The following is a 288,358-nucleotide window of genomic DNA, read 5'->3' as shown; positions in this document are numbered from 1 at the left end:
TCCTACAAGTTCTGCACCCTTTGGGAGGAACTCTGAGACCTCCAGAACATCAAACAAGACCTCAGGAACATCATTTTTCAAGTTTTCTCGGAAGGATTCTGAACTATCCATGTTACAGGGCAAAACTGGAAGTTTATTTTGTGGACAGGGCAGATGTCCCAGGAATGGTTCCACCATAACCTGAGACTGGATCTCATCATCATGAGGGGAATGTACAGGTATATTTACTGGAACACACACTGACTCCCTAACTTCATTCTCACTGTACCCAGAATTCTGTGTGGCAGTCAAACTAGCTTGTAACTCCAAAACTGCAGAAAAACAGGTGAGTATAGTGGCAATACCTAGACGAGCCTCTAGGGACACTGCAGGAGACTCTAAACAAGGCCATCTTAACTCATCCAGAGTACAGGGTGCAGAATCAGCACTTTCCTCAGAACAAGAAAGGGACTCACAAATGTCAGTGTGATTGGACATCATATTGTTATTCATGGTACAGGGCAGGCTCAGAGAAACTTTCTCTGGACCCAGCAAAGATGTTTCAGAGTCAGATTCGCAAAACCGAAGCGCTGTCTCACTCTTAGATTCGGCTAACAATGTCAAATCCGAGGAGCCAGAACGCAAAACCTGCGAATCCAAGATCGCTTTAGGTTGTGAAACTGACGCTTCCATAGCGCAAATCTCCGCGATCTGCGGAGCAGACTGCAAGGCATCTAGGGTCGAAACACTGGAGCAATTGTCCCCAGGCAACGGGCCCTTACAGGTGTGAACAGGGTGAGACAGAGACTCATCTGCAGAAGAAATAGCGACATCAACAGAATAAACTTTATTAGGCATATTAATTTCACTTTTGATGCTGCATAGTTTAGGAATTTTTCCCATAGCAGGATCATAGATGGAAGATCTTAAAGATCTGTTCTTAGATGACAAGGGATCCCACATATCTTTGAGAAAACTGGCACATTCATGTTGATCACAATCTGCAGGAACATCTGAGAAACAGGCATTACATCGCATAGATTCAAACTTCACGCAATCAGGAGAGAATCTTTCAAGATTCGCACAAGAATCAACCACAGTAGTGCACCCATTCATGTCAGGTCGCACAATATCTAGACTCACATGCTTTACCCCAGAAAGGCAGGAACAATCATCCGATAACGATGTCTCTTTATTGAAGTCAATTGATTGGTGTGTGTGCAATTCATCCAAAATCGTCTGCCACACATAAGTCACCGGATTCACAAAACATTCGTCACACTCATCAGAGTCAATCAAAGCGTACACCGAATCAAGACAAGCATAAAGAATCTCTGCGCTTTTTGCGATGTAAAAATCGCAAAACGCCTTCCAATCAATCTCGAACTCCTCAATTAATGCTCCAATATCCCATGGAGCAAATGGGGGTTCAAACAACTCGGTTTCCAAGAAACCCTCATAAGGGTTGGGGTCAGGAACATGCAAAGACTTTCTCACTCCTTTAATATAGAAAATAATTCTGCCTATCAAAGGATCCACAAATGCCCTTTCTTGGGGTAATGAAACCTGAGACTGAGAAATTTCAGACTTTACAGAAACAATTTTTTTATTTGTAATTGCTATGGGCAACGGTTTTTTCAGCTGAGAAGTCTTCCTTTTTTTTCCTGCTTTTAGTCCTTGCTGCTTTAGGTGGCTGCTGTTTAGACACAGGGGAATAGTTACTGCATTCATTTTCAAACTGAATGGTTTTGCATGAAGTAGGTAGAGCAGCTGACTCATTAGCAACTACACACTCATACAGGGCAGGTGGCAAGCAAGGCAACTCAAACCAGTAGGAGAATGTAAATGTAAGAAACTGATATAGATTATCATTCCAAGAATTGTCTTGCAAGATTTCATGAGCCCATACAAACAGATCATCTTTCAAAAGCACATAAGCTAATTGGAGAGCAGACGTGGACGGATCAGTAATTTGAAAAGTAGGATTCAGACAAAATTTTACGCATTCAGAGAGAAAATCCTCTTTCGTCTCTGAATTTAATATTTTGAAACTCTTAAAGACACAGGAACCATACTCAGCAAAATCGTACAAATCAGAAATTCCCTCTACACTGGGGTTTTGGGTTGGGCTGCTCATAATGTAACGATTGTGGGATATCTCCGTGTTCAGCGCACAAAGATGTGCGCTGACACTGCGGAGGTCCTCCACAAGCGTGTCAAGATACTAGAACCCAGCTTTTGGTGCAAGCACCAGTAGAGGGAAAATTCCTGTCGGCAGATGGCGCTGGGGAGTGCAGAGGAACCAATCCTCTGTACCTCCACAAACGCCAGACAGGAATTTGTACGAAGCGCAGAACGCAATCGCAAGAGAGGCGATTGCGAATGAGATTGAGCAAAGGGATAGGTTGTATGTGTGTGCGCCAATCTAGTCGCCACCCTGCGACCGCGCACACACAACAGCAGATACGAAATAGGAACGCGATCGCGAGAGGTGCGATCGCCAGACGAGACACAAGGCAGAACAGAACAGAATACGAGGTTAGCAAAGGCACAGCAAATAATACAATGAGGAGATACGGAAAATAATAAATGCTAGCTAACCGCGAACACCGCACTCATTCGCAACAGTGCACGCGGTTTATGCGCGGTCTCCACGTGATAAGCACAACAGAGACAAGCACGCCTAACTAACCATAGACAGACAAACATGAAACAGAGGACGCGACGCTTGCTTAACGGTTACCTCACCGAGCCTTCAGCAAGCGGTCGCAACAGACAAGACAGACACACGAAAACAGAAACTAGGCAGAGAGGATCCACCGCTCTTCCGCCAGAGCAAGTGTGATCCGAGCAGGAACACAGATCAGAAGGATCCACAGCCGCTACCGCTAGAGGCCAGTGCGATCCAAACAAGACAGAACGATTCGCTATCAACCGCCGCTGGTGACAGCGCAATCGCGACAGACAAGACAGAACAGAAGGATCCCCGGCGCTAGCAAAAAGTAGCTAGCGCGATCCCAGGAGACAGAACAGAAGGATCCCCGGCACTAGCAAAAAGTAGCTAGCGCGATCCCAGGAGACAGAACAGAAGAGATAGCTGATAGCAACCGCTGCACCAGCTATACTCCAAGAACGGAGATCAGAACCATTTCCTGTCCACCACCATAGGGACAGGACAATGGCAAACAAGCAAGACAAGACAGAACAGGCAATACAGATAATACAACCTGACTGAGCTAGAAGGGGAGCCTAAAGCAACCCCCAGGAATTAACTATACTAAGATAGCAGTGGCTGACACTCCAGGTGAGGCCAGCAGGAACAAACCTCTATGAGCAGCGAAGCATTGTGGGACACACATAGTACTTATAGTACACGCCTCCAATGAATGTGGCCAGGCAATTTGCATGACAACGTATGCAAATTCCTCAGCAAGCACAAGCTGCAAAACTGACAGAAGGACTTCTTTCCAGAGTCCTGCAGCATGCAGACCTGAATAATGATCAAAAGGCTGCCTGCCTGCGCAGGCAGCTGAGCGGATCGTTACAAGCCTCCCCCTAAATCCAGCTTTAAGGGCAGTAATTCTGATATTGCTTGTAATCTCATAACACCATGAGCTGCAAATGTCCCTATGGCTGGAACACAGCATGCATCGAGGTCTAAAAGAAAGAAAAAAAAATGAATTAACACATTCTGTTTAACCAACTATGGTCTGAAATATGATTTTGTGATGCTAACAGTGTTTCATACAGCAACACTTGTTGCGATTCAAAGTGCAAGCTCCTGCGACCAGGACCTGTCCCAACATCTAACTGAACTTGTCAAAACCGTAATATTAGAGAGAAAGAGACAACTGCAGACTAATAGGGCTGCTGTCAGGCTAGTGTGAAGTAGTGGTGGTTTGATACACAGTGACTGGCGTATACACATAGGCTGCAGTTTATAACAAAATCAGCTTGATGTGGACCTCCGGGGTAAATTTAAGTTAGTATCACAGATATATCTTAGAACGAATTACGATAGCCGTAATTTCCTTTACTCACACCTTCGAGCAGAGTTTAAGTGGCAGGATACACACCCAACTCTCTGCATTCCACTGACCTGATCTCCCTTCATCCAGGAGCATCTCTAGCTACCTAATACTTAGGGGCACTTCTAGCTACTTAATATTGAGGGTAATTTTTGTTACCTAGTACTAAAAGACACCTGTGGCTAGTGGCTACATACATCAGGCAGGGGAAGTTAGGGAGAAGTCACAGCTAGGCCAGCCAGCACACTTCCAGTGCAGTTCGGTGGGGGTTTGTGGGTTTGTGGAGGGTGAAGTCTAGGGTGCCTATAGTCTCCTGTGATGTAAAACCGGCCTGATGACCAGCCTAAGAACTGAGGAGAGAGCCAGCCACATGCTTGAGATCTCTGCCTTCACTGGCGTCTATAAAGCACAAGCTTTGCAGGAGAGAAACAGCGGCTCCTGCAGGTGTGCCAGGCCTGGGAAGTCAGCAACACAGATCCCTCACACATCTAACACTGCTCAGCTGCACACAGCTGACAACTACTGAACCTTCATACTTTTAAGTATACTTCACACACAGAGTATACCGATAGCTTCCTACGGGGATAGGAACAGATTATTACAAATTTAGGTTTGAGTCAGAGCACATTTTGTTCTCTTATCTTAAACTCTGGATAGTTTTACTCATGCCGATTGGTTACTCAAATCCAATTTATAACTAAGAACACATAGTAATTTCCATTAGTTCATTTATTATTATTTACTTGACTTTTTGTATTTTATCTTTTTAGTTTTTTGACTTTATTTTATCTTCTCAAACAATTGTTTAAAGCTGTTTAACTATATAGTTGATAAGATGACACTTTATTGAAGTTATATCAAACCCCAAGTTTCGCAATCTAACTATGCAAATGAGATGTTTCTTATAAGCCCTGGGAGAGAGCAGAACAAATGCAGCCTGGCTCTCGGGACGTCTTACCATATCCCACACTCCAGAGATAGGCTGAAATGAATTAGCAAGCTGCGATCTTAGACAATCTCTATATTATTTCTTATGCCAATCAGGCTTTATACAGAAACTCAGTTGTGGGGAGTGGGATAACTCTAAAGGTGGCCATACCTCTTGCGACTTGGCAGCTGATTGACCATCTGATTCGATTACTATAATCGAATCAGATGAAACCCAGTGCTGCCAAGAGCATGCCCGATCGATGATGCGACCAATTTCGGCCCAAAATTGATTGGATATGTTGACAAGATGTAGGGCTGACTTGCTCAATGGGGAGTGCAGCGGTAATGGCGTGAGATATCGGGATGAGCAATGAATGCAAGGGAACCCCCGCCTAGTGTAAAATGTGCCCCCCGGTGCCCCGGGCGTGCATATTTTACCTGCTGGTGTCCGCCCCTTGCTCCGTACTCCATCCACATAAATGCCAGCATATATGTGGGCATGTGTGTGATGTCACACATGCGCACACGTTACATCAACAATCATAAGGGGTGCATGTATGTGGCCGGAGCACAAACCAGCTGCGGACACCGGCAGGTAAAATAGGCACACACTGGACACTGGGGGGGGGGGGGGGGGACACATTTTACACTAGGAGGGTCAGCACCAGGGGCAGAAGGCGGCGGATACAGTGTCACTAGGCCAACTCCCGAGAGATTTCACAACCGATAGGAAATCGGCCTGTGGTGTATGGGAGGCCAAAAGATCTCTGTCCAATCAAAGAGAGATCTGTATGTTGGTCGATCTGCCGATACATCGTCTGATGTAGGGGCACCTTTTGGATCGTTTTTTATTCAATATAGTTTCTTTATCTATGTTGTTATCCATATGTTCATATAAATCCTGTAATGCAACCTGAAGATATGTATATCTAACTATGAAAGGTATTGGGGCACTCTCCTTTCAAAGTGTTTGTTGGTCAGTAAAAGTGTCCCAATGGCAAACATGAATCTCACTGCAGCCTGAATACCTCTCTTCACAGCTGCTGGATGTGGGCTCCACTAAACTTCTTAGAAGAAAGTATTCAGATATAGCGTTAGGGAGACAAAAGCACGTGCACCTTCCGTCCAAACCAAAACTGGTTTATTGCAACTGTAGTGACACTGTGATCACAGAGGAAATAACACCATACCATGCGTGACCAAACGGCCGTCGCTTGACCCACTATGGTCCCTCACCTCCCACCTCCTCCACCGGCAGCCTGAGGTACACTTTAACTTATGGTTGTTATTTTCTCTGTGATCACCATGTTGTCACTACAGTTGCAATAAACCAGTTTTGGTTTGGACGGTAGGTGCACGTGCTTTTGTCTCCCTACCGCAACCTGAAGATATACTTGGTATTAAATAAGCATAATGTTTTAGTTATGTGTTCTCATGAATTCTCGGACTTCCATATGCAATGTTTACAAAAATCTTAATAAAAAGAATTGAGAAAAAAAGTGCAGATCAGTAAGGTCTGATATAAACTGTAACGCCTTATACACACCATGCAATTTCCCATCAGATAAAAAGGTGGAATTAATTATTTCAGACAGTGCTGGGCCGAAATTACGCATTAGCGTAATTACGCATCGTAATTCACTACAAATGCACCGTAAGCGTTACGTGTAAGGTTACGGTATTACGCATAATTAATTACGCGTAGACCGTAGGGTTACGTTTTACGCGTAACAAATTACGCGTAAGACAGTAAACTCCCATTGAAATTACACAGTCTGCCGTAATCGCGTAATATTACGCTCCCGTATAATATAAAAAAGCCGCCGACTTTAAGGGTTAATAGCAAAGCCCCCTTAAGTGCTAAGAGCCTCAAATTTGGAGAATATATTAAGGAGATCAGAAGGAATAAGAGGAAAAATTTTTTTTTCAAAAAGACCTTATAGTTTTTGAGAAAATCGATGTTAAAGTTTCAAAGGAAAAATATATACATTTAAAAACCCGCCGACTTTAACGGTTAATAGCAAAGCCTGCTTAAAATTTAGGAACACCAAATTCACAGGGTATATTAAGGGGATCAGTGGGTATAAGAGGAAAAAAATTTTTTTCAAAAAGACCTTATAGTTTTTGAGAAAATCGATTTTTAAGTTTCAAGGGCGAAAATGTCTTTTAAATGCGGAAAATGTCAGTTTTTTTTGCACAGGTAACAATAGTGTTTTATTTTCATAGATTCCCCCAAGTGGGAAGAGTTTTACTTACTTCGTTCTGAGTGTGGGAAATATAAAAAAAAAAACGACGTGGGGTCCCCCCTCCCAGACCTCTTTAACCCCTTGTCCCCCATGCAGACTGGGATAGCCAGAATGCGGAGCACCGGCCGCGTGGGGCTCCACACCCTGACTATACCAGCCCGCATGGTCCATGGATTGGGGGGTCTCGGAAGGGGAGGGGCAGCCAAGCTTTCCCCTCCCCCTCCGAGCCCTTGTCCAATCCAAGGACAAGGGGCTCTTCTCCACCTCCGATGGGCGGTGGAGGTGGAGGCCGCGATTTCCTGGGGAGGGGTTCATGGTGGCATCTGTGAGTCCCCTTTAAAAAGGGGTCCCCCAGATGCCCACCCCCCTCCCAGGAGAAATGAGTATAGAGGTACTTGTAGTACCCCTTACCCATTTCCTTTAAGAGTTAAAAGTAAATAAACACACAAACACATAGAAAAAGTATTTTAATTGAACAAAAAACATAACCACGAAAAAAGTCCTTTAATATTCTTAATTAACCATTAATACTTACCTGTCCCTTTAAAAGCCAGTTCCCACGCAATATCCTCGGAAATATACTAATCAGTTACAATGTAACAAAGTTATTACAATGTAACAACTTTGTTACATTGTAACTACGCCGCACCCGACGTCACTCACCGCCGCCGCCGCCGCCTCCGCGTCTGTGCTGCAGGACCCGACAGAGCTCTGAGCTATAGCTCAGAGCTCTCTAAGCATCTTTGTATTTGGGCTCCAAGGAGCCCCATTGGTCCTTAGCAGACCAATGGGGTTCCTTCTGATTTGAAGGAACCCCATTGGTCTGCTAAGGACCAATGGGGCTCCTTGGAGCCCAAATACAAAGATGCTTTCGAGAGCTCTGAGCTAATATAGCTCAGAGCTCTGTCGGGTGAAGGGACGCTAAGTCCCCGCCGGCTCCGCTGCCCTCCCCGCCTCTCCCACATGTCACCTATATACATGCTGGCACCCATGGGTGCCAGCATGTATATGAGTGACAGGTGTGGGCGGAGTGGACGGCGGGAGCCGGCGGGGACTAGCGTGTATGCGGCGGCCGGCGGGTGAGCGGCGAGTGACGTTGGGTGCGGTGGTGTTACAAAGTAACAAAGTTGTTACATTGTAATAACTTTGTTACATTGTAACTGATTAGTATATTTCCGAGGATATTGCGTGGGAACTGGCTTTTAAAGGGACAGGTAAGTATTAATGGTTAATTAAGAATATTAAAGGACTTTTTTCGTGGTTATGTTTTTTGTTCAATTAAAATACTTTTTCTATGTGTTTGTGTGTTTATTTACTTTTAACTCTTAAAGGAAATGGGTAAGGGGTACTACAAGTACCTCTATACTCATTTCTCCTGGGAGGGGGGTGGGCATCTGGGGGACCCCTTTTTAAAGGGGACTCCCAGATGCCACCATGAACCCCTCCCCAGGAAATCGCGGCCTCCACCTCCACCGCCCATCGGAGGTGGAGAAGAGCCCCTTGTCGTTGGATTGGACAAGGGCTCGGAGGGGGAGGGGAAAGCTTGGCTGCCCCTCCCCTTCCGAGACCCCCCAATCCATGGACCATGCGGGCTGGTATAGTCAGGGTGCGGAGCCCCACGCGGCCGGTGCTCCGCATTCTGGCTATCCCAGTCTGCATGGGGGACAAGGGGTTAAAGAGGTCTGGGAGGGGGGACCCCACGTCGGTTTTTTTTTATATTTCCCACACTCAGAACGAAGTAAATAAAACTCTTCCCACTTGGGGGAATCTATGAAAATAAAACACTATTGTTACCTGTGCAAAAAAAAACTGACATTTTCCATATTTAAAAGACATTTTCGCCCTTGAAACTTAAAAATCGATTTTCTCAAAAACTATAAGGTCTTTTTGAAAAAAAAAATTTTCCTTTTATTCCCACTGATCCCCTTAATATACCCTGTGAATTTGGTGTTCCTAAATTTTAAGCAGGCTTTGCTATTAACCGTTAAAGTCGGCGGGTTTTTAAATGTATATATTTTTCCTTTGAAACTTTAACATCGATTTTCTCAAAAACTATAAGGTCTTTTTGAAAAAAATTTGTTTCCTCTTATTCCTTCTGATCTCCTTAATATATTCTCCAAATTTGAGGCTCTTAGCACTTAAGGGGGCTTTGCTATTAACCCTTAAAGTCGGCGGCTACCTAACATTGATCCATGCGTCAACTTTTCCGCTTGGCAGCATGACCTTACGCATTAATTGCTAGTGGAATTTTACGCGTAAGCCTATAACGTAATAACCCGAATTACGGTATACTTACGCGTAATTGCGTAAGTGCTATGCGTAATTATAGACATGTCCCGAAATTGAATGTCTATGCCGTAAGCGTAATTTCGTAATGCGTAATAGCGTAAAATTACGCGTAATGATCCGTAAGCGTAGCTTTCTCCATTACGACCAGCACTGATTTCAGACAAGTCCACTCTGATTTTCGATAGTTTTTCTGATTGATTTTCTGATCACTTCCATACAAAATCAATCAGAAAAACAATCATAAATTAGATCGGACCTGTCGGAAATAATCGACTCAGCCCATCTATCTGACAGGATATTGCATGGTGTGTACCATACCAGGCATTGAATCCGGACTGCAAGAAAATATGAATAGATCCTTTATAGTTAAAATTAAATAATCTTAAGAATAAAAACCCTTGGGATATTTCAATCTTGCTGTAGTTATTAGCCTTTACAGGCATGATGCAGGAGAATGCTAAATAAAAGGGATACCAAGTATATCAAACACATCATCTTGTATTGAGTAATGCTAAGATACCTGCCTGCTGTCCAAACAAGACTAGAATAACTTGCGAGGGAAGCCTGCGAATAAGTGAGACTCTGGCTGTCAGCTGCGTCTAAAAGTGGAGAACAATCCAATTAAGATGTCAATGTTTGTGGAGCTGCAGCTGAGCTTGTGATCCCCTCCCCTCCCATCCCAAAGGCATCTGCTCCCTCTTTCAATGACAAAGGGGACTGCTAAACAGGAATCTGTCCCCTGCCAACATCACTTCTCCGCTCTCCCTCAACTTCCATCCACGGGGCTGAGCTACTGACAGCAGCACCACCATAAGTCATGACAATAGCTGTGTCGTGTTCAACAGCATCCACTGCAAATTACACTCCTCTGTTGTATACGTGACGAGATTAGATTACAGGCTGAGATGCATGCAGATAAACTCACAAATGGCATTGTGGGCATTGTGGGTCTGTTTACCAGGGGGTGAGGATTAGGTGATGATGTCATCTGTTACTGACAAGACCAAACTGTTTAAAATAATTGATCTCATTTTCATAACTTTGTTGCAATTTATTTTTTCCATTTCCTAATATATTCCATTATTTCTATAAACATACCAAAGGGGATCTCTGCTGACAGCCAATTATTGGTTAGGCAGCACTTGGCTGCACTGGAAGTTTGATAGAAATAGTATCTTCTGGGAGGAGACTGAGAGAGGCAGAGGAGCAGGGAATAAAGTGGTCCAGGCTTCCGGAGTTTTTATCACTGAGCTCCTTTGGAAACATATTTCCTGAAACTTTTACACGTTAGGCAGAAATGTGTCTTTTATTTGATCATATTCCTAAAACTTTAGGAGGAATGTTGGGGTTAATTTTATGACATCTATTTGGCATTATAGACATTTGCTATGATTTTTAAAGTATTAGTCTTTGATCATCATGCATGTAGACGCTGCATTTGTTCTTTTTCAAACTTATTTCAAGTCAAAGAGGAACTCAAGTGAAAATATAACATAATGAATAAAACTGCTTATTTTTTACATTATGCATTGATAAATAATTTAGTCAGTGTTTGCCCATGCTGCTTGTTTGCCCATTGTAAAATCCTTCTTCTACCTGATGTACTTTCTAAAAATGTATCAATGGTGGGGATTTGTATGAAATGTTTGTTACTTAGAGTTCTGTGCACAGAGGGCGATATTGCATTCTTGGCAGTTGGAAAAAGCCAGTATTCACCCACAATGCAACGAGGTTCACAGACAGGAAACTGTCAGGACCATGGTCATGACATCACACTTTGGGAGGGGTTTCACCACAATATCAGCCATACAGGATTTCTCACGGGAAAGGGGGCATCAGCTACTGATTGGGATGAAGTGCAATACTTGGTTAAAGTTTCCTTTCAAATTATGCTATGCAAAGTAAAGTTTTCCTTCTTATAACAGAAGGAATTTGTAAGTATATCTTCCATGTATTAAACAAGCAAAACCCGAAATGCATACCACTGGGGACAGAGTACGAAACCTTGAAAATATTTTTTTATGCCTTTATATGCCAGACGTACATCCAGAATTGCTGATATAAAGCAGCAGCAATCAGAATAATAACACAAAAGGCCGATACCACCCAGTCGCAGATAATAAGAAGGAGAAAACAGACAAATTACGGTACTATTCTAAGGTTTGGCATACAGGTAATATATAAGGTAAATGATTGGCATCTCCCCGATATTGATCATTTACCATATTGCACAGTTCCCCAACTTAGCTGCAATCTTTGCACCGCCTGCCTCAGTAAAAATCTATTAAGTCCCGCCCAAATGGCGCTCCTGACCACTGCCCCCCCCCCCCCCCCCAACACACACACACGCACACACTCCTACCCTCCTCCTTGATGAAGAATCAACTTTCAACTTTCAAAGGCTATAATGATCAAACATCTATGAAGGGGGCCTTCTTTTCTCACAGATTTTCATTATATTCTATATTTTCATTAAATCTAATGTCTAACCTATTAGAAAGTTGGATAATGTATGCCTACCATAAAGGGATGCCATGGTTCTAAATGTATAACACTGAGCCTTTATCCAGGAGATAGGAGTTTAAGTAGAGTAGGCTTCCTATATATACTTTAGTATCTGATTATGATACAAAGAAAAAAAAACAAGTACAGAGACATTATTAATAGGGATGGTCAATGAGATTAAATTCATTTTGATTTAGGCAAATGTACGCAGCTTGAACATGGACCAACTGATCAGATAGGTCCATTTTCAAGTAGCATAAATTTACCCCCAAAATTTGCATACTTCTGCATCAACTCGGACTTATTTACATCACACTGACCATTCCTAATCATTAGGAGAAGTCCAGCAGGAAGATCACATGATGTCTGAGCACAACCCACCTAGTGTCAAAACAAATGGTGCTGAGAGCTACAAATGTATTGTAATGTCAACACTTATTGATTCCATTCTGCTGCTTTCCTCTGGGACTGATGTCAGGGTCCCCTTAGTGTCAGCGCACTATTCAAGTGAATGGAGTATCAGCACCTAGTCACAAATCTGGTACTAAAATAACCATGGTGCTGGATCCACCTGCGGTACTTGAAAAAGAGTGTGCCTAGGCCCTCTTCACTCCATTAACTGAATTTAATAAATCAATCTAAGGTTTCCATGCTCACTAGTCCATTGTTATGCTCTGTTCCTACAGCTTTGGAGGACTTTTATAACTTAAACCTGCTATTACATACAAACAGTATACAGTAAGTTGTCAATTAGAACTGCATAAGACATAACAAATCACCACTATATATTGGTTGTCCACTACATGGTTTGTGTAGCAAAACCTACTGGGCCAGCCTTATCAAGGGATGTACAAAGAACACTAAAAATAAAAGCGATAAAAGGGGAATTTACAGGGTGGTGTGGGAAATTTGGGTGCCCACGGACGGTTGGAGACATGCGTTCCACAATATTATTTGCAGCTATAGCAGTGCTGGGAGGACAATTTGAGCACCAGATATTGCGGCGGAGTGGTGAGTTACTGGGTGAGAGTGTGTAGGTGTAGAGTAGTGTCAGGCGTAAGTAGGGGTAGGTTAGCGTTAGGAGTAGGTGAGGGGGTTAGTGTTAGGCGTAAGTAGGGGTAGGTTAGCGTTAGGAGTAGGTGAGGGGGTTAGTGTTAGGCGTAAGTAGGGGTAGGTTAGCGTTAGGAGTAGGTGAGGGGGTTAGTGTTAGGCGTAAGTAGGGGTAGGTTAGCGTTAGGAGTAGGTGAGGGGTTAGTGTTAAAGTAGCCATACACTGGTCAATTTGCCATCAGATTCGACGAACAGATAGATCCCTCTCTGATCGAATCTGATCAGAGAGGGATCGTATGGCTGCCTTTACTGCAAACAGATTGTGAATCGATTCCACAATCTGTGGTGGTGATGCTGCTGCCGCTCCCCCCCTCCCGCATACATTACCTGCTCCGCCGGCGCGACTCCCCAGGTCTCTGCTGTCTTCTTCTCCGCTCTGGTCTGGTCTCCGGGTCCGGCAGGCTTCACTTCCTGTCTGGGGGAAGTTTAAAAACAGTAGAGCGCCCTCTACTGTTTAAACTTCCTGCCGGGACAGGAAGAAGTGAAGCCTGCCGGACCCGGAGACCAGAGCGGAGAAGAAGACAGCAGAGACCGGGGGAGTCGCGCCGGCGGAGCAGGTAATGTATTGCAGCTGTATTGCGTCGGTCGTCGGGCACTCGAACGCCGCTAGCGACGCGCTCCCTACCCGCGGGCGATCGACGGTAATTTCCTGTGCGGAGCGATCGACGGGACTGATCTATTTCGGGACGAAATAGATCGGAATTTAGCGTTAACGATTTGACAGCAGATTCGATCCCAGTAATCAAATCTGCTGTCGATCGGCGGGGAATCGGCCTAGTGTATGGCCAGCTTTAGGCTTAGCTAGCGGTAGGTTAGTGTTAACAGTAGATACAGGGGCCCTTATTCAACTCACTTTTCTCCGAGTTGATTTTTTCCCACCTTATCAATAAAATGCATTTTAAAGTTTACCTGAAATAAGTTAAAGGACATCCAAGGTGAAAATAAACTGATGAGAAAAACAATTGTATTTATCCTCCTTCTCCTAAAAATGGCTTTTTAGCTATCCCACAGTTTTATCTTATATTTAAATCTAGTTACTGTTTCAGTTACTGCTCAATGACATCTTCATTGAAGTATGCCAAAGCTCAAATTTATGAATTATTAACCCTTTTATATCTCTTTTCTGCTTTCAGAAGCCACTTACTGACAGGAAAGTGTTTTATGGCTGTAATTACTTATCAGTGAGGGTTATGTTATAGTCCGACCTTGCATACCTGACGTTTAACTCTTTCAGGCAGAGAAAGAAAAAAAGGAACAGAGCCTAGTTATTTGTGTGCTTAGCACTGTACATACACATGTCTATCTCATCATGTCACATGTCACCTCATTTGTCCTTTAACTGCCTAATGACTGCTCAACCCCGATTGGTGTGAGCAGCGCGGCAGCCCTAGGTCCACCTCACGCCAATTGGCATAAAGTGCTAGGGGCGAAGATTGCAGGGAATTGCGTGTGCCGAAGAGCGAGCATGCCCGCTTGAATGATGGAGCTCTGCTCCGTCATCAGCCTCCCAGTGGCGATCGCCGCTAGGAGACTGTTAGACGGCGAAACTGCCATCTAATAACACTGTACAGCGCTGTGATCTAAGGCAGTGCTTTACTGGGGACAGCCGTGTGAAAAGTGATCCGCTGATCGCGCTGATTGGCTGGGGGAGGGTTAAAAAAAATAGAGACGTTTATTAAAAAATAAACAAATAAATATTTTTTAAAAAATAAATAAACATTGTGGGAGCAATCACAGTCCACCAACAGAAAGCTCTGTTGGTGGGCAGAAAAGAGGGGGGGATCACTTGTGTTGTGCGGCCCTTCAGCGAAGGCCTTAAAGCTGCAGGGGCCTATTTAGTAAAAATAGTAAAAAATGGCCTGGTCACTAGGGGGGTTTAAGACCGCAGTCCTCAAGAGGTAAAACAGAAGAATATATACTTACCTGGGGCTTCCTCTAGCCCCATGTACGTGGTGGGCTTCCTTACTGTCCTCCCTTGATAAATTAGCGCTATTGCATTGTCTTGTTGAATACACAGCTTTACAACATTTCCAGGTGTCTTCGTCAGCTTTGTTTGTACTTTCCGCTTAAGGTCTTTCGCAGAGTTGATATTTTGTGTTCACAAATGTGATCTCACAAGCCACTAAACCATTGTCCTGTGACAAACACTTATAATAGCACATATATATTTGTCCTGCAATGACCTACATCAGGAGTCAGGACCATAGTGCTTATTGCTACTGCATAGCAGAATGTTTTGGTTGTAAGTCTCCTCTGAAAGAAGTAAGACAGAGCAGACACGAAATGTATCACGATGCCAGATTTGCGTGGGAAATATCAGCTGGCACCTGGCACTAGCCCAACCTAGCTGCAATAAGTGGCAGTGCTGCCTGTGATGGCATTGAAGCCAAAACACCCTTTTACACAAGAGGCACCATCTAGTCAAAAACACAAACAACACAACAACAACTTTAGTCAAAAGTGTTTTTCATTTATTCACAAAATAATAAAGTTGTTCTTATTTTCAATATAAAAGTCAGGAATGGTGTTCTCTTGACTTGCTCTATTATCTTCAAGCAGAACACTGGTAACATTAATGAGTACTATACAGATAGAAATGTACGGCGGTGTACAAATAACGTGTTTGAAATAGATGATGGAGCAGCTTGCAAAGCATGCTAACGTTAGAGAAAAACACTGAGGCATTTATTACTGAAATCTCAATATGCCTAAGTACTGTACTGTAAGCAGAAAAGGATAGAGATGAAATGGGGCCCTGGGCAAGATAGCAGTTTTTGCCATCCGCTGATCACCTGGCTTTTTTTAATAAGATTTGGTGGGGGCTAACATCCACCGGGCCCCTAGACTCTCTCCAGGACCTAGGCAATTGCCGTGTGTATGATCCGGCTCTGATGGTAGGTGAGTGTTTTGTGTCTTAAATCTGAGGCAAAGGCCCTTACTCGATTTGCCTTTTCTCCTAGGAGAAACTTATTTTTAAAATAACTTTTCAGTACTCTGCAATTGGAAAAGTACCAAAAAGTAGGTGAAAAACTACTGACAAAATTATTCGGAGTATTTTTTTGCTTGCTGGTGGCTTAAAACTAAGGATAGTTAGAGTTGTTGTCAATATCTGATTCAGCGGAAATTCCGCTTTCTGCAAATGTCGATTACCGATTCTGCGGACTTCCACGGAAATTGGCATTTCCAGTCACCGATTTCTGAAGAAAGGGTTTTTTTTTACCTTATTTGTTAATAAAATGTTGTGATTGAAAGCAGAATCCCCCATATTTTGTGGATGTCCGCTATCATCCGTGGTATTCCGATATCCGTGGTAAACCCCCGCATTCTCTGATGGGTCCTGCACTACCTAGTATTTCCAAGCCTAGTGATTGGGCTAAAATTTCTGTGGTATTCCGATGCCAGCAGAAAAATGTACATATTCTGATTGGTCCAATGCTTCCAAGTTCTGTGATTGGGCCAAAAATCCAGCCTTGCGTTAATGCTCCATTTCCCTGGTATACCGATTTTTGATTACCACTGCGGAAAGACGATTTCCTATTGGAAACTCAGAAATCGTCACTCTGTGGAAATTCTCTGACTATCCATACTTAAAAAGCATTTTTTTGATAAGGTATGAAAATATCACCTAGGAGGAAACTTAGGAGGAAAAGTGAATTAAGTAAGGGCCAAAGAGTCTGATCTGTTAAGAAGCAATACTCACTTTAGTATTTGTTTACACTAAATACCCAATCAAGGTCACTGGCTCCAAAGATCACAAATACACGTTCCCTGAACCTAATTGTTATCTTCTTTGGAAGAAAATAGCAATCCTGAAATCACTATAAAAAAATGTAAAAACTCAAATAAAATCAAGTTGTTACTGATTTGCCAGCCTAATAAAGGTGGCCATACACTAATAAATTTGCAGCAGATTCGACCATCAGATAAATTTTTTTTTGTCAGATGCCTGTCAAGTTGAATCTGACAGGAATCTATCTGATGTGTGCCACATGCTAGAAACAGCTTTCCATTAGATTTCAGAATGAAATCTATTGGAAATCGATCTAAATGCATTACTGGACCATTAGATTCAATGCAACTCTACGGGCCATCTATCTACTGCCAGAAGCAGATCGACCTAGATCTTCCATCCTGTCAGATAGATCAAATCGATCAAAATCGGCTGCAAATCAATTGATTCATAGATTTGATAGAATCACTTTGTGATCAATCAATTCCATAGGATCAATCGATCGATCGATGGCTGAAATCGACCAGTGTAGGGGCCCCTTTAGTTGTAATTCTGTTAAAAAAACAAAAAAAACAAAGATGAAACAGATGTGGAGTCCCAAGAGGTCTCTTTGTCACTTTGCACTCTTGTTCTGAGGAAATACAAGTGTGCCCCTTCCCCCTCTGCCATTAACTTATGGCCCCTGAACCAGTGTAGAGATCAGAGCTGTCACACAGGTGGAAATAATGGAGATGACAAAAACACTTTAACTTTCCGGACCTTATAGGTCTGTATAAGATTTTATAAATTAAAAAAAAATGATGAAAGGGACTGGTAAGCAATTGTTATTATTAGTAGCAGTAGTAGTAGCAGCAGCAGCAGCAGCAGCAGCAGCAGCAGTAGTAGTAGTAGCAGACAGTAGCAGTTTGAGCCACATTCTTAAGGATCGTACACACATCCAAACAATCTGCCCAACTATCTTCTAAACTTCGTCTGTTGGAAGAAAGTTGGGCGTGTGTACTGGTGGCAAGCAACAAGATGACTAACTGATAAGAGGTTGTTTGCCACATCCAACCGGTTGATCAACCTGCCCAACTCTCGTGCAGATTGGCCACTTGTGTAAAAGTCTTCTGAACTACTTTGTTGTTTTTGAATGTGGACATGTTGTCCAGTTTGTTGTTTAGCTTGCATGCATAGTATTTAAGTGAGCTGGTTGTTTAGTTGGTTGGCATGTGTGTACGAACTTGTCGTGCATACAACTTGGTCATGTTGTGTGGTTGGTTGTGCATCATATTACGTGTGTATGAGCCTTAAAGATGAATTGTATTGTTCGTTTTAATGCACAAGAAAGCTTTAAAATTAGCATCTGATCAATAATTCTCCTAGGCAATAACAAGAAAAGACAGCAGAACTCTTGTTGTTTACAGATATCTATAGCACAAAGCTTCACTTTTAATCTGCAGGGCCTTGTCTATGCTGAGAAATGTTTGCCCTGCTAAGAACAACTATTGGGGAAATTAACAGTTCAGTACCACAACATTAGTTTAACAGTATATGATATAGATATTTATGGCACAACGATGAGAGTTCTGATCCCCACAGAATAAAAGCATTGTTATTTGATAAATCTGACATTACGAAAGCGATCATCATATTTTAAAAATGTGAAGAACAGAAAACTGTTTATTCTTTTTGTTCTCCACTTTTTATGAATTTTTGAACTCATAAACAATCATCCGTTTATTCTGTGGGGATCAGAACACTCCTCCTTGTGCCATAAATATCTAAAAATGCGATCTACTACTCCATGGCATTGAATGGTGTAGAGAGGATCGTTAGCTGTGGCCAATGCGTCTCACCAGGATAAATAGCAATACTCGGCCCATTGACCTCCAATTCATACTACTACTTCTTAATTTGGCAATCTGTGCCAAAATGGAAAACAGGCTTTTTGAAACAGACCCCACTGTTCTCTGTTGTGGCCTATGGTGCTCTACACTTTTTAAAATGGCAACAGCTATTTGGTGATCTATAATTTGACAGAGAGTCAGGCGAATGAACACTTTTTAAACAGGGTGACCAAGGTTTTATTGTGGATCTCTGTTGAATTTGGCAAACCTATAGAAGTTCAATAACTGTGCTGTTATTTAAAAAATGTTTTCTAGAGAACAGCCTATTTTGTTATGATCATACTGCTGATCCAGAAGGTAGTCTGCTACCAAATCCTGTTTTTAGCACCAGAATAACATAATGTAGATTGCAGTGTTGCTGACAATGGAAACTTTGTCTGTAATCTGAACAAGGAAACAGCAGGAAAGAGGGCTTTTGGACTGCCAACATGATTAGTAATTAATAAGCTGATATCAGTATACCTTTAGATAGTAAAATACCCACTGGTTGCTAGCTGAACCAATACATAGGGTTACAGACAAAAATGCAAAGCTTCATCAGAAATTGTAGACAGAAATGCAATGCTGTCATTACATATCCCCTACTGAAGCAAATAAATAACAACATATACTTGCATGATTAATAGCTATTTTTTTTGCTTTTTAAAGTTTACCAGAGATTACATGTGACGTCATGAATTAGACATGAGATATAGATCAAAGACGTGATGTAGACCTATGCTGTACTCTATTTTTTTCCCTGCCTGAAAGAGTTAATATCCAGCTATGCTACTGACAGTTTTTCTCCAATCAAGACCCAGTCAGGCTATAGCGTCCCTCACTGATAACTAATTACATCTATAAAACACTTTCCTAAGCAGATAACTGAGCGTATGACTGCAAGGGCTACATAAAAAGGTTAATAGTTTTTGTATTTTCACTCCGGGACTCTTGAGACGCTGCAAAGGAGCAGAGACTACAAAACATTAAATCTACTTTGTAAGTGTTTATACATAAAGTAAAACCATTAGATGTCTAAAAAAGTCATTTTTAGGAGTAGTGGGACAGATCCAATTGTTTATCTTATCAGTTTATTTTCACCTTGGGTTCACTTTAAGTTATGTAACTGTATTCTTAAATTATTGTAAAGTAGCCCTGCATGCAAAAAAAAAAAGTCAATAAGACATATGTCAATCTGTGTTAAAGTGGTCTGAAACTCCAACATAACATTCAATAAAAATGGGTTTTCCTACTTTTTATTACTCATACAGTTATCATATTTGCTTTTGTGCATTTGTAATATTGTCTGTTTACAAATTACAAGTTTCCAAAGTGTCGTTTATTGTGCCCTGAAACCTGCCATTGCATTTTATTCAAACTGCTTTTTATTATATATTAACATCTTCTAATTAGCTGTTCTGAGCTGTTTGTTTGTGTGCTTGAAGCACAGAGAGCTTCGGAGAGAGCTCCTTTTCAATTGTTACACTGTATTTACACACGTATCAACATTAGAATGCAAACAACGATACTGTTATCTCCAGTTTGGATGCAGATTTGAAGCTGAATAGCAGGACAGAGTGCTTTGTTTAACCATTTCAGTGATGTTCTGCTAAAAACAAATTCTGGGATAGTAGCTTTCAAGCTGTGATGAATCTTTTACAGCAAAGTAGATATGCTGACTTTCAGACCACTTTAATATGGTGAGCACACTTGTTCCTGTTTCCTGCTTTACATAAAAACATTGCTCCCATATTGTACTCCATATCCGTGGTATTGCTCAAGAAGAGGAAGTGGGGGCTGGGGAGGAGTAAGTGCTTCATTAGTTTGTTACCGCCAGATAACTCTAGATAACGTTGAGTGTAGCACAAGTGGAAAAGAAGGAGCGGAGTCGGCACTACAGCTAACTAGATGCGCTGGGAGGGAAACGGCAGGAAAAACAGTCTTCTAAACCTTCGGTGCAGACAGCGTGCTCAGGCTTGCAAGTGGATAGTAGATGCATACATAGTAACAAAGTGGGTAAGCCGGCACTTGCTGTGTAATGTCATTTATTCCAAAGGTGGTATAACATCATATCACAAAGACAATATGAAGAAAGTGGACATACCATGTAAGAAGGCTGTTGTAGGTGGGTGGGTGCTGGGCACAGAAGAGCCTGACGGCCGTTTCACGCTATGTACGCGCTTCCACGGAGGCTATGCCTCCGTGGAAGCGCGTACATAGCGCGAAACGGCCGTCAGGCTCTTCTGTGCCCAGCACCCACCCACCTACAACAGCCTTCTTACATGGTATGTCCACTTTCTTCATATTGTCTTTGTGATATGATGTTATACCACCTTTGGAATAAATGACATTACACAGCAAGTGCCGGCTTACCCACTTTGTTACTATGTAACTCTAGATAACTACAGATATGAAATGAATAAGGTTCCTAAATGGATCATTAACTCAGATAAGGCAGACACTAACCAGGATACAGACTGTAGCTGCTGATTCTGGGGAAGTTGATTTTGAGTGAAGGAAGGTACACACAGCCAGTTACATTGTGGAGCAGCGGAACACTAGGATCATCTCAGTGAAAGAAATATTATTTCTCCTGATTTGAACAAGGGAAAACATACTGATACTGAGTGAATGAATCCTGTGCCTGATATGTTTTTTGAAGGCAATTCTTTTTCTAACCAATTAGCTAGAACCAGAGCACAACATTTTTTATGAAACGAATGAGGAATATTACCGTAGATATCTAATGGATCATAAAGTATACAAAGTGTAGCTGAAATATAATAATGTCACAAAGAAAGTAGAATAAAAACGTGTTCATTCAAAATATGAAAATCTAGAACATATATATTTGTCTTTGCAATAGTTATCATTACATCATGACAGTAAAATCTCAGATTAGTGGGTAATACAGTGTATCTCACAGTGTCTAGCAGTTTTACAGAAAACTCAGTTGGTGACAGCAAAGGAAAAAAAAGAATATTGTACAGCATAAAAAGTCATTAAAATAAATATTTTAAATTAAATTAATAAATTAAAATTGATAAATAACATGGCATAGCTAGTGAACAATCAAAGGTTAAAAAAAAAGAAATCAACTAAGGACATCATTCAACAAGCACCATAATAATAAGTTCAAGAAATTAAATAAATATAAAAAACAATACCATGCATGCTAATAATGTCAAGCTGTGTTTTTTGCCAACAATGTTTGTTTTTTATCTGTCTGTAAACACGTATTCTGTATGGCCAATAGCACAATACTTGTATTTGTTCTTTTAAACATTTTAGTAACATGGAACAACTCACAAGCATCACACATACAATGTATTAAAAAAAAAAATAATATACAGAATAACACCAAACATTAGTGCAACTATTTAGCTCTCTGTCTGTGCTTTTTTTTCTCATTGAAAGCACTACTGAACTGACAATTAGTTTCACTTCCCATCCGCTTAGATGTCCTTATGTAATGATGGCATATTATGTGCATATTGTGCAGGAACGGATCTAGACCAAGTTGCGCCTGGGGCAAGGTCAGGTTTTGGCGCCTAAAGGTCAGGTTTTGGCGCCTAAACTGCCATTCCCCATCCAGTTTTGCCACCTAAAGGTCAGGTTTTGGTGCCTAAAGATCACGTTTTGGCACCTAAACTGCCATTCCCCATCCAAATTTTGCTGCCTTTTTAAGAATTCAACAAACTGCGCCTGGGGCAAAATACCCACCTGAACCCCCCCCCCCCCTAGATCCGTCCCTGATATTGTGTTTACTCTTCCTAGTGTATGATTTACAAAAAAAAGGTTTAAAACAATCTGAATGTACATTTTTTTAAGTCTTCTTACACTATTACAAACTGTTCTGTTATATAAAAAAGTGCTACTAGTCATTGTGCGTTTGCTTAGGTGTTTGGTGACAATGTGGGTCTTTAGTGGCTTTCTTACATTAAATTGCATTTTTATGCATTTGCTGCTATCTCTGGGGATAATTGGTCTAAATTTTATGACTATGCAGCTTATATCATAAGGACAAATTTGCTAATTTGCTTTGGAATTTTTAAGGGTCCTATGTTTGCTAATCATTTTTATCATTTTGCAAATAATTAGATATTTCTATCAAAACCTAAGGAAATCCCTGCACATTGTCCCATTTGCAATTCACTTTTTCTCCTCAGTTTTCTCCTACTTGATATTTTTACACCTTGTTAAAAAATGCCTTTTAAACCACCAGCAAGCAAGAAAACACTCAAAATAATTTTGATGGTACTTTTTCACCAACTTGTATGTACTTTTTTTTATTACATGCTTAAAAGTAATTTGAAAGAAAATATGAAAATTATCTCCTAGGATCTCAGGAGAAAAAGTGAATTGCATATGGGTCATAATTTCAGAGTTAGGTGTAAAAATTGCAAAAATGAAAAGTCTGGAAATATTGTAGAAATGTTTGTAGTTCTTCCATTACCCTGAATTTTTTTAGACGCTTTCTGGAATATTGTGTTTGAAAAAATCTCTGTTTATGAAACATTATATGGTTCCACAGTCACTCACATAAAGATGGAAAATGTGGTAAAACAACAACCAAGCAAATAACCTACATCAATCAATCTTAGAACTAAATATGCTATACATACTAACATATCGGAAATGATCTGACATGATGAAAACGTCCTATTATTCCTGACAAGCTGAAGAGAAATTAGAAGAAGATGAAGTCCTATCTTTTTTCAAAAATCAGTTGACATCCAAAAATATCTAGGTCAAGTTCTTTAATACGTCCTCTCTGCTTGGTGCAATTACTCGGTAAAAATGGCATGATGTGGGTATGATTCATAAGCCATGTCTATAGGAATTTCATATCGTGGGACTGCAGTTTGAAAGTGGGTGGCATGCCCATGAGAACCAAGCCCAAGAGAGGGATAATGGGATCGAAATCCATAGGGTTTGTCCAAATCTGGTGAGCCATCTTGTTTCAAGGAAAAATTGCCACTAATGCTAAGTGGCGGAGTTAGAGCGCCTTCATAAGGAGGGGTGGTACAGTTTAGGGTATGGTTTACCATAGATGGGTCTACTACAGTTTTAAAAGTGGGTGCTTTCAAGTGCAAATGGTGAGCCTCGATAGTGCCATAGGGAGGACTTGGGAGACCAGGAGATTGGTAGCTGTAAGCATGACCGGTGATTGAGGAGTCACACATATGTGGCTTATCTTCATGTTTTTCCATGAACATTGACTGAGGTCCAAGCTGCAGACAGCCAGCCACCAGATTACTTGTGGGTTGTGATAGACCTTTGCAGAGCATTTCCAGGAATCCTTTTTCCTCTGTTGTCTGACCTCTTTCCAGGACTTCCGATAATGCCCATATGTAATTTCTGGCCAACCGAAGGGTCTCAATCTTAGAGAGCTTTTGTGTTTTAGAGTAGCAAGGCATAACCCTCCTTAGGTTATCCAGGGCATCATTGAGTCCATGCATTCTTGAGCGCTCCCTGGCATTGGCTTTAACTCTCCGCACACGGAACCTCTCCAATCTAGCTTTGGTCATCTTCTTTTTCTTGGGTCCCCTCTTTTTTGGCTTTTCTCCATCCTCCTCTTCTTCCTCGTCTTCCTCTCCATCAATACTCCCATGTTCTTCATGACTCAAACCAAGCATGCCAAAAGCGGACTGCCTCTGACTTACATCCTCCATCTCATCTTGAGAACTGAGGGCCTCCTCCATCCAGCCATGAACACTGACCATCTCAGACATTTCTCTGGTCCTATTTATCCCACTCAGCAGTGTATTCTGCAACAGGACACCACATAAGAAAAAGTTAAATATAGAGAACGAAAATCACTAGCATGCTAAGCTTCAGATACTATATATATCAAAATAAATAATAACATAGGCAATACAGAGCAGATATTATAAAGATAGATAATAATCATTATTTTGTATGCTAATCTTATGCTTGTGAAAGGCTTCATCATTTATTGAAAAAATGCAGCTGAATATACCAACTCATTCAAATCAGCAGCAGTCCCTATGTTTTTGTTGCAGTTATGTTTAATAATATATAACTTTTTACTCATTGCACTTTATGCCCAAATAAAAATCCAATGCAAAATTGTATAATATAACACACCCTTTGTTCTGATAATGAGAAAAAAACAAGCAATTCATAGTAAGCAGAGGTGTTCACAATTTATCCCATCAGAGTTTCATCTTCTTATAATCCTGTAGATAGCAATTGCTGCAGATTTTAACAATGAAATTATCCAGTTCGATTTTAGCTTTCATTGTTTAGTCTTTTGCTAATAAAGAATACTACCTATTCAGTTTGTCCTTAGTAATGGCTAAAGGAATACAATTAGTAAAGAAGAGGTACCAGTAAATAATTGTTTTAAAACCAAACTAATCAAAATTAATTTATTTTGAAACACCAAGTAACTAAGTAAATGTGATGCATCTTCAAAGCGCTATCACAGTGATATTGACTAAACTTACTTTTTTTTTTACTTTTTGAAAAATGTTAACTAGTGCTATACAATCAAATACGAATCATAGGCTCTGTAGAAAAGACTGGATATCTATGCATTGTTGCATAATAATATGATGCATACATCACAGATTTTACAAAATAGTCTGCAATGCACGCACACTTTTTGTCTCTCTTTGTATCTCACTCTGTAAAGGTGCATACACACATCCAATTTTAATTGGCCAATCAATGACCAATTTTACAACCTCCATGTAGTATAAGGGCCAACAGACTTTGAATACCATGAACAGATTGTGTAAGTTAGCACCCATACATCATCGAAGTAGTACAATTTCCCAGTCATTGGCCTATCAAAGTTGTATGTATGTACCAGGTTTTAATTTCTCTCTCTCCTCTTTATCTATCTATCTTGCACTCTCTTTCTCGCATATTTTCTTTTTCTCTCTCCTAGTCTGACTCTTTAAGTTCTCTGGATATGTTCATTGAGAATAAAATTATTATTATTTTTATAAAATAAAATGATGTACATTTGCCTAATAATGAAGTTCTTGAATGTTTTAATGCATTGGCCTCTTACAACTGATGCACATTATTCCCATTATTAAAAATATTGCATGTGTATTATTCCAGTGCTTTGCAATATTCTCAAAATAAGTCAATATAAGACAAGTGGCAGCCAGTGCCTCTGACTCTGAGATGTCTTTACACAATTTCATAGAGTGTTTGAGAAGTTCTAGAGATCTGCTTCATCTCCAGCCAATGCCTCCACAGCCTGAATAAACCTTCCTGCACCCTCTGGTACTTTACTTTGTATAAAGATGCAAGGCAGCACTGCAGCTACTAACTGTAAAATCACCACTAAAATCCCTTCTCTCCTTTTCAACCTCCAATGAGCTAAAGCATTTAGTTCTTTCATTTTTATTTTACTTATTTTTTTTTTTGGGGGGGGGGGGGGATTTCTCCAATAAACTATCATTGCTGGGTATTATATGATCAGAGATTGCCTCTGAAAAAAAGTTTTAAGTAATGTTTAATTTTAGTTTAATCAGAATAAAAATCAAATCAAAATAATTCACCCAACAAACATGTAATGTAAAGCTAGGCTAGGAACTAAGGATCAACCATCAACTAGATCATAGTATCGTATGTTTCTTGTTATATATAGCAAAGCTGTCGTTGTGAGATGTTTACCCCCATACCCATTTATGTTAAATCCAAAATATTTAATTAAAAGAGTACCAATTAATTCTAAGAACCAAAAATAACTTTCAGAAAAAAAAAACTGACAAAATAACAGCAGGAGGATTTGCACTATAAAGAAGGCAGAAATAAATACAATCAGAATGTAGTCCAGTGTTTACCTTACGATCTGGTGTAAAGAGAAGCCTGGGAATTGCAGCCTGGCTGTGGCAGTGTATAGGATGCTGCCTTCTGTCACCTGAGTCACTTCAGCCTTCTGGAGAGCTGGACAGCTCCCTGTATGAGTGACTGACTGCTGCTCCACTGAACACTTCCCCATCCCATCCCCTTTACTAAGGTTGTAAGTAAGCCCAGCCCCTCATTGGAGGCTGAGCTCAAGGATTTTGGTGGTCCCCTCTCAGCTACAGATCTTAACCCATTCCAGTCCACTACACAACATCTGTGGTCAGCGCAGAGAACTGCATTACAAGGATTTTGGTTTTTTTTTTACTTAATTCAGCCACATGTATTTTATTATTGTTATTATCATCCAGTATTTATTAAGCATGGATGCTGAACGCTAAATGAAGTACATGGCTTACAGTGAAATGAATGAGGAGGAGAGGAGTATCCTGTGTAATAAATGTATGTTTGAGTGCTTTGGAATTACTTTCATACATCTGCAGGTACATGCAAACTATTTTTTACAAATACAATATAAACTAAAATGAGGATTAAATTATCAGAACACGCCGGGATTTCTGCCTTCTGCTACCATGTATATGTCTCCTATATAATTACTTTGTACTGAAGTTTAATGTAGCATCGACATGCTCTGAGAATCAGCAATGTTGTTGTCTTGTGGTCTTAGTTGTACCTCCCTAGATTGAATCCCAGCCAGGACACTATCTGCATGGAGTTTGTATGTGCTTTCTGTTTGCAGGGGCTTTCTATATGTGCTCTGTTTTCTTCTATGAGGTATGTATGAATTCAGCATGGTTTGATTCATTGTCAGCTTCTGGTGATCAGAATATCAGCAAAGCAATTATCAATACTCTGCTATTTCTGGTTACAACCTAATTTAGCTTTGGTATTTCATTTCACCATACCTATAGACAGGCCCGGATTTACATCACAGGAGCCTATAGGCACGGATGTCCTGGCACCTTTCACTTCGACATCCATGAACTTACAACCCCCTGCTGAACTGCACATCAAGTGAGCTGGCTGCCCCAGCTGTCACTCCTCCCTTAATTCCCTAGTAGAGTTGGGCCGAACGGTTCGCCTGCGAACGGTTCCATGCGAACTTCCGTGGTTCGCGTTCGCGTCCCGCAGGCGAACTTTTGCGGAAGTTCGGTTTGCCCCATAATGCACCATGAGGGTCAACTTTGACCCTCTACATCACAGTCAGCAGGCCCAGTGTAGCCAATTAGGCTACACTAGCCCCTGGAGCGCCACCCCCCTTATATAAGGCAGGCAGCGGCGGCCATTACGGTCACTCGTGTGCCACTGCCTGCCTGCATTAGTGAGAGTAGGGCGAGCTGCTGCACTGTCTCTCATAGGGAAAGATTAGTTAGGCTTAGCTTGTTCCTGACTGCATACCTGTTCTGTGAACCCACCACTGCATACCTGTACTGTGAACCCACCACTGCATACCTGTTCTGTGAACCCACCACTGCATACCTGTTCTGTGAACCCACCACTGCATACCTGTTCTGTGAACCCACCACTGCATACCTGTTCTGTGAACCCACCACTGCATACCTGTACTGTTCAGTGAACCCGCCACTGCATACCTGTTCTGTTCAGTGAACCCGCCACTGCATACCTGTTCTGTTCAGTGAACCCGCCACTGTATACCTGTTCTGTTCAGTGAACCCGCCACTGCATACCTGTTCTGTTCAGTGATCCCGCCACTGTATACCTGTTCTGTTCAGTGAACCCGCCACTGCATACCTGTTCTGTTCAGTGAACCCGCCACTGTATACCTGTTCTGTTCAGTGAACCCGCCACTGTATACCTGTTCTGTTCAGTGAACGCGCCACTGCATACCTGTTCTGTTCAGTGAACCTGCCACTGCATACCTGTTCTGTTCAGTGAACAGTTTGGTGTGTCAGTGTGAAGCAGTACCTTAATTACACTACCTGATTGATGTATACACATGCAAGATGTTTTAAAGCACTTTAGGCCTGTCATTTAGCATTCAATATGATTTCTGCCCTTAAAACGCTGCTTTGCGTCAAATCCAGATTTTTCCCGGGGACTTTTGGCGTGTATCCCACTCCGCCATGCCCCCCTCCAGGTGTTAGACCCCTTGAAACATCTTTTCCATCACTTTTGTGGCCAGTATACATTTTTTTTCAAAGTTCGCATCCCCATTGAAGTCTATTGCGGTTCGCGAACTTTAACGCGAACCGAACCTTCCGCGGAAGTTCGCGAACCCGGTTCGCGAACCTAAAATCGGAGGTTCGGCCCAACTCTATTCACTAGCCCTTCATAGGTAGCTAGAGGTGCCCCTTAGTATTAGGTAGCCAGAGGTACTGCAGTATTAAAGTGAACCTCCAGACTAAAAATCGACTCAGCAGCACTGAAAAGGCTTGGTGTTTCTTTAACAGTTTCACAGCATCAGAGCTTTGTTTCTCTTATACAAGCCTCATTTTTAGCTGCACAGAAGAAAACTGCCCGGGCTTTTTTCCCCTGATGCTGTGCAAAGCATGATGGGATTTCTGATTTTGTTGTTCTCGTTCTGCTGTTTTGGTGCCAATTTTTTTTTTTACATTTTGAATTTCACATTTGAAGCCTAGTGTGTGCAGCTGGGAGGGGTTATCAGGACACAGGACAGTTGGAACTGTGTCTCCTGCTCCTTGTCACCTCCTTTCAACCAAAAAGATGGCTGCCCCATGACAAAGATGGCAGCCCCCATGAATCACAAACATTTGCCTGTTCTTTTAAAACAGGGCGAGTAAGAGATTACATTACCTATCTATTCTAATTAACATAACTAATGTAACTTAATGACAGTATGTTTGTTTAGGCTGAAGTTCCCCTTTAAGTAGCTAGTGGTGCCCCCAACTAACGGGAGATCTCGTCAGTGAAAGGCAGAGAGCTGGAGGAGGTACCTCTCAATTACGCTCAGCTTGGGACTCTGCATAGGGAAAGAGAAAGGGAGGCACTTTCTATCATCAGGCACCTGTAGGCACGTGCCTACAGTGCCTCATGGTAAATCCAGTCCTGTCTGTAGATCATTTAATTCTAACTGACCCACCAACACTAAATCCCTTTCTTTGTGCCTAATCCTAACCTTCACACAATGCTCAATCTCCCTCTTGACACCTAATTCTAGACTCCACCCTAACATTTACCTCTTCCTGTTGTCTGACAACGTAACTCATGTTAATCTTTGTTCTGATGAAACACTGAATAACATGGTGTGAAACAGCTGTTGGCCCCTGTACCGGTCTGTATACTCTGCTCCATTACCCAATGGATTGTTCAGCCTGTCATTGCAATTGGTCCTGACAAAGCACTGTATAATATAATGCGAAACAGCTGCCGACCCATGTACTGGTCTGAAACTGCTATTGAGGATTATTAAACAAAAATAATAAACTGCAAGTTTTAATGTGGGAGGAGCACTACCTCTCTCTCTCCTTTTTTGAACATTCCAATTGCTGTTATGCCCTGATAGCTGCACTCTTGAAGAGAGTTGGCTGACTTGTGCATCCCTACTCTATCCATTGGTAATCCTAATCTTGTACATCCTATCCCATAATAGTAACTCCCCTAATCTATGCCTAACCCTAACCAATACTCACCTTGTGTTGTCAGCTTCCTCTTCACTATTCAGATTTTTCAGGTGCCTGATGATAACTTAATATTAGGCACCCGTACCAAGCACTGCATACCATAAAGTTTGGATGCATAGTAAAAAATATTTTTTTTAGGAGGGACACAATGAATCAATCTGCTTTCTCTCCCATGACCAAAGAACACTCTAATATGGTAACTAGCTTACACCCCAAAAAAACTAGCTCTTAACTATTGCATGGATATTAGAATACAACAAGAAACCCGTTCAACCAATGCCTTGCTCAATCCATTCCCACATGCTTTTTGCCGTTGTTGGATCATCTGAAATATTTATTTTTTATTGTATCGAAATTTTAAAAAGTTAATCCTCAATTGGTTAAATCTGATGAAATTCCCAGTTAGAACAATCAAAATCCACCTGATATTATTAGCTAGATTTTCAACATATTCAAACATCAGGTTCCCAAGACCCCAGAACAAATTGTACAGATCAAGTTAATATAAGACTTAAATTTAAATGAGGAATAGTGTCTGCTGCGGGATTTAACTTATTTTCAAAACTCTCAGTACTGAGTTGGCTTCACTGGTTATAACTCTCTCCATGACTGTACATGTAGCTATATTGTAGAGAAAAGCACTTTCAAAAAACAACTAAAACTTTATGAGAGCTGAAACTTAAGTGGACAGCAAGGACGCCATACGTATGCCTAGTATGTGGGAATCTTGTAAAATACACTTACATTAGCTAATAAAATTGTCTTGTTTGGTACATCTCCAGGTCTCAGTGCTCATCATTGCTAACCCTTACAAAGATCCACTAACCTTTGTGGATGAAATCAACTAAAAAATCCATCTTAAAGAGGAACTCCAGTGAAAATAATGTAATAAAAAAAGTGCTTCATTTTTACCATAATTATGTATAAATGATTTAGTCAGTGTTTGCTCATTGTAAAATCTTTCCTCTCCCAGATTCACATTCTGACATGTATTACATGGTGACATTGTTACTGTGGGCAGGTTATGAGGCTGTTTCTAGCTGCTCTGGCTGTTAGACAGCTGTAAACAGCCATTTCCTGTCTGTGAACATTGTTACATTGTGGCAGTTTGCCAGGAGTACCGCGGTATTCAGAGCCTCTTGTGGGAGGGGTTTCAGCACAAAATCAGTCACACAGCGCCCCCTGATGGTCTGTTTGTGAAAATCATTCCATTTCTCATGTAAAAGGGGGTATCAGCTACTGATTGGGATAAAGTTCAATTCTTGGTTGGAGTTTCTCTTTAAGGTCTGTACATACGTCGGACTGGAGGCAACGACGGGTCCGTCGTTGCCTCCCGCTGGGTGGGCGTTCCAACGACAGTCCGGCGTGTGTACGCACTGTCGGCGGACTGATACGGCTGTTTCTGAGCGATCCGCCCGGTGGATCGCTCAGAAACAGCCGTATCAGTCCGGCGACAGTGCGTACACACGCCGGACTGTCGTTGGAACGCCCACCCAGCGGGAGGCAACGACGGACCCGTCGTTGCCTCCAGTCCGACGTGTGTACGGACCTTTAAAGAGAACCTGAACTGAAAACAAAAAAGTCAAAATAACCATACCCAGGTCATACTTACCTCCCATGTAGATTACTCCTCAATCTCTTTCTCCTCTCCTGCATCCCGTTTGTCCACTATGATCAATGGAATTCTCCATCCTCCATTTTAAATATGGCCATTACCCCATAACAGTTTCCTGGTCAGCACACTGGTAAACTGTAATATCGCCCATTTGAGCCATAGGAAAACATGGACAATACCTTGCAAATTCAGTTGTAACTGACAGCTGCTGATGTATAACTGACAGCAACTGGTATATTTCAGTTCTGACAAAATATTGTCAGAACTGGAAGGGATCACTGTAAGAAGAAAATGGTGAGGTTCTGAGTGGAACTGACGGTGAGGTTAGTGTGAAAAATACATTTGCAGGTACATCATGTGTTTATTTTAAATAATTCTCCTCGCTTCAAGTTCCCTTTAAAGCCCCTTTTAGATGCTCAGTCTGTGTCGCCCTTAATAATCATTGCTCGATCATTAGGGCTACACTCCAGCCACACATGCATAGCTATGGCATAGCTATAGCTGGATAGTGTGTACTGTTCAAAGGAGAGGGGAGGGGGGACCAAGCGGCAGGGCATGAGCATGTACCCTCCAGTGGGCAGGGGAAGTGCACAAAATACACCTGAAGTGAGAGGCATATAGATTATTATTTCATTTTAAACAATACCAGTTGCCTGGCAGTCCTGCTGATCTCTTTGGCTGCAGGAAAGCATACGGACAATGAAAAGTATGCTTTCCTGTACCTGGTAACATGTGCGTTTACAGGTAATGCACTGCAAGCATTGCGTTACCATAACGCTACACGTTACATTGTGACGCTAATGTCGCACTGTGAACGTCCCATAGGATAAGCATTGCAGTGCGGTAAGCTGTGTTATAAGACTATAACACAGCCCCACAACGTCCCACTGTGAATAAGGCCTGAAACAAGCATGCAGCTAAGCCAGTCAGACTTCAGTCAGAGACAGCTGATATGCATGCTAGTTCATGGTCTATCGTTAACATTATTAGAGGCAGCTTGAAAATGGATCATTTTACCTCAATAGAATTCAAGTGGATAATTTTCAAGCTGCATAAATGCGCATGCAAAATTGGCATTATCCTGCGTCAACTTGAAAATATTTGCATCTCATTAGCTATCCCTAGTTACTAGAGACTAACATGCTCTGCAGCACTTTACAGAGTCTAATAAAAATCTATGGAACCACAGCGACCAGTCAGATGGCACACTGCAGGGCCAAATGGCAAGCCCCCCAGGTCTCCCCCATCTAGTGTACCCTCGGGCTGATGCAGAGTATAGGCAGCGGAGAGCACTCACATGTCCATCGGAATGCTCCTCCCATGTCATCTCCATCCCCGCTGGCAGCCTGTACCCCTTGACGCTGTGGCATGCATGACGTGGTACATGCACCTTTAAATTGCTTCATGTATGGCCATATTTATACCCACATTCCTATCAGATAAGAGAATCGTAATCTTCTTTAAAAAAAAACTAGTCTTGATTCATCAAATTTTTCCTCTGAGTTTTCTCAGTGTAGATATTTTCCTTACCTTATCAATAAAATGCCTTTTAGCCTACAGAAAACCAAGAGAAATAAATACATAAGTAAACAAATCAAAATTGAAAAACCTAATCTAACAGGTTAGTGATTAAAACAGTCAGATGCTACCTTTTTGTGTTAATTTAGACTTCTGCCTTAAAACTTGGATCACATGATGAGAAGCAACTGTGTTGAGGATGTTTGTTTCAGATGCTGTGGGTGGGGCTACTGCCCAGTGCCCACATTGCATCATCCCCTCTCTTTAGACTACAAGGGGGAGGGCACAGCCTGAATCTCTCTAAAAAAAGTGCAACTTATAGTGTAGATAGTCTGTTGAGCAGAAAGTGGTCTATAGACTCATAACAGGTGATGAATTTTACATAAACTAATTAACAAGTTTATAAACAGATAAAAACAAGCTCTGCCACTGAACACAATAACAGGTCTAGAAAACATGTGTGCCTGCATTGGGACCTTAAGGGCTTGTTCACACTAAGGGCATTTTCGCCTCTTTTTAAGCGCTGGCAATTTTCAAAATCACCCTAAAAGCGCTTGTGCAATGATTCCCTATGAGAGTGTTCACATCTGAACGATTCGATGACGATACGCTCCCCAAAGCGCTGCATTCACCATTTTTGGGGCAATTTGCCTATAAAGGAAGGTATAGGGAAATCGCAAAACGCTTGAAAAAGCGATGTGTATAGCGATTTCCCCAGCGCTTTCATGAATAGATTGTATTTATTCATTTCCGGGTCAAAGAGTTCTTTTCCTAACTTGAATCATGAAGTGAAAAAAAAAAAAGTGATTTATAAAAAATTGCAGCGCGCAGGTAAGCGCTAAAAAACATCACCCACAAAATCGCAAAACGATGGCCTCAGTGATTGCGATTTTAGATGTGAACAAGGCCGTTAAAAAACTATATATTGAAAGTGATTTGGTGTCTGACTGACTTATGTATCTCCTTTTTAAACATTACCAGTTGCCTGACTATACTAATGATCTCTTTTGCTGCAGTAGTGTCTGAATCACACACCTGAAACATTAATGAGGCCAGTGTCTAGTCAGAACACCTGATCTGCATCCTTATTCTGGGACTGAAACTGAAAATCTGGAGGCAGATAACCAGCAGGACAGTCAGGTAATTTGCATTGCTTAAAAGAAAATACATATCGCGGCTAATCATGTGACGCTTGGTGTAGTGGAGCGCACACGCAGCCCAGAGGAGACAGAGGGATCAGCGTGCTTCTGAGCCGCTCGCTATGTGCCGGTCAGAAGTGAAGAGGGGAGGACATACTGTGCACACAGGGAGCAGTATGTCCGGATGGGGGGGTCAAGCAAGTCGCCGGTCCTGGCATGAATATTACACTAACGGCGGCAGACGGAGGGGGGCAGTAGAAGCGGATGGTATGTACTTTTAACCCCCCACACACTGCAGCAATAATTTTTTTCAGTTGTGGTATCCTTTAAGGTTCCTGACAATTTCGGCATTTCAGCTGTCACTATTGATACAGCAATAACTTTTTAAGTACTTATGCCATCTAAGTGATATCCCGTATTTTTCAGACCATAAGATGCACCTAGGTTTAGAGGACAAAAACCAGGGGAAAAAATGTACACTAAACGGATGTTTTCATGGTGCAGGCAGGGGCCTCTTGTGGATCTTCTCCTTCCAATTATGGTCCTCTAGTACCTCTTGTGTCCCCCTTGTGCCCTCTTGTGCCATCCTTGTACCTCTTGTGTCCCTCTGTGTCCCTCCTTTGTTGCTCTGTGTCTTCCTATGTCCTCCTATGTCCCTTTTGTGTTCCCCTGTTTGCCTCTGTGTCCCTCTGTGCCCCCCTCTGTCCCTGTGTTCTCTTCTGTCCCCCCTTTCATCCTCTGTCTCTGTCCTCCTAAAGTACAACTTGTGTTTTACCGGAATTATGCAGTTCAGTCATGAGACTGCGCTGCTGAGGGGAGGGGCAGACATAGACGGAAGTGATGCTTACCGGTAATGCACAAGTGAAGCTGTACTTTAGAAGAATGGATGCATGTGAGGGACATTGGCGGCTTTCATTCCTAACCTAAAGTAGTTAAAGAAAAGATGGAAAATTATCTCTTAGGAGAAAACTCAGGAGAAAAAAGTTAATTGAATAAGGGCCTATTACTTGCAAAGGTTTATTGAATCAGGGCTGTATGTGTAAATATACATACTTCATCTGGTCAGTAAGGAATTATCACAAGGCGGTTTTCTGTACTTCTTAAAGGGATCCCGAGGTGAGAGGGATATGGAGGCTGATATGTTTACTTCATTATATTGCCTGGCTGTCCTACTGACAGGATCAGGTGTGTGATTTAGACCTTACTGACCAGAAAGATCAGCAGCATTGCCAGGCAACTGGTATTGTTTAAAAGGAAATAAATATGGCAGCTTCCATAGATCATCTCACACCTCGGGTTACTTTTAAACAATCCCAGTATTAAGAGCAGCCATTCACTACCTTATTGCCATCCCAAGTAATGTGATTACAGCAAAAAATATCAGAACTCACATTTATTTTTGTTTGACAGATTTAATTATTATTATTATTATTATTTGTTTTGCAGAATGTAACAATGGCGTATTCATGCCCCTTGGTAGCTGTGTAGTTGTAGGAAGTTGTGAGATAATCAGATTTGCAGTGTGCCGGCTCTGTGCTGCCTCATCCCATTAGAAGCCTCAGCCATGAGCGGCACATGCTGCTTTTCACTTCTGAGTAGACAATAACAATTAATTCATTAGAAATTACAAGCATTTAAATAGAGGCGCTGCACACCCCATGCCACAAGCATTGGAAAATAACATGTTTGGCTCCATAAATCTGTCAGTAAAATAGCTTTCTGCCTCCAACTTGGAGCAGATGGGTGCAACAGGTTGATTTCTCCAGCTTCACATAGCTAAAATGGTGCAAAGGGTGGTAAAAGGGGGAAAAGGGGGGGCTGTAAGAAAACAGCCTGCAGTGTTATGACAGAGCCTTCTTTTCACCCAACTGGTGGAAAGGAACATATGGGGCAGCTATTTCTCCTGCTTTCTGTCTGACAAGTCAGCCTGTCTTCCCTTTGTCTCACTTCTCTATGTCTCTGCTCGTGCCTCTCATCTAAGTCCTATTGTCCTAAGGCAGTCACATCTGTTACTGGGCTGTGTCTGCAGCAACATTTCTGAAGAGACTCCCCAGTCTTTACAAGGCCTTTATTCACCATTTCACCTCACTATAAACTTCCGCCTGTGACACAATTTGCATTTGAGAGCTTGGGGGAAACTGAATGATGGCTCTTTTTACTGTGGCAAAGTTTCTCCATGCAGTTATGTTACGGTTTAGCTTTTGGGTTCGGTGTTGATTTACCACACAGACAATATTAGGATTCTCTCTATTAGGAGAATCTGTTGCTGTTAATATTAGTAGGCAGTTTAGGGTTACGGTACTTCGTATCATTAAAGAGAATCAGGTTAGGGTTACTGTCGTGCAATACTGAAGGGTTCATTATGGCGCACTTGCAAAAAGGGTGCCAGGGAAATTTGGCTGCTGGAAACAGCCACTAGCAGAATATTGGTAAAATTACCAATACTGTACTATTGTGCAGTGCTAATTCCGTAAAACATTGGGAAATGTTACGAAAATTGGGATATTTTACTAGAGCTAAACCTCACCCTGTTCTCACACAGAACACTCTCTCTACTGATGCCTAACCGCAACCAACACCCCCACCAATGCCTAACCCCAACCAACCCCCTTCCAATACCTAACACCAAACAACCCCCTACCAATACTTAACCCTAACCACTCACCCGCCAATGCCAGATTCTAACCACTGCTTCTGCCAAAGCCTAAGCCTAACCAGCAACCCTGCTACTGCATGACCCTAACCACCCACCCATCAATGCCTAACACTAATGACCCCTCTGCCAATGCCTAAGCCTAACCACCACAACCCCCTGCCGATGCCTAACCCTAAATATCCACCAATGCCTAACCCTAACGACCCATCTGCCGATGCCTAACCCTAACCAACCCCCCTGCCAATGTCTGACCCTAACCACCCACCTGCCAATGCCTAACCCTAAAGACACTACTGACCCCTCTGCCAATGCCTAACCCTAACCACACTCCCCCGCTGATGCCTAACTCTAGCCATGCACCCACCAATGCCTAACCCTAATGATTTCTCTGTCGGTGCCTAACCCTAACCAACCCCCCTGCCAATGCCTAACCCTAACCAACCCCCCTGCAAATGCCTAACCCTAACCACCCACCCACCAATGCCTAACCCTAATGACAGCCCCTGCCAATGCCTAACCCTTAATGACCCTCTCCGATGCCTAATCCTAACTTTAAAAGACCCCCCACTAATGCCAAAACCTTAACCTTAAACACTCACCGCCAATATATACACACTACCACAAAAAATGAAAAATGTCAGGCACCGCAAATGCTTGAACACTGCCACAGGTGTTAATACAAAGTCCGGCTATAATTTGAAAAAGATGGCAGCACCCAAACTTCCATGGCAGTGATGAGTAAAAATGCCAATATTCTATTTGCATGCATTTTTGCGTAAATAATGTTAAATTTGATTTCCGAGCGAAAATGCCTTTGAAAATAAGTTTTATTTTTTACTTTTCTGGGGATTTTTAGCATTTTCGTGGTAACATTTTTCACAGTAAAAAGAGGGGTTTCCAGTGTCTTTTTCACCTTTCGTGGTAAAATATAGAATTTTTGCAACTGTGTAAAAAAGAAGGAAAAAAAGCACAAAAATACAAGCTATTTTTGGAAAAATTTTCTCAAAATCAAAATTTGCATTTTCGATGCAAAAATGACTAATTGCATTTTAACGGGAATAATAGAATAATAGAAAAAAAAATAAAAAAAATAATAAAAAAATAAAAAAAAATAAATAAAAAAAAAACCATAATTAAAACCCACATATTTTATTTGCCCATTTGTCCCAGTTATTACACAGTTTAAATGATGTCCCTATCACAGTATGGCGCCAATATTTTATTTGGAAATAAAGGTGCATTTTTTCAGTTTTGTGCCATTTTTTTATTTTCTTTATGCAAATATTTATATTGGTAAAGATAGGAAAGTGTGGGAATTAACTAGTTGATTTAAAAATAAGTGTATGTCTTTTTATAAAAAAAAAAATGTATGTAGATATAATTTTACTATTTGGCCATAAGATGACCTTAGTCATTTTTTTTACGCTTCCTGTAAGCATACTATTACGCTTACAAGAAATGAATGGGGTATGAGAAACCTTTTTTATTTCCTTAGAATGATCGTGGCTTCTCATACAAGCCGCCGATCATTGCAACAGGCTAATGGGTGGCAGCGGGAACGAGTGTATGAGCGAATGGGAGTGCGCACAGCAGTTGTATCAGCGGAGATACGTATATCTACGTCCCAGGAGATAAAATGAAGTCTGTGGGGGCGTAGATATACTGTACCTAATACATTAAGTGATTAATTGCAAAGTGCTGAAAGTTATTTTTACTAAATATACTGTATATATAAAGTGCATATTTATTCCATTTGGAATTGGAGCAATCAAATAGCTAATGATTTTGTCCAAATGCCAACTTACATAAATTTGAATAAAATTAAAATAAAATTTCCATATTAACATTTCACTGACCACCGCTAGAAGCTATATTAGTACATTACCTACTCAGACTCTGCTTCCATGGTTTGTCATCCTACCCCTGCAAAAGGTTACCAAAGAAACATCAGGCTCTGAAATGCCTCCATAGTTGCTGCATAAATAATAATAATAATAATAACAACAAATAAAACAAAAAAAAAAAGTCTGTGCTTGAACATTGTTACCATATCGTCTGGTTTCCCTTGAAACTTAGCAAAATGTGGAAAGAGAAACTGTTATGCTGCATCAAAAACACTTCCTATAGCCATATATATTGCTGTATATTGGTGGCAGCCTGGTCACCTCACTGAGGCTTAGCCTAGGCTATTTATAATGCAACCCCCCCCCCCCCTTCCCTGGCAATCTGGGAGACCAGGTACAATTTCTACTGGCTATAGAACTCTCAGTGAACAAACATTTTGCAGAGATCACCTGCCAGTACTAAAGAAAGATGTTATTGTCTGTGATACATTTTAGGAAGTAAATTAAGGAGAGAAAATATTTTATAATGGGCAAACACTGACTAAATAATTTTCAAATTGTATTGAAAAAAAAAATAAGAAAAATCGTCTATTTTATTCATTATGTTATTTTGACTACAGTTCATCTTTAACTTTAGTTTGTGAGCTTGCATGTGTCATTGTGATCAGCAGTTCTGTATTTTGTACCAGTGTCCATATTTGATGTATATTATTGTCTGTATCATTATGTACCCCTTGTTGTTTTCCTACTTTGTACAGCACCACAGAATATGTTCATGCTTATAAATCAATGAGACTAACACTGGTCATTTTGTGTTTTGCGATACATGTTATACATTTTATTCACCATGTCACTGTTATTACCAATTCTGTATTTTGTACCAGTGTCTTTATTTGATGTACACCATTGTCTATATTATTAGGCACCCCATGTATGTTTCTTACTTTGTACAGCGCCACCGAATATGTTGGTGCTTTATAAATCAATAATAATAATAACCATTTACTATGGATAACAATGTAATGTGGTAATGCTGACAGGCACATCATAAAGAAAATCATCAACTCAAACATGGCAATTTATTAGGCATCTACAGTGACATCTAAGGATTCCCAGAGGGGGAACCATCAGTAATCTAGACTGCACTTACGTAATTGCCTGCTATTAAATGGCAAACCTCTGCTGGGTCATACTGGAACATAGTGTGGGCTGCTGAAAGGTCAGCAAATCAACAGATGTGTAATTGTAGTCTTGTACAGGCAGCCCCATTGGGAACTTTTTTGAAGGATATCAGAGCTGAACTCAGTTGGAAAATGGGATAGTAGGAATAGATGGGAAGCTGTCCTGATGCCTACCTCTCCCTTTCTTCTCCTCTGTCCTCCTCCTTTGAATGTTCCCTCCCCCCACCCCCAGCAGCCTCTCTAGGGTCAGCTGGGTCGGGAATTAGCATGCTGATGCTAGCCTAGCTTCACACGCCCTATTTCGCACGCCTGTGACCGGAAGGCCTTTGAGCATGCGCATGAAGTAGCATGCGTATGCGCAATGTGGTCCCAGCCACATGATGCAGGATGCATGCAGCTGGGCTAGTGTCTGCACACTAATACCTGACCCAAAAGAGGCAGCCGGGGGGCATTAAGGAGGGCGACAGAGGGGAACAGGGGGAGCGGTAGGCATTAGAACAGCTTCCAATACATGCTTACTCCCCCGTTTTTCCAAATTAGTTCATCTCTGGTATCCTTTAAAGAGAACCCGAAGTGGGATTTAATTATGTTAGTGGGGCACAGAGGCTGGTTGTGCACACTAACACCAGCCTCTGTTGCCCCAAGGGGGACCTCCAGGACCCCCCTGCGCGCTGCTATACCCTCCGCAGTGCTAGCGACACACAGCGTGTCGCCAGCACAATGTTTACCTATGCCGTGTCTGTTAGCGCCGCTCCCCCGCCTCTACTGCATTCCAATCAGCGGGAGGGAAGGGACGTAAGCGGGTAGCGCCGATACAGAGGAGGCGGGGGAGCGGCGCTACCAGACACGGCATAGGTAAACATTGTGCTGGCGACACGCTGTGTGTCGCTAGCACTGCGGAGGGGATAGCAGCGCGCAGGGGGGTCCTGGAGGCGCAACGGAGGCTGGTGTTAGTGTGCACAACCAGCCTCTGTGCCCCACTAACATAATTACATCCCACCTCGGGTTCTCTTTAACCACTTGCCGACCGCACACTCATAACGTGCGTCGGCAAAGTGGCAGCTGCAGGACCAGCGACGCAGTACTGCGTCGCCAGCTGCAGCCTAATTAATCAGGAAGCAGCCGCTCGTACGAGCGGCTGCTTCCTGTCAAATCACGGCGGGGGGCTCCGTGAATAGCCTGCGGGCCGCCGATGGCGGCTCGCAGGCTAGATGTAAACACAAGCGGAAATAATCCGCTTTGTTTACATTTGTACGGCGCTGCTGCGCAGCAGCGCCGTAAGGCAGATCGGCGATCCCCGGCCAATCAGCGGCCGGGGATCGCCGCCATGTGACAGGAGACAGCCTGTCACTGGCTGCACAGGACGGATAGCGTCCTGTGCAGCCGGATCTCCAGGAGGGGGCCAGGTAGGAGAGGGAGGGGGAGGATTTCGCCGCGGAGGGGGGCTTTGAGGTGCCCCCCCCGCCACCCACAGCAGGCAGGTGAGATCAGACCCCCCCAGCACATCATCCCCATAGGGGGGAAAAAAGGGGAGCAATCTGATCTCCCTGCCTGCACCCTGATCTGTGCTGGGGGCTGCAGAGCCCACCCAGCACAGATCAATCAAACCAGCGCTGGTCCTTAAGGGGGGGTAAAGGGTGGGTCCTCAAGTGGTTAAGTCATCCAATCCTGGCTTCCTGGATCACTTATGTAATCCTAACTGCAGATCCTCAGGGGATCACTTGAAATGCCTTGGTACGGTGAAAAACTCTAGGCAGGGTTCGCACAACTTTTTTGATTGTTTTTGGATGGTTTTTCCCGCTTGTAAATTCACATTTGAATTTGCAACCAACGTCAGTGAATGGATCGTTCACTTTTAAATGTGATTTCCACATGCTTTAAAGAGTAACTGTCGGGCATAAAATCAAAAATCAATTCTTTATTTTTTATCTGGCAAACAAGTAATAAGGATGCTAACCAGGCAATCCAAAAGTTAAAAATCACTCTTATTTTTCTTCTCCATAAAACATAATTCACCAGTTTCCCTGGCTCTTATTTGGTACATCTGCCACACAAAGGAAGTTGCAGGGCATGCTGGGTTTTCTGTATTTCTTCTTTACTTTCCCCTCAGATTTAACTAATGCAGCCTGATTGGCTATTTGCTTCACAGAAACTTGGCTATCTGAGCTTATTCCAGACAATGCTCTGCAGATAAATGGATTTACACTCTACAGATCTGACCGGGACCCACTTACTTCTGGCAAAACCAAAGGTGGAGGACTCTGTTTCTATAATAATGATAGGTGGTGCACGGATGTTACAGTTATTAAGAGGACATGCTCGGCTGGGCTGGAAACAATCTTCATAAACTGCAGACCCTACTATTCACCCCGTGAGATCTCTTCATTTATTTTGGTTGCTGTGTACATCCCTCCACAAACATGTATGCAGCCTGCGCTCCAAGATCTCGCAGATCAAATCACTGAGGTGGAAAGGGAGTACCCAGATTCTTTTTTTATCATACTAGGGGATTTCAACAGTGCTAACCTTTCCAAAGAACTCCCCAAATACAGGCAACACGTCACAAGCGCAACTAGAGAAGGTAAGACACTTGATCACTGTTACACTACGACTAAGGACTCATATCACTCTGTCAGCAGGGCAGCTTTGGGGAACTCTGATCATGCTGTTATACAGCTTATCCCAACATACATCCAAAGACTAAAAACTGCCAAACCTGTAGTGACCACAGTTAAGAAATGGACTAGTGAAGCTGTAGAAAAACTGCAGAGCTGCTTTGATTTAACTGACTGGAATTTATTTAAAGAATCCTCCAGTGACCTAAATGAATACACTGACGCTGTGACATCATATATTACCTTTTGCGAAGAGTCCTGTATACCCACAAAAAAGTGCACCAGGTACAATAACGACAAACCCTGGTTTACATCACATCTTAGGAAGCTGCGCCTCGATAAAGAAAAGGCATATCGTACAGGCAATAAAGTCCTCTACAAAGCTGCGAAATACAAACTGCAGAGAGCCATTACCGATGCAAAAAAAGATTATTCGCAAAAACTTGGCGGATGAGCTTTTTGTCCCTAGGCCTTCTCAAAGGACTAGAGGACATGATCTGCGCATGGAGGAAAAACGTTTTAACCATTTATTTAGCAAAGGGTTCTTTACAGTAAGAGTGATTAAGATGTGGAATGCATTGCCACAGGAAGTCGTTATGGCAAACTCTATACCTGCATTTAAAGGGGGCTTAGATGCTTTCCTTGCGTTGAAAGACATCCATGGCTACAATTACTAGGTAATGCCTAATGATGTTGATCCAGGGATTTTATCTGATTGCCATCTGGAGTCGGGAAGGAATTTTTCCCTTTAGGGGCTAATTGGACCATGCCTTGTAAGGGTTTTTTCGCCTTCCTCTGGATCAACAGGGATATGTGAGGGAGCAGGCTGGTGTTGTACTTTATACTGGTTGAACTCGATGGACGTATGTCTTTTTTCAACCAAAATAACTATGTAACTATGTAACTATGTAAAACTTGAGGAAAAATTTTCTAACGCCCTCACTACATAACCTGCAGCTTGCAAATGAACTGAATACATTTTATTGCAGGTTTGACACTACCAACAAAAGCCAAACACAACAAGTCAATTTGCATCTCTGCAACAGGCAAACTGAACACTCTTCCTGCCAGCCAACGTCTCCACCCCCTGCAGTGCCTCAGTATGTACACAACACAGCAGACCAGACACAATCTGCTAACCTGTCCCCAGATGTGCATGCTCTAACAATATGCCAATCAGATGTAAATAGACTCTTTAAAACACAAAACACCAGGAAAGCAATGGGGCCAGACGCTATCTCTGCGAAATGCTTGAATCTCTGTGCTGACCAATTAGCGCCTGTATTCACAGACATATTCAAAGCATCTCTAGAACTCTCAATTGTTCCCGCCTCTTTTAAAAGCTCAACTATTGTACCAATTCCAAAACAAAACAAAACCTACATGCTTAAATGATTACAGGCCTGTTGCCCTGACATCACTGGTCATGAAAGCATTTGAAAAACTGATAATGCCTTATCTGAAATCCATCACAGATCCCCTGCTGGACTCTTTGCAATTTGCCTACAGGCCTAATAGATCCGCAGACGATGCCGTGAACATGTGTATGCATTATGTACTACTGCATCTAGACACCCCAGGAACCTACACCAGGATTTTATTTATAGATTTCAGCTCTGCATTTAATACCATAATTCCATCACTGCTGCACAGCAAGCTCTCCCAACTACATATACCTGAACCCATCTGCAAATGGATAACCGACTTCTTAACCGACAGAAGACAGCATGTTAGACTTGGTAAACTCACATCAAGCTCTCTGACAGACAGTACTGGTGCACCCCAGGGATGTGTGCTTTCCCCACTGCTGTACTCACTTTACACCAATGACTGCATCTCCACAGATCCATCTGTTAAGCTTCTGAAGTTTGCAGACGACATAACAGTTGTTGGTCTCGTACAAAACGGGGATGAGTCTGCATACAGGAATGTGGTGGGACAGCTTTCCTCCTGGTGCAGCAGCAACAACTTGGAACTAAATGCTCTCAAAACTATGGAGATGATAATAGACTTTAGGAGATCTCCCCCCCAGCACCTCCCCTTAACCATAAATGGATCCACAATAACCCAAGTAGAGTCATTCAAGTTTCTTGGGTCCACGATCTCAAACGACTTAAAATGGGACAACAACACTGCCACTATTGTCAAAAAAGCACAACAGAGAATGTACCATCTACGGCAGCTGAAAAAATTTGGCCTACCTCAAAATCTAATGGTGCAGTTCTACACTGCAATCATCAAATCCACCATAACATCATCTATGACTGTATGGTTCGGCTCCTGCTCAGCATTAGAAAAGGGGAGGCTGCAGGGCATCATCCGATCAGCGGAAAGGATAATTGGCTGTAGCTTACCTTCCCTGCAGGATCTTTACGCTAGCCGATGCAGAAAGAGAGCGACCAAAATTGCCTCTGACCCCTCTCACCCAGCTCACTCCATCTTCCAGCGCATGCCTTCAGGTCAGGAGTAAGATTCCGGTCAATCACTACCAAAACTTCTAGACACAAAAACAGCTTTTTTCCTCAAGCGGTAGCCATACTTAATGCGGAACCACATTAGAGCTGCTAGGACTGAAAGTAATCAGCACAGAACTAAACATGAACAATTCTCACATTGCTTACTGCCACTATACTTATAATGTCCTTAACGTGTAATATTCACACTGTCTGTCCTTGTGCTGTTTTTGTTTGTGATTGTTAAGCAACTGCCAAGACAAATTCCTTGTAGGTGCAAACTTACTTGGCGAAAATAAATTGATTCTGATTCTGAAGGCTAGCCTATTTCCCTCCTTTTTTCCCCTCCCACACCTCTGTTCCTCTCTGATTGGCCAATGTTTCTCAATGCACTTTCTACTGCAGACCTGGTTGACAGTGTCTGAAGACTGGGAGGGGGGCGGGCAATGATACACAGAAAGAGTAAGGGAGGAAATTATGTCAGGATTGGCTTCAAGTTAGACATAGACAAAATGGAAAATCCTTCGAAGGACTTTCTCTTTTTTTACTGTAGAAAAACCACTCAAATTAAAACGTGGACAGTGCAATACACATGTTATGTAAGTAGAGCAAGTATTTATCTACTTATATATGTGTTTGTTTGAACACGATGATTCTAGTGCTGGAGATTTGGGCGCAGCCAGAGCCACCATAGGACGTAATAGGAATTACGGCTATAGCAGCGCACAGGGAGTAACGTTGGCGCCGTCAAAAGACGTAGCTGAAGTTACTTTTAAAAAACAATAAAAATTATTTCATTCCCTACCATCCATGGCGGCCTGGAGGGGGAATAGTATTTAACACGGCCGGGGCTTGTGCAGCAGCAGGATCAGCCATATATCAGCTCTATCCTGAGCCCCAGCCTCCCATGCCGATATCTCTCATACGTGTGTTTGTTTGGTTGTTTTCTGAGATAGTATGGCTGACAGCTCCACTTTAAAAAGAATCTTACAACCTGCAGGATAATTTTGCACACCGCGACGCGTGTGTTTTCTCATTAACAATCATCAGGTACTGTGCAGCACAGACTAAAGCACATGGGCCCTTATTCAATTCCCTTTTCTCCTAAGTTTGCTCCTAGGTGGTATTTTGCCACCTTATCAATAAAATGCCTTATAGCCACCAGCATGCAAGAACCTACTCACTTTTTGGTACTTTTTTCAATTGTAGAGTCCTGAAACGTTATATTAAACAGAATGTGAAAAATTATCTCCTAGGAGAAAGCTTAGGAGAAAAAATAAATTGAATAAGGACCATAGTACCCAAAGCTTCATGTGCCAAAGGATATGTGCATTTTCTGTGCGCACGCAAGCGTGAACCCGACCCAATAGTGTACTTAGTTCACACTGGATGAATCACAAAGGAATCCGTGTAAAAACTGATGCGTGAAACAGATCAGTTTTTATTTGGGCATTACTCTTTGATCTGTTAGCACACAGTCAACGCGTCTGTCGCTCTGGAATTGTCGCAGCCTCCCCAAACTTGTGGTCCATTCAGAGGAATGTGCCAAACAGGTTCTGATGGTGCAGTGTGAATGTATTGATTAACAATAGGAACCATTCACCTCCATTAGAATCTGGTCTGTTTAACTCAGCTAATTGTACTATTTTTAGTGCCAATGCGAACCGGGCCTAACTGTAATTAGAATATTTCACATATTTGCACACACTTGTGAAACTGCACAGCTAATGTCAAAAACGGCTAATTCCCTAAGGCACTTTATTGTCCTGAGGAAGCAGGTAGAGACCTGAGAAATGCATTGTCTTTTTTAATTGTGCTTGAATGAACCTTGCCTGATCTAAACTCTTCTTTTTCTGCTTTGGTTCATCTGGAGACGTAAGATAGCTCATGTATTTACTTTATAATGTATACTCTAACAGAGATATTTATTTTGGGGTGCCTCCACCCTTCTTCATTGCCCACTACACCTCCTTTGGAGGTGTCCTTCCCACTAGTGTGATGCAAACCAGGAGAGAGATCACCTGGTTCCGGCAAGACCTGGAGTACCGAACGGAGATGGTGTTTTCCCCGTAGGCGATATATGGTGGTAACAGGTTCTGCAACCCACCTTTGTGAGTATATAACTACTCTTGTAATATTGAGCTAAGTTTATCCTACGATACTACACCATTTGGCTCCTGGTCTCAAGGAGTCTGATTACTCAAGACACGCCTTGAGAAAGGGCAGTGGCATAGCTAAGGAGCTGTGGGCCCGATGCAAGTTTTACAATGGGGTCCCCCAAGCACTCTATACATAACAATTGATACAGCGCACCAAAACCTGCCAATGGCAACTACAGTGTCAGAGGTGCAAAAAGGAGATGGGGAGCACTTTGTTAATGATTGCCACTATTCAAAGTATCTATAGAAGTAATTAATATGAGCACAGAACCAATAGGAAACTAATACTGTACTTGAAGGAGGGCCCTCCGGGGGCCCCTCTGGCCCAAGGGCCCCGATGCGGTCGCAACCTCTGCAACCCCTATTGCTATGCCCCTGAGAAAGGGGGACCCTGTGTGGCCCTCAAAACAATTGTCGGCACCTGGTGTGGAGACATAGCTCATTAAAGAGCGCATTACATTTGAAGATGGAGTGCTGATATTTCTTGTTGACATTGATTCTGCATGGTTCCTGCCTACACCACGATATCAAGCACCTGAAATCCTTACTGATGGAGTGCCGGCTCACACCCCATGGAATACAATCTTTGTCACACAGGCTTCCGTGATTACACCACAGTGACCATCCCTACTTCTATGTAGTGTTGGGCGAACACCAGGATGTTCGGGTTCGGGCCGAACAGGCCGAACATGGGCCAGATGTTCGGCATGTTCGGCCCGAACGCCAAACTCAATGGAAGTCAATGGGACCCCCGAACATGCCCATTTTGGGGGCCCTATGGGGTCGCAGGCATAAGGGGGGCGCATGCCCCGATCGCGGGGGGGGGGGGGAACGGAAATTCCCCTCACCCCCTCCGCTAGCGCTCCCCCCTCTGCCCGCTTCCCCATAAAAAAAAGTTTAAGGCAAGTTAAATAGTACTTGGTGGCTGGCACTGGCAGTGGAGTGAGGAGGAGGAGGAGTCCGAGTAGCAGAGTGACGCGTTGAGGCCGGGCAGCGGGCGGTTCAGCGGTAGTACCCTTGTGGTACTTCCGCCCTTTCTCTGACCTCACGTCCTCTACGTGATGACGCATACGAGGGTACGCGTGACGCGTACCCTCGTATGCAGAGGACGTGAGGTCAGAGAAAGGGCGGAAGTACCACAAGGGTACTACCGCTGAACCGCCCGCTGCCCGGCCTCAACGCGTCACTCTGCTACTCGGACTCCTCCTCCTCCTCACTCCACTGCCAGTGCCAGCCACCAAGTACTATTTAACTTGCCTTAAACTTTTGTATGGGGAAGCGGGCAGAGGGGGGAGAGCTAGCGGAGGGGGTGGGGGGAATTTCCGACCCCCCCCCCCGCGATCGGGGCATGCTCCCCCCTTATGCCTGTGACCCCATAGGGGGGCCGTATTGCGGCATGTTCGGCGGCCATTCAGTAGTTCGGGGCGAACCCGAACTTAAAAGGCCGAACACCATCAGGTGTTCGGCCGAACTCGAACATCACCCGAACAGGGTGATGATCTGCAGAACCCGAACAGTGGCGAACACTGTTCGCCCAACACTACTTCTATGCACCTGTGCTTGTTCTCATATTGGAGCAGGCCCGCGAACTTTGGATTGTCCTAGGGCTGCTAGCAGCAAGTTGGAAGGTGACGGGGGAAGCCTCTGGAGGATACAGAGACTTCCTTTTACTAAAGTATAAATTTTTGTCCAAAGTTTCCCACAGGTTTGTTTTAAAGAGAACCCGAGGTGGGAATTACTAATACTATTGGGGCACAGAGGCTGGTTGCGCACACTAAGACCAGCCTCTGTTGCCCCATCGTGTGCCTCCATGTCCCCCCTGCTCGCCGCTATAGACCCCGCAGTGCTGGCGACACGCAGCGTGTCGCCAGCACAATGTTTACCTTAGCGTTGTCTGTCAGCGCCGCTCCCCCACCTCCTCCGCATCGGCGCACCCGCCCGTGTCCCTTCCCTCCCGCTGATAGGAGGGAAGTGACGCGGGCGGGTAGCGGCGATGCGGAGGAGGCGGGGGAGCGGCGCTGACGGACAGTGCTTAGGTAAACATTGTGCTGGTGACACGCTGCGTGTCGCCAACACTGCGGGGTCTATAGCGGCGAGCAGGGGGGACATGGAGGCACACGATGGGGCAACAGAGGCTGGTCTTAGTGTGCGCAACCAGCCTCTGTGCCCCAATAGTATTAGTAATTCCCACCTCGGGTTCTCTTTAAACAGGTTATACAACATAGTAAAATGTAACAACAAAAGTAGGTAATAATAAAAACAATACAGTATATTTTCAGTGGCGTAGCAATAGGGGTTGCAGAGGTAGCCAGCACATCGGGGCCCTTGGGCTAGAGGGGACCCACCGCAACCAAAGTATTAGCTCTTTATTGGTCCTGTGCTGGTAATAATCACTTCTATAGATGCTTAAAAGAGAATCTGTACTCTAAAATTCTTACAATAAAAAGCATACCATTCTATTCCTTATGTTCTCCTGGGCCCCTCTGTGCTGTTTCTGCCACTCCCTGCTGCAATCCTGGTTTGTAATTAACAGTTTTAGGCAGTGTTTACAAACAAAAGACTGGCTTCTAACCAGAGTATCATAGGCTGAGAACTAGCTTACTGTGTGACTCATGCAGAGCGTGGAGGGGGTGTGTAAAGCTTCTGCCAATGACAAGCAGTGCTGCACATTCCACACATTCCAGCCTCAGACCGTCAGACACGACAGAGGAAAGAAGATAAGATTTATTACAGAGACAGTGCAAGTAGGAAAGGCTGCAGTAAGGCAGACCACATTAGAACAGTAATAGGAGCTTATAGGACAGAAGAAATAAGGCTCAAAAGTTTGTTACAGAGTCTCTTTAAATAGTAGTAATTGTTAACAAACTGTTCCCCATCCCCTTCTTGCATTTCTGATACAGTGGCTGTCCTTGGCAGGTTTTGGTGTGCCACATCAATTGTTATTTATAGAGTGCTTAGGGGCCCCAATGTAAAACTTGCACCGGGGTCCATAGCTTCTTAGCTACGCCACTGTATATTTTGTATATGAAGAAAACTTTGTTAGCACATATGAGACATTGGCCCAAATGCAATTTTCTTTTTCTCCTTAGTTTTCTCCAAGTTGATATTTTAACACCTTGTCACTAATAAAATGCCTTTTTAAGAGTACTGGAGCTGAAGCTCGGGTACAAAATTAGATACTTACCGTCCATTGTTTTCCACTGCTGAACGCGTCCCCCAGAAGGTTTAGTGACAAGGCATTGCCGCTAATCACATCGGAGCTGCGCAGCTTCTCTTACTACAGTGTGTCCGTGCAGTAGCCTGCGGAGTCCGCTCGCGCATGCGCAGTAACCTGAAACCATGGGCTCCATGCTACTGTGCATGCGTGAGTGGGCTCTTCAGGAAGAAGAGCTACGTGGCCTCAATATGGAGAGGGGCACCAATCAGCAACGGGGGATCATGGAGTAGCTGCTCCTGCTGCTCTTTGCATGTACCGTGAGATGTGAAGTATCGTGACTGTGATAATTCACTAGCACGACCGCTTCTACATTAATTGACGTAGTAACGGCTGATGCACAGTGCATGCAAGGAGCAGCCGGTATATAATAACGAGCCCAGGTAATATAGAAGCGCATGCTACGCATCACTACCGCATAGCGTACGGCCCTGTATTTAGCTCTCACTGGTGGTATTTAGCTCCTGCTGCTATAGCAGCGCAGCTTAATGAATCTGGCCCTGAAGCCTCAATTCACTAAGGGCAGTTCGGTAAAATAATTTAGGTCGGTAAAATACCTCATTTGGTAGTTAACATTTTTTCAAAACTCACTAAGATTTCCCACATGGGGTAGAAGTCTGGTAAGACCCCCCCCCCCCCCCCCATTCAAAAACAAATACAATAAAAATGCTTCAATGTAAGTCTCACCGGCTGTGGAGTAGGTTTGGCAGGAAGCCCTTGTTTTTTTTCTATCTGGTGCATCCCCGGCATCCCTTTAGACGTGCACACATGCTAGCTAGAGGGAGCTCTTCTGTGTATCAGTACACAGATATGCACATCTAAAGTGATACAGAAAAGTATTTTTAGATGTCCCATTTTCATGCTCTGTCCTCCTCAAGTCCCGCCTGCCTGCGTATTGGACCAAATGAGGCTTTCCCTATTAGCTGTCTGCTACACCTGTCAACTGTTACCACATGTAGATTAAAAGTTACCTGCTGGTCAGAGCTGGAGATAAATACTGAACACTTTTACGTGATTTACTGAATGCTTTCATCTTTATGAAATGCACTCTCTTGATATTTCTTGAGATTTTTACCTCTCTAGTTGTTAATTTTACTCTGGTAATAGGTTTAGAGATTTGGCATTTGGCAAGGTGATCGGTAAAATCAGCTGTATGCAGTATTGCTTAGTGAATTGAGGCCAATGTATAAACTATGTTTTTCTGGTTGACTTCAACGTGCTTTTAAAGTGTTCTAAACTACTTTCAACAGTTTATTTAATACTGTAATATGTCACAACAAATACACATAATAACTATATATATATATGGAGCAAGAGAGGGCAAGGGAGTAAACAACCACTAATAACTAAATCATTACTTATTAGTGGGAACGTGAGTGTCAGTGCCCTATTGGTGCTCCTGTTGCTTTGTGGCGGCCCCTTCGCTGGGCCTGGTCAGGGGGTATTGCTTTGCTAAAGGCTTCTCGGGGGAATACAAATTGAAAGCGGCCCATCTGTCAGCTTTTAGGTTTTCAACTGTCTTTTGCATCATCCCTGCATCCCCTCCCTCCTGCCCTCCCTCTCCCCGCTGCCTCCCACTTCTCAATTGCTATGTTCTTATTAACCTTTCCAGCGATGTGTTCCCAACAAAAGGAGGGAACTGGGACTGTTAGCCGGCGATCTGATCACTGCTAGAGGCTTGGGCTGGATAATAAAAGGGGAGCTCTGTGGGGAACTCGCTATCTCACTGAAGTGCCACATTTCATGGAAACTGAAGTAAAACTCCATCTATGTGAAATGCATTTGTATTATATCACTATGGCTAGGTAGATCATAATGGCCTCAATTCACTAATCTTTATCAAACACTTTGATAATTTACCTCATGAGTAAAATTTAATTTTGAATTTACTCAGGTGTTATAGATTTATCAATGTTTTAGCGATAAAATGTTCAATAAATCTATAACACCTTAGTGAATTCAAAATTAGATTTTACTCATGAGGTAAATTATCAAACGTTTGATAAAGTGTTTGATAAAGCTTAAAGCCTATAGTGTTTATGCCCCTCAGTTTTTGTGCACATACATTTTACAGTATTTCTACTATGTTTTGCACAGAGGGAGGTGCTGAGGGAAATCCATCCATATGAACAGGGCTCTTACTCGAAGCAAGAGAAGGATGCACTTACAATTATTAATCATTATTATTCTTCATTGATTTTTTGTGACACCTGCACATTTTAGAGTGAAGATCCAGGATCACAGGTTAAAACGCTGTCCTATTAATCAGCCATTCTTTTTTTTTAAAGAACAACCGAGGTGACATGTGACATGATGAGATAGACATGTGTATGTAGAGTGCCTAGCACACAAATAAATAGGCTGTGTTTCTTTTTTTCTTTCCATGCCTGAAAAAGTTAAACATCAGATATGCAAGTGACAGTTTCTGCCTGGGTCAGACTGGGTCACGCTATAGCATAACTCTCCCTGATAAATAAGTGCAGCCATAAAACACTTTCTTAGCAGAGAATGGCTTCTGAGGGCAGGAAAAAGATAAAAAAAAGCATCAATAATTCATAGATTTGTGCTCCAGCATACTTCAATGAAGGTGCCATTGAGCAGAGACCATTAAACCGTAAAAACTTAAAAACTAGATTTAAATATAAAATAAAACTGTTGGATATCTAAAAAAAAGTCATTTTTAGGAGAATGAGGATATATACAATTGTTTTTCTCATCACCTTTTTTTCACCTCAGATGTCCTTTAAAGAGACTCCGAGCTCAGCCAAAAAATGAAAGTTGTACTCACCTGGGGCTTTCTCCAGCCCAGTGCTGGTCGGGAGGTCCCACGACGGCGTCCTGGCTCCTCTCCATGTCCCCGCTCCGGAATGGCTGACCGGCCGCAGCCCGGGCGACACTCGGCCGAGTGCCGGGCTGCTCCTTCCGTGTATGACGCAGCTGACGTCACTCGCCGGTCGCCTCGCGTCATCACGGCGGCCGGCGTGGCAGTACGGCGCATGTGCGCTTTAAAGGAAATGGCATGATGTGTACCAGGCATTAGAGCGCACCGCTGAAGTGAAATGTAATAAAAGTACATGTAGGCAGCTGTGTACCTGTGTTTGTTTTCTGGAGTGTTTAAAAGGAACCTGTGGTGAAAAGACCTACGGAGGCTGCCATATTTATTTCCTTTTAAATAATACCAGTTGCCTGGCAGTCCTGCTGATCTTTCTGATAAGCAGTGTCTGAATGACACAAACGAAACAAGCATGCAGCTAATCTTGTCAGTTTTTTGTCAGAAACATCTGATCATGTTCATGGTCAATGGCTATAAATATTAGAGCCAGAGGATCAGCAGGAACGCCAGGCAATGTGCATTGTTTAAACAGAAATAAATATGTCAGTCTCCATATTCCTCTAACATCAGTTCATCTTGAGGCCTTGTTTACATTGCGTTCCTTTCGCGTGTCCGTCCGCGTTCGGCGGTTTTTGACGCATATTTTTTTTCTGATTCCTGGTGCTTGGGTGGGCAATTTGTTTTTGTGCTTAGCGGATTTCTAAGCGTTTTTTCAGAGCGGTGTTGTAATTCGCTCCCTGAAGCAAGTCAGGGAGTGAAGTCTTTGACCCGGAAAAGAATAAATACAATGTATTATTCCGATTTTCCTTTACCTTCCATTGAGGCGGAATCGCCCTGAAAATGGTACACACACCGCTTTGCTAGCCGCACAGTGCACGACCCGCGCTGATATGAACCTCCTCATAGAAATTCATTGTCCACAAGATCGGGGGGGCATTTTTAAAAACCGCACGCGGGCCAAAAAAAAACAAAAAAACGCCTGCAATGTGAACAAGCCCTTAAAGTGAAATTTCACTTTCAATAAACTCTCCACCTTCAAGGTAAAAAAAAATCTACTGAGATTAGAATAGAAAACATAGATCTGGTTCACAATCATTATTTCGTTACCTCAATGAAACTCAGATAAACTAAAACACAGGGGCAATGCTAACCTCACAAATGAAAAAGATAATTGTTGCAGCAATATTCTGGCTAATTAGGCTAATCTGTTCCTGTGACTAATTTCCACACTGAGGCTATGGGACAGAAGACTCAGGAGGCGGCATCAAAATTCAGGATTCAAATTTATGATAGACCATTCAGTTGTAACATGGCCAATCAATAATGTTCGATTTCTGTGACTGGACATACTGTACACTTTAAAGTGTACCAGAGACATTAAATTGTAAAGCTTTGATACTTATCCGGGGCTTCTTCCAGCCCCATAAGTTCATCTGAGTCCCATTCCGTCCTCCCACGGTCTGCCGATCAGCCGCGGTCAGCCCCAGTAGCTGGCTCAGTCGTTTCAGTTCGGATCTACTGCGCATGAGCAGAAGACCCAGACTGGACCCGACTGACCCTGTTACCGTGGCTATTCGCGGCTGAATGGTAGACTGTGGGAAGACGGCGTGGGACTCAGACAAGCTTATGGGGCTGGAGTAAGCCCCGGGTAAGTATCAAAGCTTCACAATTTGACTTGGTTTACTTTAACATTTACACAGGATTTACACATACGGTACTTAAATGTTGAGATATATATATATATATATATATATATATATATATATATATATATATATATATATATATATATATATATATACATACATATATATATATATATATATATATATATATATATATATATATACATACATACATATATATATATATATATATATATATAAATATTTATATAGTGGTTGGGATTGAACACTAGCTGAATACCTTTGCTAACGAACTGGCTGTAGTTTTATGCTCAACCCAATTTTTGTGTCTGTTGTGACCTCTAGTGGTAATTTGTGTTTATTTACTTAGAGAATGAAAGGCAAAGAGTAGAATATACTGTACTGTAATAGAGTTACAAAACAGAAGTTTGCCTTCTTAAAGTGAACCCAAGATGAAAATAAACGAATGTGATATACAATTTGATCTGTACTCCTACTCCTGAAAATGACTTTTTTTAGCTAACTCAAGGTCTTATTTTATGTATAAACATTTACAAAACAGATTTAATGTTTGCCTTGGCTCAATTGCAGTGTCTCAATAGTGAAAATACATGAACTATTGCCTTTTTATTGCCTGACAATACTGCACCATATTGGGCTCTCGATTCTCTTCTTGTTTTTAAGCATGCACTATGATATGTCTCTTGTGATGCTTTCTATTTAAAGGTGTACATATGTCTGAAGACTCAAGTATCTGAGGAGGGTTGCAGCCATTGGACATTGAGCGGTAGCACGGTGGAATACATTGACTTGTGACCTGAGGAGGTTTTTTATACTGTGGCGCTCCACCAAAGTATATGGTCCGTATTGGGTGTATCATTGTAAATTTTAGCGCGGTTTTAAATATTGTGCTTGTTAACCACTTGCCAACCACAGTTTTTTTCCCTTAAAAAACAGAGTGACATTATGCTCCTCCCATCTATTTGCCAATAACTTTATTGTTATTTAACATATCGAAATGATCTATATCTTGTTTTATTCACCACAAATTAGGCTTTTTTTGGGTGGTACTTGGTACTTTGCTAGGAATTACTTTATTTTATATGCATTCTAAAGGGAATAATCAGAACAAAAAGGAAAAAAATCATTATTTCTCAGTGTTCAGCCATTATAGTTTTAAAAATAAAATGTACTTCGATACATAAAACCCACATGTTTTATTTGCCCATTTGTCGTAGTTATTACAACATTTAAATTGCGCCTCTAGTACAATGTATGGCAATAATATTTTATCTATTTTATCTGTAAAGGTGCATTTTTTCCGTTTTGGGATTTTTTTATTACTATAACAGTAATTATGAGCCTTTATTAGCAAAATTAACAGTAATATACCCTCATAACATACTGTACATATTATAAAGTCCATAAAGTAACTATTAATGTTTTGGTTTGTTAAATGGTGTAATTTTTTATTTTTTATTTTATTTTGGTAACTATAGGGTAGGGGTTTAAAGAGTAACTGTCAGGCTGCAGAAGCTAATTTAAACCTCTATTCTCCTGTGTTAAACAGTTTAGACGGAAGCCAAAAAGGCAATAGTGAAGATAAAAATCTCTCTTTCATTTGATGTGTGCTTATCAGCAAAGCTGTTATTCCCAAGCTCTTAAGAGGACGCAAGCCGCATACCATACTGCAAAGCATTCTGGGGCCCTCCCCTCAGGTGCTAATGAGAAGTTACAGGGTCAAGTAACAATAGCATGTAACTCAGTTCAGTGCACAGCACTGATAAATCTCCCGGCAGAGTACACTGCAGGAGTCCGCTATTGTTCCTAGCCACATGGCTAATTAATATTCACTGCACACTAGTGTTATTCAGTACGAGCTTTTCTGTGATCAGGAAGCAGGGAGGACATGACGACACATTTGGCTTCATAGGAGAAAGACAATCATGGAACCTGCCATGAGCTGTCAGGAGCATCATTCTCTGCATATACTATATAAAAATTCTGTGAAATCCAAACGTGGACAGTGAAATGCATATGTAATGTAAGTACAGCCTATATTTAGCTACTGATATATGTGTTTATTTTCTCTGAGACCTTATACCTAACAGCTCCTTTTTTAAGGAGTTAAACATTATTAACAACAAAATGTATATATGTAAATGTATTTTTATGAATGTGATGGTATGTTAGGCTGCATTTTACTTTTGGCAACAAGATAGCACTAAACTGATTATTGTGTTCTTTTAATAGAACACGGAAGTAGTGTTTACAAGTAGCGTTTACTGTTTGTGATTTTTAATGAGAGCCTGCGTCTCACTGCCGCTGGAGTGACACTTTGCTATCTGCAGATCGCCTTTTTTGTGGTAAGTAGTGACCTGACCTCATTTTAGATTGTTAAATACCGCATTCACAACTCAATAGTTTTGGAATGCCACTGGCTTCACAGGAGCAGAGTAGACACCAGGGTATTTCTTAATTGAAACCAGAGATGAATAAAAAAATAAATGAATTATACATACCTGGGGCTTCAAACAGCCCCCTCCAGCCTGATCGCTCCCTCAGTGCCATCCTCTGCCTCCTTGATTTTCCATAAGGGGTCCCAGTATCTTGGCTGGTTGGGGCTTACTGCACATGCACAGCCCAGCTGCATGCACCTGCCCCACTTCCATCACCAGGAGCTTTCTATGCCTGTACAGGGCGCAGAACTCTCCTGGCTGCGCGAGTGGGATGGGGAGCATGCAAAGCCACTCTACGCATGCGCCGACTGGGCCCGAATGGCTGAAGATTTCAGGACTGCTTACAGAAGATTGAGGAGCTGTAGGACGGCGCCGAGAAAGTGATCAGGCTGGAGGGGGCTGGAGGTAGATATGGCCCGAACCTCCGATTTTAGGATCGCAAACCAGGTTTGCGAACCTCCGCAAACGGCAGGGGCGTAGCAATAGGGGGTGCAGAGGTAGCGACCGCATCGGGGCCCTTGGGCCAGAGGGGCCCCGAAGGGCCCTCCCTTAACTACAGAATTAGCTCTCTATTGGTCCTATGCGCATAATAATGACTTCTGTAGATACTTTGAATAGTGGTAATCATTAACTAACTGTTCCCCATCCCCTTCTTGCACCTCTGACACTGTAGTTGCCATTGGCAGATTTTGGTGCGCCGTATAAATTGTTATGTATAGAGTGCTTGGGGGGCCCCATTGTAAAACTTGCATCGGGGCCCACAGCTCCTTAGCTACGCCACTGTTGTGAATTTGCGAACTTTCGCGAACCGCAATAGACTTCAATGGGGAGGCGAACTTTGAAAACTTAAAACATTTATGCTGGCCACAAAGGTGATGGAAAAGATGTTTAAAGGAGTCTAACATCTGAGTTTGTGCATGGGGGAGTGAGATAGATGCCAAAAGTCCCAGGGAAAAATCTGGATTTGATGCAAAGCAGCGTTTTAAGGGCAGAAATCACATTGCATGCTAAATTGGAGGCATAACGTGCTTTAAAACATCTTGCATGTGTATACATCAATCAGGGAGTGTAATTAGAGTACTGCTTCACACTGACACACCAAACTCACTGTGTAATGCAACCGCAAACAGCTGTTTAAGTTGTGACGGCTGTGCTGGACTGGTGCCACCATTGCGAGAGTGCAGGCGATAGCGGTTTTCAAGCCCATATGGTCGCCAGGCTAAGGTAGCTCGATGACAGAACAATAGTGATTGTCCAGCTGATCAAAAATTTGGTCTGTCCACAATGAAGCAACAACCTTATTATCGTTGGTGTGCCCCCCCCCCCCCCCCAAAAAACATTAATATAGCCGGCGGTCATTGCTTCATTGTGATACGCAAGCCCCTTCACAGCGGCAAGGTAATGATCACGAAGGGGAATTGACACATGTACATGCCTTTTGTTTTGTTGTTGCAGCAGCCGCAGTGCAGCCAGAAAAATTAGGCAGGCATGTACACGCACCAGAAAAATTATTACAGCAGCCGCTGCTAGCAGCGACCTTAAAAATTCAGGAATCCGCCTGGAGTCCTGGACCTTGTTGGTGGTGGCGGAGAAGGCAGTGAAGCGGCCTGCAGTCAGAGATGCTGTGTGGAGACCGACTTAGTCATGGGGCAGGAAGTCAAACGGCATGCAGGCAGAGATGCTGTGTGTGGGGACTGACTTAGTCTTCGGGCGGGCAGTAGCCCTCTGGGATCCATGCCTCATTCATTTTGATAAAGGTGAGGTACTGAATACTTTTTTGACTGCCGACTTCTCTTCTCAGTGACAATGACTCCAGCTGCGCTGAAGGTCCTTTCTGACAGGACACTTGAGACAAGGCAAGACAGAAGTTGGATGGCAAATTGGGACAGCTCTGGCCACAGGTCAAGCCTGCGCACCCAGTAGTCCAAGGGTTCATTGCTGCTCACAGTGTCTACATCCACACTTACGGCCAGGTAGTCGGCTACCTGCTTGTCCAGGCGTTGGTGGAGGGTGGATCCGGAAGTGCTAAGGTGAGGCGTTGGACTAAAGAATGTTCGCACGTCCAACATCACCATGAGATCACTGGAGCGGCCTGTCCTTGCCTGCGTGGACATGGGAGAAGGTTTACTGGCAGTGGTACCTTTATTGTGTTGTGCTGTGACATCACCCCTAAACGCATTGTAAAGCATAGTTGCCAGCTTGTTCTGCAAGTGCTGCATCCTTTCTGCCTTCTGGTGATTTGGAAACATCTCCACCACTTTGTGCCTATACCGAGGGTCTAGTAGCATGTCCACCCAGTACAGGTCATTCCCCTTGAGTTTTTTTTTTATACGGGGGTCCCTCAACAGGCTGGACAGCATGAAAAACGCCATGTGCACAAAGTTGGATGCAGACGTACTATTCATCTCCTCTTGCTCTTCCTCAGTGATGTCAGCTAAGTTCTCGCCCTCCCCCAGCCACGAACAATACCTCAGGAAAGTTGAGCAGCACAAGCCCCCTGCGAGACCTGCTGCGGTTTTTCTTCAGACTCATCCTCCTCCTCCAAAACAACACCTTTTTCATCATCTGACGCCTCTTCCCCAAACAACTCTTCCTCCTACTCCTCCTTCCCCCTCTGTGCTGCCGCAGGTGTTGAGGAATCATCTGCTTCTGCTGAGAATTGATCCCACAACTCTTCCTCCCATTCCTGTTCCTGTTCGCGCTCCTCCACAGCTTGATCCACCACTCTACGCATGGCACGCTGTAGGAAGAAGGCATATGGGATCAAGTCGCTGATGGCGCCTTCACTGCAACTCACCAGGTTTGTCACCTCCTCAAACAGCCGCATGAGCCTGCAGGCATTTTGCATCAGTGTCCAGTACTTCGGCCAGAACATCCCCATCTCCCCAGACTGTGTCCTTTGACTGTAGTGAGATACTGTTTGATGGCTTTCTCTTGTTGTAGCAGGCGGTTGAAGATCAGGAGGGTCGAATTCCTGCGAGTCGGGCTATCGCAAATCAAGCGTCTCACCGGCAAGTTGCTTCTCCGCTGAATATCGGCAAAGCGTGCCATGGCCATATAAGACCACCTGAAATGCCCACACACCTTCCTGGACTGCTTCAGGACATCCTGTAAGCCTGGGTACTTGAACACAAATCTCTGAATTACGAGATTGAGCACATGTGCCATGCAGATTACATGTGTCAACTTTCCCATATTTAAAGCCGAAATTAGATTGCTGCCATTGTCACACACCACGTTGCCGATCTTCAGTTGGTGCGGGGTCAGCCACTGATCCACCTGTTTGTTCAGAGCAGCCAGGAGAGCTGCTCCAGTGTGACTCTCCGCTTTGAGGCAAGACATGTCTAAGATGGCAAGACACTTTCGTACCTGACATGCAGTATAGGCCCTGGGCAGCTGGGGCTGTGTAGCTGGAGAGGAGATCGCAGCACCAGTAGCGTTGCGCTGCCACTCAGCCAAGGAGGAGGAGGAGGATGACAGCGAAGAGGATGTAGCAGGAGGAGAGGAGGTGGCAGCAGGCCTGCCTGCAAGCCGTGGAGGTGTCACAACTAGGTCCGCTGCACAGCCATATACTCCCTGCTTGTCAGTGGTCACCAGGTTGACCCATTGGGCTGTGTAAGTACCTGCCCTGACCGTGCTTGGCAGACCAGGCATCCGTGGTCAGATGGACCCTTGATCCAACACTGTGTACCAAAGATGACACCACTTGCCTCTCAACTTCGTGGTACAGTTTGGATATCGCCTTTTTAGAGAAATAATTGCAGCCTGGTATGTTCCACTGCGGTGTCCCAATGGCCAAAAATTTACGGAAGGCCTCAGAGTCCACCAGCTGGTATGGTAACAGCTGACGAGCTAACATTTCTGCCAAGCCAGCTCTCAGACGCCGGGCAAGGGGGTGACTGGTAGAAATTGGCTTCTTCCACTCAAAGATTTCCCTCACGGACACCTGACTGCTGCTGTGGGCAGAGGATCAGGAACCACTCAAGGTGAGAGGCGGAGTGGAGGAGGGTGGCTGTGATTGTGAAGGTGCAAGGAAGAAAGCGGCTGAAGATGCTGCACCTGGAGGAAAAGGAGAAGGAGGGTGGCTTTTTTTTTGTGTGCTACTTTTCCTCTGGTGCTCTTCCCATTGCAGTTTGTGCCTTTTCTGCATGTGCCTTCGTAAGGCAGTTGTCCCTACGTGGGTGTTGGCCTTTCCATGGCTCATTTTTTGGAGGCAGAGAGAACAGATGGCATTGCTCTGATCTAAGGCAGACAAACAAAAAAATGTCCAAACCGCTGAGCCCCCCTGGGGTGATGGCACTATGGTGGCATCAGCAGCTGACGTTGAAGGGCATGTTGGCTGGCTGTCCATAGGTGGCGATACATGGTGCCAGACACTGCCACCAGCTGTTTCTGACGACAAGCTAGGTAGGTGGGTGCACTGAACAACAGGTAGGTATATGCAGTTATGGGTATTACAAATGTGCACCTGTCACACACAAGTACCGTGAACAGGTACAGTGGCTGGTGGTATTAAATAGCACACTGCGTGCGCTCACGTAGGTGGGTGGGTGCACTGAACAACAGGTTGGTATATGCAGTGATGGGTATTACAAATGTGCACCTGTCACACACACGTACCGTGAACAGGTACAGTGACTGGTGGTATTAAATAGGACACTGCGTGTGCTCACGTAGGTGGGTACACTGAAAACCAGGTAGGTATATGCAGTGCTGCTGGGTATTACAAATGTGCACCTGTCACACAAACACACGTACCATGAACAGGTGCAATGACTGGTGGTATTAACAATGCATGCGCTCACGTAGGTAGGTAGGTGGACTAAACAGTGAACAGGTGCAGTCATTGGGATTACAAATGTGCAGCTGCCTGTCACACACACAGGTAGTCACTGAATGTGCTGGGCATGGCAGTGGCACGGTAGGATTTAAGGGGCCAAAGGCCAGCTGCAACTGACTGACAGGGCTGTATATAAATATTATGCAAGTGGGCCACAAACACACAAAAAAAATAGATCACAAGAACAAGATTAGCTCTCAAAAGAGCTGTTGACGGGTGCTTTTTTTTAGCAATAAGAATAAGCAAGGAGCAAGCTTTCAAGCCTACAAGAGCCTAACTAAGCTTTTCCTATGAGAGTCTGCAGCAGCTCTCCCTTCTCTAATTACTGCAGGCACACAAGTGAGTCCAATGCCTGACCCTGCAATTTATAAGGGGGGGGGGCTCCAGGAGGGAGTGTAGCCTGATTGGCTACAATATGCCTGCTGCTGACTGTGATGTAGAGGCTCAAAGTTGACTCTAATGATGTACTATGGGGGCAAATCGAACTTCCGGAAAAGTTCGCGGTTCTCCGCGATCACGAACCCGGGAAGTTCGCCGGGAACTGTTCGGCGGCAAATCGTTCGGGCCATCTCTAGCTGAAGGAAGCCCAAGGAATGTAAGAATTTTTTTGTATTATTCATCTCTGGTACACTTTAAAGGAGTCATCAGGCAAACCCTCCCCCCCCCCATGCGCTCTACTTACCCGGGGCTTCCTCCAGCCCTTTGCAGCTGACATGTCCCACGTTGCAGCTCCGCACTCAGCTGCTGGCCCGGGGTCCCTGCCAGTGCAGATGCTGACCTTCTCTGGTGCGCCTGCGCGAGCGCTGCTGTAACTCAAGTCCATGTTGTCCACGGTGTACTGTGCAGGCGCAGTAGTTCTGTGCCTGTGCAGTACACTGCGGACAACTTGGGCTTGATTGACAGCGGCGGTCATGCAGGCACAGTAGAGTCGATCTCGAGGTCGGCCTCTGCACTGGCGGAGACCCCGAGCAGGCGGCTGAGCATGAAGCTGCGGCGTGGGACATGTCAGCTGCAAGGGGCAGGTAAGAAGAGCGGGGGTGGGGGGTTGCCTGATGACTCCTTTAAGCGCTCTGTTTGCCATATTTGACGCAGATCCACAGCCACAATAGAATCCAGAGAAGAGAAGGCCCTTGTTTCTTGTTCTTTTTGCAAATAGATGTTTAATACTTACATTCCAAGTCTCCAAACAGATGAATTAAGATGTGGATTGCCACTTTACGGTAATTATGCTAGGCAATAAATTCACTGTAGAATATAATCACCCCTTTAAAAATACTATTTCATTTTTTAAATAAGTGATCAATTATTTGGTAATCTGTTACACCATACTATATGAATCTACTGATAATGTCTGTATATACCTTTATTTTAAAGTGGTCTACAGATCATAGAATTATGAGCATAACAAGTGATGAGCAGTGTTGCTCACAAATTTTCGCCATAGTCATTTTCACATCAAAAATGGCATTTTCAATTTTGAGAAGATTTGCACGAAAATAAATAGTATTTTCGCAATATGGTAAAAAAAACCTGTTTATTTTAGCACAACATTTTTTCTTTATCTTTAGTGTAAGAATAAGCAAAAAATGCCCCAAAATCTCAAACTTATTACAAAATGATTTTCGATGGCATTTTCACTTGAAAGCTGAATTTAAAGGATACCCGGGGTGATGTGTGACATGATGAGATAGACATGTGTATGTACAGTGCCTAGCACACAAATAACTATGCTGTGTTCCTTTTTTACTTTCTCTGCAGTTCCTGTTTGGGTCAGGACTGGGTCAGATTACAGTGTGTGAGTGTGACCCTCACTGATAAGAAATTACAACTTTAAAACACTTCCCTTGCAGAAAATGGTTTCTGAGAGCAGGAAAAGGGTTAAAAAGGGTCAATAGTTCATAGATTTTAGCTCAGGCATACTTCAGTGATTGTGTCATTGAGCAAAAACAATAAAACAGTAAAAACTTAAAAAGTAGATTTAAATATAAAATAAAACTGTGGAATATCTTAAAAAGTCAGTTTTAGGAGAAGGAAAATAGATACAATTGTTTATATCATTAGTTTATTTTCACCTTTAGTGTCCTTTCAGATTATTTTTGGTGATGAGTTATCTGTGTGTATTCCAAGTTCCCTTTTGAGTGTTTGTATGTTTTGCCCCGAGTCAGTAGTGTTCATGAATATATTCTTAAAAATTCTTCTATCTTTACTGGTGAAATCATTACGAAAACGCTAACTCAGATTTCTTTTACTTATTATATTTATTTGGAAATTTTAAATTTGAGCATCCACTGCACATTCATTTCACTTATCAACTCTACTCTCTTAGATCACATGTTAGTGATCAGAAATCAATAAAATCAGAAGATATGGATGAAATAGCACCTCTGAAGTACCTGTATCATTAAATATCATTAAAACTACTCTATAGTGATAATACATTAAACACAGCCCTTTATGGAGCACTGACTGCACTTACCGGCCACAAATTGTTGTAATATAAGTTGCTGCCCACCTTCCCCTTACCTGCTTATCTGCTAGTACTAGCAATGATGAAGTTGTCTGGATGTGATATCATGTCACAAGCAAGGCCGGATTTATACTTTTTCCATCCCCAGGCCAAGTTTCTTGAAGCTTCCCTTCCATGTGCAGCCCCCTCTCCTATTCTTTGTGTAGCCACCTCTTCTATGTCTAACATTCATGTACAACAGCCTCCTTCAGTTCTATACAGGTTCCTTCGGCAGCAGCTTCCTAGTTCCATGTCCAGCCGCCCCTTGGCCAGCTGCCACCCAAGACCTGGGCCTTGGTGGCCTTTCCAGATGGAATCTGTTTGAAGGGGAAGGTCGGTGGAGGAAGCTACTACTGCTCTGTGTGACCATGCTGATAGTTGACTGTGCAATGAAATTGACACACCGCATTGTATTAATATGGAATAGGTGACTTACAGTCCTGACTGGGAGTAAAGTCACTGCCTTACATGGAGCTGTGTTTAGTTTATTTACTTTATCATCATTACAAATTTACAACGTTCCTTTACGTCTAAGCCCCAATTGGCAATCACTTAACTTATACCTGAAATGGCCTACAGTTATGCTATATGCAGTTGGTCACAGATTACCATTGTGATCTAGTAATAAAATAATAAGTCCACAGGTAATAGTGTAACTATGACCTCCACAAATGCTGCCATTATTACAGAAGAATACTGGAAGACACAGTACCATAAATAAGGTCTACATGTACGTGTCCATGTAAGGCTTAGCAGCGGTTTTCCTGCGGGGTTGTGTCTTCCAAATGTATACAGAAAGCACAAAAGCATAAATCCTTATGCCTCATGCCTCAATGCACAAACGCAGAATAGTGCATTACAGAATTTCGTCCATGTGCCTCTTTTACATTGATCCTAAAAAATGCAACCATTTAGAAGTTACATGCAAAATATAAACCCTTATAGTTGTTCCAATTGGCAGTGCCCTTACTTTGTTTGTTTTTTTTGTCACAAAAAAAACAACATGCTATACAATGCTAAAATGCAAAACTTCCGGCAACAGTAGTTTTATAATCCAAAAATATACCTGTCCACTTTGCAACTATAATCCCAAAAATACTAGCCCAGTTCACAATCATATTTCCAAAAATACCAGGTAGTCGATTTCACAATTATAATTCTAAAAATACCAGTCTACTTTGCAATTATAATTCTAAAAATATTAGCTCAGTTCACAGATAGAATCCCCAAAATACCAGGCAGTACAATACATTCACAATCATAATTAATACTATAATCACAGAAATACCATCCTGGTTCACAATTATCTCAAAAATGCCAGTCCAGTTTACAATTGTAATATTATAATCCCCCAAATCCCAGGCCAGTTCACAATTGATACAAGGCAGCCCAGTTCCAAATTATAATCCCATTATAAGCCTAGTTCACAAAGAGCCCTGCTGGAATGTACACACAGAGGCCATGGAGAAACGTTTTCTTGTCTTCTGAGGAGTTTAAACTACTGGGTAAGCTGTGGCGATGTACTTCCTGCCGTTTCCATAGGTGCTCTTGGTCCATTGGTAAGTCTGAATGGAAATGTTGTGTCCATCCATGCTGAGTGTACACCTGAAGAAAGAGGAAAGACAGTTAAAACGCTGCCATTTACTATTGTTGTCTCAGGCATAAAATACAAATATTGGGGGAGTGGAGATGCCTTCATTTCAAGTCTAATTATGTGCAGGACACAAACGAAAACTAAAGTGACCCATACACTGATAGATTACTGCCATTGATAAACGGCCGATTCGACCGCTCTGACCGAATTGGTTAAAAATCGAAGCATGATCGATCGATCAACTGATCCATCAATTTCCGACCAATTTCTATTGATTTGCTCAATCAGTCCGGGCAGAAAATCTAGGTCGATTGGCTGCTGGCAGCAGACCGATGGCCCATAGGGTTGCATTGGATCGAATGGTGCAACACTGCATTTCGATCGATTTTCAATAGATTTAATTCTGAAATCTATTGGAAATCTGTTCCTGGTGTGTGGCACACATCAGATAGATTCCTGTCAGATTCGACCTGACAGGCATCTGACAGGAAACTATCTGATGGTCGAATCTGCTGCAAATCTATAAGTGTATAGGCACAATGAATTGTGTTTCTAGTACAGCCAAGAAATGAGCATTAGTAGCAAATAAAAAAAGTTTCATGTTGTGTTCCAGTATAGGAAGAGTTAAAAAAAAAGTCAGTTATATGCAAAAGAGCGTATCTGAGCGCTTCCACCAATTGGGCTGAATCCAGTCCTGTTTTCTGAATCACATAGCCAGCCAAGAAAAAGGGAGAGGCGGTTTGAGATAAGGTTCACTGGAAAAGTTCAAAGGGTCATTATTTCTGCTTTGTTTTATAACTTAAAAGAGAGTGTGGTTTCTAAACTGCAAATATGACAGAATGATGCAATGTTACAAAAGAAAGCTATATAAATCCAAAAATAAAAATATGAGACTCTTTTCTTTGCTACTGATGTTCTATTCGTTATCCGTACTACACATACAATTCTTTATATCATAAGTTTGTTTTTGTCGTTTTGCTTTAATGTACTTGAACTGAATGCTGCTTTGCTTCACTATACTTCACTACACAAATTCTTTAGTAAATCGCACCAACCCTGAGAGCATCTTGAAATCTCAAACATCTTACCAGAGAGAATGTCCGCAAAGCTAAAAATACCAAGGTGGGCTCTTGCCGTGCAGACACTTGTCTATACCTTTCAATTGATGCACTTGTCTCATACACTTCAAGGACCTGAGAGCCCAGGTATAGGCCATGCAGGCATTTCCTGGAAACGTCTGCCACACAGACAACAGGATGGTACAGGTTCTGGGAGCGCTTTCAATGGGGTAAGAGAAACAGGCCAATGCTATTTACTGAATACACTCACGTTACATCCCTAGAAAAAGCTTATATGTATCACAAGTGATATCTGTAGATGGATGATCCATCCAAGCAGTGAGGGGACCTCCCCCCCTGTAAATCTGCTACATTTATATGGCTTTTCTTTTAAAGAGACTCTGAAGCGAGAATAAATCTCGCTTCAGAGCTCATAGTTAGCAGGGGCATGTGTGCTCCTGCTAAACCGTCGCTATCGCGCCGCTAAACGGGGGTCCCTTCACCCCCAAATCCCCCCCCCGCAAGACTTGGTCGTAGATTTGGTCGCTCCTGGAGGCAGGGCTAACGGCTGCAGCCCTGCCTCCAGTCGCGTCTATCAGCGGCGCATCGCCGCCTCTCCCCCGCCCCTCTCAGTGAAGGAAGACTGAGAGGGGCGGGGGAGAGGCGGAGATACGCGCTGATAGACGCGCGTGGGGCAGGGCTGCAGCGGTTAGCCCTGCCCCAACCAGGAAGCGCTCCCCCGCTGCACCGAGGGGATTTGGGGGTGAAGGGACCCCCGTTAAGCCGGGATAGCGGCGTTTTAGCAGGGGCACACGTGCCCCTGCTATCTATGAGGTCTGAAGCGAGATTTATTCTCGATTCAGACTCTCTTTAAATAAAGGCTTTGCACTTTCCTTTCATTGTTCAGAGGCTGTTCACCTGAATGAACTATGGAGAGTAAACTATAGCTAGTAGGTGTAATGCGGAGTAATATTTCAGTAGATAAGATAAGCATGTACAGACCACGCTATAGAGCAGGCTTTCTCAACCAGGGTTCCTTGAGCACTCTGCAGGGGTTCCTTGGCATTTTCCCCCATCATGGTGGAAGTATATAGAGTACACTATAATAGGTAGTACTGTAATAAAAAGCACTAAATTAGGGGCTCAGGAGGCAGTATAATGAGTGGCAGTGTAATGGGGGTAGTGAAATAAACAGCCACACATACTTTTAAAGACCATGCCTACTGCAAAATAAATGCGGGGGTTCCTCGAGATCAAAACATTGTTTGCAGGCGTTCCTTGAGATCCAAAAGCTATTTGCAGGGTTCCTCCAGGGTAAAAAGGTTGGGAAAAGCTGCTATAGAGGTTATATTAAGTAATGGTGATCAAGGCCGGATTTATACTTTTTCTGCTCCTAGGACAAGGATGTTGGGGCTCCCTGTCCAATCCCCATTTCATGTGTTACATTCCTCGAGCTGCAACCCCTTTCTTTCATGAACCGCTCCCTTGGGCATCAGTTTCCCTCTTCCTGTGTTGCTCCTCATTTGCAGCCTTGTCTTGCATATGTAGCAACCCCTATTTCACACCCAAGCGCCCTCTTGAGCTGCAGCCGCCCAAGGCCCGAGCCTCTCTGTCCTTTTTAGAAATTCGGCCCTGATGGTGATGCTCTGCTTCTTAATACATGACTGTGGTTATTATTATTACTATTCATTGCAATCATTTACAAAAGCAACATTTTCTCCTGCGTTCTGAAATGAGGCGAGTTAAACATAACACATGCATGAGTGCATTATTATTATGCATCCACAGAGTTCCGCCTAGTAAATCTGAGTTTCCTACAAGTTTGTTGGAATTCAAAAAATTGACATTGAAGCTAATGGCGCTGACTCTTACATGCAAAGCCCCCATACTTTGAATCATCACCAAATTTGCTAAGGAGCTTAGCGCCTCTTTGCACAGCACAGAGGCACTAAGCTGCTTATCAGACCTGCATGAGTTCTATGCTCCCTTTATAGCCTGATGAAGCGGGATATACCTGCGAAATGCGTTGCATCTATTTGGAGTATGTAAATAAACACATTTTTGCTGAATATTAATCAATAGCATCTTGTGTCTGCTTCGAGGGGGTGAGTCCACCGCTACCTCCTCCTTTTTAACAATTGTAGTTTTTTTTATCCTTCTGGCGCCTCTGTTCACCTGCACGTTACCTGAGTCCACCCCTGGTGGAGGGGATTTGACCCCTTTCTTCAGATCTACAGAGAGCGACTTTTGAATCCTGAGTGGGGACAAGTCTAATTCTCCCCACCTGCCTACATAGTGGTTGCCTAGATGGTAACCCTGGTTTGTGAGTATTATTTTATACTTATACTACCCATTCATACCCACATTTACAGTACATACTACACCATACCGGGCTCTCAGTGTCTCCCTTTACATCACCAAATTTGTTAGGTATGTTAGGGCCAATAGTAGGAACAAGTCAAATGTTATTTTTTCAAAAAGAGCTTATAGTTACTCATAAAAATAATTGTAAAAGTTCAAAGGAAAAATGATTTTCAAAACTTCCTAAAAAGACATTTAAGAAAAATGGGCTACGTGTGGTCTGCCCTCTAAAGCCTCAGTAACCCCTTGTCAACCATGCAGGCTGCTATAGCTGGAATTCAGAGCACAGACCGAGAGGGTTGTAAACTTAAGTGGAATTCCTTTTTTTGGCTCCTGCAGATCTGGATTAAAGCGGACCTGAACTCAGAACTTCCTCTCTGCTCTAAAAGATACCCAAAAGCATAATAACCTTTACAGAAAAACATTTCTTTGTTACAGCTGATACAAATCCTGCAATAAATCTGCAGTGCGTCTATGTCCTGCTTTCATGGAAGCAGACATAGGGTTAACATCCTGTGTTTACAATTTAGCCGCTCTGCTGTGGCTGCCGAGATTCCTGAGCTGACACAACTGAGAGATTAAATGACACTTCTGATTAGTCACAGACGAGGGGAAATGAAACAGGCTAAACTCTCTAAATGCATGGTGGATTTTTCTATGTTTTCTTTCTGTCCTGTGTAAGAGTGCAGGTCCACTTTAAGATATAATGGGACCCTCTCTAGGTGGCAGGTGGGCCCCTTCACACCCACTAGTCCCCAAGCACTCGCCTAGGTTGCCTAGAGGATGATCCCGCTCTGGTCTCCTATATTCCACCACATTTTAAAATTGCATTTTTACTGTATATGTCAAGAACAGTTATTGGGATACTTACTTTTTACCAGGACGGGCAATAAAGCACAAGGTATACATTGCAAGTTCAAACTCAGGGCTTGAACCAATGAACTGGGAGCCAACTTCTTTCAAAAAGCCATCCCAGTGAAACTGCTTCCCCAGCACATCAGGATAGCTTGTCCACTGTAATCACAGAAAAACACATCACATCCTGGTTACTTATAAACTCAGTGCATTTCCTTATTATGAATCACATGACACATATGGCTGTCTTGCAATCAGTTTTGTTCTATCACTTTGCATTATAAAAGGGAGTAAATGATCGGTCATTTTGACAAATCTCTGATGGGAAGGGTAATATATTTAGCAGATAACTGGAGGGTGGAGGTTGTCGTGGGTGACCTGCAGTCAGCCCCCGCATCTGGCTGGCGATGTTTTATTGTGTCAATGAACATTGTGAGCTTAACTCAATTTGGCCATCCAAACAACCACATCTGAAGTGTCAACAAGGCAGGACGGCATCAGCCTATAATTGAATTGTGCCCCAGCCATTCAGGACTAAATCTAATTGCCGTGTTTGCTCCACTGCTGCTTCTTGGGACTCAGGGATAGTTTTTTTTTAAATATGGGGACTTCCAGCAGGGTAAACGTGGGGATAGGCTGCTCCGCATGACCTGCTGACAGGACAGGACACATTGCTGATCTGAAAATGTAAATCAGCATCTCATCTGTGTTTCATGAGTGTCACAGGTGCACTGTGCATCTGAATGGGCCCCTGTCCACTGCAATGACTTACATGCTACCTTTCATAGACATAGCCATATAAGAAAAGAAATGCTTTGAGGTAGAGTAAATAAATTGTAAAGAAAACATATGTTTACTGCTGAAAATGTAAGAATGCTCTGCAACGTGCTGAAGTAAAATAAAAAAAAAAACAATAAGAAAAACAAAAACACAGCATTTCAAAAGTTGTAACTCTAGCTACGTATATAAAAGATATAATCCTATTGATCTTATGAACCAGGCAGCCATCTACCCATACATGTTAAAAGCCTTAAAGAGACACTGAAGCGAAAATGATGATATTATGATTTGTATGTGTAGTACAGCTAAGAAATAAAACATTAAGATCAGATACATCAGTCTAATTGTTTCCAGTACAGGAAGAGTTGAGAAACTCCAGTTGTTATCTCTATGCAAACAAGCCATTAAGCTCTCCGACTAAGTTAGTGGTGGAGAGGGCTGTTATCTGACTTTTATTATCTCAACTGTAAGGCCCCGTTCACACTTGCGTTTTGGCAAGTAAACGGACCGGATCCTGATCGGATCCTGATCGGATCCTGACCTGATCCTGATCAGAACCGTACGGTTCCGATCCGGATCCGGTCCGTTTGTATCAGGCATGCATCAGGCTGCCATCCGGATCCGTGGGCAAAAAATAGTTAAATATAAATAAAAAAGTGTTCGGGTCAGCAGAAGGTGCACCTGGTGCACGTGTACAATCAGGTTGCTCCGCTGTAGGCATCACCTCCACCTCCGATATTCTGCCAAACAGCTCCAGCACGTCTGTCACTGCTGCTCCACTCCAGACATGCTTGGCCCATGTGTCCCCATCCGAAATGGCCGCTTGGATACGCATAGGAAGTGGGGTAGAACGTCAGGTTTTTGTAGGCAGTGTGTTCTGTGCCTTCCGTTTCCCATTGGTTTCTGTGTTCCTGATGGTGCTGTCAGGCTCAGGTCAGGCTCCGGTCAGGATGCGTGGGCCGGAGATCCGGACACAAAAAATAGCGCATGTTGGAAAAGAGTCCGGAGTCCGGATCCGGTCCGGCTCCGTACTGTACGGAACGTACGTATGTGAACGTCCGCATAGCCTTTGCATTGCTATGCGGAACGTACGTTCCGTTTGTACAGTATGCGGTCCGGATCAGATCCGGAAAATCCGGATAGCGAACGCTAATGTGAACCGGGCCTTAGTGAACTGTTTACTTTTTCTCTGCTAGAGGAGAGGTCATTACTTCACAGACTGCTCTGAAAGAATCATTTTGAATGCTGAGTGTTGTGTAATCTGCACATATTATAGAATAATGCAATGTTAGAAAAAACACTATATACCTGAAAATAAAAGTATGAGAATATTTTCTTTGCTGCTAATCTTCTAGTAATTATTCATAGTACACAACCAATTCATTATATCATATTTTTTTTTCCGCTTCAGTGTCTCTTTAACTCCTATCAGCTGCAGTAGTAAGGTGATGCCAGTGTAGAGATAAATAGGATAAGATGTTTGATCAATAGTGCAAAGGCACGACAAAGCCGGCACATGCTCTTTAGCTGTCCAGTTTCCGGGAGTAAGCACCTTCCTGGGATAATTAGAGGAACAGCTTAAAGTGGATCCGAGGTGAACTTTTACTCATTGCATAATTGTGTTCCTTTCCTATTGTTTATAGGGCATTCCTCAAGCCAAATTGTAACGATTGGTGTCAGCAAGAACAGATTTTTTGATTATTGGTGATTTGCAGTATCACCAATAATACAGATACTATACCTGATTATGTGGTGATCTGCAGAATCACCAATAATGCACGTATAGCGAGACACAGGTCAACCAGATGTAAAGATAGGTGTTTGGTGCAACAGTAATACAGATAGAGATACCAACTCCCCCAGAGGAGCTGGTAGAGGGAGATATCTATATAGAACACAGGGATCAGCACTCCAGCAAGCTGGAGATGCAGATGAACTAGTAATCAGTTCACCCGAGGAGTAGGTGGTGCACAGTAAGACAACATATACTGATCACCCGTGGAGCAGGTGATTCAGACTGTACTGCAGCAGGTGATCACCTGAAGGGCAGGAGATCAAGACTGTACTGCAGCTCCTAATCACCTGAGGAACAGGTGATGAGGACAGCACCGTACTTTACTAGTCACCTGAGGAGCAGGTGATTAAGATTGTACTGCAGCTACTGGTCACCTGAGGAGCAGGTGATTAAGCTGTACAGAGAATCCCTCACCATGGACTAGGCTCACTGGTGAGGGCAGGAGAGTCAGACAAGCAGATTCGACAACACACGGACAGATACGGTACAAAGACAGGAGGCTTAAATCAGAGTAGTGTTCATTCTGAGTCGGCAACAGGATCAGATAAGCAGAAGCACAGAATCAGTAAGCAGAAGAGTAGTCAAGGCTAGCAGAAGGTTATAACAAATAATACAATTCAATTAGTACTTTAGCTATCAACAGAATCTGACTAAGTGTGAATCCCCAGCTCCTGCTGGTTCTAGCACACTTTGGGATCTGACTAAGGTCTGAGTGCTAACACGTAGCATTTGCAACAGCAGATGAGGAGCTACTGACAGGCAGGTCCTATATATACTGAGAGCGCCCTACAGCGCCGCCCCAGTCACTCAGCCAATCAGGAGCACTGCTGGAGTCAGCTGACCGGCCGATCAGCTGACTCCCCTTCTATTCGCATAAAGGTCCTGTCGCCTGGGGCGCGCGCGCGTAGCCCTCAGTCTATGTACAACTGAAGGAGCAGGCAAAACTCCACCATGTAACTGCGCGGCGGAGGCCGCCAGGTGAGACGCGGACACAGCCGCCATGCCGCTCACCGCTGCGGCGGCATCTCCGCTATCTATTACACAAATACTTTTTTTGTTTTTGTTTTAATACTCTAATTCCCTATGAACTAAACAAGCCACACCCACAGGTTTTAAGAGAGCCTTGGCAGTAGCAAGGGCTCATGGGAGCTCAGTCTGGGCAGGAGGCGGGGGAGGTGTTACTAGCCATGGATTTCAGAGGCAGAGGGGAGGAGGGAGGAGGAGGGGGGGATTAGGTTTTTTTCACAGGCTGAGTGCTCAAGATGCAGATAAGCCTGCCTCTGTGTAATGTTTACAAACAACATGGCTGCTGTCATTGTATCACAGGAAGAAATAATAATATTCTATTAAAGCTGTTTGCAGGCAGCTAGATTTGCTGTCTAAACTTTAGATATGATATATAGACAAGTTACTTGTTATAGCTAGTTTTTCATCTCGCAACCGCTTTAAAGTAAATGGGAATTAAAAAACACACCATCCAGATAAGTATCTGAGGAGAGGGAAGGCTCTGGGTCCTATAGAGCCTTCCCGCTCTTCTCTCGGTCCCCTTTACAGCGCTGGTTTCCCCGGTAGCAGTATTCGACCAATTGGTCAAATACTGCTTTCTGCCACCAAAGGAGACTTCATAAGTCTCCGGGAGCCCAAGTGCTCCCGAAGACGTGCAGTTTGGTACTGTGCTTCCGCTAGCGTTCTCTCTTGCACGCTCACACACGCGCAGTATGGAGCTGCCCATCATCGGGAGCACTCAGGCTCCTGAAGACATCTGAAGCCTCTTTCAACCTATTTTTAACATTGAGTCTCAGGCAACCAGAAAGCACACTTATTTGGCATCATCTGATTCCGGTCGGTGCCGCCGAGGCTGTAATGTATTCCATTATTTTACCTCAGGTCTAAGTGCATGTGATTCCTCAAGAATGAAAGAAATAAACTCACCGGCCCATCATAATTGTAATTGTAATAGTTCAGCATCCCTTTCTTCTCCAGGAAATAAAACCTGACCCAGCTGTGGAATCCAGACACTATGCCCTTCTTTACCTCACCTGAGAATACAATGACAGATTATTACAAACATATTGTTGAATTTACACAATGAACTTTTTTGACAGATTTACTGGCAGATTAATTTTCCCATCATTTTTCTGATCAATTTTTCCGAACGATTTCCATTCACTTCTATGAGAAAATCGATCAGAAACACAATTTAAATCAGATCAGACCTGTTATCTATCGAGCCATCTGTCTGCCAAAAAACTCATGGTGTATTACCAGCTTTAGGCAAGATTGCAGACACATACACACTGTGTAGTTTTTACTATTGCATTGGTATTATTATTCTATTACTAGCCTGTGACTGAGCGTTTATTCAGCTGTTTTGTACGCATTAGCTTTTGTTTTCTGGAGGACTGTTGTTGCTGCTGACACATCCCCTACACCTTAGGCCTGATATACACTGATCGATTTTACGATCACTACTGAACAAAATCAATCCTGTTATCATTCGGGAGCTGATCAGACCTGAAGAAAATTATTGATTTGACCCAACAATCTGCTGGGAAATTGCAAGATGTGTACCAGGCTTTAAAGTGGACACACACCATACAATAAAATGATAAATGTTTAAGGCAATTCGATAAAAAACGATCAGTTGTCCCAAAAAATTGAAAGCTTGTTTTTTCATTTGTTCAAGAAATTTGATTACATTTTCAATTTTTATTTGATTAAATAAGAACAGGAGAGGTGGATTTTTCTGATCAATTTCTATGAAAATTGTATGGTGTGTGGTTGATTGTCAATTACTTGATGTACAGACCAAAGTAATTTTTTTGTATCTGGGGCTTCCTCCAGCCCCATCCGCACGGATTGCTCCCCTGCCGCCGTCCTCAGCCTTCTCCCGCTCTGGTACTGGGTCCCGTAACTTTGGCATTCGTAGCCCGTCGGACGCATGCGCAGTGCACTCTCTCCGTCTCTCTCCGGCGGAGAATAGTGCTGCACAGGCGCAATACTATTCTCCGCCGGAGAGAGAGACAAAGGTAGCACACTGCGTGTGCATCAAACTGGCCATGATTGGATGAAGTTACAGGACCCAGTACCAGAGCTGGAGAAGGCTGAGGACGGCGGCGGGGGAGAAATCCGTGCGGATGGGGCTGGAGGAAGCCCCAGGTATGTATAAAACTTTGACTGATATTCGTCTCTGGTTATTTTGCTGTTGCATATCTTTTAAAGCAGAGAGAAGGTTCTGAGTTCAGGTCAGCTGTAAGACAGTGTTGCTTTACTACCGGTACCTTTACAGCAAAGTCTCCAGACCACATGGCTAGTATCTAGGCCCTGGTGTTCTTTATAAAGATCTTATCTTTTTCACACAGCAGGGAAAAAATACCTTTCTTGGCCTTAGTTTGTTCGTAAAATCAGCAGCTGGAACAGCTGAAGCATTACACAAATGTGCTGTATGAACCGGTGATACTGAATATTTTGCCAATGAAAACAATAAAGTAAATACTTAAATAATAGAGAATTTATAGAATGTTGTTTACGAAATAAATATAATAATGGTAAAAAAAAAAAAATTACCTAACCCGATGTGCTAAAATAAAATGTAGCAATAATTTAAAACAGCTCCCATATAGTAGAGTTAAAACAACTAGAAGACACACAAATTAATTTAACTTTTTGTAAATGTCCCCATTGTGTGTATTGTGGTTTGCCAGTATTGATGCAAATACGTCCTTTTATATTTTGCTATTGTTTGCTTAAAAAATGTATTTCTTTTGCAAAAATTAGAATGTTCATCAGAATATATTGACCGGAGAAGAAACATTTTCACTAAATGTAAAAATGTGTGTCTCAAAAATCCATTATATTTTTCATGCAAAAATCCCTATGAGACAAATTGAGATGACCCCTAGGTGGCAGTGTGACGCATGAATCTCAAACCAAGGATTTCAGGGCTTTTGCTGAGAATCTGATCTTTATATCTGCAGGAGCTCAGCTGCTGAGACCAAGAAGTTACCCTCACCTAAACTAAAGTAACTCAAAAACTAGCTAGCCAATCAGCACCAGGGTTGTTCTTCTTTATTGTCAGTTGTAAGGCAACAGATTTATTTGTTTTCAGATTCAGAACTAGAATTATATTTTCACGGGGAATTACCCTTTGATCCTGTAGATAAAAGTACCTACAAGACACAGAACATTTATATTGCGCTTTTCTCCTGATGGATTCAAAGCACCAGAGCTGCAGCCACATGGGGGCGCGCTCAATAGGCAGTAGCAGGGTAGGAAGTCTTGCCTAAGGACTCCTCACTGAATAGGAGCTGGCTTACTGAACAGGAAGAGCAGAGATTCAAACCCAGGTCTCCTGTGTCAAACCAGTACACTATGCAGCCCCTGCTACATGAAGATGCCTCTTCACTGCCCAGGGGCGTGACTAGACCCAAAGATCAATGGAACGTGCCCCTGAACTAATCTGGGGTGCCCCGAATGTCCCCCAGGCAGAGTCAGCTGTGGTGCTTCAATGGCGGGCATGCTGGGTGCTGTGGTGCCTCTGTGTGGGCATAGTGGGTGTTGGGGTACCATGCTGGGCGCTGTGATGCCTTTATGAGGGCATACAGGGAGCTGTGGTTCTTCTATGGGGCATGCTGGGGGTTGTGGTGCCTCAATTGGAGGCCCGTGGGAGCATGGGAGGGGTCCACTAGATGGTCAGGGAATGCATTGGATAACTGCCAGATAACCTGGTGACAGGCCAGCCCGCCCAGCAGAAAGCCAGACCAGCCATTATAGAAGCCAGTTATGTTTAAATGGAACTGCCTCTTTATGTGATATGCTACATTTTAGTTTTTTTTTTTTTTGTATTGATGCAGACGGGGCTTCATCCAACATTTTGCTGGGCAGGCCTACTTAGACCGCTGTTAAGTTCATGTGAATTTGGCTCCACCCATGAACACACCCACATTTTGGTGCTTGGCCACACCCATTTTCCGGCTGGAGTGCCCTAAATTGCCCCGGATCTCTTAGGATCCTAGTAACGCCCCTGTCACTGCCCATGCTGAGCATTGACAAGAGTCCGTTCGGTGCATGGAAACAGGTGACAGGCGCTGAATTCAGCCTCCCGTGTGAAAGAGGGCTTAAAGCAATGCCTTTGGTCCACTGCTTTAGGAGTCCTTTAGGAGTCCTTGAGAATGTTTAGGGTTAGGCATCACCAGAGTGTGTTAGGCACCACCGAGGGTTTTTTGGCATAGGCAGTGGAGGGTTCTGTGTGAGAGTAGGGTTATGTTTAGCTATAGTAAAATATTGGTAACAATTACCAATATTTTACTAACAAAAACTAACACGTTAAATAGTGGAGTATCTGTAAATTTTACCGATATTCTACTATCGGCACTGTTCCTGTGCCCTATTTTCCATGGCGCCCAAAATTCAGGTACGCGGCATTGAGTATTGGGAGGAGTATGGCTTTTAAACAACCAACTTATGTTGGTTGTTTAAAAGCCATATGTGACATTCCTGCCAGCCTTGAGCAGGACATTTATTATGCCTTTTTGAAGTGTAAGTAGAAACATTAATCTTTATTTCCTTTATTTTCTGGACAGCTGGACAAGTTTTAAAAATAAGCACACTTACCAACAAATACATGCTCAAACCCACTGGAATCTTTTACTCCGGCGGACCTAGAGTAGAGTCCAAACCACATATTCTGCAGGTCATCCAAAAATTCCTCTTCCGCCTGGTACATGCCTACATAGATGAGAAGCATATTTATAATTACACATCTGGCACAGAATACTGTCATATTACATTTGGCTTAAAGTGGAAAAACTTCCAAAACTTTTAAAGCTTTAGATAGAATTAGGATAGGTTAACATCTGTCAGGATTTTGCTGCTTCCTGTGTTATATTTGAGATTTCTCTTCACTTTTTGTGCCAAGGATTTCACAGGAAGAAAGTGGAAATCTCCCTTTAGAAAAGGGAGGTCATGCTTTTTAGCTGTTTTGGTGACATTTTCTAAACCACTTCCAGCCTTAAAGAGAACCCGAGGTGTGTTTAAAGAATGTTATCTGCATACAGAGGCTGGATTTGCCTATACAGCCCAGCCTCTGTTGCTATCCCAAACCCCACTAAGGTCCCCCTGCACTCTGCAATCCCTCATAAATCACAGCCGTGCTGTGAGGCTGTGTTTACCTCTGTATTGTCAGTCTCAGCTGCTCCCCCGCCTCCTGCATAGCTCCGGTCCCTGCCCCCATCCCTTCCCTCCAATCAGCAGGGAGGGAAGGGATGCAGGCAGGGAGTGGAGTTCTGCAGGAGGCGGGGAGAGCAGCAGACTGACACTATAGAGATAAACACAGCCAGCTCTGACAAGCTGTTTGTCAGTAGTGTTGGGCGAACAGTGTTCGCCACTGTTTGGGTTCTGCAGAACATCACCCTGTTCGGGTGATGTTCGAGTTTGGCCGAACACCTGGTGGTGTTCGGCCAAACTGTTCGGGTTCGCCCGAACTGCTGAATGCCCGGCCGAACAGGGCCCCTGTTTGGCCGAACAGGGCCCTGTTCGGCCAAATACGGCCCCCCTATGGGGTCGCAGGCATAAGGGGGGAGCATGCCCCGATCGCGGGGGGGTCGGAAATTCCCCCCACCCCCTCCGCTAGCGCTCCCCCCTCTGCCCGCTTCCCCATACAAAAGTTTGACGAAAGTAAAATAGTACCGGTGGTGGTGGCTGGCTGCTGCAGTGGCTGGCTGGCACTATGAAGTGACTGAGGAGGAGGAGTCGGAGTAGGACGCGTTGAGGGAGGCCGGGCAGCGGGCGGTTCAGCGGTAGTACCCTTGTAATACTTCCGCCCTTTCTCTGACCTCATGTCCTCTGCGTGATGACGCATACGAGGGTACGCGTGACGCGTACCCTCGTATGCAGAGGATGTGAGGTCAGAGAAAGGGAGGAAGTACCACAAGGGTACTACCGCTGAACCGCCCGCTGCCCGGCCTCCCTCAACGCGTCCTACTCCGACTCCTCCTCCTCAGTCACTTCATAGTGCCAGCCAGCCACTGCAGCAGCCAGCCACCACCACCGGTACTATTTTACTTTCGTCAAACTTTTGTATGGGGAAGCGGGCAGAGGGGGGAGCGCTAGCGGAGGGGGTGGGGGGAATTTCCGACCCCCTCGCGATCGGGGCATGCTCCCCCCTTATGCCTGTGACTCCATAGGGCCCCCAAAAGCGGGATGTTCGGGGAGTTCGGGGTTCGGCCCGAACATGCCGAACATCGCGGCCATGTTCGGCGAACGTTCCCGAACCCGAACATCCAGGTGTTCGCCCAACACTATTTGTCAGCAGCATGGCTGTGATTTATGAGGGATTGCAGAGTGCAGGGGGACCTTAGGGGGGTTTGGGATAGCAACAGAGGCTGGGCTGTATAGGCAGATCCAGCCTCTGTATGTAGATAATATTCTTCAAACCCACCTCGGGTTCTCTTTAAAGCAGAACTGAAGAATTAAAAAAAAAACTTACCTGGGGCTTTTCGACTTACAAGTCGGCAGTAACTAAACTAGCTGGCAGCGGGAGAACGGAGGATCATGGAGGACTGCCGCGGGACAGGAAGGCTGCAAGGGGCTGGCAGAAGACACAGGTAAGTGAAACACTTTGGTTTTTTTAATACTTCAGTTCAGCTTTAAGGCAGGAAGTGGTTTAGAAAATGTCACCAAAACAGCTAAAAAGCGTGACTTCCCTTTTTTTTTGTATTCTTCAGTTCCATTTTTATGTCAACTGCTATAGGGGCAGTCACAGGAAGTGAGGTCAAATATTGGCACGCAGACAGCAATAAGGACCTTATATGGTTTATAATTCTTCTTCACACTATCCAAAGCTAGGCAAAAAGAAAAAAAAGATTTAGCCCTTTAGCAGCCAATTTATTGCAAGTGGTCACGGTCAGTTCCTTTGCTTCTAATTAATACTACTGTAATGTGTATTTATGGCCACTTGTCACTAGGGGGCAGTGTAAGACAATAACAGAGGAATTTTGCTATCAGTTTCTATATTTTCTGCTAGTAGATCAAAGCATTCCAAGAATTTATAGCACAACATGTTCTACCGACTGAGGTCAAAAGCAATACACTATTGAAGCTGCTAATGGGTTAACATCAGTCAGCAAAGTTTTGCATTAATTGAGCACATACATAAGCACCTTTTCATAATAAGCACATACATTAATGTTCCTTGAACTGCTGAGTGGTTCATCAAACCCTTAAAGCCACCACAAACATGTGACTTAGGAACTGGGGATCAACTGGGGATAGTTTAATGGTTAAGGGCTTTGCCTCTGATGTAGGGGACCTGAGTTCAAATCTCGGCTCTTCCTATTCAGTAAGCCAGAACCTATTCAGTAAGGAGTTCTTTGGGCAAGACTCCCTAACACTGCTACTGCCTACTGAGTGCGCTCTAGTGGCTGCCTCGCAAGCGCTTTGAGTCCAACAGGAGAAAAGCGCTATACAAAAAAAGGAATTCTTATTATTGTTACACACACTAGAAATAGAGTAGAGCTGTGCTCTTGTTATGCAAAATAAACTCCCTTTAGCTCACAACTAGGGATGCTCATTTGGATTCCGCAAAATTTAAATTTCTGATTGGAAATTGGATTTCTGCACTATTGCCACTCTGTAATTTTAAGCCCAAGCACAGAACTCAGAAGCATTGGAACAGTCAGAGAAAGCAGAATTTTTCCATGAAAATAGGATTACCGTGCTAGTTGTATATATAGCAATCATAAGACTCTACTACCAAGTTTCCCCGAGTCTAATGACTGAAAATGACAAAAAAAATGACTCCACAGAAATTGGAAATCAAAGTCTGTAAAGTCGGTTATTGGCATAAGCTGAAATTGGCATTTTTTCAGATTTGGAAATTTCTGACCATTCTCTGCTCACAACTTAGTGCGGTGTGTAATTTAAAATCAAAGACTCAGCAACAGCACTTCCCTTTAGAGAGGCCCACACCCAGCAGAAGTGGAGGCAGAAACAGAAGGGTGACAAAGCCTCTGACTCAGTTTCCAGAGATCTTTTCCTACTAGTGTTGACGCTTTTGAATGCTTTGGATCAAAACCTGAATCTGTACAATATGTGGACTGCAGCACGTAGGTAACTCACCCTTGTCACCACATCTGGCCTTTGAGCTACACGCCACATTCCAGCTCTCCGATCCTTCCTCCTCCACAGCCAGAAGGAGGAAGTATCAAAGATCTTGGAATAAAAGACTGACTGTGAGGATCCACGTGGCTTCCTGCACAGGCAGGCAGCCTTTTGACCACTGTTCAGGTCTGCATTCTGCAGGTCTCTGGAAGAGAGACCTTTTGTCAGTTGTGCAGCTTGCTGCTGAGGAATTTGCATACGTTTGTCATGCAGATTGCCTAGCCACATCCTTTGTGGGCTTGCTCTATAAAGAGCTATGTTTCCCACAGTAAGTTGCTGGTCATAAGAGTTAGTTCCTGTGTAACACTCGCCTGGAGTGTCAGCCTTGCTCTTTGTTGAAGATTAGCCTAGAGTAATTCCTGGAACTGCACTAGGCAGTTTCCCTAGTGCAGTTAGGATTACATATCTGTTTTGTTTGTCTGTTGCGATTGTCCTGTCCCAGCGGTGGTCGACAGGAAATCGTTCTGTGTGTCTGGGTGCTAACCGGAACAGCGGTTGTTACTGGTAGCCCCTTCTGATCTGTTTGCCTGGATCGCACTCGCCTTGCGCTAGTGCTGTGGATCCTATCTCTCGTTTATTCCTGCTTTTGTGTATCTGTCTTGTCTGCTATGAACGCTTGCTGGAGGCTCGGTGAGGTAACCGTTAAGCAAGCGCTCGCGTCCTATGTTTCATGTTTGTCTGTCCGTGGTTAGTTAGGCGTGCTTGTCTCTGTTGTGCTTATCACGCGGGGACCGTGCATAAGTGCGTGCACTGTTGCGAATGAGTGCGGTGTTCGCGTTTAGCTAGCGTTTGTTATTTTCCTTATCTTCTCTTTGTATTATTTGCTGTGCCTTTGCTACTCTTGTGCTCTGCCTTGCTGTAGCCTTGTTTCACCTCTGGCAATCGCCTCTCTCGCAATTGCGTTCCTGCTTCCTATCTGCTGTTGTGTATGCACCGTCGCGGGTTGGCGACTAGTTTGGTGCACACACATACAATCTGTTGCTTTGCTCTCTCTCCTTCAGGGCTATCTTGCCCTGCGTTTCTTCCCTTCGTGCAATTCCTGTCTGGCGTGTGTGAAAGGGCAGAGGAGCTGTTCCTCTGCACTCCACAGCTCCCCCTGTCGACAGGAATTTCCCTCTACAGGTGCATTGCACCTTTTGCTGGGTTCCCGCAAATTATACGCTTGTGGAGGATTTCCGCAGTGTCAGCGCACGTTTTGTGCGCTCGCTGATCACGGAGAGAATTCCACAATCGTTACACTGACAAGGGTGAATCACCCCCACAACCTTGCCATGGTCTGCATATGTAAAGATTCAGGGTCTGACTCTGATCCGAAGCATTAGGAATGATGTTCCGAATTTTAAAGAGGCTCTGTAACAACATTTTCAGCCTTATTTCTTCTATCCTATAAGTTCCTATAACTGTTCTAATGTGGTCTGGATTACTGCAGCCTTTTCTAGTTGCACTGTCTCTGTAATATATCCAATCTTCTTTTCTTTGTCAAGCTTTATCGACCCAGGTAGGAATGCACTGCCTCTGCTGTGATAGGGAGAGGTTATGCACACCCCCTGTATGCTCTCTGTGTGTGTGCTTTGTTTATCCCTCACAGACGAGTCTCTGCTCTCAATTTCAGCTTGTCTGAGGGGGGAGGGAGCTGCCCATGCTGAGAAACTGTGAGAATCCCTGACTGTAGTGCAGATAATTCACTATGTAATAAAAACTTGCAGTATACTGTAACTGTACTGTAACTGGTTATTTTTTTGTAACCACATTCTACTTTTATTAACTGTAATTCATATTACCTTTCTCATTGAAAAATGAATAAAGTTCCTTCATGACTTTGGTCTTCATGATTTCCTTCAAAAACAATTCCTGCTCCTTTAACTCTTCTGAGGTGCATTCTTCATCTGTCCCAGTCTTTCTATCATAATTATCAAGCAACTTGATAAATGCTGCAAAAGTTGGTTTCTGAAACAAGTCTTCATTCACATATTGGTACAGCCTACCAAAGAGAAAGACAAGCTTGACTGAGAAAAGCGGGTCTGGTACCAAAGCATAAGATGGACAGTACGATCATTACATATCTAAAATGTAACATTGGAAAATATCTATTTATTATCAAATTTAATGCCAACTTTGCAAATGTAAAGAGACAGGTTCCTTTTACAGAAACACCAAATTCTGAAGGTGGGGCAAAGAACAACTCAAGAACTTTCCTGCTCATTTTAGCTGCAGTGGAAGCAGCATTTCTCTTTCCTATCATGTAGCACTGTTGGGTTGTCTCCATCCAAGTAAAAGGAGTCTATCTTGGTTCAGTCTTTGGTCGCAAGTTGGGATGGTAAATGAGATTCAAACAATTCCAGGCTGATACAGTATGATGCAAAATTGGCAAATAAAAAGTGATGATTATCAGATGTACAATTCTAACCTACATCTGCTATTAATCTATAAGCGGTCCAATATGCATACTTCCCCCATCTCATTAACGCAGTTCCATAAACCCAAGCAGTGAATTAATTTAGTTAACTCTCTACCAGGACAGTTATCTGGGATGTACGAGTAGTATTCCAGTTCTTGGGTGCGGTGGAAGGGAAGACATTTTGTTCTGCATGAGGGACTCAAGAATAATGGTGAAGTGTACCTTTTTATGAAGTCCGCAATATTTTTATGGACTTTGATTGTGGCCTTACTTCCCACCACCTTCTCCAACACTGTGTACTTCAGCTGCCAACTTCTTCATACACTAGCTTCACTGCTCTAACTAGTTTTTTTTTATTCAGACTCACTACCCCTCCCTTTAAAGTGAACCAGAGACGAAGCACCCTCATGTATTTTACCATATATATCAGTGGGAACATTAGAGAAAACACCTACCCTGCTCTCTGCTTCATCCTTCTCTGCTCAGTCTGCTTGTTATCAGCCCTGATAAAATCCCCAACTGAGCATTCAGTCTGGCTTTGCTCAGGAATCATTATAGCTGAGTCTGTCTTCTCTGGTGTCTTTTCAAGCCTAAGCCTGCACCCTTCTGGCTCTGCTATAATGACTCAGCTACAATAATTCCTGAGCAAAGCCAGACTGAATGCTCAGTCAAGGATTTTATCAGTGTTGATAACAAGCAGACTGAGCAGAGAAGGATGAAGCAGAGATCAGGGTAGGTTTTTTTCTCTAATGTTCCCACTGATATATATGGTAAAATACATGAGGGTGGTTCATCTCTGGTTCACTTTAATGCCCTGTTTACACTTAATCAGTTAGTCTCAGTTGTAACTTAAAGAAAACTGATTTTCAGAGTAGGGCCAATGTTTTCCTATGGCACCTTTCACACTTAACGCGTTTTAACTGAAATCTTTTTCACAATGCACTGCTATGGAAAAACATGTACTAACGCACACCAACGCACACCAACTGATTAAGTGTAAATGGGTACTCACTTCCTTGTTAACCAACGTAAATTATTACAGGTTGTTACCTAATATTATTATATTATTATAAACATGAACTGACAACAAACTGTCCTTTCTCATCTCTTCGGCTCACCTTGCTACCTTTTCCCTAAGTCCTATTTCCTTTCATTTCACTCATTGGCCCATATGCAATATATTTTCTCCTAGGTTACATTTTCAACCTTGTCAATAAAATGTCCTGATCTCAAAAGAATTTAGTAGTAATAATAATCGTACTTTGTCACCTAATTTTGGTACTTTTTCCATTGCAAAGTGCTGAAAAGTTATATTAAATAGAATATGAAAAATTATATCGTAGGAGAAAACTGAGGACAAATGGCTTTTTAAACATGCTGTTGTAACTCCAACTCTTAACAGTCTGTGGGGGCAATTATCAAGAGTGTCTGAGACCAAATATAGGTAGGTTTTTACAAATCCATGCAGAACTGTCTCAGGCATCTTAAGAAATCATTAGCAGCAGTCTCTGAGGAGGAATTCAGCAGGTGGGAGGAGCACATCACAAATCATGTATAGCCTGCACTCTGCAATCATGTCTAGCCTGCTGGTTAGAACAGTTTAAGAAGAAAAAACTGTCAGTAATGCGTTGATAAATCTCCCCCATAGAACTGCAGGCTAGACTTGATTGCAGAGTGCAGGCTAGGCATGATTTGTGAAGGGCTCCTCCCACCTGCTGAATTCCTCCTCAGAGCCTGCTGCTATCAATACAGCAGGTGTGTTGGTTACCTCAGCAACAGCAATTCCCCTCACACACTGCACTGTCTGAGAGACCTTCCTAGCACCTCCTATTCTACAACAGTTTTAGAAGGAATCTGCACTATGTAATGATTTCTTAAAGAAAACCTGAACTGAAATTTAAAAGTCAAAATAACCATACACAAGTCATACTTACCTCCTGTGTAGTCTCCTCCTCCATCTATTTTTGCTCTCCTGCGTCCTGTTTGTCCACTGTGATCAATGAAATTCTCCGTCCTCCATTTTGAAAATGGCCGTTACCCCATAACATCTTCCTGGTCAGCACACTGTTAAACTGTAACTTTGCCCACTTGAGTCATAGGGAAACATGGACACATCAGTTCTCCTCTCAGCTGTAACTGACAGCAACTGATATATAACTGACAGCAACTGATATATTTCAGTTCTGACAAAATGTTGTCAGAACTCGAAGGGATCACTGTAAGAAGAAAATAGTGAGCTTCTGAGAGGAACTGATGGCAAGGTAACTATGCAATGTTCATTTGAAGTTACCTCATGTGTTTATTTTAAATAATTTTACAGGTTCTCTTTAAGATGCCTGAGACAGTTCTGCATGGATTTCTAAAAACCTACCAATATTTTGTCTCAGACACTTTTGATAAATCTGGCCCAGTGAGTCCATCCTCCTTCTCTGTCTACTGGCCTGTTTCCCTTTCTCCTTTTTCAGTCACATAGCTTGAACAGCATATTCACTTTTACCAACTGCAAAATCTAATGGCTATTAGGGCTTTGCATGATTTTTTTTTTTTTATTATTGTTTCAATCTCACAATGAATTAGGGCATTTTCGCTTTTTGAACTTTTTTTGCAGAATTGCCGCATATTTTTGCAAATTGACCAGCTGATTTTGGTGCGAATTGCATTGAAATCAATGGAGCTAATTTTAGTGGTTATTAGCAAAACCAACAAAGCCCCCATACATGCTATTATCAACACATTTGCTAGGTATGTTAAGGACAATAGTGGAAATAGATTTTAAAAACAACATTTTTGAGAAAAATGACATTTTTCTGCCATCTGCCGAGTTTTATAGAAGGCTACCTCCTTTTTAAAAAGTGAATTATCTTTCACGAAACTAGTTGGGGTATTGAGGTGTCTCCACTGCACTGCTCCTTCTACCTATCCTGAACTTACTTCACAACATTACAACTGGGTGATGTATTCCCACCTATTAATCACTATGCACTCTATCCATTATTGCTAGGCTGCTCCATTCACTTTGGTTTTGCACAGGCGCATTGTTGACTATTTACTGAATGATTTTTGCATGTTTTGCACTATATGTTTTGCATTGAGCAATTTGAATTCTGAATCTGATATTGCACATACACTTTATTTACAGAACCCAGGGTCTAGTCAAGACAGGGTTCAAATGTTGAGCCCTCAATGACTCATATTATTAATAGCCCAGTATTCTACTGATAGTATTGTATTCTACTGATTGTATTCTACTGATTGTATTGTATTCTACTGATTGTATTCTACTGATTGGTGACACTTGATGGGGATGGTGTGAGGGGCTCTGGGAGAGAGGAGTGTCACATTTCCCCCTCTCCCCAAAGCCATTCTACTGCCTACTATGCAGAAATGGATTAAGGTGACATGGGGCCCTAGGCAAGCAAGCTTTGGCTCCTCCTCAAGGTCCTTTTGGTAATCTAAGATGGGAGAAGGGTCAGAAAAAGTGGCAGCGGAGCCCCCAGATTTTAACTGTGCCCCAGGCACCTGCCTAGGTTGCCTTGTGGATGATCCTGTTCTGCTATTATGCAGACAGCACCCACATCGATGTTTCTGCTTGTACTATTTCTCCTTTAACTTTTATACATCATGTCCTCTTGCTTTCATAAACGCAGTATAAATTAAACATAAATTGTCATAAGTATTTGTACTGTAAATAAATATATTTTTTAAACATTTTCAGACAAGGTATAAGGTTGTCAATTTGCATTTCTAGGATGTTGGAAAACCTTTCTGCTTCACCTCTATCAAACCCCAAGAGAGCTCACTTACGGTTCATCACAGAGATCTTTTTTTATTCCATTTTTTTCTACCATTTCCTGTTTGTTAAGTTTGATATCCGAGTCCTCGGCTTTATTATGGTCTGACTGGTACAGCTTCTCAGACACTGCCCTTATCTCCTCATTGCTGATGTCAACATCTGGAATGATAGGACACAAACTCAAAACGGATATTTAATGGTACATTTTTATTTCTTTCACAGTGAAAGATAGATAGATTTGAGCATCAGTGTAAATGCTTCAGCACGTTTAATCCAGGTGGTACATAGTTACAGCAATAACAGGGAGTAAAGGGGTGGCCTAACAGCCATTTCGCGGTTCCCCCGGCTTCATCAGAGGAGTCTGACAAAGCCAGGGGACCTGTGAAACAACTGCTAGGCCACTCCTTTACTCCCTGTTATTGCTGTAACTATGTACCCAGAGCCGGGACAAGGTTCTCCAGCACCCAAGGCTGAGACACCAAAGTGCGCCCCTCCATCCCCCCACACCAGTCGTCACACACTGATTGCTATTAGACTAAGAGGTGCCACAGGTAGAAATGAGCGTAATGACTTAATTACGATTTCGCGAAATTTCGCGTAATTAGTGTAAGTACGATTATGGCCGTAAGTACATAATCGTAATGAAGAAGGATTTCGCGAAATTCCGTGTAAGCGTAATTTTCGCGTAATTTTCGCATTACAGTGGGTATCGCGAAATTACGTTCGCCTTGCATGCAACCGTTTGTAAGCGTAGTTACATAACATAATTTCGCGATAGTTCATATTACTGTAAGCGTTAATTTTTGCGTCATTTTCGCGTTACGGAATGCAATTTCGCATATAAAATTCGCCATGTAGTGATATTTCGCATCAAAATTCGCCATGCAGACGAAAATGCCTTTGGCGAAAATTCGCGAGCAACCCTGCTAACAAGTAATTACGAAATTCGCGAAATTACGAAGAAATGCGAAATTACGTTATGGTTTAATGCGAAATTACGTTATGGTTTAACGCGAAATTACGTTATGAACGAAACGCGAAATTACGCGTTGAAAATTACGCTTACGGTATTTTCAATTACGATTTTAATGGCAATTACGCTACCATAATTTCGCATCGTAATAGCAAATTTCGCATGCGTAATTATAGTAACGCGAAATTTCGAAAATTTCAGCTCAACACTAGCCACGGGGCCCACAACCTCCCCAACACCTTAATCTCTAGTTATCTGGCTTGCAGTCACTGCCATATATCCCCTTTTCTTATTTCTTTCTGCTTCAAACACAATTAGGAATGACAGCTGAATGAATTGTGCGCCCCCTCCTTCACTGCGCCCTGAGGCTGGAGCCTCTCCAGCCTATGCCTCGGCCCGGCCCTGTATGTACCACCTGGATTAAAAGCATTGAAGCATTTACACTGGTGCCCGACTCCATCTATCTTTCACAGTGGATTTGGGATTATACTTATGCAGAGAGCATAGTGTAGCGTCAGGTATCTGGTGTGTATCCCCTGTCGGCCTGCATTAAGTGCCAGCCACTTCTGTGACTCCATCTCTGGTATTTATTTAACCACTTCAGCCTTCAGTCGTTTTCACTTTATGCTTCTGAGCAATGTTCACCTCCCATTCATTAGCCTATAACTTTATCACTACTTATCACAATGAACTGATCTATGTCTCGTTTTTTTCGCCACCAATTAGGCTTTCTTTGGGGGGTACATTTTGCTAAGAGCCACTTTACTGTAAATGCATTTTAACTGGAAGAATAAGGAAAAAACGGGAAAAATGCATTATTTCTCAGTTTTCGGCCATTATAGTTTTAAAATAATACATGCCTCCACAATTAAAACTCACGTATTGTATGTGCCCATTTCTCCCGGTTATTACACCATTTAAATTATGTCCCTATCACAATGTATGGCGACATCCATCACTATTTACAAGCTTATAATTAAAAAAATATATAAATATTTCATGTTTACATAGATATTTAAAAAGTTTAGACCCTTAGGTAAATATTTATGTGTTTTTTTTTTAATTGTAATGTTTTTTTTTATTATTAAACATTTTATGTGGGTATTTTTGGGAGGGTGGGGTGCAAATCAATTTTTTTTAGGACATATTGGTTTATTTATTTATTTTATTTTTTGCATTTTCCTGCAGTTAGCTTTTTGGCCACAAGATGGCAGCCATGAGTTTGTTTACAATGACGTCACTCTAAGCATAACACGGACGCTTAGAGTGACGTCGGGGGAAATAAGAACAGAAAAACCTCAGCTTCCGTGCGAAGCTGATGGTTTTTCTCGGGGGGAGAGCAATCAGTGATCGGGCACCATAGCCCGATTCACTGATTGCCTGGCTAGCGAACCGCGGGCCGGGAGTGCGCGTGCAAGTGCGCGATCGGCCGCGGGGGCGCGCGGCAGCGCACATGGCCTCCTGGGCGTAGCTAGACTCCTGTCAGGTGCATCTATGTGGAATGTTTGTTTTCAAGGCCTAGTCTCTCAGAATGCTCTTGGTGGAGAATTCTGTGTAGCTAAACAGCCTAGGCTGTAACAACACTGTTGTAGGGCTACATAAAAATATACAGCAATATCTAGATATAGGATGTGTGTCCGATGCTGAAACCAGGAAAATTATGGTAAAAGTGAGTATCCTGAATAATTTTCTGCATTCTTTCTATATGTCACTACTGTGCTTCTTTAAGAGGAAAATGGCGAATTTTATAAAAACAAGCAATATGAGAAATTGCACATTATGAAGGTAACAGGAAAAAAGGGCGCCGACGGCTAGCGGACGAAAAGGGCGCTGCGAAAAGGGCGCTGCCATAGACTTTAATGCAATTATCGTTAATACGGCAAAAAAGCAGAAAAAAGGGCATCCGATAACTATCGTTAACTTTATAACATTACAGTTTCTGAAGTATGTTATCATTTTAGAAGCTTGCAACCTTATAGTTTTTGTCATATTATTTAGTATATATGTACAGATTTTACGTTATCAAAGATATTATCATTTCTATTTGTAAAAGGGTGTCTCTGCAGGGGGACTGGTTAGGGTTAGGCACCACCCGGGCAGTGGTTCGTTTTAGGCAACACGGGGGTGGTGGTTAGGGTTAGGCACTACCGGGGGGTTTGGGTTGGGCACCACCGGGGGTGGTTAGGGTTAGGCGTCACCAGGGGAGTGGTTAGTTTTAGGCACCTCCAGGGGAGAGTTCTGTGTAAGCGTAGTGTTGGGTTAAGCTGTGTTGTTGAATTAAGTAACGATTTTTAACGTTAATATCTTTTTGTTACTATCTCCCGTCTGTTTTTAAAACTGTATTTATCGTTAACGAAGTTCGACAACAATGTTTATTGTTTATAAGATTTCATTATCCACCGGCGCTATTTCGTTATCCAGATGGGCCCTTTTATCCTGGTGCCATTTTTTCGTGCACACGTGATGGCGAGTCTTGGCTTTGTACAGGTTTGTGGGGAACACTGTGAAAGTTAATTTTAATAGTAAAAGTGTTTGTATTTACAGATTTCAATACAAAAATATTTGAACTGATCAGTTATAGAATTTTATACACTTTCTCAAATGAGAGGGATGAGTATCCAATTTCAATAAATCAGAAGATGAATAAAGTAAGAGATTACTAGCATTGCAGCTTCAAAGACAATAATGTTATCTGTATAGGCAATAAAATGATTGGGCTCTGCTGCTTATCAATATTGCAGCAGGAGGTATAAAAACAAGTTCTACATTTTCAACAGCATAAAAATAAGGCCCTGACCATGCTGCAGGATATGGGGAGAGCCACCTTGATAGGGGGTTTAGCAGCCAGCAAGCGAGGTTAGTGGGTGGAAAGGGGGTAACAGGTGTAGTGGTGTTAGTGTGTGTGTAGCATTAAGAGATAGTACTGGGTTCTTTAGTGTAGGGCAGGGATTCATGCAGGAGGAGGAAGGGAGATGCTTGCATTATAGTGTGAATGAGGTCTAAGATTGTCATGGTGCACAAAGCCAAATAAAAGTATGGGAAAGGAAAGAGGAGACCTTCCATGTTACCCTATCGGGAAGTGTGTGTGTGTGTGTGTGTGTGTGTGTGTGTGTGTGTGGGGGGGGGGGGGGGGGGGTGTTAAACAATAAAGAATATCTCACTTGGCCAAATGTATTTCTGACAACAAATGCTTATCCAGAAGGCTGGGAGCAGACTGACCCTATCGTGGAATTCCTCATTTGCTTTGACAAGTATCAGTGGTACTATAGTTATTTTAAAGCTGTTGCATGTCTTAAAGTATCTGGCTGCTCAGACAACACTATCCTTCAGGCATGAAATCTGTTTATTTGTGCTCTGTCTAAAATCCAGACTGCCCCAAAACACCGCTCAATCTGCAAGTTTTGTTAACTGCACACAGCAGACTGTATTGCAACACTGGGAGAACATCATCTGTACTAATCAGAAAACTGACTCCTGACCAACGTCATAAATTTGATTTTTTTTTTAAATCTTGTTATGGATAGATCTGAATTGAAGGGGGGTAATATGAATTTGAATTGAAGAGTGGTAATATCAGGTAATTACTATGACCTAACTTCTCCCTACTCTCACACAGAACCCTCCGCTGGTGGTGCCTAACCATAGGACCCCCCCGGGCTGCCTAACCCTAACCACCCTTGGTGGCACCTAGCCCTAAGACCCCATTGGAGGTGACTAACCCTAAGACCCCCCTGGTGGTGCCTAACCCTAAGACCCCCCTGGTGGTGCCTAACCCTAAGACCCCCCCTGGTGATTACCATCACCTAACTTCTAAGTTCTACCTACTCTCACACAGAACCCCCTCCAGGTTGGTGCCTAACACTAAGACTCCCCCCCCCCCCCCGCTTGTAATGCCTAATCCTTACCCCCTGGTGGTGCCTAACTCAGAATCAAAAATCTTGGCTATAAAAGGGCACCCTTTTATAGCCAAATCAAAAAGCTTGTAGCTAAACCTTGTAGCCAAATCAAAAAACTCGGATATAAAAAAGTGCCCTTTTATAGCCAAATCAAAAACCTTTTAGCCAAACCTTGTAGACAAACTTGAAGTTGAATCAAAAATCTCGGCTATAAAAGGGCGCCCTTTTGTAGCCGAGTCAAAAACCTTGTAGCCGAAACGAAAACTCAGGCGCCCTTTTCACCACCTTGTAGCTGAGCTTTGCAGAAATAACATTGAAGTCTGTGGAGGCGCCCTAATACAGATGGCTCAGGCACCCTTTTCAACTGATTCCATGCAGTACCTCCCTCCATCAACTGATTTTGCAACATACCTCTGTGATGGCTTTTGTGGGAGCTGCTTCCTCCACTGTTTTTATTGGTAGTACTGCTGCCACCTCCACCACACAGCTCATCATAGTCATCGCAGCAGTTTCCAAATTTGGGGCACTTTTTATTGCAATGACATCCGTGTTTCTTGTTGAACTTTTCACCACATCTTCCATTACAGGAGGTATCTTAAAGTATAATTGATCTTTTGTTTAAAAAAATTGCTATAAAGATATACTGTACAACTACTACACAAGTATTTTCTTTTACTTTATTGTTATTATACTTATTTTTCAGTTTCAAGTTTACAATTGGCCATGAAAGCTAAAACTGAAATTTAGCTCAAATTGCGTATATTTGCAGCCAACGCAACAGTATTTTGTTGCAGTAGAGACTACTCAGAAAGTCTTATCCTCTTGGTCTGGACAAGATAAAAACTATCACTTGCAAATCTGTATATTAACGCTTTCAGGCAGAGAAATAAAAAGAAAAAGGAACACAGCATATTGCAGTTATTTGCACAAAGCAGAAGATCATATTCTTACACTTTCTGTGTAACAGTAAGATAATATGACTATAATGAACCTGCATTAAGTAATTGTGAAACAGTGAATTTTGTAACAATGCATTGACATCAATGGGGAAAGAGAAAACTGGTATTTTTCATGGGTCCATATATATATATAAAAAAAGTAAATGTATTTAATAAAACCAAACAAATAAATAAAAATAAAAAAAAACATTCCTGCAGCGATCTGAGCCCAGCAACAGAAAGCTCTCAGAAAAGGGGGGGGGGGTCACTTGTGTGCTGAGTTGTACAGCCCTGCAGCGAGGCCTTGAAGCTGCAGTGGCCTAAAGTGTAAAAAATAGCCTGGTCACTAGGGGGTGTAAGCCTACGGTCCTCAAGTGGTTAATAACAAGGTAAGCATCTTATACTCTATAACGGCCCAGCACAACGATTAGTAAAATGTATTCTACAATGCTATTATAAACTTAAAACTTATACAATTAAAATAATGGTATGTCAATTGAGAGTGCTTAAACAATACTTGCCTGTTTTTTTATCTTTACTTGCTTTTTTAAAGCTTTGATCTGTAAAAAGTAAAAACAATACTGTCAATAAAAGAAATGGTAAAAACAATGCTGAACGACAACTCCAGAGCATGAAATGGCCATCCTAGCAGTGATAATTGGAAGCATGCTTGCTAAAATGGTGACGGGAAATTTGGACGCAGAGTGAAGACAGAAAAAGGTCTAACCCTGCTCCTGCAAAAGTCCCGGCGGGGTTAATTATTATTTCCCCTCCAAGCCACCGTGGACTCGGGGGATGATGGAATTCAGCTGCCAGTTATTGCTGGTGGCCAAATTACGCTGTCTTTAAAGTAATTTGGGCTCTATCAGTAAAACTTTGCTCGCGATCATTAAGAGCTTTGGACGTGCAAACTTCTTACCACTCCAGTGCATTATTATTTCACTGTACTCTGATAGTACTATTGCATTTCCCTGTGTGTGACACTCCACAGCCCCGCTGACACCCAGAGCTATGCATAATGTGATTTCTGCCCAGTAGGGTTTAAAACCCGACTTTGCGTCAACTCTGTAATTTTTTGGTGAAACTTTTGGCACCGATCCCCCTCTGGCATGCCCCAGTCCAGGTGTTAGACACCTTGAAATAACTTTTTCATCACTTTTGTGGCCAGAAAAAAAATCTTTGTTGGTTTTAAAACACGCTAGCCCATTGAAGTCTATGGCGGTTCGTCAGATTCGCCTGTTCGCAAACGAAAAATTCTATGTTCGCGACCAGGGTTCAAATCTCGCCTGTTCCTGTTCAGTAAGTCAGCATCTATTCAGTAAGGAGTCCTCGGGCTAAACTAGATACAAATTACCCCAGCACTGTCACTCACCCAGGGCTACAGCCTGGTCCGCCGGTGCGCAATCCTCCTGTGGGTCACCACCTCCACATACAGGAAACCAGAAAACGAATGGAGGAGGCACTCAACTAGCGATAATTCAACTTGCGTTTAATCGATAAAGCTACTCAACAGTTGAGCAGCTTTATCGATTAAATGCAAGTTTAATTATCGGCAGTTGAGTGCCTCCTCCATTCGTTTCCTCGGGCTAGACTCCCTAATAATAATAATCTGAACATTTGTATAGCGCTTTTCTCCTGCCGGACTCAAAGTGCTCAAGAGCTGCAGCCACTGGGACGCGCTCAAGAGGCCACCCTGCAGTGTTAGGGAGTCTTGCCTTGAACTCCTTACTGAATAGATACTTGACCTAGCCAGGATTTGAAACCTGGTCTCCCATGTCAAAGGCAGAGCCCTTAACCAGTACACTATCCACCCTAACTATGCTGCTGCCTACTGAGCACGCCCTAGTAGCTGCAGCTCAAAGAGCTTTCGGTCCGCCGGGAGAAAAGTGTGAAATAAATGTAACTTGTCTTGTCTTGTTTGTGAACTTTATAATAGAGGAATTCCTTTCATTTAAAGTTGCAGCTCTCAGCAAGTCCTAATTTAATCTCACTGGGTAGAGAAAAGGGTGACTCATGGTTTCTAAGCAGAGTCATTCACCTGCCCTCATACTGATTTGCTAGTTAGTAACATGCTACAGAGACATGCTACATGATGCTACCAGAGACTCTCTCTGCTGAAGGATATCTAAACAGTACCTGTGAGTGTCAATGTTTTAAAGTAACATCTTTATGGAAGGCTTAAAATATTACCTGTGGTTTCATAGTGATCTGCTTCATTAAAGCTTGGATCAATATCTGTAAAAAGTAAAAACAATAGCAGCAATATAAGAAATGCTTAGACACAACAGGAAACTATTGAACATAAGCCTCATTCAGTGAATAAGAAGTATATTTATACCGTCTAATCAGGAAGTGATATATGTAGACAGGAAGAAGCGTTTCAAGACATGGATTAAGGAACCACACCCTGTTTTAGTGGTTACCTGGCTGGCAGGGCGTAGATTTCAAACACCGCCGCAGCACGCATGCGCTGTTTTTGTCGCTCCCCACTGATCTCGCCGCTGAATCCCGACGTCTCTCGCCGCAGCTCACTTGCTCAGTCTGTCTCTATGACGGCAGAGCCCTGTGAGTGGGTCAGGAGCTGATTTCATTGGCTGCTGGCCGTGTCTATCAATGTAAGCCACTCCCATAGGCTTACATTGATAGACACGGCCAGGAGCCAATGAAAGCGGCTCCTAACCGGCTCACATGGCTCTGCCGTCATAGAGACAGCAGAGTGGGTGTCCTTAAGATCCCGGTGTGCAGTGGTGATGGCGGTTGCGGCGGGTATATGCGGCGATTCGTTGGGAATCCGTCGTTATTGTACCATCGGTCTCTGGTCCTTAAAGGTAACCTAAACTGAGAAGGATATGGATTTTTCCTTTTAGAATAATGCCAGTTGCCTGACTCTACTGCTCATCCTGTGTCTCTAATACTTTTAGCCACAGCCCTTCAACAAGCATGCAGGTCAGGTGCTCTGACTGAAGTCAGACTGGATTAGCTGCATGCTTGTTTCAGGTGTGTGATTCAGCCACTACTGCAGCCAAAGAGATCAGCAGGACTACTAGGCAACTGGTATTGTTTAAAATGAAACATCCATATCCCTCTCAGTTTAGGTTCCCTTTAAGGGGGCAGGGCAGAGACCGCTGGTACTTTAGTGGTTAATAGACTGGTCTGCAAGTCAGCATCAGAATAAGAAGGAAGTCGGTAAGCTTCCATAACTGATTGGAGGTATGGTTGACACTTCTGTGCATTCATTTCTTCAGAGTTATATAAATCACACATAAGGAACTCTTACATTTACAGATGGAGTAATCGTCACAGCAGTCCCTGAACTCCTGACAGCGCTCATTGCACTGACATGTATAGCGATGGTTAGGTTTGTCTCCACAGCGATTCTTGCAGGAGTCCTCACATCCTACAATGGGAAATAAGAAAATTTTATCTGAATGACGGCAGGCAGAGTCTCACTTGGTATAACAGTATCAAAGTCAAATTTGATGCAAATTGTTTACAGTTTGGAACTGGGACAGTGTTAGGAAGTGCTGCATGCAATTTGCATTGAATTTACATGTTAGCTGAAATCACTTTTTTTTTTTAGGATAAAATGTATTGAATTGTTACTAGTGAATCATTAGTAATGGACAAACATCACATTTTTATGTTCGCAAACAGTTTAGCGAATTTACCACAAAAGTTTGCAAACCGTCTGTTTGTGGAGGGCTCCATAGACTTTAATGAGCAGTAGAACTTCAAAACTTTCAGGGCATCTCTGCAGCCACAATTTCTTTAAAAAAGGTGTAAAAAGTGTACCAAAACCAAGACAGTGGCATGGCGGAGGAGAATCAACTGCAGAATAGTCGCAAAAAAATACGTATTTCGTGTAGTGTTGGGCGAACATCTAGATGTTCGGGTTCGGGCCGAACAGGCCGAACATGTCCGCGATGTTCGGGTGTTCGACCCGAACTCCGAACATAATGGAAGTCAATGGGGACCCGAACTTTTGTGCTTTGTAAAGCCTCCTTACATGCTACATACCCCAAATTTACAGGGTATGTGCACCTTGGGAGTGGGTACAAGAGGAAAAAAAAATTTAGCAAAAAGAGCTTATAGTTTTTGAGAAAATCGATTTTAAAGTTTCAAAGGGAAAACTGTCTTTTAAATGCGGGAAATGTCTGTTTTCTTTGCACAGGTAACATGCTTTTTGTCGGCATGCAGTCATAAATGTAATACATATAAGAGGTTCCAGGAAAAGGGACCGGTAATGCTAACCCAGCAGCAGCACACGTGATGGAACAGGAGGAGGGTGGCGCAGGAGGAGAAGGCCACGCTTTGAGACACAACAACCCAGGCCTTGCATGAGGACAAGAAGCGTGCGGATAGCATGCTTTGTACCACCATGCAGTCATAAATGTAATAAAGATAAGTGGTTCAATAAACAGGGACCACGCGGCAACGCTAACCCAGCAGCAGCACACGTGATGGAACAGGAGGAGGCGCAGGAGGAGAAGGCCACGCTTTGTGAGACACAACAACCCAGGCCTTGCATGAGGACAAAAAGCGTGCGGAGAGCATGCTTTGTACCGCCATGTAGTCATAAATGTAATAAAGATAAGAGGTTCAATAAACAGGGACCACGCGGCAACGCTAACCCAGCAGCAGCAGCAGCAGCAGCACACGTGATGGAACAGGAGGAGGCGCAGGAGGAGAAGGCCACGCTTTGTGAGACACAACAACCCAGGCCTTGCATGAGGACAAAAAGCGTGCGGATAGCATGCTTTGTACCGCCATGTAGTCATAAATGTAATAAAGATAAGAGGTTCCATAAACAGGGACCGGCAACGCTAACCCAGCAGCAGCAGCAGCAGCAGCACACGTGATGGAACAGGAGGAGGCGCAGGAGGAGAAGGCCACGCTTTGTGAGACACAACAACCCAGGCCTTGCATGAGGACAAAAAGCGTGCGGATAGCATGCTTTGTACCGCCATGTAGTCATAAATGTAATAAAGATAAGAGGTTCCATAAACAGGGACCACGCGGCAACGGTAACCCAGCAGCAGCAGCAGCAGCAGCAGCACACGTGATGGAACAGGAGGAGGCGCAGGAGGAGAAGGCCACGCTTTGTGAGACACAACAACCCAGGCCTTGCATGAGGACAAAAAGCGTGCGGATATAGCAGCAATGCTTTTTGCCGCCATGCAGTCATAAATGTAATACAGATGAGAGGTTCAATAAACAGGGACCGGAAACGCTAAACCATCCCAGATGTTCATCGGTCATGTTACTTGGTTGGGGTCCAGGAGTGTTGCGTAGTCGTTTCCAATCCAGGATTGATTCATTTTAATTTGAGTCAGACGGTCTGCATTTTCTGTGGAGAGGCGGATACGCCGATCTGTGATGATGCCTCCGGCAGCACTGAAACAGCGTTCCGACATAACGCTGGCTGCCGGGCAAGCCAGCACCTCTATTGCGTACATTGCCAGTTCGTGCCAGGTGTCTAGCTTCATGCCCGGTTTCAGGTCCAGCGGTGCCAGCCACAAATCCGTCTGTTCCTTTATTCCCCTCCAAATTTCCTCCCCTGTGTGCTGCTTATCCCCAAGGCAGATCAGCTTCAGCAACGCTTGCTGACGCATGCCAACAGCTGTGCTGCACTGCTTCCACGATCCTACTGCTGCTGGTGCTGGGTTAGCATTTCCGGATGAGGTACAGCTTTGAGATGCGTTGGAGGAGAAGGAGTCAGAGAGGTAGGTGCTGCTGTTGTTATCCAGCTGTTTGCGGCGTGGGCAACACCCGCGCCGTAGCAGGTGAGGAATCGCTGCCAGGCTCCACAAGGTTCACCCAGTGCGCGGTAAGGGAGATGTATCGACCCTGGCCGAACGCACTCGTCCAGGTGTCAGTGGTGAGGTGAACCTTGCAGGCAACGGCATTCTTCAAGCTTCGGGTTATTTAGCTGACCACGTGCTCATGCAACTCAGGCACTGCAGAGCGCGCAAAGTGGTAGCGGCTGGGAACAACGTAACGTGGGATGGCCACTGACATCATGCCCTTGAAGCTGTTTGTCTCCACCACTCGATATGGCAGCATTTCGCAGGCCAGAAGCTTGGCTATGCTGGCTGGCTGTTACTGCCACGGCCCGGGGGTCATTTGCTGGCAATTTCCTCTTGTGCTCAAACATCTCAGAGACAGACAACTCAACCGTAGCGCTGCACACCGAAGGGCTGTTGGTTGTTGTGTTTGATGAACACTGGGAGACCTCAAGAGCACTAGTCCGGAAAGTGACAGTGTCAGCATCGTCTGATGTTTGTGAATGTTGTGAACCACGCAATGGCTGGGCTACTGCTGCTGCTGAGGCGGGTCTGGTGGTGAGTCTGGTGAACCCAAGGGAGGCAGTGTTGCTGGTGGTACCCTGTCCTGCCGCGTTTGCCCACAGAGTGGGATGTTTGGATAGAATGTGGCGGCTCATGCTGGTGGTGGAGAGGTTGTTAATACTTTTCCCCCTGCTCAGGCGGGTCTTGCACACCTTGCAAATCGCCATGGTAACATCCTCAGTGCAGTCTTCAAAGAAAGCCCAGACTTTAACTGGCTGAGGACTCGGACCTCGTGCGTGATGTGCTGGTGCTGCTTAACCCACTGCTGGACGCTTGAGAGGTCATCCAAGTAATTATCTGGTCCTGTTCTTTTGGATCTGTGAGGGTTGTTGTCCTGGACAACATGGGCAGTATTGAGTGGGTTTTCTTGGGTGCTCCCCTGTGGCCTGTACGTGAACCGTCAGGGGAAACACCTCTTCCCTTGCCCCTCCCTCTTTCACCGGATTTCTTCCTCATTTCACTTATCCTTAAAGTACACGCTGACTGGCAGCAGTACAGTGGCAGTACAGAAATGCTATACAGTGGTGGGTGAGCGGTGTACCACTATTGTCAGCAGTGACACAGAGCACAATGCTATACAGTGGCGGGTGAGCGGTGTACTACTGTTCCCAGCAGACACAGAGTGGAAGTAAACACAATGCTATATAGTGTGGCTGAGCCGTGTACACAGAGTGGCATTAAACACAATGCTATATAGTCTGCTATATAGTCACCCCGAACAGGGTGATGTTCTGCAGAACCCGAACAGTGGCAAACACTGTTCGCCCAACACTACTGGGAGGGAACGCAGATTTTAGTACCTAAACACACGATACAACATGTTTTCCGGGGTCGGACTCTGAGGCACATACAGATGGTCCCGATCATCATCCTCATCATACAACTCTTCTCCTGAGTCTGACCCACCCACCACCTCTGCCACCCCAACATCCCCAGACACAGACCCCTCATCGTCCTCAACATTAACTTGGGATGCTGGCCTGAGCCAGACCTCCTCCTCCACATCAGGCCCCATCATCTCCTCAATGGCAGCCCTCATTAATCGCTCTGGCGACGGACTGATGGACACAACGTTCTCCTCCGGGGAGGGCTGCTGCTGACCACTGGCTGCTGGGGTGGATGTTATAGCTTGCGTGGGGCGTTGGCTGTTGCTGTTGTTGGGAGTGCTGCTCACAGCGGAGGTCTCTGGGGAACTCATGTTGAGCTCATATAGTGGTTGACGGTGAGTGGAGTATTACTGATCCCAGCAATATACACACTGACTGGCAGAGTACGCAATGCTATATAGTGTGGCTGAGCGGTGTACACAGAGTGGCAGTAAACACAATGCTATATAGTCTGGCTGAGCGAGCGGTGTACTACTGTTCCCAGCAGAATCAGAGTGGCAGTAAACAATGGTATATAGTCTGGCTGAGCGGTGTACACAGAGTGTCAGTAAACAATGGTATATAGTCTGGCTGAGCGAGCGGTGTACTACTGTTCCCAGCAGAATCAGAGTGGCAGTAAACAATGGTATATAGTCTGGCTGAGCGGTGTACACACAATGCTATATAGTCTGCTATATAGTGTCAGTAAACAATGGTATATAGTCTGGCTGAGCGAGCGGTGTACTACTGTTCCCAGCAGAATCAGAGTGGCAGTAAACAATGGTATATAGTCTGGCTGAGCGGTGTACACAGAGTGTCAGTAAACAATGGTATATAGTCTGGCTGAGCGGTGTACACACAATGCTATATAGTCTGCTATATAGTGTCAGTAAACAATGGTATATAGTCTGGCTGAGCGAGCGGTGTACTACTGTTCCCAGCAGAATCAGAGTGGCAGTAAACAATGGTATATAGTCTGGCTGAGCGGTGTACACAGAGTGTCAGTAAACAATGGTATATAGTCTGGCTGAGCGAGCGGTGTACTACTGTTCCCAGCAGAATCAGAGTGGCAGTAAACAATGGTATATAGTCTGGCTGAGCGGTGTACACAGAGTGTCAGTAAACAATGGTATATAGTCTGGCTGAGCGGTGTACACACAATGCTATATAGTCTGCTATATAGTGTCAGTAAACAATGGTATATAGTCTGGCTGAGCGAGCGGTGTACTACTGTTCCCAGCAGAATCAGAGTGGCAGTAAACAATGGTATATAGTCTGGCTGAGCGGTGTACACAGAGTTTCAGTAAACAATGGTATATAGTCTGGCTGAGCGGTGTACACAGAGTGTCAGTAAACAATGGTATATAGTCTGGCTGAGCGGTGTACACAGAGTGGCAGTAAACACAATGCTATATAGTCTGGCTGAGCGAGCGGTGTACTACTGTTCCCAGCAGAATCAGAGTGGCAGTAAACAATGGTATATAGTCTGGCTGAGCGGTGTACACAGAGTGTCAGTAAACAATGGTATATAGTCTGGCTGAGCGGTGTACACAGAGTGTCAGTAAACAATGGTATATAGTCTGGCTGAGCGGTGTACACAGAGTGGCAGTAAACACAATGCTATATACTCTGGCTGAGCGAGCGGTGTACTACTGTTCCCAGCAGACACAGAACAGTGAACAGAATGCTATATAGTGTGGCTGAGCGAGCGGTGTACCACTATTCCCAGCAGACACAGAACAGTGAACAGAATGCTATATAGTGTGGCTGAGCGGGCGGTGTACCACTATTCCCAGCAGACACAGAACAGTGAACAGAATGCTATATAGTGTGGCTGAGCGGGCGGTGTACCACTATTCCCAGCAGACACAGAACAGTGAACAGAATGCTATATAGTGTGGATGAGCGAGCGGTGTACCACTATTCCCAGCAGACACAGAACAGTAAACAGAATGCTATATAGTGTGGCTGAGCGAGCGGTGTACCACTATTCCCAGCAGACACAGAACAGTGAACAGAATGCTATATAGTGTGGCTGAGCGAGCGGTGTACCACTATTCCCAGCAGACACAGAACAGTGCACAGAATGCTATATAGTGTGGCTGAGCGAGCGGTGTACCACTATTCCCAGCAGACACAGAACAGTAAACAGAATGCTATATAGTGTGGCTGAGCGAGCGGTGTACCACTATTCCCAGCAGACACAGAACAGTAAACAGAATGCTATATAGTGTGGCTGAGCGAGCGGTGTACCACTATTCCAAGCAGACACAGAACAGTGAACAGAATGCTATATAGTGTGGCTGAGCGAGCGGTGTACCACTATTCCCAGCAGACACAGAGTGGCAGTAAACAGAATGCTATATAGTGTGGCTGAGCGAGGTACACAGAGTGGCAGTAAACAGAATGCTATATAGTGTGGCTGAGCAAGCGGTGTACTACTATTCCCAGCAGACACAGAGTGGCAGTAAACAGAATGCTATATAGTGTGGCTGAGCGAGGTACACAGAGTGGCAGTAAACAGAATGCTATATAGTGTGGCTGAGCAAGCGGTGTACTACTGTTCCCAGCAGTGACACAATGACAGGGGGGACCCTGGCTAGCGTGGCTGGAGCGCGAACTACCCTGCCTGCCTACCCAAAGCTAAACCCACAGACAAATGGCGGAGATATGACGTGGTTCGGGTATTTATTTACCCGAACCACGTGACCGTTCGGCCAATCAGAGCGCGTTCGGGTCCGAACCACGTGACCCGTTCGGCCAATCACAGCGCTAGCCGAACGTTCGGGGAACGTTCGGCCATGCGCTCTTAGTTCGGCCATATGGCCGAACGGTTTGGCCGAGCACCGTCAGGTGTTCGGCCGAACTCGAACATCACCCGAACAGGGTGATGTTCTGCAGAACCCGAACAGTGGCGAACACTGTTCGCCCAACACTAATTTCGTGCAAATACTTTTTTAATCGTTATTTTTAAAGTTTAATGATGGCCAATTTTAGCGGTTAATAGCAAAGCCCCGGTATGTGATACGTAGAAACAAAAGGAGGATAGTGGGTACAAGAGGAATAATTTTTTTTTTCAATAAGTAGTTTTGGAGAAAATTGATGTTAAAGTTGGAGGAAAATAGTTTATTTTTAAATGCGGTCAGATAATGTATTAACATGTATATAAATGTATTTTTTTATATGTTCAGAGTGTGGGAAATAAAATGATGTGGGGTCCGACCTCCCGATCCTCTTTAACCCCTTGTCCCCCATGTGGGCTGGGATAGCCAGAATGCGGAGTCTTGGCCGCAGGAGGCTTCGCACCGTCAGCTATACCAGTCTGCATGGTCCATGGTATGGGGGGGGGGCTCCCCCTCTCCCCCAGAGCCCTTGTCCAATTTATGGTGGCATCTGGGAGTCCTTTTTAAGAAGGGGACCCCCAGATGCCAGCCCCCTCCCCAGGAGAAATGAGTATAGGAGTATATACACATTTCTACAAAAGGGTTAAATGACACGAAAACACAACAGCAAAAAAAAGTATTTTAATATTCTAAATTAACCATGAATACTTACCTTTAAAAAAATGTTCCCACGTCAATATCATCAGAAATGTCCCATGCCAATATCCTCTGTTAACTTGATTGAAGATTTCCACGCACCTGCCAACACACATGCCGCACCTCGCCACAGCTCTAGCTATGCTAAGTATAGCTAGAGCCTTAGCATCTTTAAAATTTCCCTCCAAGGCTCCCCATTGGTCTATTATTAACAGACCAATGGAAATCTGGAGGAAATGTAAAGATGCTTTGAGCTCAGTGCAGTTTGGTTAAAGGAGCTCTGTCTCATGTGCCTCCAACTCATTTAGGTGCTTGACACAAATCTATTTTAGCCACACTGCACTTTTCGGTACACCTGACCTGATGGGGGAGGGGGGTAACGTCTGCAAAACACGTAGGGCTTGATTTACAAAGCGGTGCTAACCCAGTTAGAGACTTTAGGCGTGATAACCATTGCGCCACACTGGTGAAAAGCCAGTTTAGGCGTGATAAGTTTAGGAGTGATAAGTTTAGGCATGATAAGTTTAGGAGTGATAAGTTTAGGCATGATAAGTTTAGATACGTTTAGATCGCATGCAAAGTCCCGCACGCAAAGCAGCGCCATTAAACTCTATGCGAAGTGCACCAGACTTTGCTAGCGCAAAACTTTTTTTTCAAAATAAGTTTTTATTGAAAGATTAAGTAAGAACAGATATACAAAGTATCATATCCCCCAGTCTCCTCAGATGCAGCTAAGCTTTTGGTAAGCTCTTTACACTTGATATCATCTGGGCACTAGCGTTTAGGACCCTATTTGCATTTATGGTATTATTTTGTTTATATCTATTGCACGGTTTGAATTCACTGTTTGTATCTATATATGCCATTTACCCATATCTTTATACATGTTGCAGGGTTCCACTCCATTATAGTTGATATTTTTTGCTATTTTTGCACTTTCAGCACTCAGCACTTTACTCAATAATTGCACTATTATAGGTCCGCATTGCATTCAACTCAGCACTAGTCACTTTTTTTCATGCTGCTGCGAGGATTTCCGATTACCTTCGGATTTAGACAGGGGTTTTAATCATTTGTTTTTATCAATTTGTGATGTGTAATTCAGTCTTCAATAAACTACATTTGATACATTGAGAGGATTTTCAGCATTTATTGATAAGTGATGGCCTTTTTTGATTGGGCTCCTTTCCTTAGTTGTGTTCTACATGTTGTTTAGCTCAATTGAATCAATAATTGATTGATAGCTCTACCTTTGGTTGTGTCAAATACAAAGTAAGATGTCATAGATATTATGTGTATAGTATCAGATATTAGTTATGTCCTGTAGTTAAGTTTGTGGTACATATTGTACAGATTATGATAGTTCAGATTGCCGAGCAGAGTTCAATTGTAGATTATTAAGAGGAATTATGAGCCAGGTTATCTGCTTTGGTCTATTCCGAAAATTTCTGGACAACGAAGTCAGGAAAATGATAACAATGGTAAGGTAGTCCACTCAGTACAAAAAGAGTAGGGAATACATATCATATATGTACCAGATTAGCATAGGATTTGAAATACACCAGAACTTGGTGTTATTGAGAAACATTCAGGAGTGACATGGACTTAGTAAGACGTATACAAATAGATATAAAGGAAGGAAAGAAAAGTGAGAGAAGGAGGGGGGGGGGGGGGGAGGGGGGGCAGGAGGTGTAGGAAGTATGTCTAACTCCTCGTCAAGCCTATTTTATGATGTTTATACAGATCCGTTTCCTAGGGTGATGGGTGTTGTGAGAGCTGGGTCTCTGCGAAGAATTACCACAGCTTTCTCTGAGTCCCTAAAATCTATCCATATAGCCCATTTAGCAACGAAAGATTCAGCATTGTCTGAGGTCGGGGTAAAGAGGTCCTCCAATCGCATAACTGCATTTATCTCTTTGAATAGTTCCGCCATAGTGGGTACTGAGCTTGATTTCCAGTGTCGGGCTATTAGTAGTCTCGCTGAGGTAAGTAGGATAGGAGTTATTGATTTTTTGATACTGGAAGTTCTACCAGGGAGTAGTGTTAAAAGGGCTGTTGAAGCTCTTAAGGGCAGAGCTGTACAATACAGTTGCTTGTGGACCTCAAACACCCTGACCCAGAATTCTTGTATTTTAGGGAACTCCCACCAAATATGAATATAGGTTCCGTAGATTGCGAACACCTCCAACATTGGTCCGAACTGTCTTGATTGTATTTAGACATCTGTGATGGTACGTGGTACCATCTGGCAAATATTTTAAAGTTTCTCTCTTGATGGTTTAGAGAGACTGAAGATTTGTGTGTTAACTCAAAGATTTTTTCCCAATCTTCTGCTGGGAGAACCTGTCCTAGGTCTCTATCCCAGGTGTCCGTTAACTGAATAAGGTCTTTTTTGCTGTTGGTGCACACTAATAATGAATAGATTAGGGAGACCTTGTGATTTAGGGAGGAGGTTGTGGTGCACATTCGTTCGAATGGAGTTAGATTTCTGTGAATGCTAGTTTTAGACATCAGAAATGTATAGAACCAAGAAAGCTGGGACCACATTAGCCAATTTACTGTAGGAGGGTTTTGAGGATTGCCTATGTTATCTTGTGGTATAAGCCTGTTAGAGGCAACAATATGCCTCACTTGGGGCCAGAAGTCCCTGTCCCATCCCAGAAAGGATGGTTGGGGTTGTCAAGGAGAGGAGTAAGTGGGCTATAAAGGGTAGATAGTTTGAGACGTTCTCTGACATTACCCCATTTTCTTAAAACGATTTGGGACCAGAATGCAATGTCTGCAGGCCCTGGTTTCATGTCTGATGGTATCCAAAGCAATGCTCTGGGATCTAGTTTGGATGTGACTGACTCCAGAATGACCCATTGCTTGCTGTTTCTATCTTGGAACCAATTAAGAACATGGGTTAGGAGAGAGGTGTAGTAATATGTTTTAATGTCCGGTAGACCCATGCCACCTCTCTGATTTGGGTCGTGTGAGGAGTTTGAATTTTGTCCTGTGCATTTTCTAGCGCAAAACTTTTGATCAGCTGTGCACTGCGGTGCTAACCCAGTTGGTGCTTAAATTTATCACTCCTAAACTTATCACACCTAAACTTATCACACCTAAACTTATCATGCCTAAACTGAGTTTAGGCGTGATAAAGGGCTTTTTACCAGCGTGCTAACTGTTAGCACCGCTTTGTGAATCAGGCCCATTGTCTGATCCTGTTTACTTTGTGCAATAATTATTTGGTTTTCCATTACTCAACTATTAGGCTCTACAGGAGAGGTAAACCAACTACTAATTCTCTTTTTTAAATGTTTTTTTTTTATTATTTTTTTTATTTTTTAGCCCCCTTATCTGCCAGTGTGTTTACTGCTACACCTCTGTTGGAGGACCTCCCTTTGGTTCATCCCAATCTGGGGTTAACTATCTCACCATGAGTGGGATTTGCGAGGACCAGGGCTGGCGGGCCGAGGCGTGAGAGGCTCCAGCCGCACGGCGCAGTGTAGGAGGGGGCGCACAACTCACTCAGCCATCATTCCCCTATTGTGTTTGAAGCAGAGAGAAATAATAAAAGGGGATACATGGCATTGACTGCAAGGCAGATAACTAGAGATTAAGGTGTTGGGGGCCCTGGGGTGCCTCTTAGTCTAATAGCAATCAGTGTGTGATGGCTGGAGTGGGAGGGATGGAGGGATGGAGGGGCGCACTTTGGTGTCTCAGCCTCGGGTGCTGGAGGACCTTGTCCCAGCTCTGGCGAGGACTGTCGCAAGCCCGGGCAAAAGTGGTTATTCAAAATTCTGCTGGGGCAACAATAAAAGATAAATACATAAATAAACATACATTTCTCGGATGGCCACAGTGCAGTTTGTCTGTAGGAAGTTTCATGCATCTTATTCTGTTGGGTACCAACACTTTGAAGAATAATTATAATTATTCCAAAGCACACTCAGTAGGCAGTAGCAGTGTTAGTGAGTCTTGCCCAAAAATCTCCTTACCAGGGCTGTGCAGATGGTCCTTAAGTGAAGGGTGCTCAAATTCAAAAAAGCCCCCTCCCCCAAAATGCACAATAGTACCAACAAGTGGTGGGGACCCCCCCCCCCAACCCTCTTGCCCTGCAGTGATATGGGACCTTACCCCCCCCCCCCCCCCACCTCCCGAAATGCACAGTAGTACCAAACTAGAGTAGTAATGCTCTCCCACTGTCCCACACCATCGCTCTAAGCCCCTCCACTTGTCAAATACATTCAGTCACAGAGGCGCTTGCTACATTCAATGGTGTGGTGTCAGATCTTAGATGATGGCCGCATGTTCCCTCCTCTTTTCTGTCTCTTTTGCAGTCGCATTACGATGATCCATCAGATGATCTGATGAAGGCGTAAGCAGTGGTGCTCAGCAGAGCTCGAATATTCGAGTAGCTCGAATATTCGAGCTCTTTTTCAGCTATTCGAGCTCGGTATTCGAGCTCCGAATAGCTGGAGCTATTCGAATGGGCTATCCGAGTACACTCGAATAGCCCATTCACTATTCGAGCTATTCGAGCAACTCGGCGCTATTCGAGCTCGGTACCGAGCTCGAATAGCGTCATAGCCCAGATTGATGTCCTTAGAGCCAATCAGAGGGCTCCCAGGCCCTCTGACGGCAGCCAATCACAGAGGGGGACCCTGGCCAGCCCCTACCCTATAAATAGCGGCCGCCATGTTCCGTTTCTCCATGCTTGCCTGAGACTTGTACAGAGAGAGAGTTGCTCCTTTGTGCTTTGGCTTAGCAAGTGCTCTATTGTGATCATTTACCTAGCGTTTTTGCTCACCTACACCTGCCATATACACCTATATTGTTGTTAGTTAGATAGACATTGTATTTTAGTTAGTAGCTTGTGTGTTACATTAGAGACAGGCAGCTGCTGCAAGCTTACAGGTTTAGGCCTCAGGGGGGCCTTGCCTCTGTGGGCAGCTGTCCTCTGTTTATTTCTCTCATCTATACCAGTATTTCTGCTGTCCTTTACTAATAGTATTGTAGTTATACTGTACTAGGAGTAGGACACTCACTGACTGTCACTGTTTATAGGCTACTAGCTAGCTCCTGCGTGTGTGCACTCACTCACTGTCTGTGTGTACACACACTCTATTTCCTTCTGATTACTGATAGATTATTGTTAGTTAGTTGTACTTACTTACTACTTACTCTTACTGTACCCGTAGGGACACTCACTGTCACTGTTCATATAGGCTACTAGCTCCTGCGTGTGCGCACTGCACTCACTGTCTGAGTGTACACACACAACACACACTCTATTTCCTTCTGATCGCTGATTGATTATCGTAATTAGTTAGTTCTACTTACTGTTACTACTTACTCTTACTGTACTAGGAGTATAGGACACTCAGTCACTGTCCATAGGCTACTAGCTCCTGCGTGCGTGCACTCACTGTCTGAGTGTACACACACCCACACTCCATTTCCTTCTGATCGCTGATTGATTATTATAATTAGTTAGTTCTACTTACTGTTACTACTTACTCTTACTGTACTAGGAGTCTAGGACACTCAGTCACTGTGTTCATGGGCTACTAGCTCCTGCGTGCGTGCACTCACTGTCTGAGTGTACACACACCCACACTCCATTTCCTTCTGATCGCTGATTGATTATTGTAATTAGTTAGTTCTACTTACTGTTACTACTTACTCTTACTGTACTAGGAGTCTAGGACACTCAGTCACTGTGTTCATAGGCTACTAGCTCCTGCGTGCGTGCACTCACTGTCTGAGTGTACACACACTAAATTTACTTGTGATTACTACTGATTATTGTAACTGCTAGTTGTACTTCCTGACTGTTACTACTTACTTACTGTACTAGGGGACACTCACTCAGTCACCTCACCAACCAACCCACTCCATTAAAGTACCCCACTTTTCACCCGCCCTTTTACAAAACTTTTGTCTATACGCCCAAAACATTTAAGATGTCTGGAAGTGGCAGCCAGCGCGGTTTGGGCAAGGGGAAGGGCAGCAAGGGAATCAGGAGGAGAGGGAGCAGCATTGTGGCAAGCCGCGGCCGCGGGCGCGCCACCATGCACAGTTCCGCAGCAGCAGCAGCAGCGTCAGTGGCTAACATTCCTCCCATAGCCACTGGCCGTGGGCGCCTTGGGCGCCGCCCAGCAGGAGCATCTGCAACTCACGCTGCAGAGACACAGCAGCAGCAGCGTGTAGCACCTGCTCCCATTTTCCTCCAGCCGGGTCGGAAACGTCCCATTGAGGAAAAGGATGCAGACACTGTGGTGCAACTCATGACGGAGGATGAGCAGCCCGCCATCAGCTCTGCATCCGAGGCCTCCACCCTCACCACCACCACCACCCCTGTTCGCAGCAGCCGCCCAGCAGGGTCTGGGGAGGAGGCCAGTTCACCGTCACTCGCCGACCTGTCATTCAGCAGTCTTTTGACCCCAGGCATCATGAGTAAATTGTCTGCTGTTGTTGGCGATCTTGAGGAGGAGATGCTGATGGGCACTTTGGGGGATGAGGGATTGGACAGCAAGACTGTGGCGACAGTCAAGCAGCCCATCCATGCATCAGGAGAGGAGTTTGGGGGGTCCTCATCCCAGCAGGACATGTTTCAGGAGGGGGAGGATGATGATGACCCGGTGACAGACAGAGACTGGGTGCCACCACCTCCAGGGGATGTCGTCCTCAGCAGCTCTGAGGAGGAGGAGGAGGATGCGCTTGTGGGCCTTGCAAGGAGGCGCATCATTGCAAGCATTGGCAGCGTCCCACAGCCTGCTGGTGTCTCAGGCTCAGCAGCAGCAGCAGCAGCATCAGCCAGTACCACCCCCAGCCGCACCCAAGCCCCCCCCCCAACCACCACAGGGAGACAGGCAGCAGCGCTTCCATGCCGTAGGGGGAAGTTTCTGTCACCAATCTGGCGGTTTTTCACCATGCCCACTGTGTACAGCAAGTACGCCACTTGCAACCACTGTCAGCGGAAGTTGAGCAGAGGTGCAGACCCCTTAAAGTTCAGCACCAGCTCGCTCATCAACCACCTTGCGGCTAAACATTTCCACCAGCATGAGGAGTTCCAGAGGCTGAAGGCATCTGCTGCTGGCAGTGGCACCACACCCATCACTGCACAGCCTTCAGCAGCAGCAGCAGCAACAGCAGCCACCCGCCCTCCTGCTCCTCCAGCAGCACCAGCAGGAGTGCGGAAACGCACTGATCCTCCCCCCTCTGCAACTCCTGCCGCCGACACTGAGGCCTGTTCTGGCAGCCAGTCCTCAGTGGCCTCCTCTGCTGTGTCTGCTGATTCCCGTGTCAGCAAAAGGCCACGCCAGAGCCTTTTGAGCGAGTCCTTCCAGGGGGTGGTTAGGGCTCTGCCTCCCAGCAGCCGTCGCGTGCGGCAGCTGAACGGCTTGCTGGCACGGGCCATGTGCTCCCAACTCCTGCCGTACACGCTCGTGCAGGAGGGGAGCGACATTCGTGCGCTGCTTGCTTGCGCAGCCCCAGACTGGCAGCTCCCCAGCAGACACTTCTTTGCCCGCAAGGCCATTCCTGCACTGCACCGCTTTGTGATGGCCAATGTGGAGCGAGGGCTGGAGCACGCGGTTGGTGAAAGGGTCCACGTCACCATGGACTCCTGGAGCAGCCGCTTCGGGACAGGCCGCTACCTGTCCTTCACTGTCCACTGGGTCAGCTTGGTGGAAGGGGGTGAGGATGGGAGAGCAGCAGCGGGCACAGCAGCAGCAGCAACACAGTGGGTGGTGCCACCCCGCAGGCTCAGGGGAACTGCAGCAGGTTCCTCCGATCCTCTGCCATCCTCCGGCACACCTGGCCAAACCCCCCGCCTCAGCAGCAGCGTGAAGGCCCGCCACTGCCAAGCGCTGCTGCACTTGGTCAGCCTTGGGAAGACCAAGCTGATGGCAACCCATGTGTTGGCCAAACTCCAGGAGCAGGAGAGGATTTGGCTGACCCCCAGAGGCCTCAGAGTCGGAGAGGTGGTGGCCGACAATGGGGCCAATCTGGTTGCCGCAATAGACAGGGGAAACCTGACCCACATCCCCTGTCTTGCCCACGTGCTGAACCTGGTGGTGCAGAAGTTCCTGCGCACCTACCAGGGGATGGGCGAACTGCTGGAAACGGCAAGGAATGTTGTGCGTCACTTCCGGCGCTCGGCTGCAGCCTGTGCGAGCCTGGAAGACGTGCAAAAGGAGCTGGATCTGCCACGCCATCGGCTGATCCTTGACGTTCCGACTCGCTGGAACTCCACCCTGGCGATGTTGGAGCGTCTGGTTGAACAGAGGCGCGCTGTCAAACAGTACCTTGCCCTGGCCACTGTTTCCGCAGCTCAGAGAAGGGACAAGACCAGCAACTTCCCGTCCATCGTCCCCGATGATGACTGGAGGCACATGCAGCAGGTGTGCTTAGTGCTGGCTCCCTTCCTGCAGGCCACAAACATGGTGAGCAGGGACCATGCTATGGTCTGCGAGTGGGTGCCCCTGGTTTCTCTGCTGAACAGGGCCCTCGATGCTTTGCTGGAACAGGGAGCGGCAGCCTTGGACCAGCAGGAGCGGCAACCAGCTGCGCAGTCCACCTCTGAGGGGGAGGAGGAGGAGGACTTGGTGGAGGTCCCTGACCTGGCTGCTGATGAGGGGGATCAGCACAGCGCAGCTGAGTTGGTGCGGGGGTGGAGAGAGGATGAGGCGGCAGAGGAGGAGGATGAGGACAGCACTGACGTCGATGTGCCAGCAGACGTGGCCCGCCTCTTCCCAATGGCAGCGCACATGCTGACGTGCCTGCGCAGGGACCCCAGGGTGATCCAGATGAAGCAGAGGGAGGACATCTGGATCAGCATGATGTTGGACCCACGCCTCAAGGGGAAGTTGAGCCAGTTCCTGCCGCCTGCAGGAGGAGACCCAGCGCAACAAATAAGGAGCTTGCAGCAGGCCCTTGTTGAGCGCTTGGAGGAAGCCTTCCCCCAGCCTTCCACCCCCACTGTCCAGCAGCCAGCACAGAGGCAGCAGCAGGTGCCTGCATCCAGCAGCAGCAAGCGCCCCACAGACCTGCTGTCTCTCAGCCACGAGCTCTACAGGACTGTAGAGGCTCCGGCAGCAGTGACTAGAGAGGAGATGCATGCAGCAGCATCCTCCTCCGGTCACAGCCAGCGCCTGACCCGCATGGTGGCTGACTACATGGGGTCGTACAGCGGGCTTGACAGCGATGCCCCTGTTGATCCCATGGAGTATTGGGTCAAGCGCATGGAGATCTGGAGCGAGCTGGCGCAGTACGCCCTGGAAGTGCTGTCCTGCCCCCCTTCCAGCGTGCTGTCCGAGCGCTGCTTCAGTGCAGCTGGTGGCGTGGTCACCGAGAAACGCTCACGTCTGTCTCACAAGTCTGTGGACAGACTGACGTTTCTCAAGATGAACCAGGCGTGGGTGGAAGGCGAGTTCCTGGCCCCTGTTGTCGGCGAGAGGGGGACATGAACTGGCTGCCGGAACCATCGTTAATGTGCCTTACCACCCTTTACCACCTCCTGGCTCCTGCTCACTAAGCCAGCCTGGTTCACTTTGACTATTACGTCGCCTGCAGCCACACATTTTACACCTACAGTGGGCTGCTGTGTACTGCCCTTCTGCTGTCTGTCTGTGTTTCCCACTGCCAGGGTACACAGAATTACCTTCTTCTGCTGCCACTCTGCCACCAGCTATTACGTCAAACAATAGCTATATTGGTTGCAAAACCAAAAACCAAAAAACCATAAAAAAAAAAAAAGGTTTCATTTTTCTGAGGTGCCCGGGTTGAAAACTGTGTTGTCCCAGTTGTGTATTGGACACAATGTGGGCTGCACGACCGCTGTCTGGGACCTCCTGTTGTGTTTATTTACAGCCCTGGTATCACCGCTAGGTACCAGGGCTATTATGTCACGCTGCCTACCTGCTGCCACACTCACACTGCTCCTCCATACCTCCTCCTGCTGCTGCTGCTGCTGTCTGTCTGTGTTTCCCACTGCCAGGGTACACAGATGATTTACCTTCTGCTGCCACTCTGCCACCAGCTATTACGTCAAACAATAGCTGCTCGCCTACTCCTCCATTCCTCCTCCTGCTGCTGCTGTCTGTCTGTGTTTCCCACTGCCAGGGTACACAGATGATTTACCTTCTGCTGCCACTCTGCCACCAGCTATTACGTCAAACAATAGCTGCTCGCCTACTCCTCCATTCCTCCTCCTGCTGCTGCTGTCTGTCTGTGTTTCCCACTGCCAGGGTACACAGAATTAACTTCTGCTGCCACTCTGCCACCAGCTATTACGTCAAACAATAGCTATATTAGTTGCAAAACCAAAACCAAACAAACCATTAAAAAAAAAAAAAAAGGTTTAATTTTTCTGAGGTGCCCGGGTTGAAAACTGTGTTGTCCCAGTTGTGTATTGGACACAATGTGGGCTGCACGACCGCTGTCTGGGACCTCCTTGTGTTTATTTACAGCCCTGGTATCACCGCTAGGTACCAGGGCTATTATGTCACGCTGCCTACCTGCTGCCACACTCACACTGCTCCTCCATACCTCCTCCTGCTGCTGCTGCTGCTGTCTGTCTGTGTTTCCCACTGCCAGGGTACACAGATGATTTACCTTCTGCTGCCACTCTGCCACCAGCTATTACGTCAAACAATAGCTGCTCGCCTACTCCTCCATTCCTCCTCCTGCTGCTGCTGTCTGTCTGTGTTTCCCACTGCCAGGGTACACAGAATTAACTTCTGCTGCCACTCTGCCACCAGCTATTACGTCAAACAATAGCTATATTGGTTGCAAAACCAAAACCAAACAAACCATTAAAAAAAAAAAAAAAAGGTTTAATTTTTCTGAGGTGCCCGGGTTGAAAACTGTGTTGTCCCAGTTGTGTATTGGACACAATGTGGGCTGCACGACCGCTGTCTGGGACCTCCTGTTGTGTTTATTTACAGCCCTGGTATCACCGCTAGGTACCAGGGCTATTATGTCACGCTGCCTACCTGCTGCCACACTCACACTGCTCCTCCATACCTCCTCCTGCTGCTGCTGCTGCTGTCTGTCTGTGTTTCCCACTGCCAGGGTACACAGATGATTTACCTTCTGCTGCCACTCTGCCACCAGCTATTACGTCAAACAATAGCTGCTCGCCTACTCCTCCATTCCTCCTCCTGCTGCTGCTGTCTGTCTGTGTTTCCCACTGCCAGGGTACACAGATGATTTACCTTCTGCTGCCACTCTGCCACCAGCTATTACGTCAAACAATAGCTGCTCGCCTACTCCTCCATTCCTCCTCCTGCTGCTGCTGTCTGTCTGTGTTTCCCACTGCCAGGGTACACAGAATTAACTTCTGCTACCACTCTGCCACCAGCTATTACGTCAAACAATAGCTATATTGGTTGCAAAACCAAAACCAAACAAACCATTAAAAAAAAAAAAAAGGTTTAATTTTTCTGAGGTGCCCGGGTTGAAAACTGTGTTGTCCCAGTTGTGTATTGGACACAATGTGGGCTGCACGACCGCTGTCTGGGACCTCCTGTTGTGTTTATTTACAGCCCTGGTATCACCGCTAGGTACCAGGGCTATTATGTCACGGCGAGCTGCCTGCCTCATTGACTGCCTGCTGCCACACACTCATCCTCCTCCTCCTGCTGCTGAATTTACCTCCTGCTGTCTTTGTGTTTCCACTGCCAGGGAGCACATACAATGGCGCTTCCAACATGCGTGCGCCCACCAGCTATTTGTTACGCTCATCGCTCAAAAATAGCTGCATTTCTTTAAAAAAAAAATTGAAAAGAGAAATACGTGAAGAAGAAGAAGACGATATTGAAAAGGAAGGAGAAGATGAAGATGAAGAAGAAGAAGAAGATGAAGAAGAAGATGAAGAAGATGATGAAGAAGAAGATGAAAAAGAAGAAGAAGATGAAGAAGATGAAGAAGAAGAAGATGAAGAAGAAGAAGAAGATGAAGAAGAAGAAGAAGAAGATGAAGAAGAAGATGAAGATGAAGAAGATGAAGAAGATGATGAAGAAGATGAAGAAGATGAAGATGAAGAAGAAGAAGAAGAAGAAGAAGATGATGAAGAAGAAGAAGAAGAAGAAGAAGAAGAAGAAGAAGAAGAAGAAGAAGAAGAAGAAGAAGAAGAAGAAGAAGAAGAAGAAGAAGAAGAAGAAGAAGAAGAAGAAGAAGATGAAGAAGAAGATGAAGAAGAAGAAGAAGAAGAAGAAGAAGAAGAAGAAGACAATATAGAAGAAGAAGAAGAAGATATAGAAGAAGAAGATCGAGAAGAAGAAGAAGAAAGATAAAGAAGAAGAAGAACAAGTATATACAGTAACACTACTGAACAAAATTAAGGACACAACTTCTCTTTCCACATTTTTTTTTAAAGGAACATCCCCACATAATCACTTGCTGTTGTTACTTGGAAAAAAAGAGGTTTCTTGCATCATTCACCCTCAAAACAAGTGTTGGAAGCTATTTAAGGCCAATTCGAATAGTCAGCTCGAATAGTTAGCTCGAATACCGACTCGAATAGTGAGCTCGAAGTCCGAGGTCGAATCGAATAGTAAAAATTATTCGACTCGAATATTCGACTGACCTCGAATAATTTACTATTCGAATTCGACCAAACTCGAATTTTAAAAAGGGGTATTTGAGCATCACTAGGCGTAAGTATGCCGAAATGCGTCATGATGCAGCAAGCACTGTGAACGAGGACCTCACCATCCCACCCCGATTGTCTGAGTTCATCAGTTCAACCTCGACATCCCTGCTACTGGCCAAACCTATGGGATTTGGAGAGAGGAGAGGGAAGAAGGGATTCCTCACAGCCCTGGTGTCAGGTGATATGCTTTAATAAAGCATTTACATCTTGTAAGTGCAATTTTTTATCATTTTACCAGAAATAAAACGTTAATGCACCATAGAACACTCCTGTTTTATCTTGATTTTCAGTTTCACTTGTCCCACGAGTAGTGGAGCTTGCTAATTGGTGTCATTTATTGGAGCATTATCTCCTGGATCCTACGCTCGGTTGGAGCACTGTCATAACTTTTGGAAGTTCTAACGGAATAGGTGCTGGCTTACTGGAATAGGAAGAGCCAAGATTTTAACCCAGATCACCTATATCAGAGGCAGGGCTTAAAGAGAACCTGAAGTGGGCTGTTCTACGATATGCTGGGTCTGCATATAATGCCCCGCCTCTGTTGCTATACAGTGCCCCCCCAGGCCCCCTCTACGCTCATGCAGCGTGTCGCCAGCCAGCTGTTTACATGTGCCCTATCACTCTTGCCGCTCCCCCGCCTCCTCTATGTCGCCGCTCCCCCGCCCGCATCCCTTCCCTCCAATCAGCAGGGGAGGTAAGAGACGTGGGCAGGGAGTAGCGACATAGAGAAGGCGGGGGAGCGGCAAGAGTGATAGGGGCACATGTAAACAGCTGGCTGGTGACACACTGCATGTCGCTAGCACGGTGTTTCATTTATAGGTGACAGAGCAGAGCGCAGAGGGGACTGGGGGGGGGGGGGGGGGCACTGTATAGCAACAGAGGCGGGGCATCATATGCAGACCCAGCCTCTGTGTGCTAATAGGATTCGTAGAACCCACCTCGGGTTCTCTTTAATCATTACACTATCCACCCATGCAGCGATTCTATAATATGCTCTGTTTTGTACTGTTTTGTGGTATCGTATCTCGTGCCACACACACATTTCATCCTGTCCTGGCCATCTAGTATAAAAAGTAATTTAAATACAAGTTAAAATTACAGAAAGGAGTACTTTTGCAGGCCAAATTATCAAACAATATAATATTTTTTAACAGCTAACAGTAGTGGAAATCACAGTAAGCCTTCAAAAGGCAAAGCCCCTTTATCTGGCTGGGAATCAGGCATGCAAAGGGGTCTAATACCTTCAAAGATATCTTTATGGCTAACAATAGTTGTCCATTAAAGCTATTGCCCCCCGGCTACTTTTGAATTTTGACCTACAAAATATTAATCTTTGATCCACTTTCATGGCCACCCTTTAATTTGACCATACAAAGAGCAGCTTGTGACAGTCATAAATATGTATGGCCAGTTCACATAAATGTGTGATATATTTGTTAAAGGACACAGACTTGCATAAGCGCTAGCAATTACATTTCATAACTTTACTTAACATTCTTAAAGGAACATTCCATCATAGCTATAAGACAAACAAACATGGCCGCAGCCCCTTGGGTCACAAAGCTGCATCTCTGGCTCTGTGGGTCTCAACACAGAGCAGGGAGGGAGAGGCGTGCCAGAAGGGGCGGGACATGCAGAGCTGGCCAATTAGAGCTGAGGAAGGGACGTTAGTGCGCTTGCGCAAGTATGGCCGTGCCTGCATAGTAAGCTGCTAGTACATGAACCCGTGACCACGATCTTTCAGGGGTGCTTTCCTGCTTGGGCGGTGGTGGTAGCCTCAAGGAGGACGCAGGAAGCCTCTGGAGGATCCAGATTTCATATTTTCACAAAGATTTGAATGCATTTACAGTATATAGTACTGACACCTGACATTTTTCTGTAGTGCTTTCAGAATACCTCTGAAAACGGCCACGTATGTATTTTGCCAATGCCAGTACCTGATAAAGTGCTATAGCATCTGGTGCCCTAAATAGCATATATCCACTAATTGGCATTACGTGAATAATGGTGCCCAATTGAACAGATTCACTACTTCGGTCTATGGTTGCCTTGATACATGTTATACTACTAGAGTGCATAGCAGCGGCTGGATAGTGTACTGGTGCACAGGAGACCAGGGTTTGAATCTTGGCTCTTCCTGTTCAGTAAGCCAGCACCTTTTTAGTAAGGAGACCTTGGGCAAGACTTCCTAACACTGCTACTGCCTACTGAGCGCACCCTAGTGGCTGCAGCTCTGGCTCTTTGAGTCAACCAGAAAGCACAATATAAATGTTCTGTGTCTTGTCTTGTCTACTACTGGTCTGGTAGAAGCTAGGTTCTCTGTCTTGTCTTGTTTACTACTGGTAGCAGATCACATAAACAAATTAAACATTGAGCATCAAGTTCCATCTCTGCCCAGTTTCCCAGAAGATGTCATTTTTAGTGAGTGAGTGAGTGAGTGAGTCAGCATAATGGCATTTTAATTCTACAATAAAGTATAATGTTTCAGGTCTGAGGGCTACAGCTCTGGGCAGATTGAGATGGAAAATGCTACTGTATAAATCACAAAAAACACAAACTTGCAAAAGTTCAAGTGAAACTTCAGTTCCACCTGCTGAAACAGCTGGTCCTGGGCAGGGCCGGTTAAAGTCACAGTTGGGCCCTAGGGCAAAATTAGGCTGCGGGCCCCCCAACAGACACCCCCAACCAAAAAGTGTCATTAGAGGCCCTTTGTTGCAGCCAAACTTCCCTCCTGGGCCCCTGAGCTGGCTGCTGACCCTCCCACAATCACCTTCCAACTTAGCAGACTCTGCAAATTCCCTAGGGTGCAACAGTTAAGATGGGGGAGGGACAATTTAGGGGCCCCTAGAGGCCCTGGGGCAATTGCCCATTTTTTCCTATGGTAGCTCCGGCCCTGGTCCTGGGGTCAGTGCAGTTTTCACTGATGTTAAAGTGAATAGGTCTGGACATTATTATTATTATTATTATTATTGATTTATAAAGCGCCAACATATATGGCAAAACACATTGTTAAAGCAAAACTGAAGTGAACACCCCCCCCCCCCCTCAAAAAAAAAAGTGTAGTAAGGATAATGCATTGAAAAATAGCATCAAAGAAAATAGTCTCTTATTTTTATTTTCAGTTATATAACTTTATTTATAACATTGCATCATTTTGTCATATTTGCAGTTTACAAACCACACTCTGTATTTTAAACTATAAAACAGAGGCGAGCTAATGACCCATTGAACATTCATGCAGTAAAACCTTATCTCAACCTGTCTGTCACTGTTTCTTGCTTGTTTAAGTTCTTCAGAAAACAGGACTGTCTTCAACCTAAGTTAGGTTGAAGAGGTCAAAGAAGCTCTTTTGCCTAAGTAACAACTGAAGTTTCTTAACTCTTCCTGTACTGGAAACAATACGAGACTCCTATCTGTGCTACTAGTGTTCTATTTCTTAGCTGTACTACACATACAATTAATTATATCATAAGTTTATTTTCACTTCAGGTTTGCTTTAAGCATAGCAGGCAGTACCCTGGCTCTACATAACTGCTGGGAGAGTCTGTAAAATTGCCATGTTCTTCCTGCGCATGGCAACTCTAACGTTATGTAATGACTACACCCCTAACACCTAAAGCTAAGCACAGACTGGAGAAGATGGTCAAGCATGTCTATCTCCAGTATGTACAGAGATCCCCGTATAGACATGCACTGTTCTGGCAGCATTTATAAAAAGGGGAGAAAAAAGACAAAGAGGAACAGGAGGGATATTACTATGGGAGAATAAGATAGTTTTCAGTCAAAAAGGTCCAACATGGCTGATTAAGAAAAAGACAACAGACCATCTATATCTGCACACAGCTTAACAGAATGGACTGTCAGTATATCCACACTGAAACAATAAGGTGAGGCAAACATGGCCGGATTTGAGGCAAGGCCACAAAGGCCATGGCCTAGGGCACCAGGAAGCATGGGGCAGGCAGCGGGCTTGGCTCACTAAGGCAGTTAAACTGCCAAACATGTAAACCGCAGCAGTCACAAACCCAGTCTGAGGTCGCCCTGCTTCCACAGGAATGAGCAGTGTAACTCTGGTCCTGTGCCCCCCCCCCCCTTCCTCTGCTTGGTTTCCCCCAAGTGCAACACAGAATAGGGGGAGCACAGGACCAGGCAAGTACACAGGATGAGGGGAGCACAAGATGAAAGCACAGGTTCACAGGACGGGGTGGTTGGGGGAGGGGAGAGGGGTTGGTGACAGTGGGCCTTGGGCGGTAAAAATGTCCAAATCCAGGCCTGCAGGCAAGTGTGGACAGAGTTCTGAGGCCTGGAACCCACCACAAAACGCTATCGCTAATTGCAATCGTTAGCGTTTTGTATGAACGATTTCGGTAACGATTTTTAAAAGTGTACTCAATTTATCAGCGGTTGTGTAGCGATTAGCGTTTTTAATTCTGATTGGTCCTTTCAATTAATTTTAATTTTGTTACAGTGTGCAGTAATGTAAAAACGCTTGCAAAATCGCTGTGTAGGATTTGACGAGCGATTATGCCAGTGTTTATATACTTTACATTGCAGAAACGCTAACGCTCAAAAATGCTGCATGTCCTGAGTTTTGCGATTTTGGTTATTGCAACCGCTCCAGTGGAATTTGGCCCATCCATTAACATTAGCTGAGCGTTTAGGGAAATCGCTAGCGGTTTGAATTGCTCCCTAAATGCTCACAAAATCGCTCTAGTGGGTTCCAGCCCTGAGTTCAGATTGCTTACTGACTTCAACCTGAGCTTAGGCTGAACAAAGACCTCCACCTGCAGTAACCCCACATTGAAAAATATTGTTGCAATGACAGCGGAACTAAAATCAGTGGTCCGTCTACATAAATTCTAAGTGTATATAAGGAAGCAAAATGAATAACCTTTGTAACAAGCAGCAGCTCGCATCCCTCCCTTATTTTACCTGTTAAATGAGCAATTAGTCATAGTCTTCTTACCCGTATGTAAATGATACTTGAACCACCCTAAATATCCAGTTTGGCAAGATTTATCTGGCTTTATTGTTTAAACAGAAGCAGCATTGCTTATATGGCTGTGTGAATATATATTCATTTGATTATAACTACTGAGCAAAAGGATGAGTACTGACAGTATCAAGTTAAAACCTTTGTGAAAATATGCACATTTAAACAAAGCAAAAGTGTTTATCTTCACTGATCACAAGCAGGGCTGGATTACCCACAAGGCAACTGGTACAGCTACCTTGGGCCTTGCAGGACCAGCCGGTGACAAGGAGGCCCGTTGCAACCCTCATAGACGGGATCAGTGAATAATGGCGCACAGCGCCTATGCATAAAAATGGCGCCGCATTAAAAAGATACGCTTATCGCTATTTATCGTTAGTACTGCATAATAATGGCGCACAGGGAAAAAAGAAGAAAAACGGCACACACTAACGTTATTTATCAACAGTGGCACACACTAACGTTATTTATCAATAGTGGCACACACTAACGTTATTTATCAATAGTGGCACACACGTTATTTATCAATGGCGCCCTACATAAGCCAAACTGCAGACGTTATTTAACTGCAAAACGGTGAATGGATTTAATGTAACACTGTCAAGGTTAGGGTTAGGCACCACCAGGGAGGTCTTAGGGTTAGGAACCACCAGGGGGGGTCTTAGTGTTAGGCACCACCAGGGAGGGTCTTAGGGTTAGGCACCAACAGGGGGGTCTTAGGGTTAGGCACCACTGGGGAGGTCTTAGGGTTAGGCACCACCAAGGGGAGTCTTAGGCTTAGGCACCACCAGGGGTCTAGGGGTTAGGAATAGGTACAGGGAGGGTTCTGTGTGAGAGTTGGGTTAGGTATAGTTACAGTACAATATACACCACCAGATGGTCTTAGGGTTAGGAACCACAAGGGGGGGTCTTAGGGTTAGGCACCACCTGGGGGGTGGTTAGGGTTAGGCACCACCGGGGGGGTTTAGTGGTAAGGGATAGGTACAGAGAGGGTTCTGTGTGTTAACGCTAAATAACGATAAGGCTTTAATGCTAAATAACAATAAGGCTTTAACGTTAAATAGCGACAAGCGGCAAACGGATTAGCGGCAACACTATGCGCTATTATTCACAGGCACCATTTTCAGATGGATGCCTCATAGACACCTGTGGCATGCAGGGGCGTAACTAGAAATCACCAAGCCCCCTTGCAAAACTTTGGATGCCCCCTCATTTTCGGCACAGGTAAACTGAGAACCAATGGTATTCAACTGGCTAGTGCGCAGTAGAATGTGTTTTCCCCATGCAGATAAAAACAGACAGCAGTGAAACACTTGTAGCATTTTCTCTATCAATTACATTAGCTTCTGTGATAAAACGTGCATGCTTTAACACATACAGACACACATGGTGTGCAGAAAACGCATACAGAAAACCGATAGACTAGTGTGCTCCCAGCCTCAGCTTATTACACTCAGTCTGACCTCCTCTGATGGAGCAGAACTTGCTCTGCAGACTTCTCCAGCATCTCTACAGTACAGAGCACTTAGGGAGGGGTACAGAGGTTGGGGGCCGGGCGCTGTAGTATAAAAGAGCCTGCTGCACACTGAATAGAGACTGTTTAGGGCTTTTTCACACCAGAGCCCTCTTTTGGCGTTTTAACGCAAAGTCTATACTTTGCGTTAACCAAGGTAAATGGAAAGTCCATAGACTTTCCTTTTACCTTTCACACCCGACGCTGCGTTTCGATGCGTTGCGGTACGACGCATCCCGGCGCATTTTATCGTCGGGAATCAGCGCTTCCCCTTCTGGTAAATTAACTACTACCGCCGCTACTCAGCGTCGCACCGCAGATTCCGACGACACACCGCAACGCCTGCAGGAGCCGTTCTCCTGCACGTTTTGAGTGTGTAACCGGCCTTACAAATCTTTGTCTGCGAAACTTTGTATGATACCTTCTCAGTGGCTGAGAAGAAGCAGTCATTAGAACAATTGTGCAGAGAGCAGAAAGCTTTTTTCTCCTTTCCCTTAGTTGTCAGTCTCTCAGGGCAGGGAAAAGAAACCCTTGCAGGGTCTATTGTTATTCCCCTGGTGGCATACCTCCTGAACTAAAGAGTGGTGAGCAAAGTGGAGCATCTACCTAATTCTGAAGAGGCATCTCTGGCTACTAATACTGGGGAGCAGCTTTGGCTTTTGGATACCAAATACTGGGGGGCTACCTAAACTCGGGGGCTACCTCTTGCCACCAATACTGGGCGATATCCACCTCTGGCTATTAAACACAAAGGCTTCAATTCATCAAAGGGTGTTCGATAACAAAACCCCAGTCCTTAAAATACCGCATTCGGTATTTTACACTTCACTGTGCTAATTCATCAATATTTTCCCATGTGTGGTAGAGGTTCGTTAAGTTACCGAACTACTAGGCTTCAATTCATCAAAGGCTGTTTGATAACTGCAGAGTGGTGCAGAGCAGCTTGGAATGTCCCTGTGTTGTTACAAGCTGATAACAATAGAAGGCATCCAGACATCCCTTTGTGATGTAAAGGTGTTATAGTTACTGTTATTTATACTGCCTCTGCTGCTCTGAATCTGTCGATCAGTCTTTCTTAACATTTTATTTATTTGCCACAACGTAGATGAACTTCCTGGAGACATTACAAATGCCATGCTTGGTGATTTCACCACCAGCATCTTTGCATTATCAAACAGGGCCTGAAAGGGTTACACCACCGAAGGGAATCTGGGGATATATTTTGACCCGTTCTCTCTGCTCACTGCTTGGGGGGTCTGAAAAGCTTGTGTGGAGAAGCCTGTGTGACCTATCAGCGGCACTTGCAGGAGAACAGGGGCTGTTTCTATTGGCTGCCTGCTCCTGCTAATCATGAAAACATTCACACAGAAGGCTTTCGAAGCCTGTAACGACAGGGGAGAGCTTGAGATAAACACCGAATGTGTTAGCGAATGTGGGAACCTTGATGAATTAACATTTGTTGAGCACATGTCGGTAATTTATCTCATTGCTGTGTCATTTCAGCTTCTCATTCGGTAACAGCTTTGATGAATTAACATTTTCTAAAGTGCTTCGTTAAGTCAGCTGTTTTCAGCATTACCGAATGCGGTAATGCTTGATGAATTGAAGCCAAAGACTACCTAATACTACTGTTTGGTTCAGGGGGATGGCGCAAAGGCTATATTTTCTTTTTTTGTGGTGTTGGTGGTGGTGGGGGGGGGGGGGCCTTACCAAAATGTTTCTATGGGGCCACCTCAATTCTAGCTACGCCCCTACAGGCGGGTGACACAAATTTAGCAGAAACTGTGTGTTAATACGACCGACCCAATTTCCAGTAAAATCAAAGTGACATGCATTGAAGTCAGTATACAAAACCAAACTGTGGTGAAGCAAAATTCTCTAGTATTGGTCATCTCTACCTTACTTTTTAAGTGAAATTATTTAGCAGATGTACTTCATTATTGTATTGAATACATCACTCCACACTGCATGCATGCATGCTTGCCCTGAAAATTGATGTACAAAGTAAAGAAGTGTAAGATACTGTGTCTGACCTACAAATCTGTCCACAAAACCTGTCCAACCTACATTTCCAATCTTACTCAGGAGATACACACCTAGTCGCTCACTCCGCTTCTCCAATGAACTTCGCCTGACCGCCCCCCGGCCTCACCCAGTCCCATGCATGACTCCAGGACTTCTCAAGATCTGCTCCAACACTATGGAACTCCCTACCGCCACCCATTAGGGCAGCCCCCTCCTTCAACATTTTCAAGAAGGCCCTCAACCCCCCCCCCCCCCCAAGTGCTCTAAACCCGCAGCTGAACTCTGGTCCCCTACCTTTCGTGTCCCTACCTCTCCCTCTAGATTGTAAGCCTTTGGGCAGGGTCCTCCTCCTTTTGTGTCCTACCTGATCATGCACCTCCATTACTGTGCACCCATGCTATGCATCTGAGTGAACCTAACTTGCCTAATCTCCATGCTCCATCCAGTGACTGACTAAGCATTACCTTGCACTCATACTGTGCTGTGTGATCTGGTCTTTCTTGTATTCCTGTATTGTCATATTGCTGTAAGTCACCCCTAAATATTGTCTGTAACCTAAACTAATGTACAGTGCTGCGTAATATGTTGGCGCTTTATAAATACAATAAATAAATAATAATAAATAAATAATTTCTCCTACCAGGCTATCTCTGGCCAGTCAGGATGCCACCTGGTGGTGACTGAGCACACTGCATGACAAAACTGGGTGCAGTATGCTTCTGTATTTAAAGTGGACCTGAACTCTTGCACAGGACAGAAGGAAAACATAGAGAAATGCACCCTGTATGTATTTAGATACTTTAGCCTGTCTAATTCCCCCTCATCTGTGTTTAATCACAAGCTGTAGTTTGATCCCTCAGCCGCGTCATCTGGCAGCCTCGGCAGAGAGGCTAATTTGAAAGCACAGGATGGTAACAATATGTCTACTTCCATGAAAGCAGGAAGTAGATACTCTGCAGATTTATTGCAGGATTTGTATCAGCTGTAACAAAGAAATGTTAGTCTTTAAAGGTTATTATGCTGTTGCATATCTTTTAGAGCAGAGAGGAGGTTCTGAGTTCAGGTCCGCTTTAAATATAATTTCATTTATATTTGAATACTTTATCATTTATGTTTGAGAAATACGTAATTTGTGTTTAAATCCTACTTGAATACAGCCAGCCAGCCAGCCAATGAATGCGCTACAGTCAGTGAAGAACTTTAACAACACAAACCTATTTATGTAAGGCAAGCTTAAAATATGCTAAATAACATATGCCTATAAATGTAAATGCCTCTTGTTATACCCTTATTTTGAAAGCAGCAGCTTTGTGAACATTGGAAACATCTATAACCAGGTGTTTTACAGGTCTTCCAATGAGAGCTGTAATACACATTTCTTTAAACAGTCGCATTGTTTCCATAATCTGGCTCTACAGGTTACTGCTGCTTAGTAACTGCTTTGAGCCTTCAGGTCAAAATACATAAATCTTTAGCAATAAAAAGGGCTTATGTTTTAAAAACAACTGGATGAACCAGCTACATCCATCATTTGTACATATAGCTGTGTCTGGGAATTTGGAGTTAATATTCTTCAATTATCTCAAGTAACCTTTAGGTTTGTCTTGCATATCTTATTGTGCCTTTTTAATGTGTCTATTTTATTTTCATGCAGATTTGGGCCTTGATTCACTAACTGGCGCTAAGCCGTTTAGTGTGCCTTATCACTTAGTGGGCGCAAACTACGGCACTAAGTAGTTTGCCTCCACACATCAGTCTTAGTACCGCTCACTGCGCACACAGCGCGGGTGCGCCTATATCAATGCACGGTGCGACGATAATGTTGCACCCGCTGCCCCTTAAACATCGCACCTGGTACGACGATAACGCAGCACCCGCAGCCCATTGATAACGGTGCCCCTGAAACGGCGCATTAATGTGCCGCTTTGGGGGCACCCGATGCGCTGTTATCGTCGCACCGGGTGCGACGCTTAAGGGGCAGCGGGTGCAACATTATCGTCGCACCGTGCACTAATATAGGCACACCTGCGATGTGCGCGCAGTGAGCGGGGCTGCGCATGAAGTAGCTTTGCACGCACTAGGGGTAAAAAACGGCTTTTTACACCGGCGCTAACACTTAGCGCCGGTTAGTGAATCAAGCCCAAGATATGCTAAATGAACAGTAAAGTCACCTTTGCCACTGAGGAACTGCTGACTAAGTTTCCACTTGTGCGGTGGGAATCGCCGCGGAAATTTTTTTGCATGCAGATGCGAATTTCGCATGCGGTTGTATGTGAATTCTCATGCGAATTCGCATACGATTTTGCATGGATGACAATGTATGCAAATTTAACCATGGCAGTGCCTGTGTGCTTTTCCATTGTTTCTATATGAAATCGTATGCAAATTTGCATAAAAATTTGCATACCAAAACCGCATACGAATTTCCTATTAAATACATTGTATGCGAATCGCATCGCGTTATGCGGTATGCAAATTCTGATGGCTCTGCCGTGCAGATTTTTTCTGCACAGAAAAACTGCTCAGAAATCCTGACAAGTGGAAACAGTCCCATCCACTTGTATTGTCTATGCGAATCTGCATGCAGGAAACGCATGCAGATTCACTCTAGTGGAAACGGGCCCTAAAAAAAAATCACACAAAACTGATTTATCAGGATCACAGCAAAGACAACTGGGAGGAGCTACCCAGAGCGACCAATCAGATTCAGCTGTTAAATGTAAGCGATTTGGAACGGCCACCCTGAGCAACTTCTCTACCTTTGCCCTCTTACGGTACAAACACACATGCGTGCATATCACAATGTCGCCAGGCAGGGTAAGCCGGATAACGGCTCACCCTACTGCCACTGAAATTATCAGCAGCGTTAAATTCTATTCCCCCTTGGGGGAGACACGTAATTAGGAGTCTGGTATTGCAGGCACCCGAATTACCAGCATGTGCCGTGGACTATAGCATTGCAGCTATAGTCACGACACTACCAGCGTTATGCCGAGATGAGCTGTTTCATACACATCTAATTTACATTGGCTAAGGACTGATACAATCTGTGTTAAAAATTAACCTGCCAGTCAGAAACATAAGGGTCTCATTTACTATCTCTATTTATGACCATACTGATTAAAGTAATGGATTTGTAATGCTCTGATTTGCTGTGATAACTTCCTGTTTCAGCCAACACAGGAAACAGGAACAAGTATGGATGTGAGCAACAAATTATTATTATCACTATGCTTAATCACGGCTGTACAGCACCTGTGTTGGTACTGTATGGCCACTTCTGTGCAGTAAGCCGAAGCCACTTGTTCATAGAAAGTCACATTCATTTATGTAGATATTATATTAATATATATTCAGCTAAATATACTTATATGCAGAAAATGGAAATAGGAATTTTAAGGTACACCAGCCTTCTGTTCTGAATAGCTACTGGGAACTTAAAGAGAATCTGTACTGTCCAATTTGTACAATAAAAAACATACCAATCGAGTCACTGTGATCTCCTGGATCCCTCTTTGCCGTTTCCGCCGCTCCCCGCCGGATCCTGGCTGTTAATCGCCAGTTTTAGGCAGTGTTTGCAAACAAAAAACATGGCTGCTAACCAGGAAGTGATGTTTGTGTGTGTATACATACACACACACACACACACACACACACATCCACTAATATGTGTGTATGTATATGTGTATATATATATACCGGTATAATGTTACAGTATACTACAAGTTTTTATAACATAGTGAATTATCTGCACTCTAGTCTGGGATTCTCACAGTTTCTCAGCATGTGACAGGCAGCTCCCTCCCCCCTCAGCCTCACAAACTGCATCACAGACAAGCTGAAACTGAGAGCAGAGACGCTGTCTGTGAGGAGTAAACAAAGCACACAGACCCTGCAGGGGGAGTGCATAACTTTTATTCATTACAACAGAGGCAGCCCATTCCTCCCTGGGTCGACAAAGCTTGACAAGGAAAAGAAGATTAGATATATTACAGAGACTGTGCAACTAGAAAAGGCTGCAGTAAGCCAGTCCACATTAGAACAGGTATAGGAACTTATAGGATAGAAGAAATAAGGCTGAAAATGTCATTACAGAGTATCTTTAAATGTGTGTGCACATGCATTTGCTCTAGGCTAGTGGCATGCTCTGTTGCTATGGAGGGAGTACCAGGGATGATAGCACAGTATAAGATGGAGTGGTACAGTGATGCTGAACCTGGAACATGGATGAGGATTTTTATCTCCAGAGGAATATAAAATACTGTTCTTGTAATAAAAAACATTTCAATAGCTGAAAAAAGTATGAGCTAAAATAAAAATGGGAAAATTGTATCCATGTGTGTTTTCAATGATTGACATGGCAATATGAATATATCATGTAACCATTATTCATACTCAGTTTTATAGACACTGATATCCTAACAGGCAAGTATTATAAGTCAATATAAATAAAACCATATCATTATGATGCTGCACACCCTGTATGGAATGTGGAACACCATTTATTTTATGTAGTATATCTATAATTGGGCCTGATGCAGTAAACTCAGGTAAAGTTGCTGTGTGCAGGGAGCGCACTGCAAATCTACCTTTACTACCAGTACAGGGCATTAAAACGATAATGCGTAAGTTGCTATTGGTAAATTTACATGTGTTACACCGTGTGTCACCAGGCAATGTGCAGGTTGACCCGGTAACGCGTGTGGCACTAATGTGTTAACTGCCGGTGCTCCCTCTGCGCTAGTAACTATCTCAGAATTTATTGCAACAGGCCCTTTGTTCTGTGTATATCACAGCATAGAGTGGGATCTCCCAATGTGGGAATAAATTAGAAAGTTCCATAGAGCTAGAGGACCCCATTATCAGTTCACCTAAATACTGCTATAGCTCCACTCCGAGAGCTGGGATTTAGACCAGCGTACAGCAGCCACATGACACCTGCTAATGATCCGGCACGCTGGACCCTTAGCAATGCCTGATGCCCGTTCACACTGTTCTCCCCGCCCACAAGGATCCACTCATTCTCCCTCTGCCTCCCCCTCCCAACATAGCAATAAACGCGTCACTAGTCTGGAGGCTGAGGACGTGTATGTACAGCGTCGCCGGCTTTACTCTGTCTCCCAAGGGATCGTGTACCGATGCCTGCTGGGTGGCAGAGGTCCCTCAAAGATCCCCTGTGTATGGGGCTTAACAAACATTGTATATGTTACGGCCAGAACCCGAAGTTTGGCCACTTCTAGTTCTGGCCGGCCACTTCGGGTTCTGGCCGGCCAATTCGCGAAGTGCCCGCTGCGCTGCGGCCAATGTTAGAAACGGATCGTTTACTCTGATATGAATGTATCTTCTGGCCGCAGCGCAGCGGCCAAACGTATTAATTTGTTGCAATTTTAAGCCGGCGGCAATGTAACCATTCAAGCCGCCGGCTTTTTCATCTGCCTCATCTCTCTCTCTCTCTCCTCTTATGGCCAGCCGGCGGGGGGGGGGGGGGGGGGGGGGACGACACGCGAGTCCCCCCGGGAGTCGTTCGTCGCAGCAGGGGCAGCAGAGCGGGGAGGCTGCAGACATTGCTTCTGCCAGCACCCGCTCTGCAAGAACGGCAGGCTTCCCTGCCGCGACGAACGACTCCGGAGGGACACGCGTGTCCCCGCCCGGCTGCCCATAAGAAAGAGAGGGAGAGAGATGAGGCAGATGAAAAAGCCGGCGGCTTGAATCGTTACATTGCCGCCGGCTTAAAATTGCAACAAATTAATACGTTTGGCCGCTGCGCTGCGGCCAGAAGATACATTCATATCAGAGTAAACGATCCTTTTCGAACATTGGCCGCAGCGCAGCGGGCACTTCGCGAATTGGCCGGCCAGAACCCGAAGTGGCCGGCCAGAACTAGAAGTGGCCAAACTTCGGGTTCTGGCCGTAACATATACATTAAATAAATGAGTAAAAATATTTTTGTTTGTGATAACTAGAGCAACTAAAATTGTAACTTGTCTGTAATTAATTAGATTCTGTGTAAGCCTGAAAATAGTAACATTAAAATCGTAAAAATAAAATCGTAAAATAGTAACTGGTGATTCATATAAAAGCCTGAACATTATAGCAAAAATGTATACAGCAGTAACACATTGGACCTCATTTATTAGTAACACATTGGACCTCATTTATTAGTAACACATTGGACCTCATTTATTAGTAACACATTGGACCTCATTTATGAAAGTGTCTTTAGCAAGAAGAACTAAACCCTTGTACACACGCTAGGCCAGGGCTTCCCAACCCTGTTCTCAAGGCCCACCAACAGTACTTGTTTTATAGAAAACCATAAACCTTCTCAGGTGAGGTCATTAGAGTCTCTGCAGTGCTGATTAACAACCTCTGTGGATTTCCACAAAACATGCACTGTTGGTGGTACTTGAGGACAGGGTCGGGAAGCCCTGCGCTAGGCGATTCTAAGCTGAGGTCGCTGGTTCAGGACCACCTCTAATGTGAGAATCTAGTGTGTGTACAGTGCCCCCCCCCCCCCCCCCATGCATTAGCAATACATCTTGCGGAAAATCACGGCCGAACACAGGCCGAAAGTATTGTTATCTCCACTCACCTAACTCTCTTCATCCTGCTTCATGCCATCTGCCCTCCTACACCTTCCATAGTAACAGAACATATTGCTATAGCCAACACTATTTATTTATTTTTTGTATTTATAAAGCGCCAACATATTACGCAGCGCTGGACAATAACACTAGCAACAAGTCTGTACAGCCTCAGGCCCTGAGTCCTGATGTCTGCAAATAACAGTCCGCCACTGCAATTCATCATAAAAGATACAGAGTCACAGCAAAATGCAGTAGAATAAAAATATAAATCTGATGTGTTGTTTTCTGCTGTTACTTTGTCATTTAAGAATTTCTGAACAGTGAGAACAGGTCCAGGCACTGCATTTCACTGGCAAATACCTCCCAGCACAGTGGAATAGATTAGCTTGTACACCTGAACAGGCTTGTTTGCTGTGTTCCACAAATGCAGCTTCTAAAAAGACAGGCAGTAAGTCAGAACCTATAAGACAATAACACACTTACTTTCACTAGAACACGTCTCAAAGGTCCAAATGCTTCCAATCAGAGACAGGAAGACAAGAACCACAAGCTTCTTCATGGTGGATGACAAGGCTGGACTGATGATGCTGTCCTCCAGGCTCTGAGCGATACTGAAAACCATTCATTATGAAGGGTGTGTTTTCATCTATGGTGATGTGTGAAGGCGGAGTACAAAACATGTAAAGTATTACGAAGAATTTCCTTATTGCCACAAATTGATGAATGTCTAGTTTAATCTGGTAGCAAAATATCCTCACCAGAATTTCAGGTTGTGCTGCACTTGGCAATCGAGTGTCCAATGGCCTCCTCTGACAGCTGCTCTGTGGGACTCCCATCACCCTGATGGTGACTTTGCAATAAGACATGAGCAAGCAGTGCTGTGTACTGTAGGCAGACAGGTGAACAAAACTTCCATTTACTCGCTAGCTGCACCACTACTGCACCAGCACTATATGCACTGAAATGTACTGCTGTATTATTTTAGTGAACATATTCAGCACATATGTAATCTGGCAGAGAACCAGCTCAGTAAATTACACGTCTGTAATATAACTTGTATGAATAGAGTATGGAGGAATTCCTCCCCAAGGTTATGTTTGGGTGAAGGCAGTAGATGGGCTCAGGGAATTGGTGTTCCTAGGGCATACATGATGAAATAAAGACACCTGGAAAAAAGGGCGCAGGGGATTGCCGCTAGTAGAATATTTGCTAAATTGGCGATATTCTACTACTGGATTGCAATAGTAAAATATCAGTAAATTTTACCGATATTTCACTATGGCGAAACTTAACCCTTCTTTCACACAGGACCCTCCCTCTACCGATTCCTAACCCTAAGACCTCCCCTGTGGTGCATAACCATGAGACCCGCTAGCGGTGCCTAAAACCTTAGACCCCCGTCTGGTGGTGCCTAAACCTAAGATCCCCCCCTTCCCGGTGGTATCTAATTCTATTACCGTAACACCACAACACCGCCTCCCCCCCCCCCCCTGTCGTGGTGCCTAACCCTATTTCTCCTCCTAAACCTTAACCCCCCCCCCCCCCAAAGCAAAGTCGCAATATGCAGCAAAGAAGTTGCACTTGAAGTTGCATTTGGGCACACACAGGCACCTGATTACAAGCACACCAAAGTTCCGCACCCGGTGTTAGCCAACAGAATTGCAGCGCCTCTGCAAATCTCCAGCACCCGCTATTCTCTCAGGTGCCATCGGGGGCAGAAATTTACTGTGCTTGCTGATAATCGGGTGCCTCCGTGTACCCAAATATATTTTCTTTGCCGTATCATAAAAGCTGGGATTTGTGGCAAAAATGGTAAACTTCAGCGTTTGCAGACTCCTATTAGCATCCACTGCCATGCGCCCAAATTTCCATTGTTTGCCACTAATCACAGCTTTAATAGGCACCTATGGTGGCGCTGTTTTTCCATAAGGGCTCCTGTGCCCTTTTTACCTGATTCGGTACCTAGGGCTGTAATCTGTGATATTGCTGGGTACAATTTCCACAACTTGCAGTGTGTCAGTGTGACTTTGACTATGAGCCAAATTTACTAAGTTTGCGTAGCGTGCATTACCCTAGCAATGCAAAGGTTACCCAGCTAACGTGGGATGTGCTAATTACACAACTTGCCCTTTGTAGTCTGCATGAGTATAGGTAAAATTGTTGTGTACTGCCTGCATGCATATGGCAATCTTACCCAAGTTTAGTGAATTTGCCCCTATTTACTGCAAGACTAGCATGCACTACTGTTTGGCAGTTTGCATGCGTAAATTACTTTGCAATCACTAGTTCGCACCCAGAATCCCATTCGTTGGTGAATACCACTTTTGGTCACATTCACCAGTAGTGAACCCATTACCCATAATGCCCAGCATGCACACTAGTGTCATCTACATCAGCTGATCCAAAGTGAATCGTTTGAAGAAATACGTTCACATTGGGATTTTTTCCCTGAAACTGTACCATACCATGTAGCAATGTTTGCATCCCAAAATATCCAGGGCACCCCTGGGCATAAACGAAAGAAGAAAAATAGGCCCTAACTGGCATACAAACAACCATATTAGATTTAATACATTAGTATATGTATTTGTTTCTGCAACAACCACTTTTAGAATCATATTTACATAGTTACATAGTTATTTTGGTTGAAAAAAGACATACGTCCATCGAGTTCAACCAGTACAAAGTACAACTCCAGCCCGTCCCCCACATACCCCTGTTGATCCAGAGGAAGGCGAAAAAACCCCCACAAGGCATGGTCCAATTAGCCCCAAAAGGGAAAAATTCCTTCCTGACTCCGGATGGCAATCAGATAAAATCCCTGGATCAACATCATTAGGCATAACCTAGTAATTGTAGCCATGGATGTCTTTCAACGCAAGGAAAGCATCTAAGCCCCCTTTAAATGCAGGTATAGAGTTTGCCATAACGACTTCCTGTGGCAATGCATTCCACATCTTAATCACTCTTACTGTAAAGAACCCTTTCCTAAATAAATGGCTAAAACGGTTTTCCTCCATGCGCAGATCATGTCCTCTAGTCCTTTGAGAAGGCCTAGGGACAAAAAGCTCATCCGCCAAGCTATTATATTGCCCTCTGATGTATTTATACATGTTAATTAGATCCCCTCTAAGGCGTCTTTTCTCTAGACTAAATAAACCCAGTTTATCTAACCTTTCTTGGTAAGCGAGACCTTCCATCCCACGTATCAATTTTGTAGCTCGTCTCTGCACCTGCTCTAAAACTGCAATATCTTTTTTGTACTGTGGTGCCCAGAACTGAATTCCATATTCCAGATGTGGCCTTACTAGAGAGTTAAACAGGGGCAATATTATGCTAGCATCTTGAGTTTTTATTTCCCTTTTAATGCATCCCAAAATTTTGTTCGCTTTAGCTGCAGCGGCTTGGTATTGAGTACGATTATTTAACTTGTTGTCGATGAGTACTCCTAAGTCCTTCTCCAAGTTTGATGTCCCCAACTGTATCCCATTTATTTTGTATGGTGCTAGACCATTGGTACGACCAAAATGCATGACTTTACATTTGTCAATATTGAACTTCATCTGCCATGTATGTGCCCATATAGCCATCCTATCCAGATCCTGTTGCAATATGACACTATCTTCCTGAGAGTTGATGATTCTGCACAATTTTGTATCATCTGAAAAAATAGCAACATTGCTCACTACTGCATCTACTAGGTCATTAATAAATAAATTGATGAGCACTGGACCCAGTACAGACCCCTGTGGGACCCCACTGCTAACAGTCTCCCATTTTGAGTACGATCCATGCATTGACCACAACTCTTTGTTTTCTGTCCATTAGCCAGTTCCCTATCCATGCACACAAACTCTTCCCCAGTCCTTGCATCCTCAACTTTTGCACCAGACTTCTGTGGGGAACAGTGTCGAAGGCCTTTGCAACGTCCAAGTATATCACATCTACAGCATTCCCAATATCCATATTAGCATTCACTACCTCATAAAAGCTTAGCATGTTAGTCAAACAGGACCTGTCTTTAGTAAACCCATGTTGATGCTGAGAAATAAGATTATTTTCTACTATGAAGTCATGTATAGTATCTCTTAGTAACCCCTCAAATAGTTTGCATACAACTGATGTTAAGCTTACAGGTCTATAATTTCCTGGATCAGATTTTTTGCCCTTCTTAAATAATGGGAAAACGTGGGCTGTACGCCAATCCACTGGGACTCTGCCAGTTGCAAGAGAGTCACAAAAGATAAGATAAAGGGGCTTAGCTATAACTGAACTTAATTCCCTTAGGACCCGAGGATGCATGCCATTCGGGCCAGGTGCCTTGTCTATTTTTAACCACTTGCCGACCGCACGCTTATACCGTGCGTCGGCAAAGTGGCAGCTGCAGGACCAGCGACGCAGTTCTGCGTCGCCGGCTGCAGGCTAATTAATAAGGAAGCAGCCGCTCGCACGAGCGGCTGCTTCCTGTCAATTCACGGCAGGGGGGCTCCGTGAATAGCCTGCGGGCCGCCGATCGCGGCTCGCAGGCTAAATGTAAACACAAGCGGAAATAATCTGCTTTGTTTACATTGTACGGCGCTGCTGCGCAGCAGCGCCGTGAGGCAGATCGGCGATCCCCGGCCAATCAGCGGCCGGGGATCGCCGCCATGTGACAGGGGACAGCCTGTCACTGGCTGCACAGGATGGATAGCGTCCTGTGCAGCCCGGATCACCAGGGGGGCCAGGTAGGAGAGGGGGGGGGGATTTCGCCGCGGAGGGGGGCTTTGAGGTACCCCCCCCCCCGCAACACCCGGCAGGCAGGAGCGATCAGACCCCCCCAGCACATCATCCCCCTAGTGGGGAAAAAAGGGGGGCGATCTGGTCGCTCTGCCTGCACCCTGATCTGTGCTGGGGGCTGCAGAGCCCACCCAGCACAGATCAGCTAAAACAGCGCTGGTTCTTAAGGGGGGGTAAAGGGTGGGTCCTCAAGTGGTTAATTTATTTAGTCTTGCCTTTACTTCTTCCTGCGTTAAGTATTTAATATTACAGTTAGAAGATTGAGACTCTTCTGCCTCTGTAATTTGCAACAGTGCTGTTTCCTTTGTGAAGACAGAAGCAAAGAAAGCATTTAATAACTCTGCCTTACCTTGGTCATCCACCATTGAGTTCCCACCCTCATCCTTTAGGAGTCCTATACAGTCAACCTTTCTTTTTTTAGAGTTGATGTACTTGTAAAACTTTTTTGGGTTAGATTTGATATCCCTAGCGATTTGATTTTCAGCTTCGATCTTTGCCAGCCTAATTTCTTTTTAAAAAATTTTATTGCACTCCTTATAATTGCTTAGTGCAGCCTTGGTCCCCTACTGTTTTAGGACCTTATAGGCATTCCTTTTCCTCTTCATTTTATCCCTAACCTTTCTATTCATCCATAGAGGCCTTTTTTTATTCCTAGGCATTTTGTTTCCATATGGGATATACATACTACAATATTGATTGAGAATAAGTTTAAAAGCTTGCCATTTCCCTTCAGTGTCCTCCCCTTGTAGTACATTATTCCAGTTCACCAAGCTTAGTGCCTGCCTAATTTGATTGAACTTTGCTTTTCTAAAATTCATAGTTTTAGTGGTCCCGCTGCCCCGTGGCCTATCAGTCACCAGATCAAACGTTATCATGTTGTGATCACTATTTCCCAAATGTTCTTGAACCTGCACATTTGATACATTATCTGGTCTATTAGAAATGATCAGATCCAGTAACGCATTCCCCCTAGTTGGTTCCGTTACCATTTGAGTCAAGTAATTGTCCTGTAGTGCTGCCAGAAATCTGCTGCTTTTACCAGAATGGGTAGCCTCAATACCCCAGTCAATGTCTGGAAAGTTGAAGTCGCCCATAATTATGACCTCATTTTTACTTGCAGCTTTTTCAATCTGCTGTAGTAATCGCAGTTCTGCAGCTTCATTAATATGAGGTGGTCTGTAGCATACCCCAATAAGCAATTGGCAACTTTTATTTCCACCATGAATATTTACCCAAACGGACTCCACATCTTCGCAATCTTCCTCCATCTCATCGCTGAGGACAGCTGTAAGAGAATTCTTAACAAAGAGACAAACCCCTCCACCTTTTTTCCCTGTTCTATCCCTCCTAAACACATTGTATCCTTTCAAATTAGCTATCCAGTCATGGCTTTCATCCATCCATGTCTCTGTTATTCCCACAATGTCATAGCCTTTGTCATTCAGAATTAACTCTAGTTCGTCTATTTTATTTGCAAGGCTCCGAGCATTGGTTACCACCATGCACTTTATATTTTTACCACCACATTTACCAATTTTGTTTACATGAAATGGGCTACTTGAAGTTTTACCAACCTCCTTAATCTTTACACATAATCATAATTATGGGCCCTGGATACATGAAGGACTTGCTGAAGCTGCACCACACCTCTCACAACCTCAGATCAGCAAGTTCTATAAACTTGGTCACTCCCAGAGTGCACCTCAAAAAATCTGGAGACAGAGCCTTCTGTCATGCTGCCACTACTCTTTGGAACTCCCTGCCACACCCAGCACCATCCCTGTAGCTATTTAAATCCAGACTGAAAAGCCACCTGTTTAGCCTGGCATTTCCGGACTTATAAAATTCTTCCTCTGTACCACGATGGTCTGAGCCATGCTTATGCGCTTTGAGTCCTACGGGAGAAAAGCGCTTTACAAATGTTATTTGTTGTTGTTGTTGTTATGCAGTCATGTCTTTGAAATAACATAACTAAGCAGATTTGTCATCCAAACAACATTTTGGCAATGTTCACAACAGAGACCAGTTAGGCAGCATGCCTTCCCCAAACATCCCCTAACAAAAACAACACAATTAGGCAGTGTACCCCCAAAACATCATAATTAGACATTGTGATGCAAAAAAACAAATAAATTACCAAGTGGCATGCCCCCTATCCAACATCCTACCATGTGGATGCTCTTATCACTTTCTGTAGCTTAACCATCCCCTCTAGTTGCCTGTTAGAACCACTTACTTTATTGAACTGCTGGGCAGTTTGAATCCTTTTTTCCAGAACAGCCATTAACAATGAACTTGCATGTTTCCACTGCGCATGCGTGAGTTCACAAACCACGAATGCACAGTAAAAGGAATTGTGTTTGTCTTCTTCAAATTTGAAGCTTTGCTCCAAAGTCTCCCGATCATAACCTGTATATGGACCACAGCAGTGGTTGTCTGACCACTGTGCTCCAAGCTGTGTTCAAGCTCTCTGATACCTCCTCCTTCAGCACCAGAAGGAGGAAATATTGGAATAGGGATGAACACGAATTTTGCATAATTGTAATTTTGCATCGTAATTTGCAATTGTCATAATGCGAAATGTCAGAAAAAAAACGTAAATAATTTAGTCCGTAATCAGGAACCATAATTTCACAATTATGTGTAATTTTGTGCTGATGTTAGTGGTTAGTAACAAAGCCCCCACACATGTTATCATCACCAAAATTGCTACATATGTCAAGTGGAATAGCGGGAACAAGTCAAAAATAATTTTTTCAAAAAGACCCTTTGAGAAAATCAATTTTGAAAACTCAAAGGAAAAATGTTTTTTAAACTTGGAAAAATGACATTTAAAAACCATGTCTCCTCAAATACTACAAGGTATTTTTGAAAGATATTTTTTTAATAACTCCCCCTTGATTAAAATTTAGCAATTTTGGTGATAATTGCATGTATGCTTTGCAATTCCATGCTAAAATAGCTGTGAAATTGCACAAAATTAAGTAAAATGAATCAACATTCCAATAGATTATGCAAAATCAAGTGAAATCATAAAATCGTTGAAATTGTAAACAGGTGTGGCCATAATTGCAAAATTTTACACAAAATTGTGCATAATTGTAATTAGCAGATTACAATCATCACTGTATTGAAGTGATGTGAAATGTGATGAGGAGCACAGCGGCCAGAGGCAGCAACAATGGTGAGTCATCAACACCCCCCAACGCTGTCTGCATGCAGGTTCTGATCCGAAGATTTGGGAACAAGGTTCGGAATTTGAAGAAGCCAAACACATCAACACTGTTTCGGGCTCTCATGCTGTAAAGTTCTGGTAAGATTGTTCCAAGTTGTGCATGTAAAATAATACAACATATGGGAACCATAACAGTAAAGGACACCCGGGGTGAAAATAAACTAATGAAATAAACAATTGTATATATCCTCTTTCTTCTAAAATGACTTTTTAAAATATCCCACAGTTTTATTTTATATTTAAATCTACTTTTTAAGTGTTTACTGTTTTATTGGTTTTGCTCAATGACACAATCATTGAAGTATGCCAGAGCTAAAATCCATGAACTATTGACCCTTTTTATCTCTTTCCTGCTCTCAGAAGCCATTTTCTGCTAGGAAAGTGTTTTATAGTTGTAATTTCTTATCAGTGAGGGTCACAGTGTAGTCTGACCCAGTCCTGACTCAGACAGGAACTGACATTTACATACCTGATGTTTAACTCTTTCAGGCAGAGAAAGAAAAAAAGGAACACAGCATAGTTATTTGTGTGCTTGGCACTGTACATACACATGTCTATCTCATCATGTCACATGTCACCTAGGGTGTCCTTTCACACAAAGTATTACTTCAATATTATACTAACTTTGTCATTTAAATACTTCAGTTGAACAAGACATAAAGTAAATAAGTCCATGTATCATTTGTTAGATCTTGAGAATATTGCTGGAGGAGAGTTTCATGTTACTGGAGTTGAGGTGGCAGGTGCAGCATACATTTATAGTTGTTCTGCTAGAGGTGGCTGTGTATTCATTCTGCCATTTTCCTATAGCATGTCAATACTCACTCTGCTCCCAGTAATTTCTCAGCAATGCTTGATAAGAGACAACTGCTGCTTTTTCAATCGACAGTGGTCAAGCCAATCTTCAATTGTCGCTTGCCTGCCAAACCCCTTCCTTCCCTTCTACGATCAAACTTTAAAGAGAACCCAAGGTGGATTTTCTAAATCTTAATAGGACATAGAGGCATGTTCTCTGGACAATGACATGCCTCTGTGTCCTTCTGGTGCTGACGCCAGTTCCCCCTGGGCTCTGCTTTCCCCTCTGAAAAATAACGCCAGGCTAGCAAGAATCTGCTTGTTCCTAGCCTTCTTTTTACCTTGTATTTGTCAATCACCCTGCGCCTCTTCTGCCACCTCCATTGCATGACCGGGTCGTAGCTTAGCTTCCAATTGGAGGAAGCTTACAGAGGTGGGGAGCGAGGGGACAGAGGCAGGAGCCATGCAATGGAGGAGGCAAGGGAGGCGCAGGGTGATTGACAAATACAAGGTAAAAAGAAGGCTAGCAACAAACAGATTGCTGCTAGCCTGGCGCTATTTTTCAGGGGGACAGCAGAGCCCAGTGGCACAGAGGCATGTCATTGTGCAGGGAACATGCCTCTGTGTCCAATTAAGATTTAGAAAATCTGCCTCGGGTTCTCTTTAACTGGCCATGAAAATTGTAACATTCTATAACAGCACAAATGTCTTTCAGCCAACTGTATTACTTAAATTTGAACTTGAAAGGATTTGTATTTTTTTTTTTTTTTATTTTTTTTTTTTTATCATACTTGTTTTTATTTTGAGAATAATAGGAAATAACAGGAACTGGTTTCACAGAGTTAACAGTCAAGATAATAGTACAACGAATATGGGGATACAAAAGGAAGGACGAGTGGGGCTTTAGGTTGAGTCCCAGAGGTAGATCTAGAGAAGTCCCAATCAATGTCCAACCTTGAAGCTTTTGGAGAAACAGCAGAATAAATCGAGGAGGATTAAATCTTGATTCGAAGACGGAAAGTTCCAGCTGGAGACGTGGCAAGTGTCTGGAGTCCATGATAAATGGGTAACTGAAAAGTTTCAAGCCACATTCTGAGAAGTGGGGGGGGGGGGGTATAGGGAAGAGAGGGGGGGGGGGAAGAGATAGTAAGCTTCGAGATATAGAAGTGAGAAAGAGGAGTCACACCACTGCCCTGATGGCCTGTATTATGTATGGGAGACATGAGCTGTTTGGGAAGGACCTAGCTAAATCTAGCAAGGGTGGATGTCCAATGGTGGGGATATGGCTTGTTAGGTCAGTTCAATAGTAAGCTAATGAAGGGTAGAAGAGATGGGTATACTTCAGGGGGGTTGATAGATGGGAGAGGAGTACGGCCAGGAATCCCAAATTTTGTGAAAGTTCAATTCTGTGTCTCTGAGTGAAGCCGTAAGTTGTTCCATATTTTTTGTCCAATTGATTTTGTGGATAACTTCTGATAGTGTTGGGGGGGCTATGTTCTTCCAATTGGAAGCAATGGATAGTCTGGTGGCAGTTAGAATATGGGTAATTAGCCGGTTGGTATATTTATTAGTATTGTTTTGTGGTGATTTGCCCAGGATCATATATAAGGGGTCCAAGGGGACTGTAATATTAGTGGATGACTTAATAAGTTTTTGGATATCCGACCAAAGGGGGGAAATCCGAGGACAGGACCAATAGACGTGTTCGATAGTACCTTTGTAATTACAGCCCCTCCAGCAGAGGTCCGATGAGCCTGGGTAAATCCTTGCTAATTTGTCAGGTGTAAGATACCAATGGAAAAGTATTTTATATATATTTTCTCGAATTTGGATACATTGTGAGGAATGTTTCGCGTTATCCCAAATATCGTACCAGTCTTCTATTGAGATAGAAGTTGATAGAAGGCTATCCCATTTGGCCATGTAAGAATGGTTGGGAATTGTTGAACCCGATTTTGTGTGTAGGATAGAGTAGATCTGAGAGATCAGACCCTTCTGTTGAGCTGACCTATTACATAATCTCTCAAAAGGGGACAATGTAGGAGTTGTTTGAAGGTTTTTCACTAGAGATTGGAGATAGTGGGATATCTGTTTGTATTGCATGAGAAGTTGGGGTGTGAATGTAATTTTATCTTCTAAGTGGGATTTATGTAAAACTTTACCTGTGAGTGGGTTAAGCCAATCCTTAAGGTTGAAGTATCCCAAGCTAAACCATTCAGTCATAAAAGGCCTAGATAGACTTGGTAAGAAATGTGGGTTGCCTAGGATCGGGCATAGAGGGGAGGGTGATGACCTCAACTTGGCTAAGTGGACAGTAGATCCCCAGATGCGGAGTGTAAATTTGATGGTGGGGAGAAAATCTTGTTGGGAAACTTTGGGTTGGGGGTGGGTCCAAATAAGAGATGCTAAGGATATAGGGAGGATGCTAGTTGCTTCGATGAGGCCCCATTTAGTAAAGACTTTAAAATTGGACCACTCGGGTAGTTGGCGGAGGTGCGAAGCTTGGTAGTAATATCGCAGGTGAGGGACGCCCAAGCCGCCCTGGTCTCTGGGGGCAAGGAGGGTCGACCTAAGAACCCTAGGGTGTTTGTGGTTCCAGATAAATTTGAAGAAGGCGGATTGTAAGCTTGATAGTTGGGAGTTGGGAACTGTAACTGGGAGGGTCTCAAATAGATAAAGGAGGCGAGGGAGAATGTTCATTTTAAGTGCGTAAATGCGGCCCAACCAGGAGATCTTATAGGCGGTCCATTTATGGAGATCTTGTAGTATTTTTTGTATGAGGGAGGGGAAGTTATGTTTATATAGTGTGTTGTACGTAGGGGTGAGATGGATACCCAGATATTTCAGAGAGTGAGTTTGCCATTTATAAGGGAAAGAAGATTGGAGAGATGAGAGTAGATTGGGAGGGATTTTTATAGGGAGGGCTTCCGTCTTATCTTGGTTGAGTTTAAAGCCTGAGATAAGTTCAAAAGTTTTCAGTACACTATGCAAGGCTGGTAACGTAGTGAGTGGGTGAGTGAGAGTTAGTAATATGCCATCAGCAAATAAAGAGATCTTGTATTCCTGTTTGCCAAGGGAAATCCCTTTGATGTCAGAGTTTTGTCTAATGGCTGTGGCTAAGGGCTCAATACTTAAGGCAAATAACAGGGGAGAGAGTGGGCAGCCTTGTCTAGTGCCATTTCGGATATGAAAGGGAGATGAAGAGGCAAAAGGTAGTTTGAGTGAAGCTGTGGGGGATGAGTAGATGAACTTTATCATGGAGAGGACAGGGCCTGTGAAGCCTTGGTGAGATAAGACGTGGAATAGATAAGGCCAATACAATCTGTCAAAGGCCTTCTCTGCATCCAAACTGAGGAGCAGAGAAGGGTGCTTTGATTTATTCATTAGTGAGATGAGGTCTATTGCCCGGCGGGTGTTGTCTCCTGCTTGCCTTCCCATGATAAAGCCAACTTGGTCATTATCGATAATTCTGGTAAGAATGGGGTTGAGGCGGTTAGCCAAGGTTTTCGTCAATATTTTTAGGTCGGAGTTGAGGAGGGAGATGGGACGATAACTTTGGGGTAGGTGAGGATCTTTTCCTTCCTTTGGGATGACAGTGAGGAGAGAGGAAAGCATAGAGGAGGGGGGGAAGTCATCTTTCATAATCTTATTAGCTAGAGTTACAAGGTGTGGGACCAGGATATCGGAGAAGTTTTTGTAGTAAGAGTAAGGGAGACCATCTGGGCCAGGGGATTTAGAGGAGGGAAGAGATTTGAGTACCTTGGATATCTCTTCTGTGGTGAATGGAGAGTTAAGTAAAAGGCGTTCTTGATCTGTGAGTTTTGGGAGGTTAAGATCTGTGAGGAAGGAGAGGACTCTTGTGTTATAATTTGGAGAGGAGGAGGGGTCTGGTAGGTTGTAAAGCTGTTCATAAAAACCTGTGAATATTTGGGCTATTTTTAAGGGGTCATGATGTAAGGTGTTTTGTGAGTCTTTTAGTGAGTGGACCGCCTGGTAAGACCCCCTAGGGTTGAGTTTACGGGCAAGAATAGTGTGTGGTTTGTTACCTCTTTCAAAAAAGAGCTGCCTTGTCCATTTCAAGCTTTTTTCTAACTGGGATGATTGGAGGGCTCTGATGTCAAGCTTGATTCGTTGGATGTTGGAGAAATTGTCTTGAGTGGGGGAACTTTTATAAGCGGAAAAAGCCTTAACGAGGGAGGAGTTTAGATGTGTCAGTTTTTCAGTAGAGAAGCGCTTACGTTTGGAGCTTTCTGCAATGAAGAACCCTCTTATAAAAGCCTTGTGAGATTCCCACAGCAGGCCGTAAGAGGAGACTGAGTCTAAATTAGTGTCAAAGAATGATTGAAGTTCATCGGAACATTTGTTGATTAGCGCTTTATCCCTGAAAAGTGACTCATTTAGCCTCCAATGGGTGGGTTTGTGTGGGGAGGATAGCCAGTCTAGATCAACTGTAACCGCTTGGTGGTCAGACCAAGCTGTAGGAATAATAGATGAGTTGATTAAAATGGGTAAAACTGGTGTATTGGCAAAAAAGTAATCTAGTCTGGAATGGGAAGCATGAGGAGGAGAGTAGAAGGTATATTCTGTGCTTGTGGGGTTAGCTATGCGCCAAAGGTCAAACAGTTTGTGTTTTCTAAGAAGTATCCTAAATTTACGTGAATTTCTGTCGTGTGAGGCCTGGGAAAGGGTAGAGGATAATTTGCTTCTGTCTCTTGTAGAGGAGTAAGCCAAGTTGAAGTCACCACCCAACAGGAGAGAACCTTTCACTGCTTTGCTCAGTTTTGTGAGGAAAGAGGATAAGAAGTCAATCTGGTGTGTATTGGGGACATAAGTGTTAGCTAGAGTAACAGGCTTTCCTGCCAGAGTGCCCACCAAAATTAGAAAGTGACCTTGTGGGTCCGCGATGGTTTTGTCAACCTGAAAAGGTAGGTCTTTCTTGTACAGAATTGCCACACCAGCACGTTTTTTCGGACCGGAGGCCAGGTGGACATTGGGGTAGAGTTTGTTAGTAAGACGTGTAGTACACCTGGATGTTAGGTGGGTTTCCTGCAGGAAAACCAAGTCACTATCTAGTCTTCTGAGGTCTTTTAATAAGGACTTCCTTTTTTGGGGGATATTTAGGCCCTTAGTATTAAGCGTATAAAGATTAACCATTATTCATGTTGAAGATGTAAGTGTATAGAAGGCCAGGACGGCTGTGGTGTGAACAGTCAGCGAGTAAGGTTGGGGAGGGGGAAGTGGGGAACCAGGGAAGATAAGTTGTACTCGACAGCAATAGGTAAACAATGATGAAGGTGTAGCCACTGCAAAAATTGTGGCAGCAAAGCAGGGCAACTAAAAAAAGTTGCCAGGGGAAGAGTCGCCAAAAAAAGCATGGTCCCTGAGAAGAACGGTGGGACAATGTGGCGACTCTACGGAGGTACATGCGGGTGAGCCAAAAGGGCCGCCCAGATCTCCCCCAACGATCCTCCATATATATGAACAGTCTATAAGGACTAACGTTAAGTTAACAACTAACTAGAGCACAGATGGCTAAACGTCTTTTAACCTAAGAAGGAAGAAAGCATAGTAAAAATAGACAATTATAGATAAATATATATTTGCGTGTAGTCTGGAGCAGGAACAAGCTGAGACTCTAAGACGATGGAGTTATGAAGATCTGTTATGAAGGCAGTAAGATCAGGTAGGAAGGGCTTCCATGTCCTCAGGTGTTTCCGGGAAGGTCAGGCTTCTCAGGGTGCCTCTGGAATGGTCGGCCATGTGACGTATCTTTCTTGGGGGTGAACTCGGGGAGAGGGTTAGGCTCTGCTGGGTGTAATGGGACGGAGGGAGGCGAAGGCCCATTTGCTTGAGGAACATTGGTGCATCATCTAAATCCGACACCGTGAAGCGTGCGCCATTTCTATTGACAGTAAGGCGGAAGGGGAAACCCCATTGGTACTGGATTTTTGCATCTCTTAGAAGTTGAGTAATCGGCTTAAAGGCCCTTCTCTTGGCCAGAGTGATGAGTGAAAGGTCATTATAAATTGAGAGTTCATCTCCTTTAAAGGAAACTGTGGAGGTATTTCGGATGGCTTTTAGGAGGGCCTCTTTTGCCTCATAGTAATGGAGTCGTACTATGACATCTTTAGGGCGTTGGGCTGTAGGTCTGCGTTCACCTAGTGAGCGGTGGGCCCTGTCCATTCGCCACATTTCATCAGTAAGTTCAGGTACTAGTGATCTGTAGAGATCTAGCAGATGTGTGGGGAGCTTGTCGGCTGTGACAGTCATGGACATACCTTTGATGCGAATATTCTGACGTCGCTCACGGTTTTCAAAGTCCTCCTGCGCAGACCTAATTGCCTTGAGGTCGGTTTGAATGAGGCGTTGCTCGTCCTCCATATCGTGTTGTTTTAGGGAAATAGAGTCCATCCTATCTTCCAGAGCTGTGGAACGTTCGTTCAGGGAAGTAATGTCACCTCTGAGGTCCTTCACTGCGGATAGGATCATCTGTTGCAATGAGTCGTGGAGGGCTCTGTAATGCTTGTCCAGAGCTATTTCAAGAGTGGCAGCGGTCAGCGGTATGTGGCTTATGGATGTGGAGCCCAGGTCTGGGTGAGATGGGGCCTGCTGTGTGGGCTGGGAGAGGTGGGTGGCGACTGTGGTTGTGGCGCAGTCGGCGCCATCTTGTGACTGCGGCGGGCGGACGAAACGGTCCATGGAGCCGGCCTGTGATGCTGTTCTCTGGCTGCTTTTCGTGGCCATCTGTGCTCGGAAGCTTCCTGTGTCCGTGTCCGGTGGAGCCGCGCTGTAAGGGCGGAGTGGGAGCTAATTGCGGCGAGAAAGAGGAGCGGGGCAGATCGGAGCAGAGAGTCTAAGCGGCCATCTCGTCACCGCCGCGCATGCGCCTCCGAAAGGATTTGTATTTTTAATACACAAAAGGCGCTCTCCCTAAAGAGTGTTGTTTTCAAAAATTGGACAAAACGGGAGTGTTCAAAGGAGACCACAAAAGCATACAGAGAGTGTACAAACTTCCTGCATGAACAAGTTAAAACCTTGGAGGGACTCATATAATGCATGGCAAGAGTGTTAGCTTCTTTCCCACCTAGCTGCTCATTGATGGTTGGCAGAGGCGTATCTACAAGGGTGCAGGCATGGCATTTGCCATGGGCACCTCCTACTGGGGGGAGCTGCTCCATACCATCCTTGGAATTCTCCATATAGATTCTACTTTTTATCTGGGGGATTCTGCTGCCTGGTTACATTATTTGTGGAGACAAGCTGCCTAATTTTTATTTGGGTATACTTACAGGCTGACCTATTGCCATAATTTATTCTTACAGGCCATGCTTCACTTGAACTTGAATACAACCAATACAACTGAAACGAGACCTTACATTTTTCAGATGGTCCCCTAGGGTAGATTTCAGTGTTAACCGTAGAGATGGCTCGAAACTCCGATTTTCGGTTCGCGAATCTCGTACGCGAACTTCCGCAAAAGTTTGGTTCGCGTGAATTTTCGCAAATCGCAATAGACTTCAATGGGGAGGCGAACTTTGAAAACTGGAAACATTTATGCTGGCTACAAAAGTGATGGAAAAGATGTTTCAAGGGGTCTAATACCTGGAGGGGGGCATGGCGGAGTGGGATACATGCCAAAAGTCCCAGGGAAAAATCCGGACTTTACACACAGCAGGGTTTAAGGGCAGAAAGCACATTTTATTACTAAATTTGAAGCCTAAAGTGCTTTAAAACATGTTGCATGTGTACTGTACATCAATCAGGTAGTGTAATTAGTGTACTGCTTCACACTGACAGAGTAAACTCACTGTGTAACGCACCGCAAACAGCTATTTGTGTAGTGACGGCCATGATGGACTGGTGCGCACCATGGCGAGAGTGCAGACAATGGCGGTTTACAAGCCCATATGGTTGGGCTGAAGTAGCTGAATGACCAGGCAGTGGCACAGTAGAAATTACCAAGGGGTCAAGGGACAGCTGCGACTGACTGACAGGGCTGTATATGCAAGTGTCAGTGGGACACACACACACACAAAAAAAAATAGATCTCAAGAAAAACATTAGCTGTTGAGGGGTGCTTTTTTGTAGAGGGGGCGGGTCGAACTCACATATAGTTCGCGTTCGATCGCGGACGCAAACCACCGAAGTTCGCGCAAATCGGTTCGCGGTCCAACTGTTCGGGCCATCTCTAGTTAACCTTAGGAGGGGTTTTCCCTAAATACATCTCTGATGATTGTAATTGTTTAAAATTACTTATTTTTGTTATTAAAATGTAAAACTTAAACAGAAATCATTGTGAAAAGAACAAGCTAAAAACATAGTTCCATGAGAGCAGTTTTCCTTTATTACTAAATAAAGTCACTGGTAAGTAATGCAGCCCCTCTATTTGACATTTTCTTGGACAGTTACTTTACCATATTACATTTATGTACATCAGGGGAAAAAAAAAAACGTCAGTACTTCACCAGGAAATGCTTTAGGAAACTAGTAATGCAACTATCTGAAAGAATGCTGTCCGTGGGTTGCTTGAAGAACATCTTGAAGATGTGACTATTTCAAGGCGCAATAACTCCTCATGGCAGTCATTCTTAATTATATAGCAAGCTGTAATATGAAAGGCAGTCATCAAGAACTGAAATAATTTACTGGCATTGTAACTGATATTTAATAAACGAGATGTGATAAAATGTCCCTCACACACATAATAGATGAGAGAGAAGGAAGATTTTCCATGGAATTGTTTATGAGCGTGGAGAATTGTTCATGCTATGTATGTAGGCGTGTTTGTGTTAACATCACTGGAAATATCTCTAGCCATAGTCGTGAGTTGACAGTAATTTTTGGGTGGATTGTTCCGAGTTCTGTTGTCTGACAGAAGCAGATGTTCTCCAGGAAATTACTCTCATGGATAAGATTAATTAAAAAACTAAAAAAAGAACCTTTGTCCAGTCATTACTCTAACCCCACCACATGTCCTCATCTATACTCCCCTTCCTTCTAATTGTAGCAAAACCTCTACGCTCAGCTAAGACAAACTTATATAGGATTCTGCCAGCCAATTGCCACACCCTTGACAGTCAGATTGTCCTGACATGATCATTAGTCTTGCACGTCTTTAGCCACTTGTGTTGATCATTAGATTTATGGCAAATTATCACACATTATCAATAAAGTGCCTTGTAAGCCACCAGCAAGCAAGAAAATATATTTAGAATAATTTTGACAATACATTTTTCCTACTTTTTGGTACTTTCTCAATTGCACAAAGCTTTGCTAAGTGTTATTTTAAACAAAATATGAGAAATTACCCCTTAAAGGGAATGTCCGAGACAGGGAAGATTCTAGGCTAAATTGCACCCAGAGCGAAGGTGTAAAAATTGCCCCCCCTCCCCCCGGTGGATAGGTGCCTGCAGTATATGTTAGCCAGGTCTAGTTGCCCCGGTATAGTTGGCCAGCTATAGGTCCCCCCCAGTATAGGTAGCCAGGCATAGTTGCCCCCAGTATAGGTTAGCTAAGTAGATGCCTCCAGTCAGGGCCGGCGCTACCATTAAGGCAAAAGAGGCAGCTGCCCCAGGGCCCCAGAGCTTGTAGGGGCCCCCAGTGGCTACAAGAGGAAGAAAAAATTCAAATCGGCCTTATAGTTTTTGAGAAAATCGATTTTAAAGTTTCAAAGGAAAAAAAAATACACATTTAAAAACCTGCCGACTTTAATGGTTAATAGCAAATCCACCTTAAATGCTAGAAACCCTATTTTGCAGGATATGTTAAGGAGGTCATTAGGAATAAGAGGAAAAAACAATTTTTCAAAAAGACCTTATAGTTTTTGAGAAAATCGATTTTAAAGTTTCGAAGGAAAAAAGTATACTTTTAAATGCGGTAAATGTCACTTTTAGTAGCAATCCTAACGGTAGTGTAATTTTACATGCATCAAACGAAAGCACAATAAATTTCCTGACGGGGTTTCCAGGGGGTCTATACGCAGCCGCAGCGCTTTGGCCAGGGATCGCTATACAGCCGCAATATGGCTGTATGAAGATCCCTGGCATTTTTTCGTATTTTCCCAATTTATTTTTTTATGTTTAGAGTGTGGGAATTTTTTTTTTTTTTTAATTATGTGGGGTCCCCCCTCCTGAAACGTTTTAACCCCTTGTCCCCCATGCAGGCTGGGATAGCCAGAATGTGGAGCTCCGACCGATTAGGACTTCACACCCTGTTATACCAGCTGCAAAAAAGGTCCCCTAATGCCGATTTTTTTTTCCGGGGTATATGTTGGGGGGGGGGGGGGGGGGCAGGTTTATTTTGCCCTGGGGCCCCATTGTTGCTTAAACCGGCCCTGCCTCCAGTATAGGGTAGCCTGTATAGTTGCCACCAGTATAGGTTAGATAGGTAGGTGCACCCTGTATAGGTTAGCTAGGTAGGTGCCTCCAGTATAGGGTAGATAGGTAGGTGCCTCCAGTATAGATTAGATAGGTAGGTTCCCCCAGTATAGGTTAGATAGGTAGGAGCCCCAAGTATAGGTTATATAGGTAAGTGCCCCAAGTATATATTAGATAAGTAGGTGCCTCCAGTATAGGTTAAATAAGTAGGTGCCCCCACTATAGGTTAGATAGGTAGGTGCCCCCAGCATAGGTTAGATGGGTAGGTTCCTCCAGTATAGGTTAGATAAGTAGGTGTCCCAAGTATAGGTTAGATAGGTAGGTGCCCCCAGTATAGGTTAGATAGGTAGGTGCCCCCAGTATAGGTTAGATAGGTAGGTTCCCCCAGTATAGGTTAGATAGGTAGGTTCCCCCAGTATAGTTTAGATAGGTAGGTGCCCCAAGTATAGGTTAGATAGGTAGGTGCCCCCAGTATAGGTTAGATAAGTAGGTGCCCCCAATATAGGTTAGATAGGTAGGTGCCCCAAGTATAGGTTAGATAAGTAGGTTCCCCCGAGTATAGGTTAGATATTTAGTTGTTCCCAGTATAGGTTAGATAGGTAGGTTCCCCAAGTATAAGTTAGATAGGTAGGTGCCCCTTAGGGGCAGGGGAGAGCGGGCATAGCTGCTACAACTCACCTTCCGCCGCTGATTCCCCGCAGCCTATATCTTCTTTCTGTCCGGGCGCCGCTCGCATTGGTAAAAGCGCCCTGTGAGATGACATGCAGTCACGTCATCACAGGGGGTGCTGCTACCAACGCGATGGATGCCATGTTGGAACAGGAAGAAGAAAGAGGCTGCGGCGGGTGGGGGGGTTCGGCGGTGGAAGATGAGTTGTAACAGCTATGCCCACTCCCCCCCACCGCTGCCCCCCCCCCCCTCCTTGCTGCTCAATTCGGCGCCCTGGGCGATTGCACTATTTGCACGCTCATAGAAACAGAGCTGGTCCAAGATAAATAAAAATAAAAAATCTACTTACCTGGGGCTTCCTCTAGCTCCTTGCAGCCGTCCTGTGCCCTTGCCGCAGCTCCGTTGGCTCTTGGTACTTTCCGGTGCAGATGACGACCTTGCCAGATCGGCATATTACTGCACTCCAGCATGGGCACTGATGTCATCTGGACTGTACTGCACAGGCGGAGAACTACTGTGCCTGCTTAATACAGGAGGCATTTTGTGCCAGAGGGGACCCAGGGCCACTGGCGAGGAGCGGAGCTGCAGCGAGGGCACAGGACAACTGCAAGGGGTTGGAGGATTTTTTATTTTTATTCACCTCGGACCTTTAACTTAAGCCATATTCACAGTTGGATGCTGGGTCGAGTTCCCTGTATAACAGGAACTTAATGGAAACAAACAGTTGTACCGCGTGTTTTTTTTTAGACTGTGTCTATGGTCTTGAGCACATAGTTTTCCTGGGTGTTTTAAGCCAGCCTATCACAGCATACCCGAGTGCCTGCCAGCTCTCCCACAAGCATTGTACCGCATGTTATGGCTGTGTTGTGTTGCATACAGAGAAGTATATAGTCAAGGAAAAGTATGCTTCACTGTACCTTTTAAAGTGCATTTAGCGGTAACGCACTGCATGGAGTGTGTTACCATACCCCAACCCATGTAACCACAATGCTACCGCCGCATGGTGAACGTTGCATAGGTGATGCATTGCAGTGTGTTAAGCTGCGTTATAAAGCGGCCTTTACACCGCAACACACCACTGTGAACCTGGCCTCAGGAGGAAACTTTGGAGGAAAAAGTGTATTGAATAAGGGCCTGTGCGTCTAAATGTAAATCCCCCAGTGAAAGGCATACTAACAGTAAAATCTGATGGTCCAAAACTTTCCTGATTTCCTCACAGGACAGCCATTTAAGGAGAAGTGAACCAGAAGAGATGAGGAATAATCTTTGGAAGTGAGATTTAAAATGTGACATCCTGTTTAAATCTATCAAACAGTTCCAAGGACTTAGCTGTCGTCAGCGGACGGAAGAGAAACAAACATGTTAACAAGTAAAGTGCTCAACTCAGCCCACGTCAATCCCCTGTGACTGCCCCAGAAAACCTAAAATTTAGCAGCATCTATGTTAAAGGGGCACTATTGCTAAATTTATCTATTTTAGACCCTTTAGCATACATATGTGTTGTTGGAGGATTGTTTTATCACATTATGCACTCTTTTGCAAATGTTTTTTTTTTCTGTCAATAAACATTTAGAGACATGCATTGACGTCAGTTGTTTTACTTTTCCGACGCCAATGCTGCCTATACCATTCTGAAAGAGGGAGGCATCTTGTCCTGTATAGTGAGTGGCCGTTATTTTCCACCCCTCTGGCCATCTCATGTATTTTTGCCCACCTTGTAACTGCTCTATCGAGCAGTTACTTAGCTTACAGCAGCCACCGTAAAGAGATGGATGCCGCCTCCTCCGTGCTGCGTACTATGTTGTGAGTGGCTGTGTGTACGCTGCCCGGCTGCCAAGGACCCCCTTTTCCTATGCAGGCAATGAAACGGACACTTATTGTTGTCCGTTTCCATGGTAACCTGACCGGCTTTTTGCTCTGCGCAGGCTTGCGGTGGCGGCATCAAAGAGCTCACACAAGCCCTGTAGCTGTGTGTTGCTCTTGTTTGCAAATTGATGTGTATTCATTTATTTCATTTCATAGATAAATATCTACCTGCTTTCTCAGCTAAAAAATCCTTTAAAAATCCTTTGCAGAAATGAAATAAATTAATACGCCACACAAATGTAAGGTGCGTGAAACTCGGCGTGCGGAATGATTGCCGGAGGCAGGGGCTTTTTTAGGTTCCTCGGAGATCCGGGGCACCCATGGGCACCAAGAGGGAATGAAATAGGCATGGCCATGCAGTGAAAAGTGGGCGTGGTCATAGGTGGGGCCAAATGTACATGAACATAGCAGTGGTGGCGTAACTTAAATATATTCAATAGGCAATATTTCACATAAATAAGGCCTTCACCTGGCTTCTGTCTTGTTTTCGGCTGGCTGGCCTGTGTGCTGTACTCGGCCGGTGGTTATGCTGGGCTGTGCTGTGCTGGCCTGGCTAGTGGTGATGCTGTGCTGGCAGTGATGCCGTGCCAGCTTGGCTGGCGGTGATGTTGAGCCGGCTTGGCTTTGCTAGGTAAAAACAAGGAACACCAAGAGCCCCAATAGTGTAATATGTACTGGTAAATGGTTACTAGATAGAGTAAATATTAATACTCACAAACCAGGGTTACCATTAGGCAACCACTGTAAAGGCAGGTGGGGAGATTTTCCTGACCCCACTCAGGAATAAGAAGTCGCTCTCTGTAGATGAGAAAAAGGGGGTTTAACCCTCCACCCAGGGTGGACTCAATATTATGCAGGAGAACAGAGGCGCCAAAAGGATAAAAGGAAGCTAAATGAGCTTAAAAAACAAATTCTTGGTAAATAGAGGAGGTAGTGGTGGACTTACCTCCTCCAAGTAGACACACAACGACTGTAGTAAACACAGTCAATATATTTTATTTATGAACTCCAAATATGCAACGCGTTTCGCAGGTTTGATCCCGCTTCATCAGGCAATAACAACGGAGCAATAGCATATGTGGTCAGTAGAAGAGCCAGGCACCTCTGGCACCTTCATGAGTTCATAAATAAAATATATTGACTGTGTTTACTACAGTCGTTGTGTGTCTACTTGGAGGAGGTAAGTCCACCACTACCTCCTCTATTTACCAAGAATTTGGTTTTTAAGCTCATTTAGCTTCCTTTTATCCTTTTGGCGCCTCTGTTCTCCTGGCTTTGCTAGGTGACTTGCTTATAGCTTTGCTGGGCTGGGCAATTTGCTAGGTGCATTTTAGGCTGCTGGGCTGGGCTGGGGGCTTTACTAGGCTTTGCTTGGCTGTATGCTTTGCTGGGCTAGGACCAGGAGGCTTTGCTAGGCTGGGAGGTTTGCTTTGTTGGGGCTGTGCTTTGCTGGGCTGGGGCCCTGGGGCTTTGCTTGGCTGAAGAAGAGAGGTAGGTGCCCCCAGTATAGGTTAGATAGGTAGGTACCCCTCAGTATAGGTTAGATAGATAGATATCCCCAGTATAGGTAAGATAGATAGATGCCCCTAGTATAGGTTAGATAGGTAGGTGCCCCCAGTATAGGTTAGATAGGTAGGTGCCTCCAGTATAGGTTAGATAGATAGATGCCCCTAGTATAGGTTAGATAGGTAGGTGCCTCCAGTATAGGTTAGATAGATAGATGCCCCCATCGGTCATATCATCACAGGGGGTGCTGTAACCAAGGTGACGGATGCCGAGGGAGAAAGTTGGAAGCAGATGAAGGCTTTGCCTGTGTGGATCGGAATGGAAGGTGAGTTTTTAATTACACTATGCCTGCTCCCCCCACTGCTCCACCCAGTGCCCCCTCCTGCCGCTCAATCTGATCCGGGGCACCATGACAACAGGTTCAGGGGCAGTGCCCCCAGGGCCGAGCCTGGGCGGGTGCTGCGGAGACAGGCGCCGCCCGGCCGCCGCTCACCTCATCTGGCCGCCGCTCTCTCCCTCCCTTCCTCCCTTCCTCCCTCCCTGTAGCCACCGCTGCCGCCATCGCGTCAGACCTCGATCAGGTAGCGACCAATAGTGCGGCGCTAGGACTCAGCGCCCGCACTAATATGCGGAAGTGACATCACTTCCGCATATAGAGCGGGTGCGTCCGGCGCCCGCACTTACTGGTCAGGTCGCCGCTGATCTTGAGGTCTGCTGAGTGCTGACTGACTGCGAGGTAAGGGGGGAGCTGCAAGTAGTATGCAGGGTATCTCATTCATCAAATGAATGGGATGGTAACAGTCTGCTGTCAAAAAAAATGCATGCTGCGATAATTTTTTACAGCATAACCCTGCAGACAACAATGCACCTTTGTTAAAGATTCCATTGGAAAGCATGGGTACTTTCTCCATAACTGATTGAACCACTTGTCCACTAAAATGCAAAGCAGCAGATCATGATGGTGTGAATGGGACCCACTGCAAGTGTTTCCCCAACATAGGCAACGAAATGGGCCTTCTGCCAACTGGCTCTGCACTTTTGTTTTTGTAGCCTTTTGGTTCCTGAGAGACCATGATAAATCTATTACAAGGAATTCAATTGTTTAGCTTTAGGAAAATGGAAATCTCAGCCAAGCTAACGAGTACAAGTGAAACTGACCATTGTATTAAACTAAGAACAAAACAAAGACCTAGTTCCTCAGTAACACTAAATACAGCAGAACCCAAACTATTTCCAAATAATTCTTATTTCTTTCCCGTTGCCTCATAAGGAGCCCATGTGGTGATGTTTTACTGGGGGTCTGTATTAGGGAGCTGAATATTACTGAGGGTCTGTCATAGGTTCTGTCTATTGCTGGGGATATTGTGTTACTGGGGGGCTGTCATGGAGTGTCCCCCATGACTGGGGTCTTTCATAGGTTTTGTCTGCTACTGGGGGGCTGTCCAAGGGTGCTGTCTATTAGTGGGGGTCTGTCCTAAACTATGCATGTTACTGGGGGCTGTCATAGATTTTGTGTTACTGGGGGCTCTCATGGGGAGCTGTCTATTACTGGGATTGTATCATAGCTTCTGTCTGTTACTGGGGGGTGTCATAGGGTGTTGTCTATTCCTAGGGGTCTGTCATCGGTTCTGTCTGCTACTGGGGGGCTGTCATACTTTTTGTCTACTTCTGGCATTTGTCATGGTGTTCTGTCTGTTACTGGGAGGCTGTCATGGGAATCTGTATGTTACTGGTCTCTGTTTGGTTGGCTGTCTGTTATTGGTATCTATCATTGAGCTTTAATCTTCCACTTGGACATGCTGCCTAAGTACGCTATTTGGGAGAAATATATGCCCAATTTTGATACTTTGATGCACATGCTGACTAGTTGTTGTTTGAGGAATATGTTGTTGTCAACTTTTTTTTTTGGGGGGGGGGGGGGGAAGTATGTATATATTAACCTATTTATATATCACTGCACTTCCCCATATGGGGCTCAATTTCACTGCTTGCTGTCAACACTATTTTACCAACAAATGTCACTGCACACTAATAAATAATAACTTAAAAGACCACGATCGCAAAAAACAGTAGGCAGTTAAAATCTGACAGAGCCAACAGGTTTTGGGCCAGTCCATCTCCTCATGGGGGATTCTCAGGGTTTTCTTCATTTTCAACAGCATTTCCGGAACAGCAGTTTAACTGCCAAAATAGTAAGATACCAGCCAGCCTCCCTGCTCACTTACACACTATTTTGTCAGTTAGACTTTGCAACGGCTGTTCAGGAAATACTGTTGAAAACAAAGAAAACCCTGAGAATCTCCCGTGAGGAGATGGGCTTTTAAGAAATTTACCTTAAAAGTGGGTACCTTCAATAATTTACTGAATTTGAATATATATAGCCCTACAGTGTCTGTATCTGTATGTGCAGAACCAAAGAACATGATGGTCTTTTATAAAAAGCATTCGTTTGTGACTGTATTAAATATAATGTAATATTATCTATATATATAGATGATTCGATCCCCATGCCATCTAGTCTGTATCCTCCCAATGGATTGAACCCCTGTGATAGCTCCAGCTGTGTAGCCAGACATCCTGTGTTGTTTGTCCCCAGCCATATGTCCTCGCCTGTGTCTGTCAACTGGGCAGAATTATTTAACAGTGCTTAATGAAGCCAGTTAGTATAACAGCAAGGGATTTTCTAACTTCTGTGCACATTCCATCTCATGTGCTCCGGGACCTCACTTTACCCTGACAGCAGCTACAAGCTGTAAATGTTATGTGTTCTGCACTGAATAACAGTTTTCGGCTATACGGATGTGGTTGTGTTAATTTGTAGTATGTTTTTATTTAGTTGTAGCTTTTATAGTATAGATGTGTGTAGGTAAGCAGTAGAGATGATTGATCCTTCTAGGGGAATTTCTCCTACAATGAGGATACATGGGAAAACACACGATTAATCTGTTAGATGACTGATTTGTACTTCTCTGGTCATACCTCACGTTTATTTCCTGTGTAAGCTGATTGTGACCAGCCAGTTGAAGAAGAATTTTAGTGAAAAGGGAAAAAAAATAAGTCAATCCATTGCAAAGTGAGAAGTTAAAAAAATAGAAGAGAGATCACGAAATGATTGATATCCACTATGTAATTAGTTCATATTGTCTGTTCCACAATCAGCCTGCATGTCATCATCTTTACTACTGGCAGACATGAAAATAACCAGACAGCACCAATTGCCACTATCTATAACCACACCCCCTAACAATGCAATAGGCTAAAAGTTATATATATATATATGCATATGCACAGGGGGAGATATTTGTTGCTTGTCTGTTGGAAAAAGCTGTTATTTCCCACAATGCAACAAGGCTCACAGGCAGGAAACTGTCAGAACCTAGGTCCTGACATCACACTGTGGGAGGGGTTTCACCACAATATCAGCCACAATGACCCTCCTGGTGATCTATTTGAGAAAAGGTAAAGATTTCTCATGGGAAAGGGGTATCAGCTACCAATTGGGATGAAATTATCATCACTTAGTCCTAACATTAACAGTCGCCTACCTACAGCTAACACTAATCATCCCCACTTACTCCTAACGGTAAGCCCAGTGCGGTTGCTATTAGCATATTAGCCCCATTTTTTGTTGGGGCTGATTTTGTAGCTAGTATTCGCTATTAATTTTCCTGTAGGGGCTGCTTGCTGCCTCATCTGGTGCCATCAGTACCCAAAATACCTTGTGTAGCTGCTAATCGCAGCTTTTACCATGGGCACCTATGGCGGCGCCCAAACTTCTGCGGCAAAGCCCCCCCCCCCCCCCGGCACCCTAATTAACCGCTTCTATGTGCTGCGGCATCTTTATGTCAACCACATTGTAAATGAATGGTTAGGAATAACCCCATCAATGTTCAATCCTGAGCCTGTTTCTTGTGTTATTAGCTCCTCTGTAGTATACAATGTGGTGACTATTGATAACATTCTTTTCTTGCTTGGCAGCACAGTGTAGTTATTCACGTTTGCATTCACTCCGTTTTCAATTAGGTTCATTTGAGTCAGGGTATATAACGTGCCTTGTAGCCATGACGTGATCACACCCTGAGGAAGCGCGCATGCGCGAAACCGGTCGGTGGGTGGAGCTTGAGGACCCACTACGCATCTCATGTGAACTTGTTGATTGAGCAACACAAGGAATTGTCTGCGCGGAGGGATACCTAAACGCCCGCAGGACTTTCTTCCCTGGCGAGCTGGCGTCCCGCATCCAGTGCAGCTTCTGATCAACACAACTCATTACCACGCACGGAATGGAACACTTCTGAGGAGGACACGGGCAGGCTTAGGAACTGTGAGTTACGTTTGGGCTGCTTGACGGGCTTATGGGCGAACATTGCCTCTATTGGAACTCTTTGTGCCACATGCATGTTTATCCGCAGCTTTCAGCTTGCATACCCGCTTGCCTTTCATCTGCCGCCCTCTCCTCTGTTACTCAGAATCAGTACGCCCTGTTCATCCTGCATAACCTATACAGTTTGGGAGTCTGCGAGTGGGACTACCACTTTATCCTGCTAATCCAGTGATTACATTGCTACAGGGCGCCTGTTACTGCCATAGGACTGCATTTAGCACCTCTTCCGTGTCAATACATAGTGACATCCTGTGTTGGCCCTATAGCCACATCCATTCAACCAGTATCACCACTGAATATTTGGGTCCTCGCTCCTTGGTCTTGTGGGTTTTATTGGTGGGTGGGTGGGTTTTGATGTTTTCCTGATATCCAGTTATCAATTTTATCATATTTTTGATATAATAAAGTGAAGATTTTTTGCCAATTTCATGCTTTTCTAGCTTTGGTTTAGTCTCGCTTTGTGCATTACTCTCCATTTTTATTTACTGTATACGCCCCGGATTTTTGATCCTTTTGGTGCATCTAGATGTTAGGATAATAATTCTCAACCCCCCAACCCACTTTTATACACATTTTTATCCCGATTTATTACGTCATGGCTTACGTTGTTACCTATGACTCTGAAAGTGATGCAGAAACAGCTATGGTGCAGGGTGCTGATTGTGAAGGTAAGGTGAATCTTGCTGATCTTTTTAGGAAACATTGTAACCTTTTGTCCAAGCAGGTCAAACGCACATGGAACATGCGGTTTTTGGAGTCCTACCACAGAGTAGGCATAGTGCCAGATGGTCTCTAGAGTTGGGCCGAACCTCCGATTTTAGGTTCGCGAACTGGGTTCGCGAACTTTCGCGAAAGGTTCGGTTCGCGTTAAAGTTCGCGAACCGCAATAGACTTCAATGGGGATGCGAACTTTGAAAAAAAAAAATTATGCTGGCCACAAAAGTGATGGAAAAGATGTTTCAAGGGGTCTAACACCTGGAGGGGGGCATGGCGGAGTGGGATACACGGCAAAAGTCCCCAGGAAAAATCTGGATTTGGCGCAAAGCAGCGTTTTAAGGGCAGAAATCATATTGAATGCTAAATGACAGGCCTAAAGTGCTTTAAAACATCTTGCATGTGTATACATCAATCAGGTAGTGTAATTAAGGTACTGCTTCACACTGACACACCAAACTGTTCACTGAACAGAACAGGTATACAGTGGCGGGTTCACTGAACAGAACAGGTATGCAGTGGCGAGTTCACTGAACAGAACAGGTATACAGTGGCGGGTTCACTGAACAGAACAGGTATGCAGTGGTGGGTTCACTGAACAGAACAGGTATACAGTGGCGGGTTCACTGAACAGAACAGGTATGCAGTGGCGGGTTCACTGAACAGTACAGGTATGCAGTGGCAGGTTCACTGAACAGTTATGCAGTGGTGGGTTCACAGAACAGGTATGCAGTGGTGGGTTCACAGAACAGGTATGCAGTGGTGGGTTCACAGAACAGGTATGCAGTGGTGGGTTCACAGAACAGGTATGCAGTGGTGGGTTCACAGAACAGGTATGCAGTGGTGGGTTCACAGAACAGGTATGCAGTGGTGGGTTCACAGAACAGGTATGCAGTGGTGGGTTCACAGAACAGGTATGCAGTGGTGGGTTCACAGAACAGGTATGCAGCCAGGGACAAGCTAAGCCTAACTAATCTTTCCCTATGAGAGAGAGTGTGCAGCAGCTCGCCCTACTCTCACTAATGCAGGCACACGAGTGACCGTAATGGTCGCCGCTGCCTGCCTTTTAGTAGGGGGGGAGTGGCTCCAGGGGCTAGTGTAGCCTAATTGGCTACACTGGGCCTGCTGACTGTGATGTAGAGGGTCAAAGTTGACCCTCATGGTGCATTATGGGGCGAACCGAACTTCCGCAAAAGTTCGCCTGCGGGACGCGAACGCAAACCACTGAAGTTCGCATCGAACCGTTCGCAGGCCAACCGTTCGGCCCAACTCTAATGGTCTGCAGGATAGAACTAGACCTGCAGAGAATCTCCTAACTGATAGATTTCTCCCTAAATGGAGGACCAAGATGAGGGAAAGAGGTTTGGAGAATGTACAGATGGTCATTGATGAGGAAAAGGCACAGCTGTGTGAGCTTAACTCAGCAGTTGTTGAAAGTGTCAATACCTTTAATCAACATCAAGACCATCTGGACTTCAAAAAACTTAATGACTCTTTGAGAACTTATATAGAGAAGCTCCGAGATAATGTTAAAAAAACCAAATCTCTAAAATTCCAGAAAGACCGAGAAAGATGGAATGAGGAAACAGCATTTGACCCTAGGGTCCCTCATAGTGGGAGAGGAAGGTCGAGAAGTCGAGGTAGGAAGGGCCCTAGGAGACCCCCAAATAAGCCCGACAGTCCCCCAGCATCTCCAGATAGTGTGAAGTCGGTGACCTTTGCTAGTGACAAAGAGCAAGAAAAGAAAAAGAAAAATCAGCATTCCCAAAATATTGAAAAAAGACCAGACAGAGCCAATAGATCCATTGCATCTGCCCCTAAAGATTCAAAAAACAGGGAACTGATCGAATCTTCGGATTCGAGTGTGGAGGAGGACATCAGGCGAACGCGGAGTCAGTCCAGTCGCCAGCAGTCATCGGGCAATTCCCGAAGCAAATAAAAAATAACATTATTAATCTCTCTGATTTTGTCCTTGAACCCAGACATGTTAATCTTCTGGAAAAAGGGCTCAGCTTTGTCCCGACTGCTTTGGGAGACGAGTTTGTGGCCTACAAGGATATTGTGTTATTTCTGAGGAGACTTTTATTAAAACTCATGTTTGGGCAATCAAGGGATCAATCTCAGACCTTGCAGAGCTCCTTGGCCCCCTCTGCCATTGACAGGAGGTCCATAGTGGAGCTGGAATCTTTAAAGGATGGGCTCGGAGACTGCATGGTGGAGGACGACGAACCGAGTGAAACTGGTGTGCCCTCCTTTACAACTCTTAAATTAAGATCCAAATTTATGCCCTCAACCACTGCCAATAAATATGTCTCGGTATTCCTTGAGCTGGTTGAGAGTGACCTCAGAGATGTAAACTGGAACATTGCCCCCCCTGTCCAAAATGTCTCCACACTTGAGAGACAAGCACTAAGTGAATTAAAAAGTGCTCCCAAATTGGTGATCAAGCCAAGTGACAAGGGGGGCAATGTAGTCCTCCTGAAAGAGGACGACTATCTGGGGGAAATTAAACGCCAGCTCTCAGACTCCGAGACATATAGGAAACTTAAACATAATCCATTTGAACTTATTAAGACAAATCTTAACTCACTGTTAGATTCGGGATACGACCAGGGGGTTCTGACCAAAGAAGAGTGGGAATATATGGTGATTACTGAATACACCATTCCCACGATCTATATATTACCAAAAGTACATAAAAATTTGGTCAGCCCCCCTGGGCGCCCCATAATCTCAGCTGTTAATGGCCCCTTGGAGAGAGTTGGCAAATTTGTGGATCAGAAGTTAAAGGACCTTGTGGTCCACCTACCCTCCTATGTACGTGACACCACGGAAGTTCTTGGCGTGATTGAGGGGGTTGTGGTGCCCCCCGGCTTCCTTCTCGTGGGGATCGATGTGGAATCGTTGTACACTTCGATCCCGCATGGGAAGGGTGTCGGGGCCACCCGCTTCTTCCTTCGAGACGCATATCCCGGGTACCGCTGTCACAATGAGTTTGTGGCGGAAATGCTGGAATTCATTCTTGGATTTAATTGTTTTTTATTTGATGGGCAATTTTATCATCAGATACGGGGTACATCCATGGGGGCGGCATGTGCTCCTGCCTATGCGAATTTACACCTGGGCTATTGGGAGCGCAAGGTGGTGTACCAACATCCGCTGTGGCAGGAGCACGCCCCCCTGTGGATAAGATACATTGATGACATCATGATGGTATGGACAGGGAGCTTGAGAGAACTCCAGTCTTTTCTCGGAGATTTAAATGAGAATCCCTTTAACATCAAGCTCACCTTTGATGTGAGTGATGTGGGACTAAATTTTCTGGATCTTAGAATTGACCTGATTGAGAACAGACTGGTTTCCTCCAGCTATAGAAAACCAACAGCTGGGAATACCGTCTTACATGCCACAAGTTGTCATCCCCAGCATCAAATTAGGTCCATTCCCATTGGTGAATTCCAGCGTTTAAGGAGGAACTGTGGTTCGGATGAGACCTTTGCTAAAGAGTCAAAAGAGATGTATCTCCGTTTTAGAGAGAGAGGCTATCCCCACAAGACTCTTAAGAGGGCCCTAAAGAGAGCATGGGAATTGGAGAGAAAGCAATTGCTCAATAGTAGACGAGAGGGAGGTTCTGAATGTAGGGACTCTCGGAGGGAGTCAGTCCTTAGGATTCCCACCCCCTATGGCAGCCACTGGGGGTCCTTAAAATAAATTTTAACTAGACATTGGCCGGTTTTGACAGCCTCAGAGGAGATAAAAGCCTTAGTTGGCGATTATCCTCACCTTGCTGCCAAGAGAGCCATGTCTCTAAAGAACCACCTGGTTCAGAGTGAATTCAAAAGAAGTACCACAGTTACGTGGCTTGGTAAGGCCACCCCCAGTGGTATGTATCGGTGTGGTGGTTGTCAGGTATGCCCTTTGGTGGACCGCACTGCAATTTTTGTGGATTCCCTTGGCCAGAGAACCTACCGGATAGAGGCCTTCATTAATTGTGCTACTGAGGGGGTTGTGTATATGCTCACTTGTCCTTGCAATATGCATTATATAGGGAAAACGACGCGTCCCTTGCGGGCGAGGATCGGTGAGCATATGCGCAACGCAAGATCGGAGGAATATACAACCCCCCTCGCACAGCACTATAAGGATTATCATGGAGGCGATCTTGTGGGTTCGAAGGTCAAGGGAATCTATCAACTTAACATTTCCTCCCGGAGGGGGGACTTTGACAGGATTCTCAAACAGAGGGAGTGTAGTTGGATTTTTAAGCTTCGAACTTTGGCCCCAATTGGGCACAATATAGACTTTGGGCTACAATGTTTTTTGTGAGGCCCTTCTAAGCCACCCGCACTCACCTCAACTTTGGTCCTGCCTCTGTTTCCTCCCTCCCCTCCCTAGATAGATTAGTATGGGGGAACTTGATGGCGAGTTGTATGGGCATTGGTAATGACTCATAATGATCATTATTTTTAGTGGTTATAGTAAAACCACAGGTCTTGATCATCTTAAACCAATCCTCTCTGATAGTTGCCATCTAGTGGAGCTGTGGACAGCCCTTGCTCGCTCTGTGGTAGGACTCTTAATCCAAAAAAATTAAACCTACCAATGCATGCACCATTTAATTGATTTGGTATGTATGCGTCCAAGGTCATTATGTTTTGCGACCCTTCACTATTGTTTTTTGCGAGTCCTGCCTTCCAGTTCCCTTGCTGGGGCGATTGTCGCTCTGCACCTGCTTTACTTTATAAGTTACTTTACAATTTGCATTCACTCAGTTTTCAATTAGGTTCATTTGAGTCAGGGTATATAACGTGCCTTGTAGCCATGACGTGATCACACCCTGAGGAAGCGCACATGCGCGAAACCGGTCGGTGGGTGGAGCTTCAGGACCCACTACGCATCTCATGTGAACTTGTTGATTGAGCAACACAAGGAATTGTCTGCGCGGAGGGATACCTAAACGCCCGCAGGACTTTCTTCCCTGGCGAGCTGGCGTCCCGCATCCAGTGCAGCTTCTGATCAACACAACTCATTACCACGCACGGAATGGAACACTTCTGAGGAGGACACGGGCAGGCTTAGGAACTGTGAGTTACGTTTGGGCTGCTTGACGGGCTTATGGGCGAACATTGCCTCTATTGGAACTCTTTGTGCCACATGCATGTTTATCCGCAGCTTTCAGCTTGCATACCCGCTTGCCTTTCATCTGCCGCCCTCTCCTCTGTTACTCAGAATCAGTACGCCCTGTTCATCCTGCATAACCTATACAGTTTGGGAGTCTGCGAGTGGGACTCCCACTTTATCCTGCTAATCCAGTGATTACATTGCTACAGGGCGCCTGTTACTGCCATAGGACTGCATTTAGCACCTCTTCCATGTCAATACATAGTGACATCCTGTGTTGGCCCTATAGCCACATCCATTCAACCAGTATCACCACTGAATATTTGGGTCCTCGCTCCTTGGTCTTGTGGGTTTTATTGGTGGGTGGGTGGGTTTTGATGTTTTCCTGATATCCAGTTGTCAATTTTATCATATTTTTGATATAATAAAGTGAAGATTTTTTGCCAATTTCATGCTTTTCTAGCTTTGGTTTAGTCTCGCTTTGTGCATTACTCTCCATTTTTATTTAGTTATTCACGTTTGACCTGATATGTGTGATGTGTGTCAATCCTAAGTGCTGCCAGAGCATCATCAGTACTGGTAACAATGCACTGACTCACAGGGTAACTTGTCTCTTTTTCATCATTTCATACACCCATTTTTCCTCTTTCTATTGGTTTCCCTGAAACCGCCTTTATTGCTACATAAGAAAAAACAAGTCAGAAATGTTTTAGATAGGATGACTATGCCCTACCACAATGCATTCCCCTTATGCAATATCTGCAGAACTGATGACCTAACTAATCAGAGCAGCCAAAGAATATACAGTATGTATGGGTGTGAGAAGGTTTTGCCTTTGAAGATTCTTTGTTATGCATTGTTGTTTGTAAAAGCCACTAGCAATTGTTTCCATGTCACTAAATATGTCCAGCTTTATGTATTCACAGAGCTGAGTTTACAGCGGCGATGTATTAGGTCTGGCGCCCACTAGTGCCCTTTCTGAACTATTCAACAGCAAATTAACTTTTTAAGAAAAACATTTCTTTGATACAGCTGATACAAATTCTGCAATAAATATGCAGTGTGTTTACTTCCTGCTTTCATGGAAGCAGATGTAGGGTTAACATCCTGTGTCTACAAATTAGCTGCTCTGTTGTGTTGATTCCTGAACCTGACACCACCAAAAGATCAAATTACAATTGCGATTAGTCACAGATGAGGGGGAATTAGACAAGCTGAACTCTCTAAATACGCACAAGGCTCATATCTGGTTTCCTTCTGCCCTGTGCAAGAGTTTAGTTTCGCTTTCAGTAGCGTGGCCATACACTCGTTAGATTAGCAGCAGATAGATCATCAGATAGATTTCTGATCTATCTGATGTGTTTAGGAACATTTTTTACTAGGAACAGATTTCCAATAGATTTCAGTATGAAATCTATTGAAAATCGATTTGATGGCATTTTTTTGCCATCAGATTTCCATTAGGTCCAATGTAAAATGATAAGCAATCTCAACAGATCGACCTAGATTTTCCAGCATGACAGATCGATTGAAATCGATCAAAATCGGCCTCAAATCGATTGATTGGTCAATTGATTTGCGATCGATCGATCTCAATCGACAGATCGGCCGCCAATCGGCTCAGTGTATGGGTACCTTTAAGCTTTCTAGGAATCTCGGCAGTACCTAAAAGCCCTTTGCTACTGAAAGGCTATGGGAGTGAGCCCACAGCAGGGTTGCAATTGCAGGCCGATCGCCAATTTATGCCAATAAGGGCAAAATCGCAATTTCTCTAGAATTGCGGGGAAAAATGGAGTACTTTGGCGATTTAGAATCCGCTTCAAAAAATCACACCAAAATATTACAGTACAGTAGAGCTTGCTTTATAAATTACCTGCTCAATGCGCTGAAATAAGAAGTACCTCATTAATGTTCTATTATCAGCTTAGGGTATTAACTGAGAAATGAATCTCGTCACCTTTGAAGAAAGTGATAATCAGTTGCCAAACTTGGCAACAACTTCAGACAAGGCTTTATTATACATTACACATACACATAGGCAAGGCAACACACATATCGCACTATGGGGACGGTTTCCCCATATCTTACCTTACTTATTTTTATCTCATGTTGAGATAATTCATGAGATAAACACATAAGAACGTAAATTGTGAGTTATGACATAAGGGTTGATTCACAACAAAGCTCATAAATTATCTCTTATCCTTTTATCCCAGGAATAATCTTCACAAAACTTTTATTCATGAGTTATCTCACCTTATCTGCTTCTCCCCTTATCTATATGAATCTATTAAGCACTCAACGTGTGAAAATAAAGTTACCGTATTTTTTGGACTATAAGACGCACCAAGGTTTAGAGGTCAAAAACCAGGGGAAAAAATGATGTATCCTAAAACTGGTGCATCCATGGTGAAGGGGAATCTTGTGGATTATGTACCTCATGCCTCCTTGTACCTCTTTTGTCCTCCTGTGTCCCCCATGTGTCCACCTCTGTCCTCGTTGTGCCCTCCTCTATGCCCCTTTGTGTCTCCCTTTGTCCTCCATTTGTCCCCCTGTGTCCTCTGCATGGACACAGTACAGGGAGTCCCCGACATTGCTACGGGTTGGAAGTTTGTATTGGCAGGCATTCACAAGTCAGGAACTCCCTGCTTTCGGACTATAAGATGCAGCGATTTATTTCCCCCACTTTTGGGGGAGAAAAAGCGAGTCTTATAGTCCAAAAAATACAGTAATTTAAGTTAAAAGTTAATTAAAGCTAAGTTAATTACATAGGGTGAAAAAAAAATCAAGGAAAGGTACATGATAAATGTTTTGTAAGTCAAATGCCTTACCTGTTTTATCTCATGAATAATCTCTCCTTATCTGTGTTAACTCATGATTTACCTCTCCATATCTACAGCCAGTTAAATACTGCTGTCAGGGCCGAGCCTGGGCGGGTGCTGCGGGTGCATCGCACCCAGGCGCCTGTCTCCGACAGGCGCTGCCCAGCCTCCGCTCACCCCATCTGGCCGCCGCTCTCTCCCTCCCTTCCTCCCTCCCTGTAGCCGCCGCCGCCGCTGCGTCAGACCTCAATCAGGCGGCGACCAATAGTGCGGGCGCTAGGACCCAGCGCCCGCACTGATATGCGGAAGTGACATCACTTCCGCATATAGAGCGGGTGCGTCCGGCGCCCGCACTTACTGGTCGGGTCGCCGCTGATCTTGAGGTCTGTTGAGTGCTGGCTGACTCACTGCCAGGTAAGGGGGGGAGCGGCGGCGGCGGCTAGAGGGGGGCTCCCTGTCACTCGCTCACCAATGGGGCTCCCTGTCACTCACTAATGGGGCTCCCTGTCACTCACTAATGGGGCTCCCTGTCGCTCACTAATGGCGCTCCCTGTCACTCACTAATGGGGCTCCCTGTCACTCACTAACGGGTCTCCCTGTCACTCACTCACTAATGGGGCTCCCTGTCACTCACTAACGGGTCTCCCTGTCACTCACTCACTAATGGGGCTCCCTGTCACTCGCTCACTAATGGGGCTCCCTGTCACTCACTAATGGGGCTCCCTGTCACTCACTAATGGGGCTCCCTGTCACTCGCTCACTAATGGTGCTCCCTGTCACTTGCTCACCAATGGGGCTCCCTGTCACTCGCTCACTAATGGCGCTCCCTGTCACTCGCTCACTAATGGGGCTCCCTGTCACTCACTCACTAATGGGGCTCCCTGTCACTCACTCACTAATGGGGCTCCCTGTCACTCGCTCACTAATGGCGCTCCCTGTCACTCACTAATGGGGCTCCCTGTCACTCACTAACGGGTCTCCCTGTCACTCACTCACTAATGGGGCTCCCTGTCACTCACTCACTAATGGGGCTCCCTGTCACTCGCTCACTAACGGGTCTCCCTGTCACTCGCTCACTAACGGGTCTCCCTGTCACTCGCTCACTAACGGGTCTCCCTGTCACTCGCTCACTAACGGGTCTCCCTGTCACTCGCTCACTAACGGGTCTCCCTGTCACTCGCTCACTAACGGGTCTCCCTGTCACTCGCTCACTAACGGATCTCCCTGTCACTCGCTCACTAACGGGGGTCCAGGCTGGCTACATATACTGGGGACACTGGCTGTTTGTCATTATGTGCATTTACTGGTGAAAAGCTGTCTCTTATGTGCATTTGCTGGTGAAAAGCGGTCTTTTTATGTGCATTTACTGGTGAAAAGCGGTCTTTTTATGTGCATTTACTAAGGAAAAGCGGTCTTTTTATGTGCATTTACTAGGGAAAAGTGGTCTCTTATGTGCATTTACTGGGGAAAAGCTGTCTCTCATGTGCATTTACTGATGAAAGGCTGTCTGTCATTACGTGCATTTACTGGTGAAACGCTGTCTCTTATGTGCATTTAGTGTGGAGATTTTGTCAGTAAAAAATCTTTTCTCAGTAAATTTTTAGGTATTTGTCAGTAAAAAAATAACGTGAAAGGTTGGCAACACTGGCTGGCGGTGCAACGGGAAAGATACAGGCAGCCCACCTCACGCTTGGGCTTGGTGGGGGGAGGTGCCAACAGCGAGCGGAAGTAGGGTGGCCGCAGGCAGCCAGAAGTACGCAGTGTGTGACTGCGTCGCACTCGCAGAGCCTCTCAGCCTGAGTCAGTCCAGAGACTAGCAGACTCGCAGGCAGCCAAAGCCAGCCAGGAGCAAGCTCATGGAAGAGGGGTAAGAATGGGGTATCACATGCATGCGTAAAGAGGTGGAAGGTGTGGGTGTGATTAGGCAGGACATGGGTGTGGTTATGTGGTTGGGCGCGGTTAATTTAACCACTCCCATAGGTGCCAGAAAAAATCTTGCACCCAGGTGCCAGGCACCCCAGGCTCACCCCTGACTGCTGTAGAACATGGTAAAACCAGGTTATACCAGACCCAAATAAATTCTGATCATTACTTCACATGGAGATAGAAACAAAACAAATCGTAGGCACAGATGAAGAGCTACACTCTAAAACAAGAGCCAAACTAAACTGATAAGTGCCACCAAGGACAAGTCCCACAACCATCACATTCAAAGAGAAAAGACGTCCATTTTTGTGCTAATAATTAGAACTGCAAGCGGACTTCAAATATAGACAATTGTATTAGGCTCAAAACAATCTAAAAACAATTAAAAACACATAGCTTCATGAGGGTTGAGCAGACAGTGTGTAGGGTGGTGCAAGATGTTTGCAAATTACACTTGAAATAAGTCTACAAATTGGATCAGTGAATAATGGCGCACAGCACCTACGCATAAAAATGGCGCCGCATTAAAAAGATACGCTTATCACTATTTATCGTTAGTACTGCATAATAATGGCGCACAGGGAAAAAAGAAGAACAATGGCACACAGTAACGTTATTTATCAATAGCGCCATTCATATACCAAACAGCAGACGTTATTGCGCACAGTAACGTTATTTATCAATAGCTAACCTACATAAGCCAAACTGCAGAACTTATTTAACTGCAAAATGCTGAATGGATTTAATGTAACACTGTCAAGGTTAGGGTTAGGCACCACCAGGGGAGATTTAGGGTTAGGCACCACCAGGGAGGTCTTAGGGTTAGGCACCACCAGGGGGTGCTTAGGGTTAGGCACCTCCAGGAGGGTGGTTAGGGTTAGGCACCACCAGGGCGGTCTTAGGGTTAGGCACCACCAGGGGGGTGGTTAGCGTTAGGCACCGCCAGGGGGGGGTTAGGAGTTAGGGATAGGTACAGAGAGGGTTCTGTGTGTTAACGTTAAATAAAGATAAGGCTGTAACGCTAAATAACGATAAGGCTTTAACGTTAAATAGCGTTAAGCGACAAACAGATTAGCGAGAACACCAAGCGCCATTATTCGCAGGCGCCATTTTCAGATGGATTCCCTACAAATAAGTCAACAAAGTTCAAAATGTAAACATATAAAAAATAACAATATGAACCATTTCCAGAAGACACCAATGTAGCTCACACGTAAGAGGGTTTTTCATTGCTATACTGTTGTCTTGTGTAAATGGTTCATAATGTTATTTTTGATATGCAGAATTGCTTGCGAATTTTCGCATTGAAAATGTTATTTTCAATACAATGTATTTTCGCAATATGAAAACGAATGTTTCTTTCTGATGTGAACATTCACGGAAAACGTGAAAATCCGCTATTTTTACTGTAAAAATTCACAAAAAGTGTGAAAATAGATTTTTAGCATGCAAAGTAGCAAAAAAATCCCAAACTTATTGCAATATGATTTTCTATGACATTTTCTTCAATCGAAAGTCGGATTTTACATTATTTTTGAGAAAATGAATGCGAAAACAATATCAGCATTTTTCCTCATCCCTGTTGATATGTTTACATTTTGAACGTGTAGACTTATTTCAAGTGTAATTTGCAAAAAAAAAATGTGTTTGTTTTTAATTGTTTTTAGAATGTTTTGCACCTAATAAAGATTGTCTATATTTGATGTGGCTTGAAGTTCTGATCATTAGCAGCAACACGGGTGTCTTTTCTATTTGAGTATAATAGAGATGAATTCAGATGAATTGAAGAGCTCCTCATCACTGATGCTCATCATGACCCCATGATCACGGAATAGCCGTGGTTCACAAGTATCCACAAGCATTTTTTCACTATCCGACATCGTGATCCGAATTCGTGATCCCCTCTCGATCACGGATTGAGTTCTGAGTGCACTCGTGATCGTGGTCCAAATCCAGCCCGTATTTCACCGCCAAAACCCGCCAAATGTAGCGGTTAATAACAAAGCCCTCTTACATGCTATAAACACCAAATTTGCAGGATATGTTAAGTAGAACAGTGGGAACAAGGGGGATTTTTTTTTAAAAAAGACCTTTTAGTTTTTGAGAAAACCGACTTTAATGTTTCAAAGGAAAATAGTATACATTTAAATGTGGTAAATGACAGTTAATGTATTTACCGCATTGACATGTACACTTTTTTCCTTTGAAACTTTAAAATCCATTTTCTCAAAAACCTTTTGAAACACTTTCCTGCTTGATCCCACTGTTCTACTTAACATATCCTGCAAATGTGGTGTTTATATCATGTAAGGGGGCTTTGCTATTATATCATGTAAGGGGGCTTTGCTATTATATCATGTAAGGGGGCTTTGCTATTATATCATGTAAGGGGGCTTTGCTATTATATCATGTAAGGGGGATTTGCTATTATATCATGTAAGGGGGCTTTGCTATTATATCATGTAAGGGGGCTTTGCTATTATATCATGTAAGAGGGCTTTGCTATTATATCATGTAAGAGGGCTTTGCTATTATATCATGTAAGGGGGCTTTGCTATTATATCATGTAAGGGGGCTTTGCTATTATATCATGTAAGAGGGCTTTGCTATTATATCATGTAAGAGGGCTTTGCTATTATATCATGTAAGGGGGCTTTGCTATCATATCATGTAAGGGGGCTTTGCTATTATATCATGTAAGAGGGCTTTGATTTTATATCATGTAAGGGGGCTTTGCTATTATATCATGTAAGGGGGCTTTGCTATTATATCATGTAAGGGGGCTTTGCTATTATATCATGTAAGGGGGCTTTGCTATTATATCATGTAAGAGGGCTTTGCTATTATATCATGTAAGGGGGCTTTGCTATTATATCATGTAAGAGGGCTTTGCTATTATATCATGTAAGGGGGCTTTGCTATTATATCATGTAAGGGGGCTTTGCTATTATATCATGTAAGAGGGCTTTGCTATTATATCATGTAAGGGGGCTTTGCTATTATATCATGTAAGGGGGCTTTGCTATTATATTATGTAAGGGGGCTTTGCTATTATATCATGTAAGAGGGCTTTGCTACTAACCGCTAAAGTCGGCAGGTTTTGGCGGTTTTTAATCACGTATACGTTTTTCACTTGAAACTTTAAAAACGATTTTCTCAAAAACTATTAGGTCTTTTTGAATTTTTTTTTAAAGTTGTAGCCACTGATCACCTCTATAATTCATGCAATTTTGGTGATTGTAGCATGTATGGGGGCTTTGCTATTAACGTCAAATCCGTGATCACAGATTGTACATGTAATCACGGCTAAAATCCGAGTCGAATCCATAGCTAGTCCAAAACCTGTCGGTTCTGTCAGATTTCTACTGCCTACTGTAAGTGACAGCAACATGGGAGGAAAGTAATTTATGGCTCATTTTACTCTGGAAGAAACATACTTCCTAATTGTATACATATATTTATTTTTAAGATTTTTGCAACAGAGCAGGGTTTTGCACTCTGTATCATTCAATTGTTGTATACAGTCCTAATGGGACTGGCAGGGTAACATTTTTGTAAACAGGAAAAAATGGCGCCGGTAGCTAGTGGACAAAAAGGGTACCGCCATTCACTCCCATAATAAATATTGTTTAATGGGCGCCGAAAAGGAAAAAAGGGCGCCGGACATAATTAACGTTTTGCAAACAGTACCCGGAGATTTTTAATGTTTTATAACTGCGCATGTGATGATTTAAGTTTAGAAAAGGCGCCCGTGACGAATAACTTTTATAAAAATACTAAACATATTTATCGTATGTAACTAAAACATTGTTTAAAATTTTATTTCTAACGGTTTGTAAAACATTATTATTCACAAAATAAAGTGATAAGTATGTAAGGTAAATTGCAATATATTTTTTACAGTCACTATTTGTAAAACATTATTGTCCACATAATAAAGTGATCAGTAAGGGGGGTGGTTAAGGTTAGGCACCACCAGGGGGGTGGTTAGGGTTAGGCACCACCAGGGGGGTGGTTAGGGTTAGGCACCACCAGGGGGGTGGTTAGGGTTAGGCACCACCAGGGGGGTGGTTAGGGTTAGGCACCACCAGGGGGGTGGTTAGGGTTAGGCACTACCAGGGGGGTGGTTAGGGTTAGGCACTACCAGGGGGGTCTAGGGGTTAGGGATAGGTACAGGGAGGCTTCTGTGTGAGAGTAGGGTTAGGTTAAGTTTTAGTAAAATTTTACTAAAACTTACTAATGTTTTACAACACATTATGAACATACCGTATATACTCGCATATAGGCCGAATTTTTCAGCACAAAAAATGTGCTGAAAAGTCACCCCCTCGGCCTATATGCGCGTCACTATTTGAGTAGTTGTCAAACCTTTTTCTGCAGTGAGGGGTGTGCGGTGCGGACTGACCCCGTCAGTGGCATTCTTTACCGGGCCGAAGGTGTGCGCACAGAGAGCGGCAGAGAGATCGGATGCGGGCGGTGGAGAGGAGATCGCTTTGGTCGGATGCGGGAGTCTTGTGCGGCTGAGAGGACGTTCGGGCCATCTGCAGTAGTCTGCTTGGCGGGTGTCCGGGGAAAGAAGAGCAGAGCGGCAGCATGTATAGCCGGGATCCGGGGAGAGTAGAGCGGCAGAGAGATCGGATGCGGGCGGTGGAGAGGAGAGCGGATTGGTCGATGCGGGAATCTTGCGCAGCTGAGAGGACGTTCGGGCCATCTGCAGAAGTCTGCTTGGCGGGTGTCCGGGGAGAGCAGAGCAGCAGCATGTATAGCCGGGATCACAGCAGGAGCGCTCTTCCGTGTTCGTAATCTCGCGCTTCCTGCTGTTTCTGCATCCTGTGAGCCCATTGGCTATTACAAGCTATTACCAGCCAATGGGCACACAGAATGCAGAGACAGCAGGAAGCGCGAGATTACGAACACGGAAGAGCGCTCCTGCTGTGATCCCGGCTATACATGCTGCCGCTCTGCTCTCCCCGGACACCCGCCAAGCAGACTACTGCAGATGGCCCGAACGTCCTCTCAGCTGCGCAAGATTCCCGCATCGACCAATCCGCTCTCCTCTCCACCGCCCGCATCCGATCTCTCTGCCGCTCTACTCTCCCCGGATCCCGGCTATACATGCTGCCGCTCTGCTCTTCTTTCCCCGGACACCCGCCAAGCAGACTACTGCAGATGGCCCGAACGTCCTCTCAGCCGTGCAAGACTCTGTGGTGGCAGTGTACCGGGCACTCCTGCAGAGAAAACTCCCGCTGTGAGCCCTGGACTCCCTCTCAGCCCCGCACTCCTTCAAAGGTAATCCGCAGACCACTGAAGTTGCAAATGGCAGATCCCCTGCAGGTTTGCACACATCAAATTAGCTTTGTAGCAGAGAAAATACAAAGGGAGTGTTGGTATATACAGGGGGGGGGGGAGGGTAATGTGTGACAGGGCTATATACAGGGGGGGTAGTGTGTGGAAGGTGGCTGTTGCACAAGCCTGTGTGCACAAAACACATTTCTTCTATCAGGATTCAGGAATGCTTTATAATCTCAAATTGATGAGAACATAGATTAGTTTTATGTTTTTTAAAAAGCACAAGTGTAAAGCTGCCAAACTGTCCAGTCCTGTCTTGTCAGTTAACACTTGGTACCAGTTTTGTGTCTGTTTCTATGGATCTTCACATAATCTCTTGGCTTCTTCTAGTGCATACAAACCTCAGGAGCTGCCGTATTTGCTACCCTCGGCTTATATGCGGGTCAATCATTTTTTCGTGTTTTTTTAGATAAAAGTTGGGGGGTCGGCTTATATGCGGGTCGGCTTATATGCGAGTATATACGGTAGTTATATTTATTTCATCGATATAAACAATATTTTCAGATTTTATTATAAGAAGAAACGATAAATGAAGCTTATTCACAATAATATACAATTATAATGATTAAACATATATTATCGTTTTTTAGCAAACGTAATTATAAGTTTCACTTTTGAAACAGGGAAGATTAACATTTTTTACAATTGCCGATTTCATACACATTATTTAATGATTTATACATTTGTAAAACATTATTTGTAAACGAAATACAACACAATATTTTTTAAACAGTATTACTGCTTATCGCACCCTTTTATCCAGATGCCCTTTTTGTACGTACATAACATTTTCAGTGGGGCCCTTTGCTGCATAATAATGCCACTGTCATGTAGCTTATTTATTAAATAAATGTTGGGGTGTGACGTTAGTCCTTTAATTATAGCACTAGCCAAGACTAAACTATTTATAGTTACCAAAGCAACCATCAAGCTTGGCGGAGCTAGCTGGAAGGTCTTAGAACTCAGTTGTCTACGTCAGCAGGGTAGCAGTGGTATTATTATATCCTATAACAAACGCAATTCACAACATCAGCACTTGTTGAAATACAAACTAAGCCAACAAAGCCACATGTGATAAAACACAGGACATGCAGTGGGAGTGCCAGAAGTAAACTGTCGCTGTGCTAAGACCCAATGTTACAGCATTATCTCAGCTTCCTGTGCCTGTTCATCAGCTGGTGTGACTGTGGCTCTCATTATACTGTATGCTGACACAAGGTTTGGTGAGTCATATTAATATCTCATACACTTAATCCTTGAATAGGTGACATAAGACATACCTTACAGGATTGCACATGATATAGTTTGTATAGATTTAGTGCAGAACACAATAGCACAGAGGAGGTAATGATGTTCAATTGTTTTAACATATGCGGGAGTTCTGCCACAGGTAGATGCAGGAATTAGCAGAGCAGCACTGAACTTGAAGAAGAAGAAATGGCAATGCGGAGATGCTGCAGACACATCCATCAACTGATTGCAACCAGCCAGACTAGCACTATTACACTCATTCTTCACCACCTAGTCATGTGACTAGAAATATTTTATAGGTTCATACAGGAAAGGCAATTGGAGGGACATTTATATTTTCTCTACATTATTGTTTTCCTGTATTGAACGCCAGCTCAATTGTTTGAGATGTTGAAGGACAGCTGAAGTAAGAGGTATATGTAGGCTGCCATATTTATTTCCTTTTAAGCCATATCAGTTGCCTGACAGCCATACTGGTTTATCTGGCTGCAGTACTGTCTGAATCACACCAGAAACAAGCATGCAGCTAATCTTGTAAGATCCGACCATAATGTCAGAAACACCTGATCTGTTGCATGCTTGTTCAGGGTCTATGGCTAATAGTATTAGAGGCAGAGGATCAGCAGGATAGCCAGGCAACTGGTAATGCTTGAAAGGAAATAAACATGGCAGCTTCCATATCCCTCTCTCTTCAGTTATCCTTTAAATAAATGTGCTTGAGAGAGCTGGTGTGCAATGAATAATATGCCATTAATGAGGGTGATGTTTAGTGATTTAACAAATGTATAGAGATGATTGTGCTTACTGGCAGAGCCAAGGCAACGGGCAAACATTGCTGTAAAATGCCGTATATCACAGTAGTGACACCATGCACAGCTTTCAATACGTTTCCTAATCAGAAAACTGATCCTTGGGATAAAATGTAGTTTGCCTCGAAAGAGCCCAGATACAGACTAATAAATAAATACCTAAAAAGACCAGCAGCTCTGATCACTGTGGTACAGGCACATTCTACCTCTTCCGCAGCAGGCCAGTAGGGATCTGCTAGGTTTTTTTTTCTATTTAAAAAAAAAAAAACATAAGCACTTTCTATAGGAGTTATAGTGTGCCACAGCCTAACCCTCTACACCAGGGGAGCCCATTGGGTAGATTGTGATCTACCAGTAGATTGCGAAGGACTTCTGTGTAGATCACATGCCACCCACCTCAGTGACGTACGCGTTGTCTCTGTGACTTGGATGATCTCAGTGCAATATGGTATGCTGAAGTTTTGCACAGCAGTGTAGGGGTTTATGTTGTTGCTTGGTGGGGAGCCATACATCTAGAAGCATTGGGCTCAATTCTGGTAGCGTTTAGTAAATAATTACCTCATGAAATTGAGTTTACCTCATGAGGGAAATCAACTTTTGAATTCTGGTAGTTTAAGTAAAGTTTTACCTCGTGTAATTTCATGAGGTAATTTATGTGGTAATTTTCTACTATGTGTGTGTGGCATTTAGTAGTAAAATACCACACATTTGAATTCTGAAGTGAAATAAGGTGCGTGTTTGCATGTCTTTTACCTCACATAATTAGACCTACCTCTACCACATGATAAATGCAGTGCTGTGACAGAATTGGGATATCTGTCACATAACATGGAGCCTTTTCAGCTTGTTTTTTGTTCCAAACCCCCCCCTCCCGATCCCAGCCTCTAAAAGTGATCCGACCTACCACCTCCCACTACCCCCATCCTCTAAAACAGTGCTGTCCAACTTTTGCGGGCTCGGAGGGCCGTTTTTTTCCCAGACCACATGGTGGAGGGCCGGCCGCCCCCCACCCCCACCCCAACAAAAAAAAAATTTGCAGCAGTTTCACCACAAAATTCAATTAGAGTGATAGCAGATTCTCCAAAAAATGCAATCAGATTGGCAGCAGATATCCCCACAAATACAATCTTATTGGCAGCAGATTTCCCCACAAATGCGATGAGATTGGCAGCAGATTTCCCCACAAATGCAATCTTATGATTTCCCCACAAATGCGACAAGATTGGCAGCAGATTTCCCCACAAATGCAACGAGATTGGCAGCAGATTTCCCCACAAATGTGCCAAGATTGGCAGCAGATTTCCCCACAAATATAACGAGATTTGCAGATTTCCCCTCAAATGTAACGAGATTGGCAGCAGATTTTCCCACAAATGCGACAAGATTGGCAGCAGATTTCCCCACAAATGTAACGAGATTGGCAGATTTCCCCACAAATGTAATGAGATTGGCAGATTTCCCCACAAATGCAACGAGATTGGCAGCAGATTTCCCCACAAATGCAACGAGATTGGCAGCAGATTTCCCCACAAATGCGACGAGATTGGCGGCAGATATCCCCAGTTAGTGGGGGTCCCAGAGCTGAGGAGGGGGGCACAGGAAGGGAGGAAATTGTGCACAGAGCAGCGGGGAGGGGAAAGCCTCCCCCCCCCCTCACCTTAGGGGCCCCTCCTTCCGCGCTCCCCCCTCCCTCCAAAAGTGCAGCCAGCCAGCGGCAGCAGCGAGAAATCGCTTACCAGCATGATCAGAGCAATAGCGCTGCGTGCCGATGGGCTGGGCTCCGTCTCCTCCACTGACCTATCACGCTCTCGCAGGAAGTACTGCGAGAGCATGATAGGTCAGTGGAGGAGACGGAGACCAGCCCAGCGGCATGCAGCGCTATTGCTATGATCCTGCCAGTAAGTGATTCCTCACTGAGTCGCTGCTGCCGCTGGCTGGCTGCACTTTTGGAGGGAGGGGGGAGCGCGGAAGGGAGGGCCCCTAAGGTGAGGGAGGAGGGGAAACTTCCCCCCCTCCCCGCTGCTCTGCACATTTTCCCCCCTTCCTGCGCTGTGCCCCCCTCCTCAGCTCTGGGATCCTCAGGAGGCGGGCTGGCCGGGGCTTCTTCCAGCAGTCGGGAAAATACCTCACTGTTTACTAATTTAGCGACCATAAGCAGCAGGTGGGAAAATGTACCAGAATTAGGCAAAGCAAAAAAAAATAATAACGTGTGAGGTATTTTCCCGACTGCTGATTACTTCGCCTCGCACAGCTACCAGAATTGAGCCCATTATGTGCTACTGCTGATTACAATTTTGCAGAACACTGAGCGTGATATTGTAAGCATCAGATTGTGACTCTATTTGGTCAAACACTGTTCTATTAGGCTTACTGAGGAGGACTCTATGATATGCATCTAGCTGACCTTACAGCTTGTGGTAATCACTGATGGACTGCCGCTGCACATGTGCAGCAGTCGTGGCTGTTATCTGTAGGTTGGTTCTACTTGGGAGATCATCTTCAATTTGTAATTTTTGAAATAGGTGGAAAACTGAAAAAGTGTGGCTCTAGATCTGCTCTAGATACTGTGGTTTGCATGGGCGTCCGCACATAGGGGCAAAATGGGACGGACACCCCCCCTTGGATGTAACGTCGCCCCCAGCTTCCCCGGCCGTCACCGATGCCTATAATGTATTAGACAGAGTGCCAGCAGCCAGCGTCAGACCTCCAAATCAACCAGCGACCACTGAGTACGGGCGCTAGGACCTTGTGGACACCACACTGATATACAGAAGTGACATCACTTGCACATATGCAGCGCGATGTCCATGGGGGTACCGTGCTGGCTGCTGGGAGGACTGATGGTGAATGGGAGTCCCTGTCACTAAACATGGGGGACACCTGTCACTACCTACACTGGGGGGCACCTGTCACTACCTAAACTGGGGGGCACCTGTCACTACCTAAACTAGGGAGCACCTGTCACTATCTAAACTGGGGGGCACCTGTCACTACCTAAACTGGAAGGTACTTGTCACTACCTAAACTGGGGGGCTCCTGTCACCATTAAACTAGGGGGAGTCCCTGTCACTATACATGGGGGGTCCCTGTCATGCATACATGTAAAAAGGGCGCCTGGAAAAAAGGGCACGCGATATAGACAAAATTTGTTTTGGTAAAACAATATTGTACATTTCTATATTATACTCTAAGATCAAGTGCTAAATATGTTAAATTAACAAAAATGAAAATGCAAAATACCATCTAAGACAAAAAAAACGATATTTACTTGTATTAAGCATAGTAATAAAATTGTAGGTATTACAGATATTTTACTGCAACTATACCTAACCGTACTTTCACACAGATCCCTCCCTGTACCTATTCCTAACCCCTAGACCCCCTTGTGGTGCCTAACCCTAAAAACTCCACGGTGGTGCTAAAACCCCCCTGGTGGTATTAAGCATAGTAATAAAATTGTAGGTATTTCAAATATTTTACTACAACTATACCTAACCGTACTCTCACACAAAACCCTCGCTGTAGCTAGCCCTAACCCTTAGACCCCCAGGTGGTACCTAACCCCCCTAACCACCCCCCTGGTGTTGCCTAACCCTAACTACCCTCCCTGGTGGTGCCTGACCCTAACTATTCTCCTGGTGGTGCCTAACTCTAACCCCCCCAGTGGTGCCTAACCCTAACCAACCCCCTGGTGGTGCCTAACCCTAACCACCCCCTCTGGTGGTGCCTAACCATTCCCCTGGGGGTGCCTAACCCTAACCACCCTCTCTGGCGGTGCCTAATTCTAACTACCCCCCGGTGGTGCCTAACCCTAACCCCCCCCCCCCTTAGTGGTGCCTAACCCTAACAACCCCAACAGTGGTGCCTAACCCTAACTACCCCCTTGGTGGTATTAAGCATAGTAATAAAATTGTAGGTATTTCAGATATTTTACTGCAACTATACCTAACCGTACTCTCACAAAAACCCTTGCTGTAGCTAGCCCTAACCCCTAGAATCCCCAGGTGGTACCTAACCCCCCTAACCACCCCCCTGGTGTTGCCTAACCCTAACCACCCTCCCTGGTGTTGCCTAACCCTAACTCCCCTCGGATGGTGCCTAACCCTAACCAGCCCCCTGGTGGTGCCTAACCCTAACCACCCCCTCTGGTGGTGCCTAACCATTCCCCTGGGGGTGCCTAACCCTAACCACCCTCCCTGGTGGTGCCTAATTCTAACTCTAAGCCCCCCCCCAGTGGTGCCTAACTCTAACCCCCCCAATGTTGCCTAACCCTAACAACCCCACTGGTGGTGCCTAACCCTATCTCCCCTCTGGTGGTGCCTAACCCTAACCAGCCCCCTGGTGGTGCCTAACCCTAACCACCCCCTCTGGTGGTGCCTAACCATTCCCTTGGGGGTGCCTAACCCTAACCACCCTCCCTGGTGGTGCCTAATTCTAACTACTCCCCTGTAGTGTTGGGCGAACAGTGTTCGCCACTGTTCGGGTTCTGCAGAACATCACCCTGTTCGGGTGATGTTCGAGTTCGGCCGAACACCTGACGGTGCTCGGCCAAACCGTTCGGCCATATGGCCGAACTAAGAGCGCATGGCCGAACGTTCCCCGAACGTTCGGCTAGCGCTGTGATTGGCCGAACGGGTCACGTGGTTCGGACCCGAACGCGCTCTGATTGGCCGAACTGTCACGTGGTTCGGGTAAATAAATACCCGAACCACGTCATATCTCCGCCATTTGTCTGTGGGTTTAGCTTTGGGTAGGCAGGCAGGGTAGTTCGCGCTCCAGCCACGCTAGCCAGGGTCCCCCCCAGTCATTGTGTGTCACTGCTGGGAACAGTAGTACACCGCTCGTTCAGCCACACTATATAGCATTCTGTGTACTGTTCTGTGTCTGCTGGGAACAGTGGTACACCGCTCGTTCAGCCACACTATATAGCATTCTGTGTACTGTTCTGTGTCTGCTGGGAACAGTAGTACACCGCTCGTTCAGCCACACTATATAGCATTCTGTGTACTGTTCTGTGTCTGCTGGGAACAGTAGTACACCGCTCGTTCAGCCACACTATATAGCATTCTGTGTACTGTTCTGTGTCTGCTGGGAACAGTAGTACACCGCTCGTTCAGCCACACTATATAGCATTCTGTGTACTGTTCTGTGTCTGCTGGGAACAGTGGTACACCGCTCGTTCAGCCACACTATATAGCATTCTGTGTACTGTTCTGTGTCTGCTGGGAACAGTAGTACACCGCTCGTTCAGCCACACTATATAGCATTCTGTGTACTGTTCTGTGTCTGCTGGGAACAGTAGTACACCGCTCGTTCAGCCACACTATATAGCATTCTGTGTACTGTTCTGTGTCTGCTGGGAACAGTAGTACACCGCTCGTTCAGCCACACTATATAGCATTCTGTGTACTGTTCTGTGTCTGCTGGGAACAGTGGTACACCGCTCGTTCAGCCACACTATATAGCATTCTGTGTACTGTTCTGTGTCTGCTGGGAACAGTAGTACACCGCTCGTTCAGCCACACTATATAGCATTCTGTGTACTGTTCTGTGTCTGCTGGGAACAGTAGTACACCGCTCGTTCAGCCACACTATATAGCATTCTGTGTACTGTTCTGTGTCTGCTGGGAACAGTAGTACACCGCTCGTTCAGCCACACTATATAGCATTCTGTGTACTGTTCTGTGTCTGCTGGGAACAGTGGTACACCGCTCGTTCAGCCACACTATATAGCATTCTGTGTACTGTTCTGTGTCTGCTGGGAACAGTAGTACACCGCTCGTTCAGCCACACTATATAGCATTCTGTGTACTGTTCTGTGTCTGCTGGGAACAGTAGTACACCGCTCGTTCAGCCACACTATATAGCATTCTGTGTACTGTTCTGTGTCTGCTGGGAACAGTAGTACACCGCTCGTTCAGCCACGCTATATAGCATTCTGTGTACTGTTCTGTGTCTGCTGGGAACAGTGGTACACCGCTCGTTCAGCCACACTATATAGCATTCTGTGTACTGTTCTGTGTCTGCTGGGAACAGTAGTACACCGCTCGTTCAGCCACACTATATAGCATTCTGTGTACTGTTCTGTGTCTGCTGGGAACAGTAGTACACCGCTCGTTCAGCCACACTATATAGCATTGTTTACTGACACTATATAGCAGACTATATAGCATTGTGTGTACACCGCTCAGCCAGACTATATACCATTGTTTACTGACACTCTGTGTACACCGCTCAGCCAGACTATATACCATTGTTTACTGCCACTCTGATTCTGCTGGGAACAGTAGTACACCGCTCGCTCAGCCAGACTATATACCATTGTTTACTGACACTCTGTGTACACCGCTCAGCCAGACTATATACCATTGTTTACTGCCACTCTGATTCTGCTGGGAACAGTAGTACACCGCTCGCTCAGCCAGACTATATACCATTGTTTACTGACACTCTGTGTACACCGCTCAGCCAGACTATATACCATTGTTTACTGCCACTCTGATTCTGCTGGGAACAGTAGTACACCGCTCGCTCAGCCAGACTATATACCATTGTTTACTGACACTATATAGCAGACTATATAGCATTGTGTGTACACCGCTCAGCCAGACTATATACCATTGTTTACTGACACTCTGTGTACACCGCTCAGCCAGACTATATACCATTGTTTACTGCCACTCTGATTCTGCTGGGAACAGTAGTACACCGCTCGCTCAGCCAGACTATATACCATTGTTTACTGACACTCTGTGTACACCGCTCAGCCAGACTATATACCATTGTTTACTGCCACTCTGATTCTGCTGGGAACAGTAGTACACCGCTCGCTCAGCCAGACTATATAGCATTGTGTTTACTGCCACTCTGTGTACACCGCTCAGCCACACTATATAGCATTGCGTACTCTGCCAGTCAGTGTGTATATTGCTGGGATCAGTAATACTCCACTCACCGTCAACCACTATATGAGCTCAACATGAGTTCCCCAGAGACCTCCGCTGTGAGCAGCACTCCCAACAACAGCAACAGCCAACGCCCCACGCAAGCTATAACATCCACCCCAGCAGCCAGTGGTCAGCAGCAGCCCTCCCCGGAGGAGAACGTTGTGTCCATCAGTCCGTCGCCAGAGCGATTAATGAGGGCTGCCATTGAGGAGATGATGGGGCCTGATGTGGAGGAGGAGGTCTGGCTCAGGCCAGCATCCCAAGTTAATGTTGAGGACGATGAGGGGTCTGTGTCTGGGGATGTTGGGGTGGCAGAGGTGGTGGGTGGGTCAGACTCAGGAGAAGAGTTGTATGATGAGGATGATGATCGGGACCATCTGTATGTGCCTCAGAGTCCGACCCCGGAAAACATGTTGTATCGTGTGTTTAGGTACTAAAATCTGCGTTCCCTCCCAGTAGTGTTGGGCGAACAGTGTTTGCCACTGTTCGGGTTCTGCAGAACATCACCCTGTTCGGGGTGACTATATAGCAGACTATATAGCATTGTGTTTAATGCCACTCTGTGTACACGGCTCAGCCACACTATATAGCATTGTGTTTACTTCCACTCTGTGTCTGCTGGGAACAGTAGTACACCGCTCACCCGCCACTGTATAGCATTGTGCTCTGTGTCACTGCTGACAATAGTGGTACACCGCTCACCCACCACTGTATAGCATTTCTGTACTGCCACTGTACTGCTGCCAGTCAGCGTGTACTTTAAGGATAAGTGAAATGAGGAAGAAATCCGGTGAAAGAGGGAGGGGCAAGGGAAGAGGTGTTTCCCCTGACGGTTCACGTACAGGCCACAGGGGAGCACCCAAGAAAACCCACTCAATACTGCCCATGTTGTCCAGGACAACAACCCTCACAGATCCAAAAGAACAGGACCAGATAATTACTTGGATGACCTCTCAAGCGTCCAGCAGTGGGTTAAGCAGCACCAGCACATCACGCACGAGGTCCGAGTCCTCAGCCAGTTAAAGTCTGGGCTTTCTTTGAAGACTGCACTGAGGATGTTACCATGGCGATTTGCAAGGTGTGCAAGACCCGCCTGAGCAGGGGGAAAAGTATTAACAACCTCTCCACCACCAGCATGAGCCGCCACATTCTATCCAAACATCCCACTCTGTGGGCAAACGCGGCAGGACAGGGTACCACCAGCAACACTGCCTCCCTTGGGTTCACCAGACTCACCACCAGACCCGCCTCAGCAGCAGCAGTAGCCCAGCCATTGCGTGGTTCACAACATTCACAAACATCAGACGATGCTGACACTGTCACTTTCCGGACTAGTGCTCTTGAGGTCTCCCAGTGTTCATCAAACACAACAACCAACAGCCCTTCGGTGTGCAGCGCTACGGTTGAGTTGTCTGTCTCTGAGATGTTTGAGCACAAGAGGAAATTGCCAGCAAATGACCCCCGGGCCGTGGCAGTAACAGCCAGCCAGCATAGCCAAGCTTCTGGCCTGCGAAATGCTGCCATATCGAGTGGTGGAGACAAACAGCTTCAAGGGCATGATGTCAGTGGCCATCCCACGTTACGTGGTTCCCAGCCGCTACCACTTTGCGCGCTCTGCAGTGCCTGAGTTGCATGAGCACGTGGTCAGCTAAATAACCCGAAGCTTGAAGAATGCCGTTGCCTGCAAGGTTCACCTCACCACTGACACCTGGACGAGTGCGTTCGGCCAGGGTCGATACATCTCCCTTACCGCGCACTGGGTGAACCTTGTGGAGCCTGGCAGCGATTCCTCACCTGCTACGGCGCGGGTGTTGCCCACGCCGCAAACAGCTGGATAACAACAGCAGCACCTACCTCTCTGACTCCTTCTCCTCCAACGCATCTCAAAGCTGTACCTCATCCGGAAATGCTAACCCAGCACCAGCAGCAGTAGGATCGTGGAAGCAGTGCAGCACAGCTGTTGGCATGCGTCAGCAAGCGTTGCTGAAGCTGATCTGCCTTGGGGATAAGCAGCACACAGGGGAGGAAATTTGGAGGGGAATAAAGGAACAGACGGATTTGTGGCTGGCACCGCTGGACCTGAAACCGGGCATGAAGCTAGACACCTGGCACGAACTGGCAATGTACGCAATAGAGGTGCTGGCTTGCCCGGCAGCCAGCGTTATGTCGGAACGCTGTTTCAGTGCTGCCGGAGGCATCATCACAGATCGGCGTATCCGCCTCTCCACAGAAAATGCAGACCGTCTGACTCAAATTAAAATGAATCAATCCTGGATTGGAAACGACTACGCAACACTCCTGGACCCCAACCAAGTAACATGACCGATGAACATCTGGGATGGTTTAGCGTTTCCGGTCCCTGTTTATTGAACCTCTCATCTGTATTACATTTATGACTGCATGGCGGCAAAAAGCATTGCTGCTATATCCGCACGCTTTTTGTCCTCATGCAAGGCCTGGGTTGTTGTGTCTCACAAAGCGTGGCCTTCTCCTCCTGCGCCTCCTCCTGTTCCATCACGTGTGCTGCTGCTGCTGCTGCTGCTGCTGGGTTACCGTTGCCGGTCCCTGTTTATGGAACCTCTTATCTTTATTACATTTATGACTACATGGCGGTACAAAGCATGCTATCCGCACGCTTTTTGTCCTCATGCAAGGCCTGGGTTGTTGTGTCTCACAAAGCGTGGCCTTCTCCTCCTGCGCCTCCTCCTGTTCCATCACGTGTGCTGCTGCTGCTGCTGCTGCTGCTGGGTTACCGTTGCCGGTCCCTGTTTATGGAACCTCTTATCTTTATTACATTTATGACTACATGGCGGTACAAAGCATGCTATCCGCACGCTTTTTGTCCTCATGCAAGGCCTGGGTTGTTGTGTCTCACAAAGCGTGGCCTTCTCCTCCTGCGCCTCCTCCTGTTCCATCACGTGTGCTGCTGCTGCTGCTGCTGCTGCTGGGTTACCGTTGCCGGTCCCTGTTTATGGAACCTCTTATCTTTATTACATTTATGACTACATGGCGGTACAAAGCATGCTATCCGCACGCTTTTTGTCCTCATGCAAGGCCTGGGTTGTTGTGTCTCACAAAGCGTGGCCTTCTCCTCCTGCGCCTCCTCCTGTTCCATCACGTGTGCTGCTGCTGCTGCTGCTGGGTTAGCGTTGCCGCGTGGTCCCTGTTTATGGAACCTCTTATCTTTATTACATTTATGACTACATGGCGGTACAAAGCATGCTATCCGCACGCTTTTTGTCCTCATGCAAGGCCTGGGTTGTTGTGTCTCACAAAGCGTGGCCTTCTCCTCCTGCGCCTCCTCCTGTTCCATCACGTGTGCTGCTGCTGGGTTAGCGTTGCCGCGTGGTCCCTGTTTATTGAACCACTTATCTTTATTACATTTATGACTGCATGGTGGTACAAAGCATGCTATCCGCACGCTTCTTGTCCTCATGCAAGGCCTGGGTTGTTGTGTCTCAAAGCGTGGCCTTCTCCTCCTGCGCCACCCTCCTCCTGTTCCATCACGTGTGCTGCTGCTGGGTTAGCATTACCGGTCCCTTTTCCTGGAACCTCTTATATGTATTACATTTATGACTGCATGCCGACAAAAAGCATGTTACCTGTGCAAAGAAAACAGACATTTCCCGCATTTAAAAGACAGTTTTCCCTTTGAAACTTTAAAATCGATTTTCTCAAAAACTATAAGCTCTTTTTGCTAAATTTTTTTTCCTCTTGTACCCACTCCCAAGGTGCACATACCCTGTAAATTTGGGGTATGTAGCATGTAAGGAGGCTTTACAAACCACAAAAGTTCGGGTCCCCACTGACTTCCATTATGTTCGGAGTTCGGGTCGAACACCCGAACATCGCGGCCATGTTCGGCCTGTTCGGCCCGAACCCGAACATCTAGATGTTCGCCCAACACTACTCCCCTGGTGGTGCCTAATCCTAACCCCCCCCCCCCTTGGTGGTGCCTAACCCTAACAACCCCACCAGTGGTGCCTAATCCTAACTCCCCCTGGTGGTGCCTAACCCTAACCACCCCCTCTGGTGGTGCCTAACCATCCCCCTGGTGGTGCGTAACCCTAACCTCCCCCACTGTATAAACACCCTTATACACATAGGAACAATAATATATTTGATAACGTAAAATACTTCACTATAAATAACATGATGAATAGAAAAAGTTATATATCTGTAATAGAATAAATAGCCTTACAATCATGTGCGCATTAAAAAAAATCTTAAAATAACGTTAATATTAAAAGCGATATATTAGTAAGATAATAAATCTGAAAACTATAATTTATGCATTCTAATTCAGAAAACAAGGTTAATACAAAAAGCAATATATTTGTAATACAATAAGCTTGAAAACAACTGAAAACGAATTGTAAAATGCTAAAATAAGTGAAAACAAAAATTTACTCATTACACTTCTGAAAACTAATTTTAAAAATGAACGATAAAATAAGTTAAACCAAAAGTCAAAACAAATTTGTAAATGATACTTGTTACAAAACCTTATTCTGTAAACGAAAAGTTTAGTTTTCACAGTCCCGGCAACCGCTATTCATCGGGCGCCTTCATTTCTTCTCTGGCGCCCAATAGCCGATATTTTGCATTGCAGCCTATGGTGCGCCCTTTTTGGCCATTAGCCATATGCGCCCTTTTTTCCTGTTTTTCCCTGTCAGTACATATTGGGGGTCTCTGTCACTAACTAAAATGGGGGAAACCTGTGTCGAAGGCGCTCACAATTGAATCCCTACCATAGTTCTGGTCTAATGTCCTACCAAAGTTCATGTAAGTTTGGCTCCACCCGTGACCACGCCCAGTTGCTCACATCCTGGTCCATGGCCACGCCCATTACCCCCATATTTCAGCATGGCTTACCCCCCCCCCCCCTTTTTGACCGCCTCCCGGAAAATGTTCTGAGGACGCCCACGGTGGTTTGGTTACTTAAGGTCTCTGCACATGTACAACACTGTGGATCAGTGGAAAATATAGGCAATCCAGTGAACCGGCCCTGGAACTGTCTGCTGTTATCATGTGGCAAATCCTCACCTCAGTCACAATAGACCTTGGTGAGGATTGCTAAATATTTGTAAAATAGCATTCATTTAGTGCAGCCACAGCCACACACATACATGCATGACATTATTTTTGTAATAAACACTTAATAACATGGATACATTTAAAACAAACCAAAGCACACCAGGAGATTGCTGTTACATGGTCTCTTTTTGAACTGATCTTTTAGCAATCCTAACTATAGTCTAGTATGACCCAGTCCAAAGTCTGCTATGATGAGGGGACCTTAACTGAGAGGGATATGGATGTTTACTTTTAAACAATACCAGTTGCTTTTTCAGTCCTGTTGATCTCTTTGGCTGCAGTAGTGGCTCAATCACACACCAGAAACAAGCATGCAACTTATCCAGTCTGACTTCAATCAGAGCACCTGATCTGCATGCTTGTTCAGGGGCTGTGGCTAAAAGTATTAGAGACACAGGATCAGCAGGAAAGTCAGGCAACTGGTAATCCACATCCTTCTCAGTTTAGGTTCCCTTTAACATGTAACCGCAGACAATTTCTGAGTAACTGAGATCAGGTTTGCTGGATCACTTCAGTGGTATTCTTCGGAATGCAAACTTACCTATGAACATGTATTTTGGAATTTTGTCAATCGACACTTGTGCATATATTAGGAGGCTAGTGACAGTTGCTTGGAATGTACCTGTTATTATTTATTCCCTGTGCATAGTAGCCAGCTCGCTATTCAGGGCTCACATTTTGAAAATAAAAAATACTCGTTCCTAAAAGCTGTTTTCCACCAAGACACACACCACAAATTTGTTTGCTTTGCTCCCAATATACCCTACATTGATTGTGCCACGATTCTGCCACAATGCATTGGGTGTAGGGGTGTGTGATTGCGATGTGTTTGTGTTTGCAATTTTTCACTGGAGATAAAGGCAGGGAAATATTTTAGATTTCCTTATTGCAGAAAAATTGCACAGGGGTGTGATTGCCATGCAATTTTCCTATTTCTAAGGTGTGAAAATATCACCTAGGAGAAAACTTAGGAGAAAAATGTAATTGCATATGGGCCCATGGGCCTGTATGCAATTAACTTTTTCTCCAGAGTTATCACCTAAGTGATATTTTCACACTTTAGCAATAAAATGCCAACTGAGCCACCAGCAAGCAAGAAAATACTCAGAATAATTTTGCAATACTTTTTGGTACTTTTTCAATCGCAGAGTGCCAAAAAGTTGTTTTAAACAGAAGATGAAAAATGATCTTCTAGGAGAAAACGTGAATTACATGTGACCCCTTATGTACCGTAATTGATTGTAACCAGTGCTACTTCTATATACCCCAGGTCAGACCTGATCCTTAAACCTTTAGTGAGAGCAATTGCATAGTCACATTTGTTACTCTTTAAGGGCGGTTAAATGACACATTGCTGTAGTATACTTTATAACATGTTTTAATACATTTAAACAAAACAGACAGTTGGGGTGTTGGGGAGCCTGGACCACGTGGGGCGCAGAGCCTTGAACCATACCAGCCCACATGGTCCATGACATGGGGAGCTCTGGAATAGAGAGAGGGCAAAGTCTGCCCCTCTCCCTGAAAATGCTGTCCATATCTTGGACAGGAGGCTCATCCCCACCTCTGTGCATTATAAGTGAGGGTAACTACCCACAACACATGGTAATAGGTCCTGGGGGCTTTTGGTGGAATCTGGGAGCCTCCTTTAATATTATTAAAGACCTCCAGATATCCAACCCTTTACCAGGTAAAATGGGAAAAGGGAGTCATTTTATACCTACATATTTATAAACATAATTAAAAAATAAACTTTATTAACCACCCTGGCGTTCTGATTAAATCGCCAGGGTGGCTGCGGGAGGTTTTTTTTTAAATAAAAAAAAAACTATTTCATGCAGCCAACTGAAAGTTGGCTGCATGAAAGCCCACTAGAGGGCGCTCCGGAGGCGATCTTCCGATCGCCTCCGGCGCCCAGAATAAACAAGGAAGGCCGCAATGAGCGGCCTTCCTTGTTTTGCTTATATCGTCGCCATAGCGACGAGCGGAGTGACGTCATCAACGTCAGCCGACGTCCTGACGTCAGCCGCCTCCGATCCAGCCCTTAGCGCTGGCCGGAACTTTTTGTTCCGGCTACGCTGGGCTCAGGCGGCTGGGGGGACCCTCTTTCGCCGCTGCTCGCGGCGGATCGCCGCAGAGCGGCGGCAATCAGGCAGCACACGCGGCTGGCAAAGTGCCGGCTGCGTGTGCTGCTTTTTATTTGACAAAAATCGGCCCAGCAGGGCCTGAGCGGCAGCCTCTGGCGGTGTTGGACGAGCTGAGCTCGTCCAGACCGCTCAGCAGGTTAATGAAGAATCTGCAGTCTTTCTTCTAACGTCTCTTAGGAGATTTCCAATTGGTCTCCTAAAGCACACCTGAACTGAAAACTGTGACCTTTTATTTATCAGGGGCTTCTTCCAGTCAGTCCCCCGAAGTCCATGAGGTCCCTTGGCATCTTCTCCGCCCTACCGCTGTTGGCTCCATTGCGTGTGTGACCCGAATGCACATTGTGTCAACTGCGCATGCATGGCCCATCCCTTGCCTGGCTCAGTCGCAACCCTCATCGCTGGGAGCGTTCTGCGCATGCCAGTTCTTGAAAGAATGAACCATGTGCATCATGATGGCGCCACCAACGAGAGTATGGAGAGGACCCAGTAGATGCCAAGGAACCTCATGGACTAATGGGGGCTTGAAGAAGCCCCAGGTAAGTAAAAGGCTACAGTTTCCAGCACAGTTCAGGTGTGTTTTAAGGGACCTACAGGGAGACCCCGTGAAAGATTAAAAAATGCTTTATTTCCAGCACTCTCTATCAGTGATGCTCAAATACCCCTTTTTAAAATTCAAGTTTGGTCGAATTCGAATAGTAAATTATTCGAGGTCAGTCGAATATTCGAGTCGAATATTTTTTACTATTCGATTCAACCTCGGACTTCGAGCTCACTATTCGAGTCGGTATTCGAGCTCATTATTCGAGCTGACTATTCAAATTGGCCTTAAATAGCTTCCAACACTTGTTTTGAGGGTGAATGATGCAAGAAACATCTTTTTTTCCAAGTAACAACAGCAAGTGATTATGTGGGGATGTTCCTTTAAAAAAAAAAAGGTGGAAAGAGAAGTTGTGTCCAGAATTTTGTTCAGTACTGTATATACTTCTTCTTCTTCTTCTTCTTTATCTTCTATATCTTCTTCTTCTTCTTCTATATCTTCTTCTATATCTTCTTCTTCTATATCTTCTTCTATATCTTCTTCTTCTTCTATATTGTCTTCTTCTTCTTCTTCTTCTTCTTCGTCTTCTTCTTCTTCATCTTCTTCATCTTCTTCATCATCATCTTCTTCTTCTTCTTCTTCATCTTCTTCTTCTTCATCTTCTTCATCTTCTTCTTCATCTTCTTCTTCTTCATCATCTTCTTCTTCTTCTTCTTCTTCTTCTTCTTCTTCTTCATCTTCTTCTTCTTCTTCTTCCTCTTCTTCATCTTCTTCTTCTTCATCTTCTTCTTCTTGATCTTCTTCATCTTCTTCATCTTCTTCTTCTTCTTCTTCTTCTTCTTCTTCTTCATCTTCTTCTTCTTCTTCATCTTCTTCTTCTTCTTCTCCTTCTTCTTCATCTTCTTCTTCTTCTTCTCCTTCTTCTTCTCCTTCTTTTTCTATATCGTCTTCTTCTTCTTCACTTATTTCTCTTTTCAATTTTTTTTTTAAAGAAATGCAGCTATTTTTGAGCGTAACAAATAGCTGGTGGCGCACGCATGTTGGAAGCGCCATTGTATGTGCTCCCTGGTAGTGTAAACACACAGACAGCAGGAGGTAAATTCAGCAGCAGGAGGATGAGTGTGTGGCAGCAGGCAGTCAATGAGGCAGGCAGCGTGACATAATAGCCCTGGTACCTAGCGGTGATACCAGGGCTGTAAATAAACACAGCAGGCAGGAGGTCCCAGACAGCGGTCGTGCAGCCCACATCGTGTCCAATACACAACTGGGACAACACAGTTTTCAACCCGGGCACCTTAGAAAAATTAAACCTTTTTTTTTTTATGGTTTTTTGGTTTTGTTTGTAAAACAAATTACACAGATATATAGCTATTTTTTGACGTAATAGCTGGTGGCAGAGTGGCAGCAGAATGTAATTCTGTGTACCCTGGCAGTGGGAAACACAAACCGACAGCAGCAGCAGCAGGAATGGAGGAGTAGTGTGAGTGTGGCAGCAGGTAGGTAGGCAGCGTGACATAATAGCCCTGGTACCTAGCGGGTGATACCAGGGCTGTAAATAAACACAACAGGAGGTCCCAGACAGCGGTCGTGCAGCCCACATCGTGTCCAATACACAACTGGGACAACACAGTTTTCAACCCGGGCACCTCAGAAAAATTAAACCTTTTTTTTTTTTTATGGTTTTGTAGTTTTGGTTTTACAAACAATTACACAGATATAGCTATTTTTTGACGTAATAGCTGGTGGCAGAGTGGCAGCAGAATGTAATTCTGTGTACCCTGGCAGTGGGAAACACAGACCGACAGCAGCAGCAGCAGGAGGAATGGAGGAGTAATGTGAGCAGCTATTGTTTGACGTAATAGCTGGTGGCAGAGTGGCAGCAGAATGTAATTCTGTGTACCCTGGCAGTGGGAAACACAGACCGACAGCAGCAGCAGCAGGAGGAATGGAGGAGTAGTGTGAGTGTGGCAGCAGGCAGGCAGCGTGACATAATAGCCCTGGTACCTAGCGGTGATACCAGGGCGTAAATAAACACAACAGGAGGTCCCAGACAGCGGTCGTGCAGCCCATATTGTGTCCAATACACAACTGGGACAACACAGTTTTCAACCCGGGCACCTCAGAAAAATTAAACCTTTTTTTTTTTATGGTTTTGTAGTTTTGGTTTTACAACCAATTACACAGATATAGCTATTTTTTGACGTAATAGCTGGTGGCAGAGTGGCAGCAGAAGGTAAATCTGTGTACCCTGGCAGTGGGAAACACAGACAGACAGCAGCAGCAGCAGCAGGAGGAATGGAGGAGTAATGTGAGCAGCTATTGTTTGACGTAATAGCTGGTGGCAGAGTGGCAGCAGAAGGTAATGCTGTGTACCCTGGCAGTGGGAAACACAGACAGACAGAAGCAGCAGGAGGAATGGAGGAGTAGTGTGAGTGTGGCAGCAGGCAGGCAGCGTGACATAATAGCCCTGGTACCTAGCGGGTGATACCAGGGCTGTAAATAAACACAACAGGAGGTCCCAGACAGCGGTCGTGCAGCCCACATCGTGTCCAATACACAACTGGGACAACACAGTTTTCAACCAGGGCACCACAGAAAAATTAAACCTTTTTTTTTTTTTATGGTTTTGTAGTTTTGGTTTTACAACCAATTACACAGATATAGCTATTTTTTGACGTAATAGCTGGTGGCAGAGTGGCAGCAGAATGTAATTCTGTGTACCCTGGCAGTGGGAAACACAGACCGACAGCAGCAGCAGCAGCAGGAATGGAGGAGTAATGTGAGCAGCTATTGTTTGACGTAATAGCTGGTGGCAGAGTGGCAGCAGAAGGTAATTCTGTGTACCCTGGCAGTGGGAAACACAGACAGACAGCAGCAGCAGCAGGAGGAATGGAGGAGTAGTGTGAGTGTTTGAGCAGGCAGGCAGCGTGACATAATAGCCCTGGTACCTAGCGGGTGATACCAGGGCTGTAAATAAACACAACAGGAGGTCCCAGACAGCGGTCGTGCAGCCCACATCGTGTCCAATACTCAACTGGGACAACACAGTTTTCAACCCGGGCACCTCAGAAAAATTAAACCTTTTTTTTTTATGGTTTTGTAGTTTTGGTTTTACAACCAATTACACAGATATAGCTATTTTTTGACGTAATAGCTGGTGGCAGAGTGGCAGCAGAATGTAATTCTGTGTACCCTGGCAGTGGGAAACACAGACAGACAGCAGCAGCAGGAGGAATGGAGGAGTAGTGTGAGTGTGGCAGCAGGCAGGCAGCGTGACATAATAGCCCTGGTACCTAGCGGGTGATACCGGGCTGTAAATAAACACAACAGGAGGTCCCAGACAGCAGTCGTGCAGCCCACATCGTGTCCAATACACAACTGGGACAACACAGTTTTCAACCCGGGCACCTCAGAAAAATTAAACCTTTTTTTTTTTTTTTTTATGGTTTTGTAGTTTTGGTTTTACAACCAATTACACAGATATAGCTATTTTTTGACGTAATAGCTGGTGGCAGAGTGGCAGCAGAAGGTAAATCTGTGTACCCTGGCAGTGGGAAACACAGACAGACAGCAGAAGGGCAGTACACAGAAGCCCACTGTAGTTGTAAAATGTGTGGCTGCAGGCGACGTAATAGTCAAAGTGAACCAGGCTGGCTTAGTGAGCAGGAGCCAGGAGGTGGTAAAGGGTGGTAAGGCACATTAACGATGGTTCTAAGTTCCGGCAGCCAGTTCATGTCCCCCTCTCGCCGACAACAGGGGCCAGGAACTCGCCTTCCACCCACGCCTGGTTCATCTTGAGAAACGTCAGTCTGTCCACAGACTTGTGAGACAGACGTGAGCGTTTCTCGGTGACCACGCCACCAGCTGCACTGAAGCAGCGCTCGGACAGCACGCTGGAAGGGGGGCAGGACAGCACTTCCAGGGCGTACTGCGCCAGCTCGCTCCAGATCTCCAGGCGCTTGACCCAATACTCCATGGGATCAACAGGGGCATCGCTGTCAAGCCCGCTGTAGGACCCCATGTAGTCAGCCACCATGCGGGTCAGGCGCTGGCTGTGACCGGAGGAGGATGCTGCTGCATGCACCTCCTCTCTAGTCACTGCTGCCGGAGCCTCTACAGTCCTGTAGAGCTCGTGGCTGAGAGACAGCAGGTCTGTGGGGCGCTTGCTGCTGGATGCAGGCACCTGCTGCTGCCTCTGTGCTGGCTGGACAGTGGGGGTGGAAGGCTGGGGGAAGGCTTCCTCCAAGCTCTCAACAAGGGCCTGCTGCAAGCTCCTTATTTGTTGTGCTGGGTCTCCTCCTGCAGGCAGCAGGAACTGGCTCAACTTCCCCTTGAGGCGTGGGTCCAACATCATGCTGATCCAGATGTCCTCCCTCTGCTTCATCTGGATCACCCTGGGGTCCCTGCACAGGCACGTCAGCATGTGCGCTGCCATTGGGAAGAGGCGGGCCACGTCTGCTGGCACATCGACGGCAGTGCTGTCCTCCTCATCCTCCTCCTCTGCCGCCTCATCCTCTCTCCACCCCCGCACCAACTCAGCTGCGCTGTGCTGATCCCCCTCATCAGCAGCAAGGTCAGGGACCTCCACCAAGTCCTCCTCCTCCTCCCCCTCAGAGGTGGACTGTGCAGCTGCTTGCCGCTCCTGCTGGTCCAAGGCTGCCGCTCCCTGTTCCAGCATAGTGTTGGGCGAACAGTGTTCGCCACTGTTCGGGTTCTGCAGAACATCACCCTGTTCGGGTGATGTTCGAGTTCGGCCGAACACCTGACGGTGCTCGGCCAAACCGTTCGGCCATATGGCCGAACTAAGAGCGCATGGCCGAACGTTCCCCGAACGTTCGGCTAGCGCTGTGATTGGCCGAACGGGTCACGTGGTTCGGACCCGAACGCGCTCTGATTGGCCGAACGGTCACGTGGTTCGGGTAAATAAATACCCGAACCACGTCATATCTCCGCCATTTGTCTGTGGGTTTAGCTTTGGGTAGGCAGGCAGGGTAGTTCGCGCTCCAGCCACGCTAGCCAGGGTCCCCCCTGTCATTGTGTCACTGCTGGGAACAGTAGTACACCGCTTGCTCAGCCACACTATATAGCATTCTGTTTACTGCCACTCTGTGTACCTCGCTCAGCCACACTATATAGCATTCTGTTTACTGCCACTCTGTGTCTGCTGGGAATAGTAGTACACCGCTTGCTCAGCCACACTATATAGCATTCTGTTTACTGCCACTCTGTGTACCTCGCTCAGCCACACTATATAGCATTCTGTTTACTGCCACTCTGTGTCTGCTGGGAATAGTGGTACACCGCTCGCTCAGCCACACTATATAGCATTCTGTTCACTGTTCTGTGTCTGCTTGGAATAGTGGTACACCGCTCGCTCAGCCACACTATATAGCATTCTGTTTACTGTTCTGTGTCTGCTGGGAATAGTGGTACACCGCTCGCTCATCCACACTATATAGCATTCTGTTCACTGTTCTGTGTCTGCTGGGAATAGTGGTACACCGCCCGCTCAGCCACACTATATAGCATTCTGTTCACTGTTCTGTGTCTGCTGGGAATAGTGGTACACCGCTCGCTCAGCCACACTATATAGCATTCTGTTTACTGTTCTGTGTCTGCTGGGAATAGTGGTACACCGCTCGCTCATCCACACTATATAGCATTCTGTTCACTGTTCTGTGTCTGCTGGGAATAGTGGTACACCGCCCGCTCAGCCACACTATATAGCATTCTGTTCACTGTTCTGTGTCTGCTGGGAATAGTGGTACACCGCTCGCTCAGCCACACTATATAGCATTCTGTTCACTGTTCTGTGTCTGCTGGGAACAGTAGTACACCGCTCGCTCAGCCAGAGTATATAGCATTGTGTTTACTGCCACTCTGTGTACACCGCTCAGCCAGACTATATACCATTGTTTACTGACACTCTGTGTACACCGCTCAGCCAGACTATATACCATTGTTTACTGACACTCTGTGTACACCGCTCAGCCAGACTATATACCATTGTTTACTGCCACTCTGATTCTGCTGGGAACAGTAGTACACCGCTCGCTCAGCCAGACTATATAGCATTGTGTTTACTGCCACTCTGTGTACACCGCTCAGCCAGACTATATACCATTGTTTACTGACACTCTGTGTACACCGCTCAGCCAGACTATATACCATTGTTTACTGAAACTCTGTGTACACCGCTCAGCCAGACTATATACCATTGTTTACTGCCACTCTGATTCTGCTGGGAACAGTAGTACACCGCTCGCTCAGCCAGACTATATACCATTGTTTACTGACACTATATAGCAGACTATATAGCATTGTGTGTACACCGCTCAGCCAGACTATATACCATTGTTTACTGACACTCTGTGTACACCGCTCAGCCAGACTATATACCATTGTTTACTGCCACTCTGATTCTGCTGGGAACAGTAGTACACCGCTCGCTCAGCCAGACTATATACCATTGTTTACTGACACTCTGTGTACACCGCTCAGCCAGACTATATACCATTGTTTACTGCCACTCTGATTCTGCTGGGAACAGTAGTACACCGCTCGCTCAGCCAGACTATATACCATTGTTTACTGACACTCTGTGTACACCGCTCAGCCAGACTATATACCATTGTTTACTGCCACTCTGATTCTGCTGGGAACAGTAGTACACCGCTCGCTCAGCCAGACTATATACCATTGTTTACTGACACTCTGTGTACACCGCTCAGCCAGACTATATACCATTGTTTACTGCCACTCTGATTCTGCTGGGAACAGTAGTACACCGCTCGCTCAGCCAGACTATATACCATTGTTTACTGACACTCTGTGTACACCGCTCAGCCAGACTATATACCATTGTTTACTGCCACTCTGATTCTGCTGGGAACAGTAGTACACCGCTCGCTCAGCCAGACTATATACCATTGTTTACTGACACTATATAGCAGACTATATAGCATTGTGTGTACACCGCTCAGCCAGACTATATACCATTGTTTACTGACACTCTGTGTACACCGCTCAGCCAGACTATATACCATTGTTTACTGCCACTCTGATTCTGCTGGGAACAGTAGTACACCGCTCGCTCAGCCAGACTATATACCATTGTTTACTGACACTCTGTGTACACCGCTCAGCCAGACTATATACCATTGTTTACTGCCACTCTGATTCTGCTGGGAACAGTAGTACACCGCTCGCTCAGCCAGACTATATACCATTGTTTACTGACACTCTGTGTACACCGCTCAGCCAGACTATATACCATTGTTTACTGCCACTCTGATTCTGCTGGGAACAGTAGTACACCGCTCGCTCAGCCAGACTATATAGCATTGTGTTTACTGCCACTCTGTGTACACCGCTCAGCCACACTATATAGCATTGCGTACTCTGCCAGTCAGTGTGTATATTGCTGGGATCAGTAATACTCCACTCACCGTCAACCACTATATGAGCTCAACATGAGTTCCCCAGAGACCTCCGCTGTGAGCAGCACTCCCAACAACAGCAACAGCCAACGCCCCACGCAAGCTATAACATCCACCCCAGCAGCCAGTGGTCAGCAGCAGCCCTCCCCGGAGGAGAACGTTGTGTCCATCAGTCCGTCGCCAGAGCGATTAATGAGGGCTGCCATTGAGGAGATGATGGGGCCTGATGTGGAGGAGGAGGTCTGGCTCAGGCCAGCATCCCAAGTTAATGTTGAGGACGATGAGGGGTCTGTGTCTGGGGATGTTGGGGTGGCAGAGGTGGTGGGTGGGTCAGACTCAGGAGAAGAGTTGTATGATGAGGATGATGATCGGGACCATCTGTATGTGCCTCAGAGTCCGACCCCGGAAAACATGTTGTATCGTGTGTTTAGGTACTAAAATCTGCGTTCCCTCCCAGTAGTGTTGGGCGAACAGTGTTTGCCACTGTTCGGGTTCTGCAGAACATCACCCTGTTCGGGGTGACTATATAGCAGACTATATAGCATTGTGTTTAATGCCACTCTGTGTACACGGCTCAGCCACACTATATAGCATTGTGTTTACTTCCACTCTGTGTCTGCTGGGAACAGTAGTACACCGCTCACCCGCCACTGTATAGCATTGTGCTCTGTGTCACTGCTGACAATAGTGGTACACCGCTCACCCACCACTGTATAGCATTTCTGTACTGCCACTGTACTGCTGCCAGTCAGCGTGTACTTTAAGGATAAGTGAAATGAGGAAGAAATCCGGTGAAAGAGGGAGGGGCAAGGGAAGAGGTGTTTCCCCTGACGGTTCACGTACAGGCCACAGGGGAGCACCCAAGAAAACCCACTCAATACTGCCCATGTTGTCCAGGACAACAACCCTCACAGATCCAAAAGAACAGGACCAGATAATTACTTGGATGACCTCTCAAGCGTCCAGCAGTGGGTTAAGCAGCACCAGCACATCACGCACGAGGTCCGAGTCCTCAGCCAGTTAAAGTCTGGGCTTTCTTTGAAGACTGCACTGAGGATGTTACCATGGCGATTTGCAAGGTGTGCAAGACCCGCCTGAGCAGGGGGAAAAGTATTAACAACCTCTCCACCACCAGCATGAGCCGCCACATTCTATCCAAACATCCCACTCTGTGGGCAAACGCGGCAGGACAGGGTACCACCAGCAACACTGCCTCCCTTGGGTTCACCAGACTCACCACCAGACCCGCCTCAGCAGCAGCAGTAGCCCAGCCATTGCGTGGTTCACAACATTCACAAACATCAGACGATGCTGACACTGTCACTTTCCGGACTAGTGCTCTTGAGGTCTCCCAGTGTTCATCAAACACAACAACCAACAGCCCTTCGGTGTGCAGCGCTACGGTTGAGTTGTCTGTCTCTGAGATGTTTGAGCACAAGAGGAAATTGCCAGCAAATGACCCCCGGGCCGTGGCAGTAACAGCCAGCCAGCATAGCCAAGCTTCTGGCCTGCGAAATGCTGCCATATCGAGTGGTGGAGACAAACAGCTTCAAGGGCATGATGTCAGTGGCCATCCCACGTTACGTTGTTCCCAGCCGCTACCACTTTGCGCGCTCTGCAGTGCCTGAGTTGCATGAGCACGTGGTCAGCTAAATAACCCGAAGCTTGAAGAATGCCGTTGCCTGCAAGGTTCACCTCACCACTGACACCTGGACGAGTGCGTTCGGCCAGGGTCGATACATCTCCCTTACCGCGCACTGGGTGAACCTTGTGGAGCCTGGCAGCGATTCCTCACCTGCTACGGCGCGGGTGTTGCCCACGCCGCAAACAGCTGGATAACAACAGCAGCACCTACCTCTCTGACTCCTTCTCCTCCAACGCATCTCAAAGCTGTACCTCATCCGGAAATGCTAACCCAGCACCAGCAGCAGTAGGATCGTGGAAGCAGTGCAGCACAGCTGTTGGCATGCGTCAGCAAGCGTTGCTGAAGCTGATCTGCCTTGGGGATAAGCAGCACACAGGGGAGGAAATTTGGAGGGGAATAAAGGAACAGACGGATTTGTGGCTGACACCGCTGGACCTGAAACCGGGCATGAAGCTAGACACCTGGCACGAACTGGCAATGTACGCAATAGAGGTGCTGGCTTGCCCGGCAGCCAGCGTTATGTCGGAACGCTGTTTCAGTGCTGCCGGAGGCATCATCACAGATCGGCGTATCCGCCTCTCCACAGAAAATGCAGACCGTCTGACTCAAATTAAAATGAATCAATCCTGGATTGGAAACGACTACGCAACACTCCTGGACCCCAACCAAGTAACATGACCAATGAACATCTGGGATGGTGTAGCGTTACCGGTCCCTGTTTATTGAACCTCTCATCTGTATTACATTTATGACTGCATGGCGGCAAAAAGCATTGCTGCTATATCCGCACGCTTTTTGTCCTCATGCAAGGCCTGGGTTGTTGTGTCTCACAAAGCGTGGCCTTCTCCTCCTGCGCCTGCTCCTGTTCCATCACGTGTGCTGCTGCTGCTGCTGGGTTAGCGTTGCCGGTCCCTGTTTATTGAACCACTTATCTTTATTATATTTATGACTGCATGGCGGCAAAAAGCATTGCTGCTATATCCGCACGCTTTTTGTCCTCATGCAAGGCCTGGGTTGTTGTGTCTCACAAAGCGTGGCCTTCTCCTCCTGCGCATCCTCCTGTTCCATCACGTGTGCTGCTGCTGCTGCTGCTGCTGCTGGGTTACCGTTGCCGCGTGGTCCCTGTTTATGGAACCTCTTATCTTTATTACATTTATGACTACATGGCGGTACAAAGCATGCTATCCGCACGCTTTTTGTCCTCATGCAAGGCCTGGGTTGTTGTGTCTCACAAAGCGTGGCCTTCTCCTCCTGCGCCTCCTCCTGTTCCATCACGTGTGCTGCTGCTGCTGCTGCTGCTGGGTTAGCGTTGCCGCGTGGTCCCTGTTTATTGAACCTCTTATCTTTATTACATTTATGACTACATGGCGGTACAAAGCATGCTATCCGCACGCTTTTTGTCCTCATGCAAGGCCTGGGTTGTTGTGTCTCACAAAGCGTGGCCTTCTCCTCCTGCGCCTCCTCCTGTTCCATCACGTGTGCTGCTGCTGCTGCTGCTGCTGCTGGGTTACCGTTGCCGGTCCCTGTTTATGGAACCTCTTATCTTTATTACATTTATGACTACATGGCGGTACAAAGCATGCTATCCGCACGCTTTTTGTCCTCATGCAAGGCCTGGGTTGTTGTGTCTCACAAAGCGTGGCCTTCTCCTCCTGCGCCTCCTCCTGTTCCATCACGTGTGCTGCTGCTGCTGCTGCTGGGTTAGCGTTGCCGCGTGGTCCCTGTTTATTGAACCTCTTATCTTTATTACATTTATGACTACATGGCGGTACAAAGCATGCTCTCCGCACGCTTTTTGTCCTCATGCAAGGCCTGGGTTGTTGTGTCTCACAAAGCGTGGCCTTCTCCTCCTGCGCCTCCTCCTGTTCCATCACGTGTGCTGCTGCTGGGTTAGCGTTGCCGCGTGGTCCCTGTTTATTGAACCACTTATCTTTATTACATTTATGACTGCATGGTGGTACAAAGCATGCTATCCGCACGCTTCTTGTCCTCATGCAAGGCCTGGGTTGTTGTGTCTCAAAGCGTGGCCTTCTCCTCCTGCGCCACCCTCCTCCTGTTCCATCACGTGTGCTGCTGCTGGGTTAGCATTACCGGTCCCTTTTCCTGGAACCTCTTATATGTATTACATTTATGACTGCATGCCGACAAAAAGCATGTTACCTGTGCAAAGAAAACAGACATTTCCCGCATTTAAAAGACAGTTTTCCCTTTGAAACTTTAAAATCGATTTTCTCAAAAACTATAAGCTCTTTTTGCTAAATTTTTTTTTCCTCTTGTACCCACTCCCAAGGTGCACATACCCTGTAAATTTGGGGTATGTAGCATGTAAGGAGGCTTTACAAAGCACAAAAGTTCGGGTCCCCATTGACTTCCATTATGTTCGGAGTTCGGGTCGAACACCCGAACATCGCGGACATGTTCGGCCTGTTCGGCCCGAACCCGAACATCTAGATGTTCGCCCAACACTATTCCAGCAAAGCATCGAGGGCCCTGTTCAGCAGACAAACCAGGGGCACCCACTCGCAGACCATAGCATGGTCCCTGCTCACCATGTTAGTGGCCTGCAGAAAGGGAGCCAGCACTAAGCACACCTGCTGCATGTGCCTCCAGTCATCATCGGGGACGATGGACGGGATGTTGCTGGTCTTGTCCCTTCTCTGAGCGGCGGAAACAGTGGCCAGGGCAAGGTACTGGTTGACAGCGTGCTTCTGTTCAACCAGACTCTCCAACATCGCCAGGGTGGAGTTCCAGCGAGTCGGAACGTCAAGGATCAGCCGATGGCGTGGCAGCTCCAGCTCCTTTTGCACGTCTTCCAGGCTCGCACAGGCTGCAGCCGAGCGCCGGAAGTGACGCACAACGTTCCTTGCCGTTTCCAGCAGTTCGTCCATCCCCTGGTAGGTGCGCAGGAACTTCTGCACCACCAGGTTCAGCACGTGGGCAAGACAGGGGATGTGGTCAGGTTTCCCCTGTCTATTGCGGCAACCAGATTGGCCCCATTGTCGGCCACCACCTCTCCGACTCTGAGGCCTCTGGGGGTCAGCCAAATCCTCTCCTGCTCCTGGAGTTTGGCCAACACATGGGTTGCCGTCAGCTTGGTCTTCCCAAGGCTGACCAAGTGCAGCAGCGCTTGGCAGTGGCGGGCCTTCACGCTGCTGCTGAGGCGGGGGGTTTGGCCGGGTGTGCTGGAGGATGGCAGAGGATCGGAGGAACCTGCTGCAGTTCCCCCGACCCTGCGGGGTGGCACCACCCACTGTGTTGCTGCTGCTGCTGTGCCCGCTGCTGCTCTCCCATCCTCACCCCCTTCCACCAAGCTGACCCAGTGGACAGTGAAGGACAGGTAGCGGCCTGTCCCGAAGCGGCTGCTCCAGGAGTCCATGGTGACGTGGACCCTTTCACCAACCGCGTGCTCCAGCCCTCGCTCCACATTGGCCAGCTGGTGCTGAACTTTAAGGGGTCTGCACCTCTGCTCAACTTCCGCTGACAGTGGTTGCAAGTGGCGTACTTGCTGCACACTGTGGGCATGGTGAAAAAGCGCCAGATTGGTGACAAAAACAACCCCCTACGGCATGGAACCGCTACTGCCTGTCTCCCTGTGGTGGTTGGGGGGGGGCTTGGGTGCGGCTGGTGGTGGTACTGGCAGATGCTGCTGCTGCTGCTGCTGGCCATGAGACACCAGCAGGCTGTGGGACCTGCCTACTGCTGCCAATGCTTGCAATGATGCACCTCCTTGCAAGGCCCACAAGCGCATCCTCCTCCTCCTCCTCAGAGCTGCTGATGACGACATCCCCTGGAGCTGGTGGCACCCAGTCTCTGTCTGTCACCGTGTCATCATCATCCTCCCCCTCCTGAAACATGTCCTGCTGGGATGATGACCCCCCAAACTCCTCTCCTGATGCATGGATGGGCTGCTTGACTGTCGCCACAGTCTTGCTGTCCAATCCCTCATCCCCCAAAGTGCCCATCAGCATCTCCTCCTCCAAATCGCCAACAACAGCAGACAATTGAATCATGCCTGGGGTCAAAAGAGTGCTGAGTGACAGGTCGGCAACTGACGGTGAACTGGCCTCCTCCCCAGGCCCTGCTGGGCGTCTGCTGCGAACAGGGGTGGTGGTGGTGGTGGTGAGGGTGGAGGCCTCGGATGCAGAGCTGATGGCGGGCTGCTCATCCTCCGTCATCAGGTGCACCACAGTGTCTGCATCCTTTTCCTCAATGGGACGTTTCCGACCCGGCTGGAGGAAAATCGGAGCAGGTGCTACACGCTGCTGCTGCTGTGTCTCTGCAGCGTGAGTTGCAGATGCTCCTGCTGGGTGGCGCCCAAGGCGTCCACGGCCAGTGGCTATAGGAGGAATGTTAGCCACTGACGCTGCTGCTGCGGAACTGTGCATGGTGGCGCGGCCGCGCCCGCGGCTTGCCACAATGCTGCTCCCTCTCCTCCTGATTCCCTTGCTGCCCTTCCCCTTGTCCAAACCGCGCTGGCTGCCACTTCCAGACATCTTCGATGTTTTGGGCGTAAACACAAACGTTTTTTAAAAGGGCGGGTGAAAAGTGGGGTACTTTAATGGAGTGGGTTGGTGGGCGAGGTGACTGAGTGAGTGTCTAGTACAGTAAGTAAGTAGTAACAGTCAGGAAGTACAACTAGAAGTTACAATAATCAGTAGTAATAATCACAAGGAAATAGAGTGTGTGTACACTACAGACAGTGAGTGCACGCATGCGCAAACACGCGCAGGAGCTAGCCTATGAACAGTGACTGAGTGAGTGTCCCTACTACAGTAAGTAAGTAGTAACAGTCAGGAAGTACAACTAGCAGTTACAATAATCAGTAGTAATCACAAGGAAATAGAGTGTGTGTACACTACAGACAGTGAGTGCACGCACGCGCAAACACGCGCAGGAGCTAGCCTATGAACAGTGACTGAGTGAGTGTCTAGTACAGTAAGTAAGTAGTAACAGAGTCAGTAAGTACAACTAGAAGTTACAATAATCAGTAGTAATAATCACAAGGAAATAGAGTGTGTGTACACAGACAGTGAGTGAGTGCACGCACAAACGCAGGAGCTAGCCTATGAACAGTGACTGAGTGTCCCTACTAGTACAGTAAGTAGTAACAGTAAGTACAACTAGAAATTACAATAATCAATCAGTAATCAGAAGGAAATAGAGTGTGTGTACAGTACACAGACAGTGAGTGCACGCACACGCAGGAGCTAGTAGCCTATGAACAGTGACAGTGAGTGTCCTAGTACAGTTACAGTATATAACTATTCAGAAGGAAATAGAGTGTGTACACTACAGTACACAGACAGTGAGTGCACGCACACGCAGGAGCTAGTAGCCTATGAACAGTGACAGTGAGTGTCCTAGTACAGTTACAGTATATAACTATTCAGAAGGAAATAGAGTGTGTGTACACTACAGTACACAGACAGTGAGTGCACGCACACGCAGGAGCTAGTAGCCTATGAACAGTGACAGTGAGTGTCCTAGTACAGTTACAGTATATAACTATTCAGAAGGAAATAGAGTGTGTGTACAGTACACAGACAGTGAGTGCACGCACACGCAGGAGCTAGTAGCCTATGAACAGTGACAGTGAGTGTCCTAGTACAGTTACAGTATATAACTATTCAGAAGGAAATAGAGTGTGTGTACACTACAGTACACAGACAGTGAGTGCACGCGCACGCAGGAGCTAGTAGCCTATGAACAGTGACTGAGTGAGTGTCCTAGTACAGTTACAGTATATAACTACAATACAAAATACAATCAATCAGTACTAAAGGACAGCAGAAATACTGGTATAGATGAGAAATAAACAGAGGACAGGAGATAACAGCTGCCCACACAGGCAAGGCCCTGAGGCCTAAAGCTGTAAGCCTGCAGCAGCTGTCTCTCTCTATGTAACACAAAAGCTACTAACTAAAATACAATGTCTATCTAACTAACAACAATATAGGTGTATATCGGAGGTGTATGTGAGCAAAAACGATAGGTAAATGACCACAATAAAGCTCTTGCTAAGCCAACGCACAAAGGAGCAGATCTCTCTCTGTGCAAAGTCAGGCAAGGACGGAGAAACGGAACATGGCGGCCGCTATTTATAGGGTAGGGGCTGGCCAGGGTCCCCCTCAGTGATTGGCTGCCGTCAGAGGGCCTGGGAGCCCTCTGATTGGCTCTAAGGACATCAATCTGGGCTATGACGCTATTCGAGCTCGGTATTCGAGCTCGAATAGCGCTGTTAGCTCGAATAGCGCGAATAGTGAATGGGCTATTCGAGTTCACTCGAATAGCCCATTCGAATAGCTCCAGCTATTCGGAGCTCGAATACCGAGCTCGAATAGCTGAAAAAGAGCTCGAATATTCGAGCTACTCGAATATTCGAGCTCTGCTGAGCACCACTGCTCTCTATACAGCATTATGAGCAGCCCTGGCAATAGCACCTTCCTAACACCTCCTACCGGGGGCTCCCAACTCGTGTCCAAATTTGGTGATGACAACTAGTGTTGGGCGAACAGTGTTCGCCACTGTTCGGGTTCTGCAGAACATCACCCTGTTCGGGTGATGTTCGAGTTCGGCCGAACACCTGACGGTGTTCGGCCAAACCGTTCGGCCACGTGGCCGAACTAAGAGCGCATGGCCGAACGTTCCCCGAACGTTCGGCTAGCGCTGTGATTGGCCGAACGGGTCACGTGGTTCGGGCCCGAACGCGCTCTGATTGGCCGAACGGTCACGTGGTTCGGGTAAATAAATACCCGAACCACGTCATATCTCCGCCATTTGTCTGTGGGTTTAGCTTTGGGTAGGCAGGCAGGGTAGTTCGCTCTCCAGCCACGCTAGCCAGGGTCCCCCCCAGTCATTGTGTGTCGCTGCTGGGAACAGTAGTACACCGCTCGCTCAGCCACACTATATATAGCATTGTTTACTGCCACTGTGTACCTCGCTCAGCCACGCTATATATATAGCATTGTGTTTTCTGACACTCTGTGTACACGGCTTAGGCTAGTCTGACTAATATAGCATTGTGTGTACTGCCACTGTGCACCTCGCTCAGCCACGCTATATATAGCATTGTGTGTACTGCCACTGTGCACCTCGCTCAGCCACGCTATATATAGCATTGTGTGTACTGCCACTGTGCACCTCGCTCAGCCTGGCTATATATAGCATTGTGTGTACTGCCACTGTGCACCTCGCTCAGCCACGCTATATATAGCATTGTGTGTACTGCCACTGTGCACCTCGTTCAGCCACGCTATATATAGCATTGTGTGTACTGCCACTGTGCACCTCGCTCAGCCACGCTATATATATAGCATTGTGTTTTCTGACACTCTGTGTACACGGCTTAGGCTAGCCTGACTAATATAGCATTGTGTGTACTGCCACTGTGCACCTCGCTCAGCCACGCTATATATAGCATTGTGTGTACTGCCACTGTGCACCTCGCTCAGCCACGCTATATATAGCATTGTGTGTACTGCCACTGTGCACCTCGCTCAGCCACGCTATATATATAGCATTGTGTTTTCTGACACTCTGTGTACACGGCTTAGGCTAGCCTGACTAATATAGCATTGTGTGTACTGCCACTGTGCACCTCGCTCAGCCACGCTATATATAGCATTGTGTGTACTGCCACTGTGCACCTCGCTCAGCCACGCTATATATAGCATTGTGTGTACTGCCACTGTGCACCTCGCTCAGCCACGCTATATATAGCATTGTGTGTACTGCCACTGTGCACCTCGCTCAGCCACGCTATATATAGCATTGTGTGTACTGCCACTGTGCACCTCGTTCAGCCACGCTATATATAGCATTGTGTGTACTGCCACTGTGCACCTCGCTCAGCCACGCTATATATAGCATTGTGTTTTCTGACACTCTGTGTACACGGCTTAGCCTGGCTCTATAGCATTGTGTGTACTGCCACTGTGCACCTCGCTCAGCCACGCTATATATAGCATTGTGTTTACTGCCACTCTGTGTACACCGCTCAGCCAGACTATATACCATTGTTTACTGACACTCTGTGTACACGGCTCAGCCTGACTATAAAGCATTGTGTGTACTGCCACTGTGCACCTCGCTCAGCCACGCTATATATAGCATTGTGTTTAATGACACTCTGTGTACACGGCTTAGCCAGACTATATAGCATTGTGTGTACTGCCACTCTGTGTACACCGCTCAGCCAGACTATATAGCATTGTGTTTACTTCCACTCTGTGTCTGCTGGGCCTGGGAACAGTAGTACACCGCTCACCCGCCACTGTATAGCATTGTGCTCTGTGTCACTGCTGGGAATAGTGGTACTGTATAGCATTTCTGTACTGCCACTGTACTGCTGCCAGTCAGCGTGTACTGTAAGGATAAGTGAAATGAGGAAGAAATCCGGTGAAAGAGGAAGGGGCAAGGGAAGAGGTGTTTCCCCTGACGGTTCACGTACAGGCCACAGGGGAGCACCCAAGAAAACCCACTCAATACCGCCCATGTTGTCCAGGACAACAACCCTCACAAATCCAAAAGAACAGGACCAGATAATTACTTGGATGACCTCTCAAGCGTCCAGCAGTGGGTTAAGCAGCACCAGCACATCACGCACGAGGTCCGAGTCCTCAGCCAGTTACAAGGAGCCAGTGGGCACAAAGCTGACACAACCGGCAGCGACACCACGCACACAACTGCCAGATAACCAGTCCTATGAATTACCTCAGGACACAATGGGGTATTCACAGGAGCTATTCCCAGCCCAACAAACTTCCACCTATGAAAGGTCAATGGAGGAACAGCCAGAAATGTTGTGCCCGGATTCACAACCATTAACTGTGGGAAATGCACCGCGCACTGAAATACAAGGCGAGTCCAAGGAGGACTCGGAAACCCAAATCCCAGAGCAAGTTGAGCAGGAGGGGTTGCAATTGCAGGAGGTCGGCCGACAAGATCTGGAAGACGACGTTGGAGTGAGCTGCGCAGAGGTTGTTCTGGGGAGCTCTACTCCACGGCGGCGGCCCCCCACAATGACATATGACGAGTTTGAGGAGATGGAAGAGGAGGGTATGGACAATGTGGACAGAGACCCAGATTTTATTTGTGAACGAGAACATCGCCGTCGTAGCAGCAGCACAGATGAGTCTGTTGAAGAACCCACTGCTGCACGAGTTCGCCTTGTGCCACAAGGTAGGCGGCGCGCAATTTCAGGCACCACAAGCGTGGAAGTTAGAGTGAGAGGCAAAAGAGGAGGAAACAGAAATCGCCAGCAAGGAGGCAGGTGCTCCAAAGTCTGGGCTTTCTTTGAAGACTGCACTGAGGATGTTACCATGGCGATTTGCAAGGTGTGCAAGACTCGCCTGAGCAGGGGGAAAAGTATTAACAACCTCTCCACCACCAGCATGAGCCGCCACATGCTATCCAAACATCCCACTCTGTGGGCAAACGCGGCAGGACAGGGTACCAGCAACACTGCCTCCCTTGGGTTCACCAGACTCACCACCAGACCCGCCTCAGCAGCAGCAGTAGCCCAGCCATTGCGTGGTTCACAACATTCACAAACATCAGACGACGCTGACACTGTCACTTTCCGGAGTAGTGCTCTTGAGGTCTCCCAGTGTTCATCAAACACAACAACCAACAGCCCTTCCGTGTGCAGCGCTACGGTTCAGTTGTCTGTGTCGGAGATGTTTGAGCGCAAGAGGAAATTGCCAGCAAATGACCCCCGGGCCGTGGCAGTAACAGCCAGCATAGCCAAGCTTCTGGCCTGCGAAATGCTGCCATATCGAGTGGTGGAGACAAACAGCTTCAAGGGCATGATGTCAGTGGCCATCCCATGTTACGTGGTTCCCAGCCGCTACCACTTTGCGCGCTCTGCAGTGCCTGAGTTGCATGAGCACGTGGTCAGCAAAATAACCCGAAGCTTGAAGAATGCCGTTGCCTGCAAGGTTCACCTCACCACTGACACTTGGACGAGTGCGTTCGGCCAGGGTCGATACATCTCCCTTACCGCGCACTGGGTGAACCTTGTGGAGCCTGGCAGCGATTCCTCACCTGCTACGGCGCGGGTGTTGCCCACGCCGCAAACAGCTGCACCGCCGTCCCTCCCACTGGATAACAACAGCAGCACCTACCTCTCTGACTCCTTCTCCTCCAACGCATCTCAAAGCTGTACCTCATCCGGAAACGCTAACCCAGCAGCAGTAGGATCGTGGAAGCAGTGCAGCACAGCTGTTGGCATGCGTCAGCAAGCGTTGCTGAAGCTGATCTGCCTTGGGGATAAGCAGCACACAGGGGAGGAAATTTGGAAGGGAATAAAGGAACAGACGGATTTGTGGCTGGCACCGCTGGACTTGAAACCGGGCATGGTTGTGTGTGATAATGGGAGTAATCTCATTCGCGCTTTAAGGTTGGCTAAGCTGACACACATCCCTTGCCTGGCGCACGTGATGAACCTAGTAGTTCAGCGGTTCCTGAGGACATACCCAGGCGTGGCCGATCTTCTGTTGAAGGTGCGTCGAGTGGCCAAACATTGTAGAAATTCCAGTACTGCTTCGGGGGCACTCGCCAAGATGCAGGAGCGCTTCAATCTCCCCCACCATCGCTTGCTGTGTGATGTCCCTACGCGCTGGAATTCTACGCTGCACATGCTAGCACGCTTTTGTGAGCAGAAGAGTGCAGTGGTCCAGTACATGACGGCGCAGTACCGAGGCGCATCCGGCCAGCTGCCAAGCTTCTGTGGATCCGATTGGGCCAACATGTTGGACCTCTGCCAAGTCCTCCAAAATTTTGAGCAATCCACGTTGCTTGTGAGCAGTGACAACTCTTCAGTCAGCATTACCATACCACTGCTGTGTTTACTGAAGAGGTCAATGTTGAAAATCAAGGAAACAGCTGTCATGATGCAACTGGGGGAATCTGAAGGAGAAAACGATCAGCGTGATGGTACCAACATCAGGCCATCCGCCTCAGGGAACGCTGGCCCCAGCAGCTATGACGAAGAAGAGGAGGAGGAACAGCTGGAGTTGGAGCAGGAATTTCATGCCACCACTGACGAGGGCCAGAGCGGTGCACGTTGGACTTCCACAATTCAGCGCGAATGGTCAGCAGAAGCAGACCAGGAGGAAGGTGACGACTATGATGCATCACAACAACTATCACAACGCTCACAAGAGGATGATGAGGATTCTGGTAGGACTCTTGCACACATGGCTCAATTCATGCTAGACTGCATTGAACGCGACCCACGCATTGTGCGCATTCTGGACAACACCAATTACTGGGTTTATACCCTTCTGGATCCACGGTACAAACACAATGTTCCAAAACTGCTTGAAGAAAGAGTCAGACAGGTCAAAATGGAAGAATACCAGCAGGCCCTTGTGGAGACTTTAGAGAGGAGATTGACATCCTCCCCCTCCTCTAGCCAGTTGTACGCCGACAGACTGACTTCCGCAAACCCAGGACGACCAGGAGGGCAGCAAACAACGCAAGCCGCAGCTAGTGCCCAAAAGGGAACGGTATCGGCAGTGTCCTTGGAGTGGGAAAATTTTCTGACACCCATGCAGCAGCAGCCCACTGAACAGGAAGCGTGCAGATCCACCTCCAACACCGATCGCCTGGAGAAGATGGTCAAGGACTACATGTCAGATGACGTAGCTGTGTCGAACAATCCATCTGCACCCTTCAACTATTGGGTATCGAAGCTAGACACCTGGCACGAACTGGCAATGTACGCAATAGAGGTGCTGGCTTGCCCGGCAGCCAGCGTTATGTCGGAACGCTGTTTCAGTGCTGCCGGAGGCATCGTCACAGATCGGCGTATCCGCCTCTCCACAGAAAATGCAGACCGTCTGACTCAAATTAAAATGAATCAATCCTGGATTGGAAACGACTACGCAACACTCCAGGACCCCAACCAAGTAACATGACCAATGAACATCTGGGATGGTGTAGCGTTACCGGTCCCTGTTTATTGAACCTCTCATCTGTATTACATTTATGACTGCATGGCGGCAAAAAGCATTGCTGCTATATCCGCACGCTTTTTGTCCTCATGCAAGGCCTGGGTTGTTGTGTCTCACAAAGCGTGGCCTTCTCCTCCTGCGCCTGCTCCTGTTCCATCACGTGTGCTGCTGCTGCTGCTGGGTTAGCGTTGCCGGTCCCTGTTTATTGAACCACTTATCTTTATTATATTTATGACTGCATGGCGGTACCTCATGCAAGGCCTGGGTTGTTGTGTCTCACAAAGCGTGGCCTTCTCCTCCTGCGCCTCCTCCTGTTCCATCACGTCTGCTGCTGCTGGGTTAGCGTTGCCGCGTGGTCCCTGTTTATTGAACCACTTATCTTTATTACATTTATGACTGCATGGCGGTACCTCATGCAAGGCCTGGGTTGTTGTGTCTCACAAAGCGTGGCCTTCTCCTCCTGCGCCTGCTCCTGTTCCATCACGTGTGCTGCTGCTGCTGCTGGGTTAGCGTTGCCGGTCCCTGTTTATGGAACCTCTTATCTTTATTACATTTATGACTGCATGGCGGTACAAAGCATGCTATCCGCACGCTTCTTGTCCTCATGCAAGGCCTGGGTTGTTGTGTCTCACAAAGCGTGGCCTTCTCCTCCTGCGCCTCCTCCTGTTCCATCACGTCTGCTGCTGCTGGGTTAGCGTTGCCGCGTGGTCCCTGTTTATTGAACCACTTATCTTTATTACATTTATGACTGCATGGCGGTACAAAGCATGCTATCCGCACGCTTCTTGTCCTCATGCAAGGCCTGGGTTGTTGTGTCTCACAAAGCGTGGTCTTCTCCTCCTGCGCCTCCTCCTGTTCCATCACGTCTGCTGCTGCTGCTGGGTTAGCGTTGCCGCGTGGTCCCTGTTTATTGAACCACTTATCTTTATTACATTTATGACTGCATGGCGGTACCTCATGCAAGGCCTGGGTTGTTGTGTCTCACAAAGCGTGGCCTTCTCCTTCTGCGCCTGCTCCTGTTCCATCATGTGTGCTGCTGCTGCTGCTGGGTTAGCGTTGCCGGTCCCTGTTTATGGAACCTCTTATCTTTATTACATTTATGACTGCATGGCGGTACAAAGCATGCTATCCGCACGCTTCTTGTCCTCATGCAAGGCCTGGGTTGTTGTGTCTCACAAAGCGTGGCCTTCTCCTCCTGCGCCTCCTCCTGTTCCATCACGTCTGCTGCTGCTGGGTTAGCGTTGCCGCGTGGTCCCTGTTTATTGAACCACTTATCTTTATTAAATTTATGACTGCATGGCGGTACAAAGCATGCTATCCGCACGCTTCTTGTCCTCATGCAAGGCCTGGGTTGTTGTGTCTCACAAAGCGTGGCCTTCTCCTCCTGCGCCACCCTCCTCCTGTTCCATCACGTGTGCTGCTGCTGGGTTAGCGTTACCGGTCCTTTTTCCTGGAACCTCTTATATGTATTACATTTATGACTGCATGCCGACAAAAAGCATGTTACCTGTGCAAAGAAAACAGACATTTCCCGCATTTAAAAGACAGTTTTCCCTTTGAAACTTTAAAATCGATTTTCTCAAAAACTATAACCTCTTTTTGCTAAAAAATTTTTTTCCTCTTGTACCCACTCCCAAAGTGCACATACCCTGTAAATTTGGGGTATGTAGCATGTAAGGAGGCTTTACAAAGCACAAAAGTTCGGGTCCCCATTGACTTCCATTATGTTCGGAGTTCGGGTCGAACACCCGAACATCGCGGCCATGTTCGGCCTGTTCGGCCCGAACCCGAACATCTAGATGTTCGCCCAACACTAATGACAACCTCTATGGGGGTTTTGCTATTTACTGCAAAAGTCAGCACTATTGACTTCAATGTAAAGTGCAAAATTCGGTCCAAAATTGTCTGGCTATTGTGCAAGAATTCCAGTAAGAGAGATTTTTGCCGCTGTGAGCTAAATTTTAGAATTACTCTGCACCTCCAAAATGACCAAGGGCATTGCTAGGATCCTAAGAGATCTGGGGCACTTTTGGGAACTCAAGACAAAAGATGGGTGTGGCTACGCACCAGGATGTGGGTGTGATCATGGGTGGAGACAAATTTACATACACTTAGCAGCGGTCTAAGTAGGTATGCCCAGCAAAATGTTGAAGACATCCTCTGTAGCTGGCAATTCTCCCCCAGCATCTGAGAATAAGACACTAGGAGCTCTAGCATCTGATATTCTCGGATACTAGGAAGAGACAAAGTGGCCAGAAGGGAGTACTGCTTCCCTCTGCCTGAGGCCGGGTTTCCACTGCTGCGAATCCAGGCCGATTCCCCGCCCACGAATTCGGATGGATTTCAGCAGCCTATAGAAGTCTATGAGAGCCATCCGAATTCGTGGCCGAGGAAAAATCTGAGGCCCTGCAGCATAATTTTGTGCGTAGCTGTCCGAATCCCATAGCCGCGCATAGCACGGCTAGAGGGATTCGGCTGCAAGAGGCAACAGCTGTGCCGGCATCGCGTCTCGCAAGACGCATGCCGCCGCACAAATGGAAACCAAGCCTGAGGGATATCCAGACACCCCAGGATAGTTCTGTGGCATGTGCCACGGATCTTTGGGGCTAGCAATGCCCCTGCCAATGACTATAACCATGACAGTTAGTCTGGTCAAAAGTACAGCCCAGTATACAGGGGATAAGCAGACAGAAGATAGTTAGCCACAAAAGGCGTATTTAATGCAATGAATGCACTGTTCAAAGGTATTCCTCTAGAACAGAGTTAAAATAACCTTTCTATCTACTAAAGGAGTTAGAAGTTAAACTTCAAACTGCATTTCATGTCTGACAATGATTAACTTCTTACAGGAGAACTTTATAGTGTAACGTTTTATGCTTTTATCCTTTTGCCTAGTGAATACAACACACCTAACATCTGCATTCCCAGACATATCCAGCAATGGAGCGCATGGGTCTCTTGGAAAAGCGCTTAGCTTGGACACGCCCACGTCATGTGGACACTGCAGAAGATTCTTTCAGTTTCAGTATGACAGAATTTACTTTCCAAGACCTGGACAATGCTTTTCTGGATGGTGAGTCATGATCACTGTCATTCACCCATAATCCTATCACATATCGATTTATAGCTACAGTTCCTGCCTTTTTGAAGGTACCTGTGATGCATGGAAATAGGTGTCAAAAATGGCACACCCCAAATAAAAGCTGATGTGACATGCCCAGTTATTGCAATTCCAAAGAGGATTTCCACTTTTGTCATAAAATTGCCCTACATTTACATGGGTGCAGCATGAGTCTTTTTGCAATGTTATTAAAAATTACTATATATACCTCTGTATAAACTATTCCATGCATATGCCTACAACCCCCACTTATGGCCTAAAAATATATACACCAGAGAATCTACTTATTAGTGGAATCTGTCTCATGTTTATGTTTTTTTTATCAAATACAAATCAGAGTAGAGACTACAAAATGTTAAACAGCCACCTGCCTAGTATTTTTGTACCTCTTTAATCCCGTTATACAGGAAACAGGGGGAGGAAGGAGAAAATCCTCTTCCCATCCTGCTGTACACCATTGCTCTGGTGTTAAACAGAAGGGCCCCTTCTTCAACTCTGTGTGCACAAATAGAAGGTAAGGTTAATAATATGGGGGCTAATAGTATCTGGGGGGCTTATAGTTATCTGGCCATAGACAACAAAATAGCTACCCCACCCGAGTATACTTGCAAAAGGGGTCATTCATGACCTCTTATCTATTTACTGCAAAGGGCGACCGTTTGTCTTTCATTAGCTTGAACATCTCCCAGATGGAATTTTATCTGTGTACTGACTTTGTAAATGGTCACTTTATGGTGCATTTTATGATTATGTAATGCAAGAAAACTTTTATTTTTTAGAGGGAATGTCTGCAGACAGGATCAGTGGCTGGCTTCAAGACTGCAGGTAAGCTTTCTTAAAGACAAACCGTAACCAAGAATTGAACATCATCCCAATCAGTAGCTGACACCCCCTTTCCCATGAGAAATATTTTCCTGTTCTCAAACGGATCATCAGGGGGCTCTGTATGGCTGATTTTGTGGTGAAACCCCTCCCACAGTGTAATGCCAGTGCCTTACAGCAGTGAGGTACTGACATCACAATGTGGGAGCCTTGTTGCATTGTGGGAAATATCAGCTGTTTCCAACTGCCAAAAAAGCAAGCAGCATCTCTTTCCAGTGACATCAGCTGCCCGCAGTAAAAAATGTCACCATGTGATAAATGTCTAAATGTAAATCAGGGAGAGGAAAGATTTTACAATGAGCAAACACTGACTAAATCACTGATACATAATTATTGTAAAAATTAAGCACTTTTTATTACATTACTGGAGTTCCTCTTTAAGGTATCACACCTATCCTGTCTGGCTTATTACACCTATCCTATCTGGCTGATTACACCTATCCTATCAGGCTTAGTACACCTATCCTATCTGACTGATTACACCTATCCTATCTGGCTGATTACTACCTATCCTATCTGGCTGATTACACCTATCCTATCTGACTTATTATACCTATCCTATCTGGCTGATTACACCTATCCTATCTGGCTGATTACACCTATCCTATCTGGCTTATTACACCTACGCTATCTGGCTTATTACACCTATCCTATCTGGCTGATTACACCTATCCTATCTGGCTTATTACACCTATCCTATCTGGCTGATTACACCTATCCTATCTGGCTGATTACACCTATCCTATCTGGCTTATTACACCTACCCTATCTGGCTGATTACTACCTATCCTATCTGGCTGATTACACCTATCCTATCTGGCTTATTACATCTATCCTATCTGGCTTATTACACCTATCATATCTGGCTGATTCCACCTATCATATCTGGCTGATTACTACCTATCCTATCTGGCTGATTACACCTATCCTATCTGGCTTATTACACCTATCCTATCTGGCTGATTGCACCTATCCTATCTGGCTGATTACTACCTATCCTATCTGGCTGATTACACCTATCCTATCTGACTTATTATACCTATCCTATCTGGCTGATTACACCTATCCTATCTGGCTGATTACACCTATCCTATCGGGCTTATTACACCTACCCTATCTGGCTTATTACACCTATCCTATCTGGCTGATTACACCTATCCTATCTGGCTTATTACACCTATCCTATCTGACTGATTACACCTATCCTATCTGGCTGATTACTACCTATCCTATCTGGCTGATTACACCTATCCTATCTGACTTATTATACCTATCCTATCTGGCTGATTACACCTATCCTATCTGGCTGATTACACCTATCCTATCTGGCTTATTACACCTACCCTATCTGGCTTATTACACCTATCCTATCTGGCTGATTACACCTATCCTATCTGGCTTATTACACCTATCCTATCTGGCTGATTACACCTATCCTATCTGGCTGATTACACCTATCCTATCTGGCTTATTACACCTACCCTATCTGGCTGATTACTACCTATCCTATCTGGCTGATTACACCTATCCTATCTGGCTTATTACATCTATCCTATCTGGCTTATTACACCTATCATATCTGGCTGATTCCACCTATCATATCTGGCTGATTACTACCTATCCTATCTGGCTGATTACACCTATCCTATCTGGCTTATTACACCTATCCTATCTGGCTGATTGCACCTATCCTATCTGGCTTATTACACCTATCCTATCTGGCTTATTACACCTATCCTGTTTTAAGTCAATCACTGTTAGTTTGTCTGTTGCACATGGAGATCAGAAAAGGATAAAGATGAAATGGGGCCCTAGACAGGATAGTAGTTTTTGCCCACTGTTGATGCTTACCTGTTTGTTTGTTTTTTTAGTAAGATTTGGTGGGGGAAGTATCCACTAGGCCCCTCGATTCTCTCCAGGCCCTAGGCAACTCCCTGGGGTTGCTTTGTCGATGATCCAGCTCTGATGGAGATAGCAATAGTGAGCCCAATAAAGACTACAAACTGTAATATATACATGGAGATAACAACCGTGTATGCAGATAAAGGCTGTATAGTGTGAAATAGATGCAAAATACATATCATTAGTATGTGCCAATGAAGACCACAAAGTGTAATAGCTGCATGGAGATGGCAATGGTAAAGCCTGCTAGACTAAGTTTGGCCGAGGCTGCCAGTCGGGGCCATCTCTGCTGGTAATCTAGCGTGTGTACAGAGGCCGTGATGTGTTACTGCAAGGTCCTGATCATCTGGGGCGACTGCATTGTTCCCAACTTTACCATTCCCACCAAAAAGACACAAGGGCATTATATTAAGAGCTCTATAACAGTAGCATTCTAATGGGGAACACTACATACAGAAATTATAATGTGGAGCACTGCAATGGGAAACTGTAAATTAAAACACTATTATAATGAAAGTCATTAAAAAAATCACTAACATGAGCAGTACTGCTATCAATGTACCCTGCTATCAATGTACCTTAAAGAGGACCTCCATAGTAAATACTAAAATCCGGCAGCCTGCAAGTAATAAAAAAGTTATAATTACCCGAGAAGTCTTTTCCCGCGATGCCATCCCGAAATCCCTGCATCACCTAACTTCCGGTGCCTGGCCCCGCCTCCTTTCTCTCCCCGGAGAAAAAACACCAAGCTATTTACTACAGTAAATAGCTTGACATTTTTCTATGCAGAGAGAGCGGCGGGGCCAGGCGCCGGAGGTTAGGTGATGCAGGGACTTTGAAACGGCATCGCGGGACAAGGCTTCTCAGGTAAATATAACTTTGTTTTACTTGCAGGCTGCCGGATTTTAGTATTTACCATGGAGGTCCACTTTAAGGTACATTGATAGCAGGAAAAGTGAGACCCTTTGAAACGTCTACATGCACCTGGTGTACAGCCTGCTGTGAAAGTAAACCTAGAAGTTTAAAAACAAGCCAGCTAATTTTGGTGCAGAGCCACCATAGGCCGTAATGCCGGTGCCCAAATTACATGTGCCCCCGAGTTGCTACAATGTGGAGGAAGAATAGCATTAACGCCACCCTGGATGTTCATCAAGCACAGGGTGAGCTGTCTTTCGGCTTCACCCTGCACTGAAATTTGACCGCAGCAAATTTAAATGGATGCAAAAAAAAAAAGATACATACTTATGTCAGTAGCAGGCAGAGTCTTCTCTGATCCTCCATGACCCCTCTGCTGCTAGTCAGGACCCTCTTTACCACTCTTCCTTCTATATATGAGCGTGACCACACTGCACAGGAACAAAGTACAGCCTGCATCTGCACAGTAGCATGGAGCCGCTCATGCATGGAGAAAGAAGCTCTGATGAGTGGTTCCATGCCACTGCGCAGCTGCGGGCTGTACTTTGCACTTGCGCGGTGTGGCCACTCTTGTACACGGAGGGTAGTGCGGCCATGAGCAATCTTCAACGTAAATGTTGAAGATTGGGTTTATACAACAGTAGCTAATATGTGATAACAAAATCAGCACAATATATCTATATGAGGACAACTTTGCTTATACTGTATGTTTCAGATGTTTTTGCAACTCTAGTGTTGTAAATAGAGGAACTCTCTGTATCATGCATTTATGTTGTTAATATTACTTTCTACTGTAAGGTAAACTGTATTGCACTTGTTTGTCATTCCACCTTCTGTATTATTGTTGATCTGTGTTGAGCTGCTTCACTGACCCTCGGCAAGCCTGGCCTATGTTGTTATCATTCACTTTTCACAGCTGTGGTTACATGATGGCAGGAAGCTGAGCTTCTAAAGTCATTCTGTTACTAAATTTGGTGACTTTCAGATACTGCCTACAATACTGTACATACTGTAAATGATTTACTTTCATTTTCTGTACTTAAAACCCTCTGAGGTAAACAGGGAGGACCTTCTGTAAGTTGTGGTGTTGACCCTAAAAAGGGTTACATTCACAATAACAGTTAACTAACTTCTTGGTTCTAGGCAACAACAGAGGGAAACTGTCTTTTTCTAAATGCTGTGTAGGTGGAAGCAATACTTACTTGTCTTGACTAATACTATTAAACTTGTCTTGACTATTGTTTTGTAAAATTATATGAATTATCAGAGATAGGAGTTGTTCATTTTTGGAGTGTATTGCAGCATCTCTGCAACTAACATGCAGCCTGAAACTGAGCCAAACAAACACACTAGCTAGAAAGGGTTTTGATCCTTGATGGCAGGGGCATAACTAGAAATCACCGGGACCTCCTGCAAAAATTTGGATAGGGCCCCCCGCTCATGGACGTTTTGGGGAGCAGGAGAGGTCACAGCATGAGGGGAAAGCGTGGCCACACATCGGCGGGGAGGGGGGACAGTCCCCCCTCCTCACCTTGGGCTCTCCCCTCAGCGCGCTCATGCTGCGACCTCTCCTGCTCCCCAAAACGGCCCTGAGCGCCCTCCCGTGGGTGCAGGGGCTGCATCCCCTATTGATTGTATCTCTGGGATTAGAGAGACCAAGAGGCAGGAACCTAATGGTGCAGTATCGTTGGACAATGGTGTAAATGAAAAAATACATGTGCAAGTATCATACTCACAAAACTTGCAACCACTGTCTGAGCCTATGGGAATATAACCACCCGCTCTGTGTCCCAGGTCTGTTGGTGCAGGTGCTGGTTGGTCACTCTCCTGGATTAGTGGTGAGGACTCCATTAAGCCCTCTTGACTAAAACCTCCTTGGGGTATGGACTATGCTAAAAACACTGGTTGAGGTGCCCTTGGTTATATGCTACTATAGATAATTGTATAGATAAGAAGCGTAATATCTTACCTTTTCAGAAGGACAAACTATTGGTAATTGGAAAACGTCGGATCAGCTTATTTCGTTGCGCGGCTCTGAGAGCCGAGCGGCGAAACTGGGCGCCCCATGACAGCAATGTTATGCTGCACGGGGCACGTAGCTCTGACGGCTGCCAGACCCCGAATTACATCTCCCTGCGGCAACAGTGAAAGCCATCATTCGTCTCTCACCACGCCAAACTGAGCGGCTCTGAAATAACATGCACCCGGAAAAAGTATATTTATTAGTGCACAATATACAATGCATTTCATGGGTCTTGGCCCGCTTCTTCAGGTCAATACAAATGCATGAGAAGTTTTCAGTCACAAGCGTCTGAGGCATTTGTGATGTGCATGTGCGGTCCCATCTGCGCATGCTCTCGATCACGCTTCCGTCCGAACAGTTCTCAAAGGCATGAACATAGAGATGAGCGTAATGACCTAATTACGATTTTGCGAAATTTCGCGTAATTAGTGTAATTACGATTATGGCCGTAAGTACATAATCGTAATGAAGAAGGATTTCGCGAAATTTCGCGTAAGCGTAATTTTCGCATTACAGTCGTATCATGCCGTAATTTCGCATTAAACGCTACCGTAATTTCGCGTTAAACCGTAACGCTCCGTATAATATAAAAAAGCCGCCGAATTTAAGGGTTAATAGCAAAGCCCCCTTAAATGCTAAGAGCCTCAAATTTGGAGAATATATTAAGGAGATCAGGAGGAATAAGAGGAAGAAATTTTTTTTCAAAAAGACCTTATAGTTTTTGAGAAAATCGATGTTAAAGTTTCAAAGGAAAAATGTAAACATTTAAAAACCCGCCGACTTTAACGGTTAATAGCAAAGCCTGCTTAAAGTTTAGGAACACCAAATTCCCAGGGTATATTAAGGGGATCAGTGGGAATAAGAGGAAAATTTTTTTTTTCAAAAAGACCTTATAGTTTTTGAGAAAATCGATTTTTAAGTTTCAAGGGCGAAAATGTCTTTTAAATGCGGAAAATGTCAGTTTTTTTTGCACAGGTAACAATAGTGTATTATTTTCATAGATTCCCCCAAGTGGGAAGAGTTTTACTTACTTCGTTCTGAGTGTGGGAAATATAAAAAAAAACCGACGTGGGGTCCCCCCTCCCAGACCTCTTTAACCCCTTGTCCCCCATGCAGGCTGGGATAGCCAGAATGCGGAGCACCGGCCGCGTGGGGCTCCGCACCCTGACTATACCAGCCCGCATGGTCCATGGATTGGGGGGTCTCGGAAGGGGAGGGGCAGCCAAGCTTTCCCCTCCCCCTCCGAGCCCTTGTCCAATCCAAGGACAAGGGGCTCTTCTCCACCTCCGATGGGCGGTGGAGGTGGAGGCCGCGATTTCCTGGGTGGGGGGTTCATGGTGGAATCTGGGAGTCCCCTTTAAAAAGGAGTCCCCCAGATGCCCACCCCCCTCCCAGGAGAAATGAGTATAGAGGTACTTGTAGTACCCCTTACCCATTTCCTTTAAGAGTTAAAAGTAAATAAACACACAAACACATAGAAAAAGTATTTTAATTGAACAAAAAACATAACCACGAAAAAAGTCCTTTAATATTCTTAATTAACCATTAATACTTACCTGTCCCTTTAAATAAATGATCCCACGCAATATCCTCGGAAATGTTCTATCAGTTACAATGTAACAAAGTTATTATGTAACAACTTTGTTACATTGTAACTACGCCGCACCCGACGCCACTCGCCGCTCAGCCGCCGCATACGCGTCCGTGCAGGACGCTAAGTCCCCGCAGCTCCCGCTGTCCACCCCGCCCACATCTGTCACCCACATGTCACCCACATGTGGGTGACATGTGGGTGACATGTGGGAGAGGCGGGGAGGGCAGCGGAGCCGGCGGGGACTTAGCGTCCTGCACGGACCCGACAGAGCTCTGAGCTATATAGCTCAGAGCTCTGAGAAGCATCTTTGTATTTGGGCTCCAAGGAGCCCTTCAAATCAGAAGGAACCCCATTGGTCTGCTAAGGACCAATGGGGCTCCTTGGAGCCCAAATACAAAGATGCTTTCGAGAGCTCTGAGCTATAGCTCAGAGCTCTGTCGGGTCCTGCAGCGCAGACGCGGCGGCGGCGGCGGCGGTGAGTGACGTCGGGTGCGGCGTAGTTACAATGTAACAAAGTTGTTATATTGTAATAACTTTGTTACATTGTAACTGATAGAACATTTCCGAGGATATTGCGTGGGATCATTTATTTAAAGGGACAGGTAAGTATTAATGGTTAATTAAGAATATTAAAGGACTTTTTTCGTGGTTATGTTTTTTGTTCAATTAAAATACTTTTTCTATGTGTTTGTGTGTTTATTTACTTTTAACTCTTAAAGGAAATGGGTAAGGGGTACTACAAGTACCTCTATACTCATTTCTCCTGGGAGGGGGGTGGACATCTGGGGGACCCCTTTTTAAAGGGGACTCCCAGATTCCACCATGAACCCCCCACCCAGGAAATCGCGGCCTCCACCCAGGGGCGGACTGACCATTAGGGCACTCGGGCACGGACCGAGGGCCCGTGGTCAGGGGGGGCCCGCAACCCGCAAGAGAACCCTGAGCAGGAGGGGAGACAGCCAGTGAAGGAGGGCGATGGGCATAGCAGCGGAGAAGGGGGAAAGTTCCCCCCCCTTCTCTCACCTTGGGGCCCCCCTTCCTGGCTCTCCCCTCCGTAATCTGCAAAATGCAAACAGCTGGAAGCGACTGACAGCGGGCGGAGATTTACCGCTGTTCAGCCATTGGATGGATCGCTGATCTGTGTGCAGCTAGTGTGGGCTTGAGAAGCCCAGACTAGCTGCACAGAGATCAGCGATGCCTCCGGTGGCTGAACAGCGGTAAGTCTCCGCCCGCTGACAGCCACTTCCAGTTGTTTGCACTTTGCAGATTACGGAGGGGGGAGAGCCAGGAAGGGGGGGGGGCCCAAGGTGAGAGAAGGGGGGGGGGAACTTCCCCCCTTCTCCGCTGCTATGCAAATCGCCCTCCTTCACTGGCTGTCTCCCCTCCTGGAGACACCTACAAGCCTGGCTGCTTATACTGGGGGCACTTACAGACCTGGCTATACTGGGGAGACCTATACACCTGGCTGCATATACTGGGGGCACCTATACACCTGGCTGCATATACTGGGGAGACCTATACACCTGGCTGCATATACTGGGGGCACGTATACACCTGGCTGCATATACTGGGGAGACCTATACACCTGGCTGCATATACTGGGGGCACCTATACACCTGGCTGCATATACTGGGGGCACCTATACACCTGGCTGCATATACTGGGGAGACCTATACACCTGGCTGCATATACTGGGGGCACCTATACACCTGGCTGCATATACTGGGGGCACCTATACACCTGGCTGCATATACTGGGGAGACCTATACACCTGGCTACATATACTGGGGGCACCTATACACCTGGCTGCATATACTGGGGGCACCTATACACCTGGCTGCATATACTGGGGAGACCTATACACCTGGCTGCATATACTGGGGGCACCTATACACCTGGCTGCATATACTGGGGGCACCTATACACCTGGCTGCATATACTGGGGGCACTTATACACCTGACTACATATACTGGGGGCTCTTATAGACCTAGCTACATATACTGGGGGCACCTATAGACCTGGCTGTATATACTGGGGACACCTATAGACCTGACTGTATATACTGGGGGCACCTATAGACCTGGCTATACTGGGGACACCTATAGACCTGGCTATACTGGGGACACCTATAGACCTGGCTATACTGGGGTCACCTATAGACCTGGCTATACTGGGGACACCTATACACCTGGCTACATATACTGGGGACACCTAAAGACCTGGCTATCTATACAGGAGACACCTATAGACCTGGCTATCTGTACTGGGGACACCTATAGGCCTGGCTACCTACTGTATTCTGGAGACACCTGTAGACCTGGCTACCTATACTGGGGAAGCCTATAGACCTGGCTATCTTAACTGGGGACATCTATAGTCCTGGCTATCTTAAATGGGGACATCTATAGACCTGGTTATCTATTCTGGGGACACCTGTAGATTAGGCTACTTATACTGGGGACACCTATAGACCTGGATACCTGCACTGGGAAAACCTATAGACCTGGATACTTCCACTGGGGATACCTTTTGACCTGGTTACCTATACTGGGGGCACCTATTTTGGGGGAACTGCTGCCAGATTAACTATTTTTGGGGAACTGCTGCTGCCAGATTAAGTGTATTTTGAGAAACAGCTGCCAGATTATGTGTATTTTTGGGGAACCGCTGCCAGATTGTGTATAATGGGGGAACTGCTGCTTCCAGATTCTGTGTATTTTGGGGGAACCACTGCTGCTACATGTATTTTTGGTGATCCGCTGCCAAATTATGTGTATTTGGGGGAACCGCTGCTGCCAGATAACGTCTATTTTGGGGGAACGACTGCCATATTATCTGTATTTTGGAGGAACCTCTGCCAAATTGCATGGATTTTTGGTGAAATGCTGTCAGATTACATGTATTTTGGGGGGAAACACTATGGCAGAGTTCAAACTTCCCCGGCAGACCTTTTACACCACTGCTAAGGTCATGTATATTTTGCCCCACCCATCACCACGCCCACATTCTGTTGCGTGACCACACCCATTTTTTGGCGCGCCGCGCTACGCGCGGCGCAGGGGGGTTTTGTCAGTGTACAATATAACATATTTACTGTTGTCAATAAATTATTATACCTTAGTCTGTAAAAATATAACGTGAAAGGTGGGTAACACTGGTATGGGGGCCCCATATTCTCCTATTGCCCGGGGGCCCCATGAGTTGTCAGTCCGCCCCTGCCTCCACCTTCACCGCCCATCGGAGGTGGAGAAGAGCCCCTTGTCCTTGGATTGGACAAGGGCTCGGAGGGGGAGGGGAAAGCTTGGCTGCCCCTCCCCTTCCGAGACCCCCCAATCCATGGACCATGCGGGCTGGTATAGTCAGGGTGCGGAGCCCCACGCGGCCGGTGCTCCGCATTCTGGCTATCCCAGCCTGCATGGGGGACAAGGGGTTAAAGAGGTCTGGGAGGGGGGACCCCACGTCGGTTTTTTTTATATTTCCCACACTCAGAACGAAGTAAGTAAAACTCTTCCCACTTGGGGGAATCTATAAAAATAATACACTATTGTTACCTGTGCAAAAAAACCTGACATTTTCCGCATTTAAAAGACATTTTCGCCCTTGAAACTTAAAAATCGATTTTCTCAAAAACTATAAGGTCTTTTTGCAAAATTTTTTTTCCTCTTATTCCCACTGATCCCCTTAATATACCCTGGGAATTTGGTGTTCCTAAACTTTAAGCAGGCTTTGCTATTAACCGTTAAAGTCGGCGGGTTTTTAAATGTTTACATTTTTCCTTTGAAACTTTAACATCGATTTTCTCAAAAACTATAAGGTCTTTTTGAAAAAAAAAATTTCCCTCTTATTCCTCCTGATCTCCTTAATATATTCTCCAAATTTGAGGCTCTTAGCATTTAAGGGGGCTTTGCTATTAACCCTTAAAGTCGGCGGCTTTTTTATATTATACGGAGCGTTACGGTTTAACGCGAAATTACGGTAGCGTTTAATGCGAAATTACGGCATGAACGAAACGCGAAATTTCGCGTTGAAAATTACGCTTACGGTATTTTCAATTACGATTTTAATGGCAATTTCGCTACGCTAATTTCGCATCGTAATCGCAAATTTCGCATGCGTAATTATAGTAATGCGAAATTACGAAAATTTCAGCTCAACTCTACATGAACATGCACTAGGCATGACTGGCGCTCCAGTCGCAGACAAGCAACAATGCAACCAAGGAGACCCAGAGGATGCCGAAGGACCTGACACACTACGGGGGGTTGAAAGTAGCCACAGATGAGTAAGAATCCAATTTTCAGGTGCGCTTTATGGCCTTGTTTTTACTACAGTCTTGCATTGTGCTTATAAAAATTTGCATGTAGTTGTGGAAACGAGGCCTAAGACTTTGGTGAACCTGTAGAATGAAAGACATTTCATGGGCAGCACAGTGGCATAGTGGTTAGCTCTCTCGCCTTGCAGCGCTGGGGCCCTGGTTCGAATCCCAGCCAGGGCACTACCTGCAAAGAGTTTGTATGTTCTCTCCGTGTCTGCGTGGGTTTCCTCCGGGTACACCGGTTTCCTCCCACATTCCAAAAACATACAGATTAAGTTAATTGGCTCCCCCTAAAATTGGCCCTAGACTACAGTACTTACACTACATAATATAGATATATGGCAATGGTAGTGATTAGATTGTGAGCTCCTTTGAGGGACAGTTAGTGACAAGATATATATATACATTGTACAGCGCTGCGTAATATGTCGGCGCTATATAAATACTAAATAATAATAATAATAATAATTGTCACAAAATCTAATGCCATTGTCAGCAGCAGCAATAGTTGACAGTGTAAAAGTCTTCTTCTCCTTTGTTAATGCTTTTGAACTTTTTCAACATGCGGTTTTGTCTTTCTTTTTGAATTTTTATACAATCGCTGGATGGATATGTTTTGCGGTGCAAATTGCACTGCATTGAAACATAAGTAAACTGTCTACTGCATTCTTCCTAGTTTTTGTTGTTCAGCCTTTCAGATCATTTTATTTCACACTGTTTACACACTTTACTTGCTTTGACAAGTACCAAGGGTGTTACTGCTCAATAAAATTGCTTTAATTATAATGTGGTTTTTAGCACAGCATGAAGAATCAGTAGACTGGTTTTGCTGTACTTCTTTCTGCCCATCTGATAGTTATGCCGTGCTGACTTGTGGATCATGACTGAGTAGAGTTTAGTAATCTTTAGTACAGTAGTTCTCTAATGACATGCATTATCTGTGTATATTTATCATGTATAATCTCATATCTAAGCCTGCTGTCACTAATCTTATTATATGAGGATTTGTCAGAATTAACTACAGTGAATGACTTAAAAGACACAGTTATTACTCTTTGTCTTTATTCATTTCAAGTATTTATGTAGCACTGACATATTAAGCAACAAGTTATTTAAAGTGGACCTAACCCCAGAACTTCCTCCCTGCTCTAAAAACGGCATAATAACCTTTATAGAAAAAGTTTTCTTTGTTACAGCTTACAGAACTCCTTAAATAAATCTGCAGTGTCTATTTCCTGGTTTCATTGGAATACAGCAAGAGTAAGGCCCCGTTCACACTTGCGGTTTTGTAAAAACCGGAACGGATGTCCGGACCGCACCGGATCCGGACCAGACCTGATCCGTACGGTTCCTATCCGGATCCGGTCCGTTTGCATCCGTTTTCCGTGCGGTATGAACATGGTTGCGGTCCGGATCCGGTTTCTTAAAGAGATAACAACCTGTATAAATACCTGGGGTCTGGGAGGTCAGCAGAAGCTCTGGGGTCATTGTTGGAGACAGGTGGACGTGTGGAGACCATCCGTGGATACAGAGACTGCAGTTGGTCCGCATCCCCCTTGTCCCACAGGGCTGGTATCTGCTGCACCTGTAGGATGAGGTCTTCTGCTGTGTAGGGCCTCACCTCCTCGTTATCAGACATATCATCAGACATGTTGCTGCCAAAGAGCTCCAGCATGAAATCGCTGCTGCTCCACTCTGTGAACGCTGGGCCCATGTGGTCCCCATCCAAAATGGCCACTATACCATAGAAAAAGCATAGGAAGTGGGGTAGAACATCCGGTTTTTATAGCCAGTGTGTTGTGTGCTCTCCGGTTCTCATTGGTTTGTATTGGCCGGATGCAACAGTCCGGCTCCGCTCCGGTTACGTCTGCCGGAGGAGCCGGACCAAAAAATAGCGCATGTTGGATCTTATGCCGGAGTCCGGATCCGGTCCGGCTCTGGTTCGGACCAAACGGACGCATGTGAACGGACGCATAGACTTTCATTGCTATGCCGTGCGTCCATTCCGTCCGTTCCGCATGCGGTCCGGCTCCGGCACGGCGATTCCGGACGGCGACCGCTAATGTGAACCGGGCCTTAACCTCCTACGTTTACATATTATCACACAACTCGGCACAGATCAGACAGAGCTGACAGCTAAAATTACACTGTAAAACAAGGAGAACCGAGAGCCCAATATAGTGTAGTAAGTCAAGCTAATTGGTATAATGAAAAAGAGTAAATTATATACTCACAAACCAGGGTTACCTTCAGGCAACCACTGTATAAGCAGGTGAGGAGATTAACCTGTCCCCACTCAGGATTAAGGAGTCGCTCTCTGTAGATGTGAAAAGGTAGGGGTATCCCCCTCCACCAAGGGTGGATATATGCTATATTGTAAACTGAACAGAGGCGCCAAAAGAATAAAAACAGTATTTAAGATATTTAAGATATTTAAAATTGCTTAGGAGGCAGTGGTGGACTTACCTCCTTCAAGTAGACACAAAAAATGTGTAGTTCGACAACAATAAATTTATTAGTACACTCCAAGGTTTTTATACCGTAGTATAAAAACCTTGGAGTGTACTAATAAATTTATTGTTGTCGAACTACACAGTTTTTGTGTCTGCTTGAAGGAGGTAAGTCCACCACTGCCTCCTAAGCAATTTTAAATATCTTAAATACTGTTTTTATCCTTTTGGCGCCTCTGTTCAGTTTACAATATAAAATTAAACTGGCTCATTACTTGCAGAAATCGGAGAATTAAGGCAGTTCTCTCTAAACACACACAAGGTGGATTTCTCTGTGTTTTACTTGTCTCTTGTGCAAGAGTTTAGGTCCGCTTTAATATACTGAGCAATTCACATCACTCAATGTCCTTCAGCAGTGGCTGTCAGAATTTAGGACTAGTTTAGTCTGAGGAATATTATAGTCAGTAGGATTTTAGGTTGAGGGGAAGAAGACAGCATCTAAAAATTGAAATCCAATCCAAAATCTTGGAGACAGTAGGCAAACTCCAAGCAAATAGTCTCCTCAGTGGAAGTTAAAAAGCAAGACTTTGGGGAAACAAAGCGTGTGTTTTTTTTGTTTTTTTTTTACTTTTCGCTTTAAATCTGGTGCAGAAAGAGAACAACTTTTACAATTTCAAATGCCTCTTTTTAAACCAGGGTTTTCAAATGCGATCACATAAGAGGCAAAAATCTAAAACACAGTCCAAGTTGCAGACCAACTATTTTTTAAAGATTTCGGCTGCATTCACAGTGGAACATTGCATTGTAGTGCGACGTTAAAGTCCCAATGCAGCATTACAACACAAAAAAAAGGTGGTAACTCACATTAACGCTGCATTACCGTCACTTACAGTAGGTACAGTAAAGCATACAGGCAATGAAAAGTATGCTTTCCTGTACCTGGTAATGTGTGCGTTTAGAGGTAACGCACTCCAAGCAGTGCGTTACCATAACGCTACATGTTACTATGCAACGCTAATGTTGCACTGTGATTGTGAACGCCCCATAGGATTAGCATTGCAGTACGGTAAGCTGTGTTATTAGACTTTATAACGCAGCTCCACAATGTCCCACTGTGAATACAGCCTCAAAGCAAAACTGTGACAAAACTGTGAAAGGAGAAAAAGTCACATACCTATCATTGAACCCTCCAGAGGCTCTCCACATCCTCCTCGAGACCAGCAATTATTCGTAGCCGTGCTCCCATCTGTGAATGAGTTTGGTTGCACTGCACAAAAAGTCAAATCTGAGCGGCTCTGGGCTACTGTGCAGGCTGTAACCAAAGGTTGAACTTCATCCAAATCCCTTTTTCTCAAATAGATCATTAGGGGGGTCTGTATATGGCTTATATTGTGATGAAAACCCTCTTATAGTGTGATGTCAGGACCTAGGTCCTAACATTTTACTGTCTGTGAGCCTTGTTGCATTGTAGGGAATAACAGCTGTTTCCAACTGCTAAGCAACCAGTATCTCCCCCTGTGCAAATGTATACCTATAAAAAAAAAAACTTTAGGGCTCTTTCACAGGCGACGTTAAAGTCGCACGTTACAACAACATGTAACGCACAATAACTTACAGCAATGAAAAATCAATGGGCTGTTCACAGTGCAGACATTGTGTTTGTGTCTAACGCTGCACGTTAAATGAAAGTGCTGCATGCTATGCATTATACACGTTTTTAGCTGCGTTACACTGTTTACACATGCTCAGTAATGTTTTTTTTCATTCTATCACTGTGCGACGAAAACGGCACACCAAACGCAGGGCTAAATAACGTCCAAGTTATAATCTTTCAATGCGTTGCATTAGGGGCACATTATGCGACCTTAATGTGGCATCAAACGCGACTTCTTACTGTGTAAGAGCCCTTAAGGCCTCTTTCACAATGGGACGGTGCGTTTGATGCAACGTTAAGATCGCATAACGTGCCCCTAATGCAACGCATTGAAAGACTATAACTTGGAGGTTATAGTACATTCTTTAGCCCTGCGTTTGGTGCGCCGTTTTTGTTGCACAGTGATAGAACGAAAATGCGTTACATTAAAAAAAACAATTACTGAGCATGTGCAACACACACAACGCAGCAGATTTATTGCTAAACGCACAGCATGCAGCACTGTCTAAATACTGCTACACGTTACACACAACGCAACGTGTGCACTGTGAATGTTGCTGTGCATTAGTCCACGTTAAAACATTTTCTAACATGCGACTTTAATGTTGCAATGTGAAAGAGGCCTTAGCCTATTGCATTGTTAAGGCGTGTAGTTATGGATAAAGGCAGTTGGTGCTGTCTGTTTTTTTTCATGTCTGCCAGTAGTAAAGGTGATTATGTGAAGGATGATTGTGCATCAAACAACATGAACAAATTACATGGCGAATAGCGATCATTTCTTGATCTCTGTTCTAATTTTTTTTTTATAAACTTCTCACTTTGCAATGTATTCATTAATGTTTTCCTCTTTTCGTTTAAGTTCCTGTTTAAGTGATTTTTTTAAACCATACATGCAGTTCCTATTGCTATTACTCATAATTGTAACAGACTTGCTTTAAGCCAGCCCTAATTGCATTGGCAAATTAAAGCTCAGATCTGATATTTCTAAACACTGAAAAAGTATTTATTTGTCTCACAGCTCACCTATAGAAAACAGCTCTGAAGAAGTCCTACAGCATCCTAAAGGTAATTACAGGTTATCTGTGCATATCTGTTCCTGACGGCTGCCTAACAAACACTCCCCATAAGTGGTATACAGGTAGTCCCCGGTTAGCCAATGAGACAGGGACTGTACATTGGCTCTTAACCTAACTTTGTATGTAAGCCAAAACAGATGCTCTACTTATTATTAAACTTTATTTATAAAGCTCTAATATACTTCATAGTGCTATACAATGGATAGGTGAGACATTTTAACATTACACAATGTTACACATGGACATTATAGTGTTTCAAAACAAAATACAAAATAGTGACATAAAAATGTAGGGTTAAATATAGCAGATGAGTCGCCAAGCTCCTATGGTGGTGGAGAACATGGGGAGGAGGGCCCTTCCAAATAGGCTTAAAATCTAAGGGTTGGGGAGAGGGTCACATAAGGGGAGTGTTAGCCCAAGGGAAGGGGTTGGAGCTATGAAGATAGCAAGTAAGCAATGCGGAACAGATGGGTCTTTAATGCCTTGATTTGGTCATTTCAAATAGACCAAATATTATATTTAATGCACAAGTTTAAAAAGGCTTGAGAAACATTGACCACAATATAGTAACATTTGGCCTGTGACATAAAGCGGACCTGTAGATTTTAAAAAAAACAGTGTTTCACTAAGGCCCGGTTCACATTAGCGGTGGCCGTCCGGAATCGCCGTGCCGGAGCCGGACCGCTTTCAGAACGGACGGAACGGACGCACGGCATGGCAATGAAAGCCTATGCGTCCGTTCACATGCGTCCGTTCTGCCGGACCGGAGCCGGACCGGATCCGGGCCGGATCCGGACTCCGGCGTCCGTTCCAACATGCGCTATTTTTTGGTCCGGCTCCTCCGGCAGCCGTATCCGGAGCGGAGCCGGACTGCACCATCCGGCCAATACAAAGCAATGAGAGCCGGAGAGCGCACAACACACTGGCTACAAAAACCGGACGTTCTACCCCACTTCCTATGCATTTTGGATGGGGACCACATGGGCCCAGCGAAGAGTGGGGCAGCAGCGATTTCATGCTGGAGCTCTTTTTGCCAGCAACATGTCTGATATGTCTGAAGGAGGCGAACAACAGAGAGAATTCCCAGGTTTACGAGTAAAAAATGCCTGGATCCATGGTCCCAACTGCAGTCTCTGTATCCACGGATGGTCTCCACACGTCCACCTGTCTCCAACAATGACCCCAGACCCTTCTGCTGACCTCCCAGACCCCAGGTAATTAAAAGGATGTTATCTCCTTAAGAAACCGGATCCGGACCGCAACCGTGTTCACACCGCACGGAAACCGGATGCAAACGGACCGGATCCGGACCGGATCCGGATAGGAACCGTACGAATCAGGTCCGGTCCGGATACGGTGCGGTCCGGACATCCGGTGCGGTTTTTACTAAACCGCAAGTGTGAACGGGGCCTAACCTGGGGCTTCTGCCAACCCTCTGTTCCCCTGCTGCAGCTCACTTTTATTCACACCGACTTGTAAGTCAACGTCCACTGTGCCTGCGCGCGCCCTGGCCACTGCATCCTCGTATGCGCTCCTTTAGCCAGGAACGTCCTGTGCAGGCACAGTAAGAGAAAATCTCTACTGCTCCTGCACAGTACCCTCCCGGCGACGGGAGGACAAACGAGGATGTGTGCAGACAGGGCCGCGCAGGCACAGTGGACAGTGACTGCCAGAAGCAAAAGTGAGCCACAGCGGGGGAAACCGAGGATCATTTGGTAACGTCCCGTGCACAGGGCAGCTGCAGGGGGCTGGCAGAAGCCCCAGGTAAGTGAAACTCTTTCATTTTATGAGAATAAAAATTCTAGATCTAAAATAATTTCAAAATAATACAATTTTGGACATTATTTAATGTAAAAGGAGTGTCTTTTGGGCCCTAGTGCAGGAAGGGACTGTATCTGCATTGAAGAAATGGAAATGCATGCAAAAATTGTAAAAAGGTATTCAGACTTGCAAAACTGGAAGCTGAAAAACAAGTGGCGGGTGACATAAAGTTAAATCCCCAATACGCTAAAAACATAAAATCAAAAAGGAAGAAGGCTGAGAATAAGTATTGTATTAGCTCCCTATTTGAATCATTGGCTTTTTGATTGAATAGGTCCAAATTCTTTGGGTTGCGAATCCAACCGAAAAAAGTAAATTTTCCCCCAAATTTCTTGAAGTCATTGGCTGTTAATTGCAAAGCCCCTACAAGTTCTAGAATCACCAAATTTGCTAGGTATGTTAAGGGGAACAAGGGTGGGGGGGGGGGGGGGGGTTGCTGGGGCTGTTACAGCTGAACTCTAGCTACACCTCTGATTGGTTCACATACTTTATTTGGCCACACCCACAAACTGTTTTTCTTACCAAAGCATCATTTTTAGCTGAATTTTTAGCTAAGCTCCACCCATCAAAGAAAAAAAAGCCCGGGCTTTTTTCACTGATGCTGTGCAGAGCATGATGTGATTTCCTGTGTTGTTATTCACGTTGCCTAGCAACTGGGAGAGGTGCTCAGGACACAGGACAGTTGGAACTGTGTCTCATGCTCCCTGTCACCTTCTTTCAACCAAAAAGATGGCTGCCATCATGAAATCAAACATTTGCCTGTTCTTTTAAAACAGTGTGGGTAAGAGATTATATTACCTATCTATTTTAACCACTTCCCAACTGAGGGGTTTTACCCCTTGACCACCAGAGCAATTTTCACCTTTCAGCGCTCCTTCCATTCATTCGTCTATAATTTTATCATTACTTATCGCAATGAAATGAACTATATCTTGTTTTTTTCGCCACCAATTAGGCTTTCTTTAGGTGGGACATTATGCCAAGAATAATTTTATTCTAAATGTGTTTTAATGGGAAAATAGGAAAAAATGTGGGAAAAAATGTATTATTTTTCAGTTTTCGCCCTTTATAGTTTTTAAATAATGCATGCTACTGTAATTAAAACCCATTAAATGTATATGCCTATTTATCCCGGTTATAAAACCGTTTAAATTATGTCCCTATCACAATGTTTGCCGCCAATATTTTAGTTGGAAATGAAGGTGCATTTTTTTCAGTTTTGCGTCCATCCCTAATTATAAGCCCATAGTTTATAAAGTAACAGTGTTATACCCTCTTGACATAAATATTTAAAAAGTTCAGTCCCTAAGGAAACTATTTATGTTTTTTTTTTATTGTAAATTTTTTATTTTTTTTTTAATTACAAAAAAAAAAAATTGGGGAGTGTGGGAGGTAAGGAGTTAATTTCTTGTGTAAAACAAGTTTATTTGTGTGTAGAAAATGGTTAGGGTGTAGTTTTACTATTTGGCCACAAGATGGCAACATTACCAATTTGTTTCATGCTACCTGCAAGCGTCCTTCCGGACTCTTGCAGGAAGTAGAAAGAGGCTGGGACTTTGTTATTTTTTCACAATGATCGCGCTGCTCAGCCGAGCGGCAGCAGGTCATTTCGGGGCTGAGATCAACGAACGGGAATGGATTTTCCCGTTCGTTGATCTCTGGGCGAGCGGGCGGCGGCGTGTTTACTAGCGGCGGGCGGCGTGTTTACGAGCGGGAACGCGGACAGCGGCGGGAGTGCGCAAAGTACGGATTTCTCCGTCCCTGGGGGTGAAAGGATGGAAAAAGGGGCGGAGAAATCCGTACGCGCGGGGGTAAAGTGGTTAATTAACATAACTAATGTAACTTAATGACAGTATGTTTGTTTAGGCTGGAGTTCCTCTTTAACAACTCCCCTCAACTAGCTTTAAACTGAAATGGAAATATCACATTATTGTGATCATGTTAAATTTCACAGTCTTGTACAGCACTGATGTTGTACAAATGTTAAATGAAAGTGGAGCTTTTCTTAAAGTGTACCTGAGAGAAGAAGTATCTCATGTACCATACTTACCTGGGGCGTCCTCAAGCCTCCTTAGGGCCACTCGTCCCTCGCCATCTCCCCAGGTGGTTCCAGTCACTGGCTATTCAGCCCAATAACCTTAAGAGGGCTTAAAGAAGCCCCAGGTAATTATGGAATCTGACACGCTTCTCGTCTTAGGTTCCCTTTAAGGCCAAATAATAAGGTTACGTTTCTTAATGATTACTGAATGGGAATATAATTATGTTTTCTACAAAGTTTAGTCTACACTAAGCGGGGGCTGATAATAACAATATCAGTAACAGGAAATCCTTCTCACATCTTGTAATGGAACTTAGTTTTAGATAAAGATCTGCTTGACATAATGTTTTTTGCTATCAGCTTTAGTTCTGAAAAGTTGTTATCTGACCATTTTCTAGTGAAAACCAACAAAATGTCGTTGGACCACAGTATGAGTAATGAGATTGAAAAAAAAATAATAATAGAAAAGTATCATCCTGTGTGACCTCTGTTTTATTAAAACTGAACTGCCATATTCATTTCATAACTAGATACCATTGCCAGTAGTGACTATGTGTCACATGTTATGCAATTAGCGTTACACAAATAAGTAACACAAGCAGCAATGTGCATTATACTACTCGCTTACTGCGTGTTATCCTTGCAAGACTAACTTTACCAAGGTAATGCACGTTGTGCTAAATGTGTGCAATGCGTGCCACTTAGTTGGCGTAAGTAACTGTAAAATTGTTGACCACTTCCTGCACAATGCAACTGGTATTTAGTGACTATAGTCCATAATGTGGTTTCACTGTAGATGTGTAAATAATGGAAAAAATATTTGTACTTGATACATTACATACTAAGTGGGAATGTAAACAATATAGTCTGTATGTAGCATACAGACTGTACAGTATCTAAGCAAACGTGTTACAAATGAATAATATGATATAAAAAACCTAAACAAGGATTACTTTCCGTGAAAACTGCCTGTCAGAATACTCTATAGTTTCACAGAACTAAGGGTTGATGCTCTAAAGCTCACTAGTATTAAATCAGTTATTGCTTGTTACTTTATATTACTACCGTAATTGTTTGATTCACTATGAAAATGTGAGTTTTATCTCCAGTACTGAGTTTGTGCAATAACACTTAGCAAGGCTTGTTATCTGATGTATAAATCAGGTATATTGATGCGCATTAGCATCCCAAACTACATTGCAGAATACAAAATTGCAAAACACTACTTAGGCCTGGTTCACGCTGGCAATTAAGTGGCAAACGGATCTGTGAAAATGGATCTGATTACCGGTCGATCAGATCCATTTTCTGTCTGTTGCTGTTCAGCTGCTTCCCCATATTACCTCTCCCCCGACCCCCATCACCAAAGTGGATTTTGCTGTCCAGAACAGTCCTTTTCTTAACTAGTGTGAAGAAACATTTCATTTTCTCATTGCCCCCAATGCAGGGCTTCAGCTTCCATTTCCGTTCTGCTGGGCTCATCGGTCCAGAAAAATTGCTGCAGTACCAAATTTGAGGTCCGTTCAGCAGATGGGTGGAACAGATCCGTTCTAACAGAACAATGTGAACGGATCCATAGGTCAACATTGGATTGGTTCGTGTCCGTTAGGATCCATTCCTTTTGGATCTGCAAACTGACCTTTTTTTCCACCAGTGTGAACCGGCCTTATTGCTTCCTGCGGGCTGGGTGCACTTCCTGCTATAATAGTGATTCAATTCAGTTAAGTGTCAGTTTAAGTGACACTCAGCTCCACTCTATTGGTAACAGTTGCTTGATACGGGGACCTCCACCACACCCGATTAAGCCTCACTCACCAGATGATTAGACCACCAAGGTCTAGCAATGCTTTGAAGATATTAGCAGGTTAGTAGTATTTAACGCCACCTGAAATTTCAGCAGCCCAGAATTTCAGCGTCATTTGGCTAGCCCTGTGCTCGACTGCACGGAAAACAAGTACATACATACAAAAGGATGCCTGGGGGTGTGCCTTGTAGAAATCTCACCAATGTCCTCACAGGCAGGAGGCAGCAATAAGGTCCAAAGTAGTGTTTGGTTGTCATTTTTTTTTCTATCCACCCATCATATATCAATAAATTAATCACTACATTTCAGACACTCAGAGTAATATGTAATGATTTATTTTGCAGTGTTGCTATGCAAAGGAAACAGTCTAGAAGATGAATTCACTCTTGGAGCTGAAGGTAAAGTCCACAAATCAATATAATAACATATCTAAGGAGACATACTGGTATATCTTGACAGCAGACATTCATTTTTGGGGATGTGCCTTTGAAATGTACCCAAAAAGTTACAATAAAGTGTTTATGCAAAATATTTTTTAACATTATTATATTTTCTATCAAACAGCTAAGTTTAATAAATCCACCCAAAACACTAGGGTTATATGTTTCAGTGCATATCCTACTTGGCTGGGTCAATGCACTTATCATGTATCTTCCTATAGTGCTGGCCATGCCTCCAATCACATCACTGTATAGGTAGGGAGAATGCACTCCTTGAAGAATAGTGCAAATGTCCAGACCAGCAGCACACAGGACATAAATCACAGTTCATGAAGATGGTCAGTACTGTCAGGAACCGGCCCGCGGCACGCCTGCGTATACGGTTCCCGACTGCGGGTTTGACCAGACTGAGAGGGGAAGCAGCCTTAGTCAAGCTAAAACAAGGCTGGGACCCCTCAGAACACCTCTCACTGCCACCACTAGCGGTTCGCTAGACACTTCCACTCTGCTGTCGAGTCCTCAGCGCGCACTCCGCGTTTTCGTATTTGGGTCAGCTTTGCGCTTAGGCCGAATACGAGAATGCCACGCACCCACACACACAGTACAGTTGTACAGTAACACAGCACAATCAGACACTGACTTGTAATGCAAGTTACACTGTCGTGCAGCAAAACCACTAACAGTCGTTCCGAACGATACTGTTAGCTACTCGCACTGGCGTTTCGTACGTTTGGTCAGCTGCGCACTTTAGGCCAACGTATGACAAACGCCCCCACACACAATGCAATTACAATTTCATATGGTAGTGTTGCTCAAACATACAACTAGGCACGGACTTATACACAGCTACACTGCAGTCTCCTTTAGGCTATGAGTGTTAGTTTAGTACGGCAGAAGTCAAGCTTATTAAATAATAATTTAATATTCCAGAAAAACATAGAACAATGCAGAACTTAATATATACAAAAGATTACAAAAAACAAATTAAAATAGTTACAGGATAAAAGTTACAAAGATAACACACACGGATATTTGCGTAAAAAATAAAAATGGGGATTAAAAACGTTACCAACTTGAAGGTCTCAACGTTGTCGGCAGGAGCATGCCGCTTGTTCGACCAGAAGTCGAGATCAACTCTAGCTATGCGCTAACTCCAAGAGCAGATACCGGTGGCTGTCCTGGGTCAGCTTAAATAGTCTGAAGTGTCCCCTGGGGCATTTAATGTCCAGCCCCCATAACTAATGCACTTTCCCCGTTTGTGACATCACCGAACGCTTGTCATAATCTTGAGAACAACAAATATCCTGTTGACATGTGTTAGTCTTTTCCTGACTAGGCTTGCTTTGTGTATTGAGACAATGGGCCGTCTCCTGAGTTCAAAAAGCCAGGCAGATAATCCCATTAGCAGAAACTCAAAGCCCTTCATATGGTCAAGACAATACCCACTTCCTTGCCTATTGAAGGGGACTGGTCCATTCACTGAAGACAATGGCAGCTGTCTACACTAATACAAAAGATCACAGCGTACAGTTCCTCTGGACAGCCAGAAACAGGTAATGAGGTTCCCTTTGTCTGTCTATTGACACCACACACAATCACATTAATAGTCCATGAAGCTAGCTGCCACTATCTTCAAGTCATACTGGCTGACCTCCACCTCTGAAAGATATACAGCAGACATAAAAATGATAGAATAGGTTTCTTACTCCCTAATATCATCAGCACCTCAATATATCTCCACACCTCCGCCGTCAACTTGGTGCAAGGCAGATGATCTTCCCAGTTCATCTTGCCTGCACCTACACTGTTGGTTTTGCTTGACGGGACAGCCCATCCGCATTCCCATGATTGCTCCCCTTCCTATGTTGAATAGTGAAGCTATATTGTTGGAGAACCAAGCTCCATCTCAGCAATTTTCCATTGTCACCAGAAACCCGATGTAACCAACTAAGAGGGTTGTGGTCGGTGACGACCGTGAATACACGACCATAGAGGTAGTGCTGCAGCTTTTGTAGGGCCCATACAATTGCCAAGCACTCTTTCTCTATGGTGGCGTAGGCTACCTCCCAGGGTAGCAGCTTCCGACTTAAATACAGAATCGGATGTTCTTCCCCAGTCTGGTTTACCTGGCTTAACACAGCACCTAGGCCAGAGGCTGAGGCGTCCGTCTGGACCACAAACCGTCGGCTGAAGTCTGGCGCTTGCAACACGGGAGGGCTGGCTAGGGCCCTCTTCAGAGCTGTGAATGACTGTTCACATTCTGGCGTCCAGAGAATCTACTTGGGCAGCTTCTTTTTGGTGAGATCTGTCAATGGCTTGGCGAGGGCACTGTAGTTGGGGACAAACTTTCTATAGTACCCAGCCATTCCTAAGAAGGACTGAATCTGCTTCTTCGTTTGGGGGGTGGGCCAGGACAAAATGGCATCTACCTTCCCCGTATCTGGACGAAGCTCTCCCCCCCCCACCACATGTCCCAGGTACTGTACCTGTTTCATGCCGATCTGACACTTGCTAGGCTTGACTGTTAGTCCTGCTGCAGTGATGCGCCCCAAAACCTGTGACAGCTGCGCTAAGTGGTCGTTCCAGTTGGCGCTAAACACGGCGATGTCATCCAGGTAGGCGACAGCGCAGTGTTCCAAACCTTCCAGGAGACCATTTACAACCCGTTCGAAGGTGGCTGGGGCGTTTTTCATTCCAAAAGGCATTACATTAAATTCAAACAGACCTGAGGGGGTGATAAAGGCAGACCTCTCCCGTGCCTCAGCTGTTACAGGGACCTGCCAGTATCCCCGACTCAAATCCACGATTGCTAGATATTGCGCGCCAGCTAGCTTATCTAACAATTCGTCGACCCTCGGCATTGGGTAAGCATCTGACGCAGTTATCAAATTTAGTTTTCGATAATCTACACAGAACCGAGTGGTCTGGTCCCGTTTGGGTACTAGCACTACAGGTGATGCCCATGCGCTGTGCGACCGTTGGATCACCCCTAGTGACAGCATTTCCTCAATCTCCTTGCTGATGTGGGCCTGAACCTCAGACTCTATAGGCTGACTGTCTAACCGGCTTGTTATTTCCGGTGTCAACATGGTGTACAGCCAGGCTGGTCAGACCAGGGCGGGCTGTAAAGGTACTACGGTAAAGGGTCAGCACATCAGATAGCCCAGCCTGCTGCTCTGCTGTCAACTCCGGATTGATCTGCACCTCGGTAACAGAGTCGGTTTCCTGGGTGGAGGCCAGGATGTCAACCAGGGCCTCTGCTTCACCGTCCGGTAGCAAACTGCAGACAGGGAGAGCGCAAGCGGTTCTAGCATGATGTTCCTTTAACATATTTACATAGTACGTTTTCAGCTGCTTACCTCGGTCATCCAGCGCGACCACATAGGTCACATCACTAATCTTCCTATGTATGGTATAGGGCCCATCCCAAGCGGCCTGCAGCTTATTCTGTCGCATCGGGTTTAGGACCCATACCTTGCGACCTACCTCATAAACTCTCTCCCTAGCCCTGTGGTCATACCACTGCTTCTGGGTGGCCTGGGCTTGAGTCAGATTCTCTCGCACTAACCCCACCAGGGTGTCCATCTTTTCCTGGAACTTTAGAACGCATTCCACTATGGAGACCCCGGGACCCATATCCTGCCCCTCCCAGACCTCTCGAATGAGATCGAGGGGTCCGCGTACCCTTCTCCCATATAAGAGCTCAAAGGGCGAGAACCCGGTGGATGCCTGGGGCACCTCACGATAAGCAAACAGTAAGTGGGGCAGGTATCGCTCCCAGTCTCTCCCCTGCGATTCAACAAACACCCTTAGCATCTGTTTCAGAGTACCATTTAACCGCTCACATAACCCATTTGTCTGGGGGTGGTAAGGGCTGGCCATGATGTGTTTTACCTGCATTTGTTTACAGAGGCATTCCATTAGGCGCGACATGAATTGCGGGCCGTGATCGGTGAGCATTTCACGGGGAAAACCGCCCCGTGAGAAAATGCGCACCAATGCGTCCGCAACCTTGTCTGCCCGTATGGAGCTCAGGGCTACAGCTTCAGGGTAGCGATTGGCATAATCGACCACCGTAAGAATGAAACGTTTCCCTGTGCTGCTGGGTATTGCTAGAGGCCCAATTATGTCCACAGCGACCCTTTGGAAGGGCTCCTCTATGATGGGCAAGGGCCTCAGTGGGGCTTTGTCTGTGTCACCTGCTTTGCCGACCCACTGACATGCGACACAAGACCGGCAAAAATCGGCAATATCTGTCCCCATGTGGGGCCAATAAAAATTGTGTGCAAGCCGGGATTTGGTCTTGCGGATCCCCAAGTGACCAGCCAGGGGCACCTCATGTGCTATTCTTAATAGCTGCTCCCTGTACCTGTGGGGCACAATCAACTGCCTGTCTGCCTCCTCCACTTCAGACAGCTCAGAGGGAGTAACCTCTCTGTACAGTCTGCCGTGCTCCCAGTACACCCTCACCTTGTCGCCCTCCACCGGTGCCCTGTCCGCCAGACCCCTGAGCTCTTCCAGGCTGCTATCAAGTCGCACAGCCTCGGAGAACTCAGCGCTGTCGGTCACAGGCACCAGGGAGGTGGCAAACTGAGAGGCCTGTGGGTCCTCAGAGCCAAGCTCTGAAGTGGAAGAGCCCGACCCAGTGACATCAGCCCCTTCAGTGGACAATTCGTCTGCTGCAGCCCGGTGAGCACTTCGGGTCACCACTGCAGCTGACGGAGCGTTCACTGTACACATGTCATTATGCAACACATCACATATTACATCAACATTATCTGCATTCATGGTAACAACGTGTCCTCCTCCAGGCCTGGGCACTGGAGACTCACTAGGGCTGGCTCCTAGTACACAGTCCGTAGCCCCTGGGGCCTCACCAGCACTCCCCACTTGCACAGCATTATCACACAGTACCTTGCAAGAGTCCTGAACTTCTGCGGGGGATGCAGGCTCCATGGGGTGTGGAGTAGGCTCATACCGGGCTACTAACCGTCCCAGGTCAGTACCCAACAAAACGTTTGTGGGGATGGCATCCGTTACCCCCACTTCTTTCATTCCGCTGCCGGCCCCCCAATCCAGGTGGACCAAGGCGGTGGGTATGGCGGGGGTGACACCCCCAACTCCTTTGACAGCCATAGTCTTGCCAGGAATGTACTCCTCAGGGTTCACAAGCTGGGGGTGCACTAGAATCACCTCTGCTCCAGTGTCTCTTAGACCGGTGGTAACCGTATCTCCAACCGTGACAGGTTGCAGATTCTCTGCATAGCTACCTGCATTCCTAGTGGCACACAACGCATTCCGGGCCCCGCCAGAGTTTGGGGCTTCCTTCTTCTTTTCTGGGCACGTAGCACTGATGTGACCCGGTTTGTTACAGGCAAAACATCTCCGAGTGTCAACGGTGGCGGTTCTACCTCCAGGCGGCTGCGGGACTTGGCTTCGCTGGGTGCTCAAAGGAGAAGGTCTCGCAGTCTTTTCTCCCTTCCAGCTGGGCGCCGTAGTCCTCCGAAAGTCAGATACTCAATTGGACGTGTAGGCATCAGCAACTCATCCACGGTCTTCGGCTCTCGGTCCCGTACAAACTGCCGGACCTCAACAGGACAAGTGTGGAGGAACTGGTCTTTTATTATCAGTTCCTGCAGGGCATCAAAAGTTTCAACCGCCAGTCCTTTTAACCACTGCTGGAAGGCAGTGCGCAGGTTGCACGCATGATCCAGGTAACTGTCATTAGGACCTCACTGCACTGTCCTGAAACGTTTGCGATACACCTCTGGCGTGAGGTGGTATCGCGCAATGATGGCTTTCTTAATTGCCTCAAAGTCTGTTTCTTCCTCCTGGGGGAGACTCACAAACGCCTCCAGGGCCTTGCCTCTCAGCCCTGGTGTGAGGTATCGTGCCCACTGCTCACGGGGCACCCCATACTGCCGACAAGTCCTTTCAAACCCCTGTAGGAAAGTGTCGCTGTCAGAGTCCTTGTCCATAGCGGGGAACTTATCCAGGGGGATTCTGTGGACTCGCTCACCTTCGCGTTCTGCGGGTCCAGCAGACCGGTTCTGCTGCTGAAGTTTAGCCAGCTCCAGCTGGTGTTGCCGTTCAGCTCTTTCCCTCTCGGCCTGGTGTCTTTGTGCAGCTTGCTCCCTCTTGGCCTGGAGTCGCTGGGCAGCTTGTTTCCTCTCGGCCTGGAGTCGCTGTGCCGCTTGTTCCTTCTCTGCCTGTCGGTGCAGTAGGATCAGCTTTAGGCGCAGTTCAGGATCAGCCGAGTTCAGTAGCTGTAGATCAGCTTCCAGAGATGGCATCTCCCTGCTCAAGGGATCGTCCAGGACATCGTCTCCACTCGCATTCTGTGGCGGGAGCGATTCCTCCTCTGGCATGTCATGAGCTGCATCCCCTGACGTTGAAGCACGGGCTTGCTCTGCCTCATACTCCTCGAGGGCACGAACCAACTGCTCCTTCATCTGGCCGCTCACCGTCTCGATGCCTCTGTGCTCACACAAGTTGAGTAGCATCTCTTTGTTTTGCCTTGCATAGCTGGATGCTTTCTGAGCCATCGTGTTGCAAAAAATAAAAAGAAAAAAGGGGGGAAGGGAAAGCAAAATACCACGTGTGTATCTTTGAATAAAAAAAAAGTATATAGAGTCTGCACTGAGTAGACTTCTGTAGGCTAGTTGCTTCTAGCAAGCTTCCAGCATTTAGTACTCAGAATAGCGAGCTAAACTGCGTACTAATGTACTAAACGATGCCACCACTGCCAGCCAATTATGTCAGGAACCGGCCCGCGGCACGCCTGCGTATACGGTTCCCGACTGCGGGTTTGACCAGACTGAGAGGGGAAGCAGCCTTAGTCAAGCTAAAACAAGGCTGGGACCCCTCAGAACACCTCTCACTGCCACCACTAGCGGTTTTCTAGACACTTCCACTCTGCTGTCGAGTCCTCAGCGCGCACTCCGCGTTTTCGTATTTGGGTCAGCTTTGCGCTTAGGCCGAATACAAGAACGCCACGCACCCACACACACAGTACAGTTGTACAGTAACACAGCACAATCAGACACTGACTTGTAATGCAAGTTACACTGTCGTGCAGCAAAACCACTAACAGTCGTTCCGAACAATACTGTTAGCTACTCGCACTGGCGTTTCGTACGTTGGGTCAGCTGCGCGCTTTAGGCCAACGTATGACAAACGCCCCCACACACAATGCAATTACAATTTCATATGGTAGTGTTGCTCAAACATACAACTAGGCACGGACTTATACACAGCTACACTGCAGTCTCCTTTAGGCTATGAGTGTTAGTTTAGTACGGCAGAAGTCAAGCTTATTAAATAATAATTTAATATTCCAGAAAAACATAGAACAATGCAGAACTTAATATATACAAAAGATTACAAAAAACAAAGTAAAATAGTTACAAGATAAAAGTTACAAAGATAACACACACGGATATTTGCGTAAAAATAAAAATGGGGATTAAAAACGTTACCAACTTGAAGGTCTCAACGTTGTCGGCAGGAGCATGCCGCTTGTTCGACCAGAAGTCGAGATCAACTCTAGCTATGCGCTAACTCCAAGAGCAGATACCGGTGGCTGTCCTGGGTCAGCTTAAATAGTCTGAAGTGTACCCTGGGGCATTTAATGTCCAGCCCCCAGGAACTAATGCACTTTCCCCGTTTGTGACATCACCGAACGCTTGTCATAATCTTGAGAACAACAAATATCCTGTTGACATGTGTTAGTCTTTTCCTGACTAGGCTTGCTTTGTGTATTGAGACAATGGGCCGTCTCCTGAGTTCAAAAAGCCAGGAAGATAATCCCATTAGCAGAAACTCAAAGCCCTTCATATGGTCAAGACAATACTTACTTCCTTGCCTATTGAAGGGGACTGGTCCATTCACTGAAGACAATGGCAGCTGTCTACACTAATACAAAAGATCACAGCGTACAGTTCCTCTGGACAGCCAGAAACAGGTAATGAGGTTCCCTTTGTCTGTCTATTGACACCACACACAATCACATTAATAGTCCATGAAGCTAGCTGCCACTATCTTCAAGTCATACTGGCTGACCTCCACCTCTGAAAGATATACAGCAGACATAAAAATGATAGAATAGGTTTCTGTACTCCCTAATATCATCAGCACCTCAATATATCTCCACAAGTACCATCATAGGTAATGCCCTTTAAGCCCTTTATTATCCATAATACTTCAAGCACACAATTACATTTCAGGGCTATGTCTTTGACAAGTTGTGCTAGTGCCACTGACATGTACATGGATGGTGGGGGACCAAAAAAAAGTTTCCATTTCTGCTAACTTGCGAAAAAAAAAATGAAATCTGCCACGGACTCACTATGCTCTTCTCTGAATACCTTGAAGTGTCTACTTTCCAAAATGGGGTAATTTGTGGGGTGTGCTTACTGTCCTGGCATTTTGGGTGGTGCCTAATTGTAAGCACCCCTGTAAAGCCTAAAGGTGCTCATTGGACTTTGGACCCCTTAGCGCAGTTAGGCTGCAAAAAAGTGCCACACATGTGGTATTGCCGTACTCAGGAGAAGTAGTATAATGTGTTTTGGGGTGTATTTTTACACATACCCATGCTGGGTGGGAGAAATATCTCTGTAAATGACAATTGTTTGATTTTTTTTACACACCATTGTCCATTTACAGAGATATTTCTCCCACTCAGCATGGGTATGTGTAAAAATACACCCCAAAACACATTATACTACTTCTCCTGAGTACGGCGATACCACATGTGTGGCACTTTTTTGCACCCTAACTGCGCTAAGGGGCCCAAAGTCCAATGAGTACCTTTAGGATTTCACAAGTCATTTTTGTTTCAAGACTACTCCTCACGGTTTTGGGCCCCTAAAATGCCAGGGCAGTATAGGAACCCCACTAATGACCCCATTTTAGAAAGAAGACACCCCAAGGTATTCTGTTAGGAGTATGGTGAGTTCATAGAAGATTTTATTTTTTATCACAAGTTAGCGGAAATTGATTTTAATTGTTTTTTTTCACAAAGTGTCATTTTCCGCTAACTTGTGACAAAAAATAAAATCTTCTATGAACTCACCATACTCCTAACGGAATACCTTTGGGTGTCTTCTTTATAGAATGGGGTCATTTGTGGGGTTCCTATACTGCCCTGGCATTTTAGGGGCCCTAAACCATGAGGAGTAGTCTTGAAACCAAATGTCGCAAAATGACCTGTGAAAACCTAAAGGTGCTCATTGGACTTTGGGCCCCTTAGCGTACTTACGGTGTAAATAAGTGCCACACATGTGGTACCGCCATACTCAGGAGAAGTTGTATAATGTGTTTTGGGGTGTATTTTTACACATACCCATGCTGGGTGGGAGAAATATCTCTGTAAATGACAATTGTTTGATTTTTTTTACACACAATTGTCCATTTACAGAGAGATTTCTCCCACCCAGCATGGGTATGTGTAAAAATACACCCCAAAACACATTATACTACTTTTCCTGAGTACGGCGGTGCCACATGTGTGACACTTTTTTGCAGCCTAGGTGCGCTAAGGGGCCCAACGTCCTATTCACAGGTCATTTTGAGGCATTTGTTTTCTAGACTACTCCTCACGGTTTAGGGCCCCTAAAATGCCAGGGCAGTATAGGAACCCCACAAGTGACCCCATTTTAGAAAGAAGACACCCCAAGGTATTCCGTTAGGTGTATGGCGAGTTCATAGAAGATTTTATTTTTTGTCACAAGTTAGTGAAAAATGACACTTTGTGAAAAATAAAAACAATAAAAATCAATTTCCGCTAACTTTTGACAAAAAATAAAATCTTCTATGAACACGTCATACACCTAACAGAATACCTTGGGGTGTCTTTTTTCTAAAATGGGGTCACTTGTGGGGTTCCTTTACCGCCTTGGCATTTTACGGGCCCAAAACCGTGAGTAGTCTGGAAACCAAATGTCTCAAAATGACTGTTCAGGGGTATAAGCATCTGCAAATTTTGATGATAGGTGGTCTATGAGGGGACGAATTTTGTGGAACCGGTCATAAGCAGGGTGGCCTTTTAGATGACAGGTTGTATTGGGCCTGATCTGATGGATAGGAGTGCTAGGGGGGTGACAGGAGGTGATTGATGGGTTTCTCAGGGGGTGGTTAGAGGGGAAAAGAGATGCAATCAATGCACTGGGGAGGTGATCGGAAGGGGGTCTGAGGGGGATCTGAGGGTTTGGCCGAGTGATCAGGAGCCCACACGGGGCAAATTAGGGCCTGATCTGATGGGTAGGTGTGCTAGGGGGTGACAGGAGGTGATTGGTGGGTGTCTCAAGGTGTGATTAGAGGGGGGAATAGATGCAAGCAATGCACTGGGGAGGTGATCAGGGCTGGGGTCTGAGGGCGTTCTGAGGGTGTGGGCGGGTGATTGAGTGCCCTAGGGGCAGATAGGGGTCTAATCTGATAAGTAGCAGTGACAGGGGGTGATTGATGGGTAATTAGTGGGTGTTTAGGGTAGAGAACAGATGTAAACAATGCACTTGGGAGGTGATCTGACGTCGGATCTGTGGGCGATCTATTGGTGTGGGTGGGTGATCAGATTGCCCACAAGGGGCAGGTTAGGGGCTGATTGATGGGTGGCAGTGACAGGGGGTAATTGATGGGTGGCAGTGACAGGGGGTGATTGATGGGTGATTGACAGGTGATTGACAGGTGATCAGTGGGTTATTACAGGGAAGAACAGATGTAAATATTGCACTGGTGAATTGATAAGAGGGGGGTCTGAGGGCAATCTGAGCATGGAGGCGGGTGATTGGGTGCCCGCAAGAGGCAGATTAGGGTCTGATCTGATAGGTAACAGTGACAGGTGGTGATAGATGGGTGATTGATGGGTAATTAGTGGGTGTTTAGGGTAGAGAACAGATGTAAACACTGCACTTGGGAGGTGATCTGACGTCGGATCTGCGGGCAATCTAATGGTGTGGGTGATCAGATTGCCCGCAAGGGGCAGGTTAGGGGCTGATTGATGGGTGGCAGTGACAGGGGTTGATTGATGGGTGGCAGTGACAGGGGGTGATTGATGGGTGATTGACAGGTGATTAACAGGTGATCAGTTGGTTATTACAGGGAAGAACATATGTAAATATTGCACTGGCGAATTGATAAGGGGGGTCTGAGGGCAATCTGAGCGTGTAGGCGGGTGATTGGGTGCCCGCAAGGGGCAGATTAGGGTCTGATCTGATGGGTAACAGTGACAGGTGGTGATAGGGGGTGATTGATGGGTGATTGATGGGTAATTAGTGGGTGTTTAGGGTAGAGAACAGATGTAAACACTGCACTTGGGAGGTGATCTGACGTCGGATCTGCGGGCGATCTATTGGTGTGGGTGGGTGATTAGATTGCCCGCAAGGGGCAGGTTAGGGGCTGATTGATGGGTGGCAGTGACAGGGGGTGATTGATGGGTGATTGACAGGTGATCAGGGGGATGGATGCATACAGTACACGGGGGGGTGGGGGGGTCTGGGGAGAATCTGAGGGGGGGGGGGGTGATCAGGAGGGAGCAGGGGGCAGTTTAGGGCATTAAAAAAATTAGCGTTGACAGATAGTGACAGGGAGTGATTGATGGGTGATTAGGGGGGTGATTGGGTGCAAACAGTGGTCTGGGGGGTGGGCAGGGGGGGGGGGTCTGAGGGGTGCTGTGGGCGATCAGGGGGCAGGGGGGGGGGAAATCAGTGTGCTTGGGTGCAGACTAGGGTGGCTGCAGCCTGCCCTGGTGGTCCCTCGGACACTGGGACCACCAGGGCAGGAGGCAGCCTGTATAATACACTTTGTATACATTACAAAGTGTATTATACACTTTGTATGCGGCGATCCGGGTGCTAGTAACCCGCCGGCGCTTCCGAACGGCCGGCGGGTTACAGCGCGAGGGGGGCGGAGCCAGTCCCCGGTGGAGGATCGCGTCACGAATGACGCGATCGCTCCGCCCATGCCCGTACAAGGACCGCCGCCATTTGTACATGTGGCGGTCCTTGCGGGGTCCACTTCCCGGCCGCCATTTGTACATGCGGCGGTCGGGAAGTGGTTAATGATTACCTCTAATCAGAGTATCTATAGAAGTGATTATTATGAGCACAGGACCAATAGAGAGATAATATTGTAGTTGAGGGAGGGCCCTTTGGGGCCCCTCTGGCCCAAGGGCCCCAATGCGGTCGCTACCTCTGCAACCCCTATTGCTATTAACCTACCAGCATGTTTTGGGGATCTATCAATAGGTGAGTATTTAGCTTTAGTTCCACTTCTCACAGACTTCAGCATTGATCTACATTAAAGAGACACTTAAGCCTCAGATAAAAAAATCAGTTTTACTCACCCGGGGCTTCAACCAGCTAATTTCACTTTGTCGACAGGCCTGGCCACGCATAGCCTTCTACGAGTTCCAGCCTACAATAGTGTCCTGAGCCTGCGCAGGGCCCTATTACAGATGGGAACGCATAAAAGGAGACGCGTGGCCAGGCCTGCGCAGGTGCATTAAGCCTATAGTCTGAAAATGAGAGTAGCTGGCGGGGAGGGACAGGAGGATCCAATAGTGACTGCAAGGGCACGGGACGGCTGCAGGGGGCTGGTAGAAGCCCCAGGTAAGTCAAGCTGATTTTTTATCTTAGGCTTAAGGACCCCTTTAAGAGCAATATATTACACTAAAGGATCTGTCCTGGGCTCAGCAGGGTCAAAGCAAGTGTGTGTGATGTGTATATATTTTAGAGTAGACAGATTATCCCTTCTTTTTTTTTTAACTAGCTGTAGCTGGCCACTATTCCCTTTCTGCTCTTTCCATTAGCTAGCACTTATATTTCATACAGTGGGATGCGAAAGTTTGGGCAACCTTGTTAATCCTCATGATTAGCCTGTATAAATCGTTGGTTGTTACGATACGAAATGTCAGTTAAATATATCATATAGGAGACACACACACAGTGATATTTGAGAAGTAAAATGAAGTTTATTGCATTTACATAACGTGCGCAATAATCGTTTAAATAAAATTAAGCAGGTGCTTAAATTTGGGCCCTGTTGTCATTTTATTGATTTCAAAACCTTTAGAACTAATTATTGGAACTTAAATTGGCTTAGTAAGTTCAGTGACCCCTGACCTACATACACAAGTGAATCCAATTATGAGAAAGAGTATTTAAGGGGGTAAATTGTAAGTTTCCCTCCTCTTTTAATTTTCTCTGAAGAGTAGCAACATCGTGGTCTCCAAACAACTCTCAAATGACCTGAAGACAAAGATTGTTCACCATCATGGTTTATGGGAAGGATACAGAAAGCTGTCTCAGAGATTTCAGCTGGTTGTTTCCACAGTTAGGAACATATTGAGGAAATGGAAGACCACCGGCTCAGTTCAAGTTAAGACTCGAAGTGACAGACCAAGAAAAATCTTGGATAGACAGAAGCGACAAATGGTGAGAACTGTCAGAGTCAACCCACAGGTCAACACCAAAGACCTACAACGTTATCTTGCTGCAGATGGAGTCACTGTGCATCGTTCAACCATTCTGTGCACTTTACACAAGGGGATGCTGTAGGTGAGAGTGATTTGGGCATAACAAATGCATGGAGGAAAAAGAACACAGCATTCCAAGAAAAACACCTGCTACCTACAGTAAAATGTGGTGGTGGTTCCATCATGCTGCAGGGCTGTGTGGCCAGTATAAGGACTGGGAACCTTGTCAAAGTTGAGGGACGCATGGATTCCACTCAATATCAGCAGATTCTGGGGACCAATGTCCAGGAGTCAGTGACAAAGCTGAATCTGAAGCTGCGCCGGGGCTGGATCTTTCAACAAGACAACGACCCTAAACACTGCTCAAAATCCACTAAGGCATTCATGCAGAGTAACAAGTACAATGTTCTGGAATGGCTCAGTCCCCAGACCTGAATATAATTTAAAATCTGAGGTGTGAGTTGAAGAGAGCTGTCCATGCTCGGAAGCCATCAAACCTCAATGAACTAGAGATGTTTTGTAAAGAGGAATGGTCTCTCATTGGAACCGACAGGAAGCGTTTACAGGCTGTAATTTCTGAAAAAGGAGAATCTACTAAATATTGATTTCATTTCTTTTTTTGTGATGACCAAATTTATGCACCTGTCTAAGTTTGTTTAAACAATTATTGCACACTTTCTGTAAATCTATTAAACTTCTTTTCACTTCTCAAATATCACCGTGTGTGTCTCCTATATAATATATTTAACTGACATTTTTTATCGTAACAACCAAAGATTTATACAGGAAAATCATGAGGATTAACAAGGTTGCCCAAACTTTCGCATCTCACTGTATGTCATACTTTGAATATCATTTTTTATTTGTAAATAAACCTACCCTTTTAATAAAGATCAAGTGGTCGGTCTCCAATAAGTAACTTAAGCTAGAGTACATTCTACACGCACATATAAAACATTGCTGTAGAAATGATCAGAAATATGGTAACATCAATTTTGGTCAAGATTATCAATCAAAAACATGGCATGCATAGGAGGTAATAGAATAGACATTGTTATGCTGACAAAAAAGAGGTTTGAGGGCATGTTTAAAGATATCAGAGGTTGGAGAGTGACGGACGGGTTGTGACAGAGAAATCCAGAGGAGGGGTGGAGTATGTGCAAAATCTTGTATACGTGAATGCAAGGCGGTAATTCTAGAGGAGAAAAAAAGGTGAGCAGATCTGAGAAATCTCAAAAAAACCAAACATCAAAATTCAATTCCAAAGACTTGTGTAGCTCTGACTTATGCTCACTCCAACCTGAATTATAGCAAATTCTTTCTGTTTTAGGAAAGCAAACTTTTGTTTTTCTTAACATCTTAGTAAGAGGGCTTTTAGGACCATTGTAGTCCCTTGCACACTCCAATGAGTTCTGGGTCACCATGAGCTTGCTGGTTAGTCTGACCTATGTTTATGGTCATTTTTTTTTTTTTAAACGAAAGTGAAGTACTACATCATGCAGCCCATAAAGGGAACTATTGCTGATACATTTTGATGACCTTTAGCAATTCTGATCTCTTCCAGGAGAGGGCAGAAGAGTAGCGTGAGAGACAGTATGGCTGCAAAGCAGCAGTGTAGCTGTTTCTGCAATGTAAAATGTAACCTGAAATTGTGTGGGCAGTAGCTGTATTTTAACATGAACAAGATACTTTTTACAACATTTGTCCATTAGCATTTTTTTCTGATTCAGTCTTTGTCTCTCCTTTTAGCAACACACTTATCAGATCACCATAGAAACAGGCTAAGGTAACATGAAATTTCCCATTAACCAAATGTTCCCTTTCATCACCTTGCATTATCAAGCATTTATTTTTCTTTGCTTTTTTTTAATCAGCATAATTACGGTACTAAAATATGTAAATGTTCAAACTCAAAACCAGTGGATACAAAATAATATTACAGTATTGTTTAGCTTTAGCATTTTTGTACTTTCCTGAAGTCCATTAATGAAGGATCATGGGAAATTGAAATGTGACAAGTGTAACTTCTCTGTTTTTTTTTTTTAAATAACTGCCATATGCTCAAAACAAAATGGTCTTTGAATATATTTTACCTCCTACATTTTAAACAAAAAGATCTCAGGCATAAGTCATCTTTTGTTTGTCTGATATTTCAACACATCTGATTTCTTGGCAAAAAAAGACAAGGCGCACTGTGTATATGACTATATATCCTGCTGCTACCTTGTATAAGGTGGGTAGAACGCCCTCACCCACCAAAAGATTTACAAAGAGAAAGTGTTAAAACAAAATGCGCCGGGGATTAGTATACAGTTATAAAACTTTGTTTATTCGTTATAGCCTTAAAATAGGCACACCTCATAGACAGTAACACTACACACATACTATCTTAGACCCTGGTGTCCCCATCAAAAAAAAAATACTGGATAGACTGGAGTTCTATGTTGGGCACTTACACATTGGTCTTTAAATATTCTGTATCTTACCTCCTAAATTTTAAACAAAAAGAACTTGGGCATAAGTAATTGTTTGTTTTTCTATTTTTCTATCTGATATTTCAACATATCTGATCTCTTATTCAATAGATCACATTTCTAAAACAAAAAAACAAACAACCAAAAAAAGATTAATTTGCTTGTATTGTTTATGGCCACCTTTAGGCCTGGAACCCACTGGAGCGTTTTTGTTTTTTTTGAGCTTTTAGGGAGTGCTTTCAATCATTAGCAATTTTCCTAAATGCTCTGCCAATGTAAATGGATGGGACAGATTCCACTAGAGCGTTTGCAATTAAGGAAATCGCAATCGCAGGACATGCAGCATTTTGGGAGCGTTTCCATTCTAATGAACTGTATAGGAGCAGGGAGATTGCTCGCAAAACGCGATCACAAATCACTAGCGATTGTGATATCGCTTTCCGCTTCTTAGTGGGCTCCAGGCCTTACAGACTACAGTCATTTGTTGCAGCACAAGCTGTACTACCTCTCCTCTTAGTTGTCTTTCTCTGTAGCCGACTGTCCTTATATCCATGTTCCATTGATGCTGATCCAGTAATAACCGCTAATGGACACAGATAGGAGTGCAGGCTAAAGAGTGAGACAGATAAAAGTAGAGCATATTCAGCCCATGACATGACATAAATACATGTTCTTCTAAGCTTCCCTGCTTTGTTTTGCATTGGGAAAAGGTGAAGGAAGTCAAGTATTATGTCAATGATTTGCATTCTGATGACCCTGAGGTCCTGTGCTGTTCTTTTGCTGGTTAGTTTTCTGGATTGAGTGGTGTCGTACAAATTTCACTCTACATACAAATTGCAACAACATTTTTTTGGAAATTAGAAAAATGTGCACACCTTTGATCGCGTACGCGTTATAATGCTGCTCAGTGGCGAAGCTATGGAACTCTGGGCCCCGGTACGAGTTTTACATGCCCCCCCCCCCCCCAAGGTCATCCACAGTGTCAGAGGTGCAACAAGGGGATGGGGAACAGTTTGCTAATGATTACTACTATTCATAGCATCTATAGAAGTGATTATTACCCCCACAGGACCAATAAACAGCTAATACTTTGGTTGAGGAAGGGCCCCATGGGGACCCGCTGGCCCAAGGGCCCCGATGTGGTCGCTACCTCTGCAACCCCTATTGCTACGCCACTGATGCTGCTGGTGAGCTGGGGGCAGGGTAAGCCTGCCCAGCTGCTGCTAAAATTCCTAATTATGTTCTTAATTCAAATAGGTTGTAAAATTCTCAACTGCATTTGTATTCAGTAGGGAAGTTATAGAGCCACACCCCAATCCTCCTCCCCTTCCTTTCCAGCAGTGGCAGGTACGATGGAGCCCTACGAAAAAAAATATTGTGGGACAACGTATTATTATTTTTTATTTATATAGCGCCAACATATTCCACAGCGCTTTACAAAGCACAATAAGACAACAAGCGGAACATAGATACAACTAACAAATGTACAGTAGAGTTCCAAGCAGCACAAATATTGTTACAAAAACAGTAAACAGTAGGAGGATGACCCTGCCCTTGCGAGCTTACAATCTAATGGGTAGTGGGGGACACACTAGGTAAGGGGGTGGAGGATGGATGAGGCGGTGACCCTTTGCCTCTGATTACATTGTGACAGATAAGTAAATAAGGGCTATAGAATGTTATAAGCTTGTCTGAAAAGGTGTGTTTTTTAGAGTGCGTTTGAAGATGTCCAGGTTTGGAGCAGGACGTACAGGCTATGGAAGAGAGTTCCAGATAAGGGATGATGCTCGTGTAAAGTCCTGGATGCGAGCATGAGAGGAGGGGATCAGCTTAGAGGCCAGGAGAATTTCTTGGGAGGATCGAAGGTTGCGGGAGGGACAATATATTGAGATTAGTGAGGAGATGTATGGAGGAAACAACTCGTGGAGGGCTTTGTATGTTAGAGTCAGGAGTTTGAACTGGATCCTCTGGGTAATGGGTAACCAGTGGAGAGAACGGCATAGTGGGGCTGCATCGGAAGAGCATGTGGAAAGGTGAATGAGGCAGGCCGCTGAATTTAGAAGGGATTGGAGAGGTGCTAGCCTGTTTTTTGGTTGACCACAGAGCAGGGTGTTGTAGTAGTCTAGGCAGGAGATGATTAAGGCATGTACAAGCATTTTGATGGCCTCTTGAGTGAGGAAGGGACAGCTACGGAATATATTTTTGAGCTGGAAATAGCAGCTGGTGGTTAATGAGGCAATGTGAGGTTTAAAGGAGAGCTCTGAGTCAAGTATAACCCCCAAGCAGCGGGCCTTAGTGGTTGAGGTTATTGGGGTGTTGTCTACATCTTACATCTTCATGCTGTACTGGCAGTAAACTTGTGACCTATACAATCCCTGATTTGTGGGGCCCCTAAAAAGCTTGACATCATGGCCAATTTGACCCTATGTAAGCACCGGCCCTGCCTAGAGGCAATGTGTATATATCAATTGCATAATACGGAGCACCAGTAATTGGTTTCTAAGGACCTCCAGAGTGCGAGGGCAGTCTAAGCAGAGGACGAGAACAGTTTTATTACATGGTTGTTTTTATGAAAGCTCTTATAGAGATGATCAGCACCACTATAGTACCAGTAAGCAGCTGTTGCAGAGGCTGAAGGGAAATGTTTAGTGAGCCCCTTTGGTACAGCGGCCCTGATGCAACCTCTGCATGTGCTACTTTTACATTATTGTTTTTATTACATATGGTAGTTCTTTTTACATTAAAGTGGCATGAAACTCAGCATTTCTTCTTTGCTCTAAAAGATTATTTACACCATAAAACCTATTACCACAAAAAAATTGTAGCAGAACAGCATTCAAACAGTTGGCACAGCACTTTATTTTTCAGTGGGCAGCTTCTTCTTATCTTTTGTTTAAAGTGGAATATAACCCTGCATTTCAACTTTGCTCTAAAACATTATTTACAGTATATTATATGCAACCAGCATTTTTTTTTATTAGACCAGCATTGGAAGAGTTACACAGTGCTTTAAAGTTCCTGGAGATTTCTGCAGACGCATCCGAAGCTGACATAGATACATTTTGTTTACATAAATGTATCTAAGTGTTGAATGTGACTCACTCTCTCTGACTGAGAAAGGAGCTGGAGGACAGCCAAAGAGTGTGTAACATTTCTCAATAGATACATTAAACTAAATAGAATGTAACAATCTGAACTTCTGCATATCTCTCCACGGAACTTTAAACCTCTGTGTTTAACCCTTCCGTCTAGTAAAAAAAATGCTTTTTGCATATAATATGCTGTAAATAATGTTTTAGAGCAAAGTTGAAATGCAGGGTTATATTCCGCTTTAATAATTGTAGCTCACAATGGAATGTACACATTAGCAGCCTGTTGAAACTGAGCTACCACTTGCTGTAAAAGCACAGACAGCTGAAAAATGATCCCTAGAGAGCTTTTAATATATAAATACAGCAGCTATGCAATAAAATGCAATTGCAGCTTTCAGAGCAGGTAAACTGTAATTTAAGAACTTGTAATTTGTAAACAATATTACTTGTGCACAAAAGCAAATATGGTAACGTTATGGGTAATACAAAGTAGGAAAACACATGTTTATTGAATGTTATGACAGAGTTTTATCCCACGTTAACTGATGCATTTATCTGCTGTTGCAGTCATACCTACAGAATGTTTCCAGATCATCCACTCAAAACTATGCACATGGGTGAGAGTATGACATCAACCAGCACTGCCAAAACCAGCTCTAGGTATGACTTAGTAACATGATGTTTCTACTACCAAATGTTATCACAATATTTGTTTTTTGAAAGAAGATTGTGTTATTTGTACTAAAATGTTACTATAGGATTTAATATTTGTGAATTTAACGTCCTTCGTCAGATTGCAATAATTAATAATGTACATCCAAATATCACGAGGAAAGTAACTGTGTAACGGTGTAGTGAGAGAAATATGCCGGCTGTCATATTTATTCTCTGTTAAATAATGCTAGTGCCCTGCTGATCCTTTGCATCCAATAATGGAAACCACTGGTATGCACTAGTATGCAGACAGAGCTCTGACTAAAGCCTGATACACACATTGAATTTTGATTGTCCAATGACTGGACAATTTTATCACTTCCATGTAGTATGAGAGCTTACCTGCACAGTCTCTTCATAATATTCAGACTTTGTCGACCCTCATACTAAATAGAAGTGGAAAAATTGGCCAGTCTTTGGCCAATCATAATTGGATGTGTGTATGTACGCACCCTAAATCTTCCTGTGATCCCTAAACCTACCTCCTGTAGTGCCCCCACCCACCTCATCACAGACGCTAATGTAATTGATAGAAAATGTGTGCAATGCTTCACTGCTGTCCGTTTTTATCTGCATGGGGAAAACACATTCAAGTGTGCACTAGCCAAGTAAATAACATTGGTTCTCAGTTTACCTGTGCAGAAAGCAAGGGGGGGGGGGGGGCATCCAAAGTTTTGCAGGGGGGCCAGTGATTTCTAGTTACGCCCCTGGCTGGGAGCATTGTTCTCCCTACTTACCCCGGCCCCCTGTGACATCACTCCATTGCCCCTTGCCCCCCTGTATAGCAACAAAACATGCATCGGTCAGCCTTGGCCCTGCAATGTGTCCAAGGGAGCAGGTTCAAACTTTGGGTGACATTGATCTTGAAGAAACGGCAAACTGCTAACAGATTGGGATTTTTTTAAAATCATATATTTTAGCAGACCGTCTCCCTTAAAGTGTACACGGGAAGGGGGAGGGGCATCACAAAGGGGGGGGGGAATAGAAGCATGTTCCCTGGTCCATGACATGGCTATGCGCCCCTCTCCCTGCGCCACCCCCGAAATTGCTGACATTGCTTGTGCCCCTTCCCCAGATCTCATTGGGCAGCTCTCCCCTGCCACTCCCCCACCTCTCTGCACTCTGTTCTGTGATGAGACCTGCAGAGCAGAGCTTGCAGCGTCATGACCCCAGAGGTCATTGAAAGTGAAATAAAGGATTTCTGGCCACAGGAGTGACGGTGAGCAGCGGTAATTGAGGCTACCTGATCTGACTAGCTCCCGGGACCAGGTAGCATATTTGTTTTGTTTGTTTAAATAACAAACCCACCTCACGTTTGAGCTTGGCATGTTTATAGAAGGGGTGATCTGCTTATATACAGTGTTGATCAGTGCTTTGATACAGTGCTACCATATTCACCCCAAAGTGGTAATCCACAGCTCCACTCACTGGAATAGATTTTCAGATCAAAAGTGGTAAATGTATTGTTTGCCAAAAAAGCTGCCCCATTGACTTCAATTGTGGTCACTGTGACAAACATTGCAAGCAGCAGTTTGGGGGAAAAAACAGCACCCTGTTCTCCACTCTGCTCTCCATTGAAGTGTTATTCACTTTGAAACTGGTTAATGCTATTTGAAGATCTAGAATCTGCACTCTTTTTCCTGGATTGACAGGTATTCCCCCAGTTTTGTATGTCCAATACTCAATACTTTCGGGCCCCTTATACACTTGCGCGCTGCGTCTCCCCGCATTACACTTCCCTGCTGCATCCCCGCGTTAAGTCTATGGAAACTTGCACCCTTCACGTGACGTGACGTGGTGTGTCGGAAGTATCAAAGTCACCACATTCCCAACCCAAAGGCTGCAGAGTGTTACCACATGAACCGTGCCTACCGCATGGATTATTCAGCAATGCAAGTCAATGGGCAATGCAGCAAGGGTGAATGAGAGGAGCACAGTGCGACGCGGCGAGCATGCGCGGACGGACAGGAATCCTCCTGCCCAGCTGGAAGTATGTCCGAAGTATGTCTCTAGGCGGGGGGTGGGGCTATACATATGACCTTGTTGCCACACCATGGCGCAGGGTGATATCAAGGCTGATTTCTTCGGTTCGATGCCTTGCTTGCACCTCTCCCACCGCTACAAATACGTGTAAAACTGGCCTTGAAATCAGTTTTAATTTATGTAAGCAGGATGCACATTGGTGCTATATACATTGCTTATGCAATAGTCTCTATTGTTAAAGGACCACTGTCCCAAAAAATGTGTAACATGTAAAATATGCACATGAGGAAGCAGGCACACCATCAGGTCCTGGGTGCTTGATGATGTGACATAGGCAACATCGCTCCACCTAGTAAATAAGCTCAGTCCATCAGCACACCAGTCATAGATTAACCACTTAACAACCTCTGCCACGCTTATCTACGCCCCTTTAAAATTCACCTGAGTCACAGGGGCGTAGATAGGCAACTCCTGTTTATTTTCCTGCTGTGCGCGATCGCGTTCGCGTGCGCGTTCGCGTCCGCGTTCGCGTGCACGCGGACGTGCATACGCGTTGGGCACCCGCTGGTCTGTGATTGGCTGATGTGAACATGTGTTCACAAAGCCAATGACAGTGCTTATTCATGCAGAATGTGTGTAAACATTGTATCAGTCACTATGCTGTTACAGTTACTGAGATCACTCGTGAGAGGATCTCAGATAACTAACACAGCATTAGTGACTGATCAGCATCAGTGAGGTTTTTTTTAAATAAATTATACCCCCATTAAGCCCATTAACCCTTGCCTCCCTTAAATGTGAAAATTGCTGTGGTTTTTAGGTGAAAAACCCCGTGGTAGAGAAGTGGTTAATTACAACACACTTTTATTGTGAAAACATCCACATGTAATACCGACAATTGTTTTGGGGGCTTGCAGGGTCCCTATCAAGGAGTGTGGTTAAATGCAAGTACCCAACAATCACTATATGTAAGAGAATTATAAATCCTGGTGGCAGATCGTTTCCTTATATAACATTTATAATACATACAATATAAGATGTACATCTGTCCCAGAGTAAAACGCTCTATAAATGACTATTTTCCTGTGTCGCTGTCACTTACAGAAGGTTGTAAAAATCGGACAGATTTTCAGATCCCTCAGTGTCCTCCGGGTGCCCTCCTTTGTGCTACTGTCCTCCTTGGAAAGATCGTTAACTAGTCTAGTCGCGGGCTACTGCGCCCACGCCTCCCCAGCTGCATGCCTTCCTGATCACACTCCCGCGGCCAGGAGCATCCTGTGCCATTGATAAAGACTTGGAACTGCAGCCAGGACCAGGCATGCACAGTAGCCCGTGACTAGACTAGTCATCAATCTTTCTGAGAGGGACAGCAGCACAAAGGAGGGGACAACAGAGGACCATGAAGAATCTGAAAAAATACAGGTGGCTGGAAGAAGCTCCAGGTAAGTAAAACTCAACTTTTCCTACCTTATTGAGGTTTCCCTCACATTTTACAGTTTTTTTGTGATAGTCAGGGGTGTTGCTAGGATACTGAGATCTGGGGCATTTTGGGGCACTCCAGCCAAAAAATAGGAGTGTGGCCACACACTAGAATGTGGGTGTGGTCATGGGTGGAGCCAAATTTACATGAACTTAACAGCAATCTAAGTAGGCCTGCCCACCAAAATGTTGGCTGAAGCTCCCCTCTGCCTTAATAAAAATCTATTAACCCTTCGCACACTCACATGCAAATGTTCAAACAATTGCATTCACAGATTCACTCATCCAGGCACAACTGTTATCCCTACAGCTAAATTAAAAGCCAGGGTTTTAGTTCACAGAAGAATGCATTCTTATGCTTAATCACCTATACTGCACAGAAGTACCCAGGTAAACATAGGTGTCCTAACTCTGGCCCTGTAACATGCATAGTGCAGACATGCAAACACATTCATTGCATCAAACCTATCAATGGATTAGGAGCACACATCCTAACTTCCTCTCCTGGGAAAGACAGTGCATCTTACCAATCGCACAAGGGAGCTAATGTTATGTGTCCATGTGCACCATGCGCATACACCAGCATAAGCTGTCTGCATGCTGACAAACATACAGGGGAAGGGGGGAGTGCACCGAATTGGACCCTAGCCACAGGGGTCAATGATAAGAATAAACATACATATATCCAGGCACATCGCCTCTAGTTAGGACATTAAATAAATTATTAGGGAAAGGGAGGTGCTGAAGGGGGTGTGGCTAGAAAACAGCAAAAATCTATTAACCCTTCGCACACTCACATGCAAATGTTCAAACAATTGCATTCACAGATTCTCTCATCCAGGCACAACTGTTATCCCTACAGCTAAATTAAAAGCCAGGGTTTTAGTTCACAGAAGAATGCATTCTTATGCTTAATCACCTATACTGCGCAGAAGTACCCAGGTAAACATAGGTGTCCTAACTCTGGCCCTGTAACATGCATAGTGCAGACATGCAAACACATTCATTGCATCAAACCTATCAATGGATTAGGAGCACACATCCTAACTTCCTCTCCTGGGAAAGACAGTGCATCTTACCAATCGCACAAGGGAGCTAATGTTATGTGTCCATGTGCACCATGCGCATACACCAGCATAAGCTGTCTGCATGCTGACAAACATACAGGGGAAGGGGGGAGTGCACCGAATTGGACCCTAGCCACAGGGGTCAATGATAAGAATAAACATACATATATCCAGGCACATCGCCTCTAGTTAGGACATTAAATAAATTATTAGGGAAAGGGAGGTGCTGAAGGGGGTGTGGCTAGAAAACAGCAAAAATCTATTAACCCAATTCGGTGCACTCCCCCCTTCCCCTGTATGTTTGTCAGCATGCAGACAGCTTATGCTGGTGTATGCGCATGGTGCACATGGACACATAACATTAGCTCCCTTGTGCGATTGGTAAGATGCACTGTCTTTCCCAGGAGAGGAAGTTAGGATGTGTGCTCCTAATCCATTGATAGGTTTGATGCAATGAATGTGTTTGCATGTCTGCACTATGCATGTTACAGGGCCAGAGTTAGGTCACCTATGTTTACCTGGGTACTTCTGCGCAGTATAGGTGATTAAAGGGACTCCGAGCAGTGCAGAAACTATGGAAAGATGCACATCATTTTAAAGCTCTCTTTCTCCTCTTTCCAATGATATATAAACCGCCACCCTACGCCTTTTAGTTTTCGCTATTTTCGCGATTGAAATTGCCGCGGCCGCGATTTCGATCGCGAAAATAGAGAAAACTAAAAGGCGTAGGGCAACGATGTAGGTGTCGTCAGAAAGAGGAGAAAGAGAGCTTTAAAATGATATCCATCAAGCCATAGTTATATTGTATTACACAGGGCGACTTTTTGTCAAAGTCAGCAGCTGCATTCAGCAGAATGGAGCTGCTGACACTGGGGAAAGTGTCGTCCTGTGTAATACAATATAACTATGGCTTGATGGATATCATTTTAAAGCTCTCTTTCTCCTCTTTCTGACGACACCTAAATCGTCGCCCTACACCTTTTAGTTTTCTCTATTTTCGCGATCGAAATCGCGGCCGCGGCAATTTCAATCGCGAAAATAACGAAAACTAAAAGACGTAGGGTGGTGGTTTATATATCATTGGAAAGAGGAGAAAGAGAGCTTTAAAATGATATGCATCTTTCCATAGTTTCTGCACTGCTCGGAGTCCCTTTAAGCATAAGAATGCATTCTTCTGTGAACTAAAACCCTGGCTTTTAATTTAGCTGTAGGGATAAGAGTTGTGCCTGGATGAGTGAATCTGTGAATGCAATTGTTTGAACATTTGCATGTGAGTGTGCGAAGGGTTAATAGATTTTTGCTGTTTTCTAGCCACACCTCCTTCAGCACCTCCCTTTCCTTAATAATTTATTTAATGTCCTAACTAGAGGCGATGTGCCTGGATATATGTATGTTTATTCTTATCATTGACCCCTGTGGCTAGGGTCCAATTCGGTGCACTCCCCCCTTCCCCTGTATGTTTGTCAGCATGCAGACAGCTTATGCTGGTGTATGCGCATGGTGCACATGGACACATAACATTAGCTCCCTTGTGCGATTGGTAAGATGCACTGTCTTTCCCAGGAGAGGAAGTTAGGATGTGTGCTCCTAATCCATTGATAGGTTTGATGCAATGAATGTGTTTGCATGTCTGCACTATGCATGTTACAGGGCCAGAGTTAGGACACCTATGTTTACCTGGGTACTTCTGCGCAGTATAGGTGATTAAGCATAAGAATGCATTCTTCTGTGAACTAAAACCCTGGCTTTTAATTTAGCTGTAGGGATAAGAGTTGTGCCTGGATGAGTGAATCTGTGAATGCAATTGTTTGAACATTTGCATGTGAGTGTGCGAAGGGTTAATAGATTTTTGCTGTTTTCTAGCCACACCTCCTTCAGCTCCTACCTTTCCTTAATAATTTATTTAATGTCCTAACTAGAGGCGATGTGCCTGGATATATGTATGTTTATTCTTATCATTGACCCCTGTGGCTAGGGTCCAATTCGGTGCACTCCCCCCTTCCCCTGTATGTTTGTCAGCATGCAGACAGCTTATGCTGGTGTATGCGCATGGTGCACATGGACACATAACATTAGCTCCCTTGTGCGATTGGTAAGATGCACTGTCTTTCCCAGGAGAGGAAGTTAGGATGTGTGCTCCTAATCCATTGATAGGTTTGATGCAATGAATGTGTTTGCATGTCTGCACTATGCATGTTACAGGGCCAGAGTTAGGACACCTATGTTTACCTGGGTACTTCTGCGCAGTATAGGTGATTAAGCATAAGAATGCATTCTTCTGTGAACTAAAACCCTGGCTTTTAATTTAGCTGTAGGGATAAGAGTTGTGCCTGGATGAGTGAATCTGTGAATGCAATTGTTTGAACATTTGCATGTGAGTGTGCGAAGGGTTAATAGATTTTTGCTGTTTTCTAGCCACACCCCCTTCAGCACCTCCCTTTCCCTAATAATTTATTTAATGTCCTAACTAGAGGCGATGTGCCTGGATATATGTATGTTTATTCTGCCTTAATAAAAAAGGAAATGCATGCTGGAGAATGCTGGGTGTTGTGTGGTGCCATGCTGGGTGCTGTTTTGCCTCTATGGGGAATGCTGGGTGTTGTGGTGACATGTTCAAAGGTGTTGAGCCTTCACAGGGAGCATGTATTGTTGTGAGTCCTCACTGTTCCTCACCCCCCCCCTTCTCAGCAGAGTAGCACAGCGGAAGGAACTACTCATCTCCCCCATCCACTCTCCAAGTCTGGAGAGATCCTCTCTAGCTGGCAATTCTCCCCCTAGCATCCGAGAATCAGATGCTACGAACTCTAGCTTCGGATTCCTTCTAAGACACCTAGGGGAGAAACCCAGAAGAGATGTCTGCAGAATCTGGAGACCAAGTGGCTGGAGATGAGTACCGCTGCCCACTGCCTGACTCTTCCTGGGGGATATCCGTGGCTCCCCAGAATAGATTCAGGGCACATGCCACTGATCTTTGGGGCTAGCAACACCCCTGGTGATAGTGGTCCTATAACTTTGTATGTGCAATCAGACCACACAGCTGTGGTTTGCAAGAAGTGGTAAAACTGTAACTGCACACTGTAACATGCTGTAGGATGCATTCTTGGTAAACCCTTCTATATCCTTAGTAACTATGCATTTTATCGCTTGATTGTGAAAAGCTGCAGAGAAGACAAGTAAAAACATCTTTTCTTTTTCTCTTCCATTCAGTATTTCAGAAATCCTGACACAATGTCAGGGGGACCCAGAGAGCATCCTCTATAACCTGGGCTTTGCGAGTGAGAAAACATGTTCCGAATATGTAGTCCCGACTAGATTCTTCCTCTGCCCTTCACAGGCAATGGGCATTGACTTCCGATTGTATGTCCAATCCCAATTACATAGAATGAACCGAGGAGACTCCAGTTATATCCCATCAGGTGAGAGCATTTTTACTGAATGCATGTAATATTTCTTTTGAGACACTTGGCCATATTAGTGTATGTGTGTGTGTAATATATATATAAATATTCTGAGTGTGCTAGGGTTAATATGATGCATAGCAAAGCAAAGAGAAAGAAACCCAGGAACAAGCACCACTCATAATGTTCAAAATATATACCGTACACTGATCTTTATTAAACAATGATCAATCACAAATTATTGTGCACCCAAAGGACATCCAAATAATTAAAAACACATAAAACTTCCCATAAAACTCCAAGCCATTATATCCGTTTGCAAAAATAATTCCATACACAATAGTATGTAATATCAACACTGGAAATGGAAAAGAGGGATCCAGGAGATCACAGTGAATCGATTGGTATGCTTTTTATTGTACAAATCATACAGTACAGATCCTCTTTAAAGCGGTATAAAACCCTGACATAATATTCAATAAAAACATGTTTTCCTACTTTTTATATGCCATATGTTTAGCATATTTGCTTTTGTGCATAAGTATTATTATTCATTTAGAAATCATATGTTTCTAAAGTACACTTATTTTACTCTGAGAGCTGACTTTGCATTTTATTTATAACTGTTTTATTCATCCTCTAACTTAATCAGAAAGCATCAGAAAGCATTTATGCTTGTCTGACTTTGTTCAGGGGACCCAGAAGTGTGAGAGAAGGCTTTGTTTACATTTCTCACTTGATCCAATTAAACACAAGATAACATTATGTAAAGTTCGGAAGGGGCCAGCTCTGCTGGCAGGAAAGCTTCTAAAGCCTGTGTTAACCCTTTGAATGCAGTTCTAGTAAAAAAAAAAAATGCTGGTTGTATATAATATGCTGTAAATAATCTATTAGAGCAAAGTAGAAATGCTGGGTTTCATTCCGCTTTAACAAATTAGTATATATAAAGAATCTGTAATGTTCTATACCTATACCATTTATAATTAAAATGTTTGACTGGTATTTATTTTCAGATTATGGCGTTCTCAGAGACACACTGTGTACATTTCACAACCTTTATCCTAACTTGACAAGAACATCTTTAAAGAACGCAACATACTTTGGACACTGGACTTCCACTGACCAATTCTGCATGAATGTTACGTGAAAGAGGCTGCTCAGCATGGAACAATGACTGTTTATGTTACAGGCAGAATATTCTGTTTTTCCAGAGATATTTTCTTGACAAAAGATCTCTGCAGTCACATTTTCTTTTTCTCCACTCCAGCCTCCATTGTGTCTGGGGCTGGTGTGAGAAGCAGAGCAGCCAGCTAGGAGGGCACCTCTTATGAAGCAGCTTCCCTCCTTATGACACAAGATGGTGCTGCTAACCCTTCCCAATCCCTTTGTGCTATGGTAGTTTACTTCCTGACTCCTTATCACTTTGGAAATAGGGGGCGTACTCACATTCACCACATCCATGCATCATAAAGCACCTTAATGAAGCACACCTTCACCTTTGACCATTCTCTGAGGAAGCATGAGTTACGTAAAATGGTCATTCTGGATGTTCACTAAATCCTCGCACTCACTTGCCAAATCCTCCTTTTACTGTGTACCCATGTTCTGCTACTGCTGGTCACAAGAACTAAATCATAGTGGACAATAACATAATAAAAATGATGTTCAGAGTCAATTAGGAGTTCACAGTATTTGCTGGGAAATTTCTGTGCAGCCAAGACAATGTTCACAGGAGATCTAATGGCACGCTCAAGGACTGTTACTAAACTGGTCTAAGTTATGTCTACTTCTTCTGGGGAAATAATATGCTTTCATGAATGGCTGTGGCCTGTGGGTACATTCAGGGCCGGATTTGTATTCTTTACCACCCAAGGCCACTGTTACCAGCCGCCCTTCTTCAGTATAGGTAGTGAGTTGACCCCCCCCCCCCCTTCCTTCCAGTATAGGTAGCCAGATGACCCCTTTCCTTCCAGTACAGGTAGTCAGAGGACTTCCTTAATCCCTCCTTCCCCCTCCCCCCTCCTTTCAGTATAGGTAGCCAGCTCCCCTTCCCACCGCAGCAACCATCAGTGTCACTGATGTCTCTGCTCGTCTCCAGTGCAGAAGCTTCCTCTTTCTTTCCATCTCCAATGCTGTCCAAGTCCATAGCCGCCGGCCACAATGCAAATGCGCACAGAGAGCAAGGTGGCTGCTGCACAGGCAGCTAGCAGCAGAGTACCGCAGTCAGGCGATTGCCTGATCTCCCTGCATTGCAGCATTTGCCAGCTTGCAAATGCTGCACCAGGTTAGCCTGCTGCTTTGGTGCCCTTGCTGCTGTGGTGCCCTAGGCCATGACCTAGGTGTCCTTGGCCTAAATCCAGCCCTGGGTACATTGTAAGAATATCATGTGTTCGGTTCCTCAGCTCTTTTCAGAAAGGGGTACCGTGTGCTATTGACTGTACATGGAAATCTCATGAGAACTACATTAAAGCAAAACTTGCAACAGTAAAAAGAAGTGCCAATTAACAGCTTTTACTGTGAGTTTAATGCTTATTTAGTCAATGATGTCATCCGGACTGACATAAAGCATATCTAGATAGATACAGAAGCATAACTGGAAATAATTGGGTCCACCTGCAAAACTTTGGATAGAGTCCCCTCTAGCCCAAATTACCAGTATTAGGATATGTAGTTTAAGCCCCCAAAATGTTAGTGTTAGGTAGCCTTTGTCCCCCTTCCCATCCCTAGAACAGGTATTTGTGTTAGGTAGCCTCTTTGTCTACGATCCCCAATATTAATATTAGGTATCGTAGATTTTGTGCCCCCCATGGATATCAGCATTAGGGGTAGCCTTTGTTCTCCCCCAAAGATATAAGTATTAGGTAGCCTTTGTCCCTCCTTCCCAGATATTATTATTAGGTTACATTTATGCCTATTAGTTTTAGTTTGTCCTTCCCCCTCATATCCACCCCCACTGCAAACAGTGGAGAGTGAATTTACATGTCCTTCCATATCCCTCTCTAATCCTGTTTATTCAGCCTGCCCCAGTTTTCTGAGGTCTCCCCACTGATACCACTTACTCTTGTGCACTGACAGTGCCAGTGGTTCCCCGGGGCAGTAACATTGTGCCATGTGGGAGCTATGGAGACCAGATGCAGCTCTGCGTGTGATACTGGCCTGAGTGCAGAGGCATAGTTAGCCCCCTCATGATGAAGATTACATTTCAGATTGAAACCGGAAATGACACTGGAAGTGCATTTAAGTAACACTGCTCCCAGATGCTGCTTTTTCAACTAAAAGTGTATTTCTGACTAAGAAAACTAAGGTCCTTATTCAATTACCTTTTTCTCCTCAGTTTTCTCCCAGGAGTTAATTTTTAATCTTCTCAAAAATTAAATTTTTAACAGTTAGCAATTTAAAAAGTCCTAAAATGTAGGTAAAAAAAAAAGTAATATCAAACACGTTTATAGTATTTTCTTTTTGTCTGCTAGGAGCTTTAAATATATTTTTGGCAAGGTTGGAAAATATCTAATTGGAGAAAACTTAGGATAGAAGTTAATAGGATGGGACCTAATTGTTTATGCAATGCTTTATATAGTTTTCCTTCATATAGAAATTTCAGGTAAAATCAGACATGCATTTCTTATAATGACCAGCAAGTGGCGGCATCTGTCAATAAATGGACTATATTCTGAAAATAATCTAATTTACTTTTTCTTGAGTTTTCTCCTAGGTAATATTTCACAACATGTCAATAAAATAACCTTTAAAGCCCCAACAAGAAAGAAAATACTCAAAATAATTTTGGCAGTTCTTTTTCACCTACTTTTTGGTACTTTTTTGATTGCAAAGTGCTGAATTTTAAATAGAAATTTTAAATTAAATTAAAATTAAATAGACATTTTAAATAGAAGATGAAAAATTATTTCCTAGGAGAAAAGTGAATTGCATATGGTCCATGAGTCCTTAATTATCCAATTAACTTTTCTCCTGAGTTTTCTCTGAGGAGATAATTTTGATCTTATCTAAAAATAACTTTTTGGCACTTAGCAATTGAAAAAGTACTAAAAAGTAGGTAAAAGGTAAGAATATATCTTGCTTCAGGCCAGTTTTACACGTACTTTTTGTGCTGCGATGGGGATGCCATGCTCCTGCTGCATCCCACCGCAACACAAAAAATGACAAACATATGACCCTGCGTCAGAGTGCGCTGAGAGGCTAATATGCATAGCTCCGCCCCCTGCTCAGTGATGTACTTCCTAGTGGGCAAGAAGTACATCACTGGGATTTACCTGGGATTTAACAAGATGTTCAGTAAAATCAGCTGTTTTCTGCATGCTTAGTGAATAGAGCCCAGTGTTCTGAATTTGAAAGTAAGAGGCCATGCACCTTTTTTCACTTTTTCTCCCAAGTTTTCTCCTGGGTGATATTTTCACACCTTATCAATAAATTGCCTTTTATGCCACCAGCAAGCAAGAAAATATTTATAATAGCACTTTTTTCACCGACGTTTTGGTACTTTTTCAATTCCGTTGCCACATTGTTCACTGGCATTATTTATAAGGGAATGAAGATAGGCACCTCCATATTCCTCTCACTTCAGGTTCCCTTTAAGCCTGTCATGTCTGCCAAAGGAGCATCTAATAAATATTACTTTGAAGGTTGCCAATATTAATGAACTCAGCTACTTTGTATTCATAATTATTTTAGAACACGTTGCAGAGATTTGTTTTTACTTTGCCTTGCACCTATTTCTGATGACCATGAAGCTACAATTATGTGTAACAGCTGATCGTCTGAGGCATGCTGAATATAAAGGTCAGGGCTAGCTGTGCCGTGGTAATAATTACAACTCACCCTTTCTAAACTACACATGTTCCGTAGCATAGCAGCAGGCCAATCAGAGCGCTCTGACTGACTGACAGTTATAGCACAGCGTCTTCTCCCTCCACTACCTCTGCCTGCTGGGATCAGGCTGAGGCTCTGCCCACGCTGCTGGGTATTAGTGGAATCCAAGGCGCCCTGTCAGTGCAGTGTGTACCGGGGAATGAGTGGAACAGAAGGTAGGGATATTTTTTCCCCAGACCTGTGAAGAGATGAATTTAAAGCAGTTATTTTAAATCACTGAAGTAAATCATCGCATGACAGGGCACATGTGCGCATATTTCACCAGCAGCCACTGATAATTGGGAATATTCTCCTCTGTCTATCGTAAGGCAGTTAGCCAATAGTCTTAATTTAATGGAATTCAAGCTCAGGTCTATATATAGATTTTTTTTTAACTGTATTTGAAGCAGTTCATTTTCTATAACGTGGGAAAAGAGGAAGGGGAGCGCTCCAATAGTGAAACACCATTTGCATTTATTAGCATAAAACATTAGCATAAAACACAATAAAAAGCACTCGTTTAAATACAGGATTACACTTCTCATGGGCAACTGCCCTTTCAAGCCACAACCAAGAGGTACAGACTAACCAGCAAGCTCATGGTGAACCAGAACTCACACTCCAATGAGTTCTGGGTCACCATGAGCTTGCTGGTTAGTCTGTACCTCTCGGTGTTACAAACAAGCTTGTCGGCGGTGCTGGGCTCCAGAATCATAACAACGGCTCAGCCTGACTATATAGCATTGTGTGTACTGCCACTCTGTGTACACGGCTCAGCCACACTATATAGCATTGTGTTTACTGCCACTCTGTGTACACCGCTCAGCCAGACTATATAGCATTGTGTGTACTGCCACTCTGTGTACACCGCTCAGCCAGACTATATAGCATTGTGTGTACTGCCACTCTGTGTACACCGCTCAGCCAGACTATATAGCAATGTGTGTACTGCCACTCTGTGTACACCGCTCAGCCAGACTATATAGCATTGTGTGTACTGCCACTCTGTGTACACCGCTCAGCCAGACTATATACCATTGTTTACTGACACTCTGTGTACACGGCTCAGCCTGACTATATAGCATTGTGTGTACTGCCACTGTGCACCTCGCTCAGCCACGCTATATATAGCATTGTGTTTTCTGACACTCTGTGTACACGGCTTAGCCAGACTATATAGCATTGTGTGTACTGCCACTGTGTACCTCGCTCAGCCACGCTATATATAGCATTGTTTACTGACACTCTGTGTACACGGCTCAGCCAGACTATATAGCATTGTGTGTACTGCCACTCTGTGTACACCGCTCAGCCAGACTTTATAGCATTGTGTGTACTGCCACTCTGTGTACACCGCTCAGCCAGACTATATAGCATTGTGTTTACTTCCACTCTGTGTCTGCTGGGCCTGGGAACAGTAGTACACCGCTCACCTGCCACTGTATAGCATTGTGCTCTGTGTCGCTGCTGGGAATAGTGGTACACCACTCACCCGCCACTGTATAGCATTGTGCTCTGTGTCGCTGCTGGGAATAGTGGTACTGTATAGCATTTCTGTACTGCCACTGTACTGCTGCCAGTCAGTGTGTACTGTAAGGATAAGTGAAATGAGGAAGAAATCCGGTGAAAGAGGGAGGGGCAAGGGAAGAGGTGTTTCCCCTGACGGTTCACGTACAGGCCACAGGGGAGCACCCAAGAAAACCCACTCAATACCGCCCATGTTGTCCAGGACAACAACCCTCACAGATCTAAAAGAACAGGACCAGATAATTACTTGGATGACCTCTCAAGCGTCCAGCAGTGGGTTAAGCAGCACCAGCACATCACGCACGAGGTCCGAGTCCTCAGCCAGTTACAAGGAGCCAGTGGGCACAAAGCTGACACAACTGGCAGCGACACCACGCACACAACTGCCAGATAACCAGTCCGATGAATTACCTCAGGACACAATGGGGTATTCGCAGGAGCTATTCCCAGCCCAACAAACTTCCACCTTTCAAAGGTCAATGGAGGAACAGCCAGAAATGTTGTGCCCGGATTCACAACAATTAACTGTGGGAAATGCACCGCGCACTGAAATACAAGGCGAGTCCGAGGAGGACTCGGAAACCCAAATCCCAGAGCAAGTTGGGCAGGAGGGGTTGCAATTGCAGGAGGTCAGCCGACAAGATCTGGAAGATGACGTTGGAGTGAGCTGCGCAGAGGTTGTTCTGGGGAGCTCTACTCCACGGCGGCGGCCCCCCACAATGACATATGACGAGTTTGAGGAGATGGAAGAGGAGGGTATGGACAATGTGGACAGAGACCCAGATTTTGTTTGTGAACGAGAACATCGCCGTCGTAGCAGCAGCACAGATGAGTCTGTTGAAGAACCCACTGCTGCACGAGTTCGCCTTGTGCCACAAGGTAGGCGGCGCGCAATTTCAGGCACCACAAGCGTGGAAGTTCAAGTGAGAGGCAAAAGAGGAGCAAACAGAAATCGCCAGCAAGGAGGCAGGTGCTCCAAAGTCTGGGCTTTCTTTGAAGACTGCACTGAGGATGTTACCATGGCGATTTGCAAGGTGCGCAAGACCCGCCTGAGCAGGGGGAAAAGTATTAACAACCTCTCCACCACCAGCATGAGCCGCCACATGCTATCCAAACATTCCACTCTGTGGGCAAACGCGGCAGGACAGGGTACCAGCAACACTGCCTCCCTTGGGTTCACCAGACTCACCACCAGACCCGCCTCAGCAGCAGCAGTAGCCCAGCCATTGCGTGGTTCACAACATTCACAAACATCAGACGACGCTGACACTGTCACTTTCCGGAGTAGTGCTCTTGAGGTCTCCCAGTGTTCATCAAACACAACAACCAACAGCCCTTCCGTGTGCAGCGCTACGGTTCAGTTGTCTGTGTCGGAGATGTTTGAGCGCAAGAGGAAATTGCCAGCAAATGACCCCCGGGCCGTGGCAGTAACAGCCAGCATAGCCAAGCTTCTGGCCTGCGAAATGCTGCCATATCGAGTGGTGGAGACAAACAGCTTCAAGGGCATGATGTCAGTGGCCATCCCACGTTACGTGGTTCCCAGCCGCTACCACTTTGCGCGCTCTGCAGTGCCTGAGTTGCATGAGCACGTGGTCAGCAAAATAACCTGAAGCTTGAAGAATGCCGTTGCCTGCAAGGTTCACCTCACCACTGACACTTGGACGAGTGCGTTCGGACAGGGTCGATACATCTCCTTTACCGCGCACTGGGTGAACCTTGTGGAGCCTGGCAGCGATTCCTCACCTGCTACGGCGCGGGTGTTGCCCACGCCGCAAACAGCTGCACCGCCGTCCCTCCCACTGGATAACAACAGCAGCACCTACCTCTCTGACTCCTTCTCCTCCAACGCATCTCAAAGCTGTACCTCATCCGGAAACGCTAACCCAGCAGCAGTAGGAACGTGGAAGCAGTGCAGCACAGCTATTGGCATGCGTCAGCAAGCGTTGCTGAAGCTGATCTGCCTTGGGGATAAGCAGCACACAGGGGAGGAAATTTGGAAGGGAATAAAGGAACAGACGGATTTGTGGCTGGCACCGCTGGACTTGAAACCGGGCATGGTTGTGTGTGATAATGGGAGTAATCTCATTCGCGCTTTAAGGTTGGCTAAGCTGACACACATCCCTTGCCTGGCGCACGTGATGAACCTAGTAGTTCAGCGGTTCCTGAGGACATACCCAGGCGTGGCCGATCTTCTGTTGAAGGTGCGTCGAGTGGCCAAACATTGTAGAAATTCCAGTACTGCTTCAGGGGCACTCGCCAAGATGCAGGAGCGCTTCAATCTCCCCCACCATCGCTTGCTGTGTGATGTCCCTACGCGCTGGAATTCTACGCTGCACATGCTAGCACGCTTTTGTGAGCAGAAGAGTGCAGTGGTCCAGTACATGACTGCGCAGTACCGAGGCGCATCCGGACAGCTGCCAAGATTCTGTGGATCCGATTGGGCCAACATGTTGGACCTCTGCCAAGTCCTCCAAAATTTTGAGCAATCCACGTTGCTTGTGAGCAGTGACAACTCTTCAGTCAGCATTACCATACCACTGCTGTGTTTACTGAAGAGGTCAATGTTGAAAATCAAGGAAACAGCTGTCATGATGCAACTGGGGGAATCTGAAGGAGAAAACGATCAGCGTGATGGTACCAACATCAGGCCATCCGCCTCAGGGAACGCTGGCCCCAGCAGCTATGACGAAGAAGAGGAGGAGGAACAGCTGGAGTTGGAGCAGGAATTTCATGCCACCACTGACGAGGGCCAGAGCGGTGCACGTTGGACTTCCACAATTCAGCGCGAATGGTCAGCAGAAGCAGACCAGGAGGAAGGTGACGACTATGATGCATCACAACAACTATCACAACGCTCACAAGAGGATGATGAGGATTCTGGTAGGACTCTTGCACACATGGCTCAATTCATGCTAGACTGCATTGAACGCGACCCACGCATTGTGCGCATTCTGGACAACACCAATTACTGGGTTTATACCCTTCTGGATCCACGGTACAAACACAATGTTCCAAAACTGCTTGAAGAAAGAGTCAGACAGGTCAAAATGGAAGAATACCAGCAGGCCCTTGTGGAGACTTTAGAGAGGAGATTGACATCCTCCCCCTCCTCTAGCCAGTTGTACGCCGACAGACTGACTTCCGCAAACCCAGGACGACCAGGAGGGCAGCAAACAACGCAAGCCGCAGCTAGTGCCCAAAAGGGAATGGTATCGGCAGTGTCCTTGGAGTGGGAAAATTTTCTGACACCCATGCAGCAGCAGCCCACTGAACAGGAAGCGTGCAGATCCACCTCCAACACCGATCGCCTGGAGAAGATGGTCAAGGACTACATGTCAGATGACGTAGCTGTGTCGAACAATCCATCTGCACCCTTCAACTATTGGGTATCGAAGCTAGACACCTGGCACGAACTGGCAATGTACGCAATAGAGGTGCTGGCTTGCCCGGCAGCCAGCGTTATGTCGGAACGCTGTTTCAGTGCTGCCGGAGGCATCGTCACAGATCGGCATATCCGTCTCTCCACAGAAAATGCAGACCGTCTGACTCAAATTAAAATGAATCAATCCTGGATTGGAAATGACTACGCAACACTCCAGGACCCCAACCAAGTAACATGACCAATGAACATCTGGGATGGTGTAGCGTTTCCGGTCCCTGTTTATTGAACCTCTCATCTGTATTACATTTATGACTGCATGGCGGCAAAAAGCATTGCTGCTATATCCGCACGCTTTTTGTCCTCATGCAAGGCCTGGGTTGTTGTGTCTCAAAAAGCATGGCCTTCTCCTCCTGCGCCTGCTCCTGTTCCATCACGTGTGCTGCTGCTGCTGCTGGGTTAGCGTTGCCGGTCCCTGTTTATTGAACCACTTATCTTTATTACATTTATGACTGCATGGCGGTACAAAGCATGCTATCCGCACGCTTCTTGTCCTCATGCAAGGCCTGGGTTGTTGTGTCTCACAAAGCGTGGCCTTCTCCTCCTGCGCCTCCTCCTGTTCCATCACGTCTGCTGCTGCTGGGTTAGCGTTGCCGCGTGGTCCCTGTTTATTGAACCACTTATCTTTATTACATTTATGACTGCATGGCGGTACAAAGCATGCTATCCGCACGCTTCTTGTCCTCATGCAAGGCCTGGGTTGTTGTGTCTCACAAAGCGTGGCCTTCTCCTCCTGCGCCTCCTCCTGTTCCATCACGTCTGCTGCTGCTGGGTTAGCGTTGCCGCGTGGTCCCTGTTTATTGAACCACTTATCTTTATTACATTTATGACTGCATGGCGGTACCTCATGCAAGGCCTGGGTTTTTGTGTCTCACAAAGCGTGGCCTTCTCCTCCTGCGCCTCCTCCTGTTCCATCACGTCTGCTGCTGCTGGGTTAGCGTTGCCGCGTGGTCCCTGTTTATTGAACCACTTATCTTTATTACATTTATGACTGCATGGCGGTACAAAGCATGCTATCCGCACGCTTCTTGTCCTCATGCAAGGCCTGGGTTGTTGTGTCTCACAAAGCGTGGCCTTCTCCTCCTGCGCCTCCTCCTGTTCCATCACGTCTGCTGCTGCTGGGTTAGCGTTGCCGCGTGGTCCCTGTTTATTGAACCACTTATCTTTATTACATTTATGACTGCATGGCGGTACCTCATGCAAGGCCTGGGTTGTTGTGTCTCACAAAGCGTGGCCTTTTCCTCCTGCGCCTGCTCCTGTTCCATCACGTGTGCTGCTGCTGCTGCTGGGTTAGCATTGCCGGTCCCTGTTTATGGAACCTCTTATCTTTATTACATTTATGACTGCATGGCGGTACAAAGCATGCTATCCGCACGCTTCTTGTCCTCATGCAAGGCCTGGGTTGTTGTGTCTCACAAAGCGTGGCCTTCTCCTCCTGCGCCTCCTCCTGTTCCATCACATCTGCTGCTGCTGGGTTAGCGTTGCCGCGTGGTCCCTGTTTATTGAACCACTTATCTTTATTACATTTATGACTGCATGGCGGTACAAAGCATGCTATCCGCACGCTTCTTGTCCTCATGCAAGGCCTGGGTTGTTGTGTCTCACAAAGCGTGGCCTTCTCCTCCTGCGCCACCCTCCTCCTGTTCCATCACGTGTGCTGCTGCTGGGTTAGCGTTACCGGTCCCTTTTCCTGGAACCTCTTATATGTATTACATTTATGACTGCATGCCGACAAAAAGCATGTTACCTGTGCAAAGAAAACAGACATTTCCCGCATTTAAAAGACAGTTTTCCCTTTGAAACTTTAAAATCGATTTTCTCAAAAACTATAACCTCTTTTTGCTAAAAAAATTTTTCCTCTTGTACCCACTCCCAAGGTGCACATACCCTGTAAATTTGGGGTATGTAGCATGTAAGGAGGCTTTACAAAGCACAAAAGTTCGGGTTCCATTGACTTCCATTATGTTCGGAGTTCGGGTCGAACACCCGAACATCGCGGCCATGTTCGGCCTGTTCGGCCCGAACCCGAACATCTAGATGTTCGCCCAACACTAGAAGGGAGGGATGGAGGAGGAGGGGGTAGCCTCATTAGGATCCAGAGGCTTCCCCCCTCCCAAGGTAGGTACAGATCCTCTTTTAAGACCTAACAGGGTGTGGCGATGATGATTTTATGAATATATAGCCACCAGGAACAACGGCACGTTTCAGTAAGCAAATGCAATAAGGAGTCCCTTGCAGCCAATGCCATAGAAACCAACAGTACTTCCTGCTCATATAATAGTGCTGATGTGTGTGTCAGTGACGCACCTGACAAAGGCATGGGTACGCTGAAATGCATACTGATGTCACTGGCACACAGATGTCCAGAGTGAGATGGATCCCTCTTTACCATCATGGAGCGATACCGGTGTCAGCCACAGCGGTCAGGAGAGGCTGCACTTGTGGCTTGAAAGGGAAGTTGAATTAAATATAAAAGGTTTGCACACCTGGTTCACACATATCATATGTAGCTAGAGCTAGGAATCGGAATGGGTGCTAAGTCAGTAAACCGGGCTGTAAAAACAGTCCTACAAGTACAATAAAGAATAATGGACTCGCACACCAGTAAAGTGAATTTAGAATGCATAAAGTTTGCATTGATCAAAAGAATAAATGCAACAGTACATGTTCAACAAAAAACAGAATGTTGTACAGCAGTACACCATGAAATATCACAGTAAGTGGGAGTAAAACACAAGGAGTCCCCTGGGTACATACAGCATTAAACATACAAATGTCAGTACACCAAAAGAAGTGGTGCAACAAAGAAGCAAATAGCATATAAGATATACAGACAAATGAGCAATCAGAGAATGCCCCAGAGGGTTAAATTATACCCAGGGGACTCCTTGTGTTTTGCTCCCACTTACTGTGATATTTCATGGTGTACTGCTGTACAACATTCTGTTTTTTGTTGAACATGTACTGTTGCATTTATTCTTTTGATCAATACAAACTTTATGCATTCTAAATTCACTTTACTGGTGTGCGAGTCCATTATTCTTTATTGAAAGGGAAGTTGCCCATGAGAGGTGTAATCCTGTACTTGAGTAAGTGCATTTTATTGTGTTTTATGCAAATTAATTTAAACTGTGTTTCACTAAATTCAAACGGTGTTTCACAGCGCTCCTCTTCCTCGTATTTCCCACTTTTCAAGATTTGTCTGACAGCTGAAGAGCTGCAGGAAATAGTGATCACAATACAAGCCTTTACCATCTAATAGCACAAAATTTCCCCTCACATTTACTACCAGTGACCTGAAAATGCCAAAACTCTTTCCACATTCACTTTCACGAAAATAATGTAAAATTCGACTTTTGAGCAAAAAGGGCATCAAAAAACATTTTGCAATATGTTTGTGATTTTTTACATTTTTCATGAATTTTCACACCACAATAAATGATGTTCCCACTTTTTATGAATTTACGATTGTTATGTCTTTCAAAAATGTTCACATTGGAAAGGAAAAATTGTTTCTTTTGACCATATTGATTTATATATTTGCAAATATTATCTCGAAAATAGCATTTTTGATGCGAAAATAACTTTGGCCGACATTTGCAAGGAACCCTGTATACTACGAATATCAGCGTAAATGTTTGAATGGCTGCTTGTTGGGTTCATCCCTCCTGATCCGTCACTGAAGCAATGTAATAAAGCAATATTCATAGAGCATATCTTAGAGCTGGCTGCTTGTTACCAGAGCCCATTATTGCTGTAATTTAATAATCTAACACTATCTGGATCATAAAGGGACTGTTGATAGAGTTACATAGACCCATCGGGAATGCCAAATTACATTTTTATATATTGGCAGTGTGTTCCTTCAGAGATTTGATCAGTGCCATGTTTCTGTCTGCATTAATAAAGCATACGCCAGGTATGAGATGTCATGTATATAATTCATGTATATTATGCATACTTATAGGTACAATAGTACAAATCGTCCCAAATGTACAAGAACACCTCTCCACATTGTATGTATGGTTTCAAAGCAGACCTGAACTCAGAACTTCCTCTTCCTTATGCTGCAGCACAATAACCTTTGAAGAAAAACATTTTATTTATTACAGCTGATAAAAATCGTGCAGTAAACCTGCAGTGTGTTTACTTCCTGCTTTCATGGTAGCAGACATAGGGTTAACATCCTGTGTTTACAAATTTGCTGAGGCAGCCAGCTGACAAATCTGATAGTTCAAATTACATTGTGGTTAGTCACATATGTCACACAATAAGAAGTCAGAGAAATAAGGCTAAACTCATACAGGGTGTATTAATTTGTGTTTTCCTTCTGTCCTGTGCATGAGTACAGGTCCACTTTAACATCAACGCTGCTTATCAGAATGCAGTCTTGAAGGTGGAAGGTCGTGCGGACCTTCCTCCTTCCTCCTTCAAGAGTGCCACTCATAAAGAAAACCTGTAACTAAAAAAAGTTCCCTGGGGAGCCTCCGTCCTCCTGTGTCCCACGTCTTGCTGTGCCCATCCGAACAGCAGGGATGTAAATATTTACCTTCCCGGCTCCAGCGCAGGTGCAGTATCGGCTCTCCGCTCGGAGATAGGCAGAAATAGCCGATCGCTGTTGGGCTGCTCTACTGCGCAGGCGCAAGTCTCCTTAGCCTGCGTAGTAGAGCGGACCCGATAGGGATCAGCTATTTCGGCCTACCTTCCTGCTGAGAGCCGCAACAGCGCCCCCGCTGGAGCCAGGGAAGGTAAATATATCAAGTCTTTTCAGGCTTGTTGAGCCAGGATTGTGGGTCGCTTCGGGAGAGCCAGTGCTGGATTGCCTGCAGCTACAGGGGAGTGGGAAGCCTGATTGGGAACCTGAGGCTTCCCTTCTCTCGAGGTGAGTACCCCCCAGGGGAACTTTTTTTTTGTTACAGAGTCTCTTTAAGACTCTTTATTAACAGACGTATTCAAACAGAGAATATGCACAAAGCCGACATGTTTCGGACCTACTGGTCCTTAATCATAGCAAAAGGTTTCTGAAAGTGGAACTCCTATATAGAGGGGAGGGTAACAAATGGGAGAGTCAATTATGCTTCTCCTCATAAGGATAGTAACCTTAACTCCTGCCACCCCTTAGGTAGTTGTAACGGTTGGTGTCAGCACACAGAGAGTATCTGATTATTGATGATCTACAGTATCACCAACAATACAGATGTATACCTGATTATTAGTGATCTGCAGAATCACCAATAATACAAGTATGGCTAACCTCTGGACACCTAATAAAGTGTAAGTGTTTACGTGCAACCGTAACTTTAATAGTTTGAAGAAACCTCACCAGAGGGGCTGGTGAGGTACTATCAGTACACGAAGCGTGCACCAGCGTACAGGCTCCAGCAAGCTGGAGAAACAATACTGAAGAGGCTGAATCTCCCGAGGAGCGGGTGATTCAGAATATACTGCAGGCAAATGAACACCCGAGGGGCGGGTGAGTCAGACTGTACTGCAGCTTACTAAATATGGTAATACTAAAATGACAGATACCTAGAGAACAGGTAATAAAGGCTGAACTATAGCCTAGCAGAGTTGCTTGGCCAGCGGAGCTGGCGCAGTAAACACCTCACCAGTGGCGAGGGCCCACTGGCGAGTGGAATGGTCAGGCAGGCAAGGGTCGGCAACAGAGAGGTAAGTATCGGTACAAAATCGTGAGACAAGAGATTAAACGGTAATCAGGCCGAGGTTCAGCAACAGGAAGGTACATATCGGTACAGAATCGTGAGACAATAGAGTAAACAGTAATCAGGCAGAGGTTCAGCAACAGGTAGGCAGATAGGCGAAAGTACAGGATCAGAAGGCAGGATCAGAGTCAGAGGGAATAGCTAAGAGTCATACACAGGAGATCAATACAGTAGTAATATCCTAGTCTGGGTGTGAAATCCGTGGCATCAACCCCGGGAACTAGTCTACAATAACAATAGTAATACAGCAAAATCCTAGACTAGCTGTGAAATCCTTAGTATCAACACCAAGGAACTAGCCTAAGGTCTGGGCGCTAACATGCAAGTATTCACGACAACAGACAAAGTCATACTGAAGCCCGGAGGCTTATGGAGCAGAGGAGACCTCACTGGCACGCCCCCATCTCATCAGCCAATCCTGGGCGCCGTGAGTCTCCTCTGCGATCAGCTGACCAGCAGGTCAGCTGATCGGCTTCCTCCCCGCATAAAGGTCCCAACCACGCGCGCGCCCGCGCGCTAAAGCGACCCCCGGCAAGTGAGGAGGCTCCGTCCTCGGCGTCCTGGACGCCGGCCGGACGGATGGCCGCATGGAGGCAGCTGCGGCGGCGGTGCTGTTCGCCGCAGTTGCCTCGTATATTTCAGTAGTTTGTACAAAATACATTATCTCATATACATACAATAAAAGTTGTAAATGTAGAAAAGATAAAAATTTAAAAGATAGTACAGAAACCACTATAAAATGAGAGAAAGAGAAAACAGACTTGTAAGACTATAAAAATAGATCCTACGATATACATACTCCAATAGTGTGAAAACATGAGAATATACATTATTAAGTGATTAAAGCTAGGTCCCATCTTTCGTTGCGGCCATTTGGGGTCCTTGTGCCCAGGTGGAAAATCCAATGCTTCTCTTTTCCTAATGATTCCCAGGAGATCTCCTCCTATTTTGGGTACACTGACTTTTTCAATGCCCTGGAATACAAAACCCGACATATCACCACGTGAACTCCGCGAAAATGTTTCGCCACGTTAGAGATATTGGACGTTAGCCAACCTGCTCCCAGATAATGTTCGGAAATACGAGCCCTCAAGGGTCATGTGGTGCACCCAACGTACTGCAAGGGAACATTTCAAACATGTAATTAAGTAAATAACATTGCTAGTATTGCAGTTGATAAAATGTTTAATGGGAAAACTGCAATTATTCACTACGGATACTATATTTTGTAGTCTGTTCATGTACCGTGCAGTATCGGCAGTTTGATACACCACATTTGTAAAATCCCTTAACCGATAACCAGTTGATAGTTTTAGGACCAGTAATTGTACTATTAAAAAAAGCTCGGAGATAGAAGACTACCAAGAGTTGGTGCCCGCCTACTGGCAACCTTGATTCCTGTTTTAAGGTATGGTCGTAGGTCTTGAACCGATCCTGGGTATATACCTACTTAGAGCTTGCCTGTGTTCACTTTCTATGTTGCATTGCACATGAGGCAGTCATGCAGCTCTCCTGAAAAGTAAACAGAAGCCAAAACCCTTTTAGCTCTCTGAACACAGACTCCTGATAATAACATAGTGCTGAAAACTTCAAATGGTATTTAAATTTCTCCCCTGGGACCTGAATGTACCAAATTCTACTTCAAGCTGTCACCACTGTTGTTTACACTTACCATTACATTGCATTGCAGCTCTTAAACTGAAAGTAAGAATGTGAGACTGCAGGGAAGCTTTATTTTCCCTTCCCACTATAAATACAATTCATTTTTACATAATTTTATTTTCAGTTAAGGTTTGCTTTGAGATGGAATTATATAATGATGTGATTTAATAACATGATTGCCTCTACACACAATTGTATTACAATTTGAAAGTGGATTTGCAGGCAAACAAAGCCAGTAGGAGGAAACCTAATATCCCCCTCTACAATAAGGCTTCCAGTGAGTCTCAGTTCTACTCTTCTGTAATCTGAAGTTATTTTCTCCCCAGATAAGCATCCAATGTCTTCCCTCACCTCGCTCTTTTATTTGAGCTACGAGGAAGCAATTGGGAGAGAAATACACTTTTCTTTCTACTCTTTCCAAAACTAAAATTAAGAAAAACACAGCTAGCATATCTTTCTAATGCCAACAGTAAATAAAAAAGAAAAACATGAAAGAGTCTATTTAAGTTTCTGTCCTAGTCATTGGGGTTATTGTGGATGCTGGAGTCCTTTTGGTTTGTTGGAATTAGAGTCTTGCTTTAAGCTTTCTCTTTCCCAGCTAAGCTCCTGAATTTAATTTTGATACAGCAACTCTGCTTGAAAACCTTATATATCACCCACCTCATTTCTACCCTCTTTCTTTAGTTTGTATGCTCGCTAGGGCAGGGTTCTCTCCCTTCTGTGCCTTGTAAGCAGGGTCATTTTAAGCCAAAGACATTCCAGGTCATCACCTGGAGCACCATTGGCTGTCAGTGGCGCTGCTATAGCGCTCACTAAGCATCCCTATCTCTCCAGAGCTCCCCCTCCTTTCAATCATTGCCAGGCAATCACTCCTTCACTTCTTCAGTTAGTTTGCTGTAGTCCTGCATCCAGCCAATCACCATGCGGGAACTGAAGCCACATGGTGATTGGCTGGATGCAGGACTACAGCAAACTAACTGAAGAAGTTAAGGAGTGATCGCCAGCCGCGACAAGGTAATGTATGCCTATGCACACATCCTCCCTTCACCTAATCCTATTCCCTCCACCCCGCTGCCTAACACCAGTGTCCCGCTGCCTTAACAACACTAAATAGCGTTTTACAATTTAACTTAATGCGGCCTGCCATTTTTTTAGGCTTAAACCACTAGCGGTTTACAATGTAACCTAATGTGCCATGCCATCTTTTTTCATTTCAAACGCTATGTATCTTAATGAGGCACTATTATTATAGAGGCGGCGCTGTGCGCCATTTTTATCTGCTCCGCAGTATATATACCTAATTGTTCTATGTTAAAATAAAAATATACAGTAGTTTAATGCAAATATTCTATGCTAATTTGTGCATCAAATGATAGTTAATGGATATGAAATGTTATTATTCAAGATTAGTTCTAAACAGAAGCACTATTTGATGGCTTGATTGCATAGCAACGAGAAGCTCAATTCAGGGCATTGAGGAAAATGCAATTATTCTGTTTTTACTCTTCTATAAGGAATTTATAATGTGACAGGGTTCTGCATGAAACGTTGACAATGTTTTAACCTTTACCAGATCTGTCCTGCTTACTCAGATGCTATCTTTAGATTCCTTTAGCAACCTGTGGAGGCCTTTTATTGGAATGGTCAGAACGGTTACGGAAGAGGAGGAAAGGATGAAATCTCCTCTGTGCATGCATCTATCTGCAGCACCTGCTTGATATCATTTTTCCAGCAAAACGTGCTTTTCGCTCCCTATTATACATTTTTGTGAATGGCAAAAAGGTAGTCATGTAGCAGTGTCTGGTCATATGACCAAAGCTTCCAAAGTGAATCTAAAGTCACAAAGAGCTCAATTCACAAAGACTTACAGCATTCTAAGGCGGAAAACAGCTGAACAATCACCACCAGAACCTCCAGACACAGGAATTATTTATTTACCAAAGCTGTCCTTCTCCTGGACCTGCCCCCACAACTATTCCCCATGCCCAAGGACGGTTCTAGACTTTTTGCCGCCTGAGGCAGAGACTTGTGAGGATGCTGTAGGTAGTATAATTTCCCCTAGGTAGCCTGGATAGGTAGCCTGGAGGGGATAGCAGCCAGGAAGGCAGGCAGCGGGCACAGCAATGGGGAGGAGGTTCAGACACCCCCCTCTCCCTTACCTGGGTCCACCCGCCTGCTCTCCCCTGCAGCTATTAGCGCTCCGTATGTGTCAACAGCAGGAAGGTAAGTAGTTACTCACCTCTTCCTTCTGCGTTCCAAGCCATGCGTACCACCGCTCGTCACTTCCTGCAATGCTGCCCACAGTGGGCGGCATTGCAGGAAGTGACGAGCGGTGGTACGCATCTCTTACCTCACCACAACCTCGCCCCCCCTTCCGCTGCCTGACTATTTGTCAATGTTCACTACATTTGTGAAGTTCTCACTAAATGTCAATGCCTCCATACCAAAAGCAATTCTGGGTATGTCCCCCAGACATGCTTGGTGAATAAAGTTGATTTTGGTTTTGAAGATTATTCTGATTCTGATGAATACTTGAGCTGAGCTCAGCAAGGTGTCTTCATACAGTCCATCATTCATTCCTTATTCTGCACCACTGCTCCAAGAAATCATGCACTGTATTGTTACCCTCATCGGTAATACTGGCAGAGATATGCTAAAAAAGGATCACATATAATCTTTGAAGAACTCTCACTGCCAAAAAGACCTTTCCCTCAAACATAATCAGCTAAAATCAGTTTGCTTTTATACACCGGAATTGGAATAATGAGCGTTTCAGCCTAGGATACAGAATAACATCTGATCTCTTTTTTCACTGAAATATCAGCTACTCCAGTGATATTACAAAAGCTGGGCATTAAACCTAACATTTATGCCTGGTACACACAGTGAGATTTTCTGGCAGATTTATTGCCAGATTGTAACGATTGGTGTCAGCACACAGAGAGAATCTGATTATTGATGATCTGCAGAATCATCAATAATACAGATGTATACTTGATTATGGATGATCTGCAGAATCACCAATAATACAAGTATGACTAACCTCTGGACACCTAATGAAGTGTAAGTGTTTGGTGTAACTGTAGGCTATCTCCTGTGAGGCGGGAGACACAGGCAGCTCGGCCA

The 288,358-nt window shown here is 45.1% G+C and overlaps 3 protein-coding genes across 4 annotated transcripts; 1 reads left to right on the top strand and 2 right to left on the bottom strand.

Moving 5' to 3' along the window:
* Nucleotides 1–21,501: 21,501 nt before the first annotated feature.
* NEUROD4 (neuronal differentiation 4) lies at nt 21,502–26,659 on the bottom strand. The gene is made up of 2 exons (XM_068267304.1): nt 26,515–26,659; nt 21,502–24,456 (listed from the first exon to the last, which is right to left on the bottom strand). Exon 2 carries the CDS (start codon nt 24,418–24,420, stop codon nt 23,473–23,475), a length of 948 nt encoding a protein of 315 aa, XP_068123405.1. The 5' UTR covers nt 24,421–24,456; nt 26,515–26,659; the 3' UTR covers nt 21,502–23,472.
* A 37,890-nt stretch (nt 26,660–64,549) lies between these two features.
* Nucleotides 64,550–133,569, bottom strand: ENDOU (endonuclease, poly(U) specific). The gene is made up of 11 exons (XM_068267301.1): nt 133,416–133,569; nt 97,694–97,813; nt 96,607–96,651; nt 94,938–94,976; nt 93,890–94,072; nt 88,621–88,768; nt 84,200–84,399; nt 78,873–78,986; nt 75,192–75,298; nt 70,701–70,843; nt 64,550–66,421 (listed from the first exon to the last, which is right to left on the bottom strand). Exons 1-11 carry the CDS (start codon nt 133,552–133,554, stop codon nt 66,310–66,312), a joined length of 1,350 nt encoding a protein of 449 aa, XP_068123402.1. The 5' UTR covers nt 133,555–133,569; the 3' UTR covers nt 64,550–66,309.
* Nucleotides 133,404–271,375, top strand: TESPA1 (thymocyte expressed, positive selection associated 1). Of its 2 annotated transcripts, none has more exons than XM_068267303.1 (9): nt 133,404–133,566; nt 217,197–217,374; nt 218,202–218,247; nt 234,177–234,223; nt 240,242–240,295; nt 255,558–255,594; nt 259,942–260,034; nt 267,825–268,033; nt 269,029–271,375. In XM_068267303.1, the coding sequence occupies exons 2-9, from the start codon at nt 217,242–217,244 to the stop codon at nt 269,160–269,162; spliced, it is 753 nt and encodes a 250-aa protein (XP_068123404.1). In that variant the 5' UTR covers nt 133,404–133,566; nt 217,197–217,241; the 3' UTR covers nt 269,163–271,375. The 2 variants fall into 2 exon arrangements, with proteins under 2 accessions (XP_068123404.1, XP_068123403.1); XM_068267302.1 differs by lacking the exon at nt 133,404–133,566 and adding an exon at nt 177,618–177,694.
* The last annotated feature ends 16,983 nt before the right edge of the window (nt 271,376–288,358 follow it).

The sequence above is a fragment of the Hyperolius riggenbachi genome, chromosome 2, assembly GCF_040937935.1.
Source record: "Hyperolius riggenbachi isolate aHypRig1 chromosome 2, aHypRig1.pri, whole genome shotgun sequence".
In the NCBI taxonomy this organism is placed as follows: domain Eukaryota; kingdom Metazoa; phylum Chordata; class Amphibia; order Anura; family Hyperoliidae; genus Hyperolius; species Hyperolius riggenbachi.
This window is presented reverse-complemented; position numbering and strand designations above follow the sequence as displayed.

Coding starts and splice junctions, on each gene's coding strand:
- NEUROD4 (XM_068267304.1), bottom strand. CDS start 24,420: ATGTCTGAGATGGTCAGTGTTCATGGCTGGATGGAGGAGGCCCTCAGT.
- ENDOU (XM_068267301.1), bottom strand. CDS start 133,554: ATGGTTTTCAGTATCGCTCAGAGCCTGGAGGACAGCATCATCAGTCCA. Junction 84,400..88,620: donor AAAGATCTCTGTGATGAACC/GTAAGTGAGCTC, acceptor TCTCTTTGGTAG/GCTGTACCAATATGTGAATG. Junction 70,844..75,191: donor ATTACAATTATGATGGGCCG/GTGAGTTTATTT, acceptor CTGTGATTACAG/TGGACAAGCTATCCTGATGT.
- TESPA1 (XM_068267303.1), top strand. CDS start 217,242: ATGGAGCGCATGGGTCTCTTGGAAAAGCGCTTAGCTTGGACACGCCCA. Junction 240,296..255,557: donor ATTCACTCTTGGAGCTGAAG/GTAAAGTCCACA, acceptor CTCTCCTTTTAG/CAACACACTTATCAGATCAC. Junction 255,595..259,941: donor CACCATAGAAACAGGCTAAG/GTAACATGAAAT, acceptor CTGCTGTTGCAG/TCATACCTACAGAATGTTTC.